At 39.3% G+C, this 261,654-nt stretch overlaps 2 protein-coding genes across 5 annotated transcripts; one reads left to right on the top strand and one right to left on the bottom strand.

Annotated features, from left to right (window-relative positions):
• Window positions 1–28,055: 28,055 nt before the first annotated feature.
• On the top strand, window positions 28,056–94,045 carry PIK3R4 (phosphoinositide-3-kinase regulatory subunit 4). Of its 2 annotated transcripts, XM_014859454.3 has the most exons (20): window positions 28,056–28,589; window positions 29,290–30,066; window positions 37,477–37,610; window positions 39,412–39,994; window positions 43,664–43,798; window positions 45,710–45,931; window positions 51,198–51,371; window positions 55,945–56,090; window positions 58,151–58,354; window positions 65,572–65,773; window positions 68,241–68,428; window positions 69,474–69,684; window positions 71,960–72,125; window positions 83,670–83,834; window positions 86,225–86,436; window positions 87,864–87,995; window positions 91,350–91,450; window positions 92,080–92,168; window positions 92,483–92,591; window positions 93,462–94,045. In XM_014859454.3, the coding sequence occupies exons 2-20, from the start codon at window positions 29,334–29,336 to the stop codon at window positions 93,630–93,632; spliced, it is 4,077 nt and encodes a 1,358-aa protein (XP_014714940.2). In that variant the 5' UTR covers window positions 28,056–28,589; window positions 29,290–29,333; the 3' UTR covers window positions 93,633–94,045. The 2 variants fall into 2 exon arrangements, with proteins under 2 accessions (XP_014714940.2, XP_044610045.2); XM_044754110.2 differs by lacking the exon at window positions 83,670–83,834 and having other exon boundaries at window positions 93,462–94,039.
• Window positions 73,525–237,314, bottom strand: COL6A6 (collagen type VI alpha 6 chain). 3 transcript variants are annotated; one of them, XM_044754109.2, is made up of 38 exons: window positions 237,070–237,202; window positions 200,256–200,353; window positions 197,306–197,902; window positions 195,369–195,989; window positions 193,695–194,255; window positions 192,073–192,630; window positions 189,253–189,828; window positions 185,841–186,410; window positions 178,312–178,655; window positions 178,149–178,227; window positions 174,046–174,200; window positions 171,775–171,867; window positions 170,471–170,524; window positions 168,642–168,713; window positions 168,530–168,556; window positions 168,153–168,197; window positions 168,011–168,064; window positions 166,884–166,946; window positions 162,393–162,458; window positions 161,021–161,074; window positions 153,403–153,438; window positions 151,541–151,603; window positions 149,836–149,898; window positions 142,577–142,639; window positions 138,063–138,125; window positions 136,908–136,958; window positions 135,010–135,045; window positions 133,976–134,038; window positions 127,197–127,259; window positions 126,017–126,052; window positions 125,860–125,896; window positions 123,597–123,608; window positions 118,792–119,285; window positions 113,004–113,100; window positions 109,048–109,719; window positions 106,236–106,329; window positions 97,521–97,754; window positions 73,525–74,456 (listed from the first exon to the last, which is right to left on the bottom strand). In XM_044754109.2, exons 2-37 carry the CDS (start codon window positions 200,320–200,322, stop codon window positions 97,535–97,537), a joined length of 6,819 nt encoding a protein of 2,272 aa, XP_044610044.2. In that variant the 5' UTR covers window positions 200,323–200,353; window positions 237,070–237,202; the 3' UTR covers window positions 73,525–74,456; window positions 97,521–97,534. The 3 variants fall into 3 exon arrangements, with proteins under 3 accessions (XP_044610044.2, XP_014714938.3, XP_070349246.1); XM_014859452.3 differs by lacking the exon at window positions 73,525–74,456 and having other exon boundaries at window positions 97,264–97,754; window positions 237,070–237,314; XM_070493145.1 differs by lacking the exons at window positions 73,525–74,456; window positions 123,597–123,608 and having other exon boundaries at window positions 97,264–97,754.
• Between the last annotated feature and the right edge of the window lie 24,340 nt (window positions 237,315–261,654).

The raw sequence follows: 261,654 nt of genomic DNA, 5'->3' as shown, positions 1-261,654 counted from the left end.
CCTGGATGGGTGAGCTAGAGAGGATATCACCATCCAGTCTTTTCTACTTTTTTCTGTGTATATATATATAAATTCAGAAAAAATATACACACAGAGACACATACACACAAATTTAACACTAAACATATATAAAGACCTCTTTTAGTCTGTAAACTTCTAGTTTGCAAGTGCTGATTTAGAATATAAAAATGTTCTGGTGCAAAGGCACCTTAAAGGTTACCTATTTTAAAAATGCCTTAAGCTACAGGAATGGCACTTTATTGTAGCTTCTTGGCCACCAGTCAGCACGAGGGATATATTTTAAGAGGCAACCTGTTCTTCCAAATGTCCAGAAATCATCCCACTTCAGCCACATATCTTCCTGCTGGTGTGGCTGGCCCTGATTCTGAAACCTGGTTTCATTGTGTAATTAAAAAAAAAAAAATCTTACATGAGAGGTGCTCATATGGATTTCTGATAGACCATCAAGATATCTTTTTCATGGTCATTTGTCTTGTTAGGTTTCTGTCTCAGGCGGTGGGAGAAGATGCAGCCCAATTCTTGATCCTGAGCCAGGAGGAAAGGCAGAGAGCTCTCAATTTCATGAAAGGAACAAAGCCTCATTTATAGCACACCACCGCGCACGATAGAATTTCATGAGTCAGTCGATAAAGATAATTAAACAGCATAGGTCAAGGAATAGACACAACCATTCACCTCCTGAAAATCCATTAGGTAAAAGCTTGAGAAACGTTATTTAAAAGCTGCAATATTTAATTGTTGATGCATTTTTAAAGGTGTATTATTGCTGCTAATCAATGTTGAGAAAATAATAAAAGCCCAAATTCTCGGTAACATTACTTTGTCAAAAAAATCAGCTTCAAAGCATAATAATCCCTCACCACCACCACCACTGGTAAATTCCCTACTCTTGTGTTTTGCTCCTGTGGTTTCTGGGCTGGCTTCTCTCCTCTTCAAAATCCTGGTTCCAGGAAGCCCTCTCTGGGGACAACAGCCTGCGCATTTTCCCCCCATCCTAATTCCTGAATCCTTTTAGCTTTTTTTTTTTTTTTTTTTTTGGTGAAGAAGATTTGCCCTGGGGCTGGCCCCGTGGCCGAGTGGTTAAGTGCGCGCGCTCCGCTGCAGGCGGCCCAGTGTTTCGTCGGTTCGAATCCTGGGCGCGGACATGGCACTGCTCGTCAGACCACGCTGAGGCGGCGTCCCACATGCCACAACTAGAGGAACCCACAACGAAGAATACACAACTATGTACCGGGGGGCTTTGGGGAGAAAAAGGAAAAAATAAAAAAATCTTTAAAAAAAAAGAAGATTTGCCCTGAGCTAACATCTGTGCCAAACTTCCTCCACTTTGTATGTGGGATGCCACCACAGGGTGGCTGATGAGTGGAGTAGATCCACGTCGGAGATCTGAACTAGAAAATCCAGGCCACCGAAGCAGAGTGTGTGGAAATTTAACCACCAGGCCATGGGGCCAGCCCCTTTTAGAACTTTTAATACATAGTTTCTTCTAGTACTTAAAAAAAAATCAACTTTATTGAATTATAATTCACATATAATAAAATGTACCCATACTAAATGTAAGTTTGATGGGTTTGGACAAATGTCTGCACTGCTATAACCACCACCACAATCAAGACAGAGAATATTTCCATCACCTCAAAAAGTTTCCTCATGCCCTTTGCAGTTAATTTCCCCACCCCACCGCCACTTTGTTGCCAGGCAACTGCTGATCTGCTTTCTCTCGCTATACATTAGTTTTGCCTGTTCTAGAGTTTCATATAATTAGAACCATACAGTACATACTCTTTCTTGTCCAGCTTATCTGCCTCAGCATAATGTTCTTAAGATTTATCTACGTTGTCGTGTGTATCAATATTTTGTTGCTTTTTTTTTTTTAAAGATTGGCACCTGGGCTAACAACTGTTGCCAATCATTTTTATTTTCTGCTTTATCTCCCCAAATCCCCCTGTACATAGTTGTATATCTTAGTTGCAGGTCCTTCTAGTTGTGGGACATGGGACGCCGCCTCAACGTGGCCTGACGAACGGTGCCATGTCCGCGCCCAGGATCCGAACCCTGGGCTGCCACAGCGGAGCAAGCGAACTTAACCACTCGGCCACGGTGCTGGCCCCTATTTTGTTGCTTTTATTGCTGGGTTGTATTCTATTGTACAAATATATCACAATTAGTTGATCCATTCACCTGTTGTTGGAGATTTGGATTATTGCCAGAGTTTTGATACTATAAATAAAGCCAATATGAACACTTGTGTACAGTCTTTGCGTAGACATAGTTTCATTTCTCTTTGGGATATACATACACACAAGTATATGTATACACATGTGCATTCACACGTACATATATCTGCACACATGTATACACACACATGCACACACATTTCTATGTACACATACACACGTGTGCATATCTATACATATACATACACACCCATGTATACGATTGTATGGTAAATGTATGTTTAACTTCATAAGAAAACTGCTGAGCCGTTTTTCTAAGTGCTTGTACCATTTTACATTCCCAGCAGTTGCATATGAGAGTCTCAGTTGTTCCACATGTCCATCAACACTTGATATTGTCAGACTTTTTGACTATTTGACTCTGGTGGAGGTGTAGTGATATCTTATTGTGGTCTTAATTTGCATTTGCCTCACTGCTAATGACGGTGAGCATGTTTTCATATGCATGTATCTTTTTTTGTGAAACTCTACCTCTGTTCTGATTTGCAGTCTGGGGCCTTTTTTCCTGCTTCTCAAACATGACTAGCCGGTTCTTCCTCACCCCCTGATTTGCTGTGCATTTGCTTTGAAGTTCTCTCCCCAGATTGTAGCAGACCAGCTCCTTCTCACCGGTGATATCCCGTCTCAAACGTCGCCTCTTCAGAGAAGGCTTTAATCACTCTGCATCACCTGGCTCTGTTTGGTTGCCTTTATAACACTTTTATAACTGTCTGAAGTTATCTTATTTATGTATTTTTTTTTCTTTCTTATCATCTGTCTGTCTCCACCAGAACGTAAACTTCACAAAAGCAGAGTCTTTGGTTTGTGGTCAATAAGGATAATTAAACAGTATAGATCAAGGACTAGACACAACCATTCAACCTCCTGAAAACCCGTTAGTTGAAAGCCTGGCAACACTATTGAAAAGCTGCAACGTGAGATGGTTGGCGCACGTTTAGAACCGTGCACGGAGCATTGTGAATGCTCAGTAGGTATTTGCTGAACAAACAGCAGTGTCGATTTCACAAAGCGCTCTCATGAGCCGCACTTCAATCTTTCACATATTCAACGCACATTTACTGAAACCTATGGAAACGCACCAAGCATTGCGAGGATATGAAGAAGAATTATTCCTACTCTCAAGTCGCTTATGATCTTTTTAAAATGTTTTTATTGCAAAATTAATACATGTTAGTGATAGGCAGTTAAACGGCACAAATGAGAAAGTCACTGCTTCTCCAAGCTCAAAGCTTCTTGGAGATAACCATTATCAGTAGTTTCTCTTGCACAGTTTAAGTTGTTTATGATCTTATGGTGGAGACTAGGGCTGTCAGATTTAGCAAATAAAAATACCGAGATCCTAGTCAAATTTGAATTTCAGGTAAAGAACAAACAAAAATCTTTAGTATAAGTATGACCCAAATATTGCATGGGACATACTTTTACTAAAAAAGTTACACATTGCTTATCTGAAATTCAAATTTAACTGGGCACTCTGTCTTTTATCTGACAACCCTGGGTGGAGACAGATGTTCAAAATGATCGATAACAATACGATACTGTATTTGCAGTAACAGAAGTCAAGACACAAGTTGAGGAAGCACAGAGGTGAGGTTGACTAACTCTGTCAGGCAAAGTCAGGAAAAGCTTATAAAGCAGGCATTTGAATGGGGACCCAATATATTAATATGAGTTTGACAGTTGGAAGTAGAGAAGAGTGGCAGGAAAGAGCATCTGCAAAGCACAGAGCTGTGGAAAGAGTGGGCGGGTTTGGAAAATAGTATGACATTTAGTGTCATAGAGGTTTTAGTGCCCAAAAAGTTTGTGGGGATAAAATAGCTGGAGTAGGAAGAAGTTAGAGGGTTGGGGTCAAACTAAGAAGGGGAGTTATCATTCTATAGACCAGCATTTGCCAGACTCCTCCTACCTCTGCCTTCAAAAAAGAAATTCTGGAACCCCTTTCACAGAAATACACAATCTTGCAAATCCTTTTTGGATTTTTTAAAATCATTTTTATGGTGTATTATAATTGAGTGAACTGAAGCAAAAATATGTAACTATTGTATCATAAAGTTTATTTTAAATGCATTCCTTAAACTTAATGTTGGTAATATAGGAAGACAAATCTTGAATATTTCCCAATTAACGACGAATGCATACTGTTCAATTTACTTTTAACTCTGTAATGTGTGACTTGTCAACTAATAAATTAGGATATGACATATTATACAGTGTTTGGTTTTGAGGCCAAGCATATACTAAAATGTGGAAGTGAAACAAGTTTGTTCTGTGGTGTCAAAAAGAGTTCAAATTTTTTTCATGACCTAACGTTTGGAATTCTTGCATTTTTGCAGTTTATGATATCCAGAGATTTGTGTTTATCTTTTTATGTTTTGCTTCTTAATGACATGATAGGAGACAAAATTTCAGACTTCTCTTGGTAAATAACACATGGCTGGTATGCATGGTGTTTACATCCAGCAAATTAAATTACATCTCAGCCAAATGGAATATAATTGCCACTATACTCTCTCTCTCTCTCTTTTTTTTTTTTGGTGAGGAAGACTGGCCCTGACCTAACATCTGTTGCCAATCTTCCTGTTTTAGCTTGAGAAAGATGGTCGCTGAGCTAACATCTGTGCTCATCTTCCTCTATTTATATGTAGGATGCCTCCACAGCATGGCTTGATGAGCGGGGTGTAGGTCTGCGCCTGGGATCTGAACCCGTGAACCCCAGGCCGCTGAAGTAGAGCATGTGAACTTAACCACTATGCCACAGGGCCAGCCCCCGTATATTTCCTCTTTTTAACACTGTTTTTGTAATTACTTGATGGGCTATCAGAGCTTTTGATAAGAAACATGCAATTTACTGATCTATTGAAGCTCCACTTGAGGCAAATTAGCAGTATTATTATTTTTTCTCCTCATCATTTGTTATATTTCAATATTTATGTTCTGTAGGCTTTGTGTCTTTCACCAATGGTCCATACAGCTTAATGAATTATTATAAGGCTAACAGCCTTGAAGCCACCAATCATGTCAGAAGACAGAGACTTTCCTACACATGTTCTGTCTGAGTCTCAAGCCATCCTTCCCGCCAGAGCGAGCACTATCTTGACTTTATAATAGTTACTTCCCTAACTTTTACAGTTTCATAACTTGTGTGCTACAATCTAAACTCAACTCTGTAATTCAGTTGTTTATTTTTAAGGTTTTCCTTTCGAGTCTCTCAATTTACAGGTTTCCTCTTGATCTCTTTTTTTTTCCTTGCAATTATTTGTTGTAGAAACATGGTGATTTCTCCTGTAGTTGCCCACAGCCTGGATTTGCTGGTTATACCCCTCCTTTAAGATGCTCCTCTGCCCCCCATATTCCTGTACATTGGTATTTGGATCCTGAGGCTTAGTCTGATTCAGATTTGATTGTTTCAGCAGGATTATTTCATTTCATAGGTGGAGGGATGGTCTTCATCAGGAGGCACACAATGTCTGATTCTCCCTCCTTTTGTGCCCTGAGCAGCTATGGATGCTTAGAGTTCAGATGGTTTAATTCTTTAGGGGTTGCAAAATGGTATAAGGTTTCCTTCTTCATTATTTATTGGAAGTCATTTATAAAGAGAAATTTTGCCTCATCTATAATTTGATTATTCAGTGATACAGTTCATATAGGAAAAGCAGGAGAAACAATTCTTTCCTTTTATTTATCAATTTTCAAAATGAATAGCATCTCCAAGGTGACCAGCTAGCTCTGTGTGTGATAACGAACACATGGATTTAAACACTATTTGAAGTGTTTAGATGTCCTACAGATATTACCCTTATTCCTACAAAAATTGTCCCATCCATGGGGCAACTCTTCATGTTGGCTCACGGGTCCTCAAAAGATATATTTTTAAAGTTTTTTAAAAAACAAGAATCTGGATGCCAGAAAAGACCACAAAGGAAATAAGAATTTTGCACCAAAAGGATTTGGTTTGGCTCACTTAAGGAAATCTGTTTTGTAGTGTGTGCATAACATATTTTACTGGAAACTGAATTTTCTTTAATATTGTTAGTCTCATGTTTGTATGGGTGGCAAGATTTACCAAACAGAAGCTATATTAGAATGTGAATCAAAGAAACTCTGATTTTAAGAGAAACAAAAGGTCATCTGATAGGTCCAAACTACCTTTCTTGCTGGGAAATAACCATGGCTGGCCTTGAAGAGGATCCTCCCTCTGCTCTAGGTGATGTATAACCGAGCTTTGACAATAATCCACTGTCTCAGGAGCACTGGTGCCATCTGGTCCATTTTTGTCCTCAAGCCTCTTTGTCCTTAATTGCAGCTTCCCTACTAGACTCTGTGCTTAACTCCTTTGAAACTCCTTAGTATAGGGAAGTATTTGGTATTTTACTGAAATATTTTAAGCATACAGAAAAACAAAAAGGGTAACATTACAAACCTCTGAATGGTAACTTCTGGAATTCACAAATTTTATTATTTTGTCATATTTACTGCAAGTCATTTTTAAAAAGAAAGAAAATATTAAATATATGACCCCTTTGTTCTCTTTATTAGTTCTGTTTACCTCCCTGACTGTAGAGACAACCATTATTCCAATGTTGATGTATAGCTTTTCTCTGCATATTTTTATGCTTATGTTCCATGTGTACATGTCTATGGAAAATATTTAGAATTGTGTGTTTTCCAAGTTTATCTAAATGTTGTCATACTGTATGGCATCTCATCCCCAACTTGCTTTTCTCGCTGAACATTTTGTTTTTGGAATCTATCTATGTTGATATATCAAGTTTATTGACTTCACTGCTACACAGTATGGCATCGTTTGAATATACGTGAATTTATTTATCCATTCTCTTATTAATGTACACCTATGTTTCTAATTTTTCCCTCTTATAACACAACACTTCAAATAACATCCTTGAAATACATGTGGGAGAGTTTCTCTAGGGATATACGTAGAGGCAGAATTTCTGGGTCATAGAATATCATAAATCTTCCACTTCATTCAAGATTGACAAGTTGCTCTCTGATGTGGTTCTATTAATTTACACGTCCCCCAGCAGGGGCTGAAAGTTCTTGTTTCGCCTACTTAGTGTCATCAGACTTCAAAATTTTTGCCAATCTGATGGATATGAAATGGTACGTCACTGATGTTTTATTTGCCTGATTACTAATGAATTTGATATATTTTCACACGTTTATTGGCCATTCTTTCTTCTTCTTCTTCTTCTGTGAGTTGTAGGGCAGTTGCCTTCACATTGTCGGGGGTGATGACTGTACTGGGATAGTCAGGGACAGGAGGCACTGACACACTGGCAGTCCTGACTATCCGCCTCCCCAATTGACATCTTTTCCTTAAATCTATGTGTCTCTCCATTCTCCTGTGCATTTCTTGTGTCAGGGATCTGAGAAAATAATATAAGGCAGATGAACTAGAATAAAAGGGAAAATTAAGAAAATAAGCTCAAGGTGGACAATAAAAAAACAGATAAGAGAAACACAGGAATCCGCTTGTGCTTAAGCATTATAAGGCTCTCTCGCCCTCTATTTTGTCCACTGGATTGGGAAGACCACTAGGACAATTTTAACTAAAGAACTAGCAAGGGATTCATAGAATTTAGACTTTAGGCTTTGCTTTTACACTCCACAGCTTTGCTTTTCGGGGTCTTCACTTGTCTCTTCACAGTCTTTGAAGGTATGTCTTCATTGTTTTGGGTAGCTGGACAGTTTATTCCCTGAGGTGGGCTTTACTGTGGGTAAGAATGGGCCTCTGGAATCAGGTACTAGGTTGATTGCTGGTTCTGTCACTTATTAGCTGTGCCAACCTGGGAAAGTTTCTTAACCATTCTAGATGTAGTTTTTCAAGATAACAATAGTACCTACTTCATAGGGTTGTAGTAATGATTTATGGAGGTAGTACGTGTAAGTACTAAGGGCAGTGCCTAGGATGCAGAAAGTCCTCAGTGTCAGTTATAATTAATCATCTCAAAATATAGCACATAAATGAAACTATGCTATATAAATTCAACATTCTTATCTTCAGTGGAGAACTCTGAAAGTTCGTATGACATTCATAGAAGTATTGTGGATATTTTCCATCATAGATAGACATACCAGTAACTTTAGAGTGATTTAAATGGAGATAATTCAACTGCCAATTGAATTTCAGCTTGATGTTGGGGAAAAGATGACGATGTTACAAAAGCATTCATTCATTCATTCATCAAGCATTTATTGAAGACTTACAACGTGCCATGAATGCCCTGTACAAGACAATAGGGAAATAAGTTAAATGAGACTTAGTAACTGCCATTAAGAAGTTGAATAGGAGAAATAGCCACATAATTAATTAACTCAACAAATTTTACAACAAGGGTACAGTGAGAGCACAAAGAAGGGAGTGCCAATTCTACATGAACATATTAGGAAAGCTTCTATAGAGAAGTGAGTACTGAGGAAGGGGACCTCCCCAGTGCCTTTCAAATTACATCAGGCAGTTGCTGTTGGGCAGAGCCAGCGGGCAGCTCCATGGTGAAGGGTGGTTTTGGGAGGAATGGCCCGGGAACATAGTCAAGGTAGGAGGGTGCTTGAACCAGGTAGTCTGTGGATTTGTTGCCAGGCCAGAGATGCAAGGCAGTCATTGGGAGAATCCAGTTGTGACTAAGAATATGAAATCGTGGTTAAGTTCAAAGCAGTGCCAAGACCTACCTGGAAAATAATCAGAGAAGTTGGAAGTCCAGCCTGGAGACAGAAGAGGTTTGTTGTCCAGATCTAGCTGGAGATTCAGGCTCGTTCAATCAATGAGCCTCTTTGGCTGTGCCAAGTGCCAGCCTTGGATAGTGTGAAGTTATTTCAAGGAGTCCTGCCAAGATGAACAGATGCTGCCTAATTTGCCATCTCATAAGTCTGGTTTTCTGATTAGTTTTCCTCTTCATTCTAGTTAATGTGGGTACTCTCATCCTTAGCACGATTTTTGCTAATATGTCCTAAAATTTTAAAATCCTGCTTAAAAAGAGTTTCATCTCCATTGAGCCATATTCAGGCAGTAAAATATCTGACTTATCTGTATTATGTGAAATGTGTCCTATGGAAATTGTGTTTAGTGGATTAGATATAAAATTACATCATCCTATTTAAGGGCTTACTGAGAGATTCCAGGAGAAGGTGACCAAACTGCGATGATTCAATGTAGAGGGTGGCCCCAAAGAGTGTGTTGCTTGATGTCCCAGCTATTGGATTAATGGGTCAGATCTAAATGCTGAAAGCATGTCCAGTACCGACATGTATCACCAAATGCATGCCAGAGCAGTGGCCCACTTGGCAAATAACTCGCATCATATGCCTTACCTTCCTACGTGTGCTATTAATTTGCTTTCCGTGGATCAATGAGTAAAGTGTGATGAGAATTCTGGCCAGATCAAGAATGATTTATCAGTCTCTACAGGAATGGCCAACTTTCTGGCAGGGCAGTAGCAGTTCTGTAACTTTGCCAAAGTTCACAACTAGGGAGAGATAATTCAACCCAGGCATGAATCTCAGAAGTCCTTGAAACTTTTGGCCTCAGGATTTGAGGCTGAATTCAAAGGTCGTCCTCTGAAACATCAGAAATCATCCCAACCAGCACATTTAAAATACTACTACTGATATAAACCCAAGACAGCTTTCTTATCATTAATTCAAGGGACATCTGTCCATCTCCCTTCACATCTTAATAAATTACTTTTGCCCCTAGACAAAGATATCCTCTGTCACTCTGCCAAGTTCTTACCTACACACTGGATCCACATTAATAGAGGAAAGCAGATGGATTTTAATTGCTGCCATAAGAGAGCTTAGCCTTCCTGGATATGAGGAAATTAGTTCCTTTGTGGTTTAGGTCTTTCCTGGAATTCATAGACACAATACAAAACTACCCTGAATCTAAGGTATTAAACTTGGCAGGAAGAATCTTGCTCATACTAAGCATAGTCTTAAAGTTCTATATTTTCAATTTCTACCTGTGACAAAAAAGCTTAGGAGGGAAGAGCAAGGCCAGCCCAACTTTTTTAAGTCCCTATGACCTGAAAGATGGAGGCAGGTGGTGTATGTGTGGGTAGCGGGGGGCAATGGAAGGACATGATGTGGTGCTCAATGTAATTGAATGAGAATCCAGAAACAAAGAGGAGGATCTAAGTAAATGTCATTAGCAAGCATGTGAGAGGACATTACAGGAAAATCTTGAGGTATGTTGCTGCCAGTTGTGTGCTTTCCTTGCCCTCTGTGGGGCACAGGTAAGTCAGACCCATTTAAAGGGACAGCACGGGATGCATTTCCTTTGATTCCCTCTGTTCATTTGGCTTTACATGGTCTGTAATATTCTGTTTCCAAGGTGAAAGGCAGAATTCCATGATTGTTCTCTCAGCCACTCCCATACTAGTGAACCAAGCACTGGGTAAGCTTTGATGTCCTTGGAAACCTACTACGTCTTCTCAACCTTGGTTCACTGGGGCTTGGCACTGGAGTATGAAGCAGAGGATAGGATCTTCGCAGCCAGGAGAGAAGAGTGAAATTTTGGTGGAAGAGGGGTGCTGGAAGGAGGCAGACTACTTTTGCTATTTGGAAGTGTTCCTAGCAGAGGTCTTCTGGTCTTTGGCATTGGAGGATGTATTAGCAATGGAAGGGGAGTCAGATGGAAGCTACCAGCTTGAGTTTCTCTATGCCTGTTGACATGTTCTTTGGCATGCAGGTCTTCTTCAACTGTAGGTATCTCATCTTGGTGCAGACTGGCTCCTAATTTTTGTGGCAGGTAGCAGTTATGGGCAGAGGTTGCTATAAACTGTAACCAAAGGTCATAGTAGTTAGATGAGCCTTTAACTCTAGGAGTGTTGTCTGAGCAGCTGTAGAAATGGAGGAACTCTGAACTCAAATTTTGTGCTCTATTAGGTTAGGTGGGAAGTGGGAAGGTGGATGGAATTTTCTGAGATCTTTGAGTACCATCCTACAAGATAAAAATATAAAGAGGCTGATCGAGTCAGTGATTGTGTGGTTGGCTCTTCCATGGATTCCCTTGATGATATAAGAGGCAGTAGCTGGTACATACAATGGAGGAGGACAATGGTGGAAAGGGGACATCTCCATTCTTTTTGAGGATAGTCACAAGTAGGAGTGTCCTTGTATTGGGGGTACAGTCTGAAATGAAGTTCATTGCCAGAAGGTCCCCATTTAGATTTAGAACTGGGAAAGGATATATCAGATCTTTACATGACTTTGCCCTATTCCTAGTTCCCAAAGTCTTTGGTGACTAGGTTAAGGTTTTACATGGAGTCATCTAGGATAGTTCCTGGATGAGAGTCTTTCAGGCTATGAAACAGAGCAGATCATCCTTCTAGATTAGAGGCCTTTGAAGCCCTTGACCCCTGGGCCTCCTTTGCTTTGGAGCCCTAATAAGAGCTACTGCATCTTCTTGGTCAGCTGAAAATGGGCTGGATGGCCGAAGATTTCTCATGCCAACGATTTCCCAGGACCCAATGGCCTCCTATCATCATCTAGTTTACATTGAGTTTTCTGCCTGGTGGGCCCAGATCTGGGAAAGGAGAAGCCAGGGATTCCACCCTAGGCTCTCAAGGACTTATTTCCTGGTCTGGCCCCACAGTAGTCAGAGTGTCAATCAGTCAAAGAATAGTCAAGTCAGGGAGTTTTGTGATGTCAGGATTGGTGACTGTCATCTATGTCCCGTGGTGCTCAAGAATAGAGAATCATCAAAATCACCTGGAAGAGTTTTTATTTTATTTTTAAAGATTTTATTTTTCCTTTTTCTCCCCAAAGCTCCCCAGTACACAGTTGCATATTTTTTAGTTGTGGGTCCTTCTAGTTGTGGCATGTGGGACGCCGCCTCAGCATGGCCTGACATGTGGTGCCGTGTCCACACCCAGGATCCTAACCGGCGAAACCCTGGGCCGCTGAAGTGGAGCAGGCGAACTCAACCACTCAGCCATGGGGCCAGCCCCCAGGAGTTTTTAAATTCCAAGCTTCTGGAAATTGTTTTGTAAAAACAAAAAATTAACTTTCCTCAGGTGGTTCTTATTATCAGCCAGATTTAAGGAACCACTGTGTGCAATAACTTTTGGATCCAGAATATTGGGCAGAATCTTGTAATTTAGCACATTAGTGTTCTTGCTAAACTGGTCAAGATTGTTGGTGGCCTGGAGGTCCAGCTTTATGTAGGTCAGGGCTGCCAGAAGGGCAGGGATCAGGAGGTGATTAAGTTGAAGCTACTGTAATATTTTATATACATCAAGTTTCATATTCTTCTTGATACTTATGGGGCCCTTGTTTTCTAGAGTACACCCTAGTGATGAGAACTTGCCTTAGGATCCATTGGAGCCCATTTGTAGTGGGCGAGTGGCTGGGAGGACAGCTCCTCAACTTCCTGCTCTGATGATATTTCCTAGTGGTGGTTGAGAGCCTGTTGTTCCAAGAGACTATCCTGTTTTAGATATGGAGGTGATTACCTGCCATTTGTGCCATCTGTAGTTTGATAAGAATATATTGCCATTTACACCTGAGGTTAGAATACAACAAGGTATGGGAAATCCCTAACCAATTTCCTTCCTCTCTGTTAACTGACCAGGTGGGATCAAATAAATAGGCAGATGAAAAAAGTGTACAATGAGTTAATTAAGGCAGAGGAAGTAATGGTCATGGGGAAGATGTTGGTGATGGTGGGAATGGTGATCAGCTTGGTGACACTGGTGATGTCCCGCTGGGAGAATGGTAGTTATAATCTAGGCAAAAGCCCGGGATGGCAGCTTTGCCTGGGGCTGGCTTTTATTTGATGATCTTTTTTCACATGATGGGTGGTGGTGAGTCAGCTATTTTTAAAAGGCTAAGAACAGAATGAAAAATATATAAATCAAAGTTTTATAAATTAAATATTTCTAGTTTGACTCACACTATAATTTCAGAGGCATTAAATCTTTATTTCTGAATGACCTTTCACTGTCAGTGATAGACTATTTTAGCCTTAAGTTACTCTACCCTATTTGCCTTGGGAACATACAGTTACTTTGAAAAGGAACTCCTAAATGATTGCTGGAACTCATCTTTAAAGAATCATTTTGTAATGAGTAATTGGCGTATGTGACAATCTATTAAATATTTCTATTTTTCATCAGATAAAATTTTTTTATACTGAGAGTTCTAAGAGAAATATATTTTACCATCCCTGAGGGTACACAGCTCATGAGGAATAATATTTAAAAGGATTAGAAGACAAATTATCTATATATTCCATTTTTTCCTTGGGATGTTGGCAGATTAGTTAGGAAATGGAAATAAATAGCAAAAATGTGATAATGATATTCTAGACATTAAAATGACAAAAATAACATGTTGTAGCAACAGGAAAATTTTTCTCTTTGAAATTAAAAGTGCTTAAGATAGGGTATTAGAAAAAACAGAATGCTAATCAAAGAGAATAATTCACTCAAAGTCAATTAAAAATATATTCCACCACCAACTCTCCAATGTAAATTTCAATAAGATAAAACTATTCAACAAACCTAAAAACAACTCAGTCCAACAACTAAAATTACGTTAATTTTTCTACACTCTTTCAAAGTATTTTTTGTAATTATCATCATCATCCTGTTATTTTTTGTTATTGTTGAGCAATATTATATGCTTGGCGTCACATTAGATCCCTTTTATGCTCACAACAGTCCTATGTGGTTTCTATAATTGTGTCCATTTTACAGATAAAGAAACTGAGGCTCAGAGGTTTTTAAGCAACTCATTCAAAGACACATAGCCAGTAAGTGGTGATGACGGGGATGAATCCAAGATCTGAATAAGACGAAGATTGAATTCTTAACACTATGCGATACTTGTCCACAAACATATATAAGTTTTACAGAGTATCTGAATTCTAATTTTTTTCCCCCACTTAACACTATATCAACATTTGTCGTGTTTACTACATAATCTTAATCCAACATTTTGGGAACATTAGTCACGATCCTGCACTGGGATACACTGCCCTCTAGTGGAATTCTGTTCATAAAGAGCTTTCCCCCTCTCCCCAGCTCCCAGGGCGAAAAAGGATTTCCTATTGCGTACTGTCTGTTTTCATTATTTTATCTTAAGATAAAATGTTAAAAGATCTTTTTTTCCTATCTCCTTTAATGTAGAGAGATATGATTATTTCCAATTATGGGGGGGGCGGTGGATCGAAAATAATGTGAACCCCAGATAAGTTCAGAAATGCACTCCAAGGAATGAGAGAAGAATCCATTGTTCTTGGCGTTGAAATCAACATGGCTGCTCTGTTCCCTGAAGTAACAGGATATTTCAAGCATCTCCCTTCAAATTAAGTTTAAAGGCTGAGGATACGTCAAATTGTGTTAGGACCAGCTCTGAAAGACAAAGTAGGCTCTCCTGGAATCCATAAAGAACTTGAAAATATATTTAAAACACAGAAAATTCAAACAGATCAGGATTTGTTTTCCTCCAAGCTTATATTAATTCCTCAGTTTTAAATATTTTTCTAATGAATCTTTTCACTTCGATATTGTTAAAAGTCATCATAGTGTTAAAGTAGGTAATTCGATGGCTATGGTTTAATCAGGAAGGACTTCAGTTAATACTGGATTGTTTTGGATAAAGCAAGAGGGATAGTTTTTTTTTTTTAAAGTGAATTACGCCATTATTTCTGCAATTGTTCATCAAAAGAGAAGCCCTGAGCAAAATTGCTGATGGTATCACATGGAAAAGGGCTGACTGGTGAGTTGTAATTGCTTTGTGTGCAGCCAGTGGGGCATACTGTGGAGAGGACAGAGAAACCTGCCAGTTTCATCTTTATTAGAGCGCTGGGGTCTTAAAAATTAGATCTCTTTTTATGCTTAGTGAATGATCAATGTGAAAAAGGAGAAGCAGCAAAGACAGGCTTACATGGCATGTATAGTATTTAATAAGAGACAAGAGTTGTCCAAGGGTTCTTAAGGAAATTACATCTCTTCGTGCCCCACATTAAAATTGTTGATTTCCTCTGAGCTTAGATTTCAGGATAGGAGAGAGGATGGTCAAAACCAAACAAAAAACAGTTCTTAAGACAAATACTCTTCCAGATAGTACACAAATAAATTACCCACACAAAGAGAAAAAAAAGTCCATGACAAAAATGTCCTTTGAGGGTAGAAATGTAAGATAGATATCCATAGATATCCATAGATAAAATCATGGAATATGCATTTAATAAACTCATTTTGTTCACTGAGAGTCTTTTTTTCTTTTCTAGCTTTATTAAGATATATTTGACATATAGCACTGTACAAGTTTGAGGTGTACCAGGTGTTGATTTGATACTGCGAATTGGTTACCTCCGTAGTGTTAGCTAATACCTCCATCACCTCACATGGTTACTATTTCTTTTTTGTGGTGAGACCATTTAAGATCTACTCCCTTAGCGACTTTCAAGTACATAACACGGTATTGTTAACTATAGTCACCATGCTGTACGTTAGATCCCCAGAACTTGTTCCCCTTATAACCAAAAGTTTATGCCCTTTGACCAACATCTCCTCATTTCCCCAAGCCCCTGGTAACCACCATTCTACTCTTTTTTTTCTATGAGTTCAGCTTTTTTAGATTCCACATATAAGTGATATCATACAGTATTTGTCTTTCTCTGTCTGACTTATTTCACTTAGCACAATGCCCTCAAGGTCCATTCATGTTGTCACAAATAGCAGGATTTCCTTCTTTCTCATGACTGAATAGTATACTATTGTGTGAATATACCACGTTTTCTTTATCCATTCATCCATTGCCAGACACTTGGGTTGTTTCCGTATCTTGGCTATTCTGAATAATGCTGCAATGAATATGGGGGCACAGATATCTCTTCAAGATCCTGGTTTCATTTCCTTTGGATATATGCTCAGAAGGGATTGCTGGATCATGTGTTAGTTCTCCTTTTTTTTTTTTTTTTTTGACAAACTTCCTTACTGTTTTCCATAGTGCCTGCACCAATTTACATTCCTACCAACACTGCACAAGGATTCCCTTTTCTCCACATTCTCACCAACACACACCTGCCTTTTTTTTTTTTTATTGATGATAGCCATTCTAACAGGTGTGAGGTGATAACTCATTGTGGTCTTGATTTACATTTCCCTGATCATTAGTGATGTTAAGCATCTTTTCATGCACCTGTTGGCCATTTTTATGTCTTCTTCGGAAAAATGTCGATTCAGTTCTTCTGCCCATTTTGTAACTGGATTGTTTGGTTTTATACTATTGAGTTGTATGACTTCTTCACATATTTTGGATATTAACCACTTAGATATATGATTTGCAAATACTTTCTCCCATTCCACAGGTTGTCATTTCATTTTGTCGATTGTTTCTTTTGCTGTGCCGAAGCTTTTTAGTTTGATGTAGTCCTGCTTATTAATGTTTGCTTTTGTTGCTTGTGCTTTTGGTGTCACATCTAAAAAACCACTGCCAAGACCAACGTCAAGGAGCGTTTCCCCTATGTTTCTATCTAGGAGTTTTATGGCTTCAGGTCTTATGTTGACATCTTTAATCCATTTTGAGTTAATTTTTGTGAATGGTGTAAGATAGGTGTCCAATTTCATTCTGCCTGTGTTTATCCAGCTTCCCCAACATTGTTTATTAAAGAGACAGTCCTTTCCTGATTGAGTCTTCTTGGCTCCTGTGTTAAATATTAGTTGACATGTATGTGAGGGTTTATTTCTGGGCTCTTGATTCTGTTCCATTGGTCTATGTGTCCATTTTTATGCCAGTACCAAACTGTTTTGATTACTATAGCTTTGAAGTACAATTTGAAATCAGGAAGTATGATGCCTCCAGCTTTGTTCTTTCTCAGGATTGCTTAGCTATTCAGAGTCTTTTGTGATTCCATACAAATTGTAGGATCGTTTTTTCTATTTCTGTGAAAAATGCCGTAAGAGTTTTGATACGGGTTACACTGAATCTACAGATGGCCTTGGGCAATATGGACATTTTAAGAATATTAATTCTTCTGACCCATGAAGAGGGCATATCTTTCCATTTATTTGTGCTCACTGAGAGTTAATGTTCAATATATCATATTTGAAATAAAAATTTGCCTAAGTAATGACCTTTATTATTTGTAGACCATAAATAATACAGAACACCAAATATCAAGTACAATCTTTCTGTTGGAAGACTTTTAAGATTTTAATGTTTCCATAGGTTCCCTCTATCCTCTGTCTAATTATTCTAGATATTTGTAGAGTGTTAATACTCTGAGACAGCATTTCTCAACCTCTGTTGAGGCTAATTCTTTCTGTGTGTGTGGCTGTTCTGTGCATTATAGAATGTTTAGTAGCATCCCTGGCCTCTAACCACTAGATGCCAGTAGCAACCTCTGCCTCTCCTCCCCATGTGACAATAAAAAATATCTCTGGGGCCAGCCCCGGTGGCCCAGTGCTTAATTTTGGCACACTCTGCTTTGGGTGGCCTGGGTTCGGATCCTGGGTGTGGACCTACGTCAATCGTCCGTTAGCGGTCATGCTGTGATGGTGACTCACATAAAAAAGGAAAAAAGAGGAAGGATGGCAATGGATGTTAGCTCAGGGCGAATCTTCCTCAGAAAAAAAAAACAAACAACCTCTTGACATTGTCAGTATCATCAGAACACTTGTACATATGGCATGGCTATTCATTAAAGAGATGGTGTAATAGTATAGTATGGTAGATTGTGTTTTCCAAAGATGCTTGCCCCAATATATATATATATCCCATCCCATTTGCTCTTCTTATAATGTGACCTTGCCATGCCTCCACTGGGAAGTGCATGGACAGTGGAGGGGGCCTCTGTTCCTTTCCCTTGAACCCGGGTGGACTTTTGTAACTGCCTCACCCAGTATAAGTTGGTGGATATGACATTGCGCCACTGAGGCTAGATTATAAAAGGAAACACAGCTTCCCCTTGGCTCTATCCGGGAGCCTACCCCTGGAATATATCTATCACGTTGTGAGGAAGCCCAGGTCACATGGACAGGCTGTGTGTGGGGATTACCGCTGACCACCCCAGCTAGGCCACCACCATGGCCAGCTCCAACTCCAGACACCTGAGTAAGGGAGCCATCAGATGATCTCAGCCCCGAGTCTTCAAGGCTTCAGCTGGGGCCCCAGATATCGTGGAGAAGAGACAAGCTGTCCCTGTCTGAATTCCAGATCCACAGAAACCGTAAGAGATAGTAAATGCTTTTTATTTTAAACCACTATGTTTTGAGGTAATTTCTTATACAGCAATAGATAATTAAAACATATAGGTTAAATCAGGTACTTCCCTCTGATATATATGTAAATATATATAGATAAATAATAAAGAGAGTTTAATAGGATAGGATTAGCCCATAATACTGATGTTACCCCATCATTCCTTGCAATGCACAGGCATTCCAAAAAAAAAAAGAAGTCTCAATCTTCCTGAGTTCCATTAAAAACAAACAAAACAGAGCTGGCCCGGTGGTGCAGCAGTTAAGTTCGCACACTCCACTTCTGGGTGGCCCGGGGTTTGCCGGTTCAGATCCCAGGTGCGGACATGGCACCGCTTGGCAAAAGCCATGCTATGGTAGGTGTCCCATGTATAAAGTAGAGGAAGATGGGCATGGATGTTAGCTCAGGGCCAGTCTTCCTCAGCAAAAAGAGAAGGATTGGCAGCAGTTAGCTCAGGGCTAATCTTCCTCAAAAAAAAAAAAGTAATAAAAACAAACAAACAAAACAATCAAAACAACCATACTTGTCCCATAACTACCAGATTCTTCCCTATAGCACTATCTTTATCACTAGTTCCCCAAAACATCATGGTATTGATTTATGGTATAGCAAGCACTGTCAAACTGAATCAATTAACATTTCAGGGGAATTTTCATTCCTACAAGCAAACTGCATTCAGCTGCTAGAAGCATATGAAGTAAAGGCCATGGGTTTAGTTTTATTTTTCAGGCCACATGGGCATATCCACCTGCTACAAACAAGAGACCTGTAAAGGTCAGACTGTAATAGAAAAGTCATCGCCAATATAATTGCAAACTCTGAACAGCGATGTCCTCTGGAATTAGGCGACTTTAAAGTTCTAGAGCAAGATAAATTAGTTAATTTTTTACAGTACTTTATCAGTTAAGGAAGGTTTTGCTTACAAGTAACAGAAAATCCAACCAACAATGGCTTAAACATGTTTATTTTTCTCTTGTAGTAAAAAATTTGGAGACTGAGGCTGGTGACATTGGTTCAGAGCCTGGACGATTACCAGGGCCAGCATTTCTGCGATCCTCCTTACCTTTTCCTCATGCCTCTTCACTCATGATCACATTATGGCTACTGCTGCTCTGGACCTCGGTCACATCTGTGATCAAGGGTGGAGGAAGGTCAAAGGGAAAAGGATGTGTCAGCGGATTTCTTCTTACATCTCATTGGACAACGTTGGAGGAGGTCATCGAGAGAGGCGACCACTGGTTGATCTGTGAGCTAGACCCAGGCAATCAGAGGCTCCTCACCCCCTCCTCTGTCCTTGCAATGTACGTTCCACCTACCGTTCCCACAGTGGGAGCTGTTTTCAAGGATACAGCCTTGAGAGAGTAATGTATTATTGAGACCATCCGGAAGGTATACATGACTGAACCCAGTTAAGGCCTCTAGATAAACTTTTAAGATTCTGGCAGCAGGTGTGGAGATCTACTCATCTTGAAGCCACTCAACATAAGCCTTGTATATATGTTCCCTTGCTTATTAATTACTAAACCTGCCACCTACCAATCTGGAGTGGCCTGCCTCTTTCTTTGGTCTCTCCTTGCCCTCTATGTATGGAGGCTGTTTTCAGGTTTCACCTGGAGAAATTCCCCAGGTTGCACACCAACAGACAAAACATCCTGTGGCCACTCCTAGTGGAAGGGAGACTGGAAAAACAAGTATTCAGCTTTTACAGCCTCTATAGAAGAGGAGGCAAGGGAGAAGGTGATTAGAACCGGGTGTTGGATGAGGCTGCTGTGTCTGAAATTACTACAAAAATGACAATTTGTCTTGGTCAAAAATTCATTAAGGGGGCTGCCTGGTGGTGCAGTGGTAAAGTTTGCATGTTCTGCTTCAGTGGCCCAGGGTTCGCCAGTTTGGATCCCAGGTACCGAACTACGCACCTACAGCTTGGCAAGCCATGCTGTGGCAGGCGTCCCATTATAAAGTAGAGGAAGATGGGCATGGATGTTAGCTCAGGGCCAGTCTTCCTCAGCAAAAAGAGGAGGATTGGCGGCAGATGTTTGCTCAGGGCTAATCTTCGTCAAAAAAGAAATTCATGAAAGCATTGACCAATGGAATGTATAGATCCATAGGGCCTTCTATACCCTCATAAACTCACCCATCTTATTATAACCTATATACATATATGTCTTAGTTTCCAAAACTGTGTGGATTTTTCATTGGTTGGTTAGTATGTACAGTATGATTCCATTTTTGTGAAACATAAATATGAACAAATAAGCATTTAAAACAATGTGGAAGGATACACACATACTAAAATATTGATGGAATAGTGCATCTTTCCCCATTTTATATTTTCTCACTTTTCTACATTAAAATATATTAACTGTGAGTAAGAAAGAAGAGTGATACATATAGAGAATTAGCATTTACAATTTTAACTTTTAAAAATACAAACTAATGAGAGATAACCTCTGTTAACAATGGTATACAGTCAAGTGGATGCACACACACATTTAAACATTTAATGTGTCAAAATCCTAATATAGCTTAGTATTATTTCATTTAATCTGAACAATTATGTTTTAAAGTTACTACAGAGAATCTTCATTTTCTATGTATTTTTTATTTTTTTTAAAGATTGGCACCTGAGCTAACAACTGTTGCCAATCTTCTTTTTTTTTTTCTGCTTTATCTCCCCAAATCCCCCCCGTACCTAGTTCTAAATCATAGTTGTGGGTCCTTCTAGTTGTGGCATGTGGGATACCACCTCAACATGGCCTGACGAGTGGTGCCATGTCTGCACCCAGGATCCAAATCAGCGAAACCCTGGGCCGCCGCAGCAGAGCGTGGGAACTTAACCACTCGGCCAAGGGGCCGGCCCCTCCTATGTATTTATTATCTAATGTCCAAAGTTACAATGTTGAACATGAAAGCAACAATCGTTAAAAATTCAGGGGCCAGCCTGGTGGCGCAGTGGTTAAGTGTGCATGTTCTGCTTCTTGGCGGTCCAGGGTTCGCCGGTTCGGATCCTGGGTGCAGACATGGCACCGATTGGCAAAAGCCGTGCTGTGGTAGGCGTCCCACATATAAAGTAGAGGAAGATGGGCATGGATGTTAGCTCAGGGCCGGTCTTCCTCAGCAAAAAGGGGAGGATTGGCAGTAGTTAGCTCAGGGCTAATCTTCCTCAAAAAGAAAATCATTAATGAGCAGACCACCAGTGAACTTACTGCCTGGTGAAATTATTGCTTTCCACTCCACAACTAGCATGTATTCTTGTCTAACACATCAATATCTTTGTGTTTCTCATTTTCTACCTTTGACTTACTAAGAACGTGATCTTAGGTAAGTTATTTACCTCTCTGTGCCTCTGTTCTATCATCTGAAAAATGGGGACATAAAGATATCTACTTCATGGAATTAATGGGCGGTTTAAATGAATTAATATCTGGCATATTTTAAGCCCTATACAAGTGATAGCTTTTAAAATCGATATTACATCCTCAAGTATAAAGGTCAAATAGATATTGGATACATGTGCTCAGGGGCTGGGTAAAAGTTCAAGGGAAAAAAATTCGGCATTTTCAGCAGACTGGTGATATTTAAAGCCATAGAACTGGAAAAATGTCATCTAGAGAGGAAGTTTAGAGGGAGATCAAGGACCTAGAAAACAGAAGATGCTACAAGGACATTATTGAATCGGTCTCAAGTGGTAGGCACCATATTTTCCAAACCATTTACCTAACTCTATAAAAAAAACTCTGCTCATGATGCTTATGTAACGTGTTAACCAATGTCTTTTCCGTAAAGATTCAACTGAAAATATCCCACCTTGAAGTTGGTCTAGGGAAAAAGATTTCTTTCCATATTTATCAGTTTATTTCCCTTTACTGGACAAGAACTATGTAAGCCACAAATTTACCTTTGAGATTAGTTGCCGCAATTTCAAAGCTAAGTTGAAAATTCATCTGAAGTTCAATTCACTAATTCCAAGTACTATTTCTCTCCTCCTTTTAATGAATATTTATTGTTTCCATTTTCATTGTCCGATTAAATTTTGTAAAATCACTTCAGATCCTTTGTGGAAGAGCAGGTGGAGGAGCAGCAGTGGAAAACAGTGGCGGTGGGGGGAAGGCTTTGGTATGTGGATTCTGTTTGCCCACCTGCCCCATCATAGCTGGCATCACTCACGGTCCCTCTCAGTCCCCCACACTGGACTTCTCTTCATTCCTAACCTGTCAAACTTCTCCCCACCACCAGACCTTCACATTTACTCTTTCCTCTGCTCACAATACTCTTTCCTCTACTCTTTATGTAGCCAAAACCTGCTCATCTTTCAAGTCTCAGATGACATGCCAACACTTCAGGAAGGTCTTCTCTGAATGCTCCCTGCTCCCCACCTGCCCACCAATTGTATAATCTCACAGACTCTGTCCTTTTTCTTCATAGCACTTATTATCGTTGAAATTGTTTGATTTGGGGCAATTATCATCTTTTTAAAAAAAACTTTCATTAGTCCTTGCATTCTCATTTACAAGAACAGAGTTTCACCCAAGATTATACATTCAAAGATAACCGGAGACTAGCTCTCTCTACTCCTTGCCCACCAATCCCTTAGTCTGTAATGGTGGAACAGCTATAGGTCAGGCAGCTTTGGTGTTTTTAAAGGACCCATAGAAGTGATAGCAGAATGAACTAATCACCAATTTTAAAAACGCTTTTGCCATTTCTTTCTCTCTGAGATATTCAGTCCATATTCAAACTTCCCCAATCATAGGAAATGCCTTTTACAGCTGTTTCTAATTCTGGATCACGTTGAGGTTCACATATTGCATTTGAATTTCTTGTCTTTTTAGAGTCTTTTGGTCTAGAAAAGTCTCTCCATTTTCTTCAGAGTATTGACTTTTTGAAGAATCCAGGCCAATGTTCTGTTTTCCGGATTTGTCAGATTGTTTCCTGATGGTATTGCTGAAATCACTCCTCTATCTCTTTTGTTTTTTATAAACTGGAAGTTAGGTCTAGAGCAGGGCTATTTAGTAAAAATATAGCATGAGGCACATATGTAATTTAAAACTATGTATTAGCTGTATTTTAGAAAGTAAAAAGAAACAGATTAAATTAATTTTAATATGATGTTTAACCCGATATATCTAAAATATGATTTCAACATATAATAAATATTAAAAAGACATCAATGAGACTTTTTAATATATTTTTGGTACTAAGTTCTTTAAATTCTGTGTTTTTTATAGTTAAAGCACATCTCAATTTGGAGTAGCCACATTTCAAGTGCTTAGTAGTCAAATGCGGCTAGTGGCTATCATATTGGACAGTGCTGTCTAGAGACTTGATTAGATTGATTCTTGGTAAGAATGTTTCATGGGTGATATTGTGTACTTCCCATTGTGTTATATCAGGAGACTCATAATACCTGTGTTCTACTGTCACTGATGTTAAGTTTATCATTTGGATAAAGGGTTTAATGCCAGAGTTTTCCACTATACAAGATTCATTTTCCCCCCATTATTGTGTAGAAAGTAATCTGTAAGTATTCCTTGGGCACCATGAGTCTGTCTTGTTGACCCACAACCTTTTGTGCAATGATTTTAGAATCCATTGACCATCCTTGTGGGAGCCAATTATTACACTGCAGTTTACAAAATGGTAATTTCCTATAATTCCTTTCACATCTATTAGCTGGCAACCTTCTACAAAAAGAGAAAATATTTACTATTAACTGGAAGGTGTTTACATTAGGGATTCTCTTTGCTCATTTTCTTTAGGATGCAAGGATTACAGAGAGTCCATGTGGACAGCTCCCAGGATTGGGAGTGCACTGGTGAGGTAAGCAGCCCAGGAGAGGTAGGGAGTGAGTAGAGATCAGGAAGATGATGCGTTTGTTAAGGTAAGGCCAACTACTGTAGCAAATAACTGTCAACATGGCTGAACACGTAGGAGTTTACTTTTGCTCATTTGAAAGTCCTATGTGGGTGTTTCTGCTTGACGGGTAGCCTTTCTCTACACTGTGATTCAGGGACATGGGCTCCTACCATCTTATGGCTCTGGCATTACCTAAGGCCTTGAAGTCCCCTGCATCTAGGCTGAAGAGAAAGAGAGAGTGAAGAAGGTCCTTCACCTCTTAACTGCCTTGACCTGGAAAGTGAAACACATAATGTCCACTTGCACTTCGTAGTAAGAGCTAGTCAAATGGCCCCACTATAAGCAAGGGGTGGGGTTGGGCTGGGAAATACAGGTTCTCTAATACAGTTACTTTCCAGAAACATCTATTTTCTGTAGAACAGACAGTAAGCTATCACTGCCACACTGCAGCTGAGAGGCCACTGGCCAGAGAATAGAAGAGTGTTTGCTGGCTCTTTCTTCTTTTTACTCCACTTGTGGCAGGCTAATTGTGTTTTTTTTATTTAATCTGAAAAGGACCACGTGAGATTCTTTTAAAAAAGCCTCCATGGGCAGCCATGATTGCTATTTAAAAGTAGAAAAAAGAAAGAAAATCATAGAGCTGAGTATAGAAGGCATTGAAAAATACTTTATGAGTTATTTCACAAAATGTAGTGATAGGGAAAAATGGATGTAGGGAAAATGCAAGAGTAATATAAATTGAGACAGATTTATCACATTTCTACAGCATGAGTTTTCTATGGGAGAAGTGTTTAAAGCATTTACACACATGGCCTTCAGAGTCTGAAGTATAAACATAATCTTAAAATATTATCTGCTAAATAACTGTGTGTGTGTACTAATTCATACATATATTTTAGACATTCCTGGTCCTGGGACTCATGATCTTGGCCCTAATGGTCACAAATGTGACAAGGCTACATCTATTGATTCAACAAATATCTGTTGAATGTCTACTATGTGTCAGATACTGTTCCAGGTGTTGAAGATGAATACCTGGTGAGTAAGAATTACACAGTCACTCCCTTATGGAGTTTATGGTTCGGTGGGAAAACAGACATTAAGAAAATAGTTACCACCTCCCTCCCCAAATCAAATGAATTCAATGACGACAAGTGCTCTGAAAAAAACTTGAGGGTCCATGAGATTATATAATGTGAGGGGGAGGATTCAGGGAAGAGCTCCCTGAAGTGTTGGCACTTAATCTGAGATTTGAAAGATGAGCAGGTTTTGGCTATATAAAGAGTAAGGGAAAGAGTCTTCTGAGCAGAAGAAAGAGCAAATGTGAAGGCCTACTGGGGAGAAGTTTGACAGGTTAGGAACAAAGAGATGTCAAGTGTGGGGGACTGAGAGGGACCATGAGTGATGCCAGCTACAATGGGAGAGGCGGGCAGGGGTCAGATCATGCAGGGTCAAGCTAAAGATTTTTAACTTCAGCCTGAAAACAAGGGGGTAGAATCTGAAAGAATATAAACATAGGTGTCTTACGATTGTAGTTGTATTTCAAAAAAGATTGCCTTAGTAGTAGCCATGTTAGAGATTAAAATATTTTACAATGATTAAAACAGCACTGGCAGATGAATTAAATGGCAACTTAATGAATGGAGGAGAAAGTCCAGCAGAAGACCAAAATATATATAGGAAATTCATACATGGTAAATATGAAATTTCAAATAAGTGGGAGGGAAATGGTTTACTTGTTAACATTTTTGGATACCTGAGTATGCCTCTAGAGAAAAAATAAACTTGGACCAATAATTCAGAAATTTAAGAACACAAAATGAAGTTATAAAAGAACTAGAAGAAATCATGGTAAAATTAGGAAAAATAACATTATAAGTGGGGAATACCTTTTCTCAGTAGGTTTCAAAATCGAGACATCATAACAGTGATGGTGGCTTGACCTAGGCCCTGGAGAGATGGCAGTGGATGGCTTCAAGGCATATTTTGGAGGTGGAATCAGCAAGAGCAGGTGATTATTAAATGGGGTGGACAAAAGAGGGAGAAAGCAGAAAGATGTCAAGGATGATTTTAGGGGCTTGTCCGGTGGCGTAGTGGTTAAGTTTGCGTGCTTAGCTTTGGCGGCCTGGGGTTTGCAGCTTCAGATCCCGGGCACTGGCACTGAACTAGCACCACTCATCAAGCCATGCTGTGGCAGGATCCCACATAAAATACAGGAAAATTGGCATAGATGTTAGCTCGGTGACAATCTCCTTCAAGCAAAAAGAGAAGGATTGCCAACATATGTTAGCTCAGGGCCAGTCTTCCTCACACAAACACAAAAAAAGGATGATTTAAGGACTTCCAAAGTTTGAGGAATCCAGTGAGCGGAGTGCTGCCTACCAAATGGGAAAGAGGGAGGAGGGGATATTGCAGAATGATAAAAAAAAATTCAGCTTTGGATTAAAATATTTTGTGTTTCGAAGGACACCAACAAGAAAGTGACAAGACAACACAGCAAAACCCTTGCAAATCTCATAAGTGACTTATACCCAGAATATATACAGAACTCTTAAAACTCAATAATAAAAAGACAACCCAATTTAAAAATGGGCAAAGAATTTGAATAGTCATTTCCCCCAAGATATATGAATGGCCAATAAACACATGAAAAGATGCTTGACGTCATTAGTCATTAGGGAAATGCAACTAAAAACCACAATGAGATACTACTTCACATCCGCTAGGATGACTATAATCTAAAAGATAGATAATAATGTCAGTGAGGATGTGGAGAAATTGGAACCCTCATACATTGCTGGTAGGAATGTAAAATGGTGCAGCAACTTTGGAAAACAGTTTGGCAGTTTCTCAATATGTTAAACATAGACTTACCATATGACTCCACAATATCACACGTAGGTGTTTATCCAAGAGACATGAAAACATATGGCCACACAAAGGCTTCTCTGCGAATGTCCATAGCAGCATTATTCATAATAAGTAGAAAGTGGAAAAAATCCAAATGTCCATCAACTGATGAATGGATAAACAAAATGTGGAATATTCATACAATAGAATATTTGGCAATAAAAAGAAATGAAGTACTGAAACAAGCTACAACAGGGATAATCCTCAAAAATATGTGAAGTGAAAGAAGTCAGTTACAAAGACCACATATTGTATACTATATATACATAAATGTCCAGAATAGGCAAGACTTAGGAAAAGAAAGTAGATTAGCGCTGGGAAGGAGAGGAGGTTCGGGAAGAATGCAGAGTGACTTCCAGTAGTTACAGGGGTTCATTTTGGGGGTCATGAAAACGTTCCAAAATTAGATCATACGGATGATTGAACAACTCCGTAAATGTATAAAAAACCATTGATTTGTGTACTTTAAACAGGTGAACTTTATATTATGTAAATTATAGCTCAATAAAGCTCTCAAAAATTCAACTTGGGATATATTAACTTTCCTATATAAGTCTGAATTCTCTTAAAGAACTCCGTTCTGGTGTACTTGGGTTGAAGGGGTGTCTGAAGAGGTTCTGGGAGATGTCAGAAGCCTCAGAGTTTAGGTAACGATAGGTAGAAGGACAGGATGGGGAATAAATTGTTAGAGCATCTTATTTCCTTCCTCCTGTCAGCCGGAGCGAGGCCACGCCCCTCCCTCGTTTCCTAGCAACCAGCTCCCTACGGGTGCACTTCCTCAAGCCTCTCTCGTTCGTCACTTCCGCTCCGCGACGGGAAGTGAGGTCAGAGCCGGCAGCTTTCCCGGGAGTTCGGCGTTTGCGGTTTCTGCAGCAGCTGAAGGAGCGGCGTTTCGCTGGAACTGGCGGGCTCCCCTTCACTCTGGAATTCCACCTACCCCTCTGGGGGCGAGGCCCTCGAGGACTCTAGAGGGCTTCGAGGGCCCGGAGCTTCGCGCGAGAGGCAGCGAGGCCCGGGAACGCGTGGCGCCGCTGGCGGAGTAGGGGGCTGGCGGGGGCAGCTCCCTGGGCATCTGGACTCTTCAGCCTGGCGGCGTCTGCCTGCTCCGGCCCCGAGCGCTTTCCCCCTCCCCCCCGAGGACCACCGCGGGTTCTGGAGGTTGGGACTTCCCTGCGTCCCTCCCCCAACATCCCACATTCTGCCTTTGAAGGAAGACCCCTCAAAGAGAAGACTCACCTGGCCGCTGACCCCCTTCCCCGGCCAGCCCCTGAAGTGACCCGCCATGACCTTAGTATGAGCTAGTGACCGGCTTGTGACACTTTCCTGAGTCCTAGGGTAAATGTTTATACGTGCGCGTGGCCGTGTGTGTGCCTTTTATTTCCTGCAAAATCTGGGCTAGGAGAATTCTGGGCTGTGTTTGCAAGCGCGATATTTGGGTTTAGTTTTCTTTAACGTTTCTGCCGGGTTTCTTCCCTGTCGTTGTTGCAAATGAGACAGCTTTATGCCTTCTGTTAGCCGGGTGGGAGGGCACGCTGGAATTAGGCTGGAAGGGCCCGGGAGCTACTGATATTACGGATCTTAGTCTGACCTTTGAGGAGTTCAATTACCGATTTGTAGTAGGCGATTCTCAGTTTTAAGTGTTTAATGTGTTTGTGTCGTAAATGCAATACTGCAGGTTCTTCTTGGGTCGGATAGCAGTGTCCTGACCCTCATAGCCCTAAGCACTATGCTGAACACAGTAAAGGCTCGTTAATTTTTAAATTTAAATATCAGAAAATACACAATCTAACATTTTCAACTTAATGTTGAAGGGGCCTACTTAAATATAGCTCACCTCGTGGAAAGGACAACGTAATAAAATCTTTTTAGATAAATGTGTCTGAAATTTAGAGGCTGCCTAGAAGGCTATGTACAGTGCTCTCAGTAGAAGAGAAATATGGTGCATCTCTCTTTTAGGAAGAGACCAAATAGTTGTGTTTCATTGCGTTTTTTCTTTTTCCTTTTGTTCTTTCTTTCCTTTTTTATTTTTTAATAGGTGTTGTATCTTAACTTACTGACCCAGAGGTGCTTGCTGCCATTATGGGAAATCAGCTCGCTGGCATTGCTCCTTCCCAGATCCTTTCTGTGGAGAGTTATTTCTCAGACATCCATGACTTTGAATATGATAAGAGCCTGGGGAGTACTCGGTTTTTTAAAGTTGCTCGAGCGAAGCACCGAGAAGGCCTGGTGGTTGTCAAGGTCTTTGCAATTCAGGATCCCACATTGCCTTTAACCAGCTACAAACAAGAACTGGAGGAACTGAAAATCAGGCTTCATTCTGCGCAAAACTGCCTGCCTTTCCAGAAAGCCGCAGAAAAAGCATCTGAGAAAGCAGCCATGCTCTTTAGGCAATATGTACGAGACAACCTCTATGATCGCATCAGTACCCGTCCATTCTTAAATAACATTGAGAAGCGCTGGATTGCTTTCCAGATCCTGACAGCTGTGGACCAAGCACACAAATCTGGAGTCCGTCATGGGGACATCAAGACTGAGAATGTAATGGTCACCAGTTGGAATTGGGTCCTTCTAACTGATTTTGCCAGTTTTAAACCCACTTATCTTCCAGAGGACAACCCAGCAGATTTCAACTATTTCTTTGACACTTCACGGAGGAGAACTTGCTATATTGCTCCTGAACGTTTTGTTGATGGTGGATTGTTTGCCACTGAGTTAGAATATATGAGAGATCCTTCAACTCCACTTGTAGACTTAAATAGCAATCAGAGAACAAGAGGAGAGTTGAAGCGAGCAATGGACATCTTTTCAGCAGGTATTTGAGTTGGTCAAATTTGCTAAGGGGGAGGCGCATGTATTTTAACTCTTGAACGTAAACGTAGCTTTTTTTAGATCCTCATATGTTGAAAAGTTAATTTCTTGATATGTCCTCATACCCTATTTCAGATAGATGAAGCTTGCTTTCATTGGACATTTTTAAGTGCCTAGAAAATGCAAAGAGCAGTTCATTTATTCAAACATTTAAGAAATATTTGAATTCTTCCGTGTGTGTCAGGCACTCTCTTAGGCACTAGAGACGTAGATGGGTACTTATGTCCCTCTTTTCAAGATGCTTACACTTCAATGTGGAGATTATGATATTGAAAAAGGACATTTTGATGCGGTATGCTTTGCTAAGATGGTGATGAGCATAGGGTGCTGTTATAGGAACATGTAGGTACTTAAATTAGTCTCTAAGGTGGTGATGGGTGGAGAGGCTGGATCAGGAAACACCTCTTTATTGGAAAGATGATATTTAAACTGAGACCTGAAAGATGATTGGGAGCTAGCTATGGTAAGGGGAGTTGGTTTCAGGCAGAGGGTGTTGTTGATACAAAGACTTGAAGACCAGAGCATGGTGCATGATTGATTAGGGCAGTTTAAGTAGTTTAGTGTATCTGGAACATAGGTGCGAGCTAAGCCAGGCCCAGATCGAAAAGGGTCTGGCATGGCCATGATGGTCTACAGGGACATTAATCAGATAGGTGTTTTAGACAGAACACTGACTTGTGGCATGGAGGGTGGATTGCAGGGAGCTACACTGGAGACGGGAAAAACAGTAAACTGCCACAATCCAGGTAAGACATGATGCTGACTGGCTTAAAGTTGTGACACAGTTGGAGAGGGAGTGGAGAGAAGTAATGCTTAAGAGGGAGTAGGTAGAATTGTTAGGACTTGGTGACTGATTGGTGTATGAAGTCACCAATTTTTACCTCTTCTTGGGAAACTGGCTGGATGGTGATGCTGGTCCCTGAGATAGGAGACTCAGGAGGAAGAACAGGTAGGGGGTGGGAAGATGATGAGGTCTGTATTAGATATGCTGACTCGAAGGAGTTTGGGGGATATCCAGGAGAAGATGTACAACAGGCAGTTGGTTATAAAGGTTTGGTGCATAGAGATTTAGGATGGAGGTGGAGATTGGTAGTTATCAGGGTAGGTATAAGGGAATGAGTGTGGAGCTAGGGAGAGTTCATAGAGAAGTGATTCTTAAGATTTTTTGGATCCCATTAAGGATTTTGATGAAATCAGTATCCTCCTTCCCTGGTAATAAGTACCATGCATTCATATACATTCTTTCACATACACTGAGCACATGAAGCTGGGCCACGGATTCCAGATTATATATGAACTTCCCGGAGAAGTGGGCTGAGGATGGTATCCTAAGGAGTACCGTATAAACTCTGGCATCATTGCGACTTTTTGTAAATTTTGCAAAGGTTGAGTTTATGGGTTTACTACAAGGAAAATATAAATTGCACTGTATTTTAGATTACTTAAGAGAAGTAACATAATTAATGAAAATGTTTATTTCATCTAAGGGAACAAAAAATAATTGTTACATAGGATTGCACCTCTCTTGGGCTCACTAATCTGTGTCCCAAGGTAATACTGAAGGGGGTTTCCGTTAAAATAGAGTCAGCCTCCAGGCTGTAAATATAACAAGGTCGGAAATGTAATCCATCAAAGTCCCAACTTTCTTGATCAGTGAATTTATGTAAATTTCTCTTGAAGCATTTTTACATTTTAAACTTACTGTTCTGTCAATAGAACTCCTTTAACTTAGAAATGTGACCACTTTTTAGCTTCAGGGCATCATTTATAGGTTTTTTTTAAAATTGAGGTATTATTGACATATAGCATTATATTAGTTTCAGGTGTACAACATAATGGTTTTATATTTCTATGTATTTTGAAATGATCACCACAATAAGTCTAGTTAACATCTGTCACCATACATAGTTGCAAAAATTTTTTTTCTTGCGATGAGAACTTTAAAAATCTGCTCTCTTAGGAGCTTTCAAATATGCAATACAGTATTATTAAGTATAGTCACCATGCTGTACATTGCATCCCCAGGACTTATTTTATACTGAAGTTTGTTAGGGTTTTAAAACTTCAGGGATTGATGAAGAGTTTATATTTATCCTTTCTGTTCTCATTATAGTATGGTAAAAACTTAACCAAATTCTTATCCAACATTTGTTTTTCCGGACTAAAGAGCCCTACCCTGTTTCGTCTGAAGATAGGCCCTTTCATTCCTTTGAAAGACGTGGGTGGGATCTGTCCACCTCCCAGGGCTCCCAAGATTTGATTTAGGCTCTTTTCCCCATCTTCATGCATATCCATGATTGCTGGCTGCTAGTTTGGCAGAAGTGTATATAGTCTCTCTCTCTGGTCACAGATATGGGCAGGGCCCTGTTTGCTGGAGATCTTTCATTTGTTCACTTGAAAAATATTTGAGGATCTTTTATGTGTGAGACACTGTATTGTGTAGATGTTGGGAATACAATTGTGAACAAGACTGACAAAATTTTTGTCCTCATGGAGCTTTCGTTCTAGTGGAGGACAGATAGAATAAACAAGTAAAAAAGTAAGAAAGTTAATTTTGGTTAGTGATAAGTGCTGTGACTTCTCGGTGCTCTGACAAAGGCTAGTAGGGGACTGCTTTAGATAAAAATGGTCAGAGAAGGCCTCTCTGAGAAGGTAACATTTGAGCTGAGATCTGAATGATCAGAAGGACTCAGTCAGGATAGAGGTAACTTGAACAAGGTGTTCTGTAGGGAAATAGCACCCACTAACACCTCCTCCAGAATAACATTCTAAAAGTTGCAAGAAAAAAATCCTACATTCACTTCTGTATTAGTCTCCTAGGATGCCGTGACAAAATGTGTGAGACTGGATAGCTTTAACAAAAATTCTGGAGACAGGCAGGCAGTCCCAGGTCAAGGTGCCCGCACGGTTGATTTCTCCTGAGGCCATTCTCCTTGGGTTGCAGGTGGCTGCCTTCTTGCTGTCTCCCCACATGGACTTTTCCCTGGTGTCCCTTCTTATGAGGGCACCAGTCATAATGGATTGAGGCCCCAGCTTTATGACCTCATTTAACCTTAATTGCCTGTTTAGAGGTGTTATCTCCAAGTAGAGTCACATTCTAAGCTACTGGGTGTTAGGGCTTCAGCATATGAATTTGGGATGGGGTTGGGGATGACGCAATTCAGTCCGCAACAACCTCCATTTAGTTTAAATAGTCATGTGTAGCTATATTTCTTTCTGACTTTTTATTTGGAAATAATTTCAAATTTATAAACTTTAAAAACTTGCAAAAATAACTATAGTACATAGAGCACCCATATACCTTTTACCCAGATTCGCATGTTGTTAACATTTTACTCCAATTGCTTTATCATTTGTACCTTTTCTCTGCTCTCCCCACCCCTCACTCCCCCCACAGTCCTCCACCCGCCATGATTTTTTCCTGAATAAGTTACATACATCATGGCCATTTACCCCTAAATACTTCAGTATGTGTTTCCTAAGATTAGGGATGGTTTCTTATGTAACACTTATGTAACTGTATGTTGCAATTACCAACTGCAGCAAATTTAACATTGATACAGTGCTTTAATTTACACTTTTTGTTTTATTTTTTCACTTGACCCAGGAATATCACTTATAGCATTTTTCCTGCTCCAGGATAGGACTCAGTCTAGGGTCAGGTATTGCATTTAGTTGTCATGGCTCTTTAGCCTCCTTTAATCTGGAACATTTCTGTAACCTTTCTTTGTCGTTATGACGTTGATATTTTTGAAGAATGCTTTTCCTTTAAATTTTTAAAATTATACTTTTTATTTTGAAATGATAGACTCACAAGAAGTTGCAAAAATAGTGAAGAACGCTTCACCCAGCTTCCCTCAATGGTGACATCTTATATGACTGTAGTACTATATCAAAATCAGGTATTGACACTGGGGCATTACTGGTAACTAGACTATAGACCTTATTCAGTTTTTATCGTCTTTTATCTGCACTGTGTAAGTGTGCACGTGACACCCCATCCCTTTGTTTTTTAATAGAATGTTCCTCATTTTGGATTTGCCTGCTGTTTCCTTGTGGTTAGATTCAGGTTATTTGTTCTCAGTAGGAATACTGCTAGCTGGTGATGTGTCTTCACGGTATCACATTTGAAGGCAAATAGTGTTTGTTGGTGATGTTAATTTTGATCACCTGGTCAAGGCCAGTTTCTTCCCTGTATAGTTACTTTTTTAAAAAAAATCCCTTGCAACTAATAAGCAGCCTGTGGGAAGAAACTGAAAAACCATGCAAATACCCTGCCAGTCATCATAATTTCCTCCTTGATTTGGTGTCCATTGATGATTCTTACCTGATCCAGTTTTACTATGACGGTTGCAAAATGAAGATTTTCCAACGCCAGTGCTTCCTCCACATTTACTAGCAGTCCCTCAGCAGTCGACTATCCTCAGCTATTCTCTGTTTTCCCACATTTATTTATTTATTATTGGTATAGACTCATTAATTCCTGCAGTCAGTTTGCTGATTTTTTGGGGGGGTTTGTCTATATTCATCAGAAAAATTGGTCTCTCATTTTCCTTTCTTGTGATGTCCCTGTCTGGTTTGGCATCACGGTAATATTGGCCTCATAGAATGAGTTGGGAAGTGTTCCCTCCTCTTCTGTTTCTTTGGAGAGTTTGTGCAGGGTGGGTGTTAAGTCTTAACGTTTGAGAGGTTCCCCTGTTAGGCCATCGCGGTTCAGGCTTTTCTTAGAAGGTTTTCATCACCAGTTCAATCTCTTTTTTTTAAATAAACATTGGCACCTGAGCTAACAACTGTTGCCAGTCTTCTTTTTGTTTAAATTGCTTTTTCTCTCCAAATCCCCCCAGTACATACTTGTATATTTTAGTTGTGGGTCCTTCTAGTTGTGGCATGTGGGATGCTGCCTCAACATGGCCTGCTGAGTGGTACCATGTCCACACCCAGGGTCTGAACTGATGAAACCTTTGGCCGCTGAAGTGCAGCGCATGAAGTTAACCACTCAGCCATGGCGCTGGCTCCATCAATCTCTTTGTTTATAAGGTCCGTTCAGATTTTCTGTTTCTTTTTTTAAAAATTTTTTAAATTAATTAATTAATTATTTTGAGGAAGATTAGCCCTGAGCTGACATCTGCTGCCAATCCTCTTTTTGCTGAGGAAGACTGGCCCTGAGCTAACATTCGTGCCCATCTTCCTTTACTTTATATGTGGGATGCCTACCACAGCATGGCTTGTCAAGCAGTGCCATGTCCGCCCCAGGCATCCACACCAGGGAACTCCGGGCCGCCAAAGCGAAATGTGCGAACTTAACTGCTACCCCACCAGGCCTGGCCCCTAGATTTTCTATTTCTTTTGAAGTCAGCTTTGGTAATCTATATCTTTCTAGGAATCTGTCCCTTTCATTTAGGTTCTCTAATTTGTTGGCATACAGTTATTCAAAGTATTCCCTTATAATTCTTCTCATTTCTGTATGGTTCTTAGTAATGCCCCCCTTTTCATCCCTGATTTTAGTGGTTTGAGTCATCTTTCATCTTAGTAAAAATTTGTAGTTTTGTTGATCTTTTCAAAGCACCAACTTCTGAATTCATTGACGATCTCTATTGTGTTTTATTCCCTATTTCATAAATTTCCATTCCAATTTTTATTATTCCCTTCCTTCTGTTTGCTTTGGTTTTAGTTTTTCTTGTTTCTTAACGTTAAGGTTAGGTTATTGTTACGAACTCTTCCCTTTTAGTATAGGTGTTTATAGTTATACATTTCCTCTAAATACTGCTTTACTTGCATGCCATACATTTTTATATGTTGTGTTTTCATTTTCATTCATCTCAAAGTATTTTCTAATTTCCCTTTGATCCGTTGGTCATTTAGATGTGTTGTCTAATTTCTACATATTTGTGAGTTTTTCAGATTTTCTTCCATTATTGATTTCTTATTTCATTCCATTGTGTTTTGAAGGACATAATTTATATGATTTCATTCCTTTTACACTTACTGAGACTTGTTTTATGGCGTAGTGTGTGGTCTGCTCTGGAGGATGTTTCTTGTGTACTTGAGAAGAATTTTGTGTTCTGCTGTTGTTGAGTGGAATGTTCCTTCGATGTCTGTTAGATCCAGTTGGTTTGTAGTGTTGTTCATTTCTATTTCCTTCTTGCTTATGGTGTTTTTAATAGCTATTTTAAGTCTTTTTTTCTAAAACTTGACACTATATAGGTAGACATTAATTTAAGAGATTTATTGAGTGTTTATCATGTGTCAGCAGCTGTTTTAGTTGCAGGAGATTTTTCAGTGAACAAAAGAGGCAAAAAGTCCTTATCCATGGAGTTTGCCTTCTATTAGGCATATAGACAATAAAGAAATAAATACATAAAATAATATAATTTGGCAGTTGGTGCTGTGGGGAAAAACAGCAGGAATAGAGGAAAGGGAATCTGCCAGATGAGTATGGGGTAGTCGTGGTGAGGCTTGGAATTTTAAACTGGACTGTTAGGAAAGGCCTTACTGCTAAGATGACATTTGATTAAAGATCTGAAGGAGGTGGAGGTGTAAGGCACATGGATACTTGGGGGAATAGTATTCTGGGCAGAGGGACCAGCAAACACAAAGTCTGTGAACTAAGGTTATTTAAGGGTCTTTTTAAGTCTTGTTATATCGTGATTCAGTGAAACTGCTTTGTCCTTTTGGAAATGTAGACACTTTTTTTATTCCTTTAAAGGAATAAAAAGGATTTGAAGATTATGTAAGTGCAAAATGATTGGGTTAGCTCTCCTTTGCTCTCTCATCCCACACTTCTTAGCACTTCTCATTTTATAATTGTATTTGTTCACTGGTTTATTTTATGTTTCTCTTCCTAGAATGAAAGCTTCATGAGGGCAGGGATTTTATCTGTTTTATGCACTGTTAGAGCCTAGTGTATAGTAGGCATTTACTAAGTTTTTGTTTAATGATCAATAAGTGAGTTGTCAGATATGACTGTCAGTAGTTCCTTAAGAACTTAATGTCTATAAATCCAGACTTTAAAAAAACACTATGTTTTCCTGTGGCTTCTAATCTAGCTGTCTCTATATGTATGTGTATATATTACATACACACATACTCATTTTAAATTATAGAACTAGGAAGTAATTTTATTTATTTTTTTAAGAGGGAAAAATTAACGACCTTTTTTAACTTTACATTTTTAGAAACTGATGATTAGACAATAGACATTTTCTCTAGCTTGCTTAGTTGTAGATGTATGTTGTATCAAAAATTTTGATTCAATTTATTTTGGGTTTTGCATTTTGAGTTTTATGAATTCTTGATCTATATTAGTGATATCTTGCATTTCGTTTTTAATGGAATTATGTCTGCTGTTTTCCAGGTTGTGTGATAGCGGAGCTTTTTACAGAAGGTGTACCACTATTTGATCTCTCTCAACTTTTGGCTTATAGAAATGGACAATTTTTCCCCGAACAAGTGCTAAATAAAATTGAAGATCGCAGTATCAGAGAACTGGTAACTATGCTACAAATGTTGGCCATAAGGTTTTTAATAGAATTATGTTCTCACTTTTGCATTAGTCAGCTCTCCGTAATGCCGTGAATTTGGAACAAAGCAATAAAGCCCCATAGACTAATACAAATAGCCTATTGTTTTGACTTTGTTAGGGAGAAATGTACAATTTTTTTCCCCTTCTCAGACACAGGGCTCATTTGACTTAATTCTGTATACACACACACACACACACACACACATCTTCCCATTATAATCTTTAGCTCTGCTTTGGACAGTTTTGGAAGGAGGTAATACAGTGCTTGGGGGCTAGAGAGGTTGTGCAGGACAGAGCTTGCTAGTAAGAACTGAAGACATATATCTAAAATGAAGGAGACAGGAAACATCACCTTGAATATAATACAGAAGTATAGGGTCATTTCATATAGAAGCAGTTAGCTTTGTAGCCTCCCTTGACCCAGATGGCAGTTCTGGAAGGGGAGAGAGAGAATCACAAATTAGTGTAGCGGAACAGATAGGAGGAATTCTGTGGGAGGTCACATAAGCCATATATCCACATTACTGTTTGAGGGGATCTTTTTTCAGTCAGTCAGTACAGTAACTGATGCTTATGCTGATGACTCTGAGGCATGGAAAGGTTATGCTATATTTAAAATATTCTTTAGTAAGGTGGAGAAACATGTAATACATTTTCATTTCTCTTACAAATGGCGAATGTTAAAAAATAAGCTGCTTCAGAAGAAGCCAGTTTAGCTCATGTTTGATGAACAGTACACTGGTTTAGGAGTTGGCAACCCTGGCTGTTCTGCCTTAGGATGTGGCACTCATTTGTCGTGTTACATTGGCTGAGTAACTTCATCAATTTGGGCCTACATTTTCTTAACTGTGAAAGGAGTGAATTTGACTAATCTTAAGGCTTAATCCAAATGTAAAAGTAGTTCTCTTAAGTCACAGTTCCTTGTTTATTGTACATTTGATTTCCCCAAGTTCAAGGCTAGGCTCCTATTGAGAATATAAACAGAAAGCTCAGATAACTAGGTATATTTTTATGATATTTTAAGTGTAAATGTATGATGACTAATAGACTATATGGGGTCTAGGAGAGATTAAACTATACTCTGTATATTAAAAAAAGTGTTTCCCTATGATGCTGGAAGACAAAAGATAAATTCAAGTTAGGTATATCATTTTCAGTGTTTGCAGGATTTAATGTCTCTTTAACACTACTTGAAAAGTTTAAACGACTGATTTCCTTTTTGACTTGGCCCTAGAACTACACTTAAACCATGTATTTCCTTGGATTTGTGAAAATAAGGCTCTAAACCAGAGCTTTGATATGTAAACAGATTTCAGGGGTTCTGTGATTCTTTTCAGAATTGTGTATAATTTTGTATGCAAAAAGTGTGTGTATACTTTTTTCTCTGAAGAAAATCCCATTGCTTTCCTCAGATTCTTGCTGGCATCTCCTGCTCAGAAAGTTTAAGAATCCGTGGGTTGTGGGCAGGAGTATGTCACTCCCCTGTCTCGATAAGAGGAGAATGGTGAACAGGGTGGACCTCTGCTTTATGTGTCTGATCATCTGTGGTACATTAATACGTAATCTCCTTTCGCTTTCTAGGACAATAGTAGAGTCACATATTACTCAGTAGTCAGGTTCTGCAACTAGTGTGAAAGGTGAAGATTGAGAAGAGTCAGAATTACCTCAGAAATCCTTTAAATCATATGTAAGTTGCCCTGTTGCTTTCATCTGATTTAATTTGCTTTTCTCAAATCTGTCTTTTACTCCCCTCTCCCCTTGGTCTAGGTAACTCAGATGATTCACCGTGAGCCAGATAAACGTTTAGAGGCAGAAGATTACTTAAAGCAGCAGCGTGGCAATGCCTTTCCTGAAATATTTTACACTTTCCTTCAGCCCTACATGGCCCAGTTTGCCAAGGAAACATTTCTTTCTGCAGATGAGCGTATTCTGGTTATACGAAAGGATTTGGGCAACATTATTAACAATCTCTGTGGACACGATCTGCCGGAAAAAGCAGAAGGAGAGCCTAAGGAAAACGGGCTGGTTATCTTAGTGTCTGTTATAACGTCCTGCCTGCAGACCCTTAAATACTGTGATTCCAAACTTGCTGCTTTGGAACTCATTCTTCATTTGGCTCCCCGATTAAGTGTAGAAATTCTTTTGGATCGTATTACACCGTATCTTTTGCATTTCAGCAATGACTCTGTCCCTAGAGTGCGGGCTGAAGCCTTGAGGACGTTGACCAAAGTTCTTGCTCTTGTCAAAGAGGTTCCTCGCAATGATATCAATATCTATCCGGAGTATATTCTGCCAGGCATAGCCCACTTAGCCCAAGATGATGCTACTATTGTTAGACTAGCCTATGCTGGTAAGAGTTTATTGTCCAAGTAATAGCCACTCATATTTTTGAAGTTAGCCACTGTAATACCTCTTGTTTCTCTGATTTCTTTGGGAATTCCAAGAGTGAACTTTGGTCTTTGAATTGTTTGTGTACATTTTATTAATATTTATAGCTAGTTTGTTCCTGGGGCTCAGGTTTTGCGTTTATTCTCATTTTGAAGTGATCAGAATTACCGAGTGAAAAGTGTAATACGGAATCTTATGACTTGACTTGGAGTATTACTTTCAGTTTGGGGTTAGACTAATGTTCACAAGTATGTGCTTCTGCGGTAGTGTCTTTAGGTCTTTATAAAGTTTCTCTAAAAAATACGCTTGCTTGAATAACAGTTTTAGGATGCAACAGTCTGTTGATGTTGAAAAAGATTAATTTTGCTGGGTAATTTGGTGCTTAAAGAACCTAGCCTACTAAGTTACTGAATTTTAAGATCCTTTCACTCACTATAGTGTTTAGGATGTGTGGCTTCTTTGTGATGAGGTGGGTGTGTTGTATAACACACCCTACCTCTTTTGCTTGTGATTCTTACTCATAAAATCAAGTGATACAGATTCTTGTTTTTAGCTTCCCAAACTAATTCTGAATGCTTATTTCTGCATGAAAAATGTCATTGAAACACATAATTTCATAATTTATTTCTAAAATGTAATCTGATGGAAATCAGGGATTCTGTTTTGAAATCTGTGTAAATAGTACAAAATGTATGCTTGGTAATGATATTGTCACTTTTAAAAGATTCTTGCTTAGTTCCTTGATTTTACAATTTGCATGTCATTATTGTAACGGAACATGTGAAAAATGCCCTTTGGACTCTGGCCTTATCGCTGGGCGCATTCACAAAGTGATTGGTAGCTGTTGTTATTTTCCCTCTACATTTATTTTTATTTATATTCATCCATCTGCCTATTTACTTATTTGTGGTTTCTGGTTTCCATAACAGTATAGGTGTAAATTTCAGGCTTAGAAAATCCAGAATTTCTCTAAGACATATCCAAGTTTATCATTTGTAACAAGGCATGTTTATAACTTACTTGACAAATATAAATAATTGAACCAGATAAAATTAAATAAAAGAAAAGTTTATAGGTTTTTAAAACAAGCTGTATCTTTCTTTAGAGTTTCATGACCTCCTTTTAGCTGAGTATATCTTAGTCTGTTCTCAATTGTGTTAAATAGGTAAGGTTCTGATGTGTAGGTGCCGTGTTAACTTACTGAAATTCAATTATTAATAGTCATAACATAAAAATAATAGCTACTGTTTATTGAAAGATCTGCTGTGTGTCAGGGCACCTGCTGCTCAAGGTTGTTGCAAGGGTTAGTTGCAAGAGATCTATAGATTCTAAAATAGATTCTAGATTCTAAGATACGTAGATTCTAAGATTTTAAGGTCTGTATATCTCTCACAACTAACCCTTGTAACAACCTTGAGCAGCGGGTGTTATACTGCCTTCGTTTTACAAGTGAGGCAGTTGAGAATAGGAGAGGCTTGATAGCATGATCCAAATGTGTTGAGACTGCTTCTTTCTCAGTTCTCAGCGCTGCTTGTCTGGACCTTGATTTTGAAGCACCTCTGCTTTTCTTTGGTCTTCCAGGTCTTTATGGGTGAGAGTCCATGATAACGTTAGCAGGGTCAGTGCCAGTACCTTGAAGTGTCCCTTCATCGTGGCTTAGTGCGTGATAGAGCTGCCTTTATTAATAGAGCCATAAGTCTGTTTGAACTTGTATAATTAACCACACATGTCAGTAATTATAAATGTTTAAAATCAATTTTTAAATTTCTTTTTTGTTTGTTTGTTTAAAGGTTGGTTCTGAGCTAACATCCACTGCCAATCCTTTTTTCTTCTCCCAAAGCCCCCCCCAGTACATAGTTGTACATTCTAGTTGTAGGTCCTTCTGGCACTGCTGTGTGGGATGCCACCTCAGCAGTTGCTTGATGAGCAGTGCCAGGTCAGCGCCCAGGATTCGAACCGGCAAAATCCTGGGCCACTGAAGCAGAGCACTCCAGCTTAACCACTTGGCCCCTCAATTTTTAAATTTCTTTTATAGTATTCTTTTTTAACTCAGAGATGCTGGTATAGATTTGTATCTTGTGTAAACTTTTGAGTGTCTTGTGGTTTATGAACTTAAATGGGATAATAAGCATAGATCTGCTTAGACTTTAGAGGTGCTAGGAAAGTAAGAAAATTTTCCTAATGAAGATATGTTCATTAAAGTGGAAATTTCATCTAGGATTTTGACTTATTATCAGAGGATAGCCCATGTTTAGGGTGAGTGGGCATTACAGGGTATTAATATCTTGCTTACGTAGAGGTAAATTTTTGTTCTATTCAGAACAATGTTGAACCTGGCAGGGGTGGAGGGTGGGACTCCAAAATGAAAGGAATCACTGCATTTGATAGGCTCAAAAATCTCAATCATTTATTGTGAGATGCGTCTCAATTTCAGAGATACTAAAAAACAAAGAAAATGGGAGTCTTACAGTCAATAAAATAAGGTGGTTAAACTATATGTTCAGTGTTATTCACTGTGAAGAAGGAAAAGAGTGCAGTCTTTGGCTGGTATGGTCATATGTTAAGATGCACAGACATGGGAGAGAAAGAAAGATAGAGACACAGGAGTAAATAAAAATGGAAGGAAGAAGAAAGTGTAAGCAAAGAGCACATGGAATTGATAGCAAATGTGACAGCAGAAATTAGAAATAGATATTTTCAGTGGCCAGGAGTGTCAGATAGTCTGAATAGATGATCAGAGAGGGAGAGAGGAGAAAATATAGACAACTGCAGAAGTGTGGCAAACAACCTCACACTTTGGTTCACTGAGAACTTCAGAGTATCACTTGTAAAGCAGTCTAATAATGGTGATTTAGTTTGGTAATGGCTCTTTGAGGTAGATGTGACTCATTGATGTGTGAAGAAACTGAGACTCAGATTGGTTAAGCAGCTAACCAGTGAGTATTAGGGTTGAGATTTGAACCAAGACCTGTGTGATTCCAAAGCCAGCTTGATCTGTTATTTTAATGTGAAAATGTGTTTCTCTGTTAGTCTCATGCATTTCTCTCACCTGTTAAGATACTGGTTAAAGGGTAGGTCTCTGGAGAAGGATTAAGCTTTTTTTGTCTCAATAGATTGAATGTTGTATTTTGGGTTATTTTTGTATTTTTTTCCAGTTGTATTGAGATTTAATTGACATACATTGCTGTATAAGGTGTACAGCACAATGGTTTGATGTACATATATTGTGAAATGATTACAGCAATAAGTTAGCATCTGTCATCTCATCTATAGATAGAAGAAAAAGAAAAAGCAAAGAAAACAAAATTTTCTTTCTTGTGATTGAGAACTCAGGATTTATTCTCTAAACTTTCATATATATCATATAGCAGTGTTAATTATAGTCATCATGTTGTACATTTTTGTATTTTTAAAGAAACTTATGTTTTATTATTAAAACTTTGTTTGGGAATAGTTGTAGATTATCAGATTAGTTATGGAAAAATCTGATTAAGTGCCAAATTGTAAAGTCCTACTTTGCCTCCTTAGTTTTATGATTATTATTTATCTGTATAAAGACTTAGGGAGGAAAAGTTATAAGCATTACAAAAACTTGTGATTATAATTATCATAAATTTTCTCCTTTTTATAGAAAACATAGCTCTGTTGGCAGAAACAGCTTTGAGATTCTTGGAATTAGTACAGTTAAAAAATCTCAATATGGAAAATGATCCAAATAGTGAAGAAATAGATGAAGTTACACATCCCAATGGAAATTATGACACAGGTAGTATAATTTTCTCTTCCTGATTGCCTATTATTTAGATAAACTGCTAATGTGAACTTGAAACAAACTGTCATTTGTAATTTTCATGTAAGATGAAAGAATACCAGATAGATAGATGGGAAGGATCCCTGGTGTCTGATTGTTCTCTCTATTCTCGTACACTGTTACCTACATAGAAAATGATCAGTTTGTCACCACAGATTCTAAACTCAATTGTTTTTAAGCCAGAATGGAGTTGTGTCAACAGTAAAGCTATCTGAATTATATAATTCTTGTAAGATAAAAAAAATTGGAAACATCATAGCTAAAGAATCTAAACCTTTTCTCCTCATGTGAGTATAGTCATACCTCAGTATTTTAGGGGTATTGGTTCCAGGACCCCCGTGGACACCAAAATCTGCAGATGCCCAAGTCCCTTATATGAAATGGTGTAGTATTTGCATATAACTTATGCACATCCTCCTATATACTTTAAATCATCTCCAGATTACTTATACCTAAGACAATGTAAATTCTTTGTAATAGTTATATTGTATTGCTTAAGGAGTAAAAGCACAAAAAAAAATCCATGCGTGTTCAGTACAGACATAACCATCATAGGCCTTTTGATCCGTGGATGCGGAACCTGCAGGTATGGAGGGTTGACTGTGTATTATGAGTATCCTCAATCAAAAACTGTGTTTATTTCGTATTATCTATGATTTACATACGAAAACCCACACCTATTACTGTAAAGGAACAGATATGAGGTCAGAGTCCCTGTCTTAAGTTTCTTCACATCCATACAACTATTAACAGGCTTTCAGCTGACGCTTATTGAGGTAAAGATTTAGAAGTAAAATAATATATTTAGACCTGTTCCAAGATGTTTCTAGTTCAGAAAAACTAGAGAAATCTGGTTTTCAGATTTTTATGCTATAGCCAACAGTAATGGCTCTATTACTTGTTAGAATGGCATCATTTTATACAGCATATATTATCTGGAATTGAAGACAGTGGAATAATTTTGAACTTATAGAAGCTTGTATCAGAAAGGAAATCCTTGCTTTTTTCATGGAATTATGTAAAAAATAATACTGTCCTACATTCTATAACCGTATAATTGGACCTTTTTAGATAAAGAATTTAGGTATTAAAACTTTCTAGGAGTTAAAGTTTTTCTTAATATGAGCATAGAGTTTTGCATATCAGATCACCTTTTCTCTTGACAGTGGCTGCATCACTAGTGGCCTCTGCCCTCATTCATTTAGCCAATGGCTAATTGTTAAGCATAAGCTCTGCATCAGGCTCTTGTGTACCTGCTCTGAGCAGTAAGGATATGGTGGTGAATAAGACAGAAGAGATCTCTGCTTTTGCACTTCATTTTAGTAAGGAAAGGACAGACAACTAAGTAAATAAATAAATGAAAAGGGCAGGGTGGATAGGAGATAAGGTCAGAAAAGAAGGTGGTAGCCAGATCATGTAAAGCCTTGAGAGGACTTGTAGTTATTTTCTGGCTTTCTAAAAATAAAATAAACTGACCTTTAAAAATGCTCTCTAAAACTATTGCCCTGTACCCTCTGATATATCCTGAACCTATCTAGTATTTCCAAGTCCTTGATTAGGTTAATCTTATTGGGGCAGTGTGATCTCCTTTCTGGTGTTTCCCCATAGTTTTCTCCTTCAGCCTCATGAATAGAGCCATTTATTGAGATAGTAACTGTGCTTGTGGCATCTGTTTATTAGGATGTTTTCTAGTTTCTATTTCATTTTCCCATTTATCCTTCAGTTCTTTGAATAGTGGAAAAACTTGGTGATTATAGACTTTCTATAGTAGCTTCTGTAATCATTTTATTTCTCCAAGGAGTAAGAGAAATCTGGGTCTGTATAGATGGGGGAAAAAAGTGATCCTATCTTCCTTTTTGTTTTTAGAGCTCCAGGCCTTACATGAAATGGTCCAGCAGAAAGTTGTCACTTTGCTAAGTGACCCTGAAAATATCGTGAAACAAACCTTAATGGAAAATGGAATAACACGGCTGTGTGTATTCTTTGGACGTCAGAAAGCCAATGATGTTTTATTGTCCCACATGATCACTTTCCTAAATGATAAGAATGATTGGCATCTGCGTGGAGCCTTTTTTGATAGTATAGTTGGTATGTTTTTTTGTTTTTAAATTCGTCTTTAAGATTTTGAATTATTCTCTCAAACAAATACTTCCATGCAACCTGAAAGGTGATACCACCAAATTTTATTAATGATAAAATGAGTTCCTAGTATTTCTGTCTGTTTTCATGATGCTTGTAGGTGATAGAAGTATGTTAGCTGATCAAGGGATTGGTTAATTACACTGTGATACATCCATATGAAGGAATACCATGTGGTCATTGAGAACTTTGTGTTAAAAGAATATTTAATGACCTGAGAAAGTACCATGAAATGTTATTAAAGTGACTAAAGTAGGTTGTAAATGTACCTAGAGTATGGTCCCAGTTGTGTAAAGGTAACAGTGACAAATCATAAATGTTTATAAAAAAAGACTGGAAGATACTATGAAGTGAATAGTGATTATCTCTGGGGCTGGGATTGCATGTGATTATTTTCTTTATATTTTCCATATTTGTCGAATTTTCTACAATAAACATGCATCACTTTTAAAATCAGAAAATAAAGTATAGCTATGATTGAATGTCAACGTACTTGGAAAGAAAATTAAAATTCGTAGACTTTGCTTTGTATAAACTGAAAATTTGTGAAAAATTAAGCAGCCTTTTTTGCTGTTTTTTCAAAATGTTGCAATTCTTGATTTTTAGATTTATCTAAGGAAGAGGGACATCTTATATTTTATCTGCATGACTTCTGTTACATTTAGATTCAAAATTAGAAAGAAAGGAAGTGGACTTTATTTTCAGTAGATTCTCATGTTTGACATGGGATTTAATATTTTCCCTTTTGAATAACAACTTAGCCTTTCCACCTGATCGTACTGATCTTTTCAATTTTAGATTTTGTCAGTTATGAAATATTATATGCTAAAACCATGTTATTATGATTAAACACTAATCCTTTTTATATCATTTCACACATGATCGTAACAGCTTGTCTGTTAACTCGAGGTTTAAAGACTCTTCTACACATTGGAAAGCTTTGGTGGTGTCTGAACTTTCTCATGTAGTAGCAGAAAGCTATAGGGTTTAGATTTTGATTTCCAATAATCTGGGAAAGTAACTGCTGAAAGATTTGCTGTTGCATGGTTTTCCTAGAAAATAAAAAAAAGGAAAGAAACTCATATGGCAGCAGTATTGGTATTTCTGTAAACGCTATCATATAGTGTTTTGGAGAAAAGGGTAGTTCTTACTTTGGAAAGCTTTGAAATTGTCTGCTGTTCTTGCTTTGTCATGACTGGAGATTACTGTACCTCCTCTTTTCCAACATCTTTACTTGGTTTTTTTGTTTTTGCATTAGTTTATTCATTTCATTCTTGCATCTCGGACTCCATCTAACTCAGTTCCTGAATTTAGCATACTTTACTTCTCACATCTTTTTGTCTTTCTTGTTCTCTTGTTCTTTCAAATCTGTTTTTATTTCTTTTCTTGAGAAAAGGTGGTTCTTAGAACTTCCTCCATCTATTGGTCAATTCATGTGTATTTTGAAGCATGCCTTTATATTAGTTCTTTTTTCATTTTAAAATCATTTTCATTGATTTTTTGGTGTTGTTGTTTATAAAAGTAATACATGCTTGGTGTAGAAAATTTGGAAAATACAGAAACCAAGAAGCATCTCTAATCCTACAACCCATGTACAGTAACCTCTCTTAATGTTTTGGTCATTCTTTTCCTGTAGGTCCTCTCCTTTTCTTCCCTCCCATCTGTCCCATTCTGTCATATATGCTGAGAGGCACTATGGTGTACTGGTTAAGAGTAGGTACTCTGGAGCTAGACTGTTGGGTTCAAGTTCTGGCTTTGTCACTTAGTAGTTATGGTTTTTGGGGAAAAAATTGAATCTCTGATTTGTGCCTGAGTTGGCCTGTATTTAAAAAGAGAGTAACAATAGAACCTGTCTCACTGGTTGTTGTGAAGATAAAGTGAATTAACATGGAATAGTGCCTGGCACTAAGTGCTATGTATATATTATATTACCTCTTAATGTTATTTTATTATTTCTTAAACGTTTTTCTTGTAACATATGCTAAGCATTTTCTCATGTTATTAAAATTCTTTGAAACTATATATATATATATATATTTTTTTTTGAGGAAGATTAGCCCTGAGCTAACTGCTGCCAATCCTCTTCTTTTTGCTGAGGAAGACCGGCCCTGAGCTAACACCCGTGCCCATCTTCCTGTACTTTATTTGTGGGACACCTGCCACAGCATGGCTTGCCAAGTGGTGCCATGTCTGCACCTGAGATCGTAACCTGCGAACCCTGGGCCGCCGAAGCAGAACATGCGAACTTAACCGCTGTGCCACCGGGCTGGCCCCTGAAACTATAATTTAATAGATCAAATATTCCATTACATAATTTTGCCAAAATTTATGTAACTCTTCTTTTGGATATTTAAATTTTTTCTATCAGATAAACTTTTACCTAAATATTTTTTTCTGGTTATTTTCCCAGGATAGAAGTCTGAAATTTTAATTACTGAGTTAAAAGAATAAGAATACATTTTAAAAACTCTTGGCACGTTATAAGCTTTTCAAAAAGATTGTATCATTTTCCAGCCCAGTCACCATTGTTTGACAGTACTGTACCCCCTGCCAGCGTGCAGCAGGCTTCAGTTCATCTTTGCCTGTTGGTAGGGTAAAATAACTTGTTTTGATGTATATTTCTTTGCTTACCAGTGAAAATGAAAAACTTTCTTATGTTGATTACTCATTTATATTTCTTATTCTCTGAATTTCTTTTTATTATTTTGGCCCATTTTTTCTGATGATGTTATGCTTTTCCTCTTGATATTTTTGAGCCTTTTATATCTTTATATTAAGAACATTAAATAACTTTTTATAATTTCTGTGGCAAATACTTTTCTCAAATAACTTGATTATTATTTTTTATGTATTTTTAAACAGTTGTTATGTTGTCTATTTGATCTTTTGCATTGTGATTTTTTTACTTTTGTGCTTAAAGTTTTTTCCCATTCCAGAATTAGGTTAATAATCTACTGTGTACACATCTTTTTCTTTTTTTTTAAAAATATTGGCGCCTGAGCTAACATCTGTTGCCAGTCTTTTTTTTCTTCTCCCCAAAGGCCCCCAGTACATAGTTGTATATTTTAGTTGTGGGTCCTTCTAATTGTGGCATGTGGGACGCTGCCTCAGCATGGCCTGATGAGCGGTGCTAGGTCCGCACCCAGGATCTGAACCGGTGAAACCCTGGGCTGCTGAAGTGGAGTGCGTGAACTTAACCACTCGGCCACGGGGCTGGCCACCACATCTTTTTTTCAATACTTTATTTTTCACACTTAACTGTTTAATTTGGGCTGTGGTGTGAGATGAAATCTAAATTTTTCTCAGAAATATAGCCAATTTTCCCACCACTGTTTATTAAACATTTTATTTCTTTTCGATTGATTTGTGAAGCTTCTGTTGTGATCTGTTGCATGCTTATGTCTTTCATAGTTTTCTGGGTATTCTATTCCATTATTTCTCATTCTTATGCTCAATATTATACTTTCTATTCTTATAGCTATATCATTTTTAATTATTATATATTTATAAGCAACTTTAGTATCTGGTAGAATAAGTTCCCCAGATGTCACTCGTCTTTTCCAAAACATTTTGAGCTATTTTAGTTCATTATACATTTCAGTTTGTGAAGTTCCTAAATATAATCCACTGGAATTTTTAGATAGTATTTTTCCTTTTATTACAGAAAAAATTCTAAAATTATTTTTCAATTATATGGTAAATATGCTTTTGTAAATGATTTAAAATTTATTCAGAATTTAGAGAGTAATGTATGGAAAGCAATAGTTGTATTTTCTAGAGGAAACTACTCTGATTTGTGTTTTTGGTTTGATGTCTTTAGGTGATTATTGCCATCTCTCTAAATAATATGTTCATATTACTATTTTTTAGAATTATCACCTTTAGACTTTATTTCTTGACTTTTTTCTATGACAGATGAAGATTTAACTCACTTGTATCATGCCCTGGTCCCACTTCCCTTCTGTTTTTGAGATGTAGACCACTATTTTCAGTGCTTTACTTTTTAGTTTGTAGTTTTTATAACTTTAAATAATTAAACCTGTTTCTTATTGATCTGCTTCGATTTGGACTACAAAATTCGTACTCCTTTCTCTCTACCTCTCCTTTTTTTTTCGGGGGTGGGTGGGTTGGTTGATCACTCAACTATTAATTGACAATTTAATTAACAATTGCATTGTGATAGTTGATAATATTTACATTCTGTTCTGCACTCATAATAATGACTTGTTCTTTGCATAGACTGATTCTGAAAATTCGAAACAAAATTTACATGATTCTGAGTGTGTAAACTTTTTAACTGTAGAGCCAAGTGGTGTACTGTTTATGTTTGCTTCACCGCAATCCCAGTGCCGTGACTCCTTTAGCACTTGAAAAGTTTATAGTTTAAAGGTCAATGAATTCTCCTTTCTATCCAAATTACTAAGTTCATTGCACATTTCATTTCATATTTATGCCGTGTCTTCCTTCAACAATCTTTTCTTTGCCCTGGAGCTTCAGATTCCTTCGTTTTCCTTACAGAGAGAAAAGTTATATACCTTCTTCACCTTTTCTATAATATCCAGCTGATTTTATCTGTTGCTTGTAATCTATTCCATTTTTCTTCTTGATAACATTTTTGAAATCTATTGGCTTATAGTTCTAATTTGGGCTGACTGATTTCTAGATCTTTGCTAGCTGGGGTTCTCTCTTTCTTGCCCTTGAATTCCTGGGTGATATCTACCATTTTGTATACTCTACATCTTTATTTTGCTACAGTGTGTCCTCAAGAAACTTTATCCGAAAGGCCTGCAGGCTAGGTAAATTTGTATAGTCTTTGCATGTCTCAGAATGACTTATTTTTCTTCTCTTGTTTTACTGACAGTTTGGGTATAAAATTTCTTTCATAACTTTGCAGGTCTTGCTGTGTTGTGTTCTAGCCTCCACTGTTTCTGACGAACATCTGATGCCAGTCTGATTCTCTTTCCTTTTTAGGAGACCTGTGTTTTTCTTTTTGTAAGTTCATAGGATCTTTTTTCCCCCTTGGGGTTCCAGAGTTTCTTGATGATTTGCTTTGGTGTGGGTCTTTTTCATTTATTGTGCTGGGTAGGAAATGCGATGTCCTCTCCTGGATTGTTGCTCAATGTATTTCGCTTTTGATTAATTTTATTGTTTTACTTAATGGCATTTGTACTTTCAGATGTTTCTACAATCATGTAATGTTGCTTCTCTTTTTCAGGTGTTGCTGCCTATGTTGGCTGGCAGAGCTCCTCAATTCTGAAACCCCTGCTGCAACAAGGTCTTAGTGATGCTGAGGAATTTGTTATTGTGAAAGCTCTTAATGCCCTTACCTGTATGTGCCAGTTAGGGCTGCTACAGAAACCCCATGTGTACGAATTTGCCAGTGATATTGGTAAGTTTCTGTTTCTTAAAATTAGGTCGGGAAAGTTAGGATGTGGGAAGAGAAATAATGACTGATACAGCATGGTAAAACTCCTAGGCAATATAGAGTCAGGTTTTCAACTTTATTGTCCCTAATGTGTGTGTCTATGTGTATACATGTATTTGCATGCTTATGCTTGCATGCTTGTATGTGTGTGAGAGACAGACAGGCAAATAAGCAGGATCATTTGGTCCTCTAGTCCAGGGGAAATATCTCTGTTTTAATCTGTAGTTAAGTCTTTGTGATCCTTGAAAAATGAAGATTTTGTTTTGAGTTTTGTTTTTTAACACAATGTGGATAAAGTCTTTAACTGCTCTGAATGGTTAACTTAGTTTTTTGGACACTTGACCACTAGTCCCGTTAAAATTGGATGTGGAGGATTGTCTGTGACATCTGTCATTGCACTGATTGACAGGAATTCACAGTATTGAAATTACTAATCTTAGTAATTTTATTAACTAATGAAAGGAATTAATTCCTTGATACCTTTATATGCTATTTCCCTCAATTTAAATTCAGAATAAGAGCAAACAAGTAAATATGACACATTCTAAAATTAAGACTATCTGGAACTTCTAGTCTTCTTAGCACTTGATTTTAAGAAAGTGAGCAATGTAGGGGCTGGCCCCGTGGCCGAGTGGTTAAGTTCGCGCGCTCCGCTGCAGGCGGCCCAGTGTTTCGTTAGTTCGAGTCCTGGGCGCGGACATGGCACTACTCGTCAGACCACGCTGAGGCAGTGTCCCACATGCCACAACTAGAAGAACCCACAACGAAGAATACACAACTATGTACCGGGGGGCTTTGGGGAGAAAAATGAAAAAATAAAATCTTTAAAAAAAAAAAAAAAAAAGAAAGTGAGCAATGTAAGATTGCAAGTTGGTTCTGTACTGAGAGGGCATGAAATCTTAGAAAATCACCTTCTAGGTAAAATACTTAGTTGCTGCTAAATGCTTTGCCAAAGAAAATTAATAGAAAGCCAAAACTGGTTAGATTTGGCTAATAGGTTTTCCTTGAGGCAGTCCTCAGAGAAAAAAAGACAAAGAGGAGTTATTGGTTATTTTGATCATTGAGACACTAGATGGTAGCTAGTTGAGATGTGTAAAATTTCTGGAAATTTTTTTTTTCCTGAGGAAGATTCTCCCTGAGTTAACGTCTCTTGCCAATCTTCCTCTTTTTTGCTGAGGAAGATTCACCCTGAGCTAACATCTGTTGCCAATCTTCCTCTAGTTTGTATGTGAGCCGCTACGACAGCACGCTCACCAATAGACGAACAATGTAGGTCCTCACCGGGAACCGAACGCGGGCCACTGGAGCAGAGTGCACTGAACTTAACCACTAGACCACCGGGGCTGGCCCATAAAATTTCTGGAAATTTTTAAGACATGAGTGTAGCTTTTAAAAAACAAAATTGTGGAAAATTTAAGTATATGTAGGTTTCTTATTTTGCTCTCATAACTATAATCATTCTTTTAGTTTATAACCCTAATTTGGTTTGAATTTTTTGATGATTATGTTAACAATTATTGCAAATTTAATAGAATCTTGTTGAATATTGGCAACACAATCATGATGAGAATCTGTTACATTGAAATGTTTTGGATTTTTCATATAAGCCACAGAGTGCTGAAACTTGAGGGATTTGTTAGCTAATTTTTTCCGTTTGTTAAATGCTAATAACTAATTTTTTCCATTTGTTAAATGCTAATAATTTTTTCCATTTGTTAAATGCATAATTATTAACATTATAATGAAACAAAAGATATTAGAATATTTTTTGAATTTCTGGTCCTATGTAGTGTAAGGCAGATATAGAAAGCACCCATTTTCATAATAATAACAAGAAAATGCATCATCTTAACACATCTGTCTTGCCTGGAATGTTTTCCTACTCATTCTCGTTTTCTGGATTCTCACCTCAGTGCTTTCTTTTTTCTCCTGTGAAAGTGGCATTACCTCCGAAGGGTTGTGTTTTTCTTGCTTTTGACTTTGATCTTCTTAATTTTAATAAATATACTCTGTATATAAATATGGACTCTTTTTTTTTGTCTGAGGAAGATTCTCTCTGAGCTAACTTCTGTGCCAGTCTTCCTCTATTTTGTATGTGGATCGCTGCCACAGCATGGCCACTGATGAGAGGTGTAGGTTCCCGCCTGGGAACTGAACCTGGGCCGCCGAAGTGGAATGTGCCAAACTTAACCACTAGGCCATGGGGCCGGCCCCTATAAATATGTACTTTTATATTCCAGTTTCACAGAATACATTCTTTCTGTTGCCTAATTATTGGATATTATTTTTGAGATTTAATGTAGCTTATAATTAGCATTTTATTTATCTGAAAAATAGATGTCCATTATTTTTAAGCAAAAATCATCATAAAGATAGTTTTTTACCCCTCAAATTTTGCAGAGATTTTTCTGGGCCCTGCTGTTTCTAGTCATTGATCATGGGTTGAACTTATGGGGTACTCATCTATCTTTAGAGTCAAAATAAATTATTATCTTTAGGTATAGAGTAAACCCAATGTGGTAAAACTTCTTGGATGGGGAGCTCCCTTAGAACTAGAACTGAGGTTAGTACCAGCTATGGGGTGGAAAAAGCCTTGCTGACAAAAAAATCAAGTAAACAGTCATTTGTTGGCATTTTAAACTATTTAAAGAAAAAAGTTTTTGGTAACTTAGAAACACTTAAGACAAATGATAAATTGTATACATCTCTCTCTTGTTCTGTCTTTCTGCATAGTTAGTCTGTGGTAGTGATTCTTAAAGGGAATGGTGGTGATGGTGATTATCATTATTTCTTTGGTAGTTCTTTTAAAAACCACACTGTTCCTACTTAGATATTATGAGCACTCACCTTCCCCTGTCCTTGCCCCAGATAATTGGAATGTATCGGATGGAGAAAAGACTTGAGTACACTGTTTTATAGGAAATCCTCTTGGTTCTGGTTTCTTGTTTTTTGAGTGTCTGAGTGTCTTTGTGTCAGTTAGCTACTTACTGATACAGTAATGCTGTACAACAATTAACCACAGAATCTCAGTAAATGCTTCAGTAAAGTTCTCATTCTGCTTCTGCAGGCTGTATGGGTGACTCTCCTTTAGGCTTTGCATCTCCAGATTGTCTGGTGATTGTGACCATGTGTTTCATTCTGGGGCCCAGGTTAGTTCTGGGTGATGGGAGAAGTACGAGAAAGCCAGCCTAACTATACAGCACGTTTCAAGCTTCTGTTTGTGTTATATCCGTAACCTCCCATTGGCCAGAGCCGGTAGCACAACTGAGCCAAAAGAAAGGGGCAGAAAGAGTCCTTTGCACACCATGAGTGCAAGGCAAGAGTGTGGTTGTATAATAGAGATAACAAAGAATTGAGACCAGTAATTCAGCCTTATACTATGCCTAACTTCTACCAGGTCATTTTGGGTTTAGTTACTTTTTGGAAATTTTCCAATGTTTTTCCAGTCCTTGTTTTTCTCTGTTGTTAAAGGGAAACTACCAGTCCTCCTTTGTTGGATGTATCAGAAGCTGAAAGATGTTTATGAAATAATCAAAACCTTCTCCATGTGTAATTAGAAGAATTGGAAATGGGAGAACTTTGGAGACACATATTTTGAACAAATCTTTTCTCCTTCCTCTTTTTTATATAAGTAATATTAACATGTGACAGTATTCTTATTTCTCTCTTAGCATGGATTTCTTATAAAATTAGTATCCTCTAAATGCTGTTATTTTTGCATACTCAGAACTAATACACTTTTTTATTTTTGCTTTTAGAATTTGAATTTTATTCCAAATGAAGTTAGTTTAGAAGTTTGAATTTTTTCCTGTCTTACTTAGATTAGTTGAAATCATTGGTTTTAGGTGTAATACACAAAATAGTTAAAAGGGGTGAAAGACATTCGTTTAATTTTCTTGTTTAATCTTGTATTTTAGACTCTCTAAGAATGGGCACTATGTTTTCTGCCTTTTAGTTTGCATTCATGATACCTTGTGAATGAATTTATGAGTATTGTATTAGAATTGATCAAACCTTTGCATTAAAAAGAATGTCAGTTAGGTGATATTGTTCCCTTAATCTTAATGCTATGGCTTGGAGGAGAAACAACTTCTCAGTGTCTTTGGCCCTTATGTGGTAGATGGTATGTCCTTGGAATTCTGTGCGTTAGTGGGTGGGAGAGTAATAATTTGCTATGTACTGTTGGATTTTTTATGTCTCTGTTCAGTGGTTTTTAACCCAGTCTTAAAATGAGTAGATGCCCACCTGTCTTCAGCCCAGACTGAAAAATATAACTTTAAATTCTCAGAAAGGAGGCAACTTTTTGTTCTTTTATGGTATTGCTGATATTTATGATAAGGCACATTATAATATCAGTATGTTCCGTTGGTTGAGTTTATGACTCAGGATAATTGAGTATTTGAAGGCACATGATGGTAACATTTGGTAAAATCCCTTTTTCAATGTGTTATAAGGTCAAAATTTATTTATCTTGATGGTTTGAAACTATTTATGTACATGATTTAATACATACCTTTTTTTTTTTTTTCCTCTTTAGCCCCCTTTCTGTGCCATCCCAATCTCTGGATACGCTATGGTGCTGTGGGATTTATCACAGGGGTAGCTGATCAAATTAGCACGGCTGATGTCTACTGCAAACTGATGCCTTACCTTCACCCGTATATTACTCAACCAATAATACAGGTACGGTCTTCCAACAGGGAGTCAATCCTCTCTCCAAACTGTGTCCCTTTAAAAAAAGGTTGAGAGAGTCCTATTTTTGTTTAAACTTTTAAAGATTTAAACTGGGCTATAGCATTTTCACATTCCTTTCAAGTTAGTTAATGTTAAGGGAACAAATGCTTTTGAAGGTGAGAAAAGTTCGAGAGACTTTTAGTCTCTTGCATGGTATATGCATAGTATAGCACTCAGTAGTTCATACTTTTTTTTCTTATGTGTAATGTTGTAAAGTGTCTGCTGTTAAAGTGAAATATAGCAGAAATGTATGTTGATGGACCTCTGCTTTTATTGTAAAAAGTATGTCTGATTTCAGCCCAAGTCAGCATTTATAATAAATTAGAAAAAGCCTTTTTCAAATGTTTGTTTTTCAGACCGCTAACTGATTCTTTTCTTTTTGTTAAAATCTAGTGACCCGCCCCTTCCTCCCCAGGGGTATAGCACTTGATAAATTTTGGGTGTTTGTTTTTTAGACCACTAACTGGTTCTGATTTCTTTTCTTTTTTTTTTTTTTTTAAATCTAATGACCACTCCCTTCCTCCCCAGCAGCATAGCACTTGATGGTAAACTTTGGGTCTTTGGTTTGCACAAAGCAATTGTTTACCCAACTTGTCAGTATTTATACCCTTCATTTTGCTGGACAGCCAACCATCAAAATAGACATTTGAATGGAATGGACTGTTGAGAGATTATCCTGGCTGTGAAAACATCCTGAAAAATCCTATTTTTACTAAAACTCTATTTCCCTTTTGCAAATTGACGTCCCTCTCTGGCTTCCCCCTCAATTTCTATCTGTGTGCCTTCTCTTTGGTTGGAGTCAATGGCCTTGGATGTCCTCTGGAAATGAGGAGGCTTTGGCCATGTCTTCAGTCCTTACTTTTCCCCACAGATTCATCCATTTCTGGGTTCATCATTCTTTATTTCACAGAGTTTGTTCAATTTTTTGTTTTTACCCCAAGAACAATTTATATATATGTGAAAGATGGATAATATTACTAGGAAATATGCCCCTTTTTTTGAAATTTATGAAAGCTTTCTTGGAAATCAGGTCTAGGGATGCTACTACTTTTGACTCCTTATTCTTTTGGAAGTTTGTTTATTAAACTCTTTTATAACACAATGTGGAGAAAGTCTCCCCGGGATTTAAAAATTGCATGCGTTTGTAATAACTTTTAATTGTGGTTTGCTAAAATAAATCTGACATATAAATGGTTTGTTAGATATCTGCACCATTCTCTTTGTTTTGTCAGAAATTATTTCTGTTATTTTTTGTTTTTACCATTGTTTTATATTTTGAAAGGCCAGGATCAGGAATTGAGAGGCTAATTATCCATATGCTTCATAAATCTTATCTTTCTACAGTTTGGATTAGACAAAACATACCCTTTTCTGCTGTTTTCTCTGGCCAACTCACCAGGCAGTTAAATATATCTAAAGAAAGTCCTCTTGGTTGCTGTTAGTAGTGCTCATCCTTTTTATTATGTATGCGTTGACAAGGGGAGTGTTCTTAGGGGTAGTGTAAGGAAGGATGTTATGAACTCTGTGGAGACAGTAATGTTTTTTAGAAGTGTTTGAAGCTACTGGAAAAACCTGATGACTGATGGGAAGCCCTGTGGCTGTTGAGCGTCTTTTCTCCTTCAGTACCGATGGGCTGTGTAGACCCGTGAACTGCAGGTCCCTCTTAGATCTAGGAAGTCAGATGGTGTTTTGGGATCTTGAAAGGCTCTTTTTTCTTTTTCTAAACTTTTCTAGCCTGGGTATTTATTATTTGTCTTCCAGTATGATAAACACAGATGTCTGTGACACAGATGTCAGATGCTGACAGTGAAAAGAAGAAATACCTTAGCTCTTTAAAGGGCGCTAGTATTCTTTTTTCTTCTAGGCAAAAATTGCAGATATTGATATCTCCCATTTTCTTAGAGAATAAGTACATATATTAACTTTACACAGGTTGTATTTATTGAATTTGAAAATAACTGTACTATATGTTGTATCTTTGGCTGATTCTTTTTATTTTTCTAATATAGATTGAAAGAAAACTTGTTCTACTCAGTGTTTTAAAAGAACCAGTAAGTCGTTCTATATTTGATTATGCTCTGAGGTCTAAAGATATTACCAGCTTGTTCAGACATCTTTACATGCGTCAGAAGAAACGAAATGGGTCTCTTCCTGACTGCCCTCCACCTGAGGACCCTGCTATAGCACAGCTTCTGAAGAAATTGCTCTCACAGGTTGTCTCACCTTTGAAATCTTACATTTAAATGTCATAAAAATGTTGAAGCATCTATGTGGCTATTAAAAATATTTTTGGTTGATTAGGGTGCATCATAACAAATGAGTAAATAAATCTGGTGAATATGTTATGCATTTGCTTTGGTATCTAGGAGATACTAGGATGATAAGGCATTGGGTTGAGCTAAATAAGGAATCTTGGGAGACTTGTTAAGGTTTTTTTGATTACTGGCTATATAAATGAGGGAAAGTAGATGTAACCTTTGATTTAAGTAGTATTCTTGTTTTTTTTTACAAGATATGCTGTTATTGGTGAGGAAGATTGGCCCTGAGCTAACATCTGTTTCCAATCTCCCTCTCTTTTTTTCTCCCCAGAGCCCCAGTATGTAGTTGTATATCCTAGTTGTAAGTTGTTCTATGTAGTTGTATATCCTAGTTGTAAGTTGTTCTAGTTCTTCTATGTGGGATGCCACCACAGCATGGCTTGATGAGTGGTGTGTAGGTCTATACCCAGGATGCAAACTGGCAAACCTTGGGCTGCTGAAGCAGAGTGTGCGAACTTAACACTCAGCCGTGGGGCCAGCCCCTAAGTAATATTCTTGATTCATTTCCATATTTCACCAAACATATAATAAAATTCAATGAGAAGAAACATTACAAAGCACAGATATGATACAGGAAAATCCTGGTTTATTCAATCTAAATTTAGAGTTTTATTACTAGATGCAAACAGCTAAAATACCTGAGATTTATAATACATCTTAGATTGAATATACCAACAGTTTACTGCTATATCGTAAAAGCCTATGAATTTGGATCAATTAAATCTTATTAGAACTAGGATGTAATCTTTTTATTTTTTAAAATTTTTTTATTTATTTTGTTTTTTTTGAGGAAGATTAGCCCTGAGCTAACTGCTGCCAATCCTCCTCTTTTTGCTGAGGAAGACTGGCCCTGAGCTAACATCCATGCCCATCTTCCTCTACTTTATATGTGGGATGCCTACCATAGCATGGTGTGCCAAGTGGTGCCATGTCCGTACCCGGGATCCGAACCGGTGAACCCTGGGCCGCCGAAGTGGAATGTGCGAACTTAACTGCTGCGCCACCAGGCCAGCCCCCAATCTTTTTATTATACGTGATATTTATAAGGCCTCTTTAGAAATATTGTCTAGGTTCAGTATCCTGTTTTAAGAGGGATGTGTGGAATCTAGGGAAGTCAAGATGGGAATTAAAATGGTTATTTTTATTGTATAAAGAATACAATTTCTGAATAAATGCTCTGTGAGCCATAAAGCAAATACTGAGAGACAACTTTTACGACTGTCTTTAAGTCTGCAGGATATTTAGTTAAGAGAATGCTTGTTGGGGCCGGCCCTGTGGCTGGGTGGTTACGTTTCCACACTCCACTTTGGCAGCCCAGGGTTTCCCTGCTTCAGATCCTGGGTATGGACCTAGCACTGCTCTTCAAGCCATGCTGAGGCAGCGTCCCACATAGCAGAGCCCAGAAGGACCTACCACTAGAATATACAACTATGTACTGTGCGACTCTGGGGAGAAGAAGAAGAAGAAGAAAAAAACGAAGATTGGCTCAGGTGCCAATATTTAAAAAAAAGAGAATTCTTGTCAGTCATATCTTGTCTAACAAGAAAAGATGAGAAAATGCTTCAGTTGTGGGGAGAGAATTTGATCAGCTTTGGGATGTAGGTCTTTTCGTGTATTTTACTTGTTAGTAAATATCCAGTGCTGTTTGATGCCCAAACATTGCTTTGAGTTATTAAATATTGAAATAGGTTCCTATGGGAGGCTGGTCAGTAACCATTTTGGTTCTTTTAGGTCTTAAAATTTTCCTGGAGGCTAGAGCTGCCTCTGAATGTCCCTTCTAGGCCAGTGGTTCTGTTTCCTATATTTTAGAAAACTTAATTTGATGTGACTTGAATTGCCACAGAGCTTTTTCTTTGGATTTTCTTTTAACCTTAGCTTGTACATGAGATGTATTTTATATTTTAGAAAGTAATTTATGGAAAATTGTGTATTGAGTCACATTTTTCTGTTGTTTCTCCTGAGTAAGTAATCCTTATCAAAAAGATTTCAGCATACAGTAAAAACCTTCCAGTTGAGATGTTTCTTCAGGCTTGGTTGGTGTGATTCTTTGTATTCCTGTCTCTCCTTCAAATCCTGTGTATTAGATAAAAAGCCCCTCTACTGAACTTTCCTTTTCATTCTGTCATTAGTTACTTCGTGGAGCCACCCTAGCCCCTAGTCCTTACCTTTCCCCTTGCTGTGGGTGTAGGTTTGCCACTGCTGTGGGTAAAAGGAGGGGGAGGGATGGAGCAGTTTCCACAGCCTTTCTCCTTCCTCCTTTTCTCCCAAATGCTTCCACGCTGGCTGCTCCACCAGTGCCAGCCTCCGTTACTGGCTGCCGGGATGAAATCACTAAAGCTCACTGACTTGTATTCCTCTGAAATGTCAGTGCTTGAAGTATTCATTTGTCTGTCATTTCTCCCTTCATTTGTGTGAATGGGAAAAGAGGAACAGATAATCCCCTGTTTTATGTTGTTTGTGGAAGTAATAGTTGTAGAGATTCCTAAGGGTTAGGAGTCCCCTGTTTCAAGGGACAGGTGCTGCTCGTAGAGGGGAGAGCAGGCCAGAATCTCTGAGGTTTTCAGAAGAAGTAACAGCAGAACAGCACCAGCTTCCGTTTTGCGAGGACCTGCAACAAGTCTACCACTGTAATTAGTGCTTTACATGTGTTATGACTGCCCTTAAAATAAACTGGAACAACAGGTGTTGTCCCCTGTTTATAGATAAGGAAACTGAGACTCAGTGAGGTAGTTAACTTGCCTGTGCTCACACAGTTCAGTAAGTTTCAGAGCTGACATGGGAACCTAAGCCTGACTCCAAAGCCCATGCTCCTGCACTGGGTCTTTTTGCCTCTCAAAATAAACAGGGGAGGAAGAGCTTGCTTGCGTTTTATATCGACTTAGGAAGAAGTCCGTGTGCAGCTCATCTCCTCCAGCTCCTTGCAAGCCTTTTCTCTGCCTTCACTTCTTTTTGGTCCTTGTACTACTGGAGTTTCTTGGGATTACTAGCAGGAACTTGGAGCCAAGGGAGGCTTTGGAGGTAGGAACTGAGTCCTTGTTCTTAATGTCAGGGATACAGAGGGAAGAGATGTTTTTAGCCTTTGCAAGCGGAAATTCTGAACACTTGTACAGAATTGTTTTTTTCTTGAGATTCTACAGTGCTGTTTTATAGGACTACACTTGAGATACATCATGGGTAGAATAGGCTTTTCTAGACCAGCCTAGCATTGTTTCTATGGGAAGATATGTTCAGAGTTCCAGATAATAGACTTAAAGTACACTTTTGGAACATTATCCATGTGGATGTTGGAATCTGCCTGAAATCCAGATTCTCAATAGGACTTACCATCTGGAGATGACACATGGCAGGGCTGTTTTAAATAGATATCATCTGCAGGAGCTGCCTGTTTTATTTGTATCCATTTAATCAGACACTAATACAGAATACAAGATGATTTCACTCCCTACTTTAAAAAATGACATACATTTTAAGCTTTTTGGTGATTTTTATTTTAATAATTTTTGACTGAGTAATATAGACACAAGGCGTAAAATTGAAAAGGTATAAGAAGCTATATAGTAAAATGTAAATTTTTCTCCAGTCTTTGCTCCCTAGCCACCCAGTTTCTTTCTCTGTTGATTGTGAATTTTATGTCGTTAGGTGCTGAATTCTTATAAATTTATACGTATAGGATTTGTTCTGTTGTATAGTTAAATTACTTGGAATCAGTTTGATTCTTTAAAGCCTCGCTTTTAGGCTTTGTTAGGACAGATCCAGAGCAGCCTTTGGTCAATGGCCACTTTAGCCCGGCTGCTAGGGACTTGTGAGGAGGTGATGCTCTGTGTAGTAAGAGGTCTTTCACCTCTGGCTGGTGGGAACATGAATGATTTTCAGCCCTGTGGGAGCTCTAGGAATTGATTGGTTTACTGCCTTCTGGTTGCTTTTTCCTTGCCCTCAGGTAATTTCCTCTCACACATATGAAGTTCGATATTCAGTCAAAGACTCGAGGAGACCCCTCTCTAGTTCTTGCTGTGTACCAGATCCCGCTTCTCCAGTTCTCTGCCCCACACATTTAGCCTTTGTGGCTTCCGTGAACGCTGATGTGTCTCTTGAATTCGGCTCTACTGGACTCTGTTTGAGTCTTCTCCTTGTGCCATGGCCTGGAGACTCTCCAGAGGATGCTGGGACAGTCGTAGGGGATCACAGCCCTGTTTGTTTTCCAGTGCCTGAAAAGTGTTGTTTCATGGTTTTTTGTCAAGTGTTAAAGTTGTTTAAAGTGGGAGGGTGAATTTAGTCGTTGCTACATCACGGCCAGAAGTAGAAGTGTGTGGATGTGTCTATGGACTTAACGCTAGTATTGCACTTTCTTAGGCTTCAGCTCTGGTTACAGCAAAATCTCTGAGCTTATTTTTCTTTTTCAAGATTGTCTTGGCTATCCTTGGTCCTTTGCATTTCCATCTACATTTTCCACATGATGTTTCTAATTCAGCTTGTCACTTTATACAAAAAGAATTTTTTTTGGTATATTGGTTGAGATTGCATTGGAACCTTTAGGAGAAAATTGAGGTCTTGACAATATTGAGTCTTCTAGGCAATGAACATGGTATGTGTCTTTATTTAATTAGATCTTTAATTTATTTTAGTAATGTTTTATGATTTACTTTGTAGAGTTTTATACATGTTTTATTATAAATATTTTGGGTATTTGATTTTTTAAATACTATTAGAATTGATATATATAAAAAGTTATTTTTGTAGCTGGTATATAGAAAACATTTTTTATACTAATCTTGTATCCAGCAACCTCATAAAACTTACTTATCAATTCTAATAACTTGCTTGTATGTTTCTTGTGAATTTGTACATTCACAGTCATATCATGTCTGAATAGTAACAGTATCATTCATTTTTTTCCATTCTGAATACTTTTGTTTTCCTTTTCTTATTTAAATGACTAGATCTTCAGGATAATGTTAAATAGAATTGGTGATAGTGAGCATCCTTGTCTTGTTTCTCATCTCATTGGGAAAACTCTCAACATTATACCATTTAGTGTGATGTTTACTATTAGCTTTTTTATACAATCTTTTTATCAGATTAAGGAAATTGCCCTCCATTTCTGGCTCGCTAAAAGGATTAGTATGGAAGAATGTTAAATTTTATCAAATGTCTTTTATCTCCTGAGAGCATTGTGTAGTTTTTCTCTTCTGTTGATGTGGTGAACTATACTGATTGATTTTCCCATGTTATCAACTTTTTATTCCTGGATTTTTAGGCTAAGTACAACTTTATCATATTGTATTTATATTTAAGTAATTTTTATTATAAAATACATAAATATAAAATCTAGAAAATACAGGGATATAACTATTATATAAAATTCATTTTCATTTAGGCTAGATTTGGTTTGCTGCTACTTTATTGCATTTTTTATTTTTGCATTTAGGTTCATGAATGATTTGTCCTTCAGTTTTCCTTTCTTGTAATGTCCTTGTCAGTTTTTTTTGATGGTACATTTCTAACATTTTTTATTGAGATATAATTCACATATAATAAAATTCACTGTTTTAAAGTGTATAATTCATTGGTTTTTAGTATATTCACAGAGTTGTGAAACCGTCACCACTGTCTAATTCCAGAACATTTTCATCATCCCAAAAAGAAACCTCATGCCCCTTAGCAATCATTCCCCGTTTGCTTCTCCCCCCCGCCGAGCCCCCGGCAACCACTGAATCTGCCTTCTGTCTCTACAAATGTGCCTGTGTTGGATATTTCATACGAATGGAACCATATAATATGTGGTCTTTTGTGTCTGGCTTCTTTCATTTAGCAAAATATTTTCAAGGTGCCTTCATGTTGTGGCATATGTCAGTAGTTCAGTCTTTTTTATGGCCTTTATGATGGCCTTCCCTTTTGTGGACTGGAACAGCCTTTCTCTTGTGAACTAAAAGCTACACTAACAAAAAGAATAGAACTCTTAACTATAGCTATAAAATTGTCTACTTTAAGCAAATTTTAGGAGGAGCAGTGAAAATAAAAGAAAAATTTCAGGTTAATATTGGAAAAAATTCAGTCAAGAATTCTATGATTATTGTAGTTTAATGCAATTTTATTTCATTATTTCTTAGCTTTCTAACTTTCTAGGGTTTGTGTCCTATTGTGCCTGAGGATTGTGAATATTAATGTAAATTCCAAGGAGATTCTAGATTGAGGCCTCAGGGGAATTGCCATTTTCTTAATTTCTTTTCATTGGCATAATCACATTCTAGAGGATTCTGTGGATGATTGGAAAGTTAAGAAGAAAATGCAGAAATGTTCCGTTTACCAGAATATTTAAGTGCCACCTTGACTTATTTAGTATTTATTGGCTGTCAATTTCAAGTGTTCTAAGTCTCTTAGGTGGATTAACTTATTAAAATTTTATAATAACCTTATAAGACAGTAATAATTCTCATTTTATAGATAAATAGAGATACAGAGAAATTGGGTAACTTGCTCAAGGTCCTACAGATAGTAAGTAATGGAGCTGGAATTTGAACCTAGGCAGTCTGACTCCAGTCATGCCATTATCTTAGACTGCTAGTGGGTGTGTTGCTTACATTTGCAGTTGAGCCAGCATGCCCATTGATTCCTGAGGCGTATAGAATGTTTTATATATCATCTGGCGCCTTCACACACAGCGTCTCATTTAATATTCTCGATACATCTAGGAACAAAGTTGAAGTAGGTAAACTTCCTTTTGCTTAATATTGTATTTCCTCAATTTTGTTTATATACTAATGTTTGTTTATTCTAAGTTATATATTAAAGATCTCCTAGATACCATGTCCTGTATTAAGTTCTTTGAATATTTTGAAGATAAATTATACCTTAATGCTCCCATTTAAAACGTTCAGATGTGAATCATGATCCAAAGTAGAAAGTGCCCTGCTGGAGTTCAGGGAGATCAGAGCAGTGAGATGTTCTCTATTGATGCTTTCTTTTTCTCTTGCCTTTGCTTGCTTCGTTTTGCCCTTCTGACTCTTAGAATTTTAAATTGGGTGATTTGACCCTTCGTTTGTTAGTCATCCTGAGGCTTGTTGTTTTTACTTGCGAAAGTAACCCAGAACATACGGGGTTTTATTTGGTTTTAGGGAATGACGGAAGAAGAGGAAGACAAACTTTTGGCACTGAAGGACTTCATGATGAAATCTAACAAAGCCAAGGCCAATATAGTGGACCAGAGCCATCTTCATGATGGTAGTCAGAAAGGTGTAATTGACTTGGCAGCCTTAGGCATAACTGGGAGACAAGTGGATCTTGTTAAAACCAAACAGGAACCAGATGACAAGCGAGGTTAGTATTTGTGTGTGTCTGTTTAGCTTGTTATTATTCATTATTTCATAAGGCTGGTTTTAGCTAATTAGTAGTAAAATAAAAAATTACATTCCCCAGATATAGAACTTTCAAAATACAGTGAGTGACTCCATTACATAGCAGGGAGATTTGGGGGAGGAAAAGTAGAGAAAAGAACTAACAGTTAAGAGATTAAGTAACCTGCCAAAATCATGGCTCTGTGTCTGTCCGAATCAGGATTCAAACCAAAGCCTGACTCTAAGGCCCTCCTCCTATAATAAAATCGTGTTGCCTCTGTGGAGGTGTATGATTGAAGATGAAATTCTATTTTTCAATCCTTTAAATGCTGACCCAAGGCCAATAGCCTAAGTAAAATGAGGTAACAGTTTTCTAGTTTGTTATTGCTAGGTAATGCCTAGTGAATTGAAAAGATTAGTCTTGTTATTATGAAATACAAAAGAGTAGAAATCAGAGAAACCTTAACCATTTGAAATCTCGAGATTTAGAACTGACAGCTCTTATGACAGTGACATTGACATTGATAGTGTGAGGATTTTAAGATCTTGTGTTTTCCTCCTTTAACCCTTTCTGGAGATGTACTCCTTTCGAAATACATGCCTTTATAAATCCCCCTATTCCAGTATCAGATTTTGAGGGCAACTGATGAATTATATTTAAAATAAACCTCTGCCAAACTGGGCATAAAGTATTTGCAACTTATCAGTGGTTTACACCCATAATATGTAAAGCACGCATACAAATTATTAAGAAAAATACAAGCACCCCAAAAGAAAAATAGTGGAGGATTTGAACGTACAACTTATAGAAGAGTAGAAATGCAATATTTGAAAAGGTAAATAAGTGCAAATTAAAACAATGGATGCGATTTTCTGCCTATATGGATTAGCAAAGACTGAAGATACCTAGTGTTAGCAATGTTTTAGGGAAATAGGGATTTTCATACACTGTTGATGAGATTATAAATTGAATGTATTCTTTTTAGAAGGCAACGTCCTTACTCTTTGACTCGCTGTTTTCAGTTCTGGAATTTTCTCCTAAAAACACTGACAGGAATGTGTAGAAATATGTATAAGAATATTCTCAAAGAAAACAAAGGAAATACAGTAATTCCCCCTTGCCTGCGGTTTCCCTTTCTCTGGTTTCGATTACCCACAGTCAGCCGTGGTCCAAAATAATAGATGGAAAATTCCGGAAAGAAACAATTCATAAGTTTTAAATTGTGTGCCATTCTGAATAGCAAAATGAAATCTCTTGCTGTCTTACTCTCTCCCACTCAGGATGTAAATCACCCCGTCGTCCAGCGTATCCACACTGTGTATGCTACCTGCCCGTTAGTCACTTAGTAGCCATCTTGGTTATCAGATTGACTGTCCTGGTATTGCTGTGCTTGTGTTCAAGTAACCCTTATTTTACTAAATAAATGGCCCCAAAATGCAAAGTAGTGATGCTGGCAATTTGGATATGCCAAAGGGAAGCCTTAAATTGCTTTTTAAGTGAAAAGGTAAAAGCTCTCTACTTAATAAAAAAAGAAGAAAATTGTATGCTGAGGTTGCTAAGATCTGTGGTAAGAACGAATCTTCTATTTGTGAAATTGTGAAGAAGGAAAAAGAAATTCATGGTAGTTTTGCTGTTGTACCTCAAATATGTACATATAGGATAAAACATAGTATATATAGGGTTGGGCATTATCTGCAGTTTCAGGCATCTGCTGGGGGTCTTGGAATGTGTCCCCCTGTGGATAAGGGGGGACTACTGTAATTGTCCCTTAATAGGGGAATGGTTAAATAAATGTTCAGCATATTTAGTTAGGTAGGAGAAAAAGCAAGTTGTGAAACAGTATATATTATTTTATTTTTGGAAAACAATACAGTAATAAAGCATTAAACTACTGTGTATTTTATGAGGTGTACAAAGTTATGGGGGCAGTTTGTGTTATATTTTAGTAATGCTAGAACTTTGTGTTACTTGATGTACTTTTTGTAATTAGACAAAGATTAATAAAATAAAGGATTTCTCATCTCTTTATAGTCAGGAGGTAGCTGTATAGCAATTGCTATTTTATTTCTTCTATTTTTTTGTTTGTTTCCCATGTAACTGATACTGGAAATAGAGAGGTCCTACTTAGCATTGTGGTCAGCGACATTTGAAAAAGTTGTTTCTATTGTTGGTTCTTCAGATAAAGAGGTTACATGAGATGGAGCTAGCCTTGGGAAACTAGGAAGCAGTTATGTCTAGTTATTAATACCATTGAAAGTGCATCTGTTTCATCTGCCCTAGAGATGCAGTGAGAGTTAATGAGTTGATATATAAATATAGATAAATTGGAGATCATAAAGAACCAATAGGATGTGAAGTCCACTGCTGTTCCTCTCCCACCAAAAAAAAAAAAGCAATAAAGGTTTTAGAGGCTTCCTACAGACTAACTATTCTGAATCTGTTTTCATAGCTAGAAAACATGTAAAACAAGACTCAAATGTAAATGAAGAATGGAAAAGCATGTTTGGGTCATTGGAACCACCAAACATCCCACAGGCCCTACCTAAAGGGAGTGACCAGGAGGTGATTCAGACTGGGAAGCCTCCTCGTTCTGAGTCCTCTGCTGGCATTTGTGTCCCTTTGTCAACTTCTCCGCAGGTACTATCATCTAGGCAGTAGTGTTCCTTTCGTCTTTCAATCCCATTCTACTGTTTTGGACTTTTAAAGGCTGTGTTTATACCAGAAAAATCAATATAGTGACTTGTCCTTTAGGGAGGACATGTTTCTTTCTAAGGCAGGTTTATCTTTAATTTTATAGCCAAATGGATATGTAGTTATTGAAAGAACCAAAAAAGGTCTCATTTTCGGGGCTAGCCTGGTGGCATAATGGTTAAGTTCACGTGCTCTTCTTTGGCGGCCTGGGGTTTGTGGGTTTGGGTCCCTGGTGCGGACCTACACACCGCTCGTTATGCTGTGCTGTGGTGGTGTCCCACACACAAAATAGAGGAGGATTGGCACATAGCTCAGTGATAATCTTCTTCAAGCAAAAAGAAGAAGATTGGCAAGAGATATTAGCTCAGGGCCAATCTTTCTCACCAAAAAAAAAAGAAAAAAGTAAAAGGTCTCATTTTAGAGTACTCATTGATAAAGTGATCTGAACAGGGGGTTGAAGACTTCATTATGAATTGTGATTATAATTAGGCTACAGTGAACCTTTTAAATCTCATTTTATTCTTCCTCTAATATAGTTATATCTGTAAAATAGCAGAAATACTTCTGGAAAGAGAAGTCCCAAGTTTGCCTTGTGTGAGAAATGTCATGATGACTTTGATATATTTGAAATAAACTTGTAATTTAAGGTAACTCTTCCTTAGCAAATCATATTTTAAATGAAAAATATTAACTCAACCAAGTGATAAATTTGTACTTCTTTCACTTAAATTAATGAGGATTTTTGTTTAATGTTATCGATGCACTGATAATTTTTTTTAATAATGTAGAGGTATGGAAATATAATGTTTGTGGTTAAGCTTCATTTTAACTAGGTTTTCATTGAAAAAATGTCATTGTATTTAAATGGGTTTAAAAATGAATACATTAATAAGGACAGAAAGTTGATATAATGAGAGAGCAGGAATACATTTTTATCATCAAATATACTTTGCTTGTGACATAAATGCCTATAATTCGATTTGTTTTGCAGATTCCAGAAGTGACAAATGTCCAAAATAGAAAACCAACAATACAGGTTTTAAGTAGTACAATTTTACCATCCACCTACCAGATTCGGATCACAACTTGTAAAACTGAACTTCAGCAGCTCATACAACAAAAGCGGGAGCAGTGTAATGCTGAGAGGATAGCTAAGCAGATGATGGAAAACGCGGAGTGGGAGAGTAAACCACCACCACCTGGTAAAGAGCTGTTGCTAGGTAGTTGTATCCCAGCCTGGGGGCCGGAGCCTAGGATACCAGGCAGAGGAAGTCAGAACAAAACTGTCACTTTGGAAGCCCAGAGGAAGAAGCAAAATAAATGAGAAATCTTAAGTCATTATTTCTGGAATTTGGATCTTCTTAGCTCTGGAGGCAACTTGCAGTGTCTTGTTTAGACCACTTACTATTTTGTATTTTAGCCTGTCTCTGTCCAAAAATGGACCCATGTATAGTGCTTAGTTTTACCTGCCTGCTTAGTGTCATGTCACTTTCTCATTGAATGTCAGGCTTCTTGGAGTAAACTCTGGCTTTTAATTTCTGAAGGGTTTAAAATCTATTAATTTCCTTTAAAAAAAGATAAATTTAGAAAATAATGGATACTTTTAAAAAGAAAACAAAATCATCTATAAACCCACCATCAACAATTATCAACATTTTGGGGAAAATCTCCTACTTTCTGAGAAAATTTAAAAGTATTTAAGATGAAGATGTGACTCAGCTGTGTTAACAGACTTGCTCAGTGTAATGTGGTAGAGTTAGTCTCTGATATTTGTAGATTTTGAAAAACATTTTAATGAGTTTCTGTATATAGATTTTAATAATAAAAATTTAGCTTGAAAACTCTGAGGGGAAATGCATAGTGTGCCTATGCATAGAGATTTAAAAATTATGTGAATTCCCATGGGCTTCTATTGTGAACGTGGGGAAAATGCTGATAGAGATCAGTGATTTAAAGATTTAGAAAATGTAAAGCGGTAAGTGTCATCTCTAGTCACATTCTTTCTTATCAAAATAAAATTGTTTCTGTAATATAGTTTGATATTATTTACCAGCCCTGCTTTAAAAACAAAAAAAGTTGACCACAAACTGTCTACTTTATTTTATGATAGAATCTGTCTTCATAAGTGGCATTTTATACTTAAGTGGAGCTATACGTTTTATTCAGTAATCACAGAAAAGGTGTCAAATTTTGTGGTTCAAGAAATGTGCAATGACTGTTGGACTCTTGATTTTTTCTTTTTACACTTGAGTGATTGCATGAAATTGGTTTTCTCTAGAGGGAAATGTTCAACCTAGCCTGGTAGATTATCTAGGCTTCATGGCAAAGTGTTTTTGATCACTTTCAAATCCAGCATATCCTCCTTAAAAATTGTATTCAGCTGTTCTTCCCACACATGTGGGCTAGAGATCCAAGAGGAAACAATCTATTTTTTTATCTTAGAGTAAGCCATGCTTGGCTGTAGTCTGGGTTTCAAAAATGTTTCTTGGTGAAAAATAATTTCATCCTAAAATGATATTGTTGTCACTTAGTTAGGCACAGTGCTGACTCCCAATATAGTATTATCTTCAGCATAGTTTTCTGTTTTGTTTTAAAATAGACTAATATTAAATATGATTAAATGTTACACAATATAAAAGTTTATTCAGCAAACATTGAAGACAATTATATGCAAGGACATGCTAGATAATCCGAATGGATAAGACATGGTCTCTGGTCTCAGGGAATTTATCATAAAGGAAATTAATCATATACAAAAATAATATGCATAATGAAGCAGAGGGGTATAGATGTCATAAAGAAAGTACTAGAAAATCCATGGGCATTCTGAGGCTGTAATTTGTAATACCATTTATACCAACATACTGATACCATAGAATAAATGATGGCAGATAGGGAAGAAATAAACATTTGGGTGTTTACTATGGGCCTGGGACAATATGAGACTCTTCATACATCTAATTAACCATGTAGTCACTCTTTGGGTTAAGTAATACTTTCATCATTTTACTTTTGAGGAAATTGAAGCTCAGAGAGTTTCAATAAGTACCCCAAAGTCACACATTTATGGTGTGGTGGATCTGGGTCTTTGAGACTTGCAGCCTCTGGCTGCTTCCCTAGCTCCTGCTTTCTCTAGGTCAGGATAGTCATCACCTCTCACTACTGAGCAAGTAGTCAGGGTTTTTCTGGCTAGCAAGTGACTATTGTGCCTTCTCAGATGCTAGAGAAGGTCCCAGATTCAGTCTTTCTCAGTCTATTTGAGCAACAGTTAATTGCTGTCTTGGATGTCTTGCTCAATAGATAATAGTATCTGTCATGGTTCCAGTAGACCACTCGGTATTGGCTAGCTATTGGTACCCTTCATTTAGTTCTTATAATTGTTCTCGTGCTGGTTATTGGTGACTGTAGCTGGGAGGCTGAGGGGAAGATTGTATTTGTAAACTATAGTTTAAGACACATTCCTTTGCTTTTGCTTAGGATGGCGTCCTAAAGGGCTGCTTGTTGCACATCTTCATGAACACAAATCTGCTGTAAATCGAATTAGAGTCTCTGATGAACACTCACTTTTTGCAACATGTTCAAATGATGGCACAGTGAAAATCTGGAACAGTCAAAAGATGGAGGGGAAAACCACCACTACCAGGTAACATATGCTTACAAGGAGAATCCATTCATTCAGTCAGTCAACAAATATTTATTCTTAGGTGCCAGGGATACAGCAATGATAAATGGACAAAAATACCTCTTCTGTGGAGCTTTCCTTCTAGTGGGAGATGACAGACAATAAACAATATAAATAAGTAAATCATATATGTTAGATGGTAAATGTTATGAAGAAAACTATAGCAGGAAAGAGGGATAGGGAATGCAGTATGGTAGAATTTCAAGTGAATTGGCTAGAGAATGCCTCACAGAGAACATGTCATTTGAGGGAAGACCTGAAAACGGTAGAGAAAGAGCCATGTGGATATCTTGGGGAAGAGCATTCCAGGAAGAGGAAACAGGGATTTCAAAGGCCCTGAAGCAGAAGGATGTTAGGTGTGTTTGAGGACTAGGGGAAAGGTCTGTGTGGCTGGAGCAGAGTGAGCAAGAGGGAGAAGTAAGAGAAGCCAGATGACCAAGGGCTTTGTAGGCTGTGGTAAAGGACTTTGACTTTTGCTCTGAGTGAGATGAGGAGCCTTTGGGGAATTCTGAGCAGAGAGACATGATCTGAGTTAGATTTCAACAGAATTGCTCTTGGCTTTTGTGTTGAGAATAGACAGAAAAGGGGCAGGACAGAAGCGCTAGAGGAGGCTGCTACAGTAATTCAAGCAAGGGGTGGAGTTAGTGGGAAATGATCGGATTCTGGATGTGTTTCAGTGGTGGAGCCAGCAAGATTTGTTGAGTGCATTAGATGGAGTATGAGCAAGAGAAAAGTAAACAAATGACAGAATGGCTGACTGTGTAAGGAAACACATACTGTACTGTTGCCCCACTGTTTTGGTCAAGATGGAGATAATTTGTGACTCGAAATCTCTAAGAGTCCTTAAATACGCATAATGTGATTTTAAGTGTGATTATAAGAAGTATTTTAGATTTGTACAACTTTATAGCTATGTCCCTACTTGATATGCAGTCTACTTGTCTGCCCCCACCCCATTCTCCCTGTCCCCACCATCCCTATCAGTTCTACCATATTTATATTTATTCTGTGCCTAGTTTGGTCTGAGTCTGAAAGGAAAGCTACTAGAATTAAAGCTGAATCTCATGGACATAAAATGACATGGGGGCTCTCTGGTGCTTTTCTTGTTACCAGTTCATTGACTGTAGTTAACCACAAAATTGTTAAACAACAAAATATCTTTGATAACTAAAATAATTCAAAAGTATACTCCTTACTTACCAACTTGATATGATTTTTGCTGTTTATTTTTTAAAAGAGCTCTATATTTTTACACCATGCTTAATTACTGTTTTCACGTTCATTCTCTCTTGGCATTGCATTGGTCAAAAACTAAATCAAAAACTAATGAAAGAATCCTGGCTCCATGTAGCAATTTTTTGTCAACATTTTATTATGAAATTTTTAAACCTATAAGAAAAGTTGAAAGAGTTTCACAGTGAACACCCATGTACTTGCCACACAGATTCTATTATTAACAGTTTTACTGTTTCGCTGTGTCATGTAATTATCCATCCTCCTATCAATTCATCTTTTTAAAATGTATTTCAAAGTAAGTTGCAGACATCAGTACACTTCCCCTAAAAACTTCAGCATGCATATCATTAACTAGAATTCAGTATTTGTTTATAGTTATTTTTTTCTTTTTTGGCATAAAATTTGTATGCTATAAAGTACACAGATCTCAAATGAACCATTCTATGAGTTTCAACAAATACATATACCTGTGCAACTTAAACCGCTCTCAAGATACATAGCATAACCATGACAACAGCATGTTCGCCTTATATTTTTTCATGTAAAATCCTTGCCTCCTCCCTGCTTGCAACCATTCTTTTGATTTTTTCCCACCCTCATTAGCATTTTGATAAGTATTTTAGACACCTCTTCTGATAATTATTTTCCAAATGGTTCTTTGTTATTATCATCATCATTGCATTCATCCTTTCTTTTATTAGGAGAAGTTTAATTGATACGAGTAAACTTCTCAAGTAAGAACTTGGAATCCTCTGTTAGCTTTGCAAAAACCTCACTTGTTAATTCTCCAATAATTTTTGTCATAGAATCATGCCTTCTATATCCCAGTGTCACATTTCAGACAGTGGTATCCCAGAAAATGTGGCAGTTTAGCTGACTGTATTGTCTTTGAGAAGTTTGTGTGATGATCAGGAGATTGGATTTCCTCTGGACGCAGCTGCTGTCTTATTGTGGGGTGCAGTAGGCCTTGGCTTGGAGGTACTTCATTCCAGGTCCCAGGGTGGGGAAGAGGAGAAGGGAACAGAGTATGTTCCCCTCATCACATGCCTTCATGAACTGATGAGGGGAGAAAGGAGGCCATTATTATTGCCAGAACCAAGTGGGAACAGTTGGTGACTGGGAAAAAGCAGCAAAACTGATGTGTTTTCCTGGGAAATGTTACTAGTACATTCTGACTACTGATGCCCTTCCCGTATGTATTCTGTTGGCTGACCACGCAGTTCCAAGTCCTAACTTTCTCATTGAATTATGATGGTAATTTAGGCCATCTGGATTTGGCTGTTATTTTATTCTTTCTTATTTGAGGTAGACTTTTAGTTTGTCCATTGGGAACTAGTTCTAGAGAAATTGCTGTTTTTCTAAACTTTCACAAAGATTTTTCAACTTTATCTTTTATAGTATTCTAAATTATATCTTTCACATATGCTTTTTATGCTACCCTATTTTTGGCTTATTTAGCATCTCAATTTTAGGGGAGATTGGTGCATTTGGTACTTGTTGAATTTGATGGTAAAACATCTAAGTGGAGTTTTGTCCCAATGAAGAATTGAAACAATATGAGAAGTGTGCAAGAAAGTCGTTAGTATTAGGGTTACATATTTTAGAGTGACTGATAGTCTCGGAAGTCAGAGTCTTTGAGTAGTGAGGCTACTCTGAAGAAAAGGGAATGTAAAGGGTTATAAAGGCTTGAATCTTGGGAAATTGAATTTTGGGGACCGGAAAAGAGAGGTCTGAAAAGGAGAGAGAAGAGACTATTAGACTTCAACAGAAGAGAGAGTTTTGAGAAACGGACTTATAGGCAGCTCTTAAATGCAATAAGAAAAGCCAAGTATCGTGAAAACCTAGTAGGGCTGTTGGGCATTCTCATACATTGCCCTTTGGTGGAATGCAGTTGATGATACATCCGTCATCCCTGGAGGACTTTTTGATGATATGTATCACGAGCCTTTATGATGTCCATATCCTAAGGAAATAACTAAGAATAAGCTCATATATTTAGTTTTAAGGCTGTTCAGATTGGCTTTTTTATAATAGTAAAAAATTAGAAGCAAACTAAAGGTTCAGCAGTTAGGAGTGTAGTTAGATAAATAAGTGATGGTGCAAAAGTAAAACTGATGTTGAAACATATATATCAGAGACTTCCAAAAATCTTCTCTTCCATAAAAACAATGAGAACAGTGACAAAAACTGTCAAAATCAACTTTTTCAGAACTATAGAAATTAACTAAAGTCCTACATCAATCCGAAGAATGTTATTCAAGAAAAACAGCTGACTCACGGAACAGTGAGCCCTGTGGTCCCTAATTCCATCCTCTTCTACCAAGCTCTCTGGTAGCTTTGAAAACTACCAGTCTCACAACTGAGAGAGCCATGAAAACCAGCAGCTTAGTAGCCACTGGAGGGGTCATTAATGGGCTTGGAACTCCCCAAAAGCCCCATCTCCAGAGAATTTTCATTAGTTGACCTTTTGCCAGCTTGCTGAAAAGTTCCATTATCAGGGCTTGTATTTATTTAACCTGACTCATACCTTGTTCTTTGAGAAAAACTCTACCACAGGACATTTGTTGAAATTGTCAGTGTTCTTTACTTAACATTGCATCTGCCAAAGGTGGCATTAACAGTTGTAACTAGCAAGATGCTGACAAAAAACTTAAAAGGAGGAACTAGGGAATGAGGTGGCCATAGGGGCCTTTGAAAAGTTTGGATGTATTCATAGGCATCTGCAAGGCTACATGCATGTGCAGGGTTGTGCACATGTTCAGGAAACTGAGAAGAACCTGAATCCTCACTTCTGGCTAACCTTGAGACTCTGCACAAGCAAGAAATAAAGGATAAGGCAGAGTTGTAAGCTGCTTTGTTGAAGGTGCACCACAACACAAACACAGAGAGCCCCAACAAAAACTGGAACACTCAGTTCGAGGCTTGTAAGGAAACATCTTTTCAGTCACTAGCTGACCACCAAGCTAATTGAGCAAGGACTTCAGTGGTGACACTGAAGAGAAAGAATACAGTCTTTATGGAAGCAATCCACATGTGAGAAAGAATGCAGATTTTATAGAATTAGTCCAGGAAAGTCACTAAACAAACAGCAACAACACTAGAATAATCTTATTTCTAAAGTTGACACGTATTAATTAGAATGTCCAGTTTTGAATAAAAAATTACAAATTGTGCAAAGAAACAGGAAACTATGGCCTATACACAGGAAATAAGACAATCAATGGAAACTGAACCTCAGTAATCTCAGACATTGGATTTACTAGATAAACACTTTAAATTAGCTATTAAAATATGGCATAGTGGTTAAGTTTGTGCACTCTGCTTCAGTAGCCTTGGGTTCGCAGGTTCAGATCCTGGGCATGGACCTATACACCACTCATCAAGTCATGCTGTGCTGGCATCCCACATGCAAAGTAGAGGAAGATTGGCATGGATGTTAGCTGAGTGACAATCTTCCTCAAGCAAAAAGGGGAAGATTGGCAACAGATGTTAGCTCAGGGCCAATCTTCCTCACCAAAAAATAAATGAGTCCAAAGAATTAAAAGAAACCATGTCAAAGAATTAAAAGGAAAGTATGAGAAAAATGTCTCATCAAATAGTATCAATAAGGAGATGATAAATAGCAATTCTGGAATTGGAAAGTATAATCACTGAAATGAGTCACTCGAGAGGCTGAACAGCAGATTTCAACTGGCAAGAAAATAAAACAGAGACCTGAAGATAAATCAATTGACATTATTGTTAGAGGTACAAAAACTAAAAAAGAATAAAGAAAAATGAACAGAGCCTCAGAGACCTGTACACCACCATCAGGTGTACCAGTGTACACTTAATAGGAGTCCTAGAAGGTGAGGAGAGGAAAAAAGAAGCAGAAAGAATATTTGAAGAAATAATGGCTGAAAACTTCCCAGATTTGATGGAAAACATTAATCGGCACATCTAAGAATCTCAACAAATTCCAACTAGGATAAAAATCAAAGAGAGCCATCCAGACACGCAATAAGCAAACCATTGAAAGAGAGAGAATCTTGAAAGCAATGAAAGAAATGTGACTCGTCACGTATGAGGGATCTTCAGTAAGATTAACAGGTGACGTTTCATCAGAAACGACAGAGACTGGAAATCAGTGAGATGGCATATTCAAAGAGTTGAAAGAAAAAGACTGTCAACCAGTAATTCTATATCCAGCAAAACTGTCCTTCAAAAACAGAGGCAAAATCAAGACATTCCAAGATCAATAAAAGCAGGGGATTTATTGCTAGCAGATTTTTCCTGAAAGAAATACTAAAAGGAGTCTTTTGTGTTGAAAGAAAAGGACATGAGTTAGTAACTTGAATCCACATGGAGAAATAAGGGCACTGGTCAGGGTAAATACATAAGTAAATATAAAAGACAGTACAAATTGCTTTTGTTTGAAACTGTTTTTATGTGCTGTCTGATTTAAAAGATAACTTATAAAGAAATAATTATAAAACTCTTTTGATGGGCTTATATAAATATGTCATTTGTATGACAATAATAGTACAGACAAGGGAGGAAGGGAGAGAGAGATTGAAGCGAAGTTTTTGTGTATTATAAGTTTGTATTAATCTGCTCATTTTTTGATGTTATTTGTATTTCCCAGGGCAACCACTAAAGAAAACCCTTAAAAACGTTTAGTAAAACTCAAAAATAGTAAAAGAAACAACAAGGGAATTAAAATGGGAAAATATCTTTTTAACACAAAAGAAGGCTGTAATGGAGGAATACAAGACGAACAAAAACCTGCATAAGATACGGAGAAAACAAGTAGCAAAATGTCAAACATAAATCCTATCTTATTGGTAATCACATTAAATGTAATCAAAAGGCAGAGTTGGCAGAAAGGATGAAAAGACACAATATAGCTATGTGTTGTCTACAAGACACATACTTTAGATTCAAAGACACAGATCTAACAGATATCAACAGAGTACTCCACCCAACAACAGCAGAATACAAATTCTTCTCAAGTGCATATGGAATACTTTCCAGATTAAACCATATATGAGGCCATAAAAGAAGCTTCAATACATTTAAAAAGATTGAAACATACCAACATGTGTGTTCTCTAACCACAGTGGAATGAAACTAGATAACTGTAACAGAAAGGAATTTGGGAAATCTACAAATGTGAAAATGAAACAACACATGGCTAAATGACCAATGGTTCTTTAAAGGGAAATTAGAGAATACTGTGAGATGAATGAAAATGAAAACCAACATACCAGAGCTTATGGAATGCAGCTAAAGGAGTGTTGAGAGAGAAATTTATAACTGTAAACATCTCTATTATGTAAAGGAAGAAAGATCTTAAATCAATAACTTACCTTAACCTTAAGAAACTAGAAAAAGAAGAGCAAAGTAAACCTAAAGCAAGTAGAAGGAAGGAAATAATAAAGACTAAAGAGGAAATAAATGAAATAGAGAATAAGAATAAAGGAGAAAAATCAACAAAAGCAAAAGCTGGTTCCTTGGAAAGATCAAAATTGGCAAACCTTTTCTACAATAACCAATAAAAAAAAGGAAGAGGACTCAAATTACTAAAATTAGGAATGAAAGAGGGGACATTACTACTGACCTGACAGAAATAAAGGAACTATGAAGGAAATACTATGAATAATTGTATGCCAACAAATCAGATATGCTAGATGAAATGGCCAAATTCCTAGAGAGACACAAGCTGTCAAAAATGACTCAGGAAGAAATAGAAAATCTGAATAGACCTAGAATAAAAAGAGATTAAATTAGTAATTTAAAAAATCTTCCCATAGAGAAAAGCCCAGGCTGAGATGGCTTCTTGATGAATTCTATCAAATGTTTAATGAATTAACACTCATCCTTCAAAAACTCTTTCAAAAAATAGATGAAAGAACACTTCCTAACTCATTTTGTAAAGCCATTATTACCCTGATACCACAATCAGACAAATACATCACAAGAAAACAACAGACTAATACCTGTAACTATAGGCATAAAAATTCTCAACAAAATACAAGTAAACCAAATCCAACATGTTAAAAGGATTGTATACCATGACCAAGTGCAATTTATCCCAAGAGTGCAAACCTTGTTCAACTACAAAAATAAATGACTGAATATATCATATTAAGAGAATAATGGATAAAAACCACATGATCATCTCAGCAGACTCTCAAAGCATTTGATAAAATCTAACACCCTTTTATAAAATTAAAAATAACCAACTGGTAAAAGATGAGAAGTGATAAAGAACATCTACAAAAAACTCATAGCTAGTGTCATACTCAATGGTGAAAGACTGAAAGCTTTTCCCCTAAAATGAGGAACCCGGTAAGAATGTCCACTCTAGACACTTCCATTCAGCATTGTACTACAGGTTCTAGCCAGGGCAGTTAGTTAAGGAAAAGAAAGAAAAGGCATATAGGTTGGAAAGGAAGAAGAAAAACTATATTAGCAGACAGCGTGATCTTGTATATAGACTCTCTTAAGCAATAAAATAACCTATTATAACTAACAAATGAGTTCAGCAAAGTTGCAGAATATATCATGCTGTATTTGTGTATACAAAAACCAATTGCATTTCTGTATGCTAACAATGAAGAGTTCAAAGATGAAATTAAGAACACAATTCCATTTATAATATCAAAAAGAATAAAATATATAGGGATAACTTTAACAAAAATGTCCAAGATTTGTACACTGAAAACTACAAAACATCATTGAAAGAAATTATAGAAGACCTAGATAAGTGGAAAGATGTGCCATGTTCATTTCAGTGGAATGCTCGACATTGTTAAGATAGACATACTCCCCAAATTGATCTACAGATTCAACACAATCCCTATGAAATTTCCAGCTGCCATTTTTCCCCCAGAAATTGACAGTCTGATACTAAAATTCGTAAAGAAATGCAAAGGACTGAAATAGCCAATACAATATTGAAATAACCAAGTTGGAGAACTCACACTTCCAGATTTGCTACAAAGCTATAGTAATCAAGACAGTATGTTACTGTCATAAGGATAAATGTATGAATCATTGGGATAGAACAGACCTGCAGAAATACATTTATGGTCATTGTTTTTGACAAGGGTGCCAGGACAATTCCATGGGGGAAGGAATAGTGTGAACAAAGGGTGCTGGGATTACTGGGTATCCACAGGCAGAAGGATAAATTTCCAGAGAATTTTTTGGAATGGATCATAGACCTAAGTGTAAGAGCTAAACTATAAAACTTTTAGAAGAAAACATAAGCATATAACTCTTCATGACCTTGGATTAGGGAAAAGTTTCTGAGATATGCTATCAAAAGCACAAGTGATAATAGAAAGAATAGGCAAATGAAACTTCATCAAAATTATAAACATTTGTGCTTCAAAGGACACTATCAAGAAAGTGAAAGGACAACCCACAGAATGAGAGAAATATTTGTAAATAATGTATCTAAGTACCCAGAATATCTAAAGAACTCTTTCAACTCAACAATAAAAAGACAACTCAATTAAAAATTAGACAAAGGACTGAAATAGATGTTTCTCCAAATAGGACCAATAAATATACAAAAAGATGCTCCACGTTATTAGTCACTAGAGAAATGCAAACCAAAACCACAATGACATGCCACTTTGAACCTACTAGAACGGCTATAATCAAAAAGACAAAATGACGTGTTGGAGAGGATGTTGAGAAATTGAAATCTTTGTACCTTGCTGATGGGAATGTAAAATGGTGCAGCAATTTTGGAAAACAATTTGGTGGTTTCTCAAAATGCTAAACATAGATGACCCCACAATTCCACTTGTAGGAATAAACCCAAGACAGTTGAAAACATGTTTACACAAAATCTATACAGTAGTGTTCATAGCAGCATTATTCATAATAGCCAAAAAGTGAAAACCAGAGTGTCTTATCAGCTGGTGAATGGATGAACAAAATTGGTGGTATATCCATAAAATGGGTTATTATTTAGCCGTAAAAACGAATGAAATACTGATACATGCTACAACATGGATAAACCTTGAAAACATTATGCTAAGTGAAAGAAGCCTGATCCAAAAGCCAGTGAGGGTATTGTATTATTCCATTTATTTGAAATGTCCAGAATAGACAAATCCATAGAGACAGAAAGTAGATTAGTAGTTGCCAGGAGCTGGGGGGAGAGAGCATTGAGGAGTGACTGCTAATGGGTACAGGATTTCTTTTTGGGGTGATGAAAGTGTTCTGGAATTCGATAATGGTGATGGTTGCAAAATTTAGTGACTATACTATAAATCCCTTTAAAAGGATGAGTATTATGGTATGTAAATTATATCTCAATATTAAAAGGGGGGGGGAGAGAAAGCAAGCAAGCTAGAGAGACCAGGCATACTGGCATTCTCATCTCTCCCATTGCCTTGTCCCTGGTACTCATCTGCCATACTGGCTGGGCCCTTGTAGGCAGTGTGTTTGAGACATATGTCCTCTTAAAGACTTATCTAGAAATGTTTATAGCAGCATTATTCGTAGTAGGTAAAAGGTGGAAACAGTACAAATGTTTATCAAGTGATGAATGGATACACAAAATGTAGTATATCCATACAATGGAATGATATTTGGCCATAAAAAATGGATGAACCTTGAAAACATTATGCTAAGTGAAAGAAGCCAGATACAAAAGGCCACCTAATGTATGACTGCACTTATATGAAATGTCCAGAATAGGCAAATTCATAGAAAATTTAAATACATTAGTTGTTTCCAGGGGCTGGGAGGAGGGGAAAATGGGGTGTGAAGGCTAATGGATGTGAGGTGGGGTTTTTTTTTTTGTTTCTTTGGAATGATGAAAATGTTCTGGAATTAGATAACAATATCTATGCAGAATTATGTTAGCATACTAAAAATCACTGAATTGTATACTTTAAAATGTTTTTATACTTTGTTATGTGAATTTTATTTCACCAAAGCTGTTATTAAGAAAAAGTGAGCTAGAGAGAGATGATTAATAAAGAATATAAAATATGGTTCCATATTTATTTAAAAAGCAAATATGGATATATATGAATATATTATAATATGCATAGAAAACCCTTTGAAAGGATATGTAATAAAATGTTGAGCCAGCCCTGATGGCCTAGTCATTAAAGTTTGGTGCTCTCCTCTTTGGTGGCCTGGGTTTGGTTCCTGGTCACAGAACCACACCACTTGTCTGTCAGTAGCCATGCTGTGGTGGCAGCTTGCATAGAAGGACTAGAAGGACTTACAACTAGGTACTGGGGCTTTGGGGAGGGAAAAAAAAGGAAGATTGGCAATAGTTGTTAGCTCAGGGCAAATCTTTCCCAGCAAAAAATAAAATAAAATAAAAATAAAATAAAATGTTAATGGTGTTTCTCTCTGGGTGGTAGAATTATAAATGTTTTTGCTTTTATATATTCTTTTTTGTATTTTTATAATTTTTGTTTATTTAATGTATATTAACTTGTATACTAAAATGAAATCAGTTACACAAAGTAGAGATTAGGGGCTTGTGACCTTTTATAGGTATGACCCCTTGAAAGGGTGAGTATGCAGCTTGTGTGGAGGGTAGTGAAGGAGGGAATTGATGATAATGGGGGGCACCCTGTGTAGATTATATATTCAAGAAGTTTGGCAGTGAATTTAAGGAAGGAGAATAGACAGCTTGAGAGGTAAACGTGTGTGAGAGAGACTGAATATTGTATAATATTTTGCATTTATGAATATTTTATGATTTATATATTATTTGAGCTTCACTATGTCCCAGTTGGAGAAGTTGGGCACTCCTTGTTTTATAGATGAGTAAACTGAGACACAGAGGAGGTGAAGTGCCTTGACCAGGATCATATAGGTAGTCAGTAGTAGAACTCAGCTCTTTGGTTCCAAAGCCAGTGATTTTCCTGCTGTGCTAGGCTGCATCTTAGGGATTATAGAATAACTGAAGGGCGTAAGAGTAGGCTTTAAGGTTTTGCAAAAGTGGAAGGAGAACTGGATCAAAACCACAAGTATGGGAGTTCCAGCTGGAAAGGAGGATAGACCATCTTTCTGTGATAGGAGAGAAGTTTGTGAAGATGGCCATTTGAAAATAGAAGACAAGATGATTTTGTACCAGTGCTTTTGAGGGAGATTCTTGTTTTCCTTATGAGACCAAGGAGGTGAAACAGACCTCCTAGTAGTAATTTTGTTTTTTAATAGTCATGAGGATATTTATTTAATATCAGCAATAATAATGCTCTTCTGGCCCTTTCAGAAATGCAATCTTATTTTTCTTTTGTGCAGATCTATTCTCACATATAGCCGAATTGGAGGACGTGTCAAAACTCTTATATTCTGTCAGGGTTCCCACTACTTAGCCATAGCGTCTGATAATGGTGCTGTCCAGCTTCTTGGAATCGAGGCTTCTAAGCTACCCAAGTCTCCAAAAATTCATCCTCTACAAAGCAGGTATCTATCTTTTGTGTTTTTTAAACTGCATTTAGTGCACTAGGCTAATTTAATCCCCACCTCCTCCATGTAGTTGGGATCAACTGAGGGCCTATTACATCGTGCTTCTTTTTTTAAACATGTGAAATGAATAAAGCTGCATTTCCAACTCAAATCTATCACATGTAGTTTCAGAAAGCTATGTCTGTATATCTCATTTTCTGCCAATTTGTCAGTAGGTCAGAAGGGCAGCTTTGAACTTGTGGCTCACTCCAGTCAGGAACCTGTCTGAATGACTTAATTATCAGTTATATCTTCTGTCTCAACTACTAAAAAGCACAACTCTGGCTGGTTGATTTTGAGAATATGTGTGTTCTTCATTAAAGAAAACTCAAACGTTGTCAGCATTTTGTCACTTGGCATTAAAACCTCTAAGTTGACAGGAAATGGAGTGGAGCGTTTAGTTAGATGATTTGCTTATCATTTTAAAACAAAATACTGGCTGGTTTTATTTAAGAATTTCCTTCACTTCTTACAAATTGTGGTTGCCTACAGATTAAATGCACACAAGGTAAGATATTTAAAGATAAAGCAGAACAGATCTTCAGCTGACCAGTATGTGCTACACACCGAGGATTCCAAAGGCAGATAAGATATGTTATGCTAAGAAACTACAGTCTAGTGGGAGAAACAAGCCGTGATGATTTCAGTGCGGTGTGATAATGTGCCATGTTACGGGGACACGGGAGCCAGCTTGCAGGGGGTAGAGAAGAAGGCCCGGAGGAGGGGAGATCAGCTGTAAGTCAGTGGGCTGAAGTAGAGCAGTCAAGTAGAGCGTGGCGGGCAGAGGCGGTGGACCCCACAGGAAGAAAGCAGAATGAGCAGATGCTGATAGTTAAGTGGATTGTAAGTCGTGGCCATTGGGTAGCTAAGGCAGAAAAGGATGTTTGTTGGATCACCTAGAATTTTATTATTTGTTTGTATTGTTTGTTTATTTTGTTTTGCCTTTGCAATTAAAAATGTGTTATTTTTAACACATTCACTAAATAGATATGGGCAGCTTTTGTCCAGGTCATATTATGTATGGCTTTTAACTAAAAAACCAATACCTGCCAGTTTTCTTTAAAATTGTTTCAGCAGAGGATGACTGTACTGTCTCTATACCTGTTGAGTTCCATGTAAATTAACAAAGAGCTATTGGCAAAATTGTTGTGTGGTGACTGCTGGCAGGACACACACACTCAGACGTGCACATTCTGTGCATAGGTACCTCTCGGGTGACAGCGCTTTTCACTATGGATGTTATTATCTTTGCCCTAAGCAAACATTGATTACCTAGATTAGGAACCTGCGCCAGGATGATTAGATTTTGCTCTGAGTGAGCTTCCCATGGCCAAATTTGAAACAACTTGAGCAACAAAATAAATAACAATAGTATTGGGTTATAACTCAAAGAATAAAATAAATATCTGAGTCCATACTGATATATAAATAAGTAAATGAATAAATAAATTCATGGAGAAGAGGTGACAACTCGTTCTTACAGAAGAATTCTAATAAGTGTAGAAGGAATGAGGGAAATAGAAAGTGACCATTAGAACGCCACAGGCATGATCTGTCAACAGATCCTAAAATTAGTGAACAGAAGAGTAATCAGAAACAGATTTTTGCATAGTCTGAAAAGTATTTCCCCTAAATGTTGAGTATTTATAAATGGAAAGATAATGAGTTTACAGTGGAGAATTCTGGCAGACACCACCTTAACCAAGTGATCAAGGTCAACATCACCACTAATACATTTACGAGGGCGTGCATACCCTCATATACGCACTGAGGAATGCTCGTCACTTCTGTGGTCTCCTTCTAATTAGGCATAAACTCAGTCTGTTTGTGAGAACACATGAGGCAAAACCAAATTGAGGAACATTCTGTAAAATAACTAACCCGTACTCTTCCAAAATGTCAAGGGCATGAAAGACTGAGGAACTGTCAGATGTGAGGAGACTGAAGAGACATGACAGCTAAATGCCATGTGGTTTCTTGGTTTGGATCCTGGAACAGTAAAAGGACACTAGTGGAAAAACTGATGAAATCTAATATGTCATAGTTTACTGGTATTGTACCAAGGTTAATTTCTTAGTTTCAATAAATGTTCTATGGTTATGTAAGGTGTTAACATGAGGGGAAGCTGGGTGACACGGATATACAGGAATTCCATGTACCATTTTTGCAACTCTTCTGTAAGTCTAAAATAATTTGAAAAAAATGCCTCAGCTATCATTGTCTTGATGGGTCACAGAGTTTTTGTTTCTTGACCATAATTAGAATATAAATGCATCTTAAATGGAGACTGGTGCTCTGTTTTCAGTGACTAGAAAAGTCTTTGCCTTTTGCTTTGTGTATTTCTTTAGAACTCTAGACCAGAAGGAGGATGGTTGTGTCGTGGATATGCATCACTTCAACTCTGGGGCGCAGTCTGTTCTGGCCTATGCCACTGTGAACGGCTCTCTGGTTGGCTGGGACCTCAGGTCTTCAAGCAATGCGTGGACATTAAAGCATGATTTGAAATCGGGTCTCATAACTTCTTTTGCTGTGGACATCCACCAGTGCTGGCTCTGCATTGGTAAGCTGACTTTCAAGTCATTGACCGGGTTTTGAATACCATTAATGCCTGGAATTGCCTTCTTGTGAAAGCTTTTTCCTTTTTCTTCATTGGTAATTTTTTCCCATCTCCTTTTTTTTGTATTGTTGTAATCACTTGCAGTTTAATTTTTTTTCATTAAAAAACAGATTTGGAAGAGTGAAATTAGCATCCCGATGCATAAAACAGTTTTGTCTTTCTCTTTGTTCTTAAATGAGCCTCTTTACTTTGTAAGAATTATAGTGATCAGATTTGCTGGCATTCTCTTATTCTGCCAGGGAAACAGCAGGCTTGGTTTATGGATGAGAGCATTTGAGTTTGGGCAGACTAACTTTTAAATTCCTGCCCCTTGAGAAGGTACCACATCTTATTTTTTTTCTACTTGGCATTCTTTTTCAGAAGCATTATAATCTGTGTTGCTTGAATTTTGTTTTCTAGATTCCTTAACTTGTATTTGTGACTTTGTGTATAGTTATATGGAATGTATTATTTTTTGCCTTTTGTGTGAATAAACTGCAGGAAGGTACAGGAAGATGTAATGCCAGGCCTAGAAGAGTAGATATTATACATTTAGCAAATTAGCAAATGGCAGTAATGGCTCTCAGGGCCCTTGATCAGCTTTGAGGAGGGCAGCCGGTACTACCTGTGGGTTTTGAACCATTGTCCTGGAGTGGGTCAGGGTGACAGAGGGACCCTGCTGCCCCTTTTGTCGTTTCCCACTCCCAGTCTCTCCAGTGGAATTGGAGACCAATCCAAGAACATGCTCTGTGCCTCGGTCACAACCAGCTGCTCATTGCTAGGGTAGGTATTATTCTTTGGGGATGGAGGGCCTTCTCTCTGTGGGGTTTCAGTTGTCATGGGCATGTGTGCAGGTACTCACCCCAGTTCCTGCTTTGATTTGGCACCCATGCCTGTCTCTAGAATGTTTTGGAGAAAAGGGCACACAGAAATGATTGAAATCTGTTGATACCTACAAAGCTGTTGCCAGTTGAGATTAGTAAAGTGATCATTGAATGCCAGTAAAATATCTCTGGTTATTTAAGGCATTCTGAACGTTTTTGACTTGTCAGATTCAATTTATGTCTTCTCTTGACCTTTTGTTTTTTGTGGCTGCCTTTGGCAATTAATAACAGTGTCAGTAACTAATGAATTATTCATTTTCAATTTCCATTTGTTAGACACTTCTGTAGTAGCATTGTGATAAGCACTTTATATCTTTGTTGTTTAACAGCTAGAGGTGCTGTTTGAAACTGGGGAGACAGCTTCATGAGAACAAAGGCTTTTTCTAAGTGACTAAGTCAGTTTTAAAATACATTCATATAAAGCTAATGCTGTTTACTGTTTGTATCAGTGTAGCCTGATGTGCTTTAATCATTAGATGGTAATCTTTTTACTTTTTTTTATTCAAGGTACAAGCAGTGGTACCATGGCTTGTTGGGACATGAGGTTCCAGTTGCCAATTTCCAGTCACTGTCATCCTTCCAGGGCTCGAATCCGACGCCTCTCCATGCACCCTCTGTATCAGTCCTGGGTGATTGCAGGTAAAGTGGAGGGCTGGCGTTTTCCGGTGTTGGGGGATTTTCTTGGAAAGTGCATAATATTCTGCTGCTGAGAATCATATTCTTAGGGTTTTTATCCTACATATGAACCGAACACTTGATTTTGTTCTGTTCTTATCATGGAAGTTCCCATTTCATGTTTATTCTGTTTAAAAATGATCTCATCAGTCACCACCATCACATTCCATTCCTGTCTACCACCGTTTCCCCTTCCATTTGTTTCTTTCTCCTGTATTCCATGTTTTTGTTAAAGCTGCCACCACTTCCTAGAACTCTAAGTTAGAAACCTTGACTCATCCTTGTCGGTTGCTATTTCTTGTTGATCTGTCTCTGTTGTGTTTCTTGGAAGCTTCCCTTCCTTCCCCTCATTGGCCATTCACATTTTCTTGTACAGATTCTTGGGCAAGACACTTGGGCAAGTCTTCGAAACTCACTTTCCTCATTTGTAAAATGTGGTTAAAAATACTTACCTAGCAGAGTTGTAAGAATTTAAGGTAAAACATACAAAGCACATGGCCCAGCACACCATTAGTGCTTGATAAATAGTAGCTGTTGTTGTTCTTATGTTTCCTCATTGGTCCTCTTGCCTCTAGGCTCTTTCTGGTCCTGTCTCAAACACATAGTCCATCTCATGCACTGCTGCTGTCAAAGTCAACGTGTTGCCAAATTTGATGGCCAACACTCAGCCCACTCCTTATGTGACTCATCATTTGGTCACTTGATTGTTTCCTCTTTCTGACATACTTTCTTTACCTGATTTCCAGGATAGCACTCTCTTGGTTCTCCTATTTATTGATTTGCTGCTTCCTCCTCATCGTCTGACTTTCCACTTGTGGCCTGCCTCAGGGCTCAGTCTTTGGTCTTAACCTCTTCTCCTTCTACACTGGCTTCCCTGTATGATCTCATCTAGTCCCATGCTTTAAACACCAAATTTATTCATATTTTTATGTCTACTTAAAATCTCCCCTAGAATGTCTCATAGCCATCTATAAACCTGACATATCCAAACTAAACACTTGGTTTCCTGTCTGCCACTTCCTTCACCACTTCTTCTTATCCCAAGACAAACCTGCTCTTCCTACAGTATTCTCTAGTAAATGGCAGCTCTTTTATGCTGGATGCTCAGGAGGAAGCCTGGTGTTGTCTCTGATTGTTGTTTCTCTCTCATCCCACTTCCAGTCCATCAGCCAATCCTATATGTCCTATCTTAAAATATATTCAGAATCTGACCACTTTTTACTATCTCCATCACTGTCTCCCTAGTCCAAACCACCATAATCTCTTGTCCCTATTAATGCAATATCCTTTTAACTCGCTGCTTTTATCCTTAGGTCTTAAGACTGTTCTTTCTTCTGCTCAGTTCCTGCCAGTGTCTTCTCATTCCAAGTGGCAGCTGAGCTCCTCACTATGACCCAAAGGCTTTCTGAGATCTGCCCCTGCTACCTCTCTGACCTTCTTTTTCAGTCGTGGTTCCAGCAGTAAACAGATGGTGTACCCAAGATAGGATAATTTGAGGAGGATTTATTTTCAGAGGAACTATTTACAAAGATGTATCATCATAAAAGATAGTGGCATCATAAGAGAGAGTGCAATAAAATACAGCTAGTACCAGCAGTGGAAGGCAGGAGGGGAGGGATGGTGACTGGAATTTAGAAAGTTCAATAGAGAAGGCCACCTTGAGGGGAGCAGCGATTCTGAGATGAGGGACACAACCAGCCTGAGGTGACTGACTTGACTTTCACCTCTCTCGTTCATCTCCTACTGGGCCTTCCACAGGCCCGTATTAGTTCCTATGACTACTGTAACAAATTGTCACAAACTTGGTAGCTTAAAACAACACAAATATATTCTGTAATAGTTACGGAGCCCAGAAGTAGGAAATAAGTTTTGCTGAGCCAAAACCAAGGTGGCAGGAGGCCCACATTGTCCCTGGAGGCTTTAGGGGAGAATCCCTTCCCTTGTCTTTTCCTGCTTCTAGAGCTGCCTGCTTGGGCTCATGGCCCCTTCTTCCATCTTCCAAGCCAGCAGCATAGCATCTTGCTTCATTGTTACATTGCCTTCTGCTGCTGCCAAATCTGCCTCCCTCTTATAAGGACACTGGTGATTGCAGTGAGCACTCACCTGGACAATCCAGGATAATCCCCCCAAACTCAGGGTCCTTAGTTAATCACACCTGCAGCGTCATTTTACCATATAAGGTGATATTCACAGGCTCCAGAGATTAGGACCTGGTTATTTTGGGGGGGACATGATTTAGCTTACCACAGGCCAAACCCATCTAGAAGCCAGAGGGCACAGGAGCCTGTTGATGTGGTCCATGTGCGTCAGCCTTAGAGTAGCGAGTGGAAAGCAACCAGCCCTGCTGCCCTTTTCCCGGCTACTCGCCCTTGCTCAGTGTGCTCCAGCCACACTGGCGTCCTGGCTTTTTCCTTGAACTAAGCACATTCCTGCTGCAGGGCCTTTGCAGTTTTGGGTTTGTTGTCCCCACTAGAATGTAAGTTCCATGAAACAGGAAATTTTTTGGCATTGTCTTCTTTTCCTCAGTGCCTAGGACAGTGACTAGCTCACAGTAAATATTGTTGGTTCAGTAAATATTAATGAAGGAATGAAGCCTGGGGTATTGTCACTCCCCCTGCTCAAAAATACCTAAGAGATAATGTCTCTGTCTCTCAGGCCTGCAGTTTGTATTTTCGATAATCTTTCCCCACCCTTTCCCTCTCTCTGCCTTCATCTCCCACTCCTCCCTGTCACAGATAAGCTTCGGTCAGACCAACGACTTGTTTCCCCAAAACAGCCACAGATTTTTGTTTTTGTGTTTTTGTTCATTCCATTCTTTCTGCCTGCAATAATTTACCTGTATGCCACCTGTATCTGTCCAGTGTACTTGTTCTTTCAGTCCCAGTGCAAACATCTCCATGAGGCCACCTTGCTTCTTACCCACTGGCTGTGCGCTTTCCCTCGAGTGCAGGTGGAGCTTTGCAGTTCCCTCCTTTTGCTCTCTTTGTCTTAGACTTTATATACTTTTTCCCCCCTGCTTCCAGATTGTCGGTTTCTTGAGGGCAGACTCCATTTATGATTTGCTTTCCACCCCACAGTTCTCTCCAGGTGGTTAGACACCAGCAAATATTTACTGGTAGGCTATTAAAAACATTTCTTTTTTGCCCTCCAGTGTGGTGACAGGGTCACAAATGTTACCTAAAAGTATTAGTGAACATTTCTTACGGGATGGGAAGAAATGGAAATGGGTATAGGTAAGTTGGATTATCTAGCAAGATGTGAAAGCTCTGAGAGCAGAGTTCTTGACTGAGTAATGGTTCTGGCCTTGCTTTCCCTTAGCTGTTCAGGGCAACAATGAAGTGTCTATGTGGGACATGGAGACTGGTGACAGAAGATTCACTCTCTGGGCCAGCAGTGCACCACCACTTTCTGAGTTACAGGTTTGACTCTGGTTTTTCTTATAAAGGCCAATATAATTTCCCACATCCCAAGCACTTTCAGGCATTTTACCAAACATGGTATCTGTTGGGCTTTTGGGTTATGTTTTAAATAAGTACTAGGTGGCCCTTGCTGCACGGGTGCTTTCCAGTTCTTACTAATGTCTACTTCATTGGGTGTTCTGGTCTCTAGCTCCATGAGGTTTGTGATGTCTCTTTGGAACCTCAGTAAAAATCTGGGTTAATTAGGAAGAGCCCATATTGAAGTTTAGATCGTAAACAGACAGAACATGACCCTCTTACATTCTCTTTTGAATTGTCATGTTACCAAAGGTGCTTCATTGTGGCAAAAAGTAGGAAAGATTGTTTTCTCCTTTAGTTGGGGTATTTCTCATTGCAAATAGAAAATTTTAGGAAGCTGAACTGGCTTTGCCTCTTTTTTCAGAATGATATAAAGCAAATGCATTTTAAAGTCCCATAGAAGGAAGTATATCAGACCTACGTAATCACACTCTCAGTTTTCAGTTAACCGGGTGCCCCTAAAGTCACTGGCAGTTAACTTGTCTTTAGAAGTGGCACCATCATTTGTGGAATACACTGCTATCTTTTGACTCGGATTTCTTTCTTTTAAGCCTTCTGCTCACAGTGTCCATGGTATCTACTGTAGTCCTGCAGATGGAAATCCTATCTTGCTAACAGCTGGCTCAGACATGAAAATAAGGTACAGTATCTAATAAAGAATACTTAATATGTAACACTTAAAAGTAGCAGGATAATAAAACGTGGATGGATACTCCAGTTAACACTAGGGTGTTATTTATTATCGATATTAGCAATGTAGTAATGTTTACAATCATCCATCTTGCAGAGACAGCTGATATTACTTCATTTGTAACTAATTTTATGCTAGTTTAGAAAAATCTCTTTTCCTAATGTAAAAGAAAATAAGCTGTGCATTGATGAATGTAAGCCAATGATCATTAGTTCCTCCCCGCCTCCTTCAGAGATTGTCACCATGCGTTTCCTCTTCCCCAGGTTTTGGGACTTGGCTTACCCAGAGAGGTCCTACATTGTTGCAGGAAGTACCAGTTCTCCATCCGTGTCCTACTACAGGAAAATAATTGAAGGCACCGAAGTCGTTCAGGTATAAGCAGTCTTTTTGCTTTCAGCTTTTATAGGCACAAAAATGCCTTTCATAAACATCGAGTTGATTAAAATAAATGGCTTTTGTCAACAGTGGCAGTATTTCTTTGAGGTTAAGAAATATGTTTATTTTATCTTGGCTTTTCTGTATTTTTTAAAGTTAACTTATATGTGCACTTTATTATATACCTTAATAAAAGTACAACTCTAAAATAATTACTTTATACATTTGCTCAGTCCTTAAAACTATTTTATAAGGAAGTACTTTATTATTTTCCTTCTACAAATAAGAAAGTTAAGCACAGTGAAGTGAAGTAACTTGTCTAAGATCACCCAGCTGGTAAGCAGCAAGCTGGGATTCACCCTTGGCTGTTGGGACTCTAAAGCTGTGATCTTGAGTTTGGCAAAAACTTCAAATGAGATAACGTACCTGAAAGTGCCTGGGCCGTGTAAGTGCTCAGTAGATGAAAGCGCACATTCTTCATGACAAATAACAATGCACTTTAGAAATGCTAGACCATCTGATATGTATTTACTTCCATATTCTGGTCATTTATCCCTCTAAATTACATGCTTTCTTTTCTTTTGATGTTAACAAAAGGTAATTTGTATGGATTATTGGCCAACTTATAAATTTTCCATATTTGTAAGTGGCTCCTCATGGAATCCAATAATTGGAAACCTAGAATGTCATTTTGGACTCCCTCTTTTTATTCCTTTTGCTCAGTGTATTTGTGGAAAGCACGACTACTTCACGAGAGGTGTTAGCTTAATAATAACATATCCCAGAATCAAGAATACTGACAAGAGGTAGAATGTGGTACAAGTTTTTAACTTCTGGCTTTCTCCTTTAATTTTAACCATGAAACAGGAAATTCAGAATAAGCAGAAGGTGGGACCAAGTGATGACACCCCTCGGAGGGGCCCAGAGTCTCTGCCTGTGGGACATCATGACATCATCACGGATGTCGCCACGTTCCAGACAACACAGGGCTTCATCGTAACTGCTTCTAGAGATGGGATTGTTAAGGTGTGGAAATGAAAACCTAGTGATTTGTATAATTTGTAATAAAGTTATAAGTATACTATAACTCAAGAGAAAAGGTATTTTTAGAGAACAGAAGTGAGGACAGATTCATTTGCTTTATTTTCAAAATCATGTCTCTATATTACTGTTTCATGATTGAACAGATCCCACTGACGGTGGTTAAGGAAGTTGCACTCGACTGGTACGTTTGTGCATATCTCTGCGCGAATCAGCCAGATGACAGAATCTGGGTCTTTTTTATTGTGTATGTCACAGAGGTGAGGAATTTAAAATGCTAAGACTTATATCATCTCAGTTTACTTTGTATTGAAAAAGATGGTTGTAAGCTATTATGATGTAAACACATTTTTGCTATTAAAAATGCTATTCAAACCAGCCAATAAACTGTACTCAAGTGTCTAAAGGGGTTTTTTTGGTGTTTTTAACAGTAAACTTTAGGAGAAGAGTAAACTCTCCAGCAGCATTTGCTCTGAAGAAATGGACTCAGTGTCACAAATCAGCGACAGAACTAGGCCTTATGCCCAAATCTCTGGACTGCCAGTATTATGCTCTTTCAGCCTTATCTTATCTTTCTTCCTGTGTGTATTGCAGTCTGCCTTAACACTGGGGAATTGATCTCCTGTGTATCAGTTTTGGCCATCATTACTCATTTTTATAGGCTCAATTATAAATTCTGAAACTTGGCCTATCAGCTTGCTTTTATCCAGTGTAGATTATTTATTAAATGCATGAAAAAGAAAAAAGGATTAAGCTGTTAAAAAAATGCCAAAAATTTATATTTTCAAAAGACCAAAATTGGCCTTTCCTACTAAAACAAAACAAACCCTTCAAGGTTATCACTTATTGTTGGTACATAAACGTAATTCTCCATATTTAATTGTCATCTACTTGTGGAAGGGTTTATGATGTTCAAAATATTTTAGTTTGAAATTAGTTACATGAGTCTATAAAACCAAAAAGTTGAATAGATAATCTGAGCCTAATTGTTTAAGAAATACTCCAAAAATTTAATTTTCTGAGCACCAGCCTGGTGGTGTAGGGGGTTAAGTTCACATGCTCTGTTTCGGTGGCCCAGGGTTCGCTGGTTCGGTTCCTAGGCGCCCACCTACACACTGCTCATCAAGCCATGCTGTGGCGGCATCCCACATAGAACTAGAAGGACTTACCACTAGGATATACAACCATGTGCTGGGGTTTGGGGGAGGGAAGAAAAGAGGAAGATTGGCAACAGATGTCAGCTCAGGGCCAATCTTCCTCACCAAAAAAATTTAATTTTCTGTAATATTCAGTTACGGTACATGACAGTTTGCAATGCATATATCTGGCTTCATGATTCAGTACACTTATGTTTAGACAGGTAAACAACAAAACTATTGAAAAAACCCCATCATTCAGAAAGGGCCAATCAGGAGTGAGGGACTCTGACTAGGCCACGTAGCTGAGTGGATGAGTAGAATTTGAAGATTTGACATTGACATTGTGGTGTTGCATTGCCTCTGTCTCCCTTAAAGTCTGCTAAGACCATATTGAGAGAGTTTGTAGCTACTCAGTCAGGTTTAGAGTCTGCAGAGGTTGGGGGAAATCTTTTTGAAACAAACTCTTATGCTGAAAATGGGCTTCAAGCCTGGAGCCATTAGATAAGCCACAAGCCTGATAACCATGGAAATAGCTGAGGGAAAAATGTAGTGGGCTGAGGGAAGCATATCCTTTTCTGCTCTTATCTTCCTAAAACCCATTCTTCTCTCCCTAAAAAAAGTCCACCCCCTTGAGAGGTCATTTGGTTGAATTGTTACCAAGTATTACAATCTGATGCCGTGTTGAGTTGCAGCTCTTTTTGACTTAAATATTGTTTTTCTTTAACACAGTTGACTTGTTCAGTGCAGAGATAATAGGAACGTCCTTTATAAAAGTCAATTAATTTACCTTTTTAAACCAAGAAGCATCACTGCTTATTTGTGTGATTCTTGATTTAAATAGGTTTTCATTTAACTTATACTCAAATTTTGGTTCTTTCCCCTTTTAGGAGAAAGGGATTTATTTTTTAAAAGGAACTTAATATTTGAAGCATGCTTCAGGCCTCTCACCTACTAATGATTAAAAAGATGACCCAAAATGCTAACATAATCTCAGTCACCAAGGGAGTATTTGTTTGGTGTACTTTACTTACCAATGCAGAAGAAATAAAAATAGACAAACACATTTTCAAAGTATTTCCAACAGTAAACAGGGAGTTTTTGCTTAATCCAAAGTTAACCAGAAAAATCCCTTTTACTAAAATAGCTCCTAAATATTGCTCAATTTCCTGTCCTGGAAACGTAAATTTTTCCTGAAGCCCTAAGCACCACTTAGGATACATGAAGAAACCTGATGTGCCGTTCTTCTCATTACCTGAGTATGCATGGGACATTTTAACTCCTTGCTCCTCCAAAGACCTTGGGAGCTCTCTCTCTGGAGTTGCCTGAGTAAAGAGGGCAGAAGTGGTTTAAAAAACCACTGCAGATGGCCCTTGTTTGCTAGATTTTATGAAGAGAGGTATAGAAAAGAAAATCAGGCCATACCTCCTGGTCTTCAGTGTCAGCAACGATCTGCCTGTGCGTCCAGGCAGGGCGTCCCTTCCTTGCTGAAGAGAAGGGGCTAGCAGGGCCATGGCTACCAGCTGTGGCGCCAGCTCTTTGAATTTGAGGTAAGGTCCAAACATTGTGTCTAAAGTGAATAATGCTGCTTTGGTGTTTAGTTGTTGAAAATAGCCCCATCATAAGATTAAAAATTACTCACTTGATTGGATGGGGGTGAGGAGAGAGAGCCGTCACTGAATGCTTCCAGAAGTTAGGCATTTGAAGACCTTTCCTGCTTTAACACTCTGATCTCTTTTGCATCTCTGCAACCTTAATTTGTAGATTAAAACATAGCAGCTTTCTTATCTTTTCCAAACTCAGTGTGCTTTTAAGGCTCTGTTTAGAGCTCTGCCAGTCCTGTTTGGTGCTATTCTCTGTTGACTAAATAGCTACCTGATAGATAAAAGTCTCAGAGCTTCACCCATGACAAGTTTTGTCTTTACTATCCTTGTCTAAAGAATATATGGATTAGTACATAATAATAAACGACAATAATGGGAAAGAAAGAATCAAAGTCCATCAAAGTAGCCAAACAGGAGGCTCTATATATTGATGAAAGAGCTTCCAGCTCAAAAGCAATGATTTCTGTTCTGGAGGGATTAATGACTTTCTCAGCGAGCTAAGGAGGATTTGGAGCTGGGGAAAATTTCCCTCTGCTTCTCCCCTCACCTGTCTGAGCAAACAACTGCAGAAGGTGGAAGGAAACCTTCCAGCATGAGCCATTAAGTAAGTTCTGGTCAGTCCATACAGAGAAAGTCATGTGTTTAAATGGAATCATCATGGAAGGTCAGATTTTCAAAATTACGACATACAAACAGCATCAGTTTCTAGGGTGAATGTTGGGGTTTCCCTACACATGAACCTTTGGTTGAACAGATGAGCATTAAACAGTACTAAATTGAGAAAGAAATTTGGTTTGCAGCAAGTAGACTGGACAGAGACCTACAATCACATGTATACACTATATAAATTTACCTTCAAATTATATCTCCATTAGACTTTTCAAAACATTTCTTTCATTCTTCCATCTTTTAATGATAACAGTGCTTGAACATATCAGTCTTAGAGTGCTGGAATTGTCAGGAATGGTCAAATAAATGGACAAGATATATCTTAATACCAGTGAGTGCAAGGGGTCAACTTGCCTGATAATCTACAACCTGTGGCTTGTTCAACCCTCCAGAGTGGACCTCTGGATACAGGCAGATATCCAAATAAAAGTTGCCCATAGTTATGGCAGTGAATTTATTTAAGTCCAGAGTCTTACCGTGGTTCCTAAGGCTAAATTCTTTGAGTACTTCCTTTATCATGTTGTCTGGGAGCAGTTTTTATCACCTTTCTTCCATTTTTAAAGGTGTAGAATGTATTTCTGGTAAAAGTTTGAACAGTATGATCTCTGCTGACTCTTGCTACACTTGAAAGATATTTTTTATCTTGAAAGAATTTTGCCTTCTGTAACACATCTTCTTTGAGGGCAGCTCTGTGTGGTCCAGGAACAAAGCTATACAACAAAAGAGAGAAAAATCATAGAAAATAAATGCCGTTTCAACTTTAATAGACTGTCTGTCAGTCTGTCTTTCTTCCTAAATTGATTGTTACAACCATTCCTTGTTGGATCCTTCCTTCAGGGTAATTAAGATTACTAAACTGGGGATTTACTCTGGGCAGATACACCAGAAGCTGACGAATAAGACATCTTGTCAAAGTATGCAAAAATATAACTTCTAACAGCAGAGTTTCTTCTTCACAGAACATGTTCCACCCAGAACTTCATATGGTTGGCTCCTAATTATTTCAGATTTTGGTTCAAATGGTACTTCATTAGAGAGCACCATATCTGTAGTTTTCTCAGTCCCGCTCCCACTTCCAGTCACTCGGCACAACATGCTTTTATTTTTTTTCTCAACACATCACTATTTGAATTTTTGGTTACTTATAAACTTTTTTGTGATCCATTCTCCACTCTTCCACCCTCTCAGACAAAAAGTAAGTTTCACGAGACCATGTATGGTCACCGCAGTAATCCCCGGAACCTAGAAGAATGGTTAGCACATAGTAGACACTCCACAAGTGTTTGTCTAATGAAAGCATGAATGATTGCCACTCCCTTCTTTTCTCCCTCCCTCACTTTCACCCATCCATCTATCCATCCATCCATCCATCCATCCATTCTTCTATGCATCCATCCAAATGTTTACTATCTGCTCTGTGGAAGGCACTGTGTTAGGCTCAGTGGGGGACACAGAAATAGTGCCCAGTCTGGCAGGCACATAACAAGTTTGATTAGGAGTCACGAGTGACCCAATAGTAAAAGAGAGCTGGAGTCAGACTCTGGAAGGCCTTGAATGTCATACTGAGAAATCAGGGAAACATAGAAGCCAAGTGCTGACTAGAAGTTCTAGCCTGTACAATAAAACTTTCTGTGCTTATGGAAATGTCCTGTTATCTTCACTGGCCAGTATGGCAGCCACTAGCTTTCGAGCACTTGCAATGTGGCATGACTAAAGAACTGAATTTTTAGTCTCATTGAATTGAAAGCTGCTGGCTACTGTGTTGGACAGCACAGGAAGAAAGCCGTCTCAGACAACCTTATTGCACAGGGAGGTGGTGGAAAGAGCTTTGCGTCCCAAAACATTCTTATATTCCAGCCCCTCTACTTAGTGGCTGAGCAGCTCTGAGTAAATCACTTGAGTGAGCCTTGTTTCTTTAGGTATAAAATGGGGATAAAAACAACTTATGTTGTTGTGAGCAACAATTGAAGCCCCCTAGACTAGTCGCCATGGTGCTCTGTTGGTTACAGATGAGGAAACCGAGGAGCATGGGGGTGAAGGTCAGTGACAGAGCTGAGACCATTACCCAACTCTTCTGATACTAAGAGTCCAGTGTTACTTCCACTGAATGAGGTTTGTATTCAGGACACTGTGGAGAACTATCAAGATACCTGGAATAAGAAAGTACAATGATAAATGCCACACTATCAGAAGCAGCTGGATCTGGGTGCAGAGCCACAGGAAGGCAGATGGCCGGGGGCAGGACAGTTAAGAAGGATGAGGAGCCTGGCACATAAGCTTTCCATAAATATTTTTAGAAGAATGTGTGAGAGACTGATGGCAAAGGAAGAGAAGGTTTATTAATACTGATAAACCTCAGAAATTTGCTGAATTGTGGTCAAGGGAAAATTCAAGAGAACTCCAAAAAGTTGAGACCAGGAGAACAGGGATAATCTCCACCATGATCTGTTTCTTCACATTTGGATTTTTCTGCTTTCACCAGCAATAAATCTGATCTCTCTCACAAAAACCTCAATGCTTAGAAAATGAGTAAGTGAAATACACAGGAAGAATTTAGTTATTTCTCGTCTCTTTCACGCACACGTGTACATACTTGCACACACTCACACGTCACATATTCCTCTTTCATCTATAAAGAGAGTTAGGGGTGAAGGAGACATCAAACCAAAAAAGAGAACCATGTCATTCATGTTACATAGACCCTGAAGCCTCCGTGCATTATATACTATATGTCTGAGCTTCTGAAACTCAAATCCCAAAGTGTATCTCAGTTGACTTCCGTCAGTGCTATCAGGAATGTGCTAAGTTGATCAACAAACTTCTCCTACTTACCAAGAGCAGCACCCATGGCTAAATTTCAGTGCAAATATGATTTCCTCACATCTTCCTCCATTTTTGTTCTTCCCTGTTTTTTCTTATAATTTCCAGACTAAATATGAACTCAAATTCTCCAAAGTCCTAAGTGTCTGTAAGCACAGAACATGGCTCCGCTGATCATGGAGAGTGCATTCTTTTAGGTCTGGAACACACTGTGTTCATGGCTTGAGTTTATCTCATCTATACTGGTCTCTTCCCACCCCCCACGCCCAGCCTCTTTTCCATTGGATCCTTTTTATGGTAAGCTTATATCTTTAGATATCCATAGCATGGCATTGCTAACTTTTTTTCCCCCTCAAATATTTTTCTCAAAAGTGTTGAACATGATAAAAACCATATCTGAATTTCCCTTTTCTCTTTTCTTTCTTTCTTTTTTTTTTTTTTTACCATGTTGTAGGTAAGAGTTTGTACTTGATAAGCATTTGATAAGAATCCTTTGATTACCCTGTTTGGGAATCATATAGACTTTATATTGTTCAGATACTTCTTTGCTGACTGGTAACTCCAACAATAGGTAGTCAAGAGAAAGAAGCAGCAATGAAACTCAGTCAATTCGTTTTGCAACTTGTGCCCAGCCCCAGAAAAGCTTGTGGAAAGACAGATGTGGCAAGTAGATAAAATGAGGTGGGTGGGACTAATTGTCCATTTCAGTTCTCTGTGCTCACAGATTTCTCTGTCTATGCAGATAATCAGGAGTCAGCTATGCTGCATTTATTGGTTGACTGAATGCACTTGAACAGAAAATGCAGGCAAGATTGTTTCTATTTCGAGAATTCTTTTTATCTTAATACACATTTTGTGTATCCAGAAAACACACTTTGGAAAGCAGAATTACAACAGATGTATTATTCATATGGCATTGGTGACTGTGTCCATTTTTACAATTCAGTTGTTCTGGCCTGTCACCGCTTTAAAGTCTGGCACAAGTGCTCTCCCGGCTGGATGAAGCAATAAGCAGGTGGCTTTCTGTCTTTTATCATCTCTGAGTAGATCTAAGTGCTCACAAAGAGGCTGCCCTGCGATCTCACCCTCACAGGCCATCTGTCTCCTTGGTTGCTTGTGGTTTGGTTCAGTTCCTTTCTTTTTAATCTGATAAGAACCAGCTTCTACCTGTAATTCTCAAAATATCACCGTGGAATAACCTAGTTCTTTTGCAAGTCACTCGGAGGACTTGGCAAGTCACCTAATGGCCAGGCTCTTGCCTAGCAGGCATTCTCACCTCCCTCAATCATGTGTACTCAGTTCTGCCTCACTTCTCTTGGAAGGCTCAGGCAGGGAGTTTCAGAAGTGGCTGTGTGGCATGTTACCTGTCATTATAGCCCTTGGTCACTTAGAGAAGGCCTGGGGAGTCCAGCCTAGCACACCATCAGGGAGTTCACTGTCAGCGGTATGGATTTCACGTCTCAATTCCTGGTGCCCCAGCCATTTCCTGACATTCGGCCATTTCAGATACAGAGGAGAAGCTGAGCCTCCAGCATATCCAAAGCAATGTGGAGAAGAGGGAAGAAACTTCCCGTCCCAAAGCACTGTGAATTCTCTCCCCACTCACTGCTCTTCAAACAGAAGGCAGGGTGGGAGGGGTTTCCGAAAATGCCTTTTAATTTGTATAGGCTGGCTCCCGCATCCGCCCTCGCAGCCAGGGCCCGCTACATAATCTGTGAACCCCATGCAAACGCCAATGCAAATACGAGGCCCCCTTCCACGCTGCCAGACACCTGCGGCAGGGGGAGCCCTGCTCTTTGTAGACCGACCACGCGGGCCTGTTTTACGCTTGACTTCAGGCAGCATTTGCTGCTGGACAGTTCCCTGCCTCGCAGCAAGGTGAGGAGCGAGATTCCAGGCAGAGCTGGGCCTTCTGCAGCGGGAGTGTTTCTCCGGCTCTGACCACCACATGGAAGTGCACACGCTGCGCAATAAAAGCAGGCACGCTGTCAAAGGCATTTGCCTAAGTGTGATTCCCGGGGGCTGGCGCACGTCTGATTTCAGTCAGCCGTGGGACACATACGTGTGTCTTAGTATAGCATGACTTACCACTGGAACGAAAACACTCTCCTAACTACTTGATTTCAGTTATTTCTACTTTTAAAAAATATAAGTAATATTCATACATGCAAAAGATAGGACATATTTATATTATTGTTTTAAAAGAACAAATTTTTGCCTTTGTTGATACTGTTTTATATCTTAGTTTTAAAAATATTAAGTTCTACTCTTATTCCTCTCTTTGGGTATATTCTGGGTTTTTTTCCCCCTATAGTACCTTGAGAGCTATGTTTAGAGTTTAAAAAATTTCCTTAACACAAGGCTTAAGACTATAAACTTTCCTAAATTACGAATTCTAACGCATCCCACAAGTTTTGACATAAATCATTTTGATTATTATACAGTTCTAAGTATTTTTGTTTCCATTATGATCTTTTGTTCCATTAGTTATTTAGAAGTGTGAGTTTAATTTTAAAATGTATGAGCTTTAAAAATATTGTTTTTATTCATTTCTAACTTAATCGCATTGTGATCAGACAATTTGGATTGTATGACACTGGTTCTTGGAGATCTGTTATACCTGCTTTATAAGTTAAAAATTATTACAAATCAAATTAAATTTTAATTGAAAATTAAAACAATGAACACCTGTAAACTCTCCACCTTGATTTGAGAGTTGTTACTGTTCCACGTGTTCTTCAGAAGAATGTCTCATTTTCCTGTGCAGGGTTCTATATGCGTCTATTAAATCAAGTTTGTTACTTGTGATTAAATTTTATATCTTTACTAATTTTTGTCTGCTTGGCCAACCAACATTCAAACTGGCGTAGTGAAATCTCCAACTCTGATGATAGTTCCGTGGCAATTTCTCCCTGTAGTTTTTCACTTTCCACTTTGTATATTTTAAGATTATTTTATTACAATGTTATAAATTTGGAATTGTTATATCTTCTTCATGAATTGAACACTCTGTCATGATGTAGTGGCATGACCCTCTTTAACTCTACAAAATGGTTTCATTTAAAAGTATATGTTATCTGATATTAATACAGCTATTGCAGCTTTCTTTTTAAAATATTTGTGTGGCATATTTTTCCATAATTTTACTTTCAACTTTTCCATTTCCTTATTTTTTAGCTGTGTCCCTTGAAAACAATTATAGCTAGATTTTATTTCCTTTCTTAAGGCCATCAGTCTCTGATTGTAACTGGCATGTTGTCCATGTATTTTCATTATGATTTCTGATATACTGAAATGCATTTGCTTCTGCTGTCTTACTTGGTGCTTTCCGCTTGTCCTTTTTTTCTTTCTTGCCTTTTTATTTAAAAAAAATTTATTATGTTTGTTTTTATCCCATTTTCCCCTCACTACATCTTTGGTAGTTGGCTACCTTCTATCTATTTTTATTTGTCGTATGTGCCCTCAAAATTTTTACTGCATTTTTATAAGAGTCTAAAGTTTTTCAATAGCCTAGCTACCAGCCCGACCAATACCAGTTCCTGGAACCTTTGACTCCATTTCCCTCCCCAGGACTTACACTGTCATTGTCCCTTTTTCAGTAAAGCCTTCTTCCCCTTAAGGCTCAAGGCTTCATTTTTTTTTTAATAACAAAAGATGATTTTATTGGTCAATATCTTTTCTCATGTTTAAATAATAAAGATTTATTAATATTTATAGTCTTGATACAATGTTTTTTCTATAAAATGACCAGATGCCAAATGTTTTATTTTCATAGCCTTGTTAACAAGTCCACCTTTTTGTAACCCTACAAATTAGATGTTACTATTATTTAAAAATACAACATTTAGTTAGATTTACCTAACTATTGACAAATTTTTATCATTCACTATTCTTGCATCTCAGCCCTTCCTGCTGTGGTCATCTTTATTTTCCTTACAGTACATACTTCTGAAGTTCCTTTAGCAAAAGTCTTTGTGGTGAACCATTGTTTTCTGTTTATCTGAATTGTCTTTGTTTTACTGTTATTTTGGAAAGACAATTTTTCTAGGTTGACAAAAAATTTTCTTCCGCCCCTTTAGAGGTTCTCACTAGTTTTGTTGCTTCCACTGTTGCTATTGATTACTCACCTGCCAGCCGGATAGTTTCTTTGTAGATGATCTGCTCTTTCTTTCTGGCTGCCTTTGAGTTTTCTCTGTCTTGGGATTCTGCATCCCCTACACTCTAACTGCTGCTTTCTTTTTATTTACCCTGCCTGCTATAGCTTGTCTTTTCTTCATCGTTTAATACATGTCTTTTATAACTTCTTGAATATAAGCATCTCTTTATGTCTTTGAACATTGTCTCTCATTTATATTTCTATTTTATCTTTCTAGGATTCCAAATAGATGTAGGTTAGATCTTTCCATTCTGTTCTGTCTCTAAACTTCTTATATTTATCTTCTCTGCATTCTGAGTAATTTTTTCAGCTTTATTTTCCAGTTCATTATGTTTCTCTTCAGATGTGTCTATTATTGTTTAATCCATCCACGGAGTTTTACAAGTTGTTTTTTTTATTTTGAAAACTATCAAACTCACAGATTATTGTAAAGAATAGAACTATGAATAAGAACCTGTATACCTTTCACCTAGATGATTCTCCAGCTATCACCATCTTGCTATTCTGTGTGTGTGTGTACACACACATACCTGCATATACATGTATAGACCAATATCTGCATATATGCATATACACACATATGCACACATATACACATATATGCACACACACACACCTCATCCTACTTCCCCTTAGGGAAACCACCTGAAAGTAGGCTGCAGTCTTCACACGTTACTCTTAAATACTTCAGCATACCTCTCTCAAGAACAAAGACATTCTCTTATATGAACATGATAATGTTACTACACATAAGAAAATCCACATGAATCAATAATATCATTCAACACACTGTTCATACCTAATTTCCCCAATTGTCCCCAAAATGTCATTTATATAAGCTTTTCTTCTGATCTAGGATCCTGTCAAGGTGCACACCATTACATTTGGCTGTTATGTCTCTTTAGTCTTTCCCATTCTAGAACAGTGCTCCCATATCCCTCAGCTGTTCATGACATTGAAACCTATGATGAAGTTGGGCCAGATGTTCTGAAGAATATTCCACCTCCTGGAATTGTCCACTGGTTTCCTCATTGTTAGACTTGGGTCATTTCCAGCAAGAATCTCACATAGGTGATGTGTCTCCCCCTGCATCACCTCAGGAGGCACATAATGTCAGATCTTGGTTAAAGTGGGTACTACCACATCTCTCCATGTAAACACACACTTCTCTCTTTGTAATTGACAAGTAAGTAATATGTGAGTGTTCCTGGGAGGCTGTGTAAATAGCCAGCTCCCCAGCAACCTGTCACCCCGCGGTTTTAGCATTCCTTCACCCTTGCTTGACTCAATTATCACATTGAGGATTACAAATTGGCGAATTTCTAATTCTACCATTTCTTCTACATTTATTAGCCAGCATTCTTCTATAAAAAAAGAGCTTTTCCTCCCATACTCCCTTTTTGGGTCTCTATGTAGGCTTCCAGATTTTTAAAACTCAATGTGTTATGTAATCCATTACCATCATTATTCTTTCTGATGTTCAAATTGTCCAAAATTGGGCCAGTGGGAATCCTTTCAAGACATCTCTTTTGTTCTTTTGACATGACACTGTTAATTTTTGACTACTTTCTTCCTGTCTGGCATAACAAATGTTCTAGGCTCACATTGTACTTTCCCTGCTGCAGCTTAGAATCAGCTATTTCTCCAAGAAAGCCTAGTTCCTTTTAGTGGGGAATGATGTTTAGAAACCAAGGTCTGGTCATTAGGTACACTTGCTGCCACTGGTGTATCCCATTGGTTGTTTTATTTCAACAATTAGATTTCCTTTTTTTTTTCCCCAACGAAGATTAGCCCTGAGCTAACATCTGTTGCCAATTCTCCTCTTTTTTTTCTGCTTGAGGAAGATCTGTACCAATCTTCCTCCACTTTATATGTGGGTTGTTGCCACAGTGTGGTGACGAGTGGTGTAGGTCCTGTGCCTGGGATCTGAAACTGTGAACCCGGGCTGCCAAACTGGAATGTGCTGAAATTAACCACTACCCCATGGGGCCAGCCCCTAGGTTTTCCACTTTTAAAAATCTCTATTTGGTGGTTTTTCAGATCAACCTGGTCATTTTTGATTATCCCTTCTTCCCTTAAATTATATTTTAATATCATGTAGCAATAGATTTCTGTCCAAATAGGATGGAGGAGGAGGAGGAGGAAATTGGAGAGAAGGAGGAGAAGGAAGAGGGGGGGCATATTCATTTATCCAGTAACACCAAGCAGATAATACCTCTGCAACTGCCGTGGAGGCTGCTTCGGGTCCGTAGAGCTGAGTCTATTGCACTTTGTTTTGAAGTGTATTGGTGGATATCTGTTGATTGCACCTAGGAAGAGAAAAATCCATGCTGAGTTTCTTATTCATGGCTATTAGCGTTACAGCAATCTGCTCTGTATGCAAAGCGACACTTCACTGTTTTCAATATCCAACAAAAGAAACACCAAGTAAGGTGGCCATATGAGAGGAAAGGAGATTTCTCAGGGGAATCTCTAAAACTGGGTTTCAAAAACATATCTCTGGCAAATTATAGGTGGAGAATTCAACTTACTTTTCAGTAGATGTCCTTAGCTGTTAACATCAGTCACGCATTAGAGGAGATACCATGAACAAGTCCTACGAGTCTGGCCTCTAATTGACATGAACTAGTCAGAATAGTTATTTTTTATTTGCTCCTTTGGAATATCAAAATGCAAAGGGAGAAGGATGTTGCCTTGATGGGCTCTGTATCATCAACAACAGTAGCAAAAGCGCCATCTTGGGTTTAATTCATCAGTGGCTCGTTTCATTTGGACATATATTAATTTTTCATAATAATAAAGCACGCCTCTTCCCACACCATTTAAACAGTTAAAAGCCATTTTTTGATGGGAAACTTTAAAAAATGTATTATTTATTTCCTCGAAGCGTTAAACAGAACAGACATGTTAAACGCAATGAAAACTCATCCTGGTGATCCAGGGTCATCCTAAGGAGCAAGTCTGTCCTGGGCTGTGACGCGGCAGGCTCCAGAGCTGCTGTTGGAGATGAGGCTGTGCGTGTCTAGTCTCAATGGCCCAAGACTGTGAAGTTTCCCTTACTGTGCATCTGATTTTTAATTTTGTATATGTCTCATCTCTAAGCATCAGGTTGTTTGTCAGCAGTTTCACTTCTCTTAGAAAATATGTCAACTCTGACTTGGACTGTGCACAATAGCCAACTCCATCAGGGCAGAGTGTTAAGGAAGAGTCACAACGACTTAGGGATCTGGACAAGAATCCCCAGGAGGGCAGTGACCATGTCTCTTTTTGTTACTCCCTGATACCCCGCAGCTGAACAGTGAGTGGCTCAGAGTAGGTACCTAACAAATATGTGTTTATGTTGAACGGACATGTGTGAAGGCCATGGGCCTGCTATGGAATTAAGTATGCAGGTTTGAATATGATTATGTCAAAGCCTTTTCCAACTTCCTGTACTTTTATAGCTATAGTTTAAAGACTGGAGATTTCTAGATACTTAAGTCCTAGAAAAGTGGTATGTAGCTGTGTCATAATTATAGTTTCCCAAAAGCACGTTATATATCCCTCACTCACCCCAAGTAATTCTTCTTAAAACAGCTCTTCCCTTTCCCTGGGTGGTGGTGGGGGGATCATTTATCTAATCATATAGTTTGAATAATTACCATGAAACACTACTAAGAATTTTCGGGGACTGGGGAAGGAGATTTCATCTTAAACTTCCTGTCAATTTTTTGCCTCATAAGGAGTGTTTCTTTCCAAGTTTCTCAGAGTCTTTCCAAGCGTTCTTTTGTTTTACTCTTACAAATGCCTCGTAATTATTTCCTTCAGAATGACCCCTAGCCTCCATTTTTTTTTCCCTTCTCTTTTCTAGCTCCTCTTTCTGGTTCCTATTCCAGAACACACCCACATAAATTTCATCCCTAGAGCTTATGCTCCTATATCAGTGTTTTTCAAACCATAATGTGCATGTGAATCACCTAAGGATTTTGAAAAAAGCTGATTCTGGTTCGGAATGTCTGGGGTGGGGCCTGAGATTCTGCATTTTTCACAAGCTCCCAGTTGATGCTGACACTGTTGGTCCTAGACTCACACTTGGACTAGAGGACTGGGGGACACGACGACATCAGTCCCATCAACAATTTCCTGGGGCTCCTCAGACCTCGCCTGTGCTGACTAGTCGGTGTCTTTGCAGCCTTAACTGGTGTCACTGTGTAATGTCAGTGACAAGTTTGAGACACAATTAGAATCTCCCTTAAGCTACACTCTTTAGCCTATGTGTCTACTTTTCTTTATCCGAACTCCAAGGTTCATTCACCATGAAAACGTTCAGGAATCTGAGTGCTTTTCAATCCCTGGAGTCCTAACAGGACATGCCTTCTTTTTATCCATCCTGTTGCACTCAAAATCAATTGCATACTTTCAAGGCAAGCTCACTCCAAGAAATATAGCCCATGGTTTGTTTTTTTTTTTTTAAATGGGCACCAGTTACACTAATTACTGGCATCATAAAAAGTCATTAACAAGGCTGAGAAAGTTTTGCAAGGATGTATCTTTCATTCTGACAGGTAAAATGGTACCTCCTGCACTTCAAACTCTGCCTTTGGAACTTGTAAAAGCAAAGCCAAGAACTGTTGAATTTTTCTTTGGCTCTCTCTTTTGGTGTGTTAACTGATGAAACTTTCCATCAAAGGGCAGTGTGCTAATGTTACATGGCAAGGGTTTCTACTTTGTAGCCAAAGTCCAGGCTGTGACTTCACACTCCCAGACTACACTGCTCCATGCAGACAGATGTGTGAGCCGCTGCTTGTTATGATTGCTTCTCCATAGGAACCAGAGGCATAAAAAAGATGAGCCAGAAAATTAAATGCTTAGAAATCAGAGGTTTCCTCCCTCCACCATACATCATTACATATTTTCCTTTCTGACCCTGCAGTGCCCTTGAAGACAGACAAGAGTTTTCCAAGAATCTATGTCAACTCATCAACCCTTCTTTTGGGAATACCAAGGATACTCTTAATGTGCAAGAAAAAACAGATTTTACAACTTACGCCTGATTGAGTTTATAAAGGACTTCACAAACTTCACACCATATCTGTGGTCAGGTTTATGAATTCGGCCAAGCTGGACCAAGTGGTGATCCAAAGGGTAGCTGGCCAGCTCTTCCAGTTCCTTGTCATTCCAAGCAGGGCCAAGGGAAAACACAAATAAGGCATAACCTTGACATTTGGCTCTCAAGGATTCTTTCTTTAAGGTTTCCCTGTCCAAATGACTGGTTTCCCCAGTAGATATCACAAATATGACTTTGTTTCTTCTCAGATTGGGTGTGTTTAAAAAGATATTGTCCAGAGTCCACTGTAAGGCGTGACCGATGAAAGTGTCTCCATTTAGTTGTCGAACTGATTCTTCCATGTGCCTCTTCATGAGGCGTTTGCTGTTGTAGGTGGTAAGGTTGAACTCAGTTCTAACAGGACTCCTCTGAGTGTTGGGTAGGAAGTTGGGGGGAGCGTGGCTTAACAGGGCCACCCGGTCTCCAGTGACAGAGGTCTCGGGCTCTGGGGTGATTTCAAAGTGATCTAACAGTGCTCCCAGAAAGTCTCTTATGTCTTCAAATTCAGCGCTTCCTACATGCCGAGAGCCATCCAGAAGGAAAGCAGCATCCACGTAAGACTGCACAGGGGGTGGTCCAGCTTGATCGCAAGAAGCATCCGGTTTGCACACATCTGCAGACCAAAAGTCATTTAGGGTTACAAAACAGAAATGGATGCAGAAGGAGAGATGGCATCCCAAGTATTTCAACATTTGGAAACTGCATAATCTTTGATGTTAAAATACAAACTAAATGACTTTCATATCAACAACAGGAAGATTTCCTTGTACATGGTTTGCATCTATATCTAAAAAGTACACATTTTATACCCAGCGTGTGTCTTTTTTTTCCTGAGGAAGATTAGCCTTGAGCTAACATCTGTTGCCAATCTGCCTCTTTTTTTTTTAGCTTGAGGAAGATGAGCCCTGAGCCAACATCTGTACCAGTCTTCCTCCAGTTTATATGTTGGTCGCCACCAAAGCATAGCTGATGAGTGGTGTCAGTCTGTACCCGGGATCCGAACCTGTGAATGTGGGCTGCTGAAGTGGAGCGTGCCGAACTTAACCACTATGCCACAGGGCTGGCCCCCTCAGCCTGTGTCTTGAATTCTATTCACCAATGCTATCTGATTTTTAAAAATTAGGCTACTTTCAACAGAAGTTTAATCCCAGTTGTGTTTTACGTTTATAAAGATTGAAGTGGACAATTTATCTCATGCTTCTAAGAGTTTACTGTACAACATGACATAAAAGCTAATACTCTCTCTAGGTTGACAATATACAGGTTAAATCAACGGCCCTTATCTGTTCACACTGTTCTACCATGAAAAGTAATCTGCTTAAAAAGTAAGAGTGAAAAAAGCAATGAATCTTTTACTTCAATTTCAATAAATGTTTATCACTCAATGTCTAGCTGTATATAGACATGAAGGACAAAAGCTACTGCTCATGTTTGTATCTCCATCGTGCTTCTTAGTTGAAAGCTCCCTACATACTCATTAAATGAATATCAATACTGCATGTCAACAGGCTTTCATAAGATATGAGGTCATTTTTATGAATACGTATATCTCATTTAACAAAAGAATGTGCAGTAACAAAAACAGAGAGTGAATTTTATTGAATCTGACCACAACGAATAATCAGAGGAATAAAAAAATCTGGAAATGGAAGGATCTTAGAGGTCTTGTAATTTTTTAATTTTACGGAAGAGACTGAGGGCAGGTGAGCAAAATCATTCTGCCAAAGAATAGACCCGTATTGCTAGAAGTTTCTGCATATGAAGTCGGTGTTCCATTGTTAGAGCCGAGGCCAGGTGGCGTGGCAGTGGGGAGGCCCCATGGCCTGACAGCCAGGATGCCTGGGTTCTGGTCTCATGGTAGCCAGTAACGAACATGCTGTGTGCCCCTGTCAAGTCACCACGGGGCCTCAGCTCTGCACAACTGGGTGGTTTGGTGAGATTCACCCAGACAGCCCTTCCAGGCTAACATTCCTTAATCCTAGGTTTTCAGTAATAGTTGATAGTTAAAGGACGAGAATGGGCTCTTTAAAAACTAAAGAGAAGAAAGAGAAATGGAATAACATGTGCGGATGGCTGGCACTTAGATATGGGCCTGGGCCACAAATAAAAGCAGTAAGATGAAAGGTTAATGACCAGAATTTAGATCTAGGGGCTGTAGCACACTTCCTAACCTCAGCCTCCCTCATGGACTCAATGCAGATACGGCTCCGGACAAGTTATGTTTCCCTCACTGAAATTCAGTAAAATTTTATGACCATGTTTAGTGGGCAGATGACGGAATAGTCACCTGTGTGCAGGGCAGTTTCTAAAATCAATGACAGCAGGCTGCCCATTTGCTCAATTTTGTGGGTTTTTTAATTGCAGGGAACGATAGCCAAAATATCTTCCATTGTATGCCTAAGAGAGAAAACAAGGGTTTAAGCCAAGAAATGGAGCCAAAATCTATCCCCACTCACACATGTGCAGCTTCTGACAGTGCAACATACCAGCCGGCTGCTGTAACAGACATGTCTGAAAGCACAACCGTGAATAGAAAGGGTGGGCTGCATCTCCCCCCAGCACGGTTAGCGCTGTAACTGCTCCAAGCGAGAATGCCAGTGCCTAACCCACTGATGGAGAGAGGGTAAGTGGGCCGGGGTGGGGGGGGGTGTGGGGGGATGGACGGACAGATAGACGGGTATGGAATGGAGGGAGAGTAGGAGGGAGGAAGGGAAGGAAAAGGAGGGAAGGCAGGCTGGGGGGGGCGGTGGGGGGAGGTGGGGGGATGGGGGCGGTGGGGGAGATGGGGGGAGGGAGGGAGGGAGGGAGACGATTAGAGGGAAGCAGAGGGGAAGACAGAAGAGAGGTTGTTAGAAGAAATCCTACTTTTCCCAAAGAGTTACCACCTCCCTGTGAGGTCATTTATATGGCAAGCGTTAGCATCTCATTGATACACATGGAGAGGGAGAGGAATTAAGCACTTTCTTCAAGGCCAAATACACAGTTTCAGGGAGGAGAACAATGGGATCTCTGTTACTCATAAATCGCAGGCGTTTTACAGCCAGCTTTCTTGGGTTCGATCTGGCTGTGGGCAAATTATTTCATCTGTCTAAGCCTCATTTTCCTCATCTGTAAAATGGAGGTGATAATCGTTCAAACGTTTTAGGGTGATGATAAGGATGGAATGAAACAATTAGAAGAGTTGGTCAGAACACAATAAGCACAACAGATTAAGCATTAACTGTCACGGCCGTCATCAATGTTACATGGAGCAAGGAGAACAGTGCATGGCTTACAATAAAGGTTTGAAAACTGTCAGCTATCACACCCACCAGTAATCTCATGGCTTCCACTGTCTCCATACTTAGCAAAACACTCAAATTATTTGCAGACTCAAATACAGGTCTAGCCTGTTCTCTAGCTAGACCTATAGATTGTACATAAAACACAATAACAGACACAAAAAACAGCACTGCAAATCTGTTAGATGCTTAACATTTGAGAGTCCAAGAAGCCTCTTTCCAATGAGAAATGCATGAATTTCTGCTAATTTCCACTTCTCCTGTAAAGCACTTCTTTGGGGTTGTGAACATTTGTTATTTAGAAAACGCATAAGTATACTTTGCAGCATGAAAAACTTGGCAATGAGACAGGCTAAGTTTTTCTAAAAATCACTGCTGTTTCCTGGAAGCTGCAGAGAGGTTGTCGTCCTCCTGCTGTGATACCCAGGAGACCTGCTCGCTGGGCTGAGAGACTCCATCTGCGGATGAGGGAGTGTGATGAGGTGAGCCCAGAGCCACAGGGACATTCTCCCAAGGCCACTCATATCCTTGCTGCCAAGTCCCAGCTGCTCCAGCCAAGGGTGACTCAACGTGCTTGACAGGCCTGATCAAATTATGTTCTCTCTGTGGGTCTTACCATAGCAGAAAGTGCACCGCTGGAGTCTCTCTAAGGCTGGCGCGGAGTCAGCCCCGGGTGGGATCATTACTACTTGGAAGGTGCCAGTGTCATCGATCTGCAAGAAGCAGAAGCAAGAGAAAGACAGCTTAGTGGGTGGGGCTGCAAGAATCCCCCGGTCCATTCTCTCAGGAATTTGGAACTGAGGTCCTGAGGGCAGTGAGTCTCTCCACATTAGTGGTAAGCACTAACAGAGCTGTAGGCTGCCCAGATTCCATCTTGTGGACTGAGGAGCAAGGGAAATGGGAACGAGGGAGAGGAGCTTTCCCCGAGGTTTATCTCTGTTTCTGTCCGTCTTTTATTTTGTGTATAAGAGATGGAGAAGTCTGTACTCGCCAGAACTCCTCCCTGGGAGACCACTGTGTTTGCCTTCATAAGCTGTCTGGGTTAGAGGGAGAGACTCGGAGGGAACACGTGGCAACGGAAGCTTTTAGCTAAATTTCTAGGCAGAAAGATACAGAGAAAAGAACATGCGGTGCCTGGGAAAGACTGAGAGGGAAGAAACAGAAAGTAGGGAAGGTGAGCATTGTGTGGTACGAGAGAAGAGAAAAAAGAAAAGAGCCTGTGATAGGAAGGCAGTGGACATGGGACAGGGGCAGTGGTGACAGGAATGGAGACGTTTTGTAGTGGAATGCTGTGCTCTGCATAATGGTCCTCTCCTTCTCACTCACTATCTTCAGTAAAATCGGCATTGCTCACTTATTCTTTATGCAGATGGATTCTTTGAAGAAATGCTGAATTGTATGTGTGTATCCAGGTGAACATAGGGTGAAAACAGAGGCTGCTTACCTGGACTCAGAGCCAGAGGACACCTGGCTTATATCCAGATCCTTATAATAAATTCACTTAGCGTACGTAATGAGTGTACTTAGGCTAGTTGAAATTGGTTTTGCTGATCTGTAAAGAAAGAGTCTTGACTCTTGACTAATACAACACCAGAAACAATTAGTCTGTATCATTAATGGCTTTTAGTAGGTATCTGGGCAATGTTTCAAGTGAATCATGCCTTCACTTCATCAGGATTGTGATGAATGACTAGAAACCAAACCCAGAGAACGTGGATCAGACCACCTGGTAGGCGCAATGTGCTTCCTTATTGCCAACTACAGGATCCAGGAAAAAAAAAAATCACAGAGGTTTGAGCTAGAAGAAATCTTAGAAACCGTATAATCCAATCCCACCATTTTACAGATAAGGAAAGTCAGCCCAAAGAGGGATGGAATACAGAAGGCTCCAGTTTAAATTTTGCTCTTGCCAAATAAGATCTACCTTCCATCTTCTGCACGAGCTACCTTTGTGATGACAGTTTCATGTCAGTGGGTCCTAACAATTCAGAGTAGTGTTTTCAAGATGCTGTCCAGGGATTGCTGCAAATTTGTTAACTAGTTTGTGTTTTGTATGTCTACAATGTGACAACTTCCATATTTCTGGCAGTGGCACTAGTTGACAATTTAGACTTCACATTTCATCCTGTGTCAACATGTTGGTGTCAATCTAAAACATCATCCTTCTCATCGATTCTAGTGCATTCCTTTACTGGGAGAACGGCACAGGTGTCTGTGCTCTCCCTGCCCCCACAAAGGAATCTCCTGATCAATCAAGTTTGGAAGATGTGGTTTTAGAGATCTCTCATCCTACCACACATCACTGGAGCAACTATAGTTAGCACATTACAGAACATTCCTTAAGCTGAATGTGGGCTGGGATTTAAAATAAAAGGGTCCTACGGTTCACTTCTCTTCTCGCTTTTCTGTGGATTCAAAGCAGGACCAGCTTGGATGGAAGTGCAGCTATAAAGTCCACAGATGGGTGATAGATGGCATTCAGCAAATGGTTCTGGATGATGCCCTGTTCTTTCGTTTGTAAACATCATGGGGCTCCATAAATTGGTGCATTCAAGAAAAGACGCAATCAGTGCTATGCGTAATCTTCTTTCTTTAGACAATTCTATATTAACAAAGGAAATTCTTTTAAAAATGAAAAGGTTGGGTGCTTGAAGTGCTAGAGTTTCCCATTAAAATTCTCCTCATTTCAGCTCTGTCTCCAATCATCAGAATAATCAGTAATGTCAAATATCACACAATGTTTCTCTCATCTTCAACGCTCAACAGGAGAGTAAAAGAACAAAATTAGGCTAGGTAAAAAGGGGACATTTCTTATAAGTATATTAGAAAGGGAGACCCACTCTATATTAGAATTCTTAATGTGCAGCAAGTCAAATTTCACTAGAAAAGGTAATCACCAAACAAATTTAGAGGAAAAACGTTAGTGATAAAACAAAGCTGAGACTGAGGTTTTTCTAGTCAAAAATGGTCTTCCATTTCAGAAGGGATGAGGAGCTTGTTACTCAGCGTCATACCATCATGAAAAATTTCCAAGATAGTGATCACAGTCCGTTTGTGAAGGAACATAGGGAAATCAGCCCATGTTGTTGGAGCAGCTGCTTCTGAGTCCGGCCACATGTGTCTGCACAGGTCCCAAATTTCACAGTAGACCACTGAACTCGCAGATACATCGAGATTTAGAAAAGGCATGATAATTATGAAATAAGCTAGGGTTTTAAAATATGGCCGCCCAAATAAAAATTCGTTGAGTCATTAAATTTTTGAGTCTGTTCTTAGAATAATAACACAGAACAGTTTAAGTGTAGGTAAGCACTACTGAAGAGAATGGACAGAAGAAAGAAAAAGAGGGCAAACGAAGAAGTAGTAACGTAATTTCTCTTTTGTAAAGTCAGGTGTTGGCTTCTCCCCAACTTGTATATACGCCTCCGTTTTGAGCCCTTGTAGACAACACTGCTTAGTTCCATCCTCTGATGGCAGCTCCATAAGGGGATGGGGGTTCTTTTGGTTTCCGACTCTACTCTTGGATCCCCAGGGCCTAGGCCAGCACCTACTATATATGAGGTCTCCCTAAACGTTTGTTGGATGAATGAACCTTGGGACCAATTCTGACTTCTGTCTACATCTCTAATTCTTCCGCCCAAGGGGTGTTTGGAGCCAACGCTGCTCAGATTTATAAGGGTCATTGTCAAGAATTTGAAACTTCATTGGTGCTCTTTTGAGACGGAGTCCTTCAAGAAAGGAGCGGAATCTCTAGGTGACTTGGGTAGAAGCTGTAAATGAGAGTAACACGCAAAAGGCTTAAAATAACAACAAAATACATTTTCTTAAGTTATGTGCTGTGCACATACCTTCGAGTGGATGGTAGAATGGCGTCAGTTTACGTTTATATCACAAGTACCATCAATTATTTGCATTACGATACTAAGTTGCCTCTTGTTTTGTGACTAAATATAGCCAAGGGACAACGGGGGCTCTCAGTAAAGAGAGGGACTTATGAGGACTCTGTGTGGATCCAAATCCACTCATAGACTTTTTGAGCTGCTGCATTGCGTAGCAGCTTCATTTGCATAGCACCACCCCGGTCTTTTCTAGTTTATGTGCATTTTCTTTTCTGGGCTTGCTATGTCCGCCTGTTCACTTGCATAATTCTGAGTTAGTTCAACGATGCTAATAGCAGTTTCAGCTCCTTTACAACCTAGACTTCAATATTGTTCAACAGATTTTAGTTCGGGGTCAAGCAAACAAACGGTAACAGTAATAATTAAAGGAAAAGCTGCCATCTTGAGTGTTTGCTGTGTACTAGGCGCTGATGCATTACGTCATTTCCTCTTCACAACTCTAGGAAACAGAAACATTTTCCACATTTTACAGATGAAGTTTCTATTTCAATTCTGTTTTGCTTATTTTAACACCTTCACAGAAAATTATGGAGCTGGAAAGGGCCTCAAAAGGTCACTTAGTCTTAGCCTCCAGTCTCTAGGAAAGACAGACAGAAGTCACCCTTAACAGGTGAAGTGACTGCCCCTGTGAAAGGCCTTCAGGAAAAGTTGGCATCTTGACCAACTACATTTAGCCATTTAGTTCATGTCAACAGTAAATCACTCTGGCCTTCAGAAAGTTCTTACTACAGTCTACCCTGAGGTTCCCTACTGCTATTACTCCTACTTTCTCTACTATGAGATTTTGCTAAGCTGGACTTCAGCTGGCTAATTTTCTCCTGTAACAATTTTTCACACACTCGGGTGCTTCTTATTTTCCTTTCTCTAAGTGAATAATTTTCAAATGCTTGGCCTGTTCGTTCAGGTTGCATTTCTAATACCCTTTTGCTGCTGCTTGGGGCCCCTCTTCATGGTTTCCACATAAATGGAGAACAAAACACCACGTCCAGTCAGCACAGATGACTGGAAGGACACTTTGTGGGTCCTGTGGTTCTTCTGTAATGGAGCCCTGCCACCGAGCCACTATTTACAGGGCGTTTAGAAGGTTAGGATGGCTATTATCAAAAAGGCATGAAAAAACAAGTGTTGGCAAAGATGTGGAGAGAAGGGAACCCTTGTGCACTGTTGGTGGGAGTGTAAATTCGTGCAGCCACTATGGAAAACAGTATGGAAGTTCCTCAAAAAACTAAAAATAGAACTACGATATGATCCAGATATTCCACTCCTGGATATTTATCTGAAGAAAACAAAAACACAAACTCAAAAGCATACTTGCACCCCTATGTTCACTGCAGCATTATTTACAATAGCCAGGATTCAGAAGCAGCCTAAGTGCCCAGTGATGGATGAACGGACAAAAAAGATCTGGTATATATACATATATATGTATACACACACACACTAGAATATTATTCGGCCATAAAAAGAAAGAAATCTGGCCATTTGCTATGTGGATGGACCTTGAAGGCATTATGCTAAGTGAAATAAGTCAGACAGAGAGACAAATACCGTACGATCTCACTTATATGTGGAATCTAAAAACAAAAGGAAAAACTAAACCTGAGCTCATAATGAGAACAGATCGGTGGTTGTCAGAGGTAGGGGGTGGGGGGATGGGTGAAGGGGTCAAAAGGTAGAAATTCCCAGTTACAAAGTAAATAAGTCATGGGGCTGTAATGTACAGCTTGGTAACTATAGTCAATACTGTACCACATATTTGAAAGTTGCGAAGAGGGCAAATCTTAAAAGCTCTTACAAGAAAAAACATTTATAACCATGTGTGCTGATAGACGTTAACTAGACTTATGTAGTAATCATTTTGCAGTATATACAAATATTGAATCATTATGTGGTACACCTGAAACTTAGACAACATTATGTGTCAATTATTCCACAATAAAAAAAAAAAAGGTTGTCTTGTTCCCAGGTGGCTTATTTAGGAACGCTACACAGTAAGATTTTAATCCTTAACCTAAGAAGCCAGAACCAGAATGACTTTTCCTTTAGAAAATTTGGATAGTTACATGACTGGTGAAGTCATAAAATCAGTCAATTGGTGTTCATCATACAGCAACGATTACTACTCTGCTCATTTAAGTGACCTCCAGGAACGTTTATTGGCCTTCCTCCTTTAGTATCTTTACGCCCAGAGGCAACTCAGAGAGTCCTTCGGAGAAGCACTGGAACAGGAAACCTGGGTTCAAGTCCCGACATTGCCACTTCTTAGCTGTGTGAACCTGGTAATAATGGTTAACTTCCCCAGGCTCAGTTTTCTCATGGATACAAGGCGGATAACAATTATACTTATCTCGCATATACTTCTTGTGAGAATTAAACAAGATAACGCATATTAAGGGCTCAGCATGTTCCTGGTACATGGATATGAATAGCAGAGTTCTGCACTTTGTTATAGAGGCTTCTGAATATAGGCAACAAAAAAGATATGGAAAGGCTTAACCCTCTTACCATAAATGCACGCTTGATGGAGGGCACGTTGCTGAAAGCAATCACGACTGGAATGATGTCAAGGGCGCTGAACTCCATGGTGGCTGTGGCAATGGATTGGGCATCAGCAGATTGACCACTGCTGAAAAACGTGGCGATTCTTCTTGTGTGAGGCCCTGAGAGGGTCCGCTTGAAGACATTCCTGGAAATAAACCTCATTGTTTTGCCAATCTCCCTGCCGGCTGAAGATCTCTCATATGGAATAGCTTCAATTTCCCTGAGAAGTTGGTTCTTCTTGTAGGTGTCTGAGAAGCGGATAAGGTGCCTGGTGTGGGAGTTATAGGAGAGGATGGCGACGCGCGCCCCTACCGGGCAGCTGTTCTCCCGGACTCGAATGCCTCTCACGAAGGCAGATACTATCTCCTTCATCCGCTCAAATTCCTGCTCGGTCACATCCTGGGACTGGTCTAAAGCGAACACCAGCTCTGTTGGATGCACGGGGCATTCTGATTTTCCTAAAGGCAAGAACATGCTCCTTATGAAACCAGAAAAGAGTTACCATTGATGATTAAGTAGCTAGGAACTAAAGGTTTTTTTCCTTCTTGCAATTACTGATTATAGCTTTTAGCTGTTTAACCCACCCATTGTTAACTGTGCTGTTTAGGCAACATGTTATCTGACTCCCACTAGTTTCCTATAGATAGCATTTCCCTGGTGCCTGGTCACTATGGTAACGGATGTGTGAGCTGTTCTTCAGGAATTAGAACCCCTTTGGCCACTCCAGGCTGGTTGAGACCACTAACTCATCAACTGGACCCATGCAGATGTCCAATAGGCGACCTTCTGACGTCAAGAGGCTAAAAACTCCACCCTCAGATCATGCTAATGCCACCGTTTTGTGAGCATGCGTCCTATCAAGAGGCATGGAGTCTGACTATGCTTGCGCAGATCATCAATCACCTCACCTCTCCTCACCTCCAATCACCTCTCTCCACATTTCAGACCACATTGTCCCTTCCCATAAATATCTCTGGGTCCCTATTTTCAGGGAAGCGGATTTGAGACTCATGTTCTCGCTTCCTCACATGGCTGCCTTGCGAGTAAACCCTCTCTCTGCTGCAATCTCATCATCCCAGTGTTTGGCTTTCCAGGCGGCAGGCAAAAACGAACCTGGTGTGTTAACACTTATCATGTAGCATGCTTACTTTAAAAAAAAGATACATAGAAGCCAAAGTAATTTTCAACATTAAATATTCAAATATTTAAAAGTTAAATAATTATTTATTTTAATATTAAAATAAGCATTTGAAATATTAAATATTTAAATATTGAATAATTAAAAATGTTATTCTAAAAATTGAATTTGTTCTTTTAAATGAAGCACAAGAAAAAGTCTATAATTCAATTTGAGGTTTAGTGAAATTTGTAAGTTAATTACCAATTCCTTCTAAATAATAAAGAGCTGATGGATATGCCCTTTTACCGACAGAGATTGGATCAATGCTATCATGTTTGTGGCTGGAATTTTACTCAGCTAAATAAACTAAAACATACCTTTTTTTACTTAATGATGAATGTAACATGGATTAAAAAAAATGAGTGGGGAAACTGTGTTGATCATTTCAGAAAGATTGGAAGAGGACTGACATACACTCCCCAGAACAGCCCATTAGATACAAAGAGAGTGGGCCCTAGAAGGAAGTGTTTAGAGCCGTGGCCCAGCTACTTCCTGCCATGCGACCTCGTCCAGGTGACTTCTCTCTGTGCCTCAGATTGCTCATCTGCAAAATTCCAGTCCTAAGAGCGCCAACCACACAGGCATTAAATGAGTCAACACAGGGAAAGCACTTGGGACAACAGTGCCTAGCACATAGTAGGTGCTTAGTTAATGTTAGCCATTGCCATTATGATTATTGTTACAGATGTTTTCCTTGTGAGAGAGAACCACATCTATCACTTAGAAGAATGAGGAAAGCTTTAACTGATAAATTTTTTATTTAACAGTTAAAAATGCAAGTTTAACCAATCAATATGCCTTATTACTTAGAGATATTTTGAATTACAATTGTTAAGCTCAAATATAAATAACTTTAGATTTGCTCATTGATCCCAATTCATTCACTCTAATCTCAGTACCCTGTACTTATCACAGTTGGCAATTTATATTTGTCTAATTATCTGATTAATGTTTGCTTCTCCCCTCTACTTTGTGAAGTGCGGAGACAGGCGCTGTGCTATTCTTGATCTGCTAGATTATTAGTTCCTGCCATCTATCAAGGATTTAACAAATGTTGACTGCATAAAAAAGAACCAAACAAAGGACAGTTCTTTGCAACAGGTACAGGAGAAAACAAAATTTTAATAATGGCTGCGATGCCTGGTGTTGAGATGTAGGTTGGGAAAAGGAAATCTCAATGATGAGTTTCTCTTGGAGAGGTGGCCCCTCTCATTCAGATGCCCGCAGGCTGGATTCAGAGATCATAAACACAGCGTGAGGCCCACCAGCTCCTCACAGGGAGCTCAGGCTCTCAGAGCTGTTGGGGCTGGTCCAGGAGGGAGTCCCTCTGCTGTGGCCAGGTGGGCCTCGTTCCCCCTTAGTGCTAGACCATTATGTCCTTCTGGTCCCAGACTCCATGACTTCACAAGCAATAATAATATTGCAATATCAGGGGCTGGCCCCGTGGCCGAGTGGTTAAGTTCGCACACTCCGCTGCAGGCGGCCCAGTGTTTCGTTGGCTCGAATCCTGGGTGCGGACATGGCACTGCTCATCAAACCACTCTGAGGCAGCATCCCACATGCCACAACTAGAAGGACCCACAACTAAGAATATACAACTATGTACTGGGGGGCTTTGGGAGAAAAAGGAAATAAATAAAATCTTTAACAACAACAAAAAAATATTGCAATATCATATTGCAATGATATTGAAATAATAACAATATCACCAGTAATAATAAACATTCAACCCCAAATCAAACTGTGCATCTCAGTGGAGACAGGACAGAATCTATTAGCTTCTAAATTGAATTTAGAAGGCTGAGCAGACGCTTAAAAAAAATTGAGGTCACATCAATTTTACAATAAAAAATGAGTGGAATTATGACCAAACATGAAAGTGGTTCTGCCAGCTTTTGAGGGGGCTGTTATTTGCATATGGGAACAATTACAACAACAACGCAGCTCAGGCATAATTTAGAGATAAAGAGAATAAAAGATTCACAGCACTGGCTGAAGATACGGAAAATGCAAGTTTTCAGGGAAAAACACCTAAGAGCTAGTTTAACTTGACAAATACATCCTCTGAACTCTAGCAAGCTGCCAGGAACCAGAGGATTCTAAAGGATGCTAGGCTGGACTGGATTGTGGTGGTACCTAGGAGGCCCTCCTCAAGGCATGGAGGGCCTCATGAAGACTTACCATGGCCCCACGCTGTACACTGATGGTTGCTGCCTGGCAAAGAGCAGCAGGTGATGATGAGGACAGAGGAAGGCAAACCAAACCACTGCCATGTAATTAACACACAGCAATGGCAGCCCTCATCCGGGCCACCACCATATTTGCCTGGAATGCCACAACACCCTCCTAACTCGTCCTCTGGCTTTTATACGTATCCTCCCTATAATCCACTTTTCCATAGCAGCCCAAATAAGCTTTAAAAAACTGTTCATCAGCTCATGTTCCTCCCTTAAATACTTTCAATGAACTCTTAATACCCTCCCAATCCAACTTGAATGAAGTCCAGCCTCCTTATAATCGACAAAGCCCTGCCTGATCTGGCCCCTGCTGACTTGTCCATTTTTTCAAATGTCAATCTCCCCGTCCCTATGCCTCAGTCACACTGGGCTTCTGTCAGTTTCTAGAAAATGCTTATGTCTGTCTTGTATCATGACCTTTGCACTTGCAGTTCTCTCTGCCTGCCTCTTGCAAAGCTGGCTTGTTTTTATTCTTCAGTCTAAACTTCAGTGTCATTATTTCAAAGAGGAGCCCTCCATCCAAAAGCGTTTCTCCCCCCTCAACATTATTCTGTGACAGAGCATCCTATTGTTTATCTCTTTCACATCAACTATAGGAATCTGTAATTCTTTCATTTGTTTATTAGCTGGATCCTCCACTGGAATGGAAGCTTCTGAAGACAGGAATTATGTCCATCTCACTCAGCTTGGTGTCCCCAGTGCCTGGGAAATAGACTGGCACATAATGGGCTTTCAATAAATATTTGTTGAATGAGTGAACAGGCAGTCAGAGGGCATGGATTGATAGTTTTATACAAAAGGTATAAAGGTATAAGAGCGTGATGATGGTGATAATGTGTGATATCATGTAATAAGCATTTGTGAAATACTTGAAAACTGGCACCCAATGATATTAAGCCAACTTCATAATTAACATCAGGCAAGAGCTCCACGCATTTTAGCACAGTCTGGGCTACACATTCAGCTTGCTTGCTATCTGATTGTGCCTACGTTTATTCTCCACACTTCACCCTTTAGATCTTAATCCCTTAGTGCTAGACTACTAGAGACAATATAACAAATGAAGAGAGAGAAAATGAAGGGAGCAAGAAAAATTATTAAAAAATCTAATGGTAATGTTAGTCATTAAAATATTAATAAACAATCAAACCACTGGGTGGGGAGCTAGCTGTGAGACTTGGCTAAAACTGAGTGATTTATTGGGGGCAGGTCTGTGTTACCAGGATGAGGCAGCAACGATAGTCCAGAGAAAATGGATATCATTTGGCAGGGAACACAGTTCTAACTCATCTTTCCAGATGTACGACATTTTGGAACTTGTTTATAATATGCTGTAAATAAAGATTACTCACCACGTCCGCCAGCTGGGGAAGAAGAACAAAGGAGATTGGGTTATTGTTCGGTAGGAGGACGGAGTCCTGCACTGTGTAGGAAAGTCAGGGCGGGCGAGGCTCTGTCCTGTGTGCTTTTGCAGATGACTGAAAACTCAAGGCAACAGGGAGGGTTTGGAGAGCATGCAGGTGGATCTCAGCATCTTGGTAAAAGTACTGTTCCTTCCATAGGGAACGGAATGGGAGAAGTGGGACAATACTCGGCCATACATCAGCAGCCTGCAGCCAGCTGTCAGAGGGAAAGAACCTTTGCCCGAGAGGGAATGTCGTGTCACAGAGAAGGGCAATGAGTTTGGAAAGCTAAAAAGTCCTACCCTCGCTTTATTCTAAATTTTCCCCGTGTAGATATCTACAGCTATCAATATCACATATACATATAAATGTGTACCTATGTGTATTTACGTGCGTGTGTGTATATGTAAACATCAGAGGTGGATTTACTCCAAAGCAAATGAAGCTTAACCTTTAGGTCTGCACTGTCCAGCATGGAAGCCAGTAGCCACAAGTGATTATTTAAATGTTAGTTAATTAAAATTAAATGAAATAAATTCAGCTTCTCAGTTGCACTAACCACCTTTCAAGTACTCAGAGTCCCAGGTGGCTAGTGGCTTCCACGTTGGACAGTACAGTGGAACACTTCCATCACTGCAGAAAGTTCTACTGGACAGCACTGCTTTCAGTTGCTCGCCTGCAGGGGTCTCTTGCAAGGCCCCGAGAAGGGCCCCAGCCATGTGTTCACGTGATCACGTGCTTTTATAAAGGCAGAAGTCACTGGTTGTGATTTCCTCTCTTGTTCTAAATAACACTTACTTGAAATAATTCTGTACCTACTTTTGGATTTGTAATTTTGCATTGAGCCCCTCAAATTTTAAAAGATCAGGCCTCATCACACTCGGATCTACCCCTGAGTCGCCATAGTTCACACGGCTCCCATGTCAGAAAGCCTGCTGTCCTAATTCAGCCCCAAAGCAATCAGCCTTCACGACCTAATGTGTATATATATTTTTTGTTTTTGTTTTTTTGTTTTGCTGAGGAAGATTCACCCTGAGCTGACATCTGTTGCTAATCTTCCTCTTTTTTTTCTTTTTGCTTGAGGAAGATTAGCTCTGAGCTAACATCTGTGCCAATCTTCCTCTATTTTTTGTATGTGGGATGTCTCTACAGCATGGCTGACAAGTGCAGTAGGTCCTCACCTGGGATCCGAACCTGCAAACCCGAGCCACCCAAGCAGAACTTTAACCACTCAGCCATGGGGCCAGCCCCCCTAATGTATATATTTTGATTCCCACCATGGATGGTTTCATTCTGCTATAAAAACGTAAAGTTAAGATCAATATCTCATTTAAAGCTTTGAAAAGTCTGTGTCTTTGACACAAATGCTCTCTACAGAAATGGGCCCTGATTTGCCTATTGTTTCTCCCTGAAATGCCTTGAGGGAACTTTTGACATTCTTTTCAATCACAGTGTTTATTTGGGGGAAGTCATTATGCGTTTGCGGATGAACACTAAAAGGTCGGCTCTCTCCTCATCTTGTACATGAATTTCTTTGATGGCGCTAACACATATTCTGATGGAAGATTGGCAACGGATGTTAGCTCAGGGCAAACATTTTGAAAGCAAATTCAAAACAGCATTTGCCAAATCAAAATGCCTTTTTGCTTTAAAAATTCTGAGAGACAAAAAAGAAAATGTAGGCAGAATGAGTAATTTTACAAGCAAATCAATGAGCCCATTACTAGTCCAGTAATCAATGATTACTCCAAGTAATCAAGCATCCCTCTCTAGGAAAGGAGCAATAACAACAAACCAAAGTCAGGCCTCCAACCGCCGGGACACCCGATTATCATGCTGGCTCTGTCACGCCAGATGAATTCAGTCCTGTCAGTTACTGTCAGGTGTTAATAATCATTTAAAGACTTTCCATGTGACTCTACACGGGTTGATTTCCCCATCAGGAGAGTTCTGACCTCATGTCTCAATTTTCCCTAGATTCAAAGCACCAGATATTTTACTACTTGGTGCCTGGAACAGGTTCCAATAGACATGCTGGCAGCCAGAGAGGGAATTAATAGTCACCAGTCTATGCTGACTCAAAATATATGCAGTGACATTTCTAATTTTAAGAAATGGGCTGGTAAATTGTCTCAATTTTGAGTACAGAATTTGCTGCTTTTCTTCTATGAATGCTGACAACTTGGGTGATCATTTTAAACAGGGTACTTACGACTGTGGTCCTGCACATACTGAATGAGGTCACATGTCTGCAGTTCAAAAATAAAACAGAAGGAATTAACCAACAGACTGCCAGGTGCTGAAGTTTAAAAGTAAATAAATTTTAATGGAGTGCTAAGAGCACTCTACTGGAATCAGGAGATACGTACGGAAAACAAAGCCAATCCTTTGGCCCCTTTCACACCCTAGGAAAAAATAAAAGTGGTTTTACCGCTCTAGACACACATATCACTAGCCAGAATGTGCACCAACATTACCCTCAGAAAGTGAAAACTTTAAAAGGTTCTTATTCTTATTAAGTTAGCAGGGAAAAAAGGAATCCATGTAAGATACTCATCACGTAGTTAACAGTAACAGTCTAAGGGGAATAAACTCCAAGCAGCAAGCTTGATGCATACAAGCCTCCAAAGGCCACTTTCCTCCAGCCTCATCTCTGGATGACAAGGGTTGTCTCGAATCTAAGGATGGAGCCAACAACTTGACAATGGCATGGAGAGCTTTGGAGCAGGCTTAAGGCTTAGAACGAGATCAGGCTGAAGCATCCATGGCAGCTGCCTCTCCTTAAGGCAGAGGTTTGGAGTCCCTCAACCCCAAGCTTTGCCTTGGCCACGGAGCAGCAGCTGAGTTGAACATTAATCTGGTCCCATCATTGGTTGGATGACAAAGGGACCAGACTCAAACCAAACATCTGGAGGGGTAATCCCAACTGTCTTCCAAATATATATATTTGTATATATTTGTGTGTATGTATATATATATCTCAATACAAATATACACACACACACACACACACACATAACTGCCTCAGTTGGGGATAGAAAGGACAAAGTGGAAATGTTTTAATTTCATGTATTCAATCCCATCTTTGGAACAGAAAAAGTCTGGCTATTCTCAAAGAGAGACACCCAACGAAAAATGCAGTGGAGCCCCACCCATACTCTCGAAGAAAATAAGTTCCATATGAATGCAACTTTGATCATTTATTCATTATTTATTAATTTCCCCTCACTTTCATTCATTCACTGATCACTTGTTGAATGCAAGAAGAGGCAAGTACTGGACAAATAAAATTCACTGATAATTGAGAAATCTTATTTTAGTCTAATACTTTTCATTTCCTCTCCCAATTCCCCCCACCTCCCAGGAAATGGCAGCTGATATTGAATCACTTTTTTCCTCCTCTCTCTGAGCACATAAGGGTGGAAAAATAGTGAAAATTGTAGCCAGGCTGCAGACACAGAAAGCATGCACATTTGGACAATGAAGACTCCATGCAATGACTTTCAGTTGAGAAAAGGAGCTAGTGTGATTTATAGCTTTTCGGCTTACCTTGCGTCCGGGAGGTCCCAGCTCCCCGGGGGATCCTGGTTCTCCTGGCAGCCCCGTAGATATCTCGAAGCAGAATTTATTTATTTTAAAATTATATTTATACATATATGTACGTGTGTTTGTGGTTGTGGGTGTTTTAAATTTCAAGGGCAATATTCTTTCCTTTTAGAAAATTGAGAAACTTCCAAAAAAGCACACAAAGGAAAAAAAAATCCTCAGCAATCCCTTCTCCTTCAAATAATGCTTGCTAACATTTTGGTGTCTTTTCCTCTAGTCTTTTTGTTTACTTATTCTTTTGGAATTAATGTATATGTTCTTTTTAAATATAATTTTATACTTTTCTGTTGCCTTTTAAACTAAATATATATCTCTGGATATTTGCATGTTACTAAATATCCTTTTGCAAAATCAACTTTCATGACTGCATAGTATTCTATTACAGGGATATACCGTGATTCATTTAATCTGTGCATTATTGTTGGCATTTAGGTTTGCTGTTGTTTTAACAAGAAATGCCTTAATAAAGTCATTCCCTGTGCAATTCTGATTATTTCCTTAGGGAAGATTGCTAGAACTAGGATTTCTGGGTCAAAGGAGAACTTTTTATCCAAATTCAGTAAGTGACTAAACTGAAAGACACACCAATGAACAAAAACCCAGAAAAACAAAAATTTAAATATAAAAATCTTGAAACAACAACAATAAAACATTTAACCATTGACTGGAAATAACTGTAGTGAATTGGAGAATAATGGCAGTAAGAAAACAACGGTTGTTGACAACTTATTACATGCCAGGAAGTTTTCCATGGCATTTAACAACATAGTTTATCATAAAGAAAGGTAGAATTTAATTTAAAAATTAGGGCAATATTCCTTTGTTCATTCAAAATGCCACTGGATTTATAAGCTGTAAAAAAAAGATGAAGTTGTCTAAAATCAACTAATTTGTAAAAGTATTGCCTATGGAACAGCAATAATTATTGATGTTCTTTAGATATTCCACAGTGTGCTGGGTTGAGTGAAAAAAAACTTACTGATCATATGTTATATAGAAGATACAGATTAACTTCTCAGGAAAAAAATAGCAGGTTGAACAAATGCATTTACTTTTGGTCCCTCTCAATATCTTACTAAAATGGTGGTGAATAGATTTTTTTTAAAAAGGCAAAAAATAGACAAGGATGGGGAGAATGAAAAAGGAGACAATAGCCATAAACCTTCAGAGGTTGGAAGGCAGATATATAAGTGTTAAATGACTTAGCAGATCTGAAAAAGTTGAATCCTAAACCAGTGCCAGGGAAAGCCAAGAATCCATGTGTTTTATAACACATTCCAAGAAGCCTCAGGAATTGGCAGCACCAGGCGCCTCTAGAATTGGAGGTGAAGGGAAGAGTCTAAATGAGGAGGATTGGTTGAAAATCATTTTAGGAACCCCCAAATCTCCTCCACATTCTTTACATTTGGAAGAATGTCCCTTCTCTCATCTCAACAGAAAGAGGTAAAACAGAGGTGTCTGCACAAGGGAACTCTAAGCAGAGTGGAGGGCCAACAGTGCCATCCTGAAAATGGAGAGGTTTAAGAGTGATGTCAGCATCATGTCAGAGTGAGCTGTTCCTTTTGTCTCTCCCCTCTAAGTCACAACCAAACAGACATCCATTGACCAACAGAGGATTCCCTACACAGCACAACAGGATGCCTAAGAGATCCAGGCTTCTTAACATCTGAAGGTGGGTGGGCTGGATCCTGGGGAAGCAGTGGAACTAGGGGAGCAGCTCTCTCCCCTCCTACTCCCCTAGTGGCAGTGATCCAGGGTACAGATCCTCACCAGCAGCCCAAGCAACTATGAGTGGGGGCAAGCCCGGCCCTGTGCACACATGAACACCTATGGAGCGGCTACGGCCAATGGCATCCCTGCATGCATGATAGTTGGTGGAATGGTGGTCCAACCCACACAACTGTGAACAGATGGCACAGGAGAAGAAAAACAGCTCCTGCCCCACTCCCCTCCACTGGTGGCAAGTGGAAACTGCAACCAGAAGCATCAGGAACCACAGCAGAACCAGTGACCCAGCCCCCAGTGGCAGCACCCCTGACACCAGCAACAAGTGGAGGCTGCATCAAGTCCCTTGATCCCCAGGCCCCCACCAGCACCAGTGACACCTGTGAACCCAGCACCCCTGGCAGCAATGCAACCAGCACCCCAAGACAACTTGGGAACAGCAGTGCAGGTGGTGCACAGGACAGCAACATCCAAGCCTGCAGACAGCCAGTGGAGGACCACGAGACCCAGGTGACCCTGGAAGCAGCAGAAGTGCTCACAGCCTAGTGACCCCAGTGGCATCACCTGAGACTGCAGTGGCATATAAGCAGCAAAACACCAGCAACCCCAGAGGCACAAGCAGCACAAGGAGGGCTGACTATGCTTCTGGCAGAGGCAGTGGAGGGTGGAAAGTGCAGGCTCTCAAATACTATCAGAAGCAGCTCAAAACCAAAGTAACCAAAGCTATACCCAAATAAGAAAAGGTGATTACTACCACAAATGCTCCAGCAGAGGATCAATTCATCAAACACCATGAAGAACTAGAGTAACATGGCAGAATAGAAGGAAAATGACAACTCTCCAGAAACCAAACCTGAAGTCACAGAACATTACAATCTAACTATAGAGAATTCAAAATAGCAGTCATAAAGAAATGCAACAAGTTACAAGAAAACTCAGAAAGACAGTTCAATGAGCTCAGGAATAAAATTAATGAACAGAAGGAATACTTCCCAAGGAGATTGAAGCTCTAAAAAAAACCAAACAGAAATTCTGGATATGAAGAACACAATAAATGAGATAAAAAAATAATACAGAAAGCATTAAAAATAGAGTAGACCTTATGAAAGAGAGAATTAGTGAGCTCAAAGATAGAAACCTAGAAATGCTTCAGGTGGAGGAGAAGAGAGAACTAAGACTTTTAAAAAATGAAGGAATTTTACAAGAAATATACAACTCAATTAGGAAAAGTAACATAAGGAGTATAGGTATCCCAGAGGGACAAGAGCAGGAGAAAGGAGCAGAGAGCTTATTCAAAGAAATAATAGCTGAGAATTTCCCAAACCTGGGGAAGGAACTGGACGTGCAAGTACATGAAGATAATAGAACTCCTAATTACATCAATGCAAAAAGACCTTCTCCAAGGCATACAAAATTAAAACTGCCAAAAGTGAATGACAAAGAAAAAATATTAAGGGCAGCAAGAGAGAAGAAAATAACCTACAAGTGAACTCCTATCAGGCTTTCAGTGGATTTCTCGGCAGAAATCTTACAGGCTAGGAGAGAGTGGAATGATATATTCAAAATACTGAATGACAAAAAGTATCAGCCAAGAATACTCTATCCAGAAAAAATTTCCATCAGATATGACAGAGAAATAAATTTTCCCAGACAAATAAAAGTGGAGGGAGTTTATCACCACTAGACCTGCCCTACAAGAAATGTAGGAGTGAGCCCTCCTACCTGAAACAAAAAAGGCAAAGGTTACCAAGCTTTGAGCAAGGATATAGACAAAATCAGAACATTGCAGCTCTATATCAGAATAGGTTAGTAAATATTTAATTATAATATAGAGGATACAGGGAAAGAAAGCATAAAAAAATAACTATAAATACTTCAATTTGGTCACAAACCGACAATACAAGAAAGAATAATTTGTGACAACAAAAGCATAGAAGGGGAAGAGGAAAGGGATAGAAACTGCACAGGTTAACAGAGATTAGAGGCTGTCAGAAAAAGGACTATATCTATGAGATCTTTTGTACAAACCTCATGGTAACCACAAAATGAAAAATCAGAGCAGAGTCACAAATCATAAACAAAGAGAAAACTGAGAAAACCACCACAGAAAACCACCAAAATGAAATGGCAGGCAGAAATACGAGGAAAAAGAAACAATAGATACATAGAACTGGGAAACAAAAGATAAAATGGCAGCATTAAGCCCTCATATATCAATAATCACTCTAAATGTAAATGGATTGAATTCACCAATCAAAAGACATAGAGTGGCTTGATGGATTAAAAAACAGGACCCCACAATAAGCTGCCTCCAGGAAACACAGGTCTAAGGATAAACATAGGCTTGGAGTGAAGGGATGGAAGATGATACTCCAAACAAAAAGCACGCAAAGGAAAATAGGGAGATTCAATGAAGGCTTGCAAAATAGATGTGAGACCCCTCAGCTCTCCTTTTCCATGTGACTCCTAGAACGCTGGCAGCCAGGCCTTTAACCTCAGGCAGGAAATTGAAAGAATGTTCTCAGGAGAATCTGACCAGACAAAGAAGAAAGACCCAAAGATACTCATATCAGAGGTTTGCTAAGTAAAGAACTCAGCCAGATCACTCTACAGTGAAATGTGTAGTTGACCAGCTCCATCCATGTCCTTGGACTTCCAGTCTTTTTGCCCTCAATTCTTAAATAGGAAGAATTCCCTAGACATGTAAGAAATAGAGAGCAAAACATAAAAGCAACAACAATAACAGGGAACAGACCATGTTGGGCAAAAAAGACTTAAACATTACTAATTTATATCCTTAGAGAGAGAAAGGATGATGTTCCAACCAGGAAACAAGAACAGGATAGTAAAAAAAGGAATATTCAGAGAACAAAAATGAGCTCTTGAAAATTAAAATAGGAGAAGAACTTTGTAAAATAAAGTCAAAGAAATCCCCCAGAATGTAGAGCAAAAAGACAACCTGGAAAATAGGAGAGAGGAGAGAAGAGGCAAAGGGATTGCCATTTCTTCACAACAAACTTTGCACAATTATTTGACTCTTTAAACTGGTGGTCTCAACTGGGGGCGGCGAGGGGGGGTGGAATTTTGTGCCATCCCTGGCCCCTGAGGGGACATTTGACAACGTCTGGAGACATTTTTGGCTGTCACAATGGGATGGCAGAGGGATGGATGGTTGATACTGACATAGTGGGTAGAGGCCAGTGATGCTGCTAAACATCCTACAATGCACAGGGCAGCTCCAGCCCAAAACGTCAATAGTGCTGAGGTCCAGAGCCCTGACCTGAATAATGTGCATGTGTAAAGTCGATAAAAAATATAAACACGTTCAAACATACGTGTATCCATAAAATAAGACAGGTTAAAAATCATGACAAATTTTTAAAAAAATGCTTCAGTTGGGGGGAAAAAATCAAGGTGAAGATTTAGAAAACTTAAATTAGGAATTTAATCATTTCAAGAAAACCAAAGAGGCATTCAAAATTCAAGGCAAAGCTTTACCAAAATCTTCCAACAGAAACTTCAGCCCTTTCAGAGGGAAAACCTGGAAGTTTTCAGGGTCTAAACTTCAACTTCAAATTCACAACTACACAGATGTGGAAAAAGCAGCTTGGCAGGTGAAATGAGCAAGTCGTAAACAATGATAAATTGTCCAATGTGGGGAAAAAAAACTTCAAGTAATCAAAGGCCAAGAGCAAAAGTTAAATATTTCCCACTAGTTCATTGTTTTTTAAGAATGATTAATGTGCCACTGTGGGGAGGGAACCCAACAAACAGCTGAACTTGTTAGCAAGCTTCCAACGTTGAAGGGTAAACTACTTCATTAACAAGCCGAGGGAAAGGGTCCAGAGACATCCCAATGGAGACGACATCTGGATTAATTTGAAAGTCTTTTACACTTATCTTTCTAATTATATCAGTCTTCTTTTTCTTTTTTGAGAGCATAATGTTAAAGGATAGTCACCCAAAAACATGTATGAGGAAAACAATTACAGCTGGGAAGCCGTCCTCTTGGGACAAGCAGGATAGAAGGAAAGAATAGTTTCTTTATTCTGTATCCCTTTAAAACCCAAATACACAGTCTCTACACATAAAGTTCTAATTATACTTTATAAAAAAAACAGAATAAAATTAACTATGATGACAAAACAGGAAAACCACCTCAAGTATCAAGTTTTATCAGACTGTGTTTTTTCCCCCTGCTAATTGACATGGTGTTAAGATCAGTTTGCCTGATCACTGCTGGTCTGAAGAAAAGAGACAAAGAATGTATCGAGAGAGAATTATCATAAGATTGTCTCTTTCATAAAACAGCTCGCTCATTTATACACAGTCTAAGATATATAAAGAGTCAGCAAATGGAAAAATTAATTCCAAACCCACTAGAACCCAAGGATGCTGATGTCTATGAGATGTGCTGGAGACTGGTGTTGCTACCAAGTGATCCAAAGCATTGGACAACGTCTAAGCCCCTCCGTGAAATACCAAGAGCACGTTCAGGGACAGAACACTAAATGAGAACTTCGCCACAAAGTGAAGGAGGGACCCTCTTGAGCTAAGGGAGGAGAGGATCTTTCAGGGTCCACCTCATTAAAAGCAGTTTAACAAAACCTTAATAGTGAAGGCAAGATACAAGCGGGCATTAGGCTGCCCTGAGTCTGCCAAGGAGATGGGATTAAACTGACCATATTTTGGCCTTGCAAAACTGTTTTGAACCACAAGGATTCCTTAAAAAAAAAAATTTATTTCTAGTGTTAATAATGGTACCTCGCCAGCCAGAACAGGTGAACTTGTTCACTAAAAGCAAACAGTTCAGTGCCTTTTTGCCCACGTTGAAGGATGAGTAATACATCCACTTCCCTTCCCCAAGTTTGCCATAAGAAACACACACACTTTAGAAGTCTTTGGGAACAAGTGACAACTCAAATGATTGTAAAGGCATGAAAAACGACTTCCCAGAGTAGCTGAGGTTGTAAGGCACTGGAATCTAAAAAGCTTACCGTCTTGCCTCTAACTCCCTTGGGTCCAGTTTCTCCTGGACCACCAGGGTCCCCAATCTCACCCTACGTAAGTTCAAAAAATAAAATAAAATGGTTATTAAAGTCAAAGAGATATATGTCAATGTGTTTTTAAACTGATTCCAACATGAAGACATTTTTCATATACATTTTTATCTTTAACAGTTTTCTTTGAAGTGTGCCCCCGCCCCACCATTTTTATCGCTCTCTACACAGTACACTGAATCCTCATTGTTCCACTCTCTGTCACTCCAGCCAGAACACAGCCTCCTTGGAGATATGAACTGTGCCCTTCATTGTGTCCTCTGATCCTATCACAGGGCCTAGCATTTACTGAGCTCAGTGAATGTTTCTAGCAGAAGTGAAAGCCTTAAGGCAGAGGACGTGGTTGCTCACGTTATCTGAAGGTGACTCATAAGCACATGGGGAAAATTGAGCCAGGTAAAATCAAGTAATTTCAGTTTTCCTTACATTTTACTTACCTTTGAGCAAAGAAGAAAATATATATGATAGAGGGGAAGGAGTACATGTGAGGAGAAAAACAAGGATGATTTCTTCCTCTACCTATGAGTTGAAAGACTAGAAATGAAATTTTAAAAAAAGTTCTGCTTCTTTCTTCCCTCCTTTCCCCCATAAAGCTTTCTTTCTTTTTTCTTTAAAGACTGGCACCTGAGCTAACATCTGCTGATGATCTTCCTTTTTTTCCCCCTTCTTCTCCCCAAAGTCCCCCAGCACATAGTTGTATATTCTAGTTGTAGGTCCTTCTAGTTGTGGCATGTGGGACGCTGCCTCAGCATGGCCTGACATGGTGCCATGGCCATTGCCAGGATCCAAACTGGTGAAACCCTGGGCCATGGAAGCGGAGCGTGCAAACTTAGCCACTCGGCCACGGGGCTGGCCCCAAGGTTTCTTTTTATTCATTTATAATTAACCGTCCTTCTATTGTCCTATGATACATTTCAGACCCCCCAGCAGTATATCTGACTGATCTCTAGTCAGTGTGAAGTACATGATACCTTAGGTCCACTTTCTCCAGGGAATCCTTCTTGCCCCTGTAATTAATAGGAGGGAAAATTAACATATGCACATATCACTGAGGGAGGTTTATATTGACTCCAATTTTACCTGAGACCTTAATTAGTTTTAGTACCTCTGAACCAAGGAAGGGCCAAAACGATTGAAAATGAAACAGTACAGCACTATTTGAGTGAGAACTCCCAATTCTAAATTAAACTATTTACTGGTTTCACCAAAATATCATGACAACCTAAGATAAGTGGATAAATGTATATATCTGAGGAATTACAAATCAGGCCTATAACAGGATAGCTGGTGATTTGGCCACGTCTCTGAAACAGCCCTCTGAAAACGGATTTCAGTGGAGAAATTCGGACAGCCTGGCACCTGAAGCTCATCAGTGTCTGGTCCTCTGTTTACCTTACTTTGGCCACAGACTATGGTTGAAGAGCTATGCTAATCCTCATTCAATGAAAAAAATATTTAAAATAAAGTTTACTTTTTTCTTTTTTTTTTAAAGGTTTTATTTTTTCCTTTTTCTCCCCAAAGCCCCCCAGTACATAGTTGTATATTTCTCGTTGTGGGTTCTTCTAGTTGTGGTATGTGGGACGCTGCCTCAGCGTGGTTTGATGAGCAGTGCCATGTCCGCGCCCAGGACTCGAACCAACGAAACACTGGGACGCCTGCAGCAGAGTGCGCGAACTTAACCACTCGGCCACGGGGCCAGCCCAAAAAATAAAGTTTATTTTTGATTATTAAAAGTAGTATCTCCTTAAACATATACAAAATACAAAAGAATAGAAACAAGAAAAATCACCCAAATCTCACTACCCAGAACTAACCATTATAAATATTTTGTCATATTTTTTCTAAGCTCTTAAAATGTAAGACAGTTGGGATAAAGGTTTTTTTCTGAGTTTTTACTTGATATTGTCACATAATTTCTTTACATAATTATAAACTTCATTTACATTCATTTTAAAGAATGGCTAATATTCCAATGCTATAGGATACTTAATATTTCTCTTTTTACCAGCTATTAAAGTTGTTTTCAATTACTCTTTATTCTAATGAAAATTTCACTGTAAATCCTTGATTCACTAGTTGTTTCTTTTTCAAAGAAATTTTCGCTTTTTTGGGTCTGTTTATTCTTCCAGACAGCCTTTTGCATCATTCCCGTTGGGACTTCCCTTGGAATCCTTTATGACATTTTAGACTTTCCAATAAGAACTTGGCATGTCTCCACTTATTGAAGTTTTATATCTCAGTAATTTTTTGTCATAGATATCAAACATTTTGCAGAAACAATATCCTGAACTATACTATGTTTTTGTGGACGTTATTACGATTTCTAAGTGGTTACCGTTGGTAGATAAAAATCACTGATTTTGGTAAACTTATCTATCTTACTTCCAGACACCTAAATATTCAGTGACAATGGAAAGTTATCATTCTGATGTAAAGATACAAAGTTTTATTGTTAAGTTACTGCTTGGCCAGATGCATTTCGAAAGGCCCTGTAAACCCTCTCAGTAACGGCTAAAGGAATCCTAGTGAGACGAGGGCAGGCTTTGGAGCGCCTCCCCAGGGCAACTGGAGCCCAGAGCTGCTAGGACTAGACGCACTGCTCGGGCTGGAACAAGTCGTCTGGCTGCACATCTCTGCAAAGGACAGATAATTAATTTCCAAGTTTAGATTGTTGCCTGCAACTTAAACCATCCAGTTGTTTTTTCCTCTACCACATTCCTCGTGGAATATCAGCAAATAAATTATTGAAATCTATCTCCAAATGTCCAAGACTGCCTGAGTCACTGCTTTCTATTTTTTCTCAAATGCGGGGGAAAAAAAGCAACAAAAATAAATGGAAAATGTCCAGCTTCCCGTCGATGTGTCTTACCTTTGCTCCTTTACTCCCAAAGCTACCATAACCTGGGGCGCCATCATCTCCCTGTAGACAAAGCAATTAGTTACCAACATCCCAGACCACAGATGGAGTCAGCCCATTCCCAAGAGAGCGAGACAGCCAGGTTTTTAGTTTGATTAGGAGAAATTAGGAAGCGGATTCTCCCTGTGAGGCAGGCCACTGACATTTGGTGATAGTGGTAGTAAAGGCAACTCCCAATAACAGATACAGACAATGCTAGTCCTACTTGTCTCATCTGTAAAGTGGGAATAATAATTATACCTACTCAGGGATTTTTTATGAGGATTAAATGAGAAAATTTCAGACATATAGTAATCTCAATAAAAGGAGGTAGAAGCGTTATCTCTTCCGAATAACACTTGCATTTTCATACCTTAGCTCTTATCTTTTTTTTTTAAAGATTGGCACCTGGGCTAACAACTGTTGCCAATCTTCCTTTTTTTTTTTTAAGAATTGGCACCTGGACTAACTGTTGCCATTCTTTTTTTTTTTTTCTGCTTTACCTCCCCAACCTCCCACCCCCCCCAACACAGTTGTATATCTTAGTTGCAGGTCCTTCTAGTTGTGGGATGTGGGATGCCTCCTCAACGTGGCCTGACAAGCGGTGCCATGTCAGTGCCCAGGATCCAAACCCTGGGCCGCCGCAGCGGAGCGTGGGAACTTAACCACTCAGCCATGGAGCCGGCCCCTATAATCTATTTTCAGTTTGCTAGATAAAAATAAGACCTCTTAAATGTCTGGGCACTGGCTAATGTCAGACCCTTGTGGGGGCCTTAGTGAGAAGTCCTGAGCTCTGGGGGAAGACTGGGCTGGGTTTGTGAAGAATGGATTCTGAGGTGAGGAAAGAATGGAAGAAATTGTTACAAGGATGCTAAAGACAAGTTTTATCCATTTTATTATTTGGCTTCAAAAGCATCCTGGTCAGGATATTTGGTACCCAGGAAGTTGCCACCTTGGAAAAGTTGGCCAAGGAACTAATCAAAGATGAGAATAACATCTCAAGTTCTAGAAAGCTATAAAGCTAGATTGGGATGGTATCTTTAATACTTTCTTCGGAGAACCACATCCGATATTCATTGACCTAAAAGATTCCAAGGGCCAGATCAAAGGCAATGATAAAACACAAACCGGCAAGCCTCGAGGACCAGGAAGGCCCGCAGCTCCTTTTTCTCCCAGGTCTCCAGGTTCTCCCTGTCAAACAGAACAGTGAAACGTGTCCTTGTTAGGTTGTTTTGTAAAGGAAATTAGAAACGATGGCACTAAGACAACAATTTTCAGCTGCTTCCATGTGTATCATACACAGTGACAATGGGTTCGTGGCCAAGACTGTGAGTTGTGCAAGCAATACAGAGGAACTGGGGCTGTTGGCTCACGAGGTCTCCTCCATTGATAAATGAAGCCTCTGAGAGTCTGATGTATCGTTTAGTGCAAGCTGCCATCCAGGCAGCTCGGTGCCATGAACCGCACTCTTGGAAATATCTTACCGTGAGTCAAAGAGGAAGCTCTGTATTGTTTAAAAAAAGTAACAAAACTGTTTTCCATGATGATCCATGCAAATCATCTGGCTGCTGCAAAGAGGACAGACTTCTTAATCTCGTTTTAAGGTTTTAAGTGTCACTCAAGATAACCAAGGTGGCAGGACATCCCTGGCAATAGTTTCTCCCTTCTGACTAGTACAACATCTACTGTGGGTTATACATCAATCTCAGTACCATCTTGAGGGCAGTCTGGCTCCTCAGGAAAGTTAACACAGCTTACAAAGGAAGGTTAACTCCTCTTCTCAAAAATAAAAGATCGATTGTTAAAGTTTCAGATTTTAGATTTAGAGATTGTTATGAAGATAGTACAGGGAGTTCCTATGTAGTCCACATCTAGTTTCCCCGATTGTTAACACTACGTTACATTAGTTACATCAGTAGGGCATATTTGTCACCACAAATACATGAATATTGATTCATTGTTACTAATTAAAGCCCATAACTTTGCCCAAATTTCCTTAGTTTTTACCTAATATCCTTTTTCTGCTCCAGGATCCCATCCAGAAGACCACATGTCATGTCTCCTTAGGTTCCTCTAGACTGACAGTTTATCAGGTTTTCTTTGCTTTTGATGACTTTGACAGTTTTGAGGAGTACTGGTTAGGTATCTTGTAGAATGTCCCTCAACTGGGTATTGTCTGATGTTTTTCTCAGGATTAGGTCGGGTTTTATGGGTTGGGGACAAAGACCACAGAGGTAAAATGCCATTCTTGTCACATCACATCAAGAATGTATACTATCAACATGGCCACCACTCGGATGGTAACCTTGATCATCTGGCTGAGGTAGTGGCAGTCAAGTTTCTCCGCTGTCTAGTTACTCCTCCCTGCCCTTTCCATAATGTCATCTTTGGAAGAAAGAGAGTGGAAGTGTGCACAGTCCACACTTAAGTGGTGGGAGCGGTTAACTAATTTTCAAGGACATAAAGGCAACACAGTAGGTGTGAGAAGTGCAAATGGACAACTGTCCAGCAGCACTGAACTCTGGGGGTGAAACAGAATAGGGCTCCATGGGAGGGAAGCAGACCACGGGCCCTGAGGCCTTTCTTTCAGGGCACTGGCTCTCAAAGCGTGCTCTGGGACCACCAGCCTCACAATACCTGGGGTCCACATGCAAAAGGAAATTTCTGAACCTCATTGGTATCAGTTTTTTGTAATTGAGCCTAAGAATATGCCTTTTAAAATAAGCTTCTAAGCTGATTCTTATGCACACTGAAGTTTGAGAACATCTGCTTTAGGGTAGAGAAACAAGGGGAGCCATATGGCTTGTGCAGGGTCAAACACTTCGTTACTCGTACAGCTAGGTATTGAGCCCAGGAGTAACTGCAGGGTTGCTTGCCTCCCTGGGAGCTTGAGATTATTCGAGTAAGGTAGGAGTAAGTGTTTGGGGCTCATCTCAGTTAATAACGAGTCTAGAGGGCTCAGTCCATCTTGGGCTTGTCAAAAGGGTTTGGGTTTGCTTTGAGGGCATTCATCTCCCAAATTCTTGCCCCCTCCCCTTTAAAAGTTCTTCTTATTAACAAAGATCTTCTTTGGCACAACTACCCTGCTCATATCTATCTCCTTCCACACTCTCACCTATATCCAGCTCTAGAGGCTCTGTTGGCCCCTTCTATCACACCCCACAGAGTGCTTTCATTTCTCATGCAAACCTTCTCTATACATTCATGATATCTGCCCACACACATCCTTCCTTACTGTAAGATAAACTCAGTTCTCACCAGTGACACACACCACTTCCCATGTAGCCTTCTCCAGGGCAAGAAGGCAGCACTGTCTCTGCTCCAAACTTTCCTTTCTAGACCATTACTGCTACACCACATGCTCTAGTAGTCTTCTCTCTTCTTTTTAGGAAGATTAGCCCTGAGCTAACTGCTGCCAATCTTCCTCTTTTTGCTGAGGAAGACTGGCCCTGAGCCAACATCCATGCCCATCCTCCCCCACTTTTTATATGTGGGACGCCCACCACAGCATGACCCACCAAGCGGTGCCATGTCTGCACCCAGGATCCAAACCAGCGAACCCCGGGCCGCCAAAGTGGAACGTGCACACTTAACCGCTGCGCCACCGGGCCGGCCCCTCTAGTAATCTTTTCTTTTTGGAGATGATTATCCTTGTCATCCAGGTACCTCATTTCACCCTCCAATCACTGTCTTTGCAACACTCTACTGCTGGCCTCCATCATTTCAGCCCTTCTTAGCAGTTCTGCATTACAAAGCTAGCCCCTCCTCTTATGCCCTCAATCTCATCCTCTGTGTCAAGACATTTCTCCATTAATTATTTCTTTCTTACATCTTCAACCTCCTTCTGTCTTTGTTTTCTCTTCTCTGCTCATAAATATGCCATAGTCTCTCCTATCATTGAAAACAAAGAAATACCCCACTCTGATCTATGCTACACCTTGCCAGGACTAGTAGTTAATGTCCTCCTCCTCCCCTTCAATGCCTAGTTTCTCCAACGCGGACGGCCTCATATCCATTTCCTCCTCATCAACACATTGTTCAGTCTGTTGCAGCCTGTTTCTCTTTCTCTCTCCTCTTCTCAAATGCTACATTTTTGAAGCTGTTCTTTGGAGCATCTTAGCCACCGGATGCAATGGCTTCTCCACCCCTCCCTTCCTTGTTGTTCTACACCAGCTAATACCCTTGACCTCTCCTTCCTGAACTTTTCTCAGCATCCAGTGAGCTTTTCTGTTTCTTTCGCCTCCTTTCTAATAATTCATTGCCTGTCTCCTCTTATCCTTCTTACAAATAGACATCACCAAGAGTCTTTTTTAAAATACAAATGACTCTGAAACCTGCATCTCCAACCAGCCCTAAACCCTTTCTTCCATCCCCCAAACCAAGTGATTTTCTTCACACTTACACCTGCTCTTCCCATTGCCCTTCCTGCTTCTGTGATGATGTTGCCACTCATGTTGGAAGCCCATGAATCATCTAGTCCTCTTCTCTCTGCCTCAGTTCCCTATTGGAAGAGTCCTACAGAGTCATCACGAGCCCCTCCTGTCCTCACCCTGTTAAGCCGTTTAGTCATTGCTTGTCTTGGACATAGAGCATTCCAGCTAGTCTCCTAGCTTCCAATACCTCAGCCTTCAAAATATTTCCACACTGAGTTGTCTATTTAACATCTTCCAAAGTCTGGCTGTGTTCATACACTCCATTCAAAAATTGTAAATAGCATTGTACTGGCTACCTAATAAAGTCAGTCACCACAGACTTTCTTGTTCTTTATGTGCCATCAGACAGGGTCATTTTTCATTCCCCAAATACCAGCTCCCAGGTTCTCCAACCCTGTGCTTTCCTTCACACTATTTCTTCTACCAGAAATTCCGCACGCCCCCTTCTCTGCTTGCCAAAATCCTTTTCTCCTCAGATCCACTCAAAGTCTGTGTCCCCTGTGATGCCTCTTTTCCCAGCCCAGAATTATTTCTATTAATACTAAGTTTAAAGCTGCATTTCAGTCCCTTATCCCTAACTACTTTATGTCATAGATTAGCGGCTTGAAAATATTCTAAATTCTGTAGGGTTGATTCCATGTCATTTTTATCATTATACAACCCAGAAAATCTTTCCTTAAACAAATATTTACTAAGTACTTACTACATGCTGGGTACTGTTCTAAGCACTAGGGATGCAACAGTGAGCAAAGCAGACGAAGATCTCTGCTCCCCCGGAGCCGACTTTCTAGTGTAGCTGAATGCAGTACAGCGCCTTCATCTTAAAAGGTGTTCAGCAAAGGTTTTTGTACGAATGGAGGAAAGAAATAAAGGAAGAAGAAAAGATGAGAAGGAGGGAGGACAAAAGGGAGGATGGAGGGAGGGAGAGAGAAAAGAAAGCCTGCCCCAGAACAGTCCCCCTTGCCTCAGATCCCTCAGCTTAGATTGGGTGTAGGCCCTTGTGAGATTATGCTGAGCTGGAATTCCTGACCTCATCCTGGTCCACACCCATGTCCTTAGATGTTGTTGGCTCTTTAAGAATCAGGCCAGGGTGTTGGGGCAATGAGATATGCTCTCCTTTGTGTTGAAAGGGCTCCGGCTAATGTAACCAGACACCCTTCCCTTGAGGAGAAAAATTCTACCTTAGTGGGTGTAAAGAATGTGACCTACTTTATTTCCTTGGCTTCCCAGATGGCCTTGACGCCCTGCCTCTCCTCCTGGTCCTGGAGCCCCCTGAAACGAAACAAGGGTTGTAAATACAGCAGGACATACAGCAACCTTCCTTTAAACCCTTTGTGTTTCTTCTAGGGGAAAATGAGCCACAGATGGGAAAAGAGTTATGGCTTTATTGATTCCTGCTCTGGAAAAAGCATCACAGCTGTCAAATAAAGACTAGTAAATAAAAGAAAATTAATCAAGTAATTCATGCCAGATGTTGCCTAAATGATTGTGCTTCCTTTTGAGTCTTCTCTTCCAAAGAGATTTTAGGTTCTCACTGTTTTGCTGTTAGAGCAGATGTTGCTCAAATGTCTAACATTTAAAGAAGGCAGTCCAGATGACATTTACCTTGAACTGTATTCTTCCTGGTTCCTTGCTTTGGCAGAAAGCATTTTTTTTTAAAGGTAAACATCTTTATTTGCAAATAATATGATTTAAACAATAGAAAGCTAAAGAAACTTTACTAAAAATAATTAGCATTAATGACAAGATATGTTCAGGTGGTACAAGATAAATAAATATTCTGAAATAGTTTTCTTTTTCCTAGTGATAAGTTAGAAAAGTAAATGTAAATAAATTCCCATTTGCGAATGGAGACAAAACTGTAAAATACTTAGACTACATTTAACAAGAGAGATACAGGACCTAAATAAAGAGAGTTTTAAGATCTTATTGAAGAACATAATAACAAAACTTTAACAGATGGACACACATACCACGCCTCTATATGGAAAATCTATTTGATATAATAGAAGTCTCTCCAACATCCTAGAAAGCATGTTTTATTGGAACAAGTTTAACGCCTAACATTTTTAAAAAATCCCAATTCAGAGACAGCCTGACTGCCTTCCTATATTATTGACACTTGGGATCAGATTTTTCTTGGGGATGTCTACTTGCATGGCAACAGAAATCTCTTTTGGTTAAACTGTTTACAGGTATTTGTGAATAATCCCAATACCAGTGAATGGAAATCATTTTCACAATTTTTTTTTGGTGTGGTTACTATAATTTAAACATAAATAAACCAAATCTTCATATAAGCATGATACTCAGCAAACGAATTTTGTTGAGAAGAAAAAAAAATTATGACATTAACCTTTTCATCTTTTAAAAAATTTAAAATGTAATCAGTTGGACATAAAAATTTTCCTAATAGCAAAGATTGTTTAACAATGAATTGGTTACAAGGGAAGATAATAATGATCTTTCCACAACAGTCTGTCTTCTCCCCTCCCTTTTTCATCTTAAAAGAAGAGTCTCAACTTCTTCATCCTTCATGGTTCTCAACGCTTTCTGTTCTAACTTTCACTCTACCATTTCATGGAGCTATGTCCTGTGAACTTTGTGTTCAATCCAGTTGACTTTTTTCTGTTCTTACCTTATTTGAATTTGATCATGTATTTTTTGAAACTTTTTCCATTAACTTCTGTAACACCAAGTTATCATGGTCTTTCTGCTCCCTCTCTGGTCTCTTCTCAGTAAACTTCCGAGACTCTCCTTCTTCTATTTGCCTCTTAAATTTCCATGTGTCCCAAGGCTCCATCCTCTAACTCTATTTTCTTACTTCATCCCTCTTCATGAGTGATACTCCCATTGATTCCCATACCACTTCTACAAAATGACTCCTAAATATATGGATCTCTAGTCCAAACCACTCAACTGAACACCAGACTCATAATAAAATGCCTATTGGATATCCTGTAGGGATTGATCACCCAAAATAATTATATTTACCATAAGTCATGCTTAGTCTCATATTCTTTTCATTATGGAATGGTGCCACCCTTTACTCCCCCTGAAATCCTAGCCAGAAACCTAAGAATCATTCTAGACCCCTCCCTCTACGTCATTTCTCAAATTCAATCAGCTACAAGTTCTACAGGTTCTGTCCCCTTTCTGTATCCATCTCTCTTCCATTCCCTTTGCCATCATCTACCTTCAGGCCCTTTTAGCATTCTGCCTAAATGCCTGGCTTCCCTGACTGTAGCTGGCCCCTTTCTAATCCATTCTCTGTTCCTTTTTCCTTTTGATTTAAAACATCAGGCTGATGCTGCCACTTTGTCTGAAATTCTGAATTCTGAGTAGCCTTCAGAATAAAGTTGAAGGTTTTATTAATGTGTAAAATCCCCCAAAACGTTGGTATAGCATGCCTCTGAAGTAGTCATCTGTGACTACTTTAATCACTGTACGATATGGCTCATCAGACCATTTGAAGCCGCCAAATACTTCTTGTTGTCTTCTCTCTCTACACTGTGAAGGTTTTTTTCTTAGCAGGTCCATTTTTCTGTTTGGGGAGCTGTACAATATCCCTCTCTTGAAAAATCTTACTTTTAGCATCACTGTTTCAAGAAGAATACCTGAACTCTCTGGCTGTGTTGGGTCTAACCAATTATTCCACAGGTTCCTGTAGTCTATATGTAATTGTTTATTTATTTCTCCTCTCATCCACTAGATACTAGCCTGTACATTCCCTGAAGGAAGGGGCATATCCTATTGACTTCATATCTCTGGAACTTAGTACCGTACCTAGAACCCATCAATCTACCCATGTATTCATCTATCTATCCATCCACCTATCCAGGAATGGTCCCCAAGAGGAGTGAAATAATGTTGAAATTTTGTTTTTCCATATGACATTTTAATGTACTTTACAGAAGGAGATGAAGTAGAGAGATTTTAATTGTTCTTGACACTAAGGGGTAAATTGGAAATCCTGCCTAGGAGCTCTCTTTCTGTGCTTCCTTCAGATAGAATAAGCTCTATGTGATGTAGGAGATTTCTGGGAGATTACTTCATGTGTAGCCACCTCAAGCAAACACAAGTTCAATGATATTATCCTGTTTGAAAGCCCTCCAAAATAGAAGATTTCTTGGGTGGACGGATGGATGCAGACAGGGCTTTGTCATTACAAGATCAGAAAACATGATTCTGTTTCCTGTGCAAGACCACACGAAGTACCAAACTGGGGTCTGTGACTACTTGAATGGGGCTCAAGTGTCAATGAATGGTTACCCAGATATATTACCTACTCAAATACTGCTGGTTGTATAAGGGACCATGTTTCTAAAGGAAAGAAGAAAAATTCCCTGCTACACCCAAGATATCAGAGTCAAAATGTTGCCTTGATCTGAGGTCAAGAGCAGCTGTGGAGTATAAAGAGAGGCTTAGGGCATTTAAAGGGAAAGGGTATTAGCTAGAGGTCAAATGTCCATTGGCTTTGTTGTAACGGCGGCCTTTTATTGAGCATTTATTTTGTGCAAGGTTATGTATAGACTTCATCAATCCTTACAACACCACAATGAGATACATATTATTAACACCACTTTACCAATCAAAGACAAATTTTCAAAGCATTTAACCCAAAATCATTCAGTTAGTAAGAGAATGAGATGAGAATTGAACCTGATTCTGACTCTAAAGACTGAACTCCCAGCCACTCTGTCTGCTGTTCTGAGTCCCGTGTCTGGGACAGGATTCTCAAACTCTTACCATCCATGCACCAGCTGAGATTGGAGTTTTAAAAATGTGAATCTCCAAACTTGATGTTGGAGGCTGGGGCCAGATCTAACCTCCACTACAGGGACTTGGGCTGGGGCCCTTTTGTTCATGTTGAGACTGTCACAGCGTCCTTGGCAATCACAACCGGTTTAGTGTTAAATGAGGGTAGAAAGGAGATGTTTAGAGTTTAAATGTTTTAAAAAATTGTGCTTACATAGCATTCTATCAGAAGGGATTGCACTAGGAGTTTGGGATTGATGGCTGGGGCATTGCCAAGGACACCTTGACTTGGGATAGGATATGGCAGGGTGGGGGCAAGAGGTGTGGGTACTTCTCACATTTAAAAGGAATCTTGTCACTTACTGTTTTCATGAGAGTAAAACCTTGCCTACACTCACAACCAGCAAATATCAGGCTGGGGTGAAATAATCCAAGGAGATTAAATGCTCAGTTTCTATAAGAGTCAAATATGAGTTAAGTCTGAGAAAACAAAAACCAAGAGGTCAGCAAGGGTGGGCTAATATAAGAACAAACCCCAGGATACTTGGGAAGATGTTAATCTGGACATGGCTAGTCTATGAGACAGCCCCTAACCTCAACTTCTAATCCTTCATGCATCCTACACTTCATTCATAGTGAACTGTTTATGGTTTCCCAAACTCACCTCGACATCTCTTTTTATATAACCTAATTCATTCTCCTGAGTGCCTGCCTTTCCCTCAGTCAGCTGGAAAACACTTCCTCAGCCTGCAAAAGCTAAGCCAGTCTTCTTCTTTAACTCCATCCTTTCTTCCACCACACTACCTTGAGTATAATTCTATTTTAACATTTAGCACATCACATATCAATTATTTGGGTTCATGAGTCTCCCTTATGAGACTGGGAGCGCTTGAGGGTAGGGTCTGTGTCTGATTCATCCTTTTATCCTACTACAGGTCTTTACACACAGGAAATACTCAGTAAATGTTTGTGAAATGAGTAATAGGAATGGTTGATGGATCATGCAACGTAGACTATGCAGAATTATGAAATCCGATGATTGCAATACAGATTACATATTGTTATATTGTTATTATTATTATGGCCTTCCCTGGATTGGGGACTAGCATGCTTTGGGCATATAATTTCCCTGTTAAATTTGTAATGTTGATGCAATATTGTAGTATTAAACATTTATATAGTGCTTACTATATTGTGGGCACTGTTCTAAGCACCTACATATATTAAACCATTTAATTTTCACAACAATCTGATGAGGTAGCTACTACTACTATTCCTACTTTACAGCAGAGAAAATTGAGGCACTGAGAGGTTAAATAAACTACCCAAGCCCACACAGCTAGGAAGGTACAAAGCTGGCAATCAAACCCAAGCAGCCTAACTCCAGATTCTATGCCCTTGACCACTACACTATGCTTTGTAAAGATGACAATAGAAATTTTACTTTGTATCCCAAATTTACACTGAATAACTTCAATCTTTATTGATATTGCATATGACACTAGTGATTATTTCACTAAAAAACCTAAGTATTTAAAGAATTATTCCAGCTCTAATTGGAATTTGTATTTTATGTCTGATTTTCCAGTCCTTTTCTAGGCATTGGTTACATTAGCATAGGACTTTAAGGTAAACCAAACAAGAAGGGAACAAAGGAAGGTACAAAAGAATATGCCATTCCTTTCAAAGTTCTTTCTCTTTCTTGTGCCATGGACCATATTTCTTTTATATCATAGCCATATACTTGGCTGGATTAGAACAAGTTTGATTTATGCAGAATGCCCCAGCACTGCATAAATTAACAAGCCTTCAGAACACTGTCAACAGAAATTACATCCCTTTTTCTAAATGTGTATCCTAAGAAAAAATTTAAAGCCCACAATTAGAAAGCACTCATGTTATTCCACTCGAATGGCTGGTTCTTGTGTGCTGTAAGACAATGTGAAGCCTATGTCAGTGGATTTATAGAGCCAATAAAGTATAACACTCTCTTGTATATCTGATTGTGCTTGTCTCCTGTGGTTTTCCTTTGAAAATAACAATTTTGAGATCTCATTTGTCATGTCCTGAACATAGAAACTTCTACATATCTTTGAAATAGCACTTTTGCTGTGTTGACAAGAGTATTTCAGAAAAAGCAAAGAAAGAAAGAGACCATGCCTTCCAGTCAGATAAATGGAAGAGCTAAATAAGAGAGAAGTGGTACTTTTGACTAACTCTGGCAATACCAAGAGGTTGAATGATTTATGACTATGATCAACCTTGCCAAGGCAAGATTAAAGGGGACTTACTCATAGAAGGACATTATAGAGCAAATGGAATAAGTTATTCTAGTAACAGGCACTTGGATATAATTTTGGATTACGGCAAGGGAATTAGCAAGCTCTTTGGATTTCCAGCCATGTATATCTCAATATTTTACATAAACAGATGAGATAATCATCAGATATGTTTCCCTTGGCATTTACCATTTTTTAAAAAGTCTCAATTTGTGGTGCCAGCAAGCTTTTAATGATTCAAGGGTGTGAATGCAAAATAGTTACTTTTCATCAATTTAATCCTACCATGAAATTGTAAAGTTTTCATGCTTTTTGAAGGAGCACATTCATCAAAATTGGGAAAAAATATCCTCATGAGCAGTAATTAATATGCTTTAAAATATTGTGTCATGAGATACAAGTTTATGCAAATAACTTCTTAAATATTTCAATGATGAATACATCCACTTAAGTGTTGGACCACTGCCCAGTTTAACAAATGGAGACAAAGTAATGGATTCACTTCATCCTCATGTCAGCCGACAGAGCGCAAGTCCCAACTGTGTCTCTTTCATTCATTTACCTATTGATTCATTATCCAAATATGCATTGAGCTCTACTGCGTGGCAGCATTGTCTTTCTGGGCTTTCGGATATAGCGTAAGCAAGACAAAGTCCTGGCCCTCATGGAGCTTACAATCTAGAAGGGGAGACAAACAGCTAAATAAATAAATATATACTATGATAGCAGACCGGCAGGGCCAGATCATGTAGGACCTTGCTACTCCAAGTGTGGTCCAGGGACCAGCAACGTCAGCATCACCTCGCAGCTTATGGGAAGTATAGAATCTCCACCCCAGACCTACTGAACCAGAACCCTGCATTTTAATAAGTTCTCTAGGTGATTTTTAGGTGTTTTTTAAGCACTTTGAAGTTGGAGAAGTGATTTTGGACGGTAATTCCCCACGCTGGGTGTGTATATCAGAATCACCTGGGGAGAAATTAAAGTCGCTGATACCCTGGCCTCACCTCCAGAGATTCTGATTTAAGCATTCTGGGGAGGGTCCCAGGTGGTGGAGTGTTTTACAGTCTGCCCAGGAGATTCCCATGTGCAGCTAGATTGAGGACCACTGAAGTAAGTTGTATTTTGGGTGTGATGGGAAGTCCCTGAGGATTGACATCAGGGGAGTGACGTGGCCTGATTTACACAGAGGAAGAGTTCTTAACCTCACAGTAATGGCTGAGCTGCTGAGGAAAACCATCTTCCATCTGCTGTCTGAGAGAATGACAGCCCTCCCTGCAAGGTGGCTACCATGTCGAGCACTGAAGACAAACCTAACACTTTTCTGGTTCACAGGTAATAAATAGCTCCACCTGCAGGGAAGAAACCACAGGACATCCATATTAGAGCCAGAATCAAAGTGAGAGGCAGCCACTTTCTCTCATGACATACCTGGGGACCTTTACCTCCCAGACTTCCTTTATCTCCTTTCACACCAGCCTCTCCTCTTGGACCCTATGTACAGAGAATTAAAGCATTATTTTCTCCCTAAAAGAGAACACTTGAATATCAACTTGAATATTAAAAGTGGAAACGTCGTCAGTAACAGGGACAGAAGTTGGGAAAAGAACTCTCATGCTTTGGGTTCCGTCTTGATCTGTTGAGCTCTCCCTCTGTGCAGAGGATACAAGGGTCCAGTCTGACATTTAGGTGGTTGGGCATTTGTAGTCAAAGTGAAAGAATACCAAACAGTTGAATTTTTCAGTATTGTTTTCTAATTATCCTAAGCATCTTTATACTCCAAATGTATACATTTCTTATGTTAAAAAGAAAAAATAATCCTAAATTACATAAAGCTGAACCTAGAATATTTAAATGGATTTTCTGTTCGAAAACCACACCAAAGACTGGTCATAAATAAGATACAACATGCAGTAAGATAAAATTTGGATGTTTCAACTTCTAGAATATTATATTGCCTATTAACTGTGGCTTCCATACATTTTGCAGAGAAACCTTCATTCTGTGTTTGGTTTTACATCTCCTTTTAAATTATGTCATGAAAAAATGGAGAGTCTATAAAATGGAAGAAGGGGTGTTGTAGTGTTACTTGTTTAGCATGGAATAAAGCCAGCCAATTTATTGAAATTCTTCCCCACAAGCCCAGGGGCAAGTATTTCTTCACTGAATGTAAGAAAAGGGAAATTTCCTCAGCTGGCAAGTAAGACAAAGAAAAGCAATCAAGTTAGAAAAAGAGAGAGGTCCAAGGAGAAGACCGTCCACTCTCTGAAATCTTGGTCAAACGTGGACAAAGTTTCTCTTCATGTCTAAGGATATTTTGCCCACTTTCCATGCACTGAGCTGCCAACATATAATAATTACTTTAATTTTTTAAACAATGTGGATCAAAACTTTGAAAAATTGCAGAATCACTGTTTATTGTGCATTTGCCAAATAGCAAAATGATTTCTCAAGCTTTCACAACGAAAAGTTTGGAGAGAAAAAAATTATGTTCTAACTTTCTGTAATTTGACCTTCTTCTTTCATTTCAGCATTTTCTAGGACTCCCTTTCCCTTCTCACTATTGTCTTAGGGTAGATTTTGCCCTTTCTGGCACATGCTTCCTTTACCCTCATGTGATCAGGGTAAGAGCCAACCATGGCTTGCTCCTTGCAAAGGAAAAAGTACTTAAGGCAGCTCCCTGGAGAGGTGAGCTAGAGAGAACAGGCTGAGCGCCACGCTATAGGCCACCCAGCTGAAGACTTCAGCTGTATGTGGAATAAATCTTTCCTAGAGCAGAGCCAATTTTTCTATATCATGGGCATCCAGATATGTAACATTGAGCTCTTACTGTGCTAAACGGACCAAAATTCCCAGTTCTGAGGCTCAAGGTCTGCCTAGAATACCCTAGCTTGCCTGAACCCATCACACAGGGGACCACTGCCCAGCATGTTCATTCTCTCTTCATCTCTTGACTGGGACAAAACTTAGATAAAAGAGATCAAATGCTGTATAAGTCAAGACTACACTGCTTCCTCACTTTATTACCCTGAAAACACTTTAAACCTCTGCAATTCTGTAAGGGGGTGTGAGCGGTTCTATCAAGGATTCAGATTCTTCTTTATGTTCTCACACTCTGATTTGTCTTGATACATACCTGAGGGCCCTTAAGTCCCAGTGAGCCTTCAAGTCCATCTGGGCCCGGGATGCCTGTTGTCCCCTGTGGTGAGAGAGAATCAACCTGTTAACACTGTTTCCGGAGAATTTTGTCTCCTTTATATGCAAGATTATAAATATTTTTTCAATCACAATGGCAGTGCAGGATCTATGCAAAAATACAAAAAATACAGGAAAATACAAAGAAGGAAATAAAAATCTTCTATAATCTCATCAAGCAGAGATAACCACAGCTGATTATGTTGGTGTATTTGCTTCTAGTCTTTATACATATGCACGAACACACACATACTCCCTTCTGTTCCTAAAACATTTGCAATATACTATAACTAACTTGGGTATTTGGCCTGAAAAAACTTACAATTTACTTCACATTTTCTTCAGGCATCTTACAAGGTTGTATTTATATTCAGATAGATTAACTATCTAGGGATCAAAAGTTGAGCATTCTCTTCACATTGTCCTTGAACTCTGCCACAGATAAGAACTCCAAAAAGAGTAAAGAAGGATTAAAAAGTTTAATTTAGGCAACTGTTAGGATAGCCTAAGTTTATGTTTCAGTTGTTACATGGTTAGATGTAATTAAATGTCCCTCCCTGACATCTTTTCCTAGAAATCAGAAAGAGGAAATTTCTCAACACTTTCTCTCCCCAATTTCATTTGACTCATTTCGTGCTGTCTTTTGGACTTGCTATCCTTTGAGTTAAAGTCTAACCTTGAAGTGTGTGTGCATGGGGGCAGGGTAATGTCTGTGGATGGTAAACTTTCTTGGTCTTTATCTGAAAATGTCTATTTTATATCCACTCATAGCTTAGTTAGGTATAAAATTCTAGGTTAACAGTTATTTTTCTTCTGCACCTGCAAGATACTACTTTGCTGTTTTCTGGCATGTATTACCATTGAACAGAAGTCTGCTGCAATCTAATTTGTTATTCCTTTTATGGGTAAAACTGTTCTTTCTCTCTGAAAGTGTTTAAGATGTTTTCTTTAACATTCTGGAGTTTCAACGTGTTGTGACTGAGAGTGTATTTATTATTTACCCCCTTAGTATTTTTAATCTGAGGACGCGTGTTTTTTGTAAAATTTTAAGTCAAAACTGCTCTTTCATAAATATTGGAAGTTCATGAAACATGTATAACATATCACCAACATATACAAAGGGGATAAGATATGACATTTGGTATAGTCAACTTTTGAACACAGCATTCAGAATATCCAATTTGGATTAGAGTTTAATGGTACTCTTGGTTTAAAAGGGATTTATGTGAATTGTGAGCAAGGTTTCAGAGTTAATTGAACAAAAATCTAAAAGAAAGGTTACCCACTGAGTTGTTAGAGTTTATACTTGAAATCCCAACAGAGTTAAATTTGACAATGATTGGGCCAAATACTATGTCTTTCTCATTAATTATAAGAGTTTTGTTTTTGTTTTTGTTTTTGGTGAGGAAGATTGTCCCTGAGCTAACATCTGTGCCAATCTTCCTCTATTTTGTATGTGGGACACTGCCACAGAATGGCTTGATAAGCAGTGTGTAGGTCCCCACCTGGGATCTGAACTTGCAAACCCCACACCACTGAATTGGAGTGCATGAACTTAACCACTATGCCACCAGACCAGCCCCTAATTATAATTTTTGGTTAAAGTGCCCAAATTTTCATTTTCTTTCAAGATTTGAATTCTTGAAATTGTAGCCTAACAGTTTTCCATTTTATTCCATAATCAATAGCATCAAAAAGTGAAAGAACTTTAGGTTTGGAAGAGACTTTCTAGAGCCTTCCTTCCAGCTCCTCGATTGGACACAGAATATTTATCACTTGGAGTTAAGAAAAAAATCATTGTACCTGGGGGCCTGTATGTCCCCTTCGGCCATGAGCTGCCTAAAATAGGAGGAAAGTGTAGATATTATTAACCCTGAAAAAATGCTTTTTATATTTAACTTAAATTAGTAATGGACACCTTAAGGTATGGACACTTTAAAAATAAATTCCCACCTATTGCTTAAAACATTTAATTATCCACTGCACCATGAAAGCAAAATGTTGCCATCTCTGAATTTCTATCCTGTGGCAATAGGTAATTAAAATCATAGACAATGGAAATCTATAGATACTTATGAGAACAGATCGTGGTCAATAATTCACCCCACACTAAACTATTACTAGAGCTGGTTACTAGCTCCAAAATTGACTGACTTGAATTTTATTTCTTTTCATTTTTCCAAAGTACTACCAAGTAAGCCAGAAATCAGGAGTGGAGTGGCCAAAGGCAGGAAGCCAGAGGGAAAACTGGGAGAACTGACTCCATGAACTTTCTTATAGATTCATTTCAGAAGCTAAAGATAGCCACACTAATTTTATCCCCTTCCCCACAAAAGCCAAATCATATGCTTATCTGTAAAAAAGGAAAGAATCACCCCAAGCATTCAAAAGTTACTCAATTCAGCATGATAATAAAATATCCAATCAGAATAATGGCACTACATAATCAAGTGGATTTTTCCTACTACTCTCATATGTAAGGTTAGGGTCTGGGTATATTCCAGATCAATATTTCATAGATCAGGAAATCAAGAGACAAAGACATTTTATTGTCTAACTTAGGATCTCTTGGTAAGGTTATAGCAAGACTGACATTCAGGATTTGCAAAATTCAATAAATATCAGACAACATTTTCTTGATGGAAATTTATTCGAGGTATTCAGGTCAAAATTCTATGTGAGGCCAGTCCTGTTTTGCAGACTTTAAATTCTTCTAATCATATTTCAGTCAAAATCTGTTGTTATCCAGGAAACAGGCTGTGTATCTGGGGAAATGGTTGGAGGCCTATTTCTTTAAAACCCTGATGAGTCATCTTGGATGAAAGTCTAAATCATATCGGAGGGAGGAAAAGAAGCTCTCTCCACTCATTTAGCACAAAGGTTTCTCTGTTCTGGTTCAGTTCGCTTCAGTTTCATTCAGAAAAATATCCACTAAGGATCTACTACCCATGAAGCACATTGATAGGAACCATAGGAGCATAAAGCTGACACACACATAGTTCTTGACCTCAGGGGACTCTCACTTTTTGGGTTCGGGAGGAGAGAAATATTACAAATATTTACAAGGCAGAGTATGGCAAATGCCAAAAGAAAGGGAAGATAGAAAGACGGGTTTCAAAGAAAGCCATCATATCTAGTTGGTCAAATCACAAAAATCTTCCTAGAGGAAGACATTTTTGAGATGGGTTTCACAGATCGCATAGGAACTTTACAGGTAAAGGATGAAAGAAGTCTCTCTAGTAGAGGGTACAGCCTAAGTAATGAAGTAGAAGCAGGAAAATAGGAAACGTATTTGACAGTGGCAAGTCTGGGTCAAAAGTGTGAGAACAGAGAGGAGTAGTAGGGTTACCAGGCAGAAAATACTAGGCTGAAGGGTCCATACACCATTTAGTAGAAACCACTGGGGTTCTTGCAGCAGGAAATGTACATGACCAGACCTGGGCTCTAGGTGGATACATCTGGTTGTGGTAGGAGCAACTGAATGAAACCTTATATTCAGACAAAATAAAGAGCTTCCTGCATGATATGATTTAAGGGATATGAAATATCCAAAGATTTTTACATCCAAAAATCTTTCTCTGATCCACTGTCACAAAGTCTGAAACATCATCAATAAATGTTTGTTCTCTGTGTCTTGAAGGTTTGATTTTGGAAGAGCTTGATTAAAATTAGTTATCTCAACACTGTTTATTGAGCTCCTGCTCCCTGTGAGGCACTAGGATGAGTAGTGGTGAGAAAAAACTGACTCCCGTCCCTAGGCAGGAGTTTATGGGCCTAATGGAGGAGACAGACTTTGATTCACCCTACACACAAATAATGGAAACATCTACAGAAGTAATCACCTAGAAACTTTGTTAATAGCTATTTGAGAATTAAACTCTAAATGAAAGTCATGGGTTTAGATACCTTGGGTAGGTGTGAAAGAAAGAAAACAAACAAATAGGGGAGATAATTTTACAATTTGGCTGCAAATTTTCAAATATTTCAGATGGGAAAGATTAAATCACAAATGTCTTAATGGTTTTCCCAGGGGCTGGCAGTTGTCTGATAACACACCCAGACAGCCTAACTTATCTGTGAAATTGAATGCGAATGGTCACATCAAGGAAGACAATCTCTGCAAAGAAAACCTGAGAGCAAGAAGACTCAGAACAGGATACTCAGTCCCTTGGTCCTCCACAGCCTGGCATTCTGGTGGTTTACCAAGGCCTATTTCCCTGGATAGGTATGGACTGATTTGGGACACAGAATCCCCAGGGAAAAAGTGGGACACTTTCAATAATAAAAATCATATTAATATTGACTCTCAATGGCAAACTCATTCACAATGATGAATGACTGTCCTACAACACTTCAAGCTGCCCCTAAAGCTGCCAAGAGAGATGAAAAGGGCACAGCGTAACTAACAGCCCTCTGGACCAAATAGGACTGGAGGCCATGCTTTAGTTTGAGGCTACACTTGCTTCTCCTCATCCATGGCACAAGAATAGATTCCAATTCTCAATAAAATTTGGCTCAGAAAGAGCAAACCTCCCATTCCCTCCAACCCCCAATGGCCAATCCATTATAGACTCCCGGCAGAGCACCCGTAACAGCTTGTTATCCCTACAGGTCTGTCCCTTCTACAACAGTAGTTTTCAACTGCAGGAGGGGAATTTAGCACCCATCCTTCCCTCAGAACATTTGGCAATGTCTGGAGACATTTTTCGTTGTCCCCAATCAGGGGTGCTACCAGCACCTAGTGGGTCGAGGTGAGGGATGATACTAAACATCCTACAATGCACAAGACAGCCTCCCACAACAAAGAATTATTTGGCCCGAATGTCAATAGTAAGTCAGACACTATGCTCTACAACCTGATTCTAAGTTCCCTGAGAGCGAAGATTATGTCTTATTTGAGTTTGTAGCTCTAGCAGTTAGTAGAGTTGCAGGTACATTGTAGGTGTAGGTAAATATTTGCCAAATGAATGAAGGTCAGATTTGATTTCCCTGCATGCCACACCCTACCACTGGCCATCCTTCATCACTTAATCAGTTCAGCAGAATCTTGTTGCACTGAGGAATCCTCATGCTCATTATCTACCTACATTTTAGAGTGTTTCAGTCAGTGGTATAGATTTTTCTTTTTTCTATAAGGATTGTGACTTTACTGTTATTATAAAAATGGTACATGTTGATTTTTAAACATTAAAATGCAGAAAATACACAAAATAAAAACTTAAAAGTCATCCCAAATCCTCCATCTAGAGATAACTAGTATTAACATTTGATAATCATGATTCCTGACATTTTTTCATGCATGGTTACAGGTAGAGTTCTAAATAGTGGCCATTTTGATTAAAAAGGGATCGTGCTATTCATGATATTTTAAAATTAAAGTATTACATTTAATTTTACTTGAATTTAATAGAAGAAAAATTAAAACTGAAAGAATTGGAAGTGTCAGATAGTAATATTTCTTAGCAATAAGAAATATACACTCCTAAAAGAGGAGATAATGATTATGAAAAAAAAATTAGGAGTTTAGGGCATGTTTGTAATACATATTTTAGCTTAAGATGACTGTTAGACATTGACTCTCTACAATGAAAGATGAGGACATAGTATATTGGTACTTTTCCTGCTTTCCTATTTTCACGTGATTTTTGGATTGCCAAATGTATAGCATTTACATTTTGTTCTGTAATCACAATTTCTGTGATTTAGTCTTATCTCTATACTTAAAGGGATTCAAATTATTATCATAAAATTTTAAATAAAGGATCATGGGAGCTACATTGCCTGAGTTTTTGAAGGTTTGCTCATATTGATTACTCATACGCTTTAAAGGACACCTTGGGTGGGTATAAAAATCTTGGGCCACTCTATTTCCCTCAGAACTCTGTAGCCATTCTACTGTTCGCTTTTGGCCCGGAATTACAACATTCAGGCTAAAGGCCAAAGACAGAGTTTCCTATCTTTTCTGTTTGGAAATTCTTGTGATTCTTTCTTTACAAAATAAGTTTGGTAATTTCACCGGGATGTGGCTCAGGGTTGATATTTTTATATCAATTTTTTTCTGAGTCAGAGTATGCCTTTTCTACCTGCATATTTGAGGCTTTGTTTCAAGAAGTTATCTTTTAATACATTTCTGAATCTTTTTACATTACATTTGGTTTGTTTAATTTAGTAATGCAAATCGTACATTTGCTGGCTCTCCATTGTAAATATTCCATTTCTATCATTGCTTTTGCGGCTTCTTGATTATATATGCCTGACTACTTTTAGTCATATTTATTCTAATTTTTTTTCACTTCTAATATATCTTATTTTCTACATTTTTTTCCTTTTCCATTACTCCCCAAGCACTACCAGCTTGCTTTCTTCACTTTCTATTGTCTTGACAGTTCTTTAAACTCTTTTTTTTAGAGCAATTCATGTTGTCTCAATTTTTTTGAGACTTTGGAGAACTATTTGCAAGAACTGCTCTACTTTTTCCTTGAATAGTTCCTCTTCTAGTCAGGGTTTACCTGCCCTTTGCTCACATAATTTTCTTCCTCTTCTCTTGCAATTTCTATGCGTAGTTCCTGATTAGCAATCACCTGATTAATTAATAATGAAGATTATTACTATTAATCACCTTTGAATAGGGCCCCTATTTGCTGAATAACTGTATGGGGTGTAGCTGGACTTGAGTCAGTAGTTTTCATGTAGACATGCTGTCTCAAACAGTTTCTCATCATGAATTATTTCTTTTACCTTATGGCTACCTCTCCTTTCATATTTTGGCATTTAAGAGATTCATGGAACTCACACAAAGCCCTTTCAGTCATAGTTTCTCTGTGTTGTGATAGTCATTGTTTCTTCTCCTGTCTTTGCAGCCTCCATGGCCTAGACTGCTAAGTTGTAGATATTAAAAAGGGAATATTCTCTAGTTTCTCATTATTTCTGCCTCCTCTATAAACTGTGTTTCTATCAGTGTTTTCCTTGATATTCTCAAAATCTACAGTGCTCCTGAATTTTCTTCACGAGCTTTTTCAGGCCTGTGGCAGCTACTTTTAGAGAAATCTGATGCAAGCTTGAGGTCTGAGGTGGTGTGTGTCAGTTCTCGAAAGCCTCTCTTATTAGGATCCAAGGTACAAGATCTTAAAATAGTTGGCCACTATTTGTCATCATGTGTGGCTTGAAGTTGTGATCATTCTTTGTTAATCTATTTTTAATTGCTCTCATTTTTGCTAAGTTGCACAAAAGGGGAATAATACATTAAAAAACATCTTGACTTTGCCATCGTTAGCTAGAAATCTAACTTTTACTCCTGAATGACACTGCTGAATCTATGACCCAAGATGGGGCCATATTTCTCAGGAGTCGTGCAGTTTAAATAATACATGGTGATACTGCATTAGCATCTAGAGAGAGTGCAACCTCTGTAAAATAATAAAAGTACCTCTCCCATACCAGGATTTCTTGGATGATAGTCTTTAAGTTCTAAATATTTTCCTGGGCTATGTAAGCCGGCTACACCCTTTTAGAAAGTAAAATGAGTAGCAAATGTATTTATCTTTAGATGCATTAAAACAGCAGTAGTAAAGCATTCTTCCAGCAAATTCAGCACATTGAAAAAGTAATCTCTGTTCTTATTCCCATTTTCTCTACTTTGTAAGAAGAGGAGTGTGTTCCAAGGTACAAAAATGTTTTCCTGATGCAGTATCATAGCTGGTTTTATGAACTTCTGCTCAGAAAACACAGTGAAAAATAAATTTAATATATTAAACTAGTTTTTATTTGTGCTCAATTTTAAAACATTATATATTTTTTGGAGGGAGGTGAAGGAAGTTGTAGAAGGTTGGATAACTAAATAAGGAGTGGAAAGAAAATGCTGCACAGTGAGAAGAGACAGGTCTAAGTTAGAACATAATGTAGGCCTTTGAGTATATTTTATTAAAGTGACTCTTCTTATTGGATAAAGATTTTCTTTTATAATCTCTGTGCTCTTCCAAGAAGTCAAGCACAGAATCCTTTAAAAAAGTACTCATTGAAAAAATAGCAAAAAAACAAATAAACAAAAAAGACCCCAAAATGTTCCATAAGCAAGTGACCTAATTTCTCTCTTAGATATATAAGTTTATATGCAAAAATGTTTTCACCAATATGGAGGTTACTCAAAAAATTAAACATAGAAATACCATATGATCCAGCAACTCCACTTCTGGGTATTTAACCAAAAGAAACAAAAACACTAACTTGAAAAGATATGTACCTCTCCCATGTTCACTGCAGCATTATTTACAATAGCCAAGACATGGAAACAACTTAAGGGTTTATCAATGGATGAATGGATAAAGAAAACTAGTATATATATACAACGGAATATTATTTAGCTATGCAAAAGAAGGAAATCTTGCCATTTGTGACAACATGGATGGAACTTGAGGGTATTATGCTAAGTGAAATGTCAGAGGAAGACAAATACTATATGATCTCATTTTTATGTGGAATCTTAAATAAAAAAAGAACTCACAGGTACAGAGAACAGATTAGTGATTGCCAGGGGTAGGGGGTAGGGGACAGTGAAATGGGTGAAGGGGATCAAAGGTACAAACTTTCAGTTATAAAATAAATGTCATAAAGGTAATGTACAGCATGGCGATTATAATTAATAATACTGTATTGTATACTTGAAAGTTGCTAAGCGAGTAGATCTGAAAAGTTTTCATCACAAGAAGAAAAATTTGTACCTACACGTGGTGATAGATATTAACTAGACTTATCACTTAGGTGATCATTTCACAATATATACACGCATCAAATCATTGTCTTGTACACATGAAACTAATATAACGTTATATGTTAATTCTATCTCAATAAGAATATATATATAGTGCTTTGAAATTGAGCACAAATAAAAACTAGTTTAATATATTGCATTTGTTATGTATTACATTTTCTGAGAAGTTCATAGAGCCAGCTATTATACTTCATCAAGAAAATATTTTTGTATCTTGGAACACACTCCTCTTCTTTGCTAAGGCAGAGAAAATGGAAGTAAGAACAGAGGACTTACACCAGGACTGACTTCTCTGAGTAGTCATATAATTTGGCAGAGGAATGGAGTTTTGGATTAAAACGACATTGCTGGCAAGCTCAGTTAGTGAGTAGGCCAAACTTTGACCACTCTTCCTCCAACTGGCTGCTTTTTTGTTCTGTTTGCCCAGCTCTCTCTCCTGATTGGTAATTTCCCCTGCAGCCAGCACCTTTCTTCCTCAGCTTCAGGGGCTTTCCCAAATCCTTTGCCAGCTCTGTTCTCAGAGGCGCCCCAAGTCAGTTTGCCCAAGAGAGTGAGCCCCAGTGAAACCATCCTGCCCAGTCCCCACAATCAGCCATTTTCATCACAAGATAGGCCACTGGAACAGTGGGTCTCCTTGTCCAGAAGGGCTCTTACTGTCTTTCTTCTGGAGCCTGGTGTCCCAGGGGGACCTGGTGAGCCTCTTCTACCCTGTCAAAGAACAGACAGATGTATGGCAAGAATCACACAGTGTTGACACATTTCCTCTTCAACATCAGCTTGCTGTGCTCCATGGAAGGGGGATGGGAACACGCCAACTAGAGAGTTATCCTCCCTTTGGGATGCAGCATTACTTCTGCTGGTCAGAAATCACACCTCTATGTGGGTAATGAAGAACTATGGGACAAAATGCTAATGACATGGCTTCATCTATTCACCACTATCTAACTTGTGTTTAGGGCACAAGTTAGCATACTTAAATCAAACTATCCCCACTGTGTTGCCACAGAGTGGATCACTGAAGCATGCCATGTGTCAGCTATGGCTACTACTGGTTTGATTTCCACCTTGGGACATGTTCTGTTTGGCTAACTTGTGTAGATTAACACCCTAATGTGAATAAAATCTCACAATACTCACAAGTCTTCCCAAGATAGAAAAGGAGGGAATAATTATGAGTCTATAATGGGACACACATTTACCACTTAATAAAAGCGGCGGGTAACATCTACTGAAGGTGTATGATGCGGCAGGGCCAGTCATTAAATTCCCATCATGACCTTCTACAGTGGGCTATTCGTCCTATTTTGCAGATGAGAAAAATGAAGGTTTATCCAAAGTGGCCTGAGGCCGCAGAGCTGGTAAGCGGCAGAGCATGAAACAGGACCTTAGGCCTGTCCCCAAAGTAAAGTTCTTCCCACCATAGCAGACCTCTCCCCATGGTGGAGTCAACCAAGGGAACTTCCTCATCAAGAAGATACAGAGACACACATTTTCCAGATCAAGATTTTTAAAAATTCTGAAAAAGAAGTTAAGATGATCAAATTGTGACTTGTGAGATTTCATGAAATTAATCCCAAGAGACTTGCCTTGAGAGTGGGGGCTGTACAGATCTGTCAAAGCTTGTTCTTTTTATCGTGTACTATGAATAATACAGCATCTTTTTAGGGTATGTGTCTCCCGGCTCCCGGGAAGGCCAACAAGTCTTCTGCTAGTTCTCTCTATTGGCTGACCCTACATTTTAAGTTAGAGTTTAGATATCCACATTCACAGCTGAAGACCTCAAGGGTGTGGCTTGGTGAAGAGCCACCCCAAATTCAGAAGAAGAAGAGAATGTTTCTTGAATCCCAGAGTAGCAGATAAGGAGGAGTAAAAGATCTTTTTGCTCCTAAGAAGTAGCTTTTCTGTATCAAGCATATATACTCTGATTCCAAATTCTTTATATGCATTTTATATTCTGTCACCAAGAACTTGAGCCTCACAGTTGTGACATCATTACAAGTTTACTTTCAAACGTCCACATAATTACTTGTCTTCCACCTTCTCCTTTCAAGCCCTTGGGTCCTTCTACACTATTGTCAACTCCAGGAAACCCCTAAAAAATAGAAGAAAAAGAGAAAAATTAATAGGTTTTGAACTATTTCTCCCTAAAAATGTAACTTGTGTATAACACATTTAGTCACTCCCAAAAAAGTTGACAAGAGAAGCCCAGGCCATTTGAAAGGAGAAGTAGGTTAAAATTATAAATGGCTTATAAGTGTTTTCTTTTCCTCCTGTGCTTTCCATGATCGGATGAGAGTGGAGACCTGAGGTGAGTGTGTGTGGGGGGAAGTGAGAGCTCACCTCAGAAGGCATAGCTGAGGGACGCCAGGGTGGCATGACTTGTGTTTGTGACAGCTCTTATCCTGGGTCTGGAGGTACCCCTTCTTGCTACTGCCAACATTTCTCTTAACTTGTACTCTTCCTTTTTGGGGCCTTGGCAAGTTTATACTTGAGGGTTGGTAGATTTTAATAACCCCTATCTTTGGGGGAAGGCAAATGTTTGTAATGGGTTCCACCACAAGAACACAAGTACACCAAGCAGTGCTGAGAACCGTGCGTGCCACTCACTGCTTCTTTCTCCTCCTGGATGCCCAGCTGCCTTCTATCCCTAAATGCTCACCCCTAATTTTCATGTTTACTGAAAATCCTGGAATCTTGAGTTTTTCCCAATTTTCATACAAACGTTCCAGCAGGAACTCATTGAAAACAGGCACACCTGTGGGATACATATTATCCTTAGCAGGCCAAACTGAAAGCTTTCTGTCTTGGTTAGTTAGGACCACAAACAGAGCAGTGTCACCATGTTGCTGGAACGATCAATTGAGCCAGTCAATTCAGTCAATGCTCCAATAAATTGAGAGGGGACAACAATTATCCAGTCCCGCTGAGTGTCAGCTGCCGGGCTGTTTGGCTGATAGCAGCCCAGATTACCTTCATGAATCAATAAATAATTTGAGATCACCAACAGGGATGTGTCATTGTTCCAGATACTTAGTCAGCTTTTAAAACAAGTAGTTTCTACACTTACAGAGCTTAGAGGCTAACAGAGTGAAAAAGATGGGCTTAGAATTGACTTTACAATTGGTATTACTAAAACTTACACAAAAAATTATTTCTTTCCCTAACATACCAAAGCCAAGGATTATTTTCTCCATTTTTTCTTTTACTCTCAAATTCAAATATTTGTCTAAGTTCTCCAACCAGGGCATACCTAAATTACAGTATTAGAGAATTGTGTTTTGGTGAGAAAGGAAAAGGAACATAACATAAAGTCCAAAATTTTATTCCACTCAATGTATAAACTGCTTATTGTAGTCCAACTCTGAACTATTCAATTGAAGACGTGACATTAAAAAATCACATACTAGCATATTCTACAGAATAGAACATCCCAATTTGCACATGGAGTGGTCTAGTCAGTCTGAATTTGATCTGGTCCTGTCTTTCAATTTCTATGCAACTGGACAAAAGAGTATCATCTAACACAAATTTATGATTAAACGTGAGCTCCTAATAATGATGAGCCTTACTAAACTCTGTTGCTCAGACAAATGATCTAGCTCAGTTTTTCCCCAACACTGCATGAGATTTAAAAAATACAGTTAGGTCAAAATGGGAAGTTCTAAAGAGCCAAACTAGCTTTCATGTGATCAGAAATTCTATCTGAATAAGCATAAATTTTCAGGAATTTGTGCCATTTGCACGCATTCCTATGAAAAGTCTGATCATATGTGTGTTCTATTGTATCAATCTTGCTCTCCCAAATTTTTCCTGAAATAGTGAACCACAAAAACCACTTGTAAAAAGTACAGAAAGGGGCTGGACCAGTGGTGGAGCAGTTAAATTCGCACGCTCCATTTTGGTGGCCTGGGGTTCACCGGTTCCGATCCCTGGCACAGATCTGTGCATCTCTTATAGAGGCATGCTGTGGAGGCATCCCACATATAAAGTAGGGGAAGATGGTCACGGATGTTAGCTCAGGGCCAATCTTCCTCAAAAAAAAAAAGCACAGAGAATTGTCTTTGATTTGAGATGTATATTCCCAAGTGGCTGGGAAGTACTGTTATGCATTGAAAAACCATCTAAACTTAGTACAGTGACAAACAGCACGTCACAGAGAAGCTCTAGTGGGTTGAATTTTCAGCTGTCTTGAAGTCATAGAACAAATATTTTAAAATAAAAATCTTTTTACATTATTCAGATTCTTTTAAAGGTATTACATAATCATACAATTTCGCAGAAAATTAGGGAGGAATTCTGATTAAAGTGAATGGCAATTTTATAGCAATATCCCAAGCGGATTTTTGGTCGTCATATACAGATGACTGAAATGTCTTTGATTTGACCTACCATTTCTTAGTTATCCTTATTTGTGGATAGTTTTTTGTTTCTAATTAGATCCTTTGAAGTTGTTTGAAAACTCTCAGGTCATCAGACTATTAATCAGAAGATGTCACTTAGTAAACAATGTTTACTTCAAGTGCAAATTCTTCGGCTTTTTAAATAGAATTACCTTCAGTGCATACCTAACATTTACATTTGTCAATATACATTGCACCAAATTCATTCTCTGATCAACCCGTTGCGTACTGGAGGGGGAGTTATTAAAGACGATGTCCTGTGAGAGTCCCCATTGCCCCACCTCCTTAGCCCTTGGTATTATCAGTTTTTATGAGTTTTAGCCATTCTTATGGGTGTGTGCTACAGTGCTCTGGTATTCTAGTGGGAGTGTAAATTAGTACAAACTTTACAAAAACTTTTTGGCTGTAAATACTTGAGCTGAAGGTAGAAGTTACAAGTTATTATCCAGACATCCTAAAATATAGATCCAATAGAAATGTGTACAGAAGTTCACAGAAGACATGTACAAGAATGTTCAGAGCAGTATTATTTATAACAGCAAAAACCAGGGACAACCCAAACATCAACAGGAGAATGGATAAATAAATGACGTTATGTTCACACAATGGAATACTACATGGCAATGAGATTGAATGAACTATTGTTATCCATGACAATGGGTGAATCTCAACAAGCATAAACTTGAGCAAAAGAAGCCAGAAACAGAGGAGTGTGTCCTATATGATTCCACTTATTTAAAGTTCAAGAACAGATAAAACTAATTTATGGTCCTAGGATAGTGATTACCTTGGGGACAGTTGGGAGTGACTGGAGTGGACATGAGGGGGTTCCTGGGATGCCCTATTACTGGCCAATGTTTTATTCCTTTACCAGGTGCTGAGTGCACAGGTGTATTTACATTCATCAAGCTGTGCATTTGTAATTTGTGTACTTTTCTGATACATGTTACAGTTCAACAGTAAGTTCTGGAGATCGAATGCACAGACAGCATAGTGATTATAGACAACGGTACTGCATCGAATACTTCAAAGTTGCTAAGAGACTAGATCTTAAATGTTCTCATCACAAAAAAGAAATGATAATTATGTGATGTGATAGAGGAGTTAGCTAACGGGATGGTGGTAATCACATTGCAACACATAAATGTACCAAATCAACACCTTGTACACCTTCAACTTACACAATGTTATATATCAATTATATCTCAATTTAAAAAGTTTTAATAAACGTTTAAAAACAAACCTAAATCATAATTCATCAAAGTTTTGGAAACCGACTGACATGTGGGCATGGTGATGGAAGTCCTGTAGTCCTGCTGTTCCATCAGATTTGGCATATGCCCTACATAGGTGTGGGTCATATCTACTCAACTGGATTGTGTCCCTGTGAGAGCAGGCGCCTTTGTGTCATAAGTTTTGCCTAACATAATCTTAGCTGGCTCGGATTCAAGGAGATGCAGCTAATATTCTCAACTGAGAAAGATGCTTGGAGCATACAAAAAAAGAGATGGCTTTGTTTCTTCCATTCTGTCCATATGTTGAGGTACTCAGAGGAAGATAATAAAGTGGACTGGATTCCTTCACAGCTCTGAAGCACAAGGACAATTCTGAATATGTGTTCTCAAAAAATACATGCTGGCCCAGTGGCGTAGTGGTTAAGTTTGTGCACTCCACGTCAGCAGCCTGGTTTGTGGGTTCGGATCCCAGATCTCAGGCATGGACCCACACACTGCTCATCAAGCCACGCTATGGTGGCGTCCCACATACAAAGCAGAGGAAGATTGGCAAAGATGTTAGCTCAGGGCCAATAGTCCTCAAGCAAAAAGAGGAAGATTGGCAACAGATGTTAGCTCAGGGCCAAGCTTACTCACCAAAAAAAGAAAAGAAAAAGCACAAATGATGTGCAAGGCTTCTCACTGCCCATACTCACCCTGAATATGAATAGGATCTAGCACAAGGGATCTGCTTTTAAAATTCGACAACAATTGTGCCTGTGATGATTTAAACTCAGGATCGCTACCGTGGTACCTTCAAGTGGGGGTCTCTCTCCCTATCAGAAGTGCTGATGGGAACCAAGCCCTGATGGAGTTCACTGCCCGCACAGCCCTAGTACTTACAGGGTCTCCCCGCCGGCCCTTTGCTCCACGGTCACCAGAAATCCCCCTCCTTCCTGGGCTTCCCTATAGTTAATATAAATCAGAAGAAGGACAAGACAAGAATTTTTAATAACATTAATAAAAACGAGTTTATCTTCTCCCTGATTTGAATAATTAAATATTTTTCTACTAAAGTTATTCTTAAACTAGAAAAAGGAACAACCAAAGAATGGTTTCAGGTATCATACGAATAATTTAAGAGCAACCTCAATTATTTGTCACAGTGGTGAACTCTGTGTTCCAGACACATTTGTCATCTTCTTTAGTTTTTACAACTACTTTGTGAACCAGGTATTGTTTATTATCTTTCTTTTAATGAGGCAGCTGAGATTCAGAGGCATTATCCATTCTCTCCAAGGTGACTGCCTCCGCTAGAAAGTGGGTTTCTAGCTCAACTGTTCTGACTCAACTGTTCACACTCTAAAGACCAATAAAGTAGATGATGGAAGTCTGGCTGCTGTTGGTATCTGTTCTAGGCAGGAATGAGTGGCACACACCTTTAATGTGCTGCCCTGCACCGTTCTTGTGAATACCTTGCTGCTGCTCTTCGTGTGGTAGCTGCGTTTCATTAATGGCCCCAATTCTTCACTCCTCTCTGTATCTACACCCTTTGCCATGGAACTCTGCAGTGCCTTCCAACTGTAGTGGGCGAGATTCCCTACTGCTGAGTTTGGTCATGACTTGATATGGCCAACGGAAAGAGATGGAAGTGTTGCTGTAAGAGTTCCAAGCTGAGGCCTTGAGAGACTGTGTGTGTTTCTACTTGCTCCCTTGTACTTCTGCCATAGCCACGAAAAGGTCACAGCCAACGTGGCTAGGCATTTCTCTGGTCTCAGGAGGAGGATAAGAGACATGTGGAACAAAGCCCCAGGCAACAACAGACACACGAGCTGAGGTCAGCCATGCTCATCTTAGATCAATTGCACCTCTCAAACACAGTAGAGGTTTATCATTAAATGTGATTGTTTGTCACAAAGCAATTTTGTGGCACTAGCTGACTGACACACAGAGGGTAGCTGTTCTACTTTGTTAGTCACACCTTTAATTCCCAGTGCAGTTTTCATGTCGTCGCTTTATTGAATCCCTACCTGAGAGCCTTCATCACCTTTTTCTCCTTTTCCTCCAGCAAGACCATTGTCACCCTAAGAAACAGAAAATAAACTCAAATTCCCATTTTCCTAATGAGCAATAGCTCATAAGGGTCTTTATGGTACAAAGAGAAGTTTCTACCTGTTCTCCATTTAATCCATCAATTCCACTTTCCCCAATGTCTCCCTGAAAAGACAGATGTGATCAGAATAGAGTGCATTACATTTATGTGAAAAGAAGTCAGATACCAAACAAAAAGTCTAATTTTGTGTTCCATATGCAGCCTCCTTGTTAGGCTGGCCCTGGGTAAAACAAGGATTGCTGAGTAATAGGAACTGTCAACAGATAGTATATGTTGCCTGCAATAAAAGATAGAAATAAACAAAATGAAATGGTTGACAATAAAAAAAGAAGGTCAACAGAAACTTCATTTGGACGATCTACTGGTCAATAATCTCAAAAATAAAAATATTTCCAGATAATGATGGGCAGATAAATGGATATGTTTTGTACCATACCTCCTGTCCATTTAGTCCCCTGTTTCCCTGGAAATAAAAATGATAGGAGTGGTTAGTGTGGGAACGTGGAATAGATGTTAGGAAGACTTTACAATGTCTTACGCGACCTTACCTTAGGACCTTTGGCGCCATAACATCCCTTCGTACCCTGTTCTCCCACTGGCCCAGTGGCTCCTCTTTCTCCCTGGGAAAGAGTACATACCCAGATCAGCTTTTTCTATCATAATCTGGAATCTGTTTTGGAAATTTGACAAGTTTTATATTGGAAAAAATATGTGTGACCTCTTGTGGTTTACAATCCAGAATGTGTGCTATAAAAACTAAGAACAGAAGTAAATCAGAGCTACTCTGATGACAGCCCTTTGCTTTGGATCCCACTGGGATACTGCCCTGGGTGGGGTAGCATCTAAATAAAATAGACAGACCAACAACTGGCAGCTAAAATGCATTCTCAAGATTTTAGGAGATATTCCAGGAACAGAAAACTAAGAATTGATAAGACATCAGAGAAGGATGCTCCAGGTATGATCTAAGCAGGAGGCATGATTTCTAGACCAAAATGCATCTTCCCTCTCTCTTTCTTTCTTAAACCAAATACTGCCCCTGCAGTCCTTGTCTTGGTAACCTCACCAGTATGTGCAGTCTTGTGAACTGGAAACAAAGATGTCATCCTTAGCTTCTCTCTCCCCAGGTGGTTCCAAGTTATGTCACTGAACCTCCTTAACATATCCATTCATATTGCCCCAAACTAAGATTAGGATTTCTTTGTCTTGCACCTACCATTGCCAGACTTCTACCTGTAACTTCTGCCTTATCACCATCCATAATATTGCCTGACCATGCTTTCTAAACCCATACCCCCATCAGTTTTACTCCTCTGCTAACACCATTCAATGACTGCCCATCGACTGGAAGACACCATCCAAATCTTCTGCAGAGTATTTAAGGCTTCTAATAATCTGGGTCTTGCTTGCCATCTAACCTCCTCTCACTGTGTCCTGTTCCATGTTCCAGCCATGTTGACCATGTACCTTTCTGTAAATACACAATTCTCTCACTCAGTTACATACCCTCAAACACACTATTCTCTCTGTAATAGAATGTTTTTCTCTACAAACTTTGCCTGGAGAAATTTCTGTTTGTCCTTCAGATGTCTGGCCAAGCATTATCCCTTGTTGGTGGCCTTCCTTTCCCAAGCCCCAGCTGCCACCAAGGCTGTTACCTGAGGCTGTTAGGTATTTTTTTTGCCACACTCTGTCACACTGCACTTCATTTTACCTCTAGTATAATCCTTGTATATAACAACTGGAATCGCTGTTGTCTGATTTGCCTTTGAGATTAAGAACCATGTTTTTTCTTTTCTTTCTTTCTTTCTTTTTATTTCTAGGGCCTAGCACTGTTCCTGGCACATGGTAAGAAGCCTTAATATAGATTTGTTAAATGAATAAATGAATGGATGTGTGCATTTATGAGTAAGGTCTTTGATAAATAATGTGTAAATGGTAAGATGCTTAATATACAATTATTACATGAACGGATGCATAGAAGGAAGGCAGGAGTGATAGAAGGTTGGACAGACAGGTGGATGGATGCAAGAAAGAGTGAGGTCCTTGATAAACAATGTAGTGAGTTGTTTTACCTGTGCAAAATGCACCAGCAAGGGTGAAATGGCAGTGATTTGACTCCCCTGGTGAAGAAGATAACTTCTGCATTGAGTTCATTGTGCAATGTTGGTGGATAGTCAAAGAGGAGACAGTAGGTCAATAAACCACTAATGACTACCAGAAGCAAAGTCCAGTGAGGATTAGGAAAGACCCCAGATTTTGCACACAAATCCTTAGAATCTGACTTTTCTTGCTTCCTTCTGAATTGACACAAAAGATTTCATATTGTTGGTGTGTTCTTAAGAATAAACGGAACCGAAAAAAACTCTTGACTTACAGCAATGCCCTCCTCTCCCAGGTAGCCTTCACTGCCTTTTAAACCTGGGGATCCCTGGAAATAAGGAAAGGAGGAACAGATTAGTACGCCACACACCGAAAACCAGAGGTAATCAAGCAAAATTCTTCAACTTTACAGTTTTACTTTATGTAGAACAGTAAGAGTTTGGAAAAAATAGTCCTCCCTCCACAACCTAGGCTGCATTTATTCACATAAAAATAAATAGCATTTGGAGCCAGGCATCCAGATAACTCAAGGATGTGTGCATATGTGAGTCATAATATTGTCCATAAGTCTCTCTGGGGTTATATATAGAGCTAGGGTTTTTTTTTTTTTTTTTTCCCAGACAAATGTTCAAATGAACTCAGCTACATTTTCCCCGACAAACTAGAATTATCCTTTTTTCATTAAAAAAATCTTTTTTGGGATTTAGGCTGAACATGGAAAAAGAGACCACACAGATTTCTTTCTATTCTTTCTGAGCCCTGTTAAAAAAAGCAAAATCTACCATTCTCTTTATATGAAGTTGAAGCATTCAGGAAATAATTAGTCCAAAAACTTTTCTTCGGAGACACAGCAATGGTGATTTGGAAGTTACAGTGCTATCTACAAATTATTCAAAAGTCAGATACACATGTAAACAAGCAATACTGAAATCATTATTAAACACATTCACAGTCTGTTTATACATTATCTGAACACTTCCTAAAGCCCCAAATCATATTTTTACATAAGGGTACATAAATTTCTTTTGGTTAGGAAATATATGAATCTATTCTTGGTTACCATTTTTATAATTGGTCTGTTTTTACGTGTACATCTGAGGCAGCATTTTGGTCTGGCTAAAGCTGAATGAAACATCTTAACATCTTTTGCTATGATAAGGTGATCTGATGTAGCTTAATTTTCAGCAGACTACACAAAGTATTCCCTACTTGATTTAAACGACTCTGCAGTCATTAAAAACGGGAATTGAAATGACTTATTAGTACTCAGGAGGTTTTCATTATACAACATGAGAGAGCAGTTGATTTTTCTGCATCATTGTCATCACTGCTAGAACCCTGGATAAACTTAGCAGTTACTTCTCCTGAGACTTGTATAAAAAGTTTTTTTAAAAAGACTCCAACTTAGAACGCCAAGGAAAAGCCATGACTATCTAATTTGACATATAAAAATCATAATAAATGGTTCCTCAGAGGCTCTGCCTAGAAGTTAAAATCACTCCTTATTTCTACCTAAACCCATGCCTGAAAGACCTCTACAGTCAAATAAAGTGAGCCATAGATCTTAACTAAAATCACCTTTTTCCCTGGTGGTCCAGGATCTCCCATTGCGCCATCTCCTCCAATGCACTTGCAGAATAAACAGCAGCACGTCCTTTCAGCAACATTGACCTTGCAGGGGAGGGTAGGAAATACGTTGCATTTGGTGGCATTGCTTCCCAAATCACACACACAAGCTCAATGGTGTGATTCAGATGTCTACCACAGTTTCAGAAGCCTGTTCACCCACACCATGACTGCTCTAGAGAGAATGCATGAGACATTCTTTAGCTTCCATCTTTCCTTCTGTGAAATGCATTCTCTACATATGAGGAATTCGGAATTAACTCAAAGATGTTTTTGTGTTCTCAAAACGGTATCAGTTTAGCCATCCAACTCATTGCATACTAATTTATTAATGTGATTTCCTGTTCCCACCCTGTCCCCGAATTGACCACGGTGTTTTTGATTACCCTATATAATTCTGCCCCCAACATTTTGTTCAGTAAAATGCACGCATGCTGTTTTCTCCTTTTCCTGTCTTGTGAAATCTTTGTGTGCTAGAGATTTTAGACAGCGCCCAATGTCACACTACTTGGAACCAAGTCTGGTCGTAAACACTTCCAGAAGACTTTGCATGTGACAGGATTTCAAAAACACCAATTACATGTTCAACATTTCAGAAGCAGTTGCTGTAGAGAGTGGCAGCATGGTGAGAATATTCTTCTTTATTCTCTGGCCAAAAAACCATATTACATATTAAAAAATGTGAGTGAAATTCATCCTGGACCTAGTTACTCATCCCCTGAATAACTGACATATGCCACTGTATTTTTACAATTAACCTGCAAAATTCGTTTTTAGGAAAATTTTGTTTGCAGTAAATGCCATGCTTTGCCTTAGTGGGGTAGAATCAATCTTTATGTTGAGAAGTTTCCCATCAAAATTCCAGTGTAATGAAAAACGAGTCTCCATTTAGCAATTTCCCCTCATTAGTCGTTTCTTCTTATATAATGTTTCTTTTCTGACATTAAAAAATTCTCCTTTTTTCTGAAAATCTCAGAAAAACCAATAAAACTTGAAATGTGTGAAAACCAAATAGTAAAAACAAATTGAATTCTGTGATTTCATTTTAGATAATATTAATTTTCTTTGGATCACCAAAAACCTACAGCATCAAATCTTTTATTATTAACATTAAAATTGATCTATTTCTAAAATTAGATTTTTCTTATATACTGTTGCATTTACATGATATCTAAAAACTTACAAGCTTGTTCTGAAGGTTAACTTCCTCCCTCCACAAATTACCAATACAGATTTCAAACAGTAGTAGATAGAGAAAAATATACTTTGTAAAACAGATACTGTCTTCCCACAGAGAAAGGAACTCCAACAACTTCCATATTCTTTAAGTAATTATTTTTACGTAATTACTACACTGAACAAACTGTGTTCAAACATCTATTTATATAAAAATTCTACAGGTAGAAAATAGCAGGAGCTAGCACTTTATTGGAAAGTGTCCTGATATGCTGATTATAGATTTTTATAAATTATAAGCAAATTACCAATTATTAGCCATTTATTACGGTGAAAGTAGTGCCACATAACATGGTAACACTTCACCACTCTAGTTTGAATTCTGGTATATTTCTGAAGGAAATATGATTGAGATGCGTGTCATACAGGTGTTAGGTTCTAAAAATACATCATGAGGCGAAAATCTCAGTTGGTCAAGACAACCTTTAAAAATCTTTTGGTTGCTCATAAAGTACGACATATGAGGTCCATTGTCACGTCACTGGTTTTTCTTCCAACACTGGAATGGATTGCTGTTTCTTTAATTGAACTCTAAACTTAATTGGCTCTCATTTACAGGTCATGTTGCAGGGAAAATACATATCTTAAACACTAGAATCATACTCAGTGTGGTGAGCTGTGACACGTAGGATCCGCAAGGGATGTGAAAACTGGCTGGCTGAGGGAGCAGCCAATTTACCCTTAGATCTCAGATTTTCTTTGGCACTTAATGTTCATCGACTGCAATTCAGGCAGGATTGTAGGTGCTTTTTAAATTCTCCTTCCTTCTTCTTTTTTTGCCAAGTATATAAGTTAAATATGTGTTGACATATCTCTACTATATTACATTTTTTTCAAAACATGCCCCTATTTATGCTGTTCACTAAATTCAGAAAAGGCTTTCTTTGCTCGCAAACAGATTAGATCAAATTCATAAGCATAGGTATTACACCTATATACAAAACAAATAGAACATTTAAACTCAACAGCCTTTTCTCAATAACTTACCAGATGCTTTGACAGTCGGCTCCCAAGATCCCTCATTCCAATACTGAGCTGGGTCCTGTACTCAAATCCTTTCCCAAATTCAATGTAGAGAAGATCAGCCAGGTCACCCGAGTCAGGGGCTCCATCCAGAGCAACAGTTATAAGGGCATTCAGGCCTACCCAACACAGTTTAAAATTCTCCAGGTGAGATGGGTTTGATTATTTTAATATTTTTGCATCTGTATTTAAATTGTCATTCTAAGAAAACAGTTGCAAGAGAAACACTCATTTTATTGTCCACTTCCCCCAACCGAACAATGCAAAACTGACAACTGACAAGACTATAATCAGAGAACAAAAAGAATTACCTTTTTCAAAACTAATTAAATTGGAGACTGGGGAAATTATAATAGAACTTCCAGTTCCCTGATGATCTGAAGTGAGACAGTGAGTTTAAGAAGGTCCACAGAGCATGCTAGAGTACACAGGAATTCATAGATTAAGAAAGCAAGTTTTTGCCACTCAAAGGGGGATCCTTGGAGCAGCAACACTGGCATCACCTGGAAGTTTATCAGAAATACAGAATCTCAGTTCCCATCCCAGACCTATGGAATAAGAATCTGTATTTTAATAAAACCCCCAGGTGATCTGCACACACATTAAAGTTTGAGAAGCACAGCTCTAAATGACCTCACAAAGAATTGACAATCCAGGGGTCGGCCCTGTGGCCTACTGGTTAAGTTTGGCATGCTCCACTTCGGTGACCCAGGTTCGGTTCCTGGGTGGAGACCTACGCAACTCATCCGCAGCCATGTAGAGGAAGACTGGCACAGATGTTAGCTCAGGGTGAATCTTCCTCAAGCACAAAGAAGAAGATTGGCAATAGACATTAGCTCATGGCGAATTTTGCTCAGGAGAAAAAAAGAATTGACAGCCCAGTTGGACTTATAGGTGGCAAAAGACAGAAAGAGAGCTCTTGTCAGGCAATTGGAAACAAATGACACAGATTCATCCAGAGCTGTGGCTCATAGGCTTTGGGATTTTTATAGATCAGAATATTTCAAAGAAAACTTTTAGTGACTAATAGAGGGTTGACTTATTTTGCAAAGCAAGAACATTAAACGATGGCAGGAATAAATCTGGCAATCGTTATGGTAGAGGTAACCATAGCAACAACTGTGCTCTCATTTATTAATAGTTACTATGTGCCTGGAAGTTGGTTAAGTGTTTTGCTTGCGTTATCTTATTCATAAGATACAAATACAACCGTATAGGAATGTGCAATTGTAGCTCTATTTTACAGACAAGCAAACTGAGGCTTGGAGAGGTTAAATGACTGGCTCAAGTGACATTTTTAGGTTTTCATCAAGACAGCCCGATTCCAAAGCCTACACTCAAAGGACATTTTAATAACAAAAATGTACTAAGGACATGGAATAAATCTGGCTTTATGAAACCTGACTGCACTGGCATGTTTTCTCATTTTATTACAGATGAGTGAAGAATTCTTTGGATGGGACTTGGAAACCAACGACCTAGAACAGATAAAGAAATGTTCAAGGACTTGGCTGAATGAAGAATGCCTTCTTATACAAGTTTATATATGATTTTGAATGAATGATTTTGAATGAGAGGAAGAGGACAATGAAGAGAATAAAGTTCCAGGGACATAGGGGAGGCTTGGGTTCTAGGAGAGGAGAACAGAATGGTTGGCTGAAGTGGAATAAAGGAAGAAACAGCAAAGAATCGGGTGACCAGCTCACCCTTGTTTGCCTGGACTTTCTTGGTTTTAGTGCTGACAGCCTCTGGCTTGTCTCAGGGAAACCAGGACAGTTAGTCAGTCTTCTAAGAATTAGAAGGAGGGGGAGGAAATGGATGGTGGAGTGGGCTGGGATAGGCAATGAGGAATGTGGAGCCCATCAACTGGAGTTTAATGATCAAGAGAAGGCAAGCTAATGGGTCGTTAGTATAGGCTTATTTCTAAGGGAAAAAAATCTCACATCTGATTTTTCTTAAAAGTTCCAGGAAGTGTAAAAATGTAAGAGTTATGAGAACCATGGGATTGTTGATTTGAAAGAAATATGCATACAACTATTATTTATAACTGCTTTTCTCAGGATGGGGGCCTCCAGTCCTGTTCCTTTCAGAATTATCCAATAAATGAGTCATATGATCTTAAACACAGTGTCTTAAATTCCTAAAAATTAAGGAAGAAAAGATTTCAAAAATTGGGAGAATAAAGAATCACTGGGTAGACTCTAGAATATTAGATTTAAAAAAATTAAGAAACCAATCCAAACCCCAATGCACAGGGATTAATTATAAGGCAACGTCGACCACTGTGGATCCGTTTCTCCCGGTCTCTTGTTGTTCTGTGGTGATTGCACAGTTTATATATATAGACATCTGGCCTCAAGTTGGGGAGGCTCTCCTAGGTGAACAGATCACACGGCCCAGCAACACCTGAAATCGTATATGTTTAAATATGGGAATCCAGAGCTAGAGGTTCTCCTCGTCCATATTGAGAGCCATTTGATACTTTGCAAAGAACATTATGGTCATCATTCCTTTATCTCTTTCATTCAAAGATTTTGAATTTCTGAGGATATTCGAAATCAAGCTTCTGAAATTGAAACTCATTTACTAGTTTTCCTTTGGTAGGTGGAAGAAAGAGGACTGGTCTTAGAAATCTGGGTGTTCCAAGAGAAACTTCCTGGAGAAAACTCTAATGTTGTCTGCAAGAGATACATCTTTGCCCTACAAAAGCAAAGCTGAAATCAAAAAACTCCTACCCACCCAAACTAAACAGTCTAGGGTCTTGTTCTCAGTCTGCACTAATCTCTACACTATGGATCATTAAAAAAGGCCAAGACTTCATAGAATAAAGAGAAAGCAGCTTTAGTAAATAAAAGGCAAAATAGAAATCCTTGCTTTCCAGCTGTAAATCCAGTGAACTTTGTAATTTGTTTAAGATTGAGGAGAGAGAACCAAACAGAAAAGCCAAAATCCAGTTAGCCTCTGATAGGTAACCTGGGAGGCAGATATTTATGGCAGGTTCCCTAGAAGCAGAGACTTCGAGAGCGATGTGGATGAGCACAATTTATTGAGGAAGCACTCTCAGAAGAAAGGGAGTGAGGGAAGCAGCACAGGGCGGGGGCAGGAGCTGAGCAAGACGGTGTTTCAGTTGGAGGTTAGCTTCAGCCTGACCCCATGAGGAACTCTGGAGCATAAATTAAACCACAGAACTGGTGCCACTTTGAGGCAAAGATTCAACTATTTGTACTCTACCTGCTGCCCAGGGGTGGGGTAGGGAGTAACCTTCCAGGTGAGGCAGATTCCATTGGCCAAGGGAAATTCCCCAGAGAGACGGGAACCTGTGAGTTATTAGCAGTCAACACTCACAGCACCTGGAGCATGGGGGAAGCTGACTGGAAAAGGGGGTCCGGGTGGGGCACCAATAACATTCACTTACAGGGAAGTATTTCTATTCTTAGTCAAACCAGAACATGTGGTTGCATTTTTCTTCCACTGATTCATATTTTAGTAAGAACTGACAATAAGTCAGACAGGGCGTTAGTTCCTGAAGCCAAAAGCCTGGTGCCAGAGCTTTAAAAACTCATCAACACCATGGTTGGTCCATCTGTGGTCTGAAGGAAGGAACTGATTAGAGAGTCCCAAAACATGAGTAAACTTGTCCAACAAGTTTGCTTGCAACTCTGGAAATTCTGAGTGTTAGAAGAGAATAATCCAACTCTCCTATTTCTTGGTCAAGGAGAAATAACACAGTTTGCTCCTGCTGGCACTGAAGAAGTAGCAAGATTAGATAACGCAGGCTGGGGAGACAGGCACATTCTCCGGGAAAGCTTAGAAAGAAGAAATACAGTAATATGATAGAAAGAATAGGACGTTGTATTCAGTACTGTTTCATACACACAGGGCGTGAGAAAAAAAGTAGATGCCAAAATGTTCTGAGAGCTCATTTGCTCTGTCAAGTGCATACAAAGTGGAGAGGTTGGCGAATTCAGGGTTATTTGAGTGCCTGGAAACTTAAAGAGCCAGAATTGAATTCTGAGATTATAAAATTAATAAACACTCTTTTCCTACTCATCCCCCATGCTCAGTACCTTCTTTTCTAAGTTCATCAGATTTTTGTTCGAGTTTTTCAATATCATCATCCAATCCATCTGAAAACAAGAGAACCACCTAGGAAAGTGTTCAAAAAAGAAAAATGAGTAAAAAGAAGGTCATTGCAACTATAGACCAACAAATAAAATAAAATTAAGTTACCTTTCCTCGAGCGGCCGATTTATTCTGAAATGCGTCCCACAGAGAACTCAAGAGGTTGACGTTGAGAAGAGATGGTCCTTTAACCGTTATATCCTTCAAGCTGTTCAGTATGTTTTCACTATAGATCTCAAACTTGGGGGAATATTTTTCCATAGCATTGGTCACTTGAAAAGCCACACTAACCTGAGTCTCTGTGCCCACCTCACAGCTTACCCCATTGAGGGAGCTGATGGCACGTAAGATGTGTTGAAGGTAAGTTTCCATCCAAGACTGACCTTCAAGAAAAGTCTGCCCACTCTTCTGAGTTGCGATGTCAAATCCCACTACAACGTCCACAAAACAATCTAGGATTCAAGGGAAAAGCATATTTTATTAGATTAACAAATACCTTTATTTGACTTGGATTCTAAGTCTGAATCAAGGGACTTGAAATTCTTATTTCTATTTCAGTTATAAGTTGGGAAATAAGGAAGAGCATGAGCAAAGAATGGAAGATGCTAAGAACCACTCTTTTATAACCAATAAAATTATAAGCGTATAGTATTATTCTATTTTTAGTTGGTATAAAGTTTAGATGATTTTATAACAATTAAAGTTCTGACAGATTTTATTGTGGCCATGGGAAAAGCCATGTAGAATCATTTAAACATCCCTAAAATATATTGTGGAAATGTTAATAGTCTAAAATAGGAAATTCATATCATACTACTTAATCAGTTTCAGTCATTCAACAAACATTAAATTATAATAATTATAAGGGAAATATAAAAACATTTGAATGGAGAAAGTCATTTAGAAAAAAATAAATCACAAAAGCCTTATCTAAAGGAAGGGTTTTGATGATTTATCTTTGTAGAAAGAATCTCTAATTCCTCTTTTCTCTTCTAACATCCATTCAGAAAAGAAAAAGTGAGAAGAAAAATAAAAAATTCAGGAGATCCTTTGAGATCTTACTTGATTTAAGTCCTACAAGTGAAGAAACTGGGCACCAAATTACCCATATTCAACCTTGTCAAAGATGGCGCTGCCTTCAGAGCTCAGCCCCGCAGAAGCCAAAGCCACTGCCATTTGGGGGTTCAAGAAATACTAAGAGTTATTTGCATTTAAAGCGCTTCATTCTTATCCTTATTAACTCCAGGGACATTTAAGCATTGGAGAGACTAGAAGGGGCTTGATATTTTAAGCTGAGCCTCCTAAACAGCAGATAATTAGAGAAGGACAAAGTCATGTGACATATACACTGTTCTTTCAAGAAATTTTAGGTTGGCTAAAAACTTCGACATTTTCTAGCAAATTCAATACATATTGCTTGCTTGGTAAAATAAGGGGGAGGAAAGTTTATTTTTAATTTACTTTGTTTAGATAAGCAGTTTTTCACATATTTGTTGTGTGGCCGCTTACACTACCTCAAGAGACACTGATCAGTTGGACATTGCAAGTCTTTGAGAGCAAAATGTCAGTTTTGATTCTCAAAATAAGGGCCAATATCTTGATTCATTTTTAATGAGAAAAGAGTTGGGTAAGAGAAAAAAGAGACTTATTTGATAATCAGTTTTCACCAGGAGATTCAAGGTAAATCAAGGTTATCAAAAAATCTGAAAAGGTGGGTCTTATTTTACCATATTTACTTTATTGGAAAATCTCTTCTCTTATATTAAGAAAGTGTAATGAAGAGACAGAAATTAGTCAGAAGGAAGCATCAGAATATGTCCTTTCCAAAATTCTTCTTGAACCTACATCCTTTCATTTCTATCTTGAGATGGAAAGTTTCATTCTTGGATGAATATTCTTTTAACCCCTAAACAGAAAACCATTCAGTAACCAAAATACGTTACTGCCTTTAAGGAAAACAATCTCTTGTGAAAAAACAACCACTGGCAGAAATGCTAAAATGACACTGAGTGATCCTGGAAACTGTGTCCTATAAAAATCGAGTATTTTACCTTTTTGTCTAGACTACTGAAAGCAAAAACTCTAGGAAATAAGTTCCCTGTGTTTATTTAACTACTGCCAATTGACAAATGATTCCCTAATAATCTGATCAAAGGAATGGAATATGGGGAACAAGTCCGGAGTTCACAGCCACGTGTCTAGGTACAATTAGAAAGACGAGGCCATATTAACCAAGCGGCTCTCACGTGATGGCCTTGCTAACCCTACAGAGACAGCTGCCCTGCAATCAGGAGCCCTTCAAAGTTAACGAGAAGCAGGGATAGCTTTGGAATTGAGCTGGGGAGAAAGCTACAATCAGATTTCCAAAGAGAAATGATGAATGATTAAACAAGAAAATATGAATAACTTGGATTTCCAAAGAGAAATAATGAACAATAGAGGGTGAGAAAAAGAAGTCAAACTAGTGTTCTGAGCCTCTGCCCAGTCCTCGCAAACAGCAGTCGGGAAGCCTGGAGGGGGAGGCATAGAGTTTGGTGTTAGTCACGCAGCAGTCATGACACTGCGGCTGCTAAATAACTTCTGGCAAACCTCTTAACCTCTCTGGGCATTAATTTTCTTGTCTATAAAAATAAGGAGATTGTACATTTCAAGATAAAAATACAAAAGAACAGAAAAGAGTGGATTGGACTAGACAGAGTCTCATGGTTCCCTGCCAGGCCCAAAAGATGATTTTAATTATCTGACTTAGAAAGAAAGTCCTTAACTGGAGTTGATGATGGCAGATCCTTAGTATCAACAAATACTGTCAAGAAGGCAAGAAGGTAGGGTATATTAATAGGATTGGAAGACAGATTTCTTGAGAAAATACTTCAAAGAGGAATGTCAGGCTGTCGGCAGTTATTAGCTGGGATAGAAGAGAAAATTGTTTGGGGTCTTTGAAAGAAGGGGTATCTTAGATGAAAAAAGAGAAAGAATGATCTAGAAAATATAGTTAGATACCATAAGAAACCTAGTTTATATACCTCCTGGATTTACTTGGATCCTCCCGCCCCCTCCCCGCCCCCCTCCTCCAGGACCTAGACATTTGTCCAGTGGACAGCTTCAGCTGCCACCATTGTCTGGTCTCCCAACGCTGTGGTGGGGTGGACCAGGCTTTGACATAGCCTCTATCATGCTCACTGCAGTGGGGTCACAATGACTCTTGTGCCCACGTCCAACCCAACTGAACTCATGGGAGTTCCAGCTCCTTCCACTACTTCCAGCCTCAGATACATTGCACTATGGGTCCTGTATCTGGTTTCCCCTAAAGGGCTGAATAACATGATGCAATAGGGTGGGAGAGTTAACTCTCCACGTGGCCAACTCTGACCAATGAGAGGCAGTAGTTGAGAAGGAATCAGAAGATTAATCCCCTTGTGTATTTCCCCGACGGACTGGTCTATACAGTGGTTCTATATGGCTTCCTTGGTAAGGTTCTGCCTGACCAACGTACTGGTTATGTCTTCTCAAGGAGCTGTAGCTAGCTTGGTAACATACCGTCTCATATTTACTTTCCCTTCTTTCCTGTATGGCTTCCCTTCCACCCACCCTTGCTTCCCTGGGATTGTACTCCCCCTAAAGTATTAGCACATAAACTTTGTTTTGAGCTCTATTTTCTAGAGAACCTGGTTGAGACAGGAACATACAGAGATCCTTGTCAAGAAAAGCTGAAAATGACCATCCATTTTTTCCCCTTATATTTCTCACATTCCTTAAATCAAATCCTGAGGGTCTCTCTTACTTCGTCCTAACCAGACTGTGCTTTTGCCTCCTCTCCTTTTTGATTCATCTATCCGTGATGATGCATAAGATGAGAGGTGCTCTTCATTCTTTTGCTCTCTAATCATAGCTCCATGCCAAAAAAGGCAGGACTTCCCTATCCTGAAAACCGCCTGAAGTCTCCTCTAGGTGCTCGGAGTAGCCAGGCTCAAAGAAAAACCAGGAAAACAAGCATAAATGAGGTAAGAAAGACTTTGCAGTTTAGTTACTTAGAGGAATTTGGTGTATGTGGACACATTAAAGTTGAACATATCTCTGAAACGTTGTTAAAATATTTAAGTTCCTAAGCCAAAGAACTTGGTAAATTGTCCTCCTGTGAACTGATCCCATCACTGCATACATTTGCATCTATAAGATGCCTCAAGGTGCCCTCTGCAACACTCTATGATGGGAACTAATACTCATTGAACGTTTACCGCACGCTGTCTATTCATTAGCTCACATGTCTTCAGGAAACAGAATAAGGAGAAACTTTTCTAATATTCATTTTGCAGAAGAGACACTGTCTTAGAGCAACTGGCCTGAGGTCTCACCCTTATTACTGTGGATCTCACATTGGAGATTCAGACCCAAGCTTGTCTGGAGTCCATACGCTGAACTACCTTATTTGACCACTTCCTGGGTAGCCAGTGTGATAGGTTACTAGTTCTGCCACCAGCTTGTGACGTGGGCAGTGCTAGCTTAGCAGCAAGTGGTTTCCACAGGGAGCAGCAGCCGCGGGAACAATGTCAAGATACAAACCCATGATTTCTTACTAAGTCCCAGCTATTAATTCATGAAGCACAACACTTAGACACTAGCTCTTTATAACATCAGCATCAGATAACCTAGACATGCTAAATAGGCATCCTAAAATAGGCAGCATGATTTAACCAATAAATGGGTTGGAGTCAGACAGACTTTGGTTTCAAGATTCTGTCACTTCCTGTATCATCTGGGCCAGGTTATCAATATTCTTTTGAGCCCCAGTTTCCTCATTTATAAATGGGAATAAAAATACAAACCACACAGGATTTGGGAAGAATTTAATGAGATAACACATTTAAAATGCTTAGAGTACCAGGCTCGACCCTTCATAGATGCTCAAGAAGTATTCTTAGTCACTTCCTTCGTATCTCCACACAGCTGACCTTCCTTTCACACATGTTGAGTCATAATGTAGAATCAGAGAAACTCAGAGATGACGCAACTTTACAAATGGGAAAACGAAGAAAGGATAGTGACTTCTCCAAAGTGATGCATATTTTAATAAGAAACAAAGCTTGATGTTGAGGCTCTAAGTCTGGTTTTATTTGAACCCCACCAAGCTATTGTCTGATTTCTTTGACTTGGGGGTTCAGAGTTTAAGAAGAACTTGCATCCTCTAATATATCTGCACAGGCCTTTGAAGGTTTATCAGTGTTCATTCCAGCCTCATCTGTCCTCAGCCCACGGCTTGGCTACAAAGGCCTCACATTCTTGCTTGCTGCAGTAACGACTTCGAGTTTATCTCACTACAGCGTACTTGCCTGATTTACTTATTTATTTTTACATTCATGGCTCTTTCCTTTAAAGATAACTCACTCCCTACTTGGAGTGCATACTCCTGGTTTTCACTTTCCACGTGGTTTTCTTTCACTCTCTCAAGCAGAGACTAGATGGTTCCAAAATAATTTTTCCCTAATAATTGGAAATGGGTATTTCATGTGAAATAGGAAATTAATGTGGAAGCTTTGGCTGAGCTCACCGGACACATTCCAAAACATGAGGAGATCTTGAAGCGGGATTTATAAAGACAGTAGTCCCCAATCAATTATAGGATTCTTAAACTTCAGCCTGCACATCGGGTCTTATAACAGGTTTGAGCCCAGAGTTTAGAAGAGCATTTTGGAGAGAATGGTTTATGTGCTGTGAGCTCTCCCACCATGTGCACACATACACACACATACAAGGAGAGGTGGCAATTTCCTCTTTAAGCCAGGCAAGAAGAGCTTTAAAGAGATGACTTGGAGATGACCCAAGCCTAGGAATTCTAAGGAATAAGACACAGGATGGCAAGCTGCACTCTCTGCAAAGGAGAGGTGGCCACACTGGGGGGCCATAACTTCCACTGTTTATTGGGTCAATTGACATGTTATTGTTTCCCATGGGGCTGATATGGCTACTCATAAGAAAGAGCTGTTGTGGGTTCTTCTGATCTCCTGTCCAAGAAGGCTACCTGGAGGGGCAAAGAGACGGCAGAATAAAGCTGGAGGCAACACCAGATGTCCAGAGGCTGCAGAAGGCATAAGGGGACATCTGGAATTGAGGACATACTTACCTTTCTCAAGGGAACAATGGTTGAGAGATCCCCCAACAAATGTGCTTCGGGCGGGTGGAGATGGTGGGAGGAAGCAGGGGAAGCCTTTGAAGGACCCATGAATGGACCCAGCTTTAGACATGGGCTATCGTCAGAGAAAATCAATTCCTGACAAGCACCATCAAGTAAGAACTTTCCTGTACCTCTTTAGCTCTTTTCCCTTCCCCAGCCGATTCTGGCGAGGCCAGAAACCATCGTTAGCAAGAAGGGGGCAGGGCCTGGGAGGAGAGAGTAGAAGTGAGAAGTGGGAAACAATGAGTAAAACGCCAACCACGTGTGGCCTCTTCTCTGTGGCAGGTGAGCAGCCTGTGGCAGGCTGGGAAAGCAGAGTAACACTGAATGAGGTTTGAAGTTTTAATAGTTACATTGGATGGACACATTAATCACCAAAAAAAGTTCACTTATTTCCTGAAGGTGGCTAAGGGCAAGGGGATAGCCGGCCCCCATGAATAAATTTAATGGTTCAGTGGAAGACGAAAATGAAGTGACTTTATAATTACATGCCAGGTGTCATGCTTATTCAAAGGAAAGTTTAAATATCCATTTTCTCATTTAATCCTCACAATGATCTTTTGAACTAGGTGCTGCTAGCATTCACATTTTACAGAAGAGGAAATTAAACTTAGAAAAGTTAAGCAACTTGTCCAAGAAAAAATGGCCACCAAGCGAGGATTTGTAGCCAGGTTGCCTGGCTCCAGAGCTGCCTCTTAGTAACCATGCAGCTTGCCTCTCCCTGGTGGAAATACAGGGTTAACGTTTACTGTGGATAGTTATACAGAATCACAGCCAACCTGTCAGGAACCTTTATAAAAATACAAAAAGTTATCCCTCCTTCAAGACCTTCCCTTCCACCTGCTGGAAAAATGTCAAAAGGTGCTAATTTGTAAGAAGCCATTTACTAATTTCTGCAGTAAAGTTTCATAATAAAGATATAAACCTCCAGGGATGTTCCTTACATACCAATATGCAGCACTAGACAGGCCCATTGCCAGGCAACAAAAATTGGCAAATAGTTTATTTCTTTGAGGCGTGTTCTCTAACCTCTGAAACCAACCTGATTGTAAACAGTGGCCTTTTTCACACACCTTCTCAACTCGAGGCATTTCCATTCACAAAGGGGGCATGCGCTCCCAGGAGACAGGGAGAAAAGAGAGATAAGCTCTCAGATGTCCTATTTCTCAATCCCTAAGTCACAAAAATTACTTGATAACTGTGAAAAGTTCAAGCTGAAAGCCAGAGGCATAAATCTAAATTCTTCACCAGCCCCAGGGGATGTAAACAGAGCTTGAAGAAAATGTCAGTAAGACAGGGAAAGATAGATGTTGGAATCCTGGATTAACAGCAATTCATCTCATAAAAATACTTAGCATTTTTAGTAAAAACACATCTTAATGAGAATACTAAGGAATTTTAATAGACCGCAATCTCCCTTTGAAACAAAAGTGTAAAATGGCAGCTGAAGGGCACATGAAATACTTACTGCTCTCTCCCCCTGTGGTACAGATGTTGCGAACTATCCTCTTCTTGACCTTTCTCAGTTCATCGAAGTCATGAACCGTCAGTTTTTTATCTGCCGTCCCAGTGATCTGAATGAGCTGCTGGTCATCCACATCCCCGATGCCCACGGAGTAAATGTTGATCCCTTTGCGTCTCAGGTCCTCAGCAGCCTGAGCCACCTCATCTTGGGACTGGCCATCTGTGAGAACCAGTAACACCTGTGGGGTACCTGCATTTATCCGGCTGCCCATGTCTGGTCGGAAGTAATGCCCCACCCGCCGGAGTGCAGCACCAATGTGGGTATATCCGAAGATCTGCTGGATCTTTTCAATCTGAAATGATATCTCCTCTTTGCCTATGAAAGTTCCCAGTGGAAACTCTGGCTGGTAGTTATGGCTAAATTGGGCCGCTCCTATACGCACTCTGTTGACAGTGACATCAAAGTCTTGAACAACGGATGCCAAGAATGCCTTCATCTTCTTGAAGTCATCTGGATGAATGCTATTTGAACCATCCATGAGGAAGACAAGATCTATCTGTCCAATTTCACAATCTACAAAGAAGAGGAAAGGGAAGAACAACAAAAAATCAGATCATTATTCCTTCTTTAACCGAGTAAGAGTTAATTAAATGTTTGCAGCTATACAGAAGTGATATTTCTGAAGGTAGTTTCTTATCTTTTGCCACCCTGTGGTCACATTAATTGAAGAGGAAATAAAAACAATGAGTTCATAAAGGCAGCACTAGGCATGAACGAGGTCACACAGCCTTTTATGTTTCTCTTGGCTTTTCCATTTGGTCTTGATGAGGATTTTTAGGCTGCTTAATTTTAAAATGGTTTATGATGAGGATTTTTAGGCTGGTTACTTTTAAAACTGCAGATGAGAAGCAGGCTCCGAGGACTGGAATTTTGCTTGCCCTTTTGAGACATTTGCGTTTGTGAAGGAAGGTGGGATGACCTTGTAGGGACCTGAAATTGGCCACCCCAGGATATGTCTCTTTGGCATCAGGATTGTTTTGGGCTGATTGCTTTTGATGGGCTGGGACAGGGAAGGAGGCTCTGGGGAATGGAACTTGCCCTTGTTGGGACACATTTACATTTGTAAGGTAAATCTCTACCTGTAAAACGTGCCTCCCTCTCTGTACCAGGAAGAAGAGGAGAGATGACCTTGTCCCTAGAAACTCTTAATGGGGAAGGCAAGAACTTAAGTTGGTTGCTGTCTGGCAATCTCATGTAACTGGTTTAGGGTGGTGGCGTCTAACCTTTCTAACCTTTACTTAATCCGATTTGATTCTTGTCTAAAAGTCATGGGATCACCCAATGACCAGACCCCACCTGCACTGATACCATTTTAACTTTTTTTCATGTTCTTTCCTTTGTCTTCGTAAAGAGATGACTCACATACCTATGCCTTAAATTTAGCCCTAACCCTCAACTCGGGGCAGCAGCAGGAGCTCTGACTGCCCGTGGGTCCTGTCCCCACGCACCAGCTCTGCCTGCCCATGGGTCCTGTCCCCATGCCAGCGGGGGCAGCAGCAGCGGCCCTGCCTGCCCATGGGCCCTGTCCCCATGCTATTCTATTCTCTAAATAAAAGAGCACTACTGCCAGATCTTGACAGTCCAAGAAATCTTTCTTTCGACTCCTCGGCTCACCGACCCCACATCATTTCCACACCATTTTCTTCTCCAAGATGCCAGAGAATTGGGGGTGGTGCTACAGAAAACTTGTTCTCACCTGCAATTTAGACTTAACCCTTCCAGAAAGCCTAGTGATAGTAGTAGCATAGCAAGAAAAAACAAAATAACACACATCCATTTAGAGATTCAAATAAAGAGACAGATGGTCTGTATCATTGACTGGGCCACCTCTGGCCAGTTGAGCCAGTAAGCACTTTTCTGGTTTATTAAGGCAAACTGAGGTTTTAAAATCATGCCTTCTGGCCTATATTTCGTCAGTTTTTCTCTTTATCAGCCTCCTTTCTGGTGTATACAGGCAAAAGTATCTACTTGAGAAAAATATTTTTGACAAACAATGCAGTACAGTTTAGACATGCTTCTCCTGTATTAACACAGCAAATACAAAACAAAAATATGAAAGACCATTGCCAATGAATGAGTTATGCTTGGCACATGCTCATGTGTGTTCCTTAGCCTTCTGGTAACCATTATCGTTTCCTTGAATTCCCCACAGATTTCACCACTGACCCAACTTAATTAATTCTCATTTTAGCATCAGAAAACATTAAAGTATATGAGATTCCTGTGGTCAAGATGAGCAAGGAAGAAATAAAAAGAAATATGGTAAATAGGTCCTTCAGGAATTAGTTAACTCATTAAATTCATTTGTTTCAGATTCAAATAAAGGAAATAAAGTACTGATTTTCTATTCAAGGGAGAACTTTCAATATAAAAACTCAATGTCACCTTCTACAGTGGACTTGAAAAGGCCAGATAGAATTTCAGGCATTGGCCAACCAAAGGTAAGAGATTTGTCCCAGTTTTCAGTAAGACCTAGACAAATTTTGTTAGTTTTGTGAAAGAAAAAGATAATATGTAGCTGCATTCTAAGGAGGCAAGGCATATATGAAAACCAGAAAAGTTAAATAACTTTTAAAAGGAACTGCACCAAGATGTTGGAATCCTAGACGAACAGCAATTCATGTAATAAAAATGCTTACTATTTTTAGTAAAACACATCTTAATAAAAATACTAAGGAATTTTCATTGATCACAATCTCCCTTTGAAACAAAGGCGTAAAATGGCACCTGAATGAATGGATGAATACATATGTACGTACACACACAAATAAATGTGGCAATGCAATCTCCAGCTGCTGAAATAGAAATACAGCAACCAGGCCAAACTAGATCTCACTGTCCTCTGCTCTGGAAACATCTGAGGCTGGAACACAGTGATTAATATTGGGCTCCATGTTTTAAATAAGCTTGTGCCATAAAAGAAATAGGTGAAGGAACTTGGGGCTTCTAGCCTGGAGGAGAGAAGACTTCAGGCAATGATTGCTGGGTCTGAGGAAAAGATGAAATTTGATTTGTGTAAAGAGCAGGAAGAAGAACTAGTGGGAGGAAATGACATGCAAACAAATCTGTGTTTCAATAAAGACTGTACAAAAATGATGAATTCCCCATCACTAGAAGAGTTTAGGCAGAAGTGAGTTGGCATGTTGTAGAAGGTATTCCCCTTTGCGGAGGAGGCCAAATGAAATGTCCTTGAGGTCTTTCCAACCCTGCGGTTCTATAACATGGAAGCTCTATGAAACAATTAGCGCTTCTTCTCTCCTCTCTGGAGAACTTGCTTCCGAGGGCTATTGCTTTGGTTTTTCCCTCATTTGGACCTGTGCTGATAATTAAGAAAAACTTAATTGACAAATCTTACCTACTTTTGAAGAGTTACACACACTAGCTGACACATCTGAAAATATCCCCTTTAGGCCTCCAAAAGTCTCCACGAAGAAGTACTTGTCACTCGATCCTGCCATGGCCAGCAGCTCCACGGGATTGGCACCAGCAATTCCCACGGCCAGGACAAGAATGCCTTTGTCCCGCAAGGCCTTGGCTGTGGCATTGAGCTTGTCTGCATCATGCGATTCCCCATCAGTGATCACAATGAGGACTTGGGGGACGCCCCTCTGCAGGCGGCTGCCCCGGGCTTCGGTGAACATGTGGTCTGAGAAGGCTAGTGCCTCAGCGGTATAAGTGTTGCCCCCCATGGGCTGGTCATTCTGGAGCACGGAAATCACCTCCCACTTTGTGCCAAGGGTATCCAGATAGAATAGCACTTCTGGGTCATCAGCATACTTCAGAGCCCCAAACCGGACCTGATTCTTGCCAACATCAGCTTTTTTCACCAAGTCAGTCATAAAGTCCTTCATGATATTATATTCATCATAGTCAATGCTTCCAGAGCTGTCAATCACAAATACAACGTCTAAAACTTCAATCCGCTTGCATTCTAAAAGACGGGGAGAAAGAAAAACCATATGAGGTTAGCTTTGGACATCATGGGAGACACCCCTCCCCGACCTGTTTTTTAATTGCTGGTGTCTCCTCTCCATGAGGTCAAGCTGTATATTAGAATGTCTGTTCCCTGGATAACAGACACAATGCACATACATTTGTGCTGCCAGTATGTAATAATCCTCAATTAGGTGAGCTTATAGGATAATGCAGATGTGAAGTGAAGCCTATTGTAGGCAGCAGGAAGGGGGAGGCAACAATCATAGGATCATGAGGAATAACCATTTCAAATGCTTCTGGACTAAAAAACAAATCACAATTCTGTGGAAATTTTCCTGCCTAGCTGGTTCCTTCAACATGTGCTTTCATTTATACAAATTTGTCGACTTTTTCCAAGCCACAGGGATCATGCGGTGTTACTCTTAAGATAAACCTTGGGGAAATGACCAAATGAAATGAATTTGGCAACACTGTATATTTTTCTCATGGTTATATGATGGCTGACTTTTCAAGGTTACATTTTCTCCCTTTCTGACTTTCTCGAAACATTATCTATTTTCATTATTGGGCCTCATTATAGAAATAAACCCATTTCACACTTGGCCCAACTAAGTCGTCCTAGCATGACGTTCCTGTTAACTTTTAAAACTTTGGGTCAGTGCCATGGAAAAGTAAAGCAGGAAAGACCCAATTACTACTTAATCCATGTGTGTGTAGCATACTTTATCTAAAGGTGCAGACTTCCAAATTCGAACTCATTCATTCAGGAGAAATGGAATTGTAAGACGGTTAATAATTTAGTCCTTATATAGCACAATCTCTCTACAGGCCTTAGAAAGGTATGTTTTAAATGTTAACTCACCCATTCTGGAGGAATGGAATTGTGAGAAAGTACCCCCTCCAAGAGCTTACCACATTTCCTTCTTGCGCCAGCTACTTGCTTACTGTGTGGCAGGGTTATTGAAAATGTACTCACCTCACTAACTAGAGGCCATGCGTACGGAAGTTACAAACCCAATTCTCAATTCCCAAATCCTCTAAAGGCTGGTTCCACAAAAAAACAGACTACCTCTCTCTGCCCTGGGGAGCCTGCTTGGATGACCCACGGGCCCGGGGGCCAGATTGCTAGTGTTGGCACCCTTGAAAGAATTCGGATTTGTTCTGGGTGGAATCACCAGGAAATACAATCCAGATGACACCTCTTTCCACAAAACACAGACCACAAGCATGAAACCTTCTAGTGGGAGTTGAACAGAACTGTTCTTTGAATAGCAGAACATGTTCCTCTCTTTCCTCGAAACTCCATTAAGATCCATCTCCTTTAGATCCATCTAAAATCCACAGAGATTCTTCTGAATGCCTCTGTCACCAAGGCCCGTGAATCACAGTATAAATCAGTTCCTTGTATTTGCTGAACTTTCATTTTATCACTTCCATTATTCTGCAGTTTCATGGGAGGAGAATGGCCACTATGTTATTACTTCCTTGGAAGCATCCATTACTCATGTTCCCATACTATATTCCTCCTTTATAGGATTTAATAAATATTAAAGTGTTTCTACAAACATTATCTCATTTTATTTAAGTACTGGATTTTTAAAAATTGTAAAATAAACATATGTTGAATGTTAGGTCAAAGGGGGGTCACCTTGCCCAGGAGGTTATGCCCCTCTACTGCCTGCCTCAGCAGCCCACATGGAGCCCAGGGACTCAGGTTATATGAGGCTGGGCCCCTGGCCTCAAGGAGGAACCAACTCTGATGTACTTCATGCTCTAGAGTTCCCCCTGGGATTTGGCTGAAGCTAGACTCCAGCTGAGACCACATCCTCGCCTAGCTCCTACCCATGCCCTGTCCTGCCTTCCTTTCCCCCTTCTGGAAACACCTCCTCAATAAATGACTTCCACAAGAACCCCTGACTCAGCTTCTGTTTCTCGGGAACCAGACCTAAGACTTGGTATGATACTACTTTTCTTAAATAGAAGATTCATCACCCTAGTACTCTTTATCTACAAAAGGGAAAGAATCTTGGTGGGTCAAAATTGTTCCTTACTGTCTAATTCAACCTTCTGTGGAAGAAAGTTGCATTTTGTATTCAGTTCAAAAGCCACTAGGATAAACATTTCAATTAAACAAAATGTTTACAATATTCAAATAGTAGTCTACTTAATTCAAGAAATAATGATTAACATGGACATGTGGTGTTTGGATAGTCTCCTTAGTGGATATGCCCATGCCTACCTTCACGGGGGCTGCATATTCCAAAAACAAGATCATCTTCAATGTGCTGTAGAATGTCAAAATTCTCAACATAAAAAACCATCTCCGGCCTCCCGCTGATCTCCTCCAGCTGGGTGACGTTGGAGCCAAACACCCCCACAGAATAGATGATTATGCCTTCTTGCCGAAGTGCTACTGCTGGGTCCTTGACTATGTCCTGAGCTTCACCATCTGTGATGAGGATGAGAAACTTCCTGACGTTTGGCCGGGCCCCCTTGGCAGGGCTGAAGTACTGAGACACAAAGGTCAGGGCATGACCAGTCAACGTGGTTTCTCCAATGTGAGCCATTCGGTCTATCGCGTCTGAAATTTCACTTTGGGACATGTATCTGTTGAGCTGAAACTCTTCCTTATTGACGTGACTGAACTGGACTACACCGATTTGCACCCGATCTGCCCCAATCTGAGATTTGCTCACCAGATTTTTCATAAATATTTTCATTTTGCTGAAGTTTTCAGGACCTATACTGCCAGAACTGTCCACCAGAAACATGATGTCAGCTTTCATCTCTTTGCAGGCTGCACGGGAGAAAGTGAGATGTTTATTCAAGTTGGTTTTGTGTAAAAACGAGTGGACAGGAAAATCCAAAACACGAATAATTCTATACTGATGTTAAGTGTGTGCTTGGTAAGGATTGTTAGCAGGTAAATAAAGCATTGAAGACAAAGAAAGTGAGACTATTCTATCTGTTATTTAGTAATTTGCTTTAATATATAACTCAGGGTTTCTCAACCTCGGCACTACTGACATTTTGGACGAGATAACTTTCATTGTGGAGGGCAGTCCATGCGCTGTAGGATACTATAGGATGTTTAGCAGCATCCCTCACTTCTACCTGTTAGATGCCAGTAGTACTTCCCCAGTTATAACAACCAAAAATGTCTCTAGACATTGCCAAGTGTCCCCTGAGGGGGCAACATCATCCCTGGTTGAATACTACTGATCTAGCTCTACAAGATTTCATAAAAGTTTTACAAAAAGGTAATTTAAAGATTGGCACCTGAGCTAACAACTGTTGCCGATCGTTTTTTTTTCTTCTTCTTCCCAAAGCCCCCCACTACATAGTTGTATATTCCAGTTGTAGGTCCCTCTGTTTGTGGTATGTGGGACACCGCTTCAACATGGCTTGATGAGTGGTACCATGTCTGTGCCCAGGATCTGAACTGGAGAAACTCTGGGCTGCTGAAGCAGAGTGCATGAACTTAACCACTCAGCGATGGGGCTGGCCCCTAAAAAAGTAATTTAAGTAAACCTGAAGCACTCCTTGTAATCTGAAATTGTTGACTGTATTACACATGCAGTGTCTAATCACATATCTATCCTAGTGGGGATTTGTGGGAGGAAGCTAATTAATACTTATTTGGGAGAATGCCTCCATATATCTTTAATATTATCTTCACATATTAACTAGAGCAATACTATAATCGGCCCTTAGTTTTGTTCTGGAGAACAAACATAGTTACACAGGTTCACAAATCTCAACTTGGAAATTTATCTTGTTTCTCTAAACCAGCAATATCAAATATTGCAGGAAGGCAATTTGTCCGCTGAAGTCAAAAGGTAAAGCCACCATTTCTCCTACCTTCTTGAGCACAGATTTCTTGCACCACTTGGTTTCTTATGTCTTTCAAAGCGTCAAAGTCATGAACATAGTACATCCTCTTTTCCTCGCCTGCGATTTCTCGCAGTTGTGTCTGGTTGGCCTCCCTGACTCCGATGGCATAAACGTGGATGAGCTCTTCTCTCAGTCTGTTCGCGGGCTCCACAATGCTATCCTTGGACACACCATTCGTCAGGACAACAAGATGACATGGCACTTTGTTTCCGCGCTCCTTCTTTGCTTTTTGCAACAGCCCCAGTGTGAAGTTCAAGGCCGCTCCAGTGTTTGTATTCCCTCCCATCTGCCTGATGTTCTCAATGGCCTTTCCCAAATCGTGCTTGTTAGAGTATTTATTGATCTCAAATTCCAAGTCCCAGCTGTCGGCGTACTGAACGGCCCCAAATCGCACCTTCTGGGGAGCGATGTTGAACATCCCTACGAGCTCCGACAGGAAGGTCTTCATTTCGTGGAAGTCTGTGGCCTGGGTGCTCCCGGAGCCATCGATGAGCAGGTAGATGTCTGCTTCTTCAGTGTCTACACAACCTAAAATGGAAACAAAAAGTTGAGTGTGGCACTGGGGCAAATGTGAAGAAGAAATGGAAGCAGATAGAAAGAATAAAAAAGACGAGCCTCTTCAGACAGAAAAATAGGAAACAGCTTCCAGGCTTAAAAGACATGGTCTGCCAGTTTAAAATGAGGAAATCTTTGCATCAGTTGGGCCAAATGAATTGCTTCTGACAGTTTAAGACTATTTGGATCATTCTCTGCTGTGAGTCAGGGTAGATCTGGATACAATAAAAGGCTAAGAAAGAAAACTTGAAGATGCTTTTTACAAGTCACTTCTCTCATTAGTGAATAAACTGCTCAGCACAAGGTCAAGTGGTGTGTTGTGAAATAGAGAAGATGTTTAACTGGGCTTGTGGATATATGAGTTCTCTTTCCTGAAATTTTGAACAAATTATTTACTCCTCATCCACTCCTGGTCAATTAACAAAACTAGAGGTATTGTCAGTAGCCTCATTTGTGTAGGACAATGATACTTTTATAGTAAACATGGTATAAATATTTGTTGAAGAATGTATATATGTCTATGTATACACATACATAAAATATTCAATAGCATACACGTGTGTATATGAAATATATAAAACACATTGCTCTCTGTCTCTCTAAACTCAGATACTAGATGGTACTACACAACAAATTAATTACTTGGTCCTCAATCCAAATCATGCTTCCTATTTATTCTCTAAATCAGAATTTGAAGATGATGGAAGAAGAGAAAGGAGAGAAAAGTATAAAAAGAAAGAAAGGAAAAAGCAGGCAAACATGAGAGGCAAAGGAAAGAAAGAAAGAAGTGAAGGGAGAAAAATAACAAAGGATGGTATTCTGGGGTGTTTATAAGTATCGTAGAATCCAATTAAAGCTGCACGAAAGAGGAAATAAAAAGGGAAATCCCTTCTCCTCATCCAACACCTCAATGGCTTTTATTCTCCTTCAACCTACACTTCATATGCTCAAGCTAACGTAAAAAACTAGAAACTTATTCTCCCAACACACATCATAGCCCACCAATCCCTTTTGTACCTAAATACCTGAAAGACAAGAAAAGAGAAAAAGGGTCTCAATAATCCTTCTCTCAGCAAAACACTTTACCGGATTTGAGCGTTTCTGTCCGTTCAGAGAAGACAGAGACTGTGTGTGTTATTTGGTTCCGTAGCTTCTTCAGAAACGTCTGGTTGTGAGCAGCCAGCTCAGAGAAGCTTTTCAGTTTGGAGACATACTGCTCGGCGGGGTGAGATGCTATCTTTTCCAGCTGGGTGTCGCTGGCCCCCTCTATGCCCATGGTGAAGATGGTCACCCCCTGGCGCCGGAGGTTGACGGCCGCCTTGGTCACGTTGTCTTCCGATGGTCTGTGGGTCACCAGCACAGCAATCTGGGGCACCCCTTGATTCTTCCGACTGCCATTCTGGGCACTGAAAACTTCCTTCCTGATCTTTCGGATGGCAGCTCCAGTGTAGGCGTTCCCAGCCTGGGGAGAGAGGTTCTGTATATACTGGAGAACCTCTGACTTATTTATGCCCCTGCTCAGTGAATTTATCACCTTTGTCTCATTGCTGAAGGCCACAAGGCCAACTCTCATGCAATTTTCCTTTATGTCAAGAGCAGATACACTTTCTTCTAGGAATTCTTTAAGATAGTCAAAGTTCTCCTGGCTGCCATTGAGAGACACATCCAACAGGAACACAACATCTGCCACAGAAGGGCCTTGGCAAACTGTGAGGGCAAGGGATGAACAAGCACAATTTTAGCTGGAGGTTCAGCATCTCTGCTCAGCATTAGAGGTCATGAAGAACGCTACCAGAGCTTGGTTATGCACTTAAAGAAGGAAGGAGGTCTACAAAATGATTATGAGGCAGAGATCAGAGGGTCCTGGTTCAAATATTGGATCTTAGGTAAACTCCCAGCTTCAATTTCCTCACTTGTAAAATGAAGATAGTACCATTTGTCTCATAGAGTTGTTATGGGGATTAAATGAGATAATGTGCTCAACACGGGGCCTGGTACATAAGAAGCACTCAATGAACAGCAGCTGCTGGTATCACATTAACATCATTTAAGCATCATCTCTGTTAAAATAAGCAACTATACTTCAAATATTCCTAAGGGATGCTAACGGAATAGTAATTGCATTTTCCATTATTTTATTTGGGAGAGATGCTAGAATAATAGGATTCATATTTTCATAGGTTACCGGAAGAAAAGCATTCTCTATCATCAACAGACAATTATAAACGTCATGTCATTCAAACTGAACCAGAAATAATGTGCGTTTCATATGTTACCTATTTTGACTTGTACACTTTGAGCAAATTGTTTTTACTAGTTCACTGCTGCCCCTCATTTGAATGATTTTCATAAACTCTTGGCCCTTCTTCTTAGTTAACAGAATAGTACAAGGGAGAGACCAGGACAGCGGTTTGGAGATGGTGCAGAACACAGGGAAGCTAATTTAAAACAGAACAGCAGAAAGAGAGGCAGCGTGGGGCTGAAACGACGTGGGCCTTGGAATCGAGAGACCTGACCCAGCTCTGACTTCAAACTGCAGCTGGCCCTGGGCCAGGCCACATCACCTCTAAGGATGCCTGCAAGTTCCTCTCTGCAGAATAGGGGGTTTGGACTACGTGAAGTTGTTTCTAGCATTAACATCCTGTGATCACATTATGTGGCTTCAGAGGTCAAGGATTTCTTTAGGAACAAATTTACCTTTTAAATTAACTGTAATATAACTACATAGCAACTAAAGTCCAGGGAGATAGCTCTGAAGTAAGCTGGGTGGCAGGGAGAAGGCATCCCTGAATTCTAAGAAGCCTGTAAGTGATGTGTAAGATGGATAAGTGCAACATGGCAAACCAATGCTTGTGGAGTTCACTGGATTTAAAATGGCTGCAATCATTGGGCCCTTTTGAACACATGGATATTTAACATCTGAAAATGCAGCCTGGCTTTTGGGGAAAGAGATGTTCACGGAGTTTCAAGCCTTTCCCCATGTTGATTTTTCAAAAGCATTTCATCATCATCGTTAAGCCTACCTTCTACAAGAATATCATTGACCGCTCCGTCCTTGTACTGAGCCGCATCCTTGATGATCTGTGTCATGTTTTGGGAAAACATGCTGAGGTCTCTGACCGTCCGAAGGTTGAAATGAAACTGAGCCGTGGCCATAGCCTTCAGGTTCTCCTCAGAAGCTTTCTGCACCCCCACGGAGATGATCCTCACCCCGTCTCTCCGCAGGGCCTTGGAAGCCTCTTCCACGTCATCCTCAGACTCAGCTGAAGCCAGGACCACCAAAATCGGGGGGAACTGTTTTTTGTCTCTACTATTTGCATGTCCGGAGAAATAGGTTCTGTGAGCCTCCTGGAGGGCATTTCCTATCCGCAGGGAGCCACCAGTGAAGCTGACATTCTTCCTGAGGTGGTTCAGCATGGGGTTCCTGCTCTTGAAGGTGCCCAGCTGGAATTCACTGTGGAACTTGTCACTGTACTGAGCCAGGGCCACGCGGTATTTGTTGGCCTCTATGGGGAGACTGCTGATCAGTTTGGTGATGAATATCTTCACAAGAGGGAAGGACTTAGTCCCCAGGTGATCAGAGCTGTCCACCAGAAACACCAAATCTGCGTACTCAGGGCCTTCAAACCGACAAACAAACATAAAAACAAAGCAAAGACTTTAGAAATTCACCACCATGTTTAATGCCAACCATGAGGAAAAACTTACTTTCCTCTTCTATTCGTATTTTTAATACCTTTCCAATAAACCGAAAACAACAAGCTAAAATTACACACTCTCTCAAGAAAAGAAATATTATTTCTTGGGCCGATTCTTTTATATACCCTCTCATCTGAACTGATCACAAAATTAAGCATCACCTTTGCAAGGAATTAGTTAATCAGAAATAGGTAAACTTAGAGAAGTAACATCCTGGATTTTTATCCCCTTAGTGCATAATTTCCCCCTGTGTCTTTTTGTTTGTTTTCCGAATTTGACCTCAATTTATAATAAAAGGATAAAATTTTTAATTGAGAATCCAACTGTTTCAAATTTGTTTGAATGGAGAAATCTGAAAGATTATCTTTCATTGTGATTTCCTTTTAAGCAAAACAACGAGTGATCTGATTACAACATATTAGTTATGTATTATAAGGCATCAAATTGATGAAGTTTAAAAATAGCTAAAAGTCATAGAAATATGGGATTGCCTTAATCTATTTTATAGTTATTTATAATATGTTTTGATGAATCACAAGTGAGCATTATAATGGATGAATTATATGAGTGAGCATTTTAAATTTATTCTCACATATGATAGAAACCATATACCTTAAGCTAGGAAAGGGATTATAGTTTTAGTTTCTATTAAAAATACAATTTTTATAGAGGAATACAATACTTTGCTGAATTTTAAGGCTCCATTCAATGCTAGGTTCAGTGCTAGGTATGTAGAATTACATTTTTATGTGACAGACAATCACTGGGTTCAAGCAGAAAATGTCACTTATTGGTGGCCTGCTGGTTTGAATTCAGAGCTCTCACCACTTTGGTATAAGATCCATTTCTTATCCAGGAAAGGGAGGGAAATGTCTGGATGGTGTATGTTTAAGAAAATACAGGGTAATTGAACAAGCAATGGAAATCCTGACTCTGTTATCAGCTAACTCTACCAGCTCTGTCAAGTCACCCAATATACTTGGGCCTCAGTTTCCTCACCTTTAAAATGAGTAGATTCAACTAGAAAATACCTAAGGTCCCTCCTCACTCTGAGATTCTGATATCTGCAATGGTTATGAGATATGCAATGGTTATGATTCAAATTAAATTAAAATAACTTCAATCTTTTCCTATCTACGAGTGCTAGGAAGCCAGTTTTGGTAACCCTGCGTGTTATTTAATTCTCTTTATAGCAGTCTGATCAAGGAGTAGTGGATAAAATCATTCCTTCTTATCTTCTAAATAATCTAATTTCAACCAGTTCGAGATTCCTTTGATGATCATTTAGCCTGCAGCATCTCAGGGGAAGAAGTCAGTGAGTGTGAATCAACGTCTTCCTCCATAGAAGACTGGGACGCCTACAAGGACTGTCAGGTGAGCCCTGCTGGATGGCTTGACTTGTGACCAAAAGTGGCCTTTACATTCACAGCTAAACCCTCACATCTTGTGTGGACAAAGAAAATGTAGACACTGGTACATGAGGTAGATTCAGGTTCTGATAAGGCCCATAGCCATGTGTAAATCAGGGACAATTGGGGGAAAAGTGTTGCCTCTCTTTGAAAAGCTCAATATCAGGCCTAGAGAGACCTCAAAGGAAGGTGTTTTCAGAGCAAAGTCTAGTTTCTCTCTTCAGAAAACTTGCTTCCAAGGTCAGAGTCCTTGAGAAAGCTGTAAAAGCCAACATAGGTGGCCCTGGACATGAAGTGACCAGTATAAGAGCCAATTATTTAAGAAGTGGTAGAGGCAGCGAAGGGTAGGCCTGGATTTTGACTCCAAGTCCACTGGACACAGATTGCTGACAGACAGTGGACAACTATAGAGCTTTCTCTTCAGGATAAAAGTGCTTTCTTTACGATAAGCAGACAAACAGTTTAAAGTGAAGCAAAACCTGGATGCTTAACCAAGACAGTGTTTTGGCTCAAACAAATTAAGAAGAGACATTCCAAATTTTCCAGGCCTGAACCTAATATTAAGAGAGAGAATTTTCATGCAACCTCCCAGAAGACCTAAAGAGGGTTGAAACTGAGGACAAAATAACAGCTCTCGTATCTTTCTATCGTTAACGAAGGATAAGGTCCAGAAACAAATGATCTTCAAAAGAACACAGGGTGACATCAAAAAGAAATTGAGCTATCACTCCCACCCTTACCACCATGAAAATCAAAACAAAGCAAAACAAAATTCTTAATTTTGAAGTGGGTCAAACTCATATGTTACCTATTTTCTATAATAAAAATTAAGGAAAATAATCCTTTCTACTTTTTTTTTCCTTACCAGAATCTTGGTTCACAGAAACATGGGAACAAATTATCATGAGGAGCAAACTCAGCAGCATTTTCATATTATAACCTGAAAAATCTCCAACTTGAGATCTGAAAAGGCAAAAACATAAACATCTAAAATTGTTGTGGATACTATTTTGGAACGAAGACTCACACATAAGAAGGCACAAACTTCATAAAAAATTGGGTACAACAGGGGACATGGAATTTCTGAGGTTCCCTGACCTTCTGATCTGAGAAGTACCTTAGAGAAAAATGAAACACCGACATTTACAAAATCATAAAAGTTTCTCCTGATCCCCGGACCCTGTACAAACATGATATTTTGGATTGTCACTGGAGGTAGCCAGATGCGTTCTAGTTCCAACAATATTATGTGTTCCTATTAGTCATTTCCCCCTGTACTGTAGTGTCATCCTCTGTTCACTCATTGCTAAGACAATTCAGAGGTCACGGCTGGGACACAGTCTAAGAGTTGACTGTTAATTTCTCCATCATGAACATGGAGGTGTGTTTCATACTTGAGCAATGAGTATTTGTAGATGTGGTCGAAATTTCACTTTTTTTCATTTGCCTACATAATTAGAAAGGTACCCATTTCCTTTTGTCCTTAATTTTGAGAGAAGACATAAAAAAATAAGTAGTGATGTTCCATATTCCATACAATGCCTTGCTCCTCAGAATGACTCAGTTTGCACCATTTTGCTTCCACCTACCTAGAACTATAAGAGGTAAAGGTTTTCCAATTCTAGTTTGGCCTAAAGCATTTTCAGCCACTTTTTTTTTCCTGCTTTTTCTCCCCAAACCCCCACTGTACACAGTTGCATACTTTAGTTGCTGGTCCTTCTAGTTGTGGGATGTGGGACGCTGCTTCAACGTGGCCTGACGAGCGGTGCCATGTCTGCGCCCAGGATCCGAACCCTGGGCTGCCGCAGCCGAGTGCTCGAACTTAACCACTTGGCGCACGGAGCCAGCCCCTCAGCCACTTTGAATTATTCATTTCATAGAATGAAATAGGATATCACAGATATTGAAAATAAGTATTTTAATTAAGCAGGTTGGGCTCATTCACTCATTCATCCATTGACTGAATGAACTGATTGATATTAATAAACTATTGTCTCTGTTTCTTGCTTAATTCCTACCCAAACGTGTATTTGCAATATTAGATATGGCTGTCTCACTCCTTGTCAGGAGGTTCCTAGGGCTTCATATTTCATTCCTTCAAAAAAGGGACCTTTGCCACGAGAAATTCCTTCCCCATTTCCTCACCTACTCCCTAATCCTTCTGCCATTCTGGAATTTGGGACTTGGTTCTGTTGCTTCATAGGAAGCCTAGATGAAATGACCTTTTCAGATCGTAAGTCAATCTATCAATCCTATTCCAGAGGTAATTAGCAAGCTGGAAGGGGTTCTTAAGAGGCTGCTTTTGGTCCAATCCATTCATTTTAGAAGAACTTTAGTCCCAAAGGCGATTGCCCAAGGTGAAAACCATGCCACACCATTGCACAAATTTTCTACTAACGTGTACAACAAAATAGCACATTCCACCATCTGCTGAGCCTTTACTGCGCGTCAGGCTCTGTGCTAACAGCTTTACTTTTGTTCTCCTGTTTGATGTTGATAACAAAACTGGTAGCAGGCAATATTACTGTTTCCATTTTGCAGATAAGGAAACAGAGATTCTTAAAGGGGAAGTAAGTAACTCACTCAAGGTCACAGGGATAAAATGGGCCACAGCTGAGTCTAGAGCCCACATCTGTCTGACTCTAAAATCTGTACTTTCAAATTCAGTTACCTTGTATCCCAAACTCAGTTTTAGGAACACAAAAGTGTCTGTTTTTTTGCTCTACATCTTTTTTCAAAGTATGAGGAGATATTGGGACTTGTTTTCATGCATTTTTATTTTTGCTTTTTGAAACCAGGGCTTTGTGCTATTCACTTTTTTTCTGTTTATATTACGAGCTTTGTAATTAAGTGTTATCCTTAGGAGTTATGAGAGCTAAAAGAGAAGATGCTTCAGGAAGAATCCATAGGATCAATATCAAAGATGGGAAGAAAACAGTACTGAATGAAAGTTAAAACCTGGATAGAAAACTGAGGATTAGGGAAGACCACAACAGTCCCAAAGCAGCATGCAGCATCTGGAAATTTCCTCATGCAGATGGTCAGTACCACTGGTACATTAAAAGTTGAGTTCTTTGGGATAGTGTCTTGTGAAACAACTTTCTCATAGCCTTCAACTGGAATCCAAAATCTGGTGTGCTGTACAGCTATACAATGTGGAAGCCCAGTGAAAGAGTCTCTTGAAGCGCCTATGTGCCCTGCTCTGTGTGTGTAGTAGGACCAGTGGTGGGACTAAACTTCTAAATCCATGCTTAGGAGGCTTGGGTTCATTTTTACCACATCAAAACCTAGATGAACTGCCTATAATCTGTTTGTTCAACTACCAGACACGGCCAGGATTTACATACTTAGATTTTTTAAATATCTGAATATTTAAAATAAATTTTAAAAATACCCAAAGACGTGAAAGGAGAATGAAGGAGATATTTACTTAAAGTAACAACATAAAATTCAAATTCATGGTATACTTCATCTTAATATAACAATATCAAGATTGATTGCTTCTCATTACAGAAGTGTTGAAAGGTACAGGTGTCTAATCTGAATTTTGTTGTACTCCATTCATTTGGAATCAAGCAAGCTGAGGTTAACACTTCTTTTGGAAGTTATAGGCTATAAAAAGCCTTTAAAAAAATCTGGATCTCTGTAAACTTTCTGTTGAGAAGGAAGAATGTTTCTAATTTAAACAACAGCTGCAAAAGCAACACAGCCACCCAACGCTTGGCTTCCAACCCAGAATGTTTAGGACTTGGGCAACACCTCTCTTGAAGTTATTAGGAACCAGGAGTTGTGGGGAGACCTCTTCCCCATACAAGCCAATTCATCTAGGACATGTCTTCAAAAAGAATTATTAAGAGCCCAGAAGGGATACAAAAGAGGCCTCAGCAGAATTAAAATAAATGTCACTTCTTTCCTTTAAAATGCACGTGCAGGATATGTCATTTCTAAGTACTCATTTTATTTTTCTTCAGAAATATAAATATTGTCAGCTGTTGCATTGTAAGAAACAATGCTGGGTCTGTGCCACAAAGTTCAAGAGAAATGGTTGTTTGTTTATTCAACCCCTGATCTCATCCCTAGTTCCCTTCCTCAAGCCATTCTACTTCTCAGAAGTCTCAAGCTAGAAAGAAAAATACACGAGGTGAGACTTAAGTTCATGCCGAAACGCTGCAGGATAAATCCTTGGCACACAACCAGAACAAATAAACATGGAATCAACGATGGCCAGCAAAACAAAAGACGCAGCACTCGCAGGGCAAGCAAGTTTCATAGCTTAACTGTTAATGTCACACTTTCCCCCAGCTGCATTTTCTGGAATCACAAGAAGTGGCCAGATATGTTGATTATATTTGAACAAGCTCCTGCAGGTGACCTTGCTACTTTGTAAAATAAACACTCTTCTGCGTTGAGGAGCGCTTGGCTCAGTGGAGGCTATAAAGCCTCGTGACCTAGGTTTCACTCTGTTCCTAAACTATAGTGTGACTTTAGACAATACCACCTCATTTCCGTACATTCCTAATCTGAAGCACAAGGGGTTATATTCTCTGTAAATTCTAGTAGCACCACACGTTCACAGTCCTTTGATCTGACAAAATAGTGCTAGAAGAAAAAGAATGATGACCAATTAAGCCAAGAGCACACCGAAATATTGAGCACATGTTTGAGACAGCCACAGGAAAAACTGCCCCTCAGACAACCACCTGTGCAGGTCCTCTGTGGGAGGGGCTAGAGACAGCAAGAGAAGGAGCATGTCTTCACCACTGATCCTTTCTGGGTCAAAAACTCTGCTGGAATCCTTCCAGACCCAACTACGCGAACTTAAGGGGACTAAAATCTCAACAAGGCAAACCCACTAGGAATTAAGTGCCCAGCTTAGAAATTAGAAAGAGTACAGAATAAATCCAAAAGAAATATAGAGATACTAAAATAGTAAAATTTCAGCAGAAATCAGCAAACTAAAAGACAAAGATAAAGAAAATTGTTTTAAAAACACCAATCTCACAGTAGACTGATCAAAAAAAAAAAAGAGAGAGAGAGAAGACACAAACAGATAATGGTACGCACGAAAAAAAGGAGACGTAACTATAGATAAGGTAAAGACATTTTAAAAATTGAAGCAGTAGTTAAAAATATTCACTGAAAGAAAACTCCACTCCTAGATGGTTTCAGTGGCGAGTTCCACCAAACTTTCAGGAAACAGATCATCTGAATCTTTTACACATTAGAAAGCAATGAATACTAGCCATTTTTATAGGAATAGTATAACCTTAATATGCAAACCAGACAAGAATAATATGACAAAGGAAAATTAAAGGCCCATGTTACTCATGAACATAAATACAAAAAATTCTAAATAAAACATTAACAAATCAATTCCATCAGTGTCTAAAAACAATAATACACCATTATCAAGTTGAGTTTATCTCAGGAATGCAAGAGTGTTTTAAAATTAAAAATATATAAATATAACTCACCACATTAACAGACTAAAGGAGATAAACTATCAACACAAAAGGAAAATCACCCCATTAATTCATAACTTTTTTGAAAAACCTGGCAAACTAGGAGAAGGAAACTTACTTACCCTGACAAAATATATACATTTAAAACCTCAGTATGTGTCCCTAATGGGGAAATATTAGAAATACTCTCTTTAAAATGAAGGGCCAGCCCTGTGGCCGAGTGGTTAAGTTCACACTCTGCTTCGGCAGCCCAGGGTTTTGCTGGTTTGGATCCTAGGCACAGACATGGCACCGCTCATCAGGCCAGGCTGAGGTGGCGTCCCACATGCCACAACTAGAAGGAGGCACAATTAAAATATACAACTATGTACTGGGGGGATATGGGGAGAAAAAGCAGAAAAAAAAAAAAAGAATATCGGCAACAGTTATTAGCTCAGGTGACAATCTTAAAAAAAAAAAAAAAATGAGGAACCAGAGAAGGTGGCCCTCTTTTATTCCTGGGTTCTAGCAAAATTAAATCTACAAGGACTTGAAAAGGAGTAAGAACAAATAAAACTGTCATTGTTTGCAAGTGACATGATTGTTTACATCTATATACAAATTATTGAAAATAACAAGGAAAGTATTCAAGGTGTCTTTATATAACATCAAAACAGAAAAGTCAATTGCATTTCCATATATCCATAACAAGCAGCTAGAATATTTAACAGTCTCTTCAGAAGTCATGTTAAAATAGCATCAACATATCAAATACCAAGAAATAATATTAAAATATGTAAAAGATTAAAAATAAACATGAAATCATTAATTATAAAACATAAATAAAAATAAATGTTAAAATACGTAAAAGATAGCAAAATTTATAAAACTTTACTGAAGGACAATGCGGCCAAAGGAATGAATAGACAGCCCAGAGACATGTATGGGTGCCATGGTAGACCAGTAGGGTGGGGGGTGACTGGTTATTCACATGGAAATAGGTGAAATTGGATCTCTCCTTCACACTGTACACAAAAGTCAACTCAGATGGATAAAGTTCTTGAATGTTAAAAGCAAAACTTTAAAATATTAAGTAAAAACCATAGGGGGATATATTTCTGACCTTGGTTAGAGTGAGGGAAGAATTTCTTAAACGAGACACAGAAAGTACCAAAATAAAAAAAAACAATAAATTTTTGCAATATTAGAATGAGAACTTCTGTCCAAAGATATCATAAAGAAAGTAGAAAGACAGGTTACATATTGGAAAAAGATATTCACAATACTGACAAATAATTGGTATCAAAAAATATATAAATGTTCCTAGAATTTCTAAGAATAAATAACTCAAAAGAAAATGAGCAAAAACCACGAACAGGTATTTCATAGAACTGAAAACCATATGGGCACTAAATGTTTTTAAGGAGAAACGTTCAAACTCATTTGTGATCAGGGAAATACAAATCAAGATCACACTGAGATATCATTTTATGTTCATTTAATCGGCAAAAATTAAAAAGTCTGACAAAATCAAGTATTGGAGACGATGTGGATAAACAGGACCTCGTATACATTGTTGGTAGAAATGTAAATTGTCACTGCCACTTTGGAAAACAGTATGGCTCTATCTTATAAAACATTCTCATGCCCTGTGACCTGGAAATTCTATTTCTGGGGAAGTTCCTGCATACATAAGGCAGGTGATGTGTTCAAGTATTTTCACAGCAACACTGACTGCAGTAGCATAGACCTGGAAACAACCCAAAAAGTTGCTGGTAGGAAAAATGAGTAAATCAATGTAGCATAATTTCACAAAGGAATATGATACATCAATCAATTGAATTAACTACATCTAGGTACAAAAATGTGAATGACTTAGCAATATAATGAGTGAAAAAATAAGTTCCAGAAAACTACATGCAGTATGATATCCTTTTTAATTAGAAACAACTAAAATTAAGTTATATAGTTTTAAGGGAATATAAATTTGATAAAACTGTATTTGAAAAGCAAAGGGATGGGGCTGGCCTGGTGGTGTAGTGGTTGAGTTTGCACCCTCTGCTTCAGTGGCCCAGGGTTCGTGGGTTCAGATCTCGGGTGCAGACCTATACACTGCTCATGAAGCTATGCAGAGGCGGAATCCCACATACATAAAAGTAGAGGAAGATTGGCATGGATGCTAGCTCAGGGACAATCTTCAAGCGAAAAAGGAAGATTGGCAACAGATGTTAGCTCAGGGGCAATCTTCCTCACCAAAAAAAACCAACCAAAAAAACAAAGGGATGGTTTCCAGTCCAGCATGTAAGAAGCTTGGAAGTTGCCACTTAATCCCAACAACCAGTAAAAAGCTGAACAAATTTAAAAATCAACAATTTTTCTTAGATCTGTAAGAGAAGTGAGGTCACAGGGTAAACAACTGCCCCCAAAATTGGAGAGACTGACAGGCAATTACAGAGAATTACAACTTACCAGGGCAAAAACTGAAGAGCTGAAACCTTCACAGGAGCCAGTGCTGAGGTAGGAAAAGCTGAACCATAATTGATGAATTCCTGGAGGCTCAGTGTGGACAAGTCTGAGACATAAAAACTCTAAGAGGACTCAGTCTCTGGGGCCCCACGCTTTTGTGAGTTTTACCTTGGAGCTCTATCAATTTCTCACAATGACTATCTGAGAAAAATACCCTCCTGCTTCTGGCAGGGATAAGGAAAAGGAACCATTCTGAAATATATCAGAGCATTTTGTTCTTCTTAAACAAGGTCTGCCCTCATGAGAAACTATTTAACCAGAGCCTAATCAGCTGGTTTCTTTCTTATTCGAGCCTAACTAACCTGGGAGAAGGAAAATATCCAATTCCAGCCCCCTGTAGCCAATGCTATTCCACCTAATGGGGGGGAGGGGTGGAGATGAGACTCACTTGTAAAGTTCACAGTCCAGAGGCACAGGCTCACTAAAAGACTGAGACCTAATCACAGGGCTATGGAGCACTTCCCTTCCCCCCACACCTTACCACCATGTTACTAAAGGCCTATTTACAGCAGTTCCTTTACCCAGTACATCATGTCTGGCTATCTAGAAAAATTACAAGACATACTAAAAGGCAAAAAACCAGAGTTTGAAGAAACAGAGCAAGCAGAACTAGAGTCAGATATGGCAGGGATGTTGGAACTATCAGATCATGAATCTAAATCGACTGTGATTAATATGCTAAGGGCTCTTATGGATAAAGTAGACAGCATGCAAAACCAGATGAGCAATGGATGGAGAGAGATAGAAATTCTAAGAAAGAACCAAAAGAAATGCTAAAGATCAAAAACATGTAATAATAATGAAGACTGTCTTTTTTTTTCTTAAAGATTGGCACCTGAGCTAACAACTGTTGCCCATCTTTTTTTTTCTGCTTTTTCTCCCCAAATCCCCCTGTACATAGTTGTATATTTTTAGTTGTGGGTCCTTCTAGTTGTGGCATGTGGGATGCCGCCTCAGCATGGCCTAATGAGCAGTGCCATGTCTGCACCCAGGATCTGAACCGGTGAAATCCTGGGCCGCCAAAGCAGAGCACGTGAACTTAACCATTTGGCCATGGGGCCGGCTCCCTGAAGACTGTCTTTAAAGGACTTATGAGTATACTGGACACAGCTGAGGAAAGAATCTCTGAGCTTGAGGCTATCTCAATAGAAACTCCCAAAACTGCAAAGCAAATAGAAAAACTAACAAAAACCAGTAATCCCTAGAATATCCAAGAGCTGTGAGACAGCTACAAAAGATGTAATATATGTGTAATGGGAATGTCTGAAGGAAAAGAAAGAGAAAAAGGAAGAGAAATATTTGAACTAATAATGACTGAGAATTTTCCTGAAAATATTGTCAGATTCCAAACCACAGATCCAGGAAGCTCAGAAAACACCATGCAGGATAAATACAAAATGAAAACTATAACAAAAAAACTACACCTAGGCATGTAATTTTCAGACTACAGAAAATCAAAGATAAAGAAAAAAACCCTGAAATAACCCAGAAGAAAAAATAGCTTAACTATAGAGGAGCAAAGATAAGAATTACATCAAACTTCTCAGATACCACATAAGCAAGAAGAGGGTGGAGTGAAATATTTAATGTATTGAGGTAAAAAATCCACCAACCTAGAATTCTTTACCCTGTGAAATTATCCTTCAAAAGTAAAGGAGAAACAAAGACTTTCTTATACAAAGAAAAATTGAGGGAATTTGTTGCCAGTAGATGGGCCTTGAAAGAAATTTCTTCAGAGAGAAAGAAAATGATATAGGTCAGAAACTCAGATATTCATAAAGAAAGGAAGACCATTGGAGAAAGAATAAGTAAAGGTAAAAAAAAACTTTTATTGCTCTTTTCTTTAATTGATCTAACAGATAACAGGTTGTTTAAAATAATAATATCAACAATGTATTCAATTATGTATGATATATGTGCTTATGTATGTGTGAAATGAATGACAGTAATGTTACAGTGGATAGGAGGAAGTAGGATTATTTTGTTATTGCAAAGTACTCACACTACCTATGAAGTGGTATAATGTTATCTGAAAATGTACTTGGATTAATTGTAAATGATAATGCAAACTCCAGTGTAAACACTAAAAATAGTAAGAAAAAAAGGAGTATAACTGATATGCTAAGAAAGGAGAGAAAATGCAACCTTATAAAATGATAAATTAAAACATCAAAAAGCATAAAAAGGGGCTAACCCCGTGGCCGAGTGGTTAAGTTTGTGCACTCCGCTTCTGTGGCCTGGGGTTTCACAGGTTTGGCTCCTGGGTGCAGACATGGTACCACCCATTAGGCCATGCTGAGGCAGTGTCCCACATGGCACAACTGGAGGCACTCATAACTAGAATATACAACTATGTACTGGGGGGCTTTGGGGAGAAGAAAAAAAAGATTGGCAATAGTTGTTAGCTCAGGTGCCAATCTTTAAAAACAAAAAAAGGCGTAAAAAGAGTGGAAGACAAAAATAGAACATCAATGGTCTAAATGCACCAATTAAAAGACAGAGATTGTCAGAGTTGATCAAAAAACAAGACCTAATGATATGTTGTCTACAAGAAACCCACTTTAAATATAGACACATATACATTAAAAGTCAATAGATATAGAAAAATATACCACACTAACACTAATCAAAAGAAACCAGAATTAGCTTATATTAATTTCAGAGATCAGACTTCAAAGCAAGGAAAGTTATCGGGTATAAAGAGATGCATTACATAATGATAAAGGGGTCAATTCTTTAAGAAAAACATAATCCTCAACATGTATGTACCTAACAACAGAGTGTCAAAATACATGAGGAAATAACTGATAGAACTGCAAGGAGAAATAGATGAATCTACTATTATAGTTGGAGACTTCAACACCCCTCTATCAGAAGTGGACCGATCCAGCAGGCAGAAAATCAGTAAGGATACAGTTGATCTCAACAATACCAATTAATTGGATAAAATGGACATCTATAGACTATGTCATCAAATAACAGTGGAATACACCTTCTTCTCAAGCTCACATTGATCATTTACCAAGATAGACCACATTCTTGGCCATAAAACACACCTTAAATTTAAAAGAATAGAAATCATACAATGTTTGCTCTCAGATCACAATGCAATTAAACTAGAAATCAGTAACAGAAAGATACTTGTAATATACCCAAATAGTTGGAGATTGAACAACACACTACTAAATAACACTTGGTCAAAGAAGAAATCTCAAGAGAAATTTAAAAATGTTTAGAACCAAATGAAAATAAAAACACAACTTATCAAAATTGTGTGATGCAGCAAAAGCATGACTTAGAGAGTAATTTACAGCATTGAATGCATGTATCAGAAAAGAAGCTAGATCTAAAATCAATAATCTAAGCTTCTTAGGAAACTAGAAAAAGAAGAGTAAATTAAATCCAAAGTACACAGAAGAAATAATAAAAGATCAGAAGTCAATGAAATTAGAAACAGAAAAATCAATAGAGAAAAATCAACAAAAGCAAAAGCTGGTTCTTTGAGATTGATAAAATTGATAATACTCTAGCCAGGCTAACTTAAAAAAAAGAGAGAGAGAGAGGACACAAATTACTAATATCAGAAACAAAAAAGGGGACATCACTACTAATCCCATGGACATTAAAAGGATAATCACAGAAAGCTATAAACAACTCTATGTCTGCAAATTTCATAACCTAGGTGAAACAGAACAATTCTTTGAAAGACACAGTCTGTCAAACTCACACAAGAAGAAATAGACAAGCCGAATAGGCTGGTATTAATTAAAGAAATTAAATCAACAATTAATAACCTCCCCAAATCGAAAGCACCAGGTCCTGATGGGTTCACTGTGAATTCAACCAAACACTTAAGAAAGAAATGATACTAATCTCTATAATCTCTTTAAGAAGACAGAAGCAAAGAGAATAATTCCTAACTCATTTTATGAGGCTGGCATTAACCTCAATACCAAAACCTAACAAACACATTACAAGAAAAGAAAACTACAGACCACTATCTCTCATGAATGTCAATGCAAAAATCCTCAAAAAAACTAGCAAATCCAATCCAACAATGTATAAAATGAATTATACACCACGACCAACTGAGATTTACTCCAGGTATGCAAGGCTGGTTCAACATTTGAAAATCAATTAATGTAACCCATCACATCAACAGACTAAAAAAGAAAGATCACATCATCATATCAATAGATACATAAAAAATATTTGACAAAATTTAACACCCACTCATGATAAAAACTCTCAGTAAACGAGGAATAGAAGGGAACTTCCTCAACCTAATAAAGAATAGCTACAAAAACCTACAGCTAACATTATACTTAATGGTGAGAAACTCAAAGCCTTCCCACTAAGATCAAGAACAAAGCAAGGATGTCCCCTCTCACCACTGTCTTTCAACATATACTGGGAGCCCTAGCTAATGCAATAAGACAAGAAAAGTATATGGTATCAATGCAATCCCTATCAAAATTCCAATGGCATTTTTCACAGAAATAAAACAATCCTAAAATTTGTATGCAACCAAAAAAGACCCCAAGTAGCCAAAACAATCTTGAGAAAGAAGAACAAAGCTGAAAGCATCACACTCCCTGCTTTAAAAACTCTTTCATATAGACTCTAAAGTAATTACAACAGTATAGTATTGGCATAAAAACAGACACATAGATCAATGGAACAAAATAGGGAGGCCAGAAATAAACCCATGAATATATGGTCAATTAATTGATGACAAAGGAGTCAAGAATATACAATGGGGAAAGGATAAAGTCTTTTCAATAAATGATGTTGGGAAAACTGGACATCTACATCCAAAAGGATGAAACTGGACTACTATCTTACACCAAACACAAAAGTTAATTCAAAATGGATTAAAGACTTGAACATAAGACCTAAAACCATAAAACCCCTAGAAGAAAACATAAGTGGTAAGTTCCTTGACATAGGTCTTGGCATGATCTTTTGAATCTGACACCAAGAGTGAAAGCAGCAAAAGCAAAAATAAAGAAGTAGAACTACATCAAATTAAAAAGCTTCTGCACAGCAAAGGAAGGTATTAACAAAACAAAAAGGCAACCTACTGAATGAGAGAAAATATTTACAAATCTTATATCTGATAAGGAGTTAATGTCCAAAATATATTTAAAAAACTCTTAAGAAAATCCAATTAAAAATGGGCAAAAGATCCGAATAGACATTTTTCCAGAGAAGACATATAGATGGTCAATGGGTACATGAAAAGATGCTCAACATCGTTAATCATCAGAGAAATGCAATTCAAAAGCACAATGACATATTACCTCACACCTGTTAGAATGGCTATTATTAAAAACACAAGAAATAAGAAATGTTGGCGAGGATGTGGAGAAAAGGGATTCCTTGTACACTGTTGGTGGGAATGTAAATTGGTGCAACCACTACAGAAAATATATAGAAGTGCCTCAAAAAGTTAAAAATAGAACTACCATATGATCCAGTAATTCCACTTCTTCTTACCTGAAGAAAATGAAAATCCTAACTCAAAAAGATATATGCACTGCCATGTTTATTGCAGCATTATTTACAATAGCCAAGATATGGAAACAACTTAAGTGTTAAGTGTTAATTCAGTGTTAAGTGTTAAGTGTTAATTCATCAATGAATTAATGGATAAAGGAATTGTACTATATATATATGATGGAATATTATTCAGAATAGAATAGTGTGGTCTGGGAACCAGCAGCATCAGCATCCCCTGTAGCTTGTTAGATATGCAGACACTCACACTCCACCTCAGACCTATAGGGGACCATTTTTATAAGATATCTAGCTGATATGTATGCATAGAAAAATTTGAAAACCAGTGGACTAATAGACAGTGTCTGTGTTGTTTATGGAATATGATCTCAGGAAAATTAAATTTGCTCAATTAAAAAAAGGAAATGAAATGAAGAACGCAATCTTGCTGTTTGCAACAACATGGATGGACCGTGAGGGCATTATGCTGAGCAAGGTAAGTCAGACAGAGAAAGACAAATACCGTATGATCTCTCTCATGTGGGAATCTAAAAATCAAAACAAAACAAAACAAGCTCATAGATACAGAGAACAGATTGGTGGTTGCCAGAGGTGTGCAGGGTGGAGGTTGGGAGAAATGGGTGTTATCTTTTAAGAATTTTAAAAACTAAAAAAATGACAACAAAAGGAAATAAAAAGTCTAAATATTGGGGAAGAAGAAATCAACTATTTTTGTTCACAGATGACACAATTATCTATGTAGAAAATCTGAAAGATTTTCTTTCAGAATCAACAAAATGCCCCTGAAACTAGTAAAAAAATTAGAGCAAGAATGCAGGATACAAGGTTAATATACGAAAGGCCAAGCTTTCCTATATGCCAGCAGTGAACAAGTGGAATTTGAAATTAAAGACACAATACCATTTACATTAGCACCCCCCAAAATTAAATAGTCATATATATAACAAAATATTTTCTTAACATACAACAAAATAAGTATAAGAAAATAACAAAATAAGTATAAGAAAACTACAAAACTCTGATGAAAGAAATTACAGAAAAGTAAATAAATGAGGAGATATACCATATTCATGGATAGAAAAACTCAATATTGTCAAGATATCAGTTCTGGGGCCAGCCCCATGGCCAAGTGGTTAAGTTTGCATGCTCCTCTTCCGTAGCCCAGGGTTTTGGAGGTTCCTGGGAGCGGACATGGCACTGCTTGTTAGGGCACACTGAGGCGGCATCCCACATGCCACAACTAGAAGGACTCACAACTAAAATACACAACTATGAACTGGAGGGATTTGGGGAGAAAAGGCAGGAAAAAAAAAAGATTGGCAACAGTTGTTAGCTCAGGTGCCAATCTTTAAAAAAAAAAAAGATATCAGTTCTTCCTAACGATCTATAGATTCAATACAATCCTAATCAAAATGTCAGCAAGTTATTTTGTGTATATTGACAAACCAATTCTAACGTTTACATGGAGAGGCAAAAGACCCAGAATAGCCAACACAATTATTGAGGGAGAAAAGCAAAGTTGGAGAACTGACACTATCTGACTTCAAGACTTACTATAAAGCTACAGTATTCAAGACAATGTGGTATTAGTGAAAGAATAGCTCAGTGGAACAGAAATGAGAGCCCAGAAATAGACCCGCACAAATATAGTCAACTGATCTTTAACAAAAGAGCAAAAGCAATACATTAAAGATAACATTTTAAACAAATGGTGCTGAAACAACTAGGCATTCACATGCAAAAAAACAAGTCTAGATAACAGACCTTACACCTCACACTTCACAAAAAGTAACTCAAAATGAATCACAAACCTAAATATAAAACACAAAACTATAAAACACTAGAAGACAACATAGAATAAAACGTAGATGACCTTGGGTTTGGCAATGACTTTTTAGATACAACAACAAAGGCACAATCCATGAAAGAAATAATAGATAAACTGGACTTCATTGAAGTTAAAAACTTCCAATCTGTGAATGGCAATGTCAAGAGAATGAGAAGGCAAGCCACAAACTGCTAGAAAATATTTGCAAAAGACACATCTGATAAAGGACTGTTATCCAAAATATACAAAGAACTCTTAGAACTCGACAATAAGAAAAACAACTCGATTAAAAAATGGGCCGAAGGCCTTAACGGACACCTTAAGGAAGATTTACAGATGACAAATAAGCACATGAGAAGATGCTCCACATCACATACCATCAGGGAATTGCAAATGAAAACAATTAGATACCCCAAATAGCTATTAGAATGGTCAAAATCCAAAACACTGACACCACATACTGGAGAGGATGTGGAACAGCAGGAACTCTGACAAATTACTAGTGGGAAGGCAAAATGGCACAGCCTCTTTGGAAGACAGGTTGGTTTCTGACGAAAGTAAACATATCCTTATTAAATGATCCTACAATCATGCTCCTTAGTATTTACCCAAAGGAGCTGAAAAGTCATGTCCACACAAAAACCTGCAAATGGATGTCTACAGCAGCTTTATTCATAATTGTCAAAACCTAGAAGCAACTAAGATGTCCTTCAGTAGGTGAGCAGATGAATAAACTGTGGGACATCCAGACAGTGGATGGAATATTACTCAACACTAAAAAGAAATGAGCTATGAAGCCATGAAAAGACATGGAGGAAGCTTAAATGCATATTACTAAGTGAATGAAGCCAATCTGAAAGGCTACATGCTGTATGATGCCAAGTCTATGACATTCTGGAAAAGGCTAAACTGGGGGACAGTAAAAAGATCAGTGGTTGCCAGGGGTTGAGGGGAAAGAAGGGACGAATAGGTGGAGGATAGACGAATTTTAGGGCAGTAAACCTACTCTGTATGATACTGTAATGGTGGGTACATGTCATCACAAATTTATCCAAACTCACAGAATGTACAACAACAAGAGTGAACCGTAATGTAAACTATGGACTTTGGGGGGTAATGATGTGTCAGTGCAGGCTCATCGTGTACTACTCTGGTGGCGGATGTTGATAATGCGAGAGGCTGTGTATATGTGGGGGCAGAAGGAATATGGGAAATCTCTGTATCTTATGCTCACTTTTGCTGTGAACTGAAAACTGCTCTAAAAAATAAAGTCTATTTTTAAAAAAAGCAAAGGAATAATAAATACAAGATCCAGGAGCGTGCTTACATAGGCTGTGGGAGGCAGGGGATGAGACTGGGAGGGAACTTATCGTAGATATAAGTTGTTGTTAATGTTCTCCTTTCATATGGGTAGAGTTTCATGGGTTTGTTACATTAAGGAAAAAGCAAATAAATAAGTAGAAAGTCTTGCAAGGACCCATAGATGAGAGTGTGTAATAAACTAAGGATTAGAATTAATCCAATTCTGTGTACCTGAGATCCAATAAATGTATAGAAAAAGAATAACCAATTTTTTTGATTAATTAAATACAGTTAGAGGAAAGAAAAAAATCAAGGAATTAAGCCAAGAGCCCAATGACATGTTGAGGACAGGTATGGAACATTTACAGGGAGAAAATTTGTCCCTCTGAGACTGTCATCTGTGATAAGTTTTGTATGAGTGGGAGGGGAAACAGGGAAGCGAGACCAAAAAACTTTCCCCAAGTTCATAACTCCCCCTGGAATCCTGAACAACCCAATTAAAGAAACTCAAATAAATAAAATTTCACCCATGATAAACCACCTAGCGTAATCATGATTGTAGTAGCAGACAATTCTAACTATTTAACTGAAATTTGGGCTGCCCACTCCACATTGCAGAGTTGTCATTGAGCAGTGGCTGCTAGCTGGGGACTATATGTTACAGACTCACTTGCAATGGCTAAATGACAGAGTTCTAGCCAGTGGAATACGAGCAGAAGTGATGTCACCTGCTTCCAGGCCTGGCCTTATACCTCTCACAGGACACTCCTCCACCTCTTTTCCCTTCCAGTTGGCTAGACTGGAGACAATCTCAAAAGCCAAACGCTGAAGATGGCAGAGCTACTCTCAGCCCGAGGACCTGAATGACAGTGTGGAGAGGGGCTGCCCCATGAATGTGTTTATCCACACACTTCTTTTAAATCAGTAATAACGTAACTTATTATTGTGTTTTCCAGGATACGTTTTTGGGTTCATTTGCTACAGCAGCAAGTGTCACCTAAACCAGTGCAGCACCCAACACCTGTGATGGTTGGATAGCATGAAATAGTAGCGACAGGAGAGGAATTGTGAGCAGGGCACAGGAGGAGTAAAACAAATTCCTGAGGCACAGGGGGAATCACTCCGCTGAAAATGACTTGGCAACTCCCAGAACTGAGGTCACACTCCAGTTAACTCTGATCCAGCTGTAGGCTGTGTAGCCTAGTAATTAAATTCACAGGTTCTGGCATCAGATTACCTGATAAAAATCCAGCTTGTGTGGCCTGCTTATGGCACGACCAGGCAAGTAAACTAATCCCTTTGACCATGTTTCTCATCTGTAAAATGGTGTTAGTAACCACATCCACTTCAAGGAAGTGTTGTGTGAGTTAAACTGATACATATAAAGGAGTTGGCGCAGCATCTGCTTTGCAGTAGATATTAAATGTTAGCTGTTATTTTCATTCTTGTAATTGCCATCTTTACAATGGGACTGTTTGTGAGAAGAGCAATCTAGAAAAGACGCTGGCTAAGGAATACCGTGGAAAGGAACTGTACTTACTTCCTCTCTTAAAATCTTTCCCCAAAATGTTTCCAAACCTTAATATTTGTATAGGCTTGCATACGTATAGCATTGCTTAGGTATAACATTTTGCAACTTTCCAAGTCCTTTCATAGCCATTATCTCCCTGAACCCTGATAGCACCTCTGTGAGGTAAACAGGAATTATTATTCCCATTTTACAAAGGAAATATCTGGGGCTTAGCAAGGTCGAGCATTTCCCCTGGTCACAGCCAGCCCCAGTGTTCGGAGTCCAGTACTTTTTCCACTACATCATATTGCTTTCCTTGAGGCAAAGCTTTGCATGCTATCCAGTTCTCTGAGGATGAAGGAATTTTATCTAACATGTTAGAATGTACCAGAAAATCTATGCTTGTAATGATTTTTTACTGGAAATTATTTCTTTAAATTCTCTTCGTTTTCAATGAGTGAGTATCAACAGCTGTGAATTTATGCTGTTTAAAGCTGATCCCATTAAGTCTGAATAGAGGCTCCTCATCTCCAAGTGGCTGTTTTTCTATTTGTCTAAAGCTATAAAAGGGCAGCCATACTGACACAATTCACAAAAGCCAATAATGATATCAGCTAGTCTAAGATCTGTCCAGCAGTACCCAGAAGGATCAGAAAAGTAATGAAATATGTTGGGTCACTGATAAAATATTTATTCATTGCAGCTAAATCAAAAGCATACATGGCTTAGGATGGCAGGCAGTAGGTCTAACTGGTCCTCTTTAATATCTTGGCAGTACAGCCCAAAGTAGACACTCAACAAACATCTACTAATTGTTGATCTTGTAAGTTTCGGGTTTAGAAAGGAGGTAACTAAAGAGATTGAGTCACAGAAAAGCATTCTAAAGTTGGCATGGGTTTTCTCTATCAGCTTTTAAAAATATTCTGACCTTGCATTGAGAAACTAAAGTAAAGAGTAACTCATAAGATGCCTGGTTTGACTGACTATAGTTGAGGGGAGGGTTCCGGGAATGAGTAAGAAGAGCTAATACTAACTGAGTGCTTAGTATGTGCCAGGCATTGTTCTAAGGGCTGCACTTAATCTCCTCAACAACCCAATGAGTATCAATAAATACTAGACTCATTTTACAGATGAGGTTGAGTCAGAGGGTTAAGTAACTTGCCAAAAGTCACACAGCTATTAACTGATAGATGTGGAATTAACTAATCAATCAAATGTGAATATAGTGTCCCCAGCTGTGTTTGCCTATGTTGAGGGACATAGACCTACAATCACATTGTTGAGCTGTGACAACTACACTAAACCATGAAAGAACAATTAACAGTTAAATTATGCACAGTTGACTGTAGCTGTCATCTCAGTAAATGGTACCACCACTGCAAAGTTGCCCAGGCTAGAAGCATAGGGGTTATCATTGATTCCTCTCTTTCTTTCACACCCATGAGTAAATATTGTTGGTTTTATTTTACAAAGTAGATCTCAGATCCAGCCATTTCTCAACACCTTTTTTACTTCCACCCTAATCTAAGATGCCGTCTTCTCACCTGGGTTTTAGCAAAAGCCTGCTAATTAGACTCCATGCTTCTATTCATGCCCAACTACAGATTTTTCTAGAATGCTTTATTTTAAACTAAATACTGAGAAATCACACATTTATTGAAAATTTCTTACCATGTCCATCAAGGCCCTACATGGTCTGGCTCCTACTAATCCTCATCTCCTTATCTCCTTATCTCCTCCCCCTCCCCACCCCCATCATTCCAGCTTCACGGACCTAGATTTTTTTGAACAGGAGAAGCTTGTTCTATCTCAGAGCCTTTGCATTTTCTGTCTCCTCACTATGCTTAGGTGTTTGTTTAAATATCATGTACTCCTTAGACCTTTGGTTAGCACCCTATTGAAAATAATTTCCCCTTAAACATCCTCCATCCCCATGATAGTGTTGACTGTGGAAAAAGTAATAATTTGGGGTGTTTTAAAATAGAGTATAACTAAAATATTAGACAACAATAACGTGGAAGATGAGAGGGGGATTATTCAAGAAAAACATAGCTATTTATTAAAATTAATCTCTGATAAAAGAAAAGACCCTCCAAAAGCAATATGTCAAAATACAAACCAAAATCATTATGACTTTGGAAGAAATTCTTAAGGAAGATACCATAAAGCACAGACTGTAAAGGAGTGAATGTAAGTACATCGAAATGTTAAATGTTGACGAAAGACATCATAAGTAAGAAACAAACAATTAGACTAGAGAAACAACAAAAATAAACCGAGAAGATTATTATCCAGAATATACGAAGTATTTCTACAAATCAATAAGAAACGGCTACATCCAATAGAAAAACGGACAATGGACATGAATAGGCAATTCACAGCAGAGGTGATCTGAACGGTCAATAGACACATCATTTCCCTCCTATTAGACAAGCAAAAAAGAGAGACTGACAATACCAAGGGTTGAGAAGGATGTAGGAAAATTAGAGCTCATGTACACGGCTGGTGGGAATATGATTTGACACATTCACTTTAGAGAGCAATTTGACAATATCAATTAAAATTAAAGATGACTCAGAAATTTCATTTAAAGTAAATGCCTTAGAGAAACCCTGGTACAAGTGCACAAGAATACTTCTATGAACATTTGTAAAAATTGAAAATCATCTAAATGTTCGTGAAGAGGAAACAGAAGTAATTAAGCTGGTGTATACTCATACATGAAAATAGTGTTCAAGCATTAAATGAACAGTTTAGCTCTACATGCTTTAATAAGAATAAATCTCAAGACACATTGAGAAAACTAGTTGTAAGTTGATATGACCTACCCACAGTAGGGCTCCTACCCCTCGATGAAAGGATCAGGGAAGATGTCCCAGAAGAAGTATAATGTCATCCATGTAAAACTATTAAAATATATCAAAATACTTTTTAAAGCATATTCATATTAAAGCAAAGCTGGGAATAACACAAATTAACTTAAGAACAGTGGTCCCCTCTGGGAAGTCAAAATGGAAAATAGGATCAGGGAGGGGGACCAAGGGGACTTCAACTTTATCTGGAATATTTTATTTCTTTAAAAAAGTCTGAAACAAACATTGCAAGATGTTAGCATAAAATCTGATACGGGGTATTTTTTACATTATTCTTTGTAGTTTTCTGTATATTTCAAAGACATCATAAATAAGGGAGGAAAAAAGAATATAAAATGATATAATGCAGGAAGTAAGAAGGAACCAACAGAGGCTCTTGAAAAGGGAGTGTTCATGTCTCATGAAAACCAATCTGGTAGGGAAATAAGTATCCCAAAATAGTGAATAAATGGATTTCTATTTTCATTTCAATATGTTCCCTTTAAAAAAATTCCTGAGATGTAAGGATACAAAAGAATCATTGACAGAGACAAGAAACTGCAGTTGTTAGAAAATATGGTAGATTAAATATGTCCATGACTTCTTTGTTACTGCTCTCATTGAGAGGGGCGTCCGATTTCCCTCCCCTTGATCCTGGATTGGCTTTATGACTTACTTGATCAATAGAATGTGGCAGAAGTGACGTCTTGAGACTTTCAATACCATGTCATAAAAAGCCTTGAGGCTTCCACCCAGGCTCACAGAGCTACTGGAGCATGAGAAGAAGTAGCCAATCAGCACATAAGAAGTTCCACTATTCTGGGATGGCCATGTTATGAAGAAATCCAAGCTAGTCCCATGGAGAGGCTTTGTGGAAAAAAAGAGACAGATTTCAGACCAGCCCTCTGATGATCGAGTCATCCCAGCTCAGGTGCCAGACGTGTGACTGAAAAGCTTTCTGATAACTCCAGCCCCAGCCACCATCTGATCGAGACCCTGGACAAGGACTGCCCAGGGGATTGCAGTCAACCCACGGAACCATGAAAGGGACATTGCTTTTAGGCCACTAAAGACAATTGTGTTTTGGAATGGTTTGTTTGCAAAATTAGACAACTGGTACAGGAGGGAAGATCCAGGCTTCATGTTTTTTTTGAAATGCTGGGTTTGAGGTGTTTACATGCCATGGAAGTAGAGACACCCTGCAGGCAGATGGACACATACTCTTGGAGCCCTACTGAGTCATCATCATACTCATGAATGCAGCCACCTGCTTTGGCCAAACAGCACATCACCCCTGGGAATACAAACTCCAGTAAACACAGCCCTCAAACTCAGGAAGTCACAGTCTGCTGGGGGAGTGCGCAGGGAGGTAGATTTGTGCTATGACGCAGGCGGGCAAGCCCAGAGGGCTGTAGGAAATCAGAAAATCAGCATCTCAATGCCTTGGCACGGGAGGCGGGGTGAGGGGCACAGTTGATTTTTGGAAGAGAACTGCTTCAGCCAGTTCTAAAGGACAAATACTTGGTCTCAGACTCCCTGAGGAGATGAAGATGTAGACAATGGGGGTAGGTTGGAATTATTGATGAGTGCCATCATCCCAGGAACTTGAAGTCAATAACCAGGCAAATTGCATTGCCTTGGCAACTGCCCCACTAGGTAATTTATATATTAATCTCAGAAGGACACAGAAAGGACTCTGCCTACATTACTTTAAAAGCTATCAGAAGAAGAAAATAAATTAAAACAAAATGCAAAATATGATATGCAAATTCATGTACTCATTTGTTCATTTAGCATTTTCCAAGGGCATATTTCATCCCAAAAGCCCCTGTACTGGCTTTCTGTTACAAAAAAATAGGAAAGCCATGGTTTTGCTTTGGGGGGAAAAATTGTATATTTTTATAGTTTAAAAAGTACTTGTGCTTCATAACCACTCTATAAAATAGACTTAACTATTCCCATTTTGTAGCTATTAATACTGAAACTCAGGAAGAATGAATGACTACCCCAAGGTCGCAAGCTGGCAACCAGCAGGATTTGGACTCAAATAAAACGATCTGCTCCTCTTACCAGGGCTGCCCCTTCCCCCGAGGAGGTTCAGGGGAAGCGGGCAAAGTACAGCTATGTGAAGCTATGAGAGGACAGTTGGAAAACAGTGTGATCAAGAGAAATGTGCACAGGGAAAGACAGGCATAGGGGCGAGATCTGAAAGGGGAGGGGGACCGTTGGGGCCACCTTTGGTGGGGTGGGTTTTGAGCCAGATTTTTGTGGAAATTGATGAACTCGTCTTGAGGAGGGAAGGGAAGTGTGTGGGGCTCCCTGAGCAGCAGGCCAGCACAGGTTTAATGGTGATGAACTAGGGAGAAACGGCTCCTGCATTTTCATAGTTATTTATACCAGTGGCTCTCAACTGGAGGAGATTTTGTCCCCAGGGGACATTTGGCAATGTCAGGGGAGATTTTTTATTTTTACTGCTCGGGGGAGGGGGTCAGTGCTACTGGCATGATAGAGGTCACAGATGGTGCTAAACATTCTACATGACAGCTCTCTACAACAAAGAATTGTCTGGCTCAAAATGTCAACAGTTGGGAAACTATATAGGTTGAGAAATCCTGATGAACGCATATTTAACAGATTGTATTAGGGGCCTCAAGAGAAATAGAACCCGTAGCATGTGTATGTATATATATGTTGCATATATAGAGAATATATCTATACCTGTATCTGTATAGATACATGGAGTGGGAGCTTTAAGGAACTGGCTCATGTGACTGTGGGGATGGGCAAGTCTGAAATCTGCAGGGCAGGCTGGAAATTCCAGTAGGAGTTGATGTTGCAGTTTCGAGTCTGAAGGCAGTCTTCTCTGGAAACTTGGGAGCCCTCAGTCTTCTCCGCCTTCAACTGGTTGGATGTGGCTCACCCACATTATGGAGAGTAATCTGCTTTACTCAAAGTTCACTGATTTAAATGTTAGTCGCTTCTTAAAAATCCATTCACAACAACTTCTAGATTGGTGTTTGACCAAATACCTGGGCACCATAGCCTAGCCAAGGTGACACACAAAATTAACCATCACACACATTTAACTTTCAAAACCCTGTGAGGCAAAGATTTTATCCTTGTTTTAAAGATAAAGGAAGTAAAATTCAGTGAAGTTAATGAATTTTCCCATAGTTGCACAGCTAATACTGCTAATTAACCTATTTTGAGCACTTCCTGTGAGCAGGAGCTGTGCTAACAGCTCTGTGTTGTTAATCCAATTGAGGTAGCTACTATCATTTTTGTCATGTCCACTTCATAGACAAGAACACTGAGACACAGAAAGGCAATGTAAATTTCCCGGAGCCAAACAGTTTTAAGCTACAGAGGCAGGATTTGAAACAAGGCAGTTTGGCTCCAAAGCCTGTCCCCTAACCTGTGGTCCTCACCCAGAATCACTGGGAGGGTTAATTGAACCAAATTGCTGGGCACTACCCCCAGACTGAATCAGTGGGTCTGGGATGGGCCCAGAGATTTGCATTTCTAGCAATCTCCCCTGTGATGCTGATGTGACAGGCCCAGGTACCACACATTGAGAACAAATGCTCTAAACCACTGTGCTGCCCTCTGCTTTAACTAACAATAAGCAGGACTGGGCCAACGTGCATTGCTGTTGTTAGTGCTGTGGAGTTGATTTTGACTCCTAGCAACCTGTGTACAGCAGAGCAGGACCCTACCTGGTCTTTTTTGCATCATCCTCTCATCTTCCAGCGCTACATCAGACAATGCTCTGCTGCTATTCATAGGGTTTTCCCCAAGTGCTTGCATTCCACAAATACTCCTGTGCTCCTGCTATACACAAGGTATAGCAGTTCTGGTCACCAATTCCAATGTGTGTGTGGGGGGGGTGGGGGGAGGCAGTTCCACACCTCCACACAATTCTCTAATGCCAGCTGGCTGTCTTCTACCTGGAGATGGTGTCAGATCCCACAGGTTAAGGGCTCAGTCCCACAGGACACCCCCACCCCAATTCAGATGCCAATACAAGTCCAGATTGTCACCTGTGCTTCTGACCGAATGGCTATAAATCAGAGGTTCCCACGACCCCTCCTAGGGTTCGATTAATTTGCCAGGGTGGCTCACAGAACTCAGAGAACCATTTTACTTATACTTACTAGATTACTGGCTTATTATAAAAGGGTATAACTGAGGAACAGCCAGATAGAAGAGATACATAGGGAAAGTTATGGGGAGAGGATGCAGAGCTTCCTACCCCCAGCATCTCCATGATGGAAGGTCTCCAAACCCTTTCCTTTTGGTTTTTCATGGAGGCTTCATTACAGAGGCATGATTGATTAAATCACTGGCCATTGGTGACTGAGTCAACTTCCAGCCCCCACCTGGAAATCAGGGGGTAGGACTGACAGTTCCAACCCTCTACTCATGGTTGGTTCCCCTGGTAACCAGCCCCCATCTTTAGGTGCTTTCCAAAAGTCACCTCATTAACATAAATCCAGTTGTGGTAGAAAGAGGCTCACTATGAGTAACAAGATACCATTTCACCTTTATGGCTCTGGAGCGATTTCAGGAACTGAGGACAAGAGACCAAATATTATAACAAAAGATGCTCCCATTGCTCTTATTGCTTAGGAAATACTATGAGTTTTGGGAGCTATGAACTAGGAACCATGGACAAAGACCAAAATATATATTTATTATAAATCACAATATCACACCAGGTGCTGGAGCTAAAATGATGACAAGGCAGTCATGGTCCCCACCCTCACCACTTCTCCAGGGCCTGGAGTATAAGTCTGTGTAAACAGAAAAAGATGAGCTTTCCCTAAAGGATGGAGAACCTCACAAAGGGCAGGAGAGTGGAGTCAGGAAGACACCCCAGAAGAAGTGGATGGCTAAATGGAGACCTGAGGAAGAAGCGCGAATTAACGGATTCTCAAGAGGAGGTGAAGCGTGGCCAAGGCAGGGAGACCAGCACGTACCTGCAGGGGCCCGGAGGAGAAGGAAGGGCTTGCACATCTGGGGAACCGAGGTGGTTCAGCAACCTGAGTCACCATATTTTACCTATATCTCCTTGGCACATCATCATACAATCTGTACTTTATGTTTTCTATGCCTCATTTTCCTCATCTGTATAATAGGGATGAAAATACCATATTTCCTGCATTTGAAGTACACATTTACCCCTCCTTTTTAACATTCATGAAATCAGGTGGGTGTTACTATAGATTTGTACATTTCCTGCTGTTTTTTTCCCCTTCCTTGAAAACTATTGGGCAATTGATGGTGTCTCAGAATCAAAGTAAAGTGGAGTCTCCTAGGGCTGAGAGATTAGGGGACTATCAAATGAGATTAAGGCCCATGGTGGGTCTCAGCCCAGGCTGCACCTTAGCATCAGCTGGGGAGTTTCAAACTCTACCAATGCCTCGGCCCCATCCCCAGAGATCCTGACTTTATTGATTTGGAACAGGGACCTGGTGAGCATTTTTGAAATCCAGGTGATTCTACTATACAGCCAAGATTGAGAACTGATGCCACCTGATCCTACAGCAGGGGTCAGCAAACGACCACCTGTGAGCTAAATCCGACTCTGTTTTGTTAAATAAAGTTTTATTGGAACACAGTCACACACATACATTTACATGCTATCCCTGGCTGCTTTCACATCCCAATGGCATAGTGGGACAGTTGCCACAGAGACAATGTGACCCACAGAATCTAAATGTTTATTATCTGGCTCTCTACAGAAGACCTTTGCCAGCCCTTGCCTATACTGATGCTGCTCAGAATGTGGTTCTTAGCTCAGCAGCATCAGCACCACTGGGAGCCTGTTGGAAACGCAGAATCCCCACCCTAGTGAATCGGTCTGCAGTGAATAAGATCCCCAGCTGGTTTGTGTGGACATCAGAGTTAGAGAAGCCCTGCCCTGTGCCCATCTGACCACTGCCACCCTCTCTGGCCAAGTTCTTGCCCCTCTACCTTTGCTGCTGCTCAGTCCTCATCCTCCGGGTCTTCATTGCAATGCTACTTCCTCAGGGAGGGCCTCTCCGGTCCTCATAAATTAGATCTGCTTTGTGATTTTTCTCTCAAGGCGCCTTATTATTTTTCTTCATAGCACGTCTCAAATCTGTGTTTAAACGTTCATTTGAGTGTTTATCTCATTAACGTCTGTCCCCTCACTAGACTAGAAACTTCAGGACAGTGGAGACTGGGTCTCGGGGCATGAGAAAGAGCTCTGAAAGGCATAAAACACACTGGGTGCTGCTTCTAAGAAGGGGCAATGACAAGAGGAAAGGTCACGGTGGAAATAACTTGATGGGAAAGAACAGAACCAATTACTATGCAGACCAGGGAGGGTACAGCCTAAAAGGCCCCAGATGATGAGCAGCTAGGTTAGACTAATTTCCTCTTCTTGTATTCCAGGGTTAAATATTAGCATTCAATCACACGGAAACATTGAAGCGCTGTGGTAAATCTCCACAGAGCCAGGATCCAATTTTACCAGCTGTTCATTAAATGAAATATCCATATATACATATCAGGAATTTAATTAGAAAGGCAGAGGGCCAAGGATGTGATCATTTCTTGAGAAAGTTACATTTCAGGCAGCTTTTCCCTTCCAAGAGAACTGAGGAAACTCTTAATTGCATTCTATTCTTTCTTCCCCCGCTTAATCACAGCTTGCCTCAACTAATTTTTTTCTCAAAATGCCCTTGGGGGTGAACAGTTTTGAATGGTTAACTTTTTGTATGAAGATTAAGCACACCAGCTGCTCTTGTCTAAAGCTGTAGTGTCCTTCAGAACAGAACACAAGTCTCCTTGGGGTCCTAGGCACACCACTCACCAAGTGATCTAAGCTCAGTGATTTTACCGGAGAAGAAAAGAAGATTGAAGAAGGAAAGAAGAAATGTCACAGACTCAAGGTGCCCCAATAGAGCCTCAGAGGTGATTGGAATAATGCTGGCTGGCATCTGTGGGTGCCTGGCTAAACAGATGGGTCACCCACTAGGAATATTTGGAGTACATTTTGGTAATCCCTTCCTCCCCCAAATAAAAGAGGATAGTGTTTGGAATGGGTTCCACTGCAAGAGGAAAAGAAGCCTGAATGAGGAGTGTGGAGATGTGGACTCTAGACTGAGCTGATAGGCCTTAGGTCAGTCCTTTAACTTAAACTCTGAGACTCATTTTCCTCATCTGTAGAATAAGTTGGTTTAGGTTATTTATTTATCCTTTGATTTATTTATGCTAGGCACTGTGTATGGCAGGGGGTAGGCAATGAAAAGTGAAACCAGACATGGTCTTTGTCCTCATGGATCTTACAGTCCACTGAGAGAGCAAGGTAATTTTGAAAGAATTACATCAACAAGTGTAATGTTACAACTGTGTTTCTTGCTGTAGAGTTTTCTCAAAGACTGCACAGCCCATCCATGAGTATGTCTTGTCAACAGTACCTTCAACATATATTCCAAATCTAACCACTGCTCACCACCTCCCACCCACTTCCATGCCACCAGTGCTTCTTGCCTGGGTCACTGCACCAACAGATCTCCCTGCTTTGACTCCTGCCCTTCTTTTTTTCCCCTCCCCAAAGCTGCAGCACATAGTTGTATAGCCTAGTTGTAGGTCGTTCTAGTTCTTCCATGAGGGATGCCGCCACAGTGTGGCTTGATGTGCGGTGTGTAGGTCTGTGCCTAGGATCCAAACCAATGAACCCCGGGCCAGTGGAGCACATGGACTTAACCACTTGGCCACAGGGCCAGCCCTCCCTACCCTTCTTAATGTACAGTCTGTCCTCCATATCTGCGGGTTCCACATCTGCAGATTCAACCAACTGCTGATCGAAAGGCCTACCAAGGTTGCGTCTGTACTGAACATGTACAAACTTTTTTCTTGTCATTATTCCCTAAACAATACAGTATAACAACTATTTACATAGAATTTATACTGTATTAGGTATTATAAGTAATCTAGAGATGATTTAAAGTATACAGGAGGATGTGTGTAGGTTATATGCAAATACTATGCCATTTTCTATAAGGGATTTGAGCAGCCTGGGTCCCCACGGGTACCAAGGGATGACTGTATTCTTTGAAGACCATAAATTAGATCAATATCCTCATATTCAAAATCTTCAATGACTTTCCATCAGACTTAAATGAAATTCCAATACTGTATGCATGGCCCATAAGGCTCTACTTGATGTGGGCCACGCCCCATGGTCTCTGATCGCATCCTCTTTACTTTCCCTCTCATTCTCTCCCCTCCAGCCACACTGCTCCTTGCTTTACTCTGAACATGCGAGAGCTGTTCCTGCCTGGAAATGACCTTTCCCTCCAGGTAGCCTCATGTTTCACTCCCATGTTCACTCAGGTCTCTGCTCAAATGTCACCTCCTCAGAGAGGCCCTCCTGGCCACTCCATCCAAAATAACCTCCCACTCCATTACCGTCAGTCATTAACCCTTTAAAAAAGGCTGTTTTTTCCCTAGCATTTAACACCATCTGGAAGTTATTTCCTGATTTTTCTATTGTTCGTATCCTTCTTGGAGTTGGGACTTTGTCTATCTTGTTTTCCAGCACCTAAAATAGGGCTTGTACATAAAGAAGTGCTTATTAAGTATTTGTCGAATTATTATATACGGTGATGACATATAATAAAGAGAACTGATTAACTTGGAGAGTCAGGAAAGGCTTCCTTAAGGAACTGCGGTTTGAGCTAGTATCCGGAGGAAGGGTGAGAGTTAACCAGGCCAGGAAAAGTGTGGTATTCCAGGAGGGAGGAGAGTTCGTGTAAAGGTCCTGTGGCAGGAAGGAGAACAGAATGGTCAGGAACCAAAGGAAGTCCAGTATGAATAGAACATGGCATGAAGGGGAGCATGGCACTGGATAGGCTAGAATAGAAGTGACCAGGCCATGCAAGGCTTTGCAGAACCTGTTAATGATTTCTCTCTTTATCCCAAGATCAGTGGGAAGTCATTAAAGGATTTTAATTGTGGGGAAGGATGGGGGACAAACCAATCATTTTTGTTTACAAAAAATACTTAGTATGATTTTTAAGACCTATTTTTGCTCTGAAATTCTAGGATTCTATAAAAAGTCAAACAGCAAAATGAGAATAGACTGTTGGAAATATTAACTGAAGTTAATTTCAATGACAGAGATTCCAGCTACAGAGTTTTGTAGCTCCTCAAACATCACCATTTTGGGACTTGATGTTCATGTTGAGTTCAGCATTCTCCCTTCTTCTCTCTCCTAAAAAATATGAGTCAAAATATCCTCTTACCGTGAAAAATATGATTTCTGAACTATTATTCTGACCATACAGGGATCTAAGTTGAGCATCAGCATTGGAAGCTTCTAGGCTTTTGAAGCACACATTTCCCAGCCTGCCAGGTAGAATGGACAAGTAGCAGTGTCAAGGCCTGGGTTTTACCACACCCTGAATTCAAGTCCCCTCACTGGTCCGCTGTGGTTTTGAACAATTGATGCACCTTGAAACCTCAACCCTCATCTGTGGAAGGGGGATAATGACATTACTTTCCCCACAGGGTTGTCATTAGGATTAAATGTGATAATGTATATAAAGTGCTTAATAAATGCAGAGTTAATTAACGTAGAAAACTCTCTGAATTGGAGTATTCAAAGATCCTTCAGGTTTAAGGGAGAAAGCAGGCAACTATCTAAAGTATTCTGCATCTAGGCATACACATTTATGGATTTATGAGGTAGGTCTCTAACATAGACAACACTATCAACCACCAATTTGCCTATTTTTCTTAGTGTAATGACTATTAATTACAAATGACTGTGTGTGCCCAAATTGTTGGGATATGTAGAAACAAAGGGGGGGTTCCAAATTTTGTGTGCCAAAGTGGGGCGGGGTACCCATGGCCCAGTCAACTAGAAAATTGGATTGCCATAGACTTAAGTAAGTGCGCCAAAGTAGTAACTGAGCTAATAATACCTAAAAGTCTTTAAAGTGTGCAGACAGCTCCTGGAGGTGCTATTATCCTCATTTCTCCACCAATTATGTACTTAACTTGCTCCCCACTACAAAAATCTAAAAATTCTTTGCCTTATTCATTGACCAGTACGCGTCTGTTGATGCGTTTAGTGCCTCCACCCAGTTAAATCCCCTACAAATGTGTACCAGGGTTTGTGAGCATTGTCATGACAGGTCCCTGGAGGCCCAATCATTAGATGCTTAATGGTGCTATTTCAGGACGATTACAGTAATCATGGAGAAGGGGGAAAACCGAGAAGGAACTGCAGTTGAGAACAATTTATTAAGGCAAAACTCTTGGAAAAAGCTCCTCAGTGTGGAAACTGGATTCGTGGCATTAGTCCAGGGAATGCAGATGTTGAAGCTTAAGGAGAAGTATTGTTTGGAAGAAACTGTATGAGGGAATTAGACACCATTATATGTTATTATATCACATATTTCCAAAAACCCACTCCATGCAAGGTTTGAAAGGACATCAGAAAAGCAGGATGCTTTTAGCTAAATGACACTTTCCTCCCTCTGGGTTCCACCCAAAGCCCCTTTATAAAAGTGTCCTTTTAACTTACACCTTCTAGAATGTTGCCTTTACCATCTCAAAACATCACAGGATCAAGTCAAGCATAGTGTTTATCTTGCTGAATCCAACAGAACTATCATACTCTTCTAGGTAGCGGAAATGCCAAATGCAAATGGCAGAAGCTGGGAGATAGCAAGCTCTCATTAAGGAACCGAAGGATTGAGAGTGATGGCAAAGAAAGAGGAAGGCATAAGGAAGGACAGGTAGATAAAGGTTGATAGTGGGAGGATTTTCAACCACGATAAGGATTTTGGATTTTATCTAAGGCATTAGAGCATTTTAAGCAGAGGAAAGTATGAGGAGACAGTTTTAGGAAGCTCAATGAGGCTGAAATAAGGAGAATGCTGGAAGAGGAGCAAGACCAGAGGCAGGGAGTGGACTAGGAGGCAGTTGTTTTCTGGGTGAAAGAGAGAATGGCGTTTGGGAACTAGGAGCAGAGATGATGGGGAGAATGGAGAGAAGTTTACAGAGATCATTAGGAAATTAAATCGTAGGACTTAAAAAGTCATTAGGTGGGTTGTTGATGAGGGCTAGGGAGAAAGACAGGGCTTCAAGGCTACTTCAGAGTTTTCTGGTGGGGCCATTGGGTTGTGCCATTTACAGCAAGAGGGGAGGGTTTGTGGAGAAGATAACGAGTAGCATGTGGGATTTCTTGGGTTTGTGGTGAAAGATGTTCAAGTGCCTGGTGGGCAGTTAGATATCTGGATCTGGAATTCTGAGGAAAGGTCTGGCTTGGGGGCGGGGTGGTTATGAAGTAACTGGTAAATGTGATGGTTAATTTTATACGTCAACTTAACTGAGATAAGGGATGCTAAAACATTATTTCTGAGTGTGCCTGTGAGGGTGTTTCTGGAAGAGATTAGTATTTGAATTGATAGAATGAGTAAAGAAGATCATTTTCACCAACGCAAGTGGGTACCATCCAATCCATTGAGGGACAGAGTGGAACAAAAAGGCAGAGGAAGGGTGAATTTGCTCTTTTAACTTGAGCTGGGACGTCCACCTTCTCCTGTCCTCAAACATCAGTGCTCTTGGATCTCAGGCCTTCAGACTCAGACTGAACTATACCACCGGCTTCCCTAGTTCTCTGGCTTGCAAATGGCAGATCATAGGACTTCTTGGCTTCCATAATCATGTGAGCCAATTCCTATAACAAATCTCCTCTTACATATACCTCTATATATCCTATTGATTCTATTTCCGGAGAACCCTAATACAGTAAGTAAATGGTGACCAAGCCTGTGGAGGGGATAGGAACACCCAACAGAATATTGAGAGGCCAGTTCCATCTTTACAGAGCATGTTTTTGAGCCACTCTCATAACCAGAGAAATGTGCTCTTTCTCTAATGATGAGGTCACCCTGAGTCCTCACTGATATCTCCCTCCCTGTCTCCATGACATAGTTCTCAAAGAGATGATGGGAGTTCAGGATCAGGTCATGACCAACAAACTAACCGACCCAGACACAAGTGAAACAGCACTGGGTAGGGACAAAATTCTGTTCTTCGGTGTAGAAAGCAAGAATTCCATTCTGATTCAATTTTTGGCTAGGACAGAATCTACGGTATACTTATAGCTAAAACACGGCATTTACTGAAATAGCTAACAAGCTTATGAGAGACTGAGTTTCCCCAAAAGCACTCTGGACAAGAATTTGTGTAAACAGTTTATTTAGGAGGAAGCGCTGTCGGGGAGCAGGGAAGTGAGACAGGGAAGCGAAGGAAGCCAATGCAGGATTGTTAAGGAGCAGGCAGGTTACCCTTCTGGGCAGCTGGAGCTCGTTGGCTTGGGCCCCTCTGGAAGAATGGATACATCATACCTCAAGCATTGCTTCCCCCAAGGTGTGAGAAAGCTGGGATATTTATTCACCAACTTTCATCTAGTCTTGGGTGAGAGTTGTTCCCAGGAGTGGTAACTCCCAGGCCTTTCTGGCCTCCTCCACTTAAGTCAGGCATGCTCCCAAGACCAGAGAAAGCCCTCATGCCTTCACAGGCACTTGAAGGAAGAAGTCTCCAGCACGCACTGAAACAGTGCACACAGAGGGAATGTGGGCAGGGCTCTGACATCATCTGCTGGCCCGCAGAGAAGAGAAAAGCCTGGACATTAGGGAAGTCTGCTACAATGTACAACATCATCTTTTTAGGATTACAGATTCTAACCGTCCCAGAGAAATGTGGAAGCAAATGTGATTATAGAGTTAACTACCGAAGCTGGCCTACAGTGAGGCAGGGGTACCGAAAGATGGCACACGGACCATCTGACACCCTCTGGGAGTTTTTCCACCAAACAATAGTAGCCAAATGTGACTATAACTTGCTCATGATCTTCAAAGTTCTATTGTATTTGGACTCATGTAATGGAGACTTGCAGTCAGAATTTCTCGCCAAACATTAATCAAGTTGTTTTTAAAGGAGTCAATAAGTGATTAGCTTATGTTTTTTCAAGCCAACACAAACGCCTTTGCCAACTAACTCTGGCAAAATCTTTCCTGGGATACAGTACTTAGAGTGTTACAGAAACATTTTAGAGTCAAATCAGTACCCAATTCTTAATTGTAAATGGCTAAAGAATGGTTAAACGTCTATTTATTACGTCTTTGCGGTTTGGGGGAATGTTGAGGTTTATATTCGTAAGATTAAGTTCGTATGCTCCATTTTTCTTCCCTCCCCTCTACCATTTGAGCACTTGGGGGAAAACTCTATTCATGGCAAAACTAAATCAGTGAATTTCCTTAGACTTGTTATTTGGAACCATAAAAAGTATTAGCTTTTAGGGTTATCCCAGTCAATCAGGACAGCTCATAAGGTAAGATTTAGTGTCAGTAAAGGTAGACAGCTGTTTCTGCTGCAGCAAAAGGGAAGGTCAGAAGCCCAGACCCAAGCAGAGGTGACACCGCCTCCTTTATTTGCCTGAGATTTTGCATGTTTGTGGGTCTTCTAAGTGTAACTACTCCAGATTTACATGAGAAGAAGACCTCAGCCAGACTTCTGAGGTTTTGAGTCATTCATTTATCAGATATTTATTGAGTACCTACTAAGCGCCAGGTACCATGTGGGAACTTGTGAGAGACACAAGAGATCTTTTCCTCTGCACATGGTTTATGTTAACTAAACAGTATCCATTTCATTCATGGCAATCCCTTCCAAAGTCCCCTGCCAGCGCCTTGGGGTCACCCTAAGAAAAGACAAGCCTGAAAGGAGGGTAAGGAACCAGGAGAGGGAGTGAGACCAAATCTCTATATTATTTCTTCACTTAAAAAGTTTGGCCTTTAGGGCCAGCCTGGTGGCGCAGTGGTTAAATGCGCATATTCCACTTCTCGCGGTCAGGGGTTCGCCAGCCCGGATCCCCGGTGTGGACATGGCACCGCTTGGCAAAAAGCCATGCTGTGGTAGGTGTCCCACATATAAAATGGAGGAAGATGGGCATGGATGTTCGCTCAGGGCCAGTCTTCCTCAGCAAAAAGAGGAGGGTTGGCAGTAGTTAGCTCAGGGCTAATCTTCCTCAAAAAAAAAAAAAGTTTGACCTTTAATTAGTCACCCTTTTCTGAAGGATCCCCTATGCCTTTTTAACTCTCCATTCCCATGAAGAACTTGATTTTTGGGCCTTTATTTTAAAATTCTGAAAATGTAAATATAATACCTTTCTGCTGAAAGTAGAAAGATTTTATTATCATTCTTCGAAGACACTTAAATACTGAGTGCACTTTTCAAAGCCTTCCACCTGCGGGAAGAAATTGTCTTCTCTGGGAAAAGAGCCCCCCCCCCGCTGCCCGCTGTCAAGCATAAGATAGGAAGAAATCCGTAGTGAAATCGGAATGGCCACACTCCCAACGTCTCAGCCAGCATGTCTGAGTGACAGGCCTTTCCTTAAATGATCTCTACAAACTGGAACACTTCCAGGGCAAAAGGGAGATTACAATATTTGGCAGCTTATGCATTTCTGTGAATCATGTGTTACACTCCATGGAAACAAGGTATTTCAGGGAGGTCAAAACGGAATAAAATTGGGTTCAACATTAACTGAATTATTGGGAACACTTCCGTTTGCCTTGATCCTTACAATTTACCACCACCATCCCCATCACCCTCATTTATTGAGCAATTATGCCCGGCATTTTATAAGGATCTTCCTATTTTTTCTCACACTTTGTGAGGTAGATAGTATCGTTGTTCCACGTGATAGGCGAGAAAAGACTCAGGTTAAGTGAATATGCAAGCTAGTTTGTAACTTGAACTTAGACCTGTTTCAGAGCAAAGCTAAACCACGTCCTACTTTATCAACAACAACAACAACAAGGTCAGGAAAGGAGAAGAAAGATTCTGGCCAACATTTGATCACCCTGGAAAAGTCTTATATTCACGATCCTTATAAAAGTAGAAACATAGCAAATCGAATCTTCATTCTACTTTCTGGGGACTGTAGAGGGAGCGATCTTTGGTTATAAGCACGTACTCCTTAGTCTGGACCACTTTTATTTATTTGCAGAGTGTATAGCTAGCAATCACATATTTTTTGAGAAATTCCAGGGGCAGGAGATATTTACTGACAGGAAAGAGTTTTTTCAGTCATGTTTAAGACCATTATATTAGCGAGACGATGTAGCGTACTGTGTACATAGATGAGTAAATAATGCACCAACTTTTATTCACAATTCTTGTAACCTGACCTTCATTTGGTGACTTAATTGTGCTGTCTGTGCAAATAAATAATTCTTTTCTTTACAAATATCCCAACTATTCAAACTTTTCTGAAATTCCGACTATCTGAAGGAAATGGGAAAAGTGGAAATTGAAAATATATTTAAAAAGGGTCTTTTTTGAGAATTGTTTCACGAGAAGATTTGGTAAAATTAATAGGTTTTTGCTACCAAAAAAAAAACTAAAGATGATTCTCCAATGAGTGCTTAAGGTCTTTCACGTACATCACAAAATTTAATTTCACATGGCACATAGTCCGAAACACAAGTACTTTTGGGTGGAAGACAAACTTTCTTTTCAAGTTCTCCTCTGCACTTCTAATGTTTTGGAATAAAATGAGGAGGAGGGAGGAAATTAAGGCCATGTATTTTAAAACACTTTATTTAGATTCTTCAGGATTTTTATGTTGGTGATCCCCTTTATTGAGACACTAAACACTAAGTTTAGCATTGTAACTTCAAAATGGAATACTTGAAAATTTTATATTGAAAATACTACTCATCAAATAGATCTTTATTTTAAAAAGCAACATGACTGCTGACTCTGTAACCACAGAAATTCTCCAGACTTCTGATATCCTTGCTGTCTCCCCTTGTGACTTTCACCCACATCTCAGACGGTCCTAATCAATGCCACCACCCTTCTCCCCTCTCAAAACTGCTTCCCCCACTGGCAAAGATCATCTCTAAATATCTCCGTAGATAGACTTCTACAAAGAGAAGTGAGAAATCTCTATCACAAAGGGATACAGAAGAAAAGAACTCACTTCCTAGTTCCAATGCCTTTCCCTCTTCAGCCTGCCTCCTCCCCTCATCAAAATCATTTGCACAGCTGACACTCAGCCAGGTAGTTAGGGTTCCACTCATTGCAGAATGTCACTGGACATTTATAAAAGGGCGCCTTTTTTTCTGTCTTCTCCCCTCCCCTCAGACAACAATAAACCTCTACCCATCTTTAACAGATTTGGGCGAGGTGCAGAAGCACAAGCACAGGCTGGGAGTGACTTTTCCTGCCCCAGGCTAGTTAACCTCATTCATCCGTTCCAGCGTAGTCCCGGGTGCCTACCACATGCCAGGCCCTGGGCTGGGCATGGGGACGCAGTGGTGAGTCAGGCACCTCTCAGCCTTCGAGGCACTCGGGTGTGCGGTGGGGGACACCGAGCCCGGAGCAGAGAGTGGCAACAGAGTGTTCTCCGACAAAGGGATGCAGGAAACCAAGAGAAAGACGGGGTGAGGGCAGCTAACTCAGACCGCAGGAGGTGAAAAACAGAGGGAGGCGATTTTGAGCTTCTGAAATTCAATTCTTTCCTTCGCCGCAGTCTTCACGCAGCCCCTCTATCTGGCTCGTCCCTGCCATGCAACTACTGTCCACTTGCAAACCTAGTTCTGGCTCTTGCCGTCCCAGCGGACTTCGGTCCCAGGACTTACCTCGGGGAAACTTCCACGCGGTCCCCAGCCCTACACTTTCCAAACCCTGGGCGGGTTTCCTCGCGGCGCGCACTGAGCGGATAGAGCGCACCCCCCGGGCGCAGCGCCAAGTGCCGCGGACCGCGGGGAGCCCGTGGTGACCTCGGGAACCGCGGAAGGGACCGGAGGCAGCGCGGGCAACCCCTCGTCTCCCGGTGTCCTGCGGGCGGGAGGGCGGCAGCTCCCTCGCCCCTTCTTGCCGCTATATAAATACTTCTCCCCGCCCAGGGCCCGATCCTTCCCCGCCCCGGCGGCCCCGGGCCCAGAGCACGTCCCCCAGGAGCGGGGCGCAGCCATAGGGAGGTGACGGAAGCTGGAGTTGGGGGATTACGGGGGCTGTAACCGCCCCGCCGGCTTCTCCGCTACGTGGAACCTCTATCCCCAGCTCCAGACCCTCGGAGGATACTGAGGGCGCGAAAATCCGGGCGTTCATGGTGCGCGCCCTCTCTGCGCCCAGCAGACAGGCAGGGCGCGCGATCCGAGGCGCACGGAAGATTGCAGCTCTCCTCCTACTCTTGGAACTGCGGTCGCTTGGCGGCTTTGTCTGTGTTCTGGGGTCTTCTTGCAGAAGGCAGGGACTAGCAAGGGAGCCCAAGAGTCTTTGGGTGGTGGGAACTTATCCTTCATGCCTGGGAACCGAGACCAGTCACGGTGCACCCCATGATTGAAGTCAAGCGCCACTGGGGACCCCCGCTCGGAATTCAGGGTCCAGAAGAGAATATCCTTGATTCTTTGGTCTACTTTTTCTCACTGACTGTCCATTCCTTTATCTATCCATCTATTCGTTTCACAAATAGTTGAGCACCTAGAATGTGCTACTATTAGGTCCTTGGGATACAAAACTAAGTCTGGCTGTTAGCTCGCGGTTTCACTGGGGAGGCAGACATGGAAGCAGGAGCGGGGTGGTAATTGCTGGATGGGGTAAGCGCTGCCATGGGAACTCAGAAGACGGGATCCTAACTCAACCATGGAAGGCCCAAAGCTTCCTGGAGAAAATTAAGTCCAAACTGAAATCTAGAGTGAAATAGGCATAGAAGTAGGGAAAAGAGGGTCCCAGACAAATGGAACAGCAGCTGCAATGGCTGGGAAGACAGAGGGAGCACTGTCTCCCTTCAGGGGAACCAAGAGGGTTTGTTTTTAAAAATTTACTATTTACTGTCATACTAAGTACAGAAAATTTTAAAAATCTAAAGAAAATTAAACTTGTAAGTGGTACAACTGGAATCCAGATGCGGGCATTCTAGCCCTGGAGTGTGCTTTTATAACATGGAGTGTCAAATTGGCAAATGACAAGTTCAAAACAGAGATGGTCCCCATGAAATGGGGATCTTTCTGGAATCTGGGGCATAACTTCAAGTCTCAGCTAGACCATCACCAACTGCAGCTTTGGTCAGGTCACTAACCTCAGTTTCTTCCCCAGTGGAATGTAAATAAGAAAGGCACTGTCTCATGTCCTTCATTGAGTGTCCTGTATATGGGACTTCATGTTTTGGTTCACAGACTTAGCAGAGCAGCACTGGGACAGGTGGCTTCAGAATGGTGACTTCTCTATGGGTTCCTTGGTTTTGAGGCAAGGGAGATTGGGAGAACATTAGAACAGAAAAAGAAAAAAGCACACATTGAAACTTCTCAAATTATTATTGCTTTTACCTAAAATGGTTAAAATTAAGTAATTCAAGTTCTCATATTCTCATATAGTATTATTATTTTTAAAAACACACTTCAAAACGAAGCACACTTTCCTCATCCCAGGGTCATTGTTGAAAGAGGCAGATGTGATTCTTGGTGGCAGGGATTCTAGCCAATCGCCAGCCCCCTCGAAGCTAGTTTTAGAAGTGTACCATACATACAAACAATGCCCATTTTATGCAATTGGTTTTCAGACCCTGCTTACCATATCATGGCAGGAGTATATGGGTACCATTACTTACTTAGGGTATGTGTTGAATCAGTCAAAGAGAGATATCTTTTTTGAAACTCTGAGATTTTGCACCAGTTGTGAAGTCAGACTAGAGGAAGACTTTTCCCTCATTGAGTCAAATAAATACTAAGAAGCTGGAGACATTAAGCCAGATTCTCTCATGTGTGATTTACTCCTCAGCGTCAATTCACTTTTATAGGTCACTAGGGTGTAATTAGGATTCAGCAGAACTTTTCTAAATCCTCTTCTCAAGACTGAATGGTATTCTGTCTTTAAAGGGATGGGAAAGAAAACCTATGATGGAGTGAAATTTCTTTCATCTTCCATAAGAAACCCACTAGCTCCAATAATCAAGCCAAACCATAATTCTCTCAGGATGGCAAGGGAGGGGCAGCTGGACTTTGTGACTCTGACTACTGACCTGGAAATTTACCTTGTTTGTGGGAACTTTCCCTCATAGATGTTGCTATCACTGCCAAATATCATACCTTTATCCCTTGGCCCAGGACGAGGCTCACAAGCTTTCCCTTAATTTCTAGATCACAATCAAGAAGGCCAAGACAGCCACAGAGGACTGTCTAAAGACTCTGTTGGATAATAACAGAGAAATAATAATAACAACAACAACAATTAGTCAGAAGTAGGTATCTTTTACGGATGAGGAAAACAGGCACAGAAAGTCAAGGAGGGTGCCCAAGTTTAGTTGTGCAGCTACTAATTGTTGAAGCTAAGACTGAAACTCAGGAAATGAGTCAGGAAGTGAATATGGGGTAATATACAAAAAACCAAGCAACCTGACCTGCAAGGTATGGGTGATAAATGGTGTTTCTGAAAATGGTTGCAGCACCATCTCTCATGTTTTTGTCTCTGCAATTTGAGTAAAGACCATTTCACTGTCTTCTCTGGGCTAGACATGGAGACTGTCCTAATTTTCCCTCCCATTCCCACTCAAATGCAGACCCCCAAGACAAAGATTCATGTGCTAGTAGTTTATTTGAGAAGTGATCCTAGAAAACACTGCTAAGGCCACCAATGAAAGGAATGTTATCAAGCAAGTGACCACCATGAACAACTGGGGCCCAGTCCTACTGAGGAATGCTGGGAAACAGTGCAGAACATGTCTCAGTTATTTATCCACCAAATCCCTATGTGTCACTGGCTGAAGGATGCTTACAGAAGGATTAACTCTCTGGCACTTCCGGCTCAGCCAGGGAGAGGGCAGAACAGCCTTCAGCATATAGAATTGAGTGCTGAGAGGAGGGCAGAGGGCACTGACAACATCTGCTAGAGAGACTTTGCAGTGTGTATGCTTGGGTCTGTGTGTGAGCTCGCAGGAGAGTGGAACGGCAATAGCAGAGAAAATTAAGACATGACTGAGGCTCGCATTACCCAACTCAAACAGAATATAAAATCCTCTTGAAGCTGTGTGCAGGTCCCTACACTGGCCCCTGTCACTATTCTCTCTGAGTCTTTGCCTGCCTCCAATGGTTCTCCCACTTGGTTCCCATCTGCCTCAGACCAGTCCTTCAACGCTCCTGGTGGCGGTGCCCACCCAAATGTTACTTTATTATTTGTTTAATTGAGGTCACATTGGTCTATAACGTTATATAAATTTTGGGTATCCATCATTATATTTAAACTTCTGTATAGACTACGTTGTGTTCACCACCAAACGTCTACTTGCCATCTGCCCCCGTACCCATGTGCCCTTTTACCCCTTTTGCCCTCCCGCGCCCCCTTCTCCTCTGGTAACCACCAATATGGTCTCCGTATCTATGTGTTACTTTAGAAGCGTTTACATCTCTATCTGAGGAATATCAACGTGGAGGAAGCATCCCTGTATTGCTCAAAGAGGCTGTGTCATGTGCTTTGTGCAGCATGGGGCTTGTTGGGGATTGTTAACTCTAGCTGCTGCTAAGTTATTTGAAAATTATTGAAAAAGCACACACCAAAAGCTAGTTAAGAATGTGATTTTCCTTTATCTGACCAGGTTCTTCTTGGTTACATCTTAAATAATTTAATACGTTGACTGAGTGCCCAACTCAGATGACCAAATCTCTCCAAATTGGAAATTAAATAAAAGCTTTGAGAAAGGTTTAAACTCATAATCTGAATGCCTTAATATGTATGTATTTTCTTTTCACAAAAAGGAGGACTTATCTCTGGATGAGTGGTGTAGTAGTTGGGTTCATGTGCTCCACTTTGGTGGCCTGGAGTTCGCAAGTTCAGATCCTGGGCGTGGACCTGGGACTGCTCATCAGGCCATGCTGTGGCAGCATCTCACATAAAATAGAGGAAGACCAGCGCAGATGTTAGCTCAGCGACAATCTTCCTCAAGCAAAAAGAGGAAGATTGGCAATGGATGTTAGCTCAGGGCCGATTTTCCTCACACACACAAAAAAAAGGTGGGCTTATCTATCATAGTGCATTTTCCAAAGTTTTTCATTTTTGAAATGAAAATGCCAATAATTTGGTTCTATTTAAATGATATGGGATGATTCTGAGGTCCTCAAGAGATTGTGAGGAAATCCCTCAGTCAGATACATGATACACTCTTGAGGCAAATTTCGTTTAAGTTTTCTTGTCACTTTCCAATTATGTACGAGTTTAAGCTCAGGCAGACTGTGTTTTTATTCAGTGACCACAGGTACTGAATTTTCCAAGGCTCCAGTTTCAGATTAATAAGGAGATTTCAGATTTCAGACTTAAGTATTGAATAGCTACGAAGTGTAATCTCGCCATCTACAAGCATGTCTTTTAACCATTGCTTAAGGAAGCACGGGACAGGGCTGTCATACTTGACATGGGCGGCACAGCTGATCATGCTTCACGCTGAGCTTGCAGTTACGTAAGAGGCATGTAAAGTAGAATTTGGAGGGAAGCTTGTTGTGGTAGGCACGTAGTAAGAAGAGTTCAGATAAGTTTCATGAAAGCTTTATCCTAGGTTTTTCATAGATTTAGAGGTGGACATCCTGCTCTGAAGAAGCTGTGCCCTGAACTTTCATTCAGCCAGAAGAGATGGCATTATTTGAGCTGCCTGAACTAAAGCCCCACTTTAGACAACCTGAGAAGCCACCAGTCTCCGTCATAAAAAAAATAAATAAATAAGTCAGGATTTTCAGAAGAGTATGATTCCTCTACTTAAGAACAATTAACTACAGTATTTAGGCATAAATTTTGAGTCTTTTGGTGTAAAGCATAAATAGCAATTCTATGTTTCTACCAGCTTTTAATACTCTAATAATAGGTTGGAATAAGACCAAGAAGGACTATTAATAAATTGAAAACTTCAATGGACTTTGTTACAGGAGCACCAGCAATTGACATTACACAACTGGTAATTTTTCTGTAAGACAGCTTATTGAATAAATATGTGTAAAGATCTCAGTTTTTTTATTTCATTCAGGAAAGACCTTTTAAGGAATAATTTTACCTTTTGCCCCAAAAGTCCTACAAAACTACCCGCTTCTTGTATATTGTTTCCATTCCAAATCCCTTGTGTTGGACTTCATTGTTATTAAACATTGGCTGTGGTATTCCTCTCCCACTCTTTTCCCCAAAAGTGCTGAAGAAGTTGAGATTTATTGTGATTAATCACCCATCCTCTGGGATCCCTGAGGCGGAGTTACACGTATTCACACACACTTGCACGCACACACACTCTCTGTGGAGATTCATATACACATTCTTCCAGTTTGCAGAGGCTGCCGTTTCTGGGGACCAAACCAAAATTTCTCTGTACAGTAGTTGCAGGAGGGATGGGAAAAAATAGTTATGGCCATGTATGCAATACAATTTCTCCTAAAGAAATGGAACACTTGGTAAACACATGCAAGTGTCAAAGGTTTATTCCTATGACTTAAACATGGGGTTTATCTGGTCAGCATTTCACTGAGAGCGGGGCCTCTGAGCCCTTTTCTTCATCACAACTTTGAGAGCAGACGCGGAACTTGCTTGCATAACTCCCCTGCTCCACACACGCTAGGACCTTCTCACCTTTTTAGCTGATCCCTTCAAGTTAAAACTTGAGGGGTGAGGAGGAAACAATACAGGCACATTTCTCCTGCTGAAATTGTGGACTCACGTGAATTCTAAGCTGTGAGTAATTTTCTATTCCTGGGAAAGAATTCTAAGACACGTCTCTTCATTTATTGTCACTAACCTTCAGAGCAGTTTCTGTGGTTCTTGTTGCTAAGGGAACACAATGCAGAGGTGGACAAATCCATGGTTTCCACTCTAAATTTTGGAGGAGTGGATTATTTAATAGGGGAGAACACTAATTAGCAATCGGAAGTATACATCATGCCATTATTTCCATCTTTCCAGGAGTGAAGATTTTTTATATTTGTGCGCAGACTTACGGATGATGAACTTAAAAAATACTTCAAGATGATCTAGTCCAACCTCTTCCCTTTTCACCTGAAGTAAGAGAGGTGCAGGGAGGGCCAGCAAGGTCACACAGCCGTGGGTGGCAGAGCCAAGTCTCAAACTATTGTTGCTCTGACCTGTTCTCTATGACCTGCTGTTTCTCACTTTGAGAGCTGCCATGCTTTGAAATATATAACCCAAACTAGTTTTTCTTTCCTGAGTAATCTCCCTCTAAGATTCCTGGAAATTGATTCCTTACTGGGAAATTCCTTAATTTCCCATAAACAAATTCATAGTCCAGAAAGATAGATTTTACTGTTTATTTTAAAAACAATGAGGCACAACTAGGCTTCTATATTTTCACATATTTTGTCCAGAAATAAGCGTCTAGAAGAGACTAATAAACAGGGTGAACAATGAGATCCTTTGAACAGAAACAACTAGTTCTCTTATTTCTTTGCTCTCCAAAGAAGAATAAAGTTCAATTTCTTTGATAAGTGAGTGTGTCAGACAGCTGGTTGTTCCACCAAAGTTCTGTGCTCCACCTTCCACAGTGTGAAGTCTTTACTGAAAAGCTAAGAACCACAATTTCCAGAGTCCTTTGCATCTGTATGCAAGCATGTGACTAGTTTTGGCCAATAGAAATGCAAGTGAAGGTGATGGGTTATTTTCAGACCGAAAAGCTTAAGAAGTAAATTTTCCTTTCACACTTACTTTCTCCCTTACTCTTTCCCCATAGAGTAACTGAATCCATAAGGGGAGGGTGGAGTCAGAGACGGAAGACACATATATCCTTGATGCCTCAAAATTACCATGCAGAGGGCTGCTCGCTAACCATCACATTAGTACTGGATTATGAATGAGAAATAAATCTCTAGTATGTCATGCTCCATCTGTTATCTATTGCTGTGCAACAAGCCACTCCAAAACTTAGAGGTTTAAAACAACAGCAATCATTTATTTTACTCACAAAGCTTTAATTTGGATAGGGCTCTGTAGGGACAGTTGTCCCCTGTTCCACATGACAGCAGCTGGGGCAGAGCCACTGGGGGCTGGCAGACCTTCTTTCAAGGTGGGTGACTTACATGGTTGGTAAGTAAGTGCTGCGTTCAGCCAGGAGCTCAGCTGGGGCTGAGGAAAGGAAGCCCCCAGTTCCTCTCTGTTCTGGCCTCTCCACCAACTGCTTGCCTTTCTCATGTCATGGTGTCTGGATTCCAAGAGCAAATGTCCCATGAGACAGATTGTAGAAGCTGACACTTCTTTGAAGTTTGGGCCCAGAAACTGACACCATATCACTTATGCCATAAGTTATTGATTAAGCAGTCTTAGAGCCCAGAATCAAGGTCACAGGACATGATCCCACTTTTCAAGGGGAAGGATGTCAAAGAATTTTGGAGCCATGTTTTAAAATCATCACTTAAACCCCCGTGATTTTGAGGTTTCTATGTTAAGGCAGCTAGTGTTACAGTTACAACCACCACAGAGAGAGAGAGAAGAAAAAGTGCCAGGTCCTTAACAGTCTTACATATTTTTTAATTACAGGTCACCAGCCAATAAAAAACAACAAAACCTGCAGAGGGGGGCCTTTAACTTGCATGAATTACAAAATGAGGGATCTTTAGGGGTTTCTGTAAAGTCCTACTGAGTTCAGCTTTAAAATGTACTTGCAGATCTCTTGTAAGTCAGCAAAACAAAACAACGACGAAAAACGCTGCAGGAGAAAAATGGGCAAAGAATCTGAATAGATAGTTCACAGAAGGAGAAATGAACAGTCAATGCAGAAAAAAGCTGTCATAATCATTTGTTGGGTTGGCTGCCCTAGATGGATTTCCCCATCCGAACAATGCTCTGATTTCCCTTGAGAAGTTATCACTTTCCCTCTAGTCGTGGTTCAGTTGGATTGTAATCAGGGCTCTGCTAGCTCCTAGCCTAGGGGCAGCCATCCAGCCTAAGCTAGGTCACCTGGAACTTGAATCTTACGAGAAGAATAAAGAGATCAAAACTGTTTGGGTTCCATTTCATTCTTATGATGGTGTCTGAGTGGACCGGACCCAAAGATACCCTTCTCCACTGAATCCATTCCTGGGGTGCCTGCTTCCTCATCTCCAGAAATGCCCTTGTCTTCCTCATTCCTAAGCCTGGTTCTACAGCCTCCCATTAATTCTGTGGTCTCTAATGTCCTTCCCTTGCATTCCTCTTGATTTAACCCACCCAGAATTGTTTTCTGTTGCTTACAATGAGAGAACACTAATTCATGCAAGTGTTCACTCACAACAGTAATGAAATAAATCTATCTTAAAGCAATGAGATGCAATTTCCTTATTAAACTGGCAAAAATTCTTAAAAATAAATGATACTATCCCAGTTTTGTTAAGATTTGGGAAAAATAACTACTTAATTGCTGGTGGGAGTGTAAATTGGTACAATCCTTCTGGAAGGCAATGCCTCTTCAGTTTTCCCTACTAACTCCTATTTATTCTTCAGATCTCAATTCATCACTTCGTCACGGATGACCAAGGCTGATGGTCCGGACCAGACCAGGTCTCCCTAATACATTCTCTCAGTGTATCATGTACGTTTACTTCGTTGCATTTACCACAGTCATAATTCCAGACTTATTTGTGTAGTTATGTGACTAATGCCTGTCTCTCTCACTCATCTGTAAACTTCATAAAATCTGAGAACTTGTCTATTTTTGCTCACAATGGTATATCCAGCACTTAGTAAAGTGTTAGCTTGGTTGATGCTTGCCAAGGACTTGTTGAATTAATTAACTCCATAATCTTATCATTAAGCATGATGCTGCTCATTTTTCTATTGCATATTCTATTGCATTTTGTCTATTTTCTATTGGTGCTTTATTCTTGAGTTTTAGAAACTCTTTGAGATTTTAATTTATTAACTGTCCAGAATTGGAGTGATGGCCCCCAATGCTCATATCGTGGGAAGTCAGAGCTGCCATTCAAAAGTCAGATTAGAGGCTTGGAAGATTTCCCTTTGAGAGCTACCATCTGGGACAACGTGGCGTGCACTGAGCCATGGAGTGGAAAGTGCTCAGTCTTTGCCCTTCTGAGATTGTTTTTGCCAGAATTTCCTCCTTTTATTTCTGTATCACTTCCTTGAGAAAGGGAATTCAGTGCTGGTTCTTCTTGTGACCTGGTCTAAATTCCACTGTCTCAAAAGTCCTTGAAGTTGGGGCAGCAACTGGCACCACTCTCTACCTGAGCTCTTACCAAGTATCCCTCCCCTTCCCTCTTACTTGTTTATGCTCATCTCAGTTCTTCAGAAGGATGTGCAGTTTTGCTCTTAAACATCTTTCTTGGATGTTTACTTGTGAAAGTCATTCCAGATCCTTGCAAGAATTAGTTTGAGAATAAACAAACTCATAAATAGCCAATTGAATGGAAATAATACATCAATGAATGCCAATAATGTGTCGCCACTCTGTAACTGACTGACAAATCATGGAGCCTTGCTGGGCTTCACTTGTCTCCTCTCTGAAATGGGAATTATAACAGTACCTACTCAATAAGGCAGATGTGAGGACTAAAGGAATATGCAGAGCTTAGAACAGTGCTTGGCTATTATTATTGGAAAGATCTGGTGCTAAAGAATCATATTAAAGGGATGTTTCAGGAAATAACCATAGTTATACATGTGGATCTTTGCACAGGAGGCAATTGTTGGAGGAAGGGGCGTTATAAGAGTAGTCTCACATTTTGGAACAAGTATTTTGGAGGATTCTTAATCTAGGAATCCATTTGGGAGCATCCCTGACATTCATCACCCTGTGTTGGCTTAAATACTTTCTCTGCAAGGAAGCTCAATACCTTTCAAAACCTCATTGCACAGTAGAGATCTAACTTTAATATTTCAGCACCAAGTATGTCATATTTGTTCAAATAGTCTCCCCAGCCTATCATTTGCTTTTTTCCTCTATACAGATTTTCTTAAGTTTTGTAGAATTGAATATAATAAACTCTTTCCCTTTGTGATTTCTTCATTACTTTTTACATAAAAAAGATTGGCAAAAAAAAATAATGAATAGACAATTAACAGAATAAGAAGTATAAATGGTCAACATATATGAGAGAATGTTTAATCCTATACTAATCAAAAGTATATAAATTAAAATTACGAATCTTTTTGCATGTGGAATCAGCAATGACAGAAAAAAGAGAATATTGATTATTTGCTTGTTAGGGTGTGATATGATGAGCTCATATATTGCAGATGAGAATGTAGACTATTACCAATGACTTGGCAATACGTATCAAAAATCTAAATCTTAATGTGATCGTTAATTTTATATGTCAACTCGGCTAGCCCACAGTACCCAGATAGTTGGTCCAACATTATTCTAGATGTTTCTGTGAAGATATTTTTTAGATAAGCTCAACGTTTAAATGAGTAGATTTTGAGTAAAGCAGATTACTCTCCATAATGTCGGTGGGCTTCATCCAAACATTTGAAGGCCTTAATAGAAAAAGACTGACTTTTCTTGAAGAGGAGAAAATTCTGCCAGAAGACTGCAGACTCAATCTGCAGCATCAACTCTTGCCTAGGTCTCCAGTCTACTGATCTACTCTGCAGATTTTGGACTTGCCAGCCTCCACTATCACATGAGCCAATTCCTTAAAATAAATCTCTTTCTTTATATATAAATCCTGTTAGTTCTGTTTCTCTGGAGAACTCTAATACATTTGGTAATACTTAATTTAAACTTAGTAATACCATTTCTAGGAGTCTATCTTGAGGGAATAACAACAAATAGAGTACAAATTTATACAGCAAAAACAGAGAAAAATTAGTAAAAAACAAATGTTCAAAGTTTTATAATTAAATAGGTATATTATGCCATATATACCCATAAAAGGAATGATACAGTCTGCAACTACTGAAAGTCGTGTGTTGGAATAATATTTGTTGATATGGGGAAATGCTCATATGTGACATATTCCTCTCCCAATATCTATGCACCTATCCATCTAAGTCTGTGCTGTTTAATACAGTAGCCACTAACCACGTTTGGCTGTTGGGCACTTAAAATGTGGCTAGTCAGAATGAGGAACTGAATTTTTAATTCCATTTAACTAAATTTAAATTGAAAAAACGTATGCCCAATTCAGCTATTAGAAATACTTGAAGTGTATTTGGAAGAATTTGGGTATTTCAACCTACTTTTCTTAATTAAAACTTTATTTTTTAAGGCAGTTTTAGGTTCACAGCAAAATTAAGAGGAAGGCACAGAGATTTCTCATATACCCCTTACTCCGAAACATGCTTAGCCAGCCCCATTATCAATATTCCCCATTAGAGTGGCACAATTGTTATAATTGATGAACATACATTGACACATCACAATTAACCAAAGTTCATAGTTTACGTTATGGTTCATTCTTGATAGTGTACATCCCGTAGGTTTAGACAAATGTATAGTATGTATCCATCATTACAGTCTCGTACAGAATATTTTTCACTGCCCTAAAAATCCTCTGTGTTCCTCCTATTCATCCCTCCTTCGTTGATCTAATTTTTTAACTTTGAATTTTATGAAGTCAAAATACAGATTACGTATTTTTGATGAAAACTGAGCATCCAAATTGAGACAAGCTTTAACTATAATGCCAGATTTTAGTGTGAATTGCATTTTTGAAATTTTCTATAGTGGACACTTTGTTTTTATAATCAGAACAATATTAGTTCAAAAAGAAAATATAAAGTCATCTTCAGCAGCAAGAAATAATGAAAATATCTCCAAATGTGCCTTTCATGACATTCATCATACAAATATCCTACTTTTCAGGAATAAGAGTCTCTAGACTTTTGGGGAAATAATATTTCATCTAGCAGTACCTAAAATTTGAGGAAATCAGTCGGTCTGGATCTACTTGTGGGAATTTGAGAACATGTGTTAATATTTCATAAACAGCTATTCAACACATTTTGTGAGAACTCTTTTCTTGAGCCATGAATAACTTGTTACTATTTTTCTGAATTCTGGCTCTAAGTTAATGTTTTCTTATTCTTGAGGGATTTTACAGTTAGATTTTGAAAAAGATAAACTGTCTCTGGAAACTATGTAAAAGACTAATATCCAATCAGCCTTATTCTTGTGAAGAAATCATGCTTTGACCAAAGGAAGAGAGAGCTCGTAATTTTCACTGGTGTTTTTCTTCCTTTCCTTTGCAATGTAACAGTTTGTGAGTTATCCTTGAGATGGTTCTCTGTCGGAAAATCTCTGAAACGGGATGCTTCTGTTGTTAGTTAAGTGATCATTGCCCGCTGTCACTCTTTTATTCCACACCATTGGGCAAAATGCTGAGGGTCTCCAGGGATTTCAGGAATTAGCCTAAGCTATTTGTGACTTTCTTCCTACTTTTGATGCAGGTAACACTAAGCAATCCCCAGAGTGGAAATCATGAACCTCGATGCACTGGCATTGAGTACTCACAGGTGGGTATTTCCATCTCTTTTTAAAGACAAGAAAGCTGAGTTTCAGAAGCACTAAGTGCATAGTAAATATCAGAACTGGGTCTACTCATTTCTCTCAAATTCCAGTGTGAATGTTCTTATTTAACTGGAGGTTTCTAGATTAAAAAAAAGTTATAATAGATATATTTGTTGTGTGTTGTATGTTAGAAAATAAAGAAAACTTCTGCTTCAATGTGGTGCATGACCATACACATCTATCTCTTCTTCTTGAAAACGCTTTAAAGGACAAAAGAGAGAGAGAGAAAAGAATATTAATACACAGGCACAAAGAGAATTGGAGAACACACAGCCATGAATGAGAATCAACACAAGTTTTTTGAAAAGACACATTTCTCAAAGAAAGTGGCAGCTTTGTTAGTAGAGTAGAGAAAGCTGCAGGCTGTGAATGTCTAAGACGGGGATACTTATGAGAAACAATTTGATTCTTGCCTTAGAATCTTAGAAAAGCATAGAATTTAAAGCAGCAGGTGCAGCAAAAGATGCAGATGAGGCATGAGACCACAAGGGGAGTGATTGAAATCTTTCACGCAAAGCCTTAGTTCTCTTCCTCTCTCCAGAGTTGGCTGACTAGTCTTTCCTTTACAGCTAGTTTCCAGTCAGCCATTTGCCACCACACTCTGAAATACAAACAGTTAGGATCACTGGGCATTTGAAGAAAGCTTCCAATATGAGAAAGACCCAAACAGGCAGAAAAATTAACATGGAGAAAATAGAGGACATAGAGCCTTTCTGTTAAGAAATTAGAACAAAAGAGAAGAGAATAGGAAACAGGACAAGAAATTTAGGGGGGTAATTCTGGGAGATTTTAACTTTCAGTAAATAGAGGAGAGGAAATTTTCAAAGAAAAAATGTAAGAAAATTCCCAGAACTGAAAGACTTGACTTTCCAGGTTGAAAATGCTGTCTGTGTGCCAATCTCAACCAATAAAAAAAGAAACACGCTAAGATAGATCTTTATGAACTTCAGGATATCAGGGATGACAAAAATATCCTAAAAGCTTGTGGTGGGAGGAGAACTTCACATACAAAGAAATGGAAATTAAAGTGGCATTGGACTCTTCCAACCGACACTGGAAGCACTAATGCTATGGAGCAGTGCTGTCATAATTTGGAGGCAAATTATGCTCAAGTCTATGCTCAACGTCGAGTTCTTTTTCAATTATTTTATTAAGGTCACATTGGTTTATAACACTGTGTAATTTCAGGTGTATATTATTGTATATCAATTTCTGTGTAGACTGCATCACACTCACCACCAATAGTCTAATTTTTGTCTGTCACCATGCATATATGTGATCCTTAACCCCTTTTGCCCATCCCTTCCCCTCCCCTCTAGTAACCACTAATCTGTTCTCTTTATCCATGTGTTTGTTTATCTTCCAAATATGAGTGAAATCACATGGTGTTTGTCTTTCTCTGTCTGGCCTATTTCGCTTAACATAATGCCCTGAAGGTCCATCCATGTTGTTGCAAATGCGAATATTTTGTTCTTTTTTAGGGCTGACTAGTATTCCATTGTATATATATACCACATCTTCTTTATCCATTCATCAGTTGATGGGCACTCGGGTTGCTTCCATGTCTAGTCCATTGTGAATAACGCTGTGATGAACACAGGGGTGCATAAATCTCTTTGAATTGTTGATTTCATATTCTTTGGATAAACATCCAGTAGTGGGATAGCTGGATTGTATGGTATTTCTATTTTTAATTTTTGATAACTCTCCATACTGTTTTCCGTAGTGGCTGCACCAGTTTGCATTCTCACTGGCAGTGAATGAAGGTTCCCTTTTCTCCACAACCTCTCCAACATTTGTTGTTTTTTGTCTTGGTAATTTTAGCCGTTCTGATAGGTGTAAGGTGATGTCTCATTATAGTTTTGATTTGCATTTCCCTAATAATTAGTGATATTGAACGTCTTTTCACATGCCTGTTGGGCATGTGTACATCTTCTTTGGAAAAATGTCTGTTCATATCCGCTGCCCATTTTTTGATTGGGTCTTTTGTTGTTGTTGTGTTGTATCAGTTCTTTATATATTTTGGAAACTAACCCCTTGCCAGATGTATGCTTTGCAATTATTTTCTCCCAGTTGGTGGGTTGTCTTTTCATTTTGTTCAAGGTTTCCTTTGCCTTGCAGAAGATTTTTAGCCTGATATAGTCCCATTGTTCATTTTTTCTTTTGTTTCCCTTGTCTGAGTAGACATGGTATTCGAAAAGATCCTGCTAAGTAAGACTGTTGTCGAAGAATGTACTGCCTGTATTTTCTTCTGGGAGTTTTATGGTTTCAGGTTTTACGTTCAAATCTTTAATCCATTTTGGGTTAATTTTTGTGTATGGTGAAAGATAATGGTCTACTTTCATTCTTTTGCATGTGGTTGTCCAGTTTTCCCAACACCATTTATGTTCCTTTCCTTTCTCCATTGTATGTTCCTGGATCCTTTGTCAAAGATTAGCTGTCCATAGATGTGTGGTTTTATTTCTTTCAACTCTGTTCCATTGATCTGTGTGTCTGTTTTTGTGTCAGTACCATGCTGTTTTGATTACTATAGCTTTGTAGTACATTTTGAAGTCAGGGGTTGTGATGCTTCCAGCTTTGTTCTTTTTTCTCAGGATTGCCTTGGCTATTCAGGGTCTTTTGTTGTTCCATGTAAGTTTTAGGATTCTTTGTTCTATTTCCCTGAAGAATGTCATTTGGGATTCTTATTGGGATTGCATTGAAACTGTAGATTGCTTTTGGTAATATGGACATTTTAACTATGTTTGTTCTTCCAATCCATGAGCATGGAATAGCTTTCCATTTTTTTAATGTCTTCTTCAATTTCTTTCAATAATGACAGAGTTTTTGGTGTATGGATTTTTCACCTCCTTGGTTAAATTTACTCCTAGATATTTTATTCTTTTTGTTGCTGTTGTAAATGGGATTGTATTCTTGACTTCTCTTTCTGCTAGTTTGTTATGAGTGTATATAAATGCAACTGATTCGTGTAAGTTGATTTTGTACCCTACAACTTTGCTGTAGTTGTTGATTATTTCTAACAGTATTCTGGTGGATTCTTAAGGGTTTTCTATATATATATATAGAATCATGTCATCTACAAACAGCAAGAGTTTCACTTCTTCCTTTCTGATTTGGATACCTTTTACTTCTCTTTGTTGCCTAATTGCTTTGGCCAAAACCTCCAGTACTGCGTTGAATAAGAGTGGTAGGAGTGGGCATCTTTGTCATGTCCCTGTTCTCAGAGGGATAGCTTTCAGTTTTCCCCAGTGAGTATGATGTCAGCTGTGGATTTGTTATATATGGCCTTTATTATGTTGAGGTACTTTCCTTCTATCCCCATTTTATTGAGAGTTTTTATCATACATGGGTGTTGGATCTCGTCAAATGTTTTCTCTGTGTCTATTGAGATGATCATGTGATACTTATTCCTCATTTTGTTAATGTGGTGTATCACATTGATTGATTTGCAGATGTAGAACCATCCCTGTATCCCTGATATAAATCCCACTTGATCGTGGAGTATGATCCTTTTAACATATTGCTATATTCAGTTTGCCAATATTTTGTTGAGGATTTTTGCATTGATGTTCATTGGCAATATTGGCATGTAATTTTCCTTCTTTGTGTTGTTCTTCTCTGGTTTTGGTATCAGGGTGATGTTGGCCTCAAAGAATGAGTTATGAAGCATTCCATCTTCTTCAATTTTTTGCAATAGTTTGAGAAGGATAAGTATTAAATGTTCTTTGAATGTTTGGTAGAATTCTCCTGAGAAGCCATCTGGTCCTGGACTTTTGTTTCTTGGGAGGTTTTTGATTACTGTTTCAATCTCTTTACTTGTGATTGTTCTATTCAGATTCTCTATTTCTTCTTGACTCGGTTTTGGGAGGTTGTATGAGTCTAAGAATTTATCTACTTCTTCTAGGTTATCCAATTTGTGGGCATATAGTTTTCCATATTATTCTCTTACATTCCTTTGTATTTCTGTGGTATCTATTGTAATTTCTCCTCTTTCATTTCCAATTTTGTTTATTTGAGCCTTCTCTCTTTTTTTCTTAGTAAGTCTGGCTAAGGGTTTGTCAATTTTGTTTATCTTCTCAAAGAACCAGCTCTTAGTTTCACTGATCCTTTCTACTGTTTTTTTTTTAGTTTCTATTGCATTTATTTCTGCTCTAATTTTTATTATTTCCTTCCTTCTGCTAACTTTAAGTTTTGTTTGTTCTTCTTTTTCTAGTTCTGTTAGGTGTAGTTTAAGATTACTTCTTTGAAAATCTTTCTTGTTTGTTGAGATAAGCTTGTATTGCTATAAATTTCCCTCTCAGTACCACTTTTGCTGCATGCCATAAGAGTTGGTATGTTGTATTTTCATTTTAATTTGTCTCCAGATATTTTTTGGTTTCTTCATTGATCCAATAGTTGTTCAGTAGCATGCTGTTCAGTCTCCACATATTTGTGACTTTCCCAGCTTTTTTCTTGTAGTTGATTTCTAGTTTCATAGCATTGTGGTTGGAAAAGATGCTTGATATGATTTCAATCTTCTTTAATTTATTGAGGCTTGTCTTGTTTCCCAACATATGGTCTATCTTTGAGAAAGTTCCATGTGCACTTGAGAAAAGTGTGTATTCTGCTATTTTTGGATGGAATGTTCTCTCTCTATATATATATCTATTAAGTCCATCTGATCTAGTGGTTCATCTAAATTCGCTGTTTACTTGTTGACTTTCTGTCTGGACGATCTATCCACTGATGTAAGTGGGGTGTTCAGGTCCCCTACTATTATTGTTTTGCTATTAATTTCCCCCTTTAGGTCTATTAATAGTTGCTTTATGTACTTTGGTGATCCTGTGTTAGGTGCATATATATTCATAAGTGTTATGTTCTCTTGGTGGAATGTCCCTTTTATCATTATATAAGGCCCTTCTTTGTCTCTCACTGTCTTTTTTATCTTGAAGTCTGCTTTGTCTGATATAAGTATGGCAATGCCTGCTTTCTTTTGTTTGCCATTTGCTTGGAGTGTCATCTTCCATCCCTTCCCTCTAAACCTATGTTTGTCTTTGGAGCTGAGATGTGTTTCCTGGAGGAAGTATATTTTTAGGTCTTGTTTTTTAATCCATCCTGTCACTCTTTGTCTTTTGATTGGAGAATTCAATCCATTTACATTTAGAGTGATTTTGGTATATGAGGGCTTAATACGGCCATTTTAGCTCTTGTTTTCCAGTTGTCCTATATTTTCATTATTTCCTTTCCTTGTATTTCTGACTGCCATTTAAGTTTGGTCGTTTTCTGTGATGGTTTTCTCTTTATTTATGATTTACGGCTCTGCTCTGATATTTTGTTGAGTGGTTACTATGAGGTTTGTATAAAGGATCTCATAGATGAGATAGTCCTTTTTCTGATAGCCTCATATCTCCATTAGTCTAAGCATGTTCCATCCTTTTCCTCTTCTTCTAAGTTATTGTTGTCACAAATTATTCTTTTTTGTGTTGTGATTTTTTGACTAAATTGAAGTGTTTATAGTTATTTTTGATGCATTCCTTCTCATTATCTTTTATGTTATAATTGAGTGTTTGCTAACCTGTTATGATAGAGAGCTGCAATTTTCTGATTTTGTCTGTCTATTTATCTCCTTGCTCAAAGCTTTGTAAACTTTTGACCTTTTGTTCACATAGGAGGGCTTCCTTCCTCATTTCTTATAAGAAAAGTCTAGTGCTGATGAACTCCCTCAGCCTTTGTTTATCTGGGAAAGCTTTTATTTTTCTGTTGTATCTGAAAGATATTTTCGCTGGATAGATTATTCTTGGCTGAAAGTTTTTTACTTTCAGTATTTTGAATATATCATTCCATTTTCTCTTAGCCTGTAAAGTTTCTGCTGAAAATCCACTGAAAGCCTGATAAGGGTTCCTTTGTAGGTTCTTTTCTTCTGCCTTGCTATGCTTAATATTTTTTCTTTGTTATTAACTTTTACTGGTTTTACTATTATATGCTTTGGAGGTCTTTTTGCATTGATGTAATTATGAGTTCTGTTGGCTTCCTGTGCTTGTAAGTCCAGTTTCTTCCCCAAGTTTGGGAAGTTCTCAGCTATTGTTTCTGTGCATGAGCTCTCTGTTCCTTTCTCCCTCTGGAATACCTATAATCCTCATGTTGCTTTTCCTAATTGAGCCCAATATTTCTTGAAGAATTTCTTCATTTTAAAAAAATCTTCATTCTCTCTCCTCCTCCACCTGAAGCATTTCTAGATTCCTGTCCTATGATTCACTAATCCTGTCCTCCATAACATCAGCTCTATTTTTTATGGTTTCTAGATTATTTCTTATCTCATTAATTGTGTTTTCATATCCAGAACTTCTGTATAGCTTTTTTTAAGGGCTTAAATCTCTTTGGTGAAATATCTGCTCATTAATTTTATTCCTCAGCTCACTGAACTGTCTTTCTGAGTTTTCTTGTAATTTATTGTTTCTTTATGACGACTATTTAAAATTCTCTGTCATTTAGATTGTAAATTTCTGTGACTTCAGGATTGGTTTCTGGAGACTTGTCATTTTCCTTCTGCTCTGAAGTGTTACTGTCATTTTTCATGGTGTTTGATGAGCTGATCCTTTGCTGGTGCATTTGTGGTAGCATCAGGTTGCAGATTCCACCTGCCAGCACTGAGGGGGAGCAGGAGCTGTGTTTCTGATCCCTCCCTTTCTGTGGAAGTTGTGCAGTTATGGCTGTGTTTGCACATTGGCTGCAGCCACTCAGCAGGTTTCTCTCATGGGGGTGGCACCTTTGTGCTCAGCAGATGGGTTGCACATGCATGGGCTAGCTCTGTGCTTGCAGATGGTTTCGCTGAGCTACTGTGCTTGGTGGGTGGGGTGCCCTCACAGGGACTGAGCCACCACCAACTTGCCACTCAATGGGGAGCAGGGCCACCTCAGCATGGTAGGTGCTCCCACAAGTTGGGCCCCAAAGGCATTCACATGCATGGGCTGGGGCTGCCCCTGCCTCCTATTATAGTCATGCTGGTCACTGTGTGAGGACCTGCGGCTTGGCTCACTGCCACCAGGGAAGGGGGTGGTTCCACTTACCTAGTTCCACTGCTTCCTGGGGATCCAATATACCCACCTTCAGATGCATGGTTGTGTGGATCTCTCAGGCATCCTGTTGTGCTGTGTGGGAATCCTCTGTTGGTTAATATACATCAGTTTAGTTGTAACTTAGAGGAGAGAGACAAGGGGAATTGCTCACTCTGCCACGGTGCTGACATCACTCTCCAACACAGAATTTTATACCCAGAAAAGCCATGTATTAGTTTGCTAGGGCTGTCATAACAAGTACCACAAACTGGGTAGGTTAAAATGGAAATTTATTCTTTCACAGTTATGGAGACCAGAAGTCCAAAATCAAGGTGTTGGCAGGGTTGTTTCCTTTTAGAGGCTCTGAGAAAGAATCTGTTCCATGTTTCTCTCCTGGCTTCTGTGGTTGTCAGAAATCCCAAACATTCCTTGGCTTATAGATGCATCTCTCCAGTCTCTGCCTCTGTCTTCACTTGGTCTTCATTCCTCTATGTGTGTCTCTGTGTCTTCACATGGCCTTCTTATAGAGACACCAGTCATTGGATTTAGCATCCACCTAATCAAGTATGATCTCATCTTAACTTAATTATATCTGTGAAGACCCTATTTCCAAATAAGGTCACATTCTGAGGTTCCAGGTGGACATGAATTTTGGGGAGACACTATCCAACCCAGTACAAATCATCAACCAAGTACGAGGGCAGAATAAAGACATTGGGGGCATGTAAGGACTGAAAAATTATATCTTCAATGCACTGGATCTTAGGGAGGTTACTGGAGGATGTGCTTTCCCAAAATAAGTAAACTAAGAAGGAGGAAGACATGGAACCAGGTAAAAGGAAATACAACAAGGAAAGCAGAAATAAGAGTCCACCTAGAGCAGAAAAATGTGGTGCTCTGGGTGTGAAGTGTCCCAGAGCAAGGGAAAGACAATGCCAAGTATTTGATACATTTGAGTTTTTGGAAAATAAAATTTACATTTGTTTGAAAGAGCTGAAATTCCAAGATAAAACAGAAGTTGAATAAGAAAGAGATATTTGTAGTCCTTTCTTGGCTCAATACTAAGCAATCTTACATAGTGATAAAATAGCAACCCTAACTTTTGATTTAACAAAAACTTAAGGGACTATATCAAGAAGGTAAGAATGGATAATTATGTTGGATAAATTGCTAAGTATTCAATCAGCAGTCAGCAGATAATATATAAAATTAATATGACATAAAATTGCAATGTTAGCACATTATTTAGAAATAGGTAAAAACGAGAAGAAACTAATAAAAGTGTATATGGTAACTTCTGGGAAATGGATCTGGGCAAGGAAGAGGAGGTGATGGCTGTCTTTTATTATGATCCTTTTAGTGTTATTTGATTTTTTAAATTTTGAGCAAGTAATACTTTTATAGCCATTCAAATTAAAAAAGAAAAGTATAATACAATATGCATAAGGATTATCTATGAATGTGTAAAAATGCAGCTTCTGTGTTTACATCCAGAGTCTAATTTAGTAGGATTGCTGGGCCTGGAACTCTGCATTTTAATGAGGCCTATGAAATTCTGATGGGAGTGGTCCCTAGACCTTACTTTGAGAAACACTTGTCTATAAAACAGCCACAACATTGCTAGGACATCAGCTCCAGCTGGTTTCTGGCAGAAACTAAGCAAATCTGATCCTATGTTAGCTGTGTCCATTCCCCTATTGACATTGGGGTAAAATTGTGCTGCATGTTAAAACTCTACTTAATTGAAAGTTATTCTAACTCCAAGAGTAAGTGATGAAACAAGAGACCTAGATGCTGAGTTCAGGAAATGTTTTCAGACAGTTGGGAAGAGTCTTTGAATCAGGCAAGTTGCAAACATTGGCAGAAGCCCTGAGGACAGTCACTCCTGTGTTACTAAAATGCATATGTAAAAAGGGATGTCATGGATTCTGTCCCGCCGTGCAGTCAGTCCATTGCTATGGAATAGCTGTGAGTGTGAAGGGGTCTGAGGTCACATCCCAGCCCGTGTCAAGGAGAATCTTAGAAAGGTATCCCGTGGAAATGCTGAAGTGAAAGCTGTTGCTGAAATCTGCTACCCAAACAGTGACAGAAGTGTCCCAGTGATAGCAAAGCTACTGTAAAAGGCTGATAAAGCCCATGATCAACCCTCTCCAAAGTTTCACACAACCCTGTTCCTTGGTCGCCCTTGAGAGTTATCACCAGCTTCCCAAACAGAGTCATTAGGGATGGTTCTTAACTTCTGTGGAGTAGCTCCTTGGAGCCAGACACTGTATAATGCTCTTCACACATGCCAAATCGCACAAAACCAATTTCACAGATGAGAAAAATGGAGGTTCCAAGAAGTTAAGCCACAAACCCAGCATCACAAAACCAGTATTTAGCAGGACAAGTCTTATTCTTATTCTTTCCATGATTCTGAATTGCATCCCGGACCATCTTTAAACCTACAGGATGTCAGATAACAGAACAAGATCATTAGCATCGAAGCTGTGGAGTGTGGTCCATTTATCACTGCAAATGTGTTCACTGAACAGAAATCCTGCTGGTCTGGCATGAGGACTCTTATGTAGAGGGAGCTGAACACAGCAACACAGCATGGCAGACCTGATGGAGCTCCTGCAAGAATCTCCAAAACACCGACACAGCTCTCTGTCACAGCTATGAATGAAACACTCGCAGCCGGCTGGACATGCCTGGGATGAGAATGGGTTACATGAATGGAGTGGCTAATTTTAAGCAAAGACCAAATTCTTAAGATGAGGTCACCAGTTGAAGGGTTTCATAAAGAAGCTGCAGATACCAAAGAAAGTAGCAAATTCTTAATCACAGAATTTATAAACTGAGGGAATTTTAGGGAAGATTAGCCCAACCTCTCCATTTTACTGATAATGATGATGAAGAGGAGGAACATGATAAGAGTTAACATTATTTCTCTTCCACATGCCACGCATTGTGCTAAGTATTACTTCATTTAATCCAATGAAATTGGTACAATTTTTATCCCCATTGTATTTATGAAGAAATCAAGGCCCAGAGATGCAGTGATTGATCCAAGGTGACACAACTAGTTAGGGGTAGGGTTAGGACTAGAATTCAAGCAACTGATGCCTAATCCTGGCTATTTTTCTTTGTACCTTACAGCCAATTTCTCTTCCCTTGAGAATGCGTGAAAAGAATACAGTCTTTGGAAGAACCAGGCAAATCCAGATCTAAATCCTGCTTTACCTTGGACTGTGTGCCCTTCTCTTGCTGAGTCCTGGAACCCTCATTTATAAAATGGAGGTAATGATATCTTACTCTTCCTTTTGTTGCCAGTATTAAATGAAATAATGTGTATGAAGTACCTATCACAGCATCCGGGACATAGTAAGAACTCACCAAATGTGTTTTTTTTCCTTTTCCCTCTCCTTCTTGCCTTAGGTGCGGAAATGGTGTCTATTTGGCCTTTTCAGTATCTGCCCTTTTAATATCTTTTTTTTCTTTTTTGAGGAACATTAGCCCTGAGCTAATATCTGCCACCAATCCTCCTCTTTTTGCTGATGAAAACTGTCCCTGAGCTAACATCCATGACCATCTCCCTCTACTTTATATGTGGGACGCCTGCCAGAGAATGGCTTGACAAGCAATGCATAGATCTGCAACCGGGATCAGAACTGGTGAACCCCGGGCCACTGAAGCAGAATGTGCAAACTTAACCACTGCGCCACCAGGCCAGCCCCAGTATCTGTCCTTTTAGATAGTAATCACCATATACCATATTGATCTTCCAAATGGATCGACTATATATTTGCATGCATATGAGGACCCACACAATGAAGTATTTCAATACAGAATCCACGTAGTCAATCCCCCTTCCCCATGAACGCAATGGGGTTCATGGTTTAACCAAAAATATATTTTAAGGACAAAGAGCCAGGAGAGACAATTACTTTTTGTTGGATTACTTACCTGATTTTTGCCTGGCTAAATTGTATCCAATCATTTTCATTCAGATCAAAGGACCTCTTCTTGAAGAAACCTTCTCTGGATCCCAGCCTGGGGAAAGAAGTCCTTCTCTAAATTCCCACGGTGCTCTCTGCGTACCTTCACCGTAGCACTGCTACATTAAATTAACACTCTTTCTGGGTCTTCCCAGCTAGACTATGAGCTCAGGCACATGTCACATTTTATTTATCTTTCTATTCCCTATTTCTGGCATAATGCATGCTATAAGGTAGATGCTCTATATATGAGGCCAAGCTGAACAGAAAATCTGCAAATTGCATCTACTCATTAGCAGAGCTTCAAACAAGTGAGCTCTAGGCCAGCACTTCTCAAACGTACATGTGCACATGAATCACCTGGAGATGTTGTTAAACTGTGATACAATTGACTTGGGTGGAGCCTAGAGATTCTGCATTTCTAACAAGCTCTCAGGTGATGCTATGCTGCTGGTTCACGGACCATCAGCTACACTTTGAGTAGCCAGGATTGTGGCCCTCCAAGGCCATGAAACACAGGGAAACTGTAGATCAACTTATTTCATATCAGAAAAAACTTTTTTTTACTTTGCGGAAGTGCTGGTAACAGAGAGGGTAAAAGATGACTTACGCCGTTTAATAGTCTGTTCTCATAATATCCATCATCCTGGAGTCTGATATATTCTTTTGTGAGAGATTGCAAACAGTTGTCAAGTGAGCAAGACCTCCACATAGCTGTTGTCCTCATCAGAG

This window comes from Equus asinus, chromosome 21 (assembly GCF_041296235.1).
Source record: "Equus asinus isolate D_3611 breed Donkey chromosome 21, EquAss-T2T_v2, whole genome shotgun sequence".
Lineage (NCBI taxonomy): Eukaryota > Metazoa > Chordata > Mammalia > Perissodactyla > Equidae > Equus > Equus asinus.
The sequence above is the reverse complement of the archived record's forward strand: the minus strand, read 5'-3'. Positions and strand labels throughout refer to the sequence as shown.

Excerpts from the sequence above, each read along its gene's own strand:
- PIK3R4 (XM_014859454.3), top strand. The coding sequence starts at position 29,334 with ATGGGAAATCAGCTCGCTGGCATTGCTCCTTCCCAGATCCTTTCTGTG. Across the intron at positions 30,067-37,476 it reads AATGGACATCTTTTCAGCAG|GTTGTGTGATAGCGGAGCTT; the intron begins GTATTTGAGTTG and ends GCTGTTTTCCAG. Across the intron at positions 45,932-51,197 it reads CTTTTTTGATAGTATAGTTG|GTGTTGCTGCCTATGTTGGC; the intron begins GTATGTTTTTTT and ends TCTCTTTTTCAG.
- COL6A6 (XM_014859452.3), bottom strand. The coding sequence starts at position 200,322 with ATGAAAATGCTGCTGAGTTTGCTCCTCATGATAATTTGTTCCCATGTT. Across the intron at positions 153,439-161,020 it reads CAGGCTCCAGAAGAAAGACA|GCAGCTCATGGCCGAAGGGG; the intron begins GTAAGAGCCCTT and ends CTCCTATTTTAG. Across the intron at positions 126,053-127,196 it reads TGGGACCTCCCGGACGCAAG|GGTGTGAAAGGGGCCAAAGG; the intron begins GTAAGCCGAAAA and ends ATTTTTTCCTAG.